This window comes from Cherax quadricarinatus, chromosome 10, assembly GCF_038502225.1.
Source record: "Cherax quadricarinatus isolate ZL_2023a chromosome 10, ASM3850222v1, whole genome shotgun sequence".
In the NCBI taxonomy this organism is placed as follows: Eukaryota; Metazoa; Arthropoda; class Malacostraca; order Decapoda; family Parastacidae; genus Cherax; species Cherax quadricarinatus.
This window is the reverse complement of record NC_091301.1, coordinates 7,082,678-7,293,151: the sequence shown is the minus strand read 5'-3', so window position 1 is coordinate 7,293,151 and position 210,474 is coordinate 7,082,678. Positions and strand designations below refer to the sequence as shown.

The window sequence follows — 210,474 nt, the reverse complement described above, 5'->3', positions numbered from 1 at the left end:
ATATGTTGTGCGTACCACTTACCACAATCTTCAACACATCCCTGGAAACTGGGCAACTACCTGAGGTATGGAAGACAGCAAATGTAGTTCCCATTTTCAAAAAAGGAGACAGAAAAGAGGCACTAAACTATAGACCTGTGTCATTGACGTGTATAGTATGCAAAATTATGGAGAAGATTATCAGGAGGAGAGTGGTGGAGCACCTGGAACGGAACAGGAGTATAAATGCCAACCAGCACGGATTCACGGAAGGCAAATCCTGTGTCACAAACCTTCTGGAGTTTTATGATAAAATAACAGAAGTAAGACAAGAGAGAGAGGGGTGGGTTGATTGCATCTTCTTGGACTGCAAGAAGGCCTTTGACACAGTTCCTCACAAGAGATTAGTGCAGAAGCTAGAGCATCAGGCGCATATAACAGGAAGGGCACTGCAATGGATCAGAGAATACCTGACAGGGAGGCAACAACGAGTCATGGTACGTAATGACGTATCACAGTGGGCACCTGTGACGAGCGGGGTCCCACAGGGGTCGGTCCTAGGACCAGTGCTATTTTTGGTATATGTGAACGACATGACGGAAGGGTTAGACTCAGAAGTGTCCCTGTTTGCAGATGATGTGAAGTTAATGAGGAGAATTAAATCTGATGAGGACCAGGCAGGACTTCAAAGAGACCTGGACAGACTGGACACCTGGTCCAGCAAATGGCTTCTCGAATTTAATCCTCCCAAATGCAAAGTCATGAAGATAGGGGAAGGGCACAGAAGACCACAGACAGAGTATAGGCTAGGTGGCCAAAGACTGCAAACCTCACTCAAGGAGAAAGATCTTGGGGTGAGTATAACACCGAGCATGTCTCCGGAAGCACACATCAATCAGATAACTGCTGCAGCATATGGGCGCCTGGCAAACCTGAGAACAGCATTCCGATACCTTAGTAAGGAATCATTCAAGACACTGTACACCGTGTATGTCAGGCCCATACTGGAGTATGCAGCACCTGTTTGGAACCCGCACTTGATAAAGCACGTCAAGAAACTAGAGAAAGTACAAAGGTTTGCAACAAGGTTAGTTCCAGAGCTAAGGGGAATGTCCTATGAAGAAAGATTAAGGGAAATCGGCCTGACGACACTGGAGGACAGGAGGGTCAGGGGAGACATGATAACGACATATAAAATACTGCGTGGAATAGACAAGGTGGACAAGGACAGGATGTTCCAGGGAGGGGACACAGAAACAAGAGGCCACAATTGGAAGTTGAAGACACAAATGAGTCAGAGAGATAGTAGGAAGTATTTCTTCAGTCATAGAGTTGTAAGGCAGTGGAATAGCCTAGAAAATGACGTAGTGGAGGCAGGAACCATACACAGTTTTAAGACGAGGTTTGATAAAGCTCATGGAGCGGGGAGAGAGAGGGTCTAGTAGCAACCGGTGAAGAGGCGGGGCCAGGAGCTAGGACTCGACCCCTGCAACCACAAATAGGTGAGTACAAATAGGTGAGTACACACATCCACACACACACACACACATACACACACACACACACACACACCCACCCCCACCCCCCCACACACACCCACACACACACCCCCCACACACACCCACCCACACACACACACACCCACACACCCACACATACACACACACCCACACACACACACACACACCCACACACACACACACACACACACACACACACACACACACACACACACACACACACACACACACACACACACACACACACACACACCCCTGCAACCACAATTAGGTGAGTACACACACACACACAAACTAGGGAGGCCAAGCACATGATGACACTCTTCAGGTCACTTGTTCTATCTAGGCTGGAATATTGCTGCACTCTAACAGCACCTTTCAAGGCAGGTGAAATTGCCGACCTAGAAAATGTACAGAGAACTTTCACGGCGCGCATAACGGAGATAAAACACCTCAATTACTGGGAGCGCTTGAGGTTTCTAAACCTGTATTCCCTGGAACGCAGGAGGGAGAGATACATGATTATATACACCTTGAAAATCCTAGAGGGACTAGTACCGAACTTGCACACGAAAATCACTCACTACGAAAGCAAAAGACTTGGCAGACGATGCACCATCCCCCCAATGAAAAGCAGGGGTGTCACTAGCACGTTAAGAGACCATACAATAAGTGTCAGGGGCCCGAGACTGTTCAACTGCCTCCCAGCACACATAAGGGGGATTACCAACAGACCCCTGGCAGTCTTCAAGCTGGCACTGGACAAGAACCTAAAGTCAGTTCCTGATCAGCCGGGCTGTGGCTCGTACGTTGGTTTGCGTGCAGCCAGCAGCAACAGCCTGGTTGATCAGGGGCTGATCCACCAGGAGGCCTGGTCACAGACCGGGCCGCGGGGGCATTGACCCCCGAAACTCTCTCCAGGTAAACACACACACACACACACACACACACTGCTGCACGGTCAGCAGTACATGACCTCCCATTTTCATATAGAGGTATTTCATTCACAGACTATTTTACTGTAATTGCTACCCACCTTCGCACCCGTTGGCAACAACGTTGGTCTGATCTGCTCTATAATAAACTACATTCTGTTAAACCGAGTATAGGTTTCTGGCCGTCTTCTTATCAGTGTCGAGGTTGGGAGACTACTCTCTCCTGTCTTCGTCTTACTCATGGGTATCTCATGGAGAGGTGCCCTGTTCCACTCTGTGAGAATTGTCAGGTTCTAGTTTCTGTTAGCCATATTCTGTTGGACTGCCCACTGTCAACGAGCACACAGAATTTACCTCCAACATCGTCACTGCTCTACTGCCCTTACTTTACCTTCCCTTCGTGCTGATGGACCCTCCTTTTACCCAGACACTCTCCTTGACTTTGTGACAGCAACTTGATTTACTGCACAAACTCTGATGATGATGCCTCTAGTACTCCTCACGGCCCTTTCTACCTAAATGTCTTGCTACCCTCTGTCCCTGCACTATCCACTGCCCCGTTGCATTCCATGACCTAATAATCATCCCTGTCCCTCTTGCTACCCATTACCCTTGCATCCTTCCCTGCCCGGCAGTGCTCCCAGGATTTTTTTTTCACTCGCCAGTGCACCCAAAAAAAAGAAAATCCTGAAAATGTCTTAAACAGTGCCCTTTAAGGTATGTGCTTTGTTGGTGGAGGGCTCTTGCTCCAAAGAACTGGAGATGCCCTCCATTTCCTTGGATCAAATCTGCCTCTTGTTTCTCAGATACTGTATGATAGCTGTAAGTTTAGTACTTTTTCCATGAATGTAATAAGTCTCACCAAAGTAATAAAGAAAGCCAAACAACTATACTACTCCAGTAGATTCACAGACACTAGAGGAGATGTAAAAAAAGACCTGGAAAACACTCTCTCAGATTCTAGGGACCCACAAACTGAAAAAAAAAACAAGAATATTGTCCTAACTAAACCTAATGAAACACCACTACATCCCATTGACACAGCTAACAAGATAAACGACTTCTTCTCAACCATAGGATCTAATCTCGCCAATAAAATCCCACGTACCAATGCCCATGCCGGGGACTACCTAGATGGGAATTTCCCAAATTCCTTCTATCTTGCACCAACTGAGCCCACGGAAGTCACCGAGATTATAAAGTCACTTAAAAATAACTCAGGGAATCTATCTCATGTCCTACCATTACTGTACAAGCGAGCGGCCCATGTCCTTTCGCATGCTATTTCATTACTCTTTAACAAGTCACTAGAAACTAGCACCTTCCCGAAACTACTCAAGATGGCAAGGGTTACATCAATACATAAAGGTGGTGACCCTACAGACTTAAACAACTATAGGCCAATATCAAACTTACCATTGCTATCCAAAATCTTTGAGAAACTCGTGCACAGGAGACTATATTCATTTATAACGGCACAAAACATACTCAACCCATTCCCTGATCCATTGCAGTGCCTTCCCTCTTATCCCTGCCTAGTCCTCCAGCTTTTGCACTAATCTCTTATGTGGAATTCTCAAACGCCTTCTTACAGTCCAAGAAAATGCAATCTACTCACCCCCCTCTCACTTGTCTTACTGCTGTCACCCTGTCACAGAACTCCAGCAGGTTTGTGACACAGGATTTCCCATCCCTGAAACATGCTGGCTGTCGTTGATAAGCTCATTCCTTTCTAGGTGCTCCACTACCCTTTGTACTCGCCTAATTGTGGTTGCAGGGGTCGATACTCAGCTCCTGGCCCCGCCTCTTCACTGAGTGCTACTAGGTCCTCTCTCTCCCTGCTCCATGAGCTTTATCATAAACTCATCTTCAGGCTATGTATGGTTCCTGACTCCACTACCTCACTTGCTAGGCTGTTCCACTTCCTGACTATTCTATGACTGAAGAAATACTTCCTAACATCCCTTTGACTCATCTGGGTTTTCAACTTCCAATTGTGACCCCTTGTTTCTGTGTCCCCTCTCTGGAACATCCTGTCTCTGTCCACCCTGTCTATTCCACGCAGTATTTTGTATGTCGTGTGTGTATGTGTTTACCTGGAGAGAGTTTCGGGGGTCAACGCCCCCGCGGCCCGGTCTGTGACCAGGCCTCCTGGTGGATCAGCGCCTGATCAACCAGGCTGTTGCTGCTGGCTGCACGCAAACCAACGTACGAGCCACAGCCCGGCTGATCAGGAACTGACTTTAGGTGCTTGTCCAGTGCCTGCTTGAAGACTGCCAGGGGTCTGTTGGTAATCCCCCTTATGTGTGCTGGGAGGCAGTTGAACAGTCTCAGGCCCCTGACACTTATTGTATGGTCTCTTAACGTGCTAGTGACACCCCTGCTTTTCATTGGGGGGATGGTGCATCGTCTGCCAAGTCTTTTGCTTTCGTAGTGAGTGATTTTCGTGTGCAAGTTCGGTACTAGTCCCTCTAGGATTTTCCAGGTGTATATAATCATGTATCTCTCCCTCCTGCGTTCCAGGGAATGCAGGTTTAGAAACCTCAAGCGCTCCCAGTAATTGAGGTGTTTTATCTCCGTTATGTGCGCCGTGAAAGTTCTCTGTACATTTTCTAGGTCGGCAATTTCACCTGCCTTGAAAGGTGCTGTTAGAGTGCAGCAATATTCCAGCCTAGATAGAACAAGTGACCTGAAGAGTGTCATCATGGGCTTGGCCTCCCTAGTTTTGAAGGTTCTCATTATCCATCCTGTCATTTTTCTAGCAGATGCGATTGATACAATGTTATGGTCCTTGAAGGTGAGATCCTCCGACATAATCACTCCCAGGTCTTTGACGTTGGTGTTTCGCTCTATTTTGTGGCCAGAATTTGTTTTGTACTCTGATGAAGATTTAATTTCCTCGTGTTTACCATATCTGAGTAATTGAAATTTCTCATCGTTGAACTTCATATTGTTTTCTGCAGCCCACTGAAAGATTTGGTTGATGTCCGCCTGGAGCCTTGCAGTGTCTGCAATGGAAGACACTGTCATGCAGATTCGGGTGTCATCTGCAAAGGAAGACACGGTGCTGTGGCTGACATCCTTGTCTATGTCGGATATGAGGATGAGGAACAAGATAGGAGCTAGTACTGTGCCTTGTGGAACAGAGCTTTTCACCGTAGCTGCCTCGGACTTTACTCTGTTGACGACTACTCTCTGTGTTCTGTTAGTGAGGAAATTATAGATCCATCGACCGACTTTTCCTGTTATTCCTTTAGCGCGCATTTTGTGCGCTATTACGCCATGGTCACACTTGTCGAAGGCTTTTGCAAAGTCTGTATATATTACATCTGCATTCTTTTTGTCTTCTAGTGCATTTAGGACCTTGTCGTAGTGATCCAGTAGTTGAGACAGACAGGAGCGACCTGTTCTAAACCCATGTTGCCCTGGGTTGTGTAACTGATGGGTTTCTAGATAGGTGGTGATCTTGTTTCTTAGGACCCTTTCAAAGATTTTTATGATATGGGATGTTAGTGCTATTGGTCTGTAGTTCTTTGCTGTTGCTTTACTGCCCCCTTTGTGGAGTGGGGCTATGTCTGTTGTTTTTTTTTGTGTGTGAAATTTATCTACCGGTACCCAGCACTGACACCCAGCACTGATACCCAGTACTGGTTAGTTAGTTTAATATGTTTATTATCCACCCCATACCCATCTTGTGGGCGGTAGTCAAAAGATTACAGAGGTACATAATTGGTCCAGGGACTGGACTCAAAAGTTTTGATAGCTGAGCAAGTTACAGAGGTAATGAACTCACAATTTACAAAGGTAATGAACTCACAATTTACAAAGGTAATGAACTCACAATTTACAAAGGTAATGAACTCCAGGTAGGTCTGGTCACAACCATGACAAGTTACAAAGGTATTTACAGATTACAGAGGTACGTAATGGGTCCAGGGACTGGGCCCCCAAAGTTTTGATAGCGATAGCTGAACTAGGTACAAAGGTAATGAGCTCACAAGTTACAAAGGTAATGAATTCTGTAAGAATGGTTACTTACGTTTATACATGGCTACAATCATGAACAAATTATAGTGTAGTGAGCAATTCACACTTCCACACCCGGTCACAACTGTAATGAGTTATTGGTGCAAATATTAATACTACTTAATATTTGTATTTATAACTCATTACAATTGTGACCAGGTGTGTACGTATCAGTGGTTCATTACTTTGTAATTTGTTCATGACTGTAACCATGTATAGGAGTGAAGCTGATTCATTACCTCTGTAACTTGCCATGATTAGTGACCAGATCTACCTGGAGTTCATTACCTTTGTAACTAGTTCAGCTATCATAACTTTGGGGTCCAGTCACTGGACCCATTATGTACCTTTGTAATCTTTTGACTACCGCCCACAGGATGGGTATGGGGTGCATAAAGATATTAAACTAAAGTGTGTGTGTGTGTGTGTGTGTGTGTGTGTGTGTGTGTGTGTGTGTGTGTGTGTGTGTGTGTGTGTGTGTGTGTGTGTGTGTGTGTGTGTGTGTGTGGTGTGTGTGACTCAACAATCAATATTTGCACCAATAACTCATTACAGTTGTGACCGGGTGTGGAAGTGTGAATTGCTCATTACTCTATAATTTGTTCATGATTGTAGCCAAAGTATAAACGTAAGTAACCATTCTACAGAATTCATTACCTTTGTAACTTGTGAGCTCATTGCCTTTGTACCTAGTTCAGCTATCAAAACTTTGGGGGCCCAGTCCCTGGACCCATTACGTACCTCTGTAATCTGTAAATACCTTTGTAACTTGTCATGATTGTGACCAGACTTACCTGGAGTTCATTACCTTTGTAAATTGTGAGTTCATTACCTTTGTAAATTGTGAGTTCATTACCTTTGTAAATTGTGAGTTCATTACCTGTGTAACTTGCTCAGCTATCAAAACTTTGGAGTCCAGTCCCTGGACCAATTATGTACCTCTGTAATCTTTTGACTACCGCCCACAGGATGGGTATGGGGTGCATAATAAACATATTAAACTAAACTAAAAACTGAGTCACACATACACACACACACACACACACACACACACACACACACACACACACACACACACACACACACACACACACACACACACACACACACACACACACGCACGCACGCACGCACGCACGCAACCACAAATAGGTGAGTACACACACAGACAGACAGACACACACACACACACACACACACACACACACACACACACACACACACACACACACACACACACACACACACACACACTTTAGTTTAATATCTTTATTATGCACTCCATACCCATCCTGTGGGCGGTAGTCAAAAGATTACAAAGGTACATAATGGGTCCAGTGACTGGACCCCAAAGTTATGATAGCTGAACTAGTTACAAAGGTAATGAACTCCAGGTAGATCTGGTCACAATCATGGCAAGTTACAGAGGTAATGAATCAGCTTCACTCCTATACATGGTTACAGTCATGAGCAAATTACAAAGTAATGAACCACTGATACGTCCACACCTGGTCACAATTGTAATGAGTTATAAATACAAATATTAAGTGGATCATACACCCACACTAGCGCGCGCGCTCACATACACACACAAGGGCGCACGCACGGACATGTGCACACGAGCGTACAAATATATGCATACACACAAGGACGCACACCCACACACACACACCCACACACACACACACACCAACACCCACACACACACCCACACACACACCCACACACACACCCTCACACACACCCACACACACACACAAGGACAGGATGTTCCAGGGAGGGGACACAGAAACAAGAGGCCACAATTGGAAGTTGAAGACACAAATGAGTCAGAGAGATAGTAGGAAGTATTTCTTCAGTCATAGAGTTGTAAGGCAGTGGAATAGCCTAGAAAATGACGTAGTGGAGGCAGGAACCATACACAGGCAGTAAAGCAACAGCAAAGAACTACAGACCAATAGCACTAACATCCCATATCATAAAAATCTTTGAAAGGGTACTAAGAAGCAAGATCACCACCCATCTAGAAACCCATCAGTTACACAACCCAGGGCAACATGGGTTTAGAACAGGTCGCTCCTGTCTGTCTCAACTACTGGATCACTACGACAAGGTCCTAAATGCACTAGAAGACAAAAAGAATGCAGATGTAATATATACAGACTTTGCAAAAGCCTTCGACAAGTGTGACCATGGCGTAATAGCGCACAAAATGCGCGCTAAAGGAATAACAGGAAAAGTCGGTTGATGGATCTATAATTTCCTCACAAACAGAACACAGAGAGTAGTCGTCAACAGAGTAAAGTCCGAGGCAGCTACGGTGAAAAGCTCTGTTCCACAAGGCACAGTACTAGCTCCCATTTTGTTCCTCATCCTCATATCCGACATAGACAAGGATGTCAGCCACAGCACCGTGTCTTCCTTTGCAGATGACACCCGAATCTGCATGACAGTGTCTTCCATTGCAGACACTGCAAGGCTCCAGGCGGACATCAACCAAATCTTTCAGTGGGCTGCAGAAAACAATATGAAGTTCAACGATGAGAAATTTCAATTACTCAGATATGGTAAACATGAGGAAATTAAATCTTCATCAGAGTACAAAACAAATTCTGGCCACAAAATAGAGCGAAACACCAACGTCAAAGACCTGGGAGTGATTATGTCGGAGGATCTCACCTTCAAGGACCATAACATTGTATCAATCGCATCTGCTAGAAAAATGACAGGATGGATAATGAGAACCTTCAAAACTAGGGAGGCCAAGCCCATGATGACACTCTTCAGGTCACTTGTTCTATCTAGGCTGGAATATTGCTGCACTCTAACAGCACCTTTCAAGGCAGGTGAAATTGCCGACCTAGAAAATGTACAGAGAACTTTCACGGCGCGCATAACGGAGATAAAACACCTCAATTACTGGGAGCGCTTGAGGTTTCTAAACCTGTATTCCCTGGAACGCAGGAGGGAGAGATACATGATTATATACACCTGGAAAATCCTAGAGGGACTAGTACCGAACTTGCACACGAAAATCACTCACTACGAAAGCAAAAGACTTGGCAGACGATGCACCATCCCCCCAATGAAAAGCAGGGGTGTCACTAGCACGTTAAGAGACCATACAATAAGTGTCAGGGGCCTGAGACTGTTCAACTGCCTCCCAGCACACATAAGGGGGATTACCAACAGACCCCTGGCAGTCTTCAAGCTGGCACTGGACAAGCACCTAAAGTCAGTTCCTGATCAGCCGGGCTGTGGCTCGTACGTTGGTTTGCGTGCAGCCAGCAGCAACAGCCTGGTTGATCAGGCGCTGATCCACCAGGAGGCCTGGTCACAGACCGGGCCGCGGGGGCGTTGACCCCCGAAACTCTCTCCAGGTAAACTCCAGGTAAGGTAAACAGTTTTAAGACGAGGTTTGATAAAGCTCATGGAGCGGGGAGAGAGAGGGCCTAGTAGCAACCGGTGAAGAGGCGGGGCCAGGAGCTAGGACTCGACCCCTGCAACCACAAATAGGTGAGTACAAATAGGTGAGTACACCCACACACGCACACACACACTCACACACGCACACACACACACACACATACACACACACACACACACACACATACACACACACACACACACACACACACACACACACACACACACACACACACACACACACACACACACACACACACACACACACACACACACACACATCTCCCCATGGGTCCTTAGAGAAGGAGCAGAGATGCTGTGTGTGCCTCTAACCACAATCTTCAACACATCCCTTGAAACTGGGCAACTACCTGAGAAATGGAAGACAGCTAATGTAGTCCCCATATTTAAGAAAGGAAACAGAAACGAGGCACTAAACTACAGACCTGTGTCTCTGACATGTATCGTGTGCAAAGTCATGGAGAAGATTATCAGGAGGAGAATGGTCGAACACCTGGAAAGGAACTAGATTATAAATGAAAACCAGCATGGGTTCATGGAAGGCAAATCTTGTATCACAAACCTCCTGGAGTTTTATGACAAGGTAACAGAAGTAAGACACGAGAGAGAGGGTTGGGTAGATTGCGTTTTCCTAGACTGCAGGAAGGCCTTTGACACAGTTCCCCACAAGAGATTAGTGCAGAAGCTGGAGGATCAGGCACACGTAAAAGGAAGGGCACTGCAATGGATAAGGGAATACCTGACAGGGAGGCAGCAACGAGTCATGGTACGTGAAGAGGTATCACAGTGGGCGCCTGTTACGAGCGGGGTCCCACAGGGGTCAGTTCTAGGACCAGTGCTATTTTTGATATATGTGAACGACATGATGGAAGGAATAGACTCTGAAGTGTCCCTGTTCGCAGATGACGTGAAGTTGATGAGAAGAATTAAATCGGACGAGGATGAGGCAGGACTGCAAAGAGACCTGGACAGGCTGGACATGTGGTCCAGCAACTGGCTTCTCGAATTCAATCCAGCCAAATGCAAAGTCATGAAGATTGGGGAGGGGCAAAGAAGACCGCAGACAGAGTATAGGCTAGGTGGACAAAGACTACAGACCTCACTCAGGGAGAAAGACCTTGGGGTGACCATAACACCGAGCACATCACCGGAGGCACACATCAACCAAATAACCGCTGCAGCATACGGGCGCCTGGCAAACCTGAGAATAGCGTTCCGATACCTTAATAAGGAATCGTTCAAGACACTGTACACTGTGTATGTTAGGCCCATACTGGAGTATGCAGCACCAGTCTGGAACCCACACCTGGTCAAACATGTCAAGAAGTTAGAGAAAGTACAAAGGTTTGCAACAAGGCTAGTCCCAGAGCTCAAGGGAATGTCGTACGAGGAAAGGTTAAGGGAAATCGGACTGACGACACTGGAGGACAGAAGGGTCAGGGGAGACATGATAACGACATACAAGATACTGCGGGGAATAGACAAGGTGGACAGAGATAGGATGTTCCAGAGAGGGGACACAGGGACAAGGGGTCACAACTGGAAGCTGAAGACTCAGACGAGTCACAGGGACGTTAGGAAGTATTTCTTCAGTCATAGAGTTGTCAGCAAGTGGAATAGCCTAGTAAGTGAAGTAGTGGAGGCAGGAACCATACATAGTTTTAAGAAGAGGTATGACAAAGCTCAGGAGGCAGAGAGAGAGAGGATCCAGTAGCGATCAGTGAAGAGGCGGGGCCAGGAGCTGAGTCTCGACCCCTGCAACCACAATTAGGTGAGTACAATTAGGTGAGTACACACACACACACACACACACACACACACACACACACACGCGCGCGCGCGCATGGTAATGCATTATTTACAGCTAGCAAAGTCAGGATATTTCTCCAGAATGGTTTGCAATATACCACTGTGGATAAAATACTTTGCCATTTCTTGAACATTTCTGAGTGAGTTGTTTCTAAATTCATTAATTTGATCACACTCCAGTACATAATGACGCAAGGTGTGACAATAGTCCATCTGGCAAAGTTTACATTTCGTTTGGTCTACATCTGGTGGTGGTGATTTAACCTGCCAAAGATACTTGTAACCCAGCCGGAGCCGGGCAGTAGTGACATCCAAGAGTCTGCTTATCTTGTTGGATGCACCATAGACATGTGGCTCCTCCTGCATGATGGAATGATGATAGATGGACTGACTTGTGTCAATCTCCCTAAGTCTTAAGTCAATAAAGTTCATTTGAAGTTCTTTTCGTATTATTGTTCTCAAACTGCTAACTGACAACCCAAGATTGTAATCTACCCCCTCTTTGAAAGCATACAGCTTAGCCAATTTATCAGTTCTATCATGCATCTGAAGCTTACCAGTGTGAGATGGAATCCACAGCATGTGCACTCTGACTCCACTGTCCACAATCTTACCATATCTATGTCTGGCTTCTGACACAAGCATGCCACAATTTATACTTAATGAGTTGAGAGCATTTATGGATGACAGAGAATCAGTTACAATTAAACTGTCAATCTTAGATACATGGACACATTTGAGTGCAAGGAGTATGGCAAACAGTTCTGTTTGAAGGGTAGAGGCCCAGTTGTTGATGCGTGCTCCAATTTCTTTATGAGAGCCATCACTCTGTGTGACAACAGCAGCACTACCAGCTGCACCAGTGGACTGGTGAACAGAACCATCGACGTAAATAATTTGTGAAAGAGTGTTCTGTGTGACTAAGTTATCAATACAGCTTAAGGCATCATGTTTGGCTTCAAGACGAAGCTTTGGTTGTGATTTAAGAAGAGTTTTGGGGGGAAATGGAGGAATGGTAGTTTGGAATGGGGTAATATCCCATGGAGCAGGGAAATGTCTCTGTTGTCTAACTTGATATAGATCATGTAGCTGGTTCATGCGGAGGTCGGTTCCAGTTTTTTCGATCCATCTGGAAGGATGTTCACCAGTGCTGAGGAAAGTTTGGAGGGCTTCTGTGCAGGGGTTTGAATGGGCTAGCCTAAGCATATTGACCCCAATAAGGATATTTCTTTCAGTAACATGATCTCTAATGCTTGGAATATTAAGTTCTTTCCGCATATTTAAAATTTTGGCAGTACGAGGGCATCCTAGGATGATCCTCATTGCTTCGTTTTGCAGTTTTTCCAGCCTTCCAAGCTTCCAGTCAGACACGAGTGCAAGTAGTGGCGCCGCACAATCAACCAATGATCTAATATAAGCAAGATACATCATTTTCACAATTTTAACATTAGCACCATACCTGGGATGAAAACCTGCCACAACTCTAAAGTGCTCTCAGCCTTTCTTTGTATTGGCGACAAAGTCTCGTTACAACAGGTCCAAGTAGTGGAACCTCAAAGCCTAGATACCTGTATCTGCTTATGCTGTATAGCCCTTGTGGCTTAGCGCTTCTTTTTGATTATAATAATAATAATGTATCTGCTTACATATTCTAAAAGAGACCCATCATGCAACTGGATCTGACGAACTGTGCCTCTCTGCCGAGGAGGACGCCTGTTGAGTATCTTTGTTTTATCCCCTGAGATTATTAACCCCAGGTCCTGACACGAGGCTAGTACATGATTAAGAATGTTTTGGGTGTTGGAGAATCCGGTGGTGTGAATCATTATGTCATCAGCAAAACTAACCATATAATGATGGGGCTGGCTAGGCATGGCATTAAGTAAGGCATTAATCAAAATGTTGAAAAGGGTGGGATTAAGCACACCTCCCTGTGGGGTTCCTAATTCAAAATCTTTAGTTACACTTCTATGTCCCTGGAACAACACAGACGACTTTCTGTTGGACAGGTAACCTTTAATCCAGCGGAGAAGCCATCCTCCAACATCCATTCTGGCAAGTTCACTAATGATTACATGTCGGTTGGCTACATCAAAAGCGGATTTAAGGTCAAGGAACGTAGTGTATGAGCTGTCAGTGTGCAGAGTGAGAAAGGTGGTAATGCAATGATGCACACTCCTTCCATGCATGAAGCCATGCAACCAGGGTGACAAGAATTCCTTAATTCTGTGCATAAGACGATTAAGAATCATCCTTTCGAATGTTTTACACAAGCAGCTAGTAAGGGATATTGGGCGAAATGAGTTTTGTTGATTGGGCTTCGGAATGGGAATAATGAGGCTATTGGTCCATGATTTAGGGAGCTCCCCAGTGACATAACTCATGTTATATAATTCAAGTAAAGGATTACCTGGTACTCGACACAGCAATCTGAGTATGTTGTAATACCATCCTCACCAGGCGACGTGGAGTTGCCCTTAGTGCTGCATCAAGTTCATAATTAGTGAAAGGAATGTTGCAGTCATCTGCCTTGCTGAGCATAAAGCAAACAAGTCTCTCCCTTGCATCATATTTGTCCATTAATTTCGCCTGTGTGGTACTGGGAAGACTGTCATAGCTAGATGTAGCAGCCCAAGCACTGACTAACTCATTCGCCCTATGGAAGGGATGAGGGTGCGCGATCTGCCCAGTTCTGTTACCCTTAATTCTATTTATGTCCCTCCATGCCCGGCTAAGTGGGGTGTGAGCATTGAGACTTTTGACAAATTGTTCCCAGTCTGTTTGCCGCAGCTCTGTCATACGCTCTCTGGCAGCAGCAAAGGCAGTTTAGAAGAGGCTCAGCATTTCAGGGGTACGATGGTTTCTATAGGCTAGGCCTAGTCTGCGAGCAGTACGTTTCAATGTTCGAAGTTTAGAATCATTGTAATGGGTATGATTTTTATAAGACTTATGATTATTATGGAAGTCATTTGGATTTAGAGTAGTAGGAGGTTTCAGAGGCGGCTCTAAGAAGTTCTGAATACTGCTCACAAGGTCATTGTTAAAAGTCTCGACAGAGGTACACTCATAGGAATTATACCAGTCAGTCACATGTGCAACAGTCATCATGTTGATCAGGGGAAACATTAAGACGTTTTCGTTTGAATATCCCACCAGGGAGAATAGTATTACCAATATCTAGAAAGGTTAGCCTTGGGAAATGATCAGACGCTATATCTGTTACAATGGAAGACTCACAGCTGGCAGAAGTAATGTTGAAGTCCAGACACAGATCAAGGACACCTCCATAGATATGTGTGGGTTCAAGGTCACCTACAATTTGCACATTATCATGACTGTTTAAGAGTGACAACAGTTGATTGCCATTACGATTACCAAACTGAGAGTTTCCAATGCTTTTGTGTCTTGCATTATAATCACCAATAATGAGAGTAGGTTCAGACTGAGCACAAGTTGGGAGCTCCAAGTAATTAAACTGGTATACCAGTTATTACTTAGCCACTGATACCCAGCACTGGTACACCAGTTGTTACTTAGCCACTGATACCCAGCACAGGTACACCAGTTGTTACATGGCCACTGATACCCAGCACTGGTACACCAGTTGTTACTTAGCCACTGATACCCAGCACAGGTACACCAGTTATTACTTAGCCACTGATACCCAGCACTGGTACACCAGTTGTTACTTAGCCACTGATACCCAGCACAGGTACACCAGTTGTTACATAGCCACTGATACCCAGCACTGGTACACCAGTTGTTCATAGCCACTGATACCCAGCACTGGTACACCAGTTGTTACATAGCCACTGATACCCAGCACTGGTACACCAGTTGTTCATAGCCACTGATACCCAGCACTGGTACACCAGTTATTCATAGCCACTGATACCCAGCACTGGTACACCAGTTGTTACATAGCCACTGATACCCAGCACTGGTACACCAGTTGTTCATAGCCACTGATACCCAGCACTGGTACACCAGTTGTTACATAGCCAATGATACCCAGCACAGGTACACCAGTTGTTCATAGCCACTGATACCCAGCACTGGTACACCAGTTGTTACATAGCCACTGATACCCAGCACTGGTACACCAGTTGTTCATAGCCACTGATACCCAGCACTGGTACACCAGTTGTTACATAGCCACTGATACCCAGCACAGGTACACCAGTTGTTCATAGCCACTGATACCCAGCACAGGTACACCAGTTGTTACATAGCCACTGATACCCAGCACAGGTACACCAGTTGTTCATAGCCACTGATACCCAGCACTGGTACACCAGTTGTTCATAGCCACTGATACCCAGCACTGGTACACCAGTTGTTACATAGCCACTGATACCCAGCACAGGTACACCAGTTGTTCATAGCCACTGATACCCAGCACAGGTACACCAGTTGTTCATAGCCACTGATACCCAGCACTGGTACACCAGTTGTTCATAGCCACTGATACCCAGCACTGGTACACCAGTTGTTACATAGCCACTGATACCCAGCACTGGTACACCAGTTGTTACATAGCCACTGATACCCAGCACTGGTACACCAGTTGTTACATAGCCACTGATACCCAGCACTGGTACACCAGTTGTTACATAGCCAGATACCCAGCACTGGTACACCAGTTGTTACATAGCCACTGATACCCAGCACTGGTACACCAGTTGTTACATAGCCACTGATACCCAGCACTGGTACACCAGTTGTTACATAGCCACTGATACCCAGCACAGGTACACCAGTTGTTACATAGCCACTGATACCCAGCACTGGTACACCAGTTGTTACATAGCCAGATACCCAGCACTGGTACACCAGTTGTTACATAGCCACTGATACCCAGCACTGGTACACCAGTTGTTACATAGCCACTGATACCCAGCACTGGTACACCAGTTGTTACATAGCCACTGATACCCAGCACTGGTACACCAGTTGTTACATAGCCACTGATACCCAGCACTGGTACACCAGTTGTTACATAGCCACTGATACCCAGCACTGGTACACCAGTTGTTACATAGCCACTGATACCCAGCACTGGTACACCAGTTGTTACATAGCCACTGATACCCAGCACTGGTATACCAGTTGTTACTTAGGTAAAAACTGGTCACTTAGCAAGAATTCATTTAAGATTAAATCCTTTCTAAAATTTTCTCTTATACGTTTAAAAATATTTTTTTTTATTTATGTTCATGTAAAAATTAATAATTTTGTACCAAAAGAACCTTAGAAAATTTACCTAACCTTGTTATAACAAACGCAACTTAATTTAGCCTGATGGCTGAAGCTCTCGCTTCACACGGCGAGGGTCTGCGTTCAATTCCTAGCGAGGGTAAAAACATTGGGCGTGTTTTGTCTATGTTCACCCATCAGTAAAATGAGTACCTGGGTGTTAGTGGACTGGTGTGGGTCGCATCCTGGGACAAGGACCTAATTTGCCCGAAATGCTCTGCATAACAAGCGGCTTTCTATATAGTAGTATGTCATTAATGTCAGCTATGATCTGTATACCTTGTACATGTACTTATAGTAAATAATGATATTATTATTATTATTATTATTATTATTATTATTATTATTATTATTATTATTATTATTATTATTATTATTATTATTATTATTATTATAAGCAAATTTCTTAAATTTGCTTGTAACAGATAAGTGAACTGTAGATTTTTTTATTATTTATTATCACACTGGCCGATTCCCACCAAGGCAGGGTGGCCCGAAAAAGAAAAACTTTCACCATCATTCACTCCATCACTGTCTTTCCAGAAGGGTGCTTTACACTACAGTTTTTAAACTGTAGATATGTAGATAAGAAAAACCATATGTACACCTGTTAACCCATATGGGGCCTAGTTCCTAAGTCTTTTGTGTATCCATATGCTCTTGCGCTCCCGTCCACAGGATGGATATGGAGTGCACAATAAACTAGCCACTTCGGTGTCAAAATCTAAGTGACCCGGTGGCCTGGTGGCTAAAGCTCCCGCTTCACACACGGAGGGCCCGGGTTCGATTCCCGGCGGGTGGAAACATTCGACACGTTTCCTTACACCTGTTGCCCTGTTCACCTAGCAGCAAATAGGTACCTGGGTGTTAGTCGACTGGTGTGGGTCGCATCCTGGGGGACAAGATTAAGGACCCCAATGGAAATAAGTTAGACAGTCCTCGATGACGCACTGACTTTCTTGGGTTATCCTGGGTGGCTAACCCTCCGGGGTTAAAAATCCGAACGAAATCTTATCTTATCTTATCTTATTATTATTATTATTATTATTATTATTATTATTATTATTATTATTATATTTTAGATAAGTTTACAATAATTTAATAATAAACAACCACAATGAAATATATTTTTTTATTTAGGGTCAGAATGATTTTTGCGAAATTGTTGCATACACAAATTTTCGCTTGTCTTATACGGCGAGATGAGCGCTGCTGTTCAAGCCAAAATAGAAAGTTTTACCTATTCGGCACGAAACGGTGCCCCGTGGCCTTGTGGGAAAACTTTCGCCTCATACGGTGAGGGTCCGAGTTCGATTCCCAGCGAAGGGTAGAAACATCGGACGTGTTTCCTTACACCGGTTGTCAGTATTCACCCATCAGTAAAATAGGTACCTGGGTGTTAGTAGACTGGTGTGGGTCGCATCCTGGGACAAAACTGACCTAATTTGCCCGAAATGCTCTGCATAACAAGCGGCTTTCTATATAGTAGTATGTCATTGATGTCAGCTAGGCCTGTATACCTTGTACATTTACTTGTAAAAATAAAGATATTTATTTATTTATTTATTTATATATTTTCTCCGGACTCCCGGGTGGCGGACCTCAATAAAGCATCAGTTTTGGTGGCCCTGAACAACCTTAACAACAACAACAACAACAAAAGAACAGGTTACAATTATTTTCATATATAGCTACATATTTTATTTACATGTATTTTCATTTTCCACTTTTACATTTTTGCAATGATTTCATTAAACACGGTATTATATAATATGCTTAATGGCGAGAAGTAATGATTTACCAAGCCATTATTGGTTCTTTGGTAAGACATGACCTGACAGACCATCCTGGGACCACTGGAAACATTATCTGCATTTTCCTAAGTTAGTAAATACCTTCCTCAGAGCTGAGGGTCTAATTACCTCATCTTCTACTCTCCAGTTTTAACATTTTCATGGCTTAAGGACATTACCTTATCTCCTACTTTCTTCAGTTAATAAGCTCTGTGTTAGGCTGAAAAAGCCACTTGACTGACGAAATGTCTTTAGAATATACCCAGGTGTTGCACGTGTGTCTAGTTCATCAAGTTGTCGCCATTATGTACCATTAATATTATGTTTCTTTACACTTGTTGCCCCTTTTCATTTAGCAGTAACTAGGTACCTGGGTTTTGAGTCACATCCTTGTTTGAGAATTGAAGGAAATCCAGTAAAAATAATTTACTAAGTTACTAACTATGGGTGGCGCCAGAATTTTTGAAAATAAACGGTATTTTTCTACTGGGAATGGGGCTTAGGGGTAACTGTTTGGTTAGAAGTTGGGGCTAGGGAACTTGGTTTAAAGCAGTATTATTATTATTACTATTTTTATTTGGGGCTAAAGTCTCCCCAAGCTTCCCTTCCTTGGTGCTGCTGCTGTTACTAATCCTTTGGGTTAATAATGTGAACAAAATCTACTCCTTACCTTAGGCCTTAATTTAAGGTTAATTTATGTTATTACTACTTGACATATATAATTAGGTAAGCTTTAAGAACATAAGAAAGGGTGAACACTACAGAAGGCCTACTGGCCCATACAAGACAGGTCCTTACCAAACTACCCCTTCCCGAAGCTACCCAGAATTTACTCCCTTACCCATGACACCAATCAAACCCAGCCCCTCCCGCTCATATATATGTCCACTCTCTTCCTAAAGCTACCCAGGGTCCTAGCTTCAATTACCCTACTTGGAAGATTGTTCCATGCATCAACCACTCTCTTTGAAAACCAGCACTAACCTATGTCCTTTCTAAATCTAAATTTATGCAGCTTTAATATGTTTTTCCTGGCATGACTTCCCTTGATAGGTAAAAGGAAACAAGTGCAACTAATGCAACATTTTATTGTGGCAGCAACATTTCACTCTCCAGGAGCTTTGTCAGATAATATATAAATGTTTGTTTACAGACATTTTTATGAATTTCTACAATAGGAGGAGTAAACACATAATTGTTTCATCTTAGCCCAAAACTGGGCTGTGGGAGTAGACAAACTCTCGAAACCTATCAAAGGAATATCATAGGTAAAATTTTGCAGATTCAGCTAAGGAACTTAATAGACATTTAGGAACCCCAATTAAAAAAAAATCACATTGTTTGTATTTATTGGATAGATTAAAGAGTAGTACAGGCTGAGTTATGTCAGTTGAGAAGCAGTGCAGTAATGTAGTTTAGAAGGAATTCTCACTGTTTTAAAAACTATTTTAGACATATATTGGATTTTGAAAAAGCAGTAAATGACATGCCAATGCATGAGTCTGGGCCCCAGGCCCAGATTCATGAAACTCCATGTTCATCAAGAACTGCAAGAAGCCCCTTTCACGTGCCATTAACATTTGATGGTGAGGGAACATGGACACAGGGGTCATCCCACAGTCACGAAAAACAACAGACATAGTCCCACTCCACAAATGCGGCAGTAAAGCATTAGACTGATTGCACTTATGTCCCACATCATAAAAGTCTTTGAAAGGGTTCTAAGAAACAAGATTGCCACCCACTTAGATACCCAGCAGTTACACAACCCAGGGCAATGTGGGGTTTAGAGCAGGTCTCTCCTGCCTGTCCCAACTACTAGACCACTATGACATGGTCTTGGATGCTCTGGAGGACAAGCAAAATGGAGATGTAGCACACACAGACTTTGGGAAAACCTTCAACAAGTGTGACCATATTGTAATAGCACACAAAAATGTGTGATAAAGGAATAACAGGAAAAGGTGGTAGATGAATCTGTAACCTGGAGTTTACCTGGAGGGTAACTTCCAAACAAACAGAACACAAAGAGTAATAGTAAACAGTGTAAAGTCAGTGGCAGCTACAGTGAAAAGCTCTATTCCACAAGGCACAGTACTCGCTCCCATCCTGTTCCTCATCCTCAAATCTGACATAGACAGAGATGTAAGCCACAGTACCGTGTCTTCCTTTGCAGATGACACCTGAATTTGAGGCTTCATAAAATGTTCTTGGGTATTCTGCTGGCCATAACACTGTGGTAGACAGTGCTACAAATATTTAAAATGGTCTTTTATATAAATGGGCATTAAACAATTTTCTTTACTTGCAGTATTAAGTATTGTAATTGCTTTCTATTTTCATATAAGTGATTGTTAAAATTTTTGCCTCTCACTTTGAATAGGTCTTAAACAGTTAGTACATGTATATACTTGAGCATGTACGATATGTACACTTAAGGTTTATACAGTATTGTATTTTGTTGCAGGACTTGTAAAAATAAAATGATTAGTACTGAAGTGAAGAATGAAGAGATCTCTACCAGATAATGAGAGGTGGGAATTACAGAGAAGACACCATGCTGGAAAACAACAAAATACATCTTTGTCAGAGAGAAATGTAACACCGTCCACTGAAGGAGCAGACAGCTCCATTAGGGGAGTAGGTCACTCTTTACAAGTACCAGCTTTAGCTTTTACTTCAACAAGAAATACTGTGTCAAAAGCAGTTGTAACATCAAGTTCATTATTGCCGACTGCTGTTTCATCAGATGCAAAAGTATTATTAACAGCAAATGCAGCTACTTCATCCCAAACTGCTACAGCTGCATCAGTATCTATTGTTACAGCAGCAGCTACATTACAAGCAGCTTCTGAAATAAACACTGCTAAAGCACAAACTTCCTCTTTGAAAAAATTCCCAACAAGTACAGTTTCCGTTGCAGCAAAGCCTATCCTAAAAACAGTTTTTGCTTCATCATCATCAGTGATATGCTCTTCTACATCTGCTATATTGAACAAATCTTTGGCAGCTAATAAAACACCTATAGTTGTGTTTTCATCACTACCAACAAAACCAAAGGTCTCATCTGCTATTGCTACTACATCTATACCTGTCACTACAGGTACTACAGTTTCAACTGTAACTGCGCCTCTTCCTACTATATTACCTGTACCAACAGCAGTAACAGCACCTCTAGTTACTGGGGCCAAACAAACTATTGGTATTTCATTAACTGCACCTGTTACAACAGCTAGTGTTATATTAACTAAAGCTACACCTCTTACAACAGCTAGTGCTTTATTAACTAAAACTATTCCTGTCACAACAACTAGTGTTGTATTAACTACAGCTACACCTGTTATAACAGCTAGTACTATATTAACTACATCTACACCCTCATCATCCGCTTCCTCAGTTCTGTCATCCCAGCATATATCACAGTCATCTGTAGCATCTACTTTACCATTGTGTGTTACTTCTTCAGTTCTTTCGGTGCCATCAGTTAAAACATTAATATCCACTTCTAGTGTGCCGTCTACTTCAGACGGTGCTGTACCTTCATCCTCATCATCATCATCATCATCTTCATCATCATCATCATCGTCATTATCGTCATCATCATCATCATCATCTTTAACTACACTTTCTTCCTCCACATCAGGCTGTGTAGTGCCCACACAGAGTGGCAGTAGTAATTTGCCTCCACTATCTGTCTCTGCATGTCCTTTGCAACTTCTGGCATTGTCATCTGAGTCTTCATCTGATTCATCAAATGATTCAGTGGGTGTTGTGCCTGTGACTTATTCTACAAGTGGGGAAGGGTTTGTCACTTCTCTTAGTTTCGTTATGCATACCGTGAATTCTCCTATTTCTTCTCCTTTACCATCAGGTTTATTATCTGATCAAACTAACGTTAATATCAGTGGGAATCATTCTTCAGTTGCAAATTTGACTGCAGATTCCTTTAATACATTGCCAGTGGATGAATTTACTGAGACACCTAGAATGGTATCACATCCATCATCTGCTTATTCATCTCCAGTGTCATTTTCATCTTTGCCTGCAGCTGCCTCACATGCTTCTAACTTAAGTAATGGTCATCACACATTGGGATCATTGAGACCACAAAGTCAACAGGTTGAACTGGAAGCATATGAAGACAGATTAATTAGAGAGCAGGACAGTAATGACAGCTTACTGGAAGAAGACCCAAGCACATCACTGATGACATCAGCACCTTTAAATACAGTTCAACATGAATTGGAAGCTCATTTCTTTCTCACCAGGGATGAGGAACGTAAGGTCAAAGAGAAATGTTTACTTCAGTCTGGCAAAGGTATGTCCTAATGTTAGGAGGTGTGGCAGAATTGATGAAAATTGTTATAAAAATTGGTATTTGCTGTGGATTATAAGTCTGTCAGTATATTATTTCATTTACACATTAAGGAACTTATAAAAGTAGCAATCATGTAAGACAAGGTTGATTCAGATAAGTATTCATTATGTAGAATATACAGTAATTTATATTTTTGTTCACTGCACAGAGTAGTTGGTATTATCTTGCATTGTTTATGCACCTAAAAATTAATCTGATTTGTTTCCGCTGTTTAGATGTTTATGTTCATTGACTATGTGGTTAGTTTATCAAATGGCTTAATATTACACATTGAAATACAGTGGTACCTCAAGTTTTGAACAGCTCCCAACTCGAACAGTTATGTAAGTGTATTTTTGTAAGGGTTTTTGCAAGTGTATTTTTGGGGGTTTGAAAAGGACTAATCTAATTTACATCATTCCTTATGGGAACAAATTCGTTCGGCATCGGCACTTGAACAGCCTTCTGGAATGAAATAAGTTTGTAACTCAAGGTACCACTGTACTGTATTTTAGCTTATGAGTAACTACCATAGAAAGAAATACAGCCTCTCCTTACTTAATGACTGAGTTCTGTTGTCACCTTTGCACCATTCATAACATTTCTGATATATTTTTAAATGTTTATACAGTAGTGTACTGCATAATGTAATAAACAGAATAGAGGAAATCAGCTCTAATATACATTATTTAGGTATGCATATTGATCAGAGAGCCCATTGTAAGTCCGAGTCGTCGGTAAATGAGTACGTCGCTAAGTGAGGAGAGGCTGTAACTGTTTTGCTACGTACAGTCAACTAGATAGAAATAACTGTTTTAGTACATGAGGTAAGACATTATAAGAAGGGTTTCCAGAGAGATTCTGCAGTGGATGGCATAAATGGAGGAAAGAGCCATAACTCAAAAACTGCTGGATAATTTTATCAGCTTTTTGGAAAATACATCATTAGTACTTCAGATATACAAACAGTCAATTTAATTTTTTCTTTTAACTGGAAGAGAGGAAATAACAAACTGCAAATTGCTAACTTAAATTTCTTTTTTTCAAGAATAAAGTCTTATAAAATTTAGATTTAAAAAATTATTAAAAACTAATAATTCCTGCCATACCCCCGTGTCATTACGATTTCTTGAGTAATAATTCCTGTTTGGATTTTTCTAATTCTAAAGTATCCATAAGTTATTTTCATGCTTGCTATGCTAGCATGTACTGCTGCTGTTCTTATGTTTGTGTTTTGGAGAGAGATTTATTTTGGTTTAATGTTAATCATGTAGTTTAAAGAACCACAAAGACATCGACTTTTTTTTTTTTTAGAATTATTAATTGTAGGTAAAATAATTACAGTGGTCCCTCGTTTATTGTTGTTAATCCGTTCCTGGAAGTGTGACGATCAAAAAAGACGATTTTCGAATCAATTTTCCCCATAAGAAATAATGTAAATACAGTGGACCCTCAGCTAGTGATGGCATCACCTAATGTTAAATCCAGCTAACGATACATTTTAACGCAAACACTTTGCCTCAGCTAACGCTAAAAAAAACTCGCCTAACGATATTCATTCTCAGGTACCAATTAATATCGTTAGGTGAGGGTCCACTGTACTATTAATCCGTTTTTGGCACCCATAAGTATTAAAACAAAAAATTTTTAGTGGCTAACGCGACGGGCTGGAGTTTTGAGACTCTCTGACCGTGGGTTCAATCTCGGCTGGGGTATGGTTTATGAAATATAGATGTAGTACATACACAATACAATGGGACATGATGAATGAAACATTAACAGCATAACACTTACCTTTATTGGCGATTCTTCTTAGTGTATGGAAGACTGGAGGAGGAGAGAGATTGGATTAGTTACTGTTTGGAAAGGGAATTCCCTTCCATCAACACCTTAGGTACCAAGTCCTTTTCTGGGGTTACTTCTCTTCTCTGTTTCTTAATGCCACTAGGACCAGCTTGAGAGTCACTGGAGTCCTGTCTCGCAAAAAAAGTGTCCAGAGAGCTCTGTTTCTGGTGTCTCTTTAAAACTTCCCTAAAATGGGCCAAGACTCTGTCACTGTACAAGTTGCTGATATGGCTTGCAGCATCCTTCTCAGGGTGATGTTTCTCCATAAATCTTTCCATCCTACCCCACATTTCAAAAATCTCCCTAATTTCTGAAGTGGGCACCTTCTTCCATCTCTCTTCCTCCTCCTCTGCAGCAATATTCTGAGCTGCGATCTGTTGCTGTTCCTGCTGAAGCTCTTGCAGCTCCTCAGTGGTTAGCTCTTCATTGTGGTCCTCCACCAACTCTTCCACATCCTCCAAACTCACATCCAACCCCATGGAACTCCCCAATGCCACAATAGAGTTCACAACTGACATAGGCTCATCAGGGTCAGCCACGAACCCTTCAAAATCCCTCTTGTGGATACACCTTTGAAACATTGCTTTGGTGTAGAGTTTTTCAAAGTTTGAAATAACCTGCTGGTCCATGGGCTGGAGGAGAGGAGTGGTATTTGGGGGCAAGAACTTTACTGTGATGATACCAAACTCCTGCAGAATTAGGTCATCCAAGTTTGGAGGATGAGCAGGTGCATTGTCCATTACTAGGATGCACTCGAGATCCAATTTCTTTTCCAGGAGGTAATTCTTCACACTAAGGCCAAACACTTCATTGAACCACTCGACGAAAATTTCTCTCGTGGCCCATGCCTTATTATTAGATCTCCAAAACACACACAATTTACTCTTCATAACATTGTTTTTTTTGAACACTGGGATTTTCAGAATGGTACACTAGTAACAGCTTCACTTTGAAACCCCCACTAGCATTAGCACAGATCATGAGTGTCAGCCTGTCTTTCATAGGCTTGTGTCCTGGCAGTCCCTTTTCCTCCTGAGTAATGTAGGTCCTCTTTGGCATTTTCTTCCAAAAGAGACCTGTTTTGTCACAATTGAACACTTGTTCAGGTTTCAGTCCTTCAGCCTCTATGTACTCCTTGAATTCACTTATGAATTTTGTAGCTGCAATTTTGTCCGAACTGGCAGCCTCGCCATGCCTTATCACACTGTGTATGCAACTACGGTTCTTAAATCTCTCAAACCAACCTTTGCTGGCCTTAAATTCACAAATATCAGTACTCGTTGCAGGCAATTTCTTTACCAGATCATCGTGCAACTTCCTAGCCTTTTCACAAATAATCGTCATAATACTATCTCCTGCTAATTGTTTCTCGTTTATCCACACCAATAATAACTTCTCAACCTCTTTGAGTACTGGTGATCTCATTTTTGCCAGCATATTTACCCCCTTTACAACAACAGCTTCCTTGATTTCTTTTTTCTTGGCCACGATGGAAGATATGGTTGTACGGGATTTGTTATACATCCTGGCCAGTTCGGCCACACGTACGCCACTTTCATATTGTTCAATGATGTTTTTCTTAAATTCAGTCGTATTTCTCACCTTCTATACCAAAGGCTTGGCACTAGGAGCTTTCTTTGGAGCCATGGTAGCTTATTTAGCACTTGCAAGCACTAAAATGAATGGAATATTATGAAATATTTCATATGAACACGTGAGGGGACCGTCGCTCATTGGTAAACAACGGCACACTGGCTGGGAAGGGAGGCCGAGGCGGCTCAGAGCTGTGAGTATGCGTCCAGGACGAACGACGATTAGCGAGTCAACTGACTATTTGCAAACCAATGTTTGGACTAAAATAACGCGACGATTTCCGACAAGGACAACTATCGAGCCTGACTATTATCGAGGGACCGCTGTATTTGGATAAATTTTCCTCCATTTCCCACCTACCACTTCTTGGACCTCTTCCTCAAACTCTTGCTTTGTATTAGTGCCTTTCTCTGTTACCAGCTTTGCTGCTGCTTTTCTTCTGTTTCATCAAGTAACTGTATTCATAATGAGATGTATAGTTCATTTCTTGTGAATTTCATAGTATGCATAGTATTTAGGGCAAGTTTGAAGCCAAAAGAAAAAAAATAGTTAATTTGTCATGTATATATATTGTTAAAATAAGCAAATATAATATGTGTAGGTTTGAAATAAAGACAAGAGCTAAGTGAGTATGCAGTGGTAGCATATCTCTCTTGTGCTCAGAGGAAAAGGAATCGCACTTCCTCAACATCTTGTTCTGTTTAATATCTTAGGCATAGCTGTGTTATTGTCTGTCATAAAAAGATGTAACTAAATTGAGATTATCATTTTTGTATTAACTTTATTTCAGATTGGGGTGTTGTGCGTACTATGAGTTGTGCAGTAATATTGTACTCTCAGCAAATATTAATTTTAACCAGTTATATCCAGATTTAATTTTCATTCAGTATTTATGAAGGGATTGTGCATTTATGAGATTTAGGTAATTTAATACATGTAATTTAGGTAATTTAATACATGAGATTGATTTGGTTCTCAATAATTACTTTTGCTCTGTACTGTAATAACTAGTTTAATGCAGATCTATGTTAAGCCTCATACATAGATGTTGGATGCAAGTTTTGGCCCTAAATGTTAGATTTGTTTAGTGATAATTTGCAAATACAGTAGCTGTATTGTGAACAAAATGGTCTGGGGCCAAAACATCCTACATTCACACAGATGGATACTGTGAGATACTTTCTTCCAAACTTTCATCTCTTACCCTCTTATTCCTCCTCACTTTGGTACTCTCACCCACTCATCTGTTTCCATTACAGTATTTTGTTTTTCTTATGGTGCTAGTTTTTTATTGCAGAAGTAAATTTAGACAATTCAGCATAATTAATTTTTGTACATTTTATTTTTATTAATGTAAAATACATATTATTTGTCTTTATGAAATAAAGGAATTTAGTGGTGTATCTGAGATGAAATGTACAATGATATTTTTAATATGAAAATAAAGTACTGTACATTAAAATTTGTTTGGTGCTTCAGTTGCAACTGCAGGGGCACCTGTGCCAAAGGGTCAGCTAAGACGTGCAGGACCCTACCTTCTGGGGCCGCGCCTGGGATCATCTCCAGTTCGTTCCATCGTGCAGTGTTTGGCACGCAAAGAAAATACAGGTACTGTATGTACTATGAAGCATCTATATGGGGTATATTTTCTATTTCTTTGTGACTGTTCGTGGGCATTATAGTGTATAGTATTAGAAGTGTAAAGGGCACTTTATTAGTTAAATGCAGGCTATTTACACTAACTGCAAATAATGTACAGTATAATGTAGTTTTTGAATGTTTAGGTTATTAAATTCATGATAAAAGTAAAATTATTTTGATTCCTTATAATCTTATGAAGCTGTGTAATTTATAAATCACATGAAAACAGAAATTAAAAAAAAAAAAAAAAAGTTAGGAAGGCTGTATATTTCACCCTCTGAGACCCTCTTCATCTTAGACACCAAACTGTACAGCCCTGATAATCTGTCATGTCTCTGTTTTGATGTGGATACAAAAATGAAATTAATTATTACTAAGTGCTTATTAATTATTCTTAGTGCTTATGATACTCCAGTTATCATTTCGAAGTTTCATTTTAACTTGAATTATGTTTTCTTTACAGATAACTTTTACACTTTAAAGATCTTAACTGTGAGAGAAGCATGTGATGAAACGCAAGATGACAAACAGGGCAAAATGCTTTTACACACTGAGCACTCCCTCCTTTCCTTATTGTCAGGACAGTGTGGTGTTATTCAGCATCATGGCCTCTTTCAGGTGAGAGACAAGTTTGTAGCCTCTAAAATATGGCAAATGTTAGCAGTTGCTTTTTTTTCTCTATCCCTTTCTCTGTCTCTTTTTCTGACTTTTCTCTCTTCTTTCTCACTTTTCTCTCACTACTCTCAATCTCTCATTTTTCTCTTTTTCTCTCTTTCTCATCTCTCTCTCTCTCTCTCTCATCTCTTTCTCTCTCATCTCTCTCTCTCTCTCATCTCTCTCTCTCTCTCATCTCTCTCTCTCTCATCTCTCTCTCTCATCTCTCTGATCTCTCTCTGATCTCTCTCATTCTCTCTCTCTCTCTCATCTCATTCTCTCTCTCTCTCTCATATCTTTCTCTCTCATCTCTATTTTCTCTATCTTCTCTCTCTCTTTTATCTCTCTCTCCTCTCTCTCTCTTCTCTCTCCTCACGTTTTTCTATCGCACACACCATCACCTTCTCAATACTCTTAATTACTGTTTTTTTTCATTGCTTGTAGTTTTTGTATTTAGTTGTGTCTTTCTATATGGTTATGTTTTTCCTCTTCTACCTCCTCATTTACGTGTGCTGGCTGAGGGAAGTCAACATGCCTTAAACAAAACTATTTTTTTGTTGTAGAAAGTTGTAATGGTTTTACCTATCAGTTATAAGTTAGCCGAATCAGCATACTTCATATTTTCTAAAAATAATGTTTTAGATGGCCATTCAATAGTGTTCTTAATGCTTGAAGGCATTTGAAATGTGTGAGGCATATTCTATTTATGGCTACCACACAAAGAAAGCTCTGCATGCTATATATGACCCTTGGTTTTATTGCTTGGTTGTGATTGTAATAATAAAATAATAATAATAATTACAGGAAATAATTCTATCATTGATATTTAGTTTTATTTTATTGGTGGCCAAAAAAAAATGACTTTGTATTGCTGCAAAGTAACTCCAAGTAAATAATCCTAGGATTATGCTTGTGGAGCCCGAGAGCAATCTGGTGGTTTGATTGTTGCTACTGGAGGTCTTGTGAGGCGTGTGTGTCTAGTACTAGACTGTGTTACACCTCATGACTATTGCCCCAATACAGCTGATCTTATCAATCTCCAACACTATGTTATCACAAAGAAGAAACTGACAGAACGTGATGCTCTTACCATCTTCTATAACATTGTAACTGTTGTTCACAGTTTACATGAAGTAAGTTATCATGTCTGTTTTTGTCTGTTGCAAGCCAACACTTGCATGCAAGCAAGCACACACGCACATGCGCACGCACACACACACACACACACACACACACACACACACACACACACACACACACACACACACACACACACACACACACACACACACACACACACACACACACACACACAGACATACACACACACACACACACACACACACACACACACACACACACACACACACACACACACACACACACACACACACACACACACACACATGCACACACACACATGCACACACACACATATACATACATATACTGTACATACATACATACATACATATATGGGCACCTGGCAAACCTGAGAATAGTATTCCAGTACCTCAGTAAGGAATCGTTCAAGACTTTATACACTTTGTACGTCAGGCCCATACTGGAGTACGCAGCACCGGTTTGGAACCCACACTTTGTCAAACACGTCGAAGAAATTAGAGAAAATGCAAAGGTTTGCAACAAGGCTGGTTCCAGAGCTAAGGGGAATGTCCTATGAAGAAAGGTTAAGGGAAATCGGTCTGATGACACTGGAGAACAGGAGGGCCATGGGAGACATGTTAATGACATACAAAATACTGCATGGAATAGACAAGTTGGACAGAGACAGGATGTTTCAGAGATGGGACACAGAAACAAGGGGTCACAATTAGAAGCTGAAGACTCAGATGAGTCAAAGGGATGTTAGGAAGTATTTCTTCAGCCACAGAGTTGTTAGGAAGTGGAATAGTCTGGCAAGCGATGTAGTGAAGGCAGGAACTATACATAGTTTTAAGAGAGGTATGATAAAGCTCATGGAGCAGGGAGAGGGAGGACCTAGTAGCAGTCAGTGAAGAGGCGGGGCCAGGAGCTGAGTCTCGACCCCTGCAACCACAATTAGGTGAGTACCCACACAAAATTGGAAGCTGAAGACTCCTATGAGTCAAAGAGATGTTAGGAAGTATTTCTTCAGTCACAGAGTTGTCAGGAAGTGGAATAGCCTAGAAAGTGACATAGTGGAGGCAGGAACCATACATAGTTTTAAGACGAGGTTTGATAAAGCTCATGGAGAAGGGAGAGAGAGGACCTAGTAGTCAATGAAGAGGTGGGGCCAGGAGCTATGACTTAACCCATGCAACCACAAATAGGTGGGTACAAATAGGTGAGTACATGTGCACACACACACACACACCCACACCCAAACTTACCTACATAAAACAGGTTACCTGCTAACATACACAATTTTAAAAGAAGTGTTGCATGCCAACACACACACTCCTAAAACAGGTGTGGCATGCCAACACACTCCTAAAACAGCTGTTGCATGCCAACACACACTCCTAAAAGAGGCATTGCATGCCAACACACACATTCCTAAAAGAGGTGTTACATTTCAACACACACACTCCTAAAAGAGGTGTTGCATGCCGACACACACACTCCTCACCCAAATAAAAAAGCTCTTTGAATTTCTAATTTCATTCTGTTTTTAATTTTCTATTATTTTCAGAATAAGAGAGAATTTAATAGTTTCTTCACTTGGTACAGTATTTTATAAACTACTTTGGATACCCTTGAGTGTGAATTAATGTAAACAGTAGCTAAATTCATGTACGTATGTATTTGCTTTCAGCCTTCTCTCTCAAACAGAACTCAAATATCTAGTACTGTACAGTGGTACCTCAGGATACGAACAGCTCAAGACGCGAACAATTGTGTAAGTGTATTTATGTAAGTGCGTTTGTAAGTGTATTTTTGGGGGTCTGAAATGGATTAATCTAATTTACATTATTCCTTATGGGAACAAATTCGTTCGGTATCAGCACTTGAACAGCCCTCTGGAACGAAATAAGTTTGTATCCCGAGGTACCACTGTACTAATATTTTCACTGCTAGAGCTGTTATTGGGCACATTAAGTTTGATATACCATACTCAGTTTAACTGCTTCTTTTGATGAGCTCACACCCTTTTGTAATATTTAAACTTTGACCTATAGCATACTATTACTGTGTCATGAAGCAGATCTTTCATAACCATAACAAAATTCTAATTTTTTTTTTTTTCAACAAGTTGGCCGTCTCCCACCGAGGCAGGGCGACCCAAAAAAAAAGAAAATCCCCTAAAAGAAAATACTATCATCATCATTCAACACTTTCACCTCACTCATACACAATCACTGTTTTTGCAGAGGTGCCCAAATACAACAGTTTAGAAGCATATACAAAGATATATAACATATCCCTCCAAACTGCCAATATCCCAAACCCCTCCTTTAAAGTGCAAGCATTGTACTTCCCATTTCCTGTACTCAAGTCTGGCTATATAAAAATAACCTGTTTCCCTGAATCCCTTCACTAAATATTACCTTGCTCACACTCCAACAGCTCATCAGGTCCCAAAAACCATTCATCTCCATTAACTCCTATCTAACTCCTATCTAACATGCTTGCTGGAAGTCCAAGCTCCTAGCCCACAAAACCTCCTTTACCCCCCTCCAACCTTTCCAAGGATGACCCCTACCCTGCCTTCCTTCCCCTGCAGATTTATACACTTTCCATGTCATTCTACTTCGATCCATTCTCTCTAAATGACCAAACCACCTCAACAACCCCTCTTCTGCCCTCTGACTAATACTTTTATTAACTCCATGCCTTCTCCTAATTTTCACACTCCAAATTCTCTGCATAATATTTACACCACACATTGCTTTTAGACAGGACGTCTCCACTGCTTCCAACCGCCTCCTCACTGCAGCATTTACAACCCAAGCTTCACACCCATATAAGAGTGTTGGTACCACTATACTTTCATGCATTCCCTTCTTTGCCTCCATAAATAACGTTTTTTTTTTTTTGTCTCCACAGATACCTCAACGTACCACTCACCTTCTTTCCTTCATCAATTCTTTGATTAACCTCATCCTTCATAAACCCATCCGCTGACACGTCAACTCCCAAATATCTGAAAGCATTCACTTCTTCCATACTCCCTCTTTCCAGTGTGATATCCAATTTTTCTTTATCTAAATCATTTGATACCTGTATCACCTTACTTTTATCTATGTTCACTTTCAACTTTCTACCTTTACACACCCTCCCAAACTCATCCACTAACCTTGGCAATTTTTCTTTAGAATCTCCCATAAGCTCAGTATCATCAGCAAAAAGTAAGTGTGTCAACTCCCATTTTGTATTTGATTCCCCTCCCACCCCTCTCCCCAACACCCTAGCATTTACTTCTTTTACAACCCCATCTATAAATATATTAAACAACCATGGTGACATTACACATCCCTATCTAAGACCTACTTTTACTGGGAAGTAATCTCTTTACAGCATTTAGTAACTTACTACCTATTCCATATTACTTGCAACGTCTGCCACATTGCTCCTCCTTGTCCACTCTATTATGTGCCTTTTCTAAATCCATAAATGCAATGAAAACTTCCCTGCCTTTATCTAAATACTGTTCACATATATGAATTTTTTTCAAAATTCCCCATACACTCACTCAACATTTCCCAAAATCTCTCTCTCTCTCTCTCTCTCTCTCTCTCTCTCTCTCTCTCTCTCTCTCTCTCTCTCTCTCTCTCTCTCTCTCTCTCTCTCTCTCTCTCTCTCTCTCTCTCTCTCTCTCTCTCTCTCTCTCTCTCTCTCTCTCTCTCTCTCTCTCTCTCTCTCTCTCTCCCCACTTCTCTTTTCTCTAGGTACATAAACACTTACTATAACCCACTTTTCACATCCAACCCTTATTTTACTCCACATAATCCTTGAATTAATTCATTATATTCCCTGTTTTCCTGGCATAACTTTTCCTTCAACATTATTGCTATTCCTTCTTTAGGTCTTACTCTATTTGAAACCCCTGACCTAATCTCATTTATTTCTCCCCACTGAAACTCTCCCACTCCCTTCAGCTTTGTATAACTTAAAGCCAAGACATCCAGCTTCTCATAACATCCACAATCATCTCTTATCATTCGCACAACATCCACGAACATTCAAACATCCCACTTTGACAGTTTTCTTCTTTTTCTTTTTAGTATGCTATATGGGAAAAGGGGTTACTAGCCTATTGTTCCCGGCATTTTAGTTGACTTTTACAACACATGTGGCTTACGGAGGAAAGATTGTTATTCCACTTCCCCATGGATATAAGAGGAAAAGCAATAAGAACAAGAACTATTAAGATAAAATCAAAGAAAATTCAGATGAGTGTGTATATGTAAATGTGTACATGTATGTGTAGTGTTGTCATGTAGGGGAGATATTGAATATATGGGACGAATGGATCATTGAGGAATATGTGAGTAATTGGAGGGAGTAGTCAGGCAGTAGGCAGGGGATGTGAGTCGAGCGATTAGCAGCGGAGGCAATGTGAGGTCACTGGTGACTACATCATCACCTCTCAATACTCTACCACCACACTACTCACCCTCTCACTACTTTAAATAAGTTAATGAATAAAAGAATAAATAAACAAGGGGACAATAAATATTACTATTCTATTCAAACACAGTTTATTATTAAGTCCTTGTACAATAATATATTTGGGAACAGGAGAACATTATTGGGGTTTAGCTAAATGGGAATGGTACATATAAACAGTGAAACAGGGAATACAATCAACTGACAAAACAGAATATAACTTGCAATATAGTACAGAGGACAGTTCACCACAGAAACTAAGTCACACACACTAGCCACAGGTCCCAGGACCTACACAGCACGAGTACAGCACCAAGCCAGTACTCTGCCCAATGTCTCCAACAGAATCTCCTCCCGAGACTCTCCAGCTCATCTCTGCTGACAGGCCAGAGCTCCGCTCGACTCCTGCTCAGCTCTGCACATCGGCAGCAACTCCGCCCGAATCCCCCTCTCTAGCTGTTCCTTGAGCTTATATGGTCCTTCAAGCAACCCCCCTACAATGGGGTGTGCACCACGTGTTTTGACCTGACGCCGGGATCTGACACCATCAAGAACAAAACACTTCAGACTTAAGCCGAAAGGTGTGTCTGACAGCTATTTGCCAAGGCAAGGTGTGACCATATAATTGGTTAAATTAGGTGTCCCTTAGTGACCTCACAAGCCCAGTTGAACTACATCACAGTGTGACCTAAGTGTAAGTAGAAGTAGCAAGACGTACCTGAAATCTTGCATGTTTTTGAGACAGAAAAAAAACACCAGCAATTCTACCAACCTGTAAAACAATTACAGGTTTTCGTTTTACACTCACTTGGCATGACGGTAATACAGTACCTCCCTGGGTGGTTGCTGTCTACCAACCTACTACAGTAATAATATTAATGTAATATAAACTACTTTCAACACGAATTCATGTGCTATACCAAGATTACAAAGGACATTTTTTTTTTGTTTCAGCAAAATATTGTTCACCGGGACTTGAAACTTGGGAACTTAGTGCTACATAGAACCACACGGGAAGTCACAATTACAAATTTCTGTTTGGGCCAACATCTTCCGTCTGAGAAAGATCGCCTCCGTGACCAGCGAGGCTCACCTGCATATATTTCACCCGATGTTTTAAGTGGCAAACCTTATTTAGGTAAGTTATATGAAAATGCTATATTAATAAATAGAAGTATTCTGACTTCTGTTTCTTTACCCATTGAAATGGTCACTGATATTTTATGACAATTGTACAGGTGAAATAAAGAAAGACATTCTAAGTACTTTCTTCTCATATATTCAACAATGCAAGTTGCATTCTATACAAAAAAAAAAAAAAACCACCTCAGAGCCATTTTTTAAACCATACACACAGTTTTGCTTTTCCCTTCGTGGATTGCATGGGGCAGGGTTTTTTTTTACACTGTGCACACCCACTCTGCAGACCCATTCTCTCATATCTAGGACAAAATTTTCCATTCTGTGAGCTGAGCTCATGGTGTACAACTATGTGAGGGGACCCTGGCCTCAATGATACACACAGTTGTATGTGATGGTCATCGTAAGTTTCACTCTCTTATGTGCTGGCTATTTTGTGTATTGTGTTAAGAAGTTTGTAAGTTCAGTAACCTGTAATGGCTTAGTTCCTAAATTTTTTACAAAATATGAAAATGCATGAAACTTTGAATATCTAGATGATAAATGTTGTACAGAGAGCAAGGGGCTAGTAACCTCTTGTCCTGTATTCATTAATAAAGTTTAAAAGAGGAACTTGTTTTTCCTTTTTGGGCCACCCTACCTCAGTGGGATTGGGCCCATTTGTTGAAAGAAGAAGAAGGTATTGTACAGCACTAACGTTGTTTATTGAATAAAAATATGACAACTAAAGACTGCATATAATACAGCCTCTCCTCACTTAGTGACGTACTCGTCTACCGATGACTTGGACTTACGACGGGCTCTCTGACCAGTACGCATACCTAAATATGATGTATATTAGAGCCGATTTCCTCTATTCTGTTTATTACAGTATACAATACACTGCTGTATAAATATTTAAAAATATACCAGATGTGTTATAGATGGTGAAAAGGTGACAATAAAACAATATCAAAGATGGCTGACACAAACCCACTACTGTTGTAGTATGCTCCCCATTTAGTGATGAATTTGTTTACTGACATGGTCTTAGGAACAGAACTCCTTCATTAAGTGAAGAGAGGCTGTATATAGTATCACTGTTATGTTGAAATTCCATTTAAATATTGAATAAAATAACATGTTTGTGTTAGATTTTTAATATTTGTAACCACCTGGCTTGTTGCTCTCCTTTGGTTGACCAAAGAGCCTAGAAAGTAACCTCTTTTTTACACTTACAAGATTTTCCAAGAATCAGCAGAATCAAGCTATGTTTCTTGGTTAAATTTTTTGGAGGTTCAGCTTACAGAGAAAGTTCATTTTACATTGGCTGAAGATGGGTGGGCTTCCACTCTGTACAGTATTGTACTCTTCCTCTTTCCTTATGCAATTTCCACAAAACAAGTTTTTTGCCCTGAAATGCAAAAGAATAAAATGCTGCTGATTTGAGTACTAAACACTATTCCTGTGTTTCCAACCATATAAAGAAAATGAATTAGATATAGTCCTATGTCAAAAACAGAAACACAAAATTCTCAATAACCCACTGGCTATGTTAGAGAAAGCTGTTGTTACACTCACCATTTGTCCCTTTATGCTATAGTTTACCTGAAGAGTATCTACATTTGAGTATCTACATTTGCTGCCATCTGCAGTTAATCCTGTGGATTACAATGGGTCACTAAATACTTTATATGAAGGAGAAGACTAATGTCATCACTTAAGGAAGAGGGAGTCTCTGTGAAGAATATTGCTGAGGAGATAGGATGCACCCCACAGTCTGTCTGGAACCTAATAAGAAGCTACAAGCAACCTGCTTCATGGCATCACTTCCATTAGGAAAAGAGGGTCTTGTTGGCTCAGGAAGACCACCCAATACATTGATGCTCTTCTGAAAAAGGAAGATATGCTAAACCTTAGTTACTGCTCAGGAACTAAAGAATAAGAATCGCAATGTGGCTGTGTGCATTTTCCAACATCACTTGCACAAGGATCTGAGGATGCCATGTCACAGGACTGCCAGGAAACCCCTTATCACTACTAATAGGCACAAAGCTAACATTGGTTTTTGTGAATAGTACGAAGATTGGAGGAACATTATGTTTACTGAGGAATCAACTTTTTTTGTGTTATCAGGAATGTTTCAAAGTGGGCTCATCAGCCTACCATTACTTCCCTGTCAAAACAGTTAAACACCCCACCAAGATCATGGTTTGTGACTGTTTCAATGGCAGTGGCAGCCGTAGTGATCTTTATTTCTTGCTTAAGGGTGACATATGAATGGGGAAAAATATTTGGAAGTCATTGATTAGAGGCCTCTTACTTATTCCCATATTTATAACACCAGCACCTTTACATATGATGTAGCCTCCTGCCACCACAGCAAAAAAGCAAGGATTGTTTGAAACAGCATGAAATTCCTGTTTTGGAGTTGCCAGGTAATAACTCAGTCCTCAGCTTGATTAAAAATGCAGAGCACCAAAATGCAGAGCACCAAAATGCAAAGCACCAAATCTCCAGCATCCCAGAGTTGGTGGAGGCTGTGAAAAATGTATGAATTAACATGCATCTGACTTATTAATGGAAACTAAGTGATTTGATGTGAGACAGGATTACAAAGTAATGAAAGATGATAGTTAAATAAAGGTATTTTAACTGTTTTGATTTTTTATGCATTGTTTTGCAAACTTTTTATTGGCAGCTATATTGTATGTACATGTATTACATTATTTTATCAATCCATTATACCATCCCATTATTTGTTATTTTTGTTAACTATGCACTTGCAGTTCATGCTTAGTATATTTTACATGAACTGAAAGGACTTACCTCACTTATAATTTATTATTTAATGTTCTTTTTTTAGTTATTGGGTTTTCTCATCGCTTTCACATACAGTAACTAATTGTACATTTGTACATCAATCTTTGTATGACTGGTGTACAATATATGAAATCTTCATTTTTATTTTCAGGCAAACCCTCAGATATGTGGGCCTTAGGGGTGGTGCTGTTCACAATGCTGTATGGACACTTTCCATTTTATGATGCTTCTCCACAAGAACTCTTTCGAAAAATTAAAGCTGCACAATATACACTTCCTAAGTGAGTGAGAGAGAAATTCTAGATGAAGTGGAATAACCTGTCTGTAGCTACAGGGGCAAAGCTTGTAATATTTTGTCACACAAGTTATGCTACTGGTGTTTCAACTTAATAATAAGTCCTTTGTAATCCTGAACCTAACTCTGGTATTTCTAGGTCAGGGATCCCTTGTATCTAAAAGCTGTGTTAACATATAGTATATGCTTCTTACAATTTCATTTATATGATAATCTGTTGTCAATTTGCCATTTATGATTACTCACAATTTATATATCTCATGTGGCCTCTTGTTTTTGTTTTTTTCCACTTCCATTTTGTGGCCATTTGCCATATTAAGTTCTATCCTCCATCCATCACCTCACCTTCTTAGTTTATCTGAGTCTTCTCGTAGAGATCTTCCTTACTTATTTTGGAGATGAGTTCATCATCTACATTCATATTTGTACAGTTTTCTATTCCTTTTTGGCAAATTATTTGTAAATTCTAAACATTATTTTGGTTAGTATTAATCCCCTGATCACTATTGTTATATACTTTAAGGGATTTTTTGCCAGAAAGAAGCTATAAAAAATTATTAATGTAGATACATAATGTTTTTTCTCTTGTGTAGTAAACTTTCGCAAGGGAATCCAGGGAATCAAAGACATTCTCATTTATACTGTAGATGAACGGTTCAGAGAACCGACAGGTTGTTAAATTAACCCTTAAACGGTCCAAACGTATATACGTATATGTTCTCTCGCGTAGCGCCCCAAGCGTATATATATGTTTCATTTGTCATTTATTCAACATTGGCACGATAGGCCTGATTCGCCTAGACATGAGAGAATGGGTGTGCACACTCAGTGTGTGCCATATGAAAAAAATTGGGGATGCCTGGGTACCACATGCTCTTTTTTCCTATTAAAAAACGATTGTTTTTTTTTTCTCAAAATATTCGGGAAGCTGCGCAGGTAAACGTACATATACGTTTGGACCGTTTAAGGGTCAAACAGATGTACAACACTTGGGTATCTTTAATGAGGAAACATTTTCCCACACAGTGGCTTCATCAGTCCATACAAAGGAGAATGGTGAATGGTAAAGATATGCAAGTGTTGCACGTGTCTAACTCATTTATACTATATAGTAGGGAGGAGAGTAGTGTGTCAGGTGAACGTGGAGAAGAGGCTGGTGTAGTCAGATGTGAAAGGGCAGATAGGCCTGTTGCAGTGCTCTGCAACCTGGGAATGTTAAAAAATTACTCTGTATGCAGTGTGTTTAAGGAATACATATTTAAGTTTTTGTCTTCATACAGAGGAGATAAGCCTGTTCAAGAATCTACCAAAGATGTGATTCGTGGATTGCTGGTACTGGATCCTCTACAGCGTTTCACCTGTAAACAAGTTCTCTCCCGACTCATTGATATTATATCAAGTCCTATCACAGAGAATCCACAGGTAATATAAAACCATTTTGTCATCTGTTAATGTTAAACATAGTTTTACTATGCTTTGTTATCACTAGGGATCCACCTAATTTACACTGATTCTCACTCCTCAAGGCCCTATTAAGGTCTGCGTGCACGCTTTCTTTTCAGTAGCCTCCTTTTATCCCATGTTGCGTGGTGTTGTTCGCATGTTTATGATGGATGGATGGCATCTGAAACTTTCAGAATGCACCATGATTTATTTGCAATTTCTGACACACTGGACTTGCAATATTCATTCAGACTTCCTTGCTTGCATGCTGTTAGGCCACACTGCCTCAGTTTCTTGCAGGCCTTCCTGTGTATGTTCAGCTTCAGATTACACTTGCCACTGATGGAATCTGGCATTTCCTGACCACCCCAACTTTGGGCTTTTACTTCCCCTTAGGGGGGGGAAGGGGGTTGACTTTTTTCTACACTGGTCAGCACAGGATTGGCCAATGTTTTTTATTTATAATTTTCAAGACAGAATTGGATTTCATCTCTGGGATCTTTCTGTGCTCCAGCAGAGAATTTGCACCTCTTCCATTTGTGCTTTTGTATCTTCTCCATCTAGTGCATGATCAATCAGTTCAACTCTCTCTCCATAAGGAGGCTTCTCCTTTTCCCCTTTGCTGCTTTGAAAACTCTCTTGTGTGGTTGAACCTGGCCAATTTAAGGGCAATAATCACAACTACCTTCCTCAAATCCCTCCAAACCACTGCCTGAATTTCTGGTTAGATAGTATTCCTTTTAATTAATTATTTTTTTCATTATCTTTGAAAGAAGTGCATCTCCCATGCATCTCCTCATCAGCTCCTTTTCTTTATTTATTTATTTATTTATTTATTTATTTATTTTTTGGACATGATACATAGTTGTACAAGGAAATATAGTGATTGGGTGTACATGCCAAAAGCCCCTTGTATGCAGAGCATTATGGGCAGGCTTAAAATTAACTTAAGATTAACTAAGCAATGATATATTTAGTGGTAAAAATTACAGTAAACAAATTACAACATGAAGTACAAATTAGTATTTCAAATAAGAAGCATTAAAGTTGTACAAATTAGTAGCATAACAATGTATAATATAATCGAATCAGATCGAGTAAAATCAATGATTTATAGTTCAGAAACAGGTCATATGGTCATTAGATGAGTTACTGTGCATTCAAGAGAATGGAGTATTCTATTAGGTAATGTAATTAAAAAAAACATAAGTTTGATAGGGTCACAGACTATATGTTTATGAGATTCAGTTATTCAGTATTTATTTACTTGTGGTTGAGTAAGTGGTTTTTAAGAAGAATCTTGAGTTGATAAACAGACTGCATTTCTTTTATATTCACAGGTAGATAGTAGTACTAGGAGGGCTTGATTATACTCTTAAGATGGGAAGGAAGAGGGTAAGTAGGAAGGAAAATAATGAGGGAGTCTTTTTTTTTTATGATCTGTGTGGAATTGTTTGTACGTATTGTAAGCATACTGGGATAGGAACTAGGAATATTTTCCTAGATTCCTCTGATGTATTCAAATTGTATCTAGCATGCAGTATATTTAACACTTTTAACTGGCTAGCATACTTGTACGCAGGTGATGATTGTGTTCAGTGTACTAGTACGCAAAATTTTTTGTTCCTTCAAATGTGCCACCTGCCAATACTTTTGACCTCAGCTCATCAGTTTTTGGTCTCCTACAATCTCCTCATGTCTGAAAAAAAATCTAAAACCAGGCAGGTCCACACAGTTCATTATGGGGTTACACTGCCTAATTATTGCAAGTAAACAATGAAGCCAGCCTGTTGCCCTACCACCAGCAAACAAGGTGTGAAACTTGTTTGCCTTATTCATTCTGGATTTATTACACTTTTGTAACAGTAATAGTGGAATTCAGCCAATGAGCATACTATGTAGATTTAACTTGGGATAAGTAACCCATTATAGTAAATGTGATTTTATTTCCATGAGTATTACACTTTGAAACAAATGTAATATCATAAGATTTCCTTGTAAATATATGTTTTGCAGTATGTAGTTTGGAAGACACACATCTGATATGGACACACAGAAATTGCATTATATTTATATAACTCAGGATATTTCCCAGAGCCTCAGTTTATAACAAATATTTAACCTAGGATAACATGTCTGAGGGCAATGTGTGGTGTGAATATAATGCAGAGAATTCGTAGTTTGGAAGTTAGGAGGAGGTGCGGGATTACCAAAACTGTTGTCCAGAGGGCTGAGGAAGGGTTGTTGAAGTGGTTCGGACATGTAGAGAGAATGGAGCGAAACAGAATGACTTCAAGAGTGTATCAGTCTGTAGTGGAAGGAAGGCAGGGTAGGGGTTGGCCTAGGAAAGGTTGGAGGGAGGGGGTAAAGGAGGTTTTGTGTGCGAGGGGCTTGGACTTCCAGCAGGCGTGCGTGAGCGTGTTTGATAGGAGTGAATGGAGACGAATGGTTTTTAATACTTGACGTGCTGTTGGAGTGTGAGCAAAGTAACATTTATGAAGGGGTTCAAGGAAACCGGCAGGCCGGACTTGAGTCCTGGAGATGGGAAGTACAGTGCCTGCACTCTGAAGGAGGGGTGTTAATGTTGCAGTTTAAAAACTGTAGTGTAAAGCACCCTTCTGGCAAGACAGTGATGGAGTGAATGATGGTGAAAGTTTTTCTTTTTCGGGCCACCCTGCCTTGGTGGGAATCGGCTAGTATGATAATAAAAATAAATAAATAACACAGTATAGTCCAACAGTATGACTTAGTTTCATGTTTTGAAGAGTATTGCACCTTGAGACAATTGTAATATCATAGATATCCATTGTATATAGTGTTAGAAGATCAGAGCAGTAAAAGCAAATAGGAAAAAAAATTATTTGTTTTAATTTATACTGTATATTTTTCTGTGGGGCTATGTATTTTCCCATATTTGAAGTATTACAACATCTAATATCATAAGAAAGTAGTGTACATAGTATTAAATATTAAAACAATGAAAAGCTTAAAACAATCATAATTTGGCATCAGCAAATTGTAAAACATAAGTACCACTGGCACATTTACCTTGCTGTTGCTGACAAGTGATTGTTTTTTTTTTTGTCAACTTCAGCATACCATAAAATCTTAAGTTTTAATCAGAGTTCACTCATTTTAGTCTTATTTGATTCTTAAAAATGCAAGCTTTCAAAAAATGCAGATTTTTTTTTTTTGTTTTTTCAAAATCCTGCCACATAAATGAACTTTAATTTCTAGATATGCCACAGTTAAGGGGTTAATGCTTTGTATTCTATACATAATTTTATTTATGAAATTGTTTTAGAAATATTTTTCTTATTTTTTCTGTTTTAAAATAATATATGTAATGTGAAGAATCATAGAGATGGCCAAAAATAACCCAAATACACAGTTGTTGCAGGTTGTTCCTGAAATGGAGGATATAGAAGAAGAGACAGTGGGAATAAAAGGATCCTTAAATGAGCTTGATACAAGAATTGGCTCCTTTAGTTGCGATAACTTGGACCACTGTTTTAAGAACAACATTAACATCTCCATTAAAAACAAGAAACCTCGAGACAGAGACGATGACAACCAAGCAAAAAACAACTTGGATTATTTACTTCTTCAAGTGGCACGACAAGTTAGTAAGAAGCTACGTTTCCTGTAGAGTGTAGGAGCACCATCCGATTGATGCATCACTAAATGTAAAAAAAAAAAATTGGATAAATCGCAAACATTTTTGTTATACGTACTTACCATTAACCTTTTGACTGTCGCAGCCGTATATATATGTCTTACGAGGTACCGTGTTTGACGTATATATACTCATAAATTCTACCGGCAGGCCGGACTTGAGTCCTGGAGATGGGAAGTACAGTGCCTGCACTCTGAAGGAGGGGTGTTAATGTTGCAGTTTAAAAACTGTAGTGTAAAGCACCCTTCTGGCAAGACAGTGATGGAATGAATGATGGTGAAAGTTTTTCTTTTTCAGGCCACCCTGCCTTGGTGGGAATCGGCCAGTGTGATAATAAAAAAAAAAAAAATAAATTCTAGCGGCTTCAAATCAAGCAGGAGAAAGCTGGTAGGCCCACATGTGAGAGAATGGGTCTGTGTGGTCAGTGTGCACCATATAAAAAAAATCCTGGAGCACGCAGTGCATAATGAGAAAAAAAAAACTGACCGTTTTTTTTAATTAAAATGCCGACTTTGTGGTCTATTTTCGTATGGTATTTATGGCTGTATACTCGTTTTCTTGGTCTCATTTGATAGAATGGAAAACATATTATAGAAATAGAGGTGATTTTGATTGATTTTACTATAAAAAGAACCTAGAAATGGAGCTCAAATTAGGGGAAATGTTTGATTTTTGCCAATGTTCAAAAGTAAACAAATGATGCCATTGTCCAATAAATGTCCAACTAGCCATTCTAATATGCAGTCATGAATGGGTTGATGTTATTTATACAATTATTACAGTATTGCAGTAGTCTGCATAATAGTAAGTCGTCTATTTTTTATTTGAATAAAAATTCAAAATAGAAAGCAAGAGTAATATCAGAGGGGCCTGGAGACATGACTGATGATCAAAGAAAATGTTATTTTAGAGCCAGGAATGTCTGCATTGTTCATTCTGGACCTTATTTTGAAATTGTCATATTTTTTAGTTTTCGTGAAATTGGCCAAATTGCAAATTTCTGACCACATTATTAGGTAGTTGAAATCGGTAAATGGGCAGTTTCTTGTACTCAATCGATAGAAAAAATGGAGTTCTAAAGAAATAGCTATGAGTTTGGGCGACTGGAACAATGGAATTAGCCGAAAATAGGGTTCAAAGTGGGCGAAATCGCCGATTTGTAAACAGCGCCGAGGTCGCTAACTTCGTGAGAGCATAATTCCGTCAGTTTTCCATCAAATTTCGTTTTTTTGGTGTCATTACAATCGGGAAAAGATTCTCTATCATTTCATAAGAAAAAATAATTTTTGTTTTTTTTTAAATTTTTCGACACCAGGAGACACCTCAGGATTGGGGGTTGCGACAGTCAAAGGGTTAAAATTAATTTGTTACCTAAAAATTTGTTTCTTTGTTTTTATATTTTTTATTTATTTTTGCATGTATTTCAGTATTGGAATTCCATAAACTGATATTGCCTTTATGAAACTAGTAATAAACTGTTAGATTACTTTTAGCTCAGTAAGTTACATTAACATTGTGCTGCATACCTGTTTGATAAAAACTTCTCAATAACTTGGAGAACATTATTTTTTGGAGTGTGAGCAGGGTAATATTTAGTGAAGGGATTCAGGGAAACTGGTTATTTTATATAACCGGACTTGAGTCCTGGAAATGGGAAGTACAATGCCTGTACTCTAAAGGAGGGGTTTAGGATATTGGCAGTTTGGAGGGATATATTGTGTATTTTTTATACGTATATACTTCTAAACTGTTGTATTCTGGGCACCTCTGCAAAAACAGTGATTATGTGTGAGTGAGGTGAAAGTGTTGAATGATGATGAAAGTATTTTCTTTTTGGGGATTTTCTTTCTTTTTGGATCACCCTGCCTCGGTGGGTGACGGCCGACTAGTTGAAAAAAAAAAAATAGACATTTAACTTTCTCCTGCATGTTGGAGGATAGTAATCAACTTATTTTTGCTTGGCACATAGAGCATATTCAAGTAGGAGGATGACTTGTTCAGAATATTTGGTTAAAATTACAGTGAATATAAGTGGGGACTGCTAATCTTACTGTGCTGCAACTATTGTAGATATTTTTACTGGAGGTGGGGATTATTGCATATTTATAAAGTTGAAATCATAATTGGCGAAATAGATTAGTTAAAAAATCAGTCTGTGTCAAAGGTGGGACTTCTAGTGAGGCAGTCCACTAGAGTGAGTGTATTAGGGCACTGCTGAGGTTGGAAGTGAATTGTGCTTCTTCTTTTCCAGACTTACCTTCATGTCTCTTGAACAGAGGGCTTGATCTACACTCAGGGCTTCTGCTTTTCTGTCCCACCCATCCACTTCTCAGTAATTCTTGCTGTATCTATGCCTGTTGATGGTTCTCATTCTCCACTAACTACCCAATCACGTGCTGGCATGAGGATATTTTCCCATTCCTCGTTTGATTATTCCAGGGGACTGAGGATACCTCTTGTCAGTCCCAAAGTGAAAGAAATGCATCTAGCACATAGATATTATGACATTGAGATAACAGTATAATTGTGTACAGATTAAAGAAGCTCTAGTTATGCACAGTATTTCAGGCAGACTTGAACTAGGACCAGGTTGAAGACATTAAATGACAGGAATCTTAGTGTAATATTTTGTTTCTAATGAAATAGTTTCAAAATTATTTTTAAACCACTTTGACATAATATACTATAATGCCATTAGTTAATATGGAAGAGAATTCTGAAATTATCAAAATTTTGCTGCAGCATCATACTGTAAATAATAGAAAAAGTAAAGGGAAATTCTTACTCTCATAGCTATTTGCAACACTGTTAATGATACTTTTAGAATGAAGAAAGCAGCCAGATGGGCAGCCAAAAGTCAAATGTGAACAGCAGCAGTGCAATGATCAGCAGCAGCAACAGCAGTAGTGGCAGCAGCACATCCAATGGCATGATCTCTTGCATTGTTGGAGATGCTCGATCACTTACCCAAGTGGAGCTATCATCCCTCAGGCACATTCTGCCCCACACCTCTAGTGCGTATAACACAAATTGATTAACTATTTGTGTGTTTATTGTAGCTCTGCTTTTTTTCTTAGGTAAAAATCTTTCAAATATTTCTTCCACTTTCATGTGTTTAAGAATTTTGAAGAACATGGAAAATTGCTAAAGACTTTTTAATGGCATTTTGGTATTATATTATTGAAGAAGTTGCAATAAAGGATCCATTTTGAAATAGATGGAACAGACTTTCAAATTTTGCCCCTTCTCTCAAACCTCATCACCCATCCTCCCACCCTTTCCCTTCTGCCACCATCTTTACTAATATTGTTTAAAAACTATTAAATCTCAATTAAATATCACAAAATCAATATGTAATCATTTTGAATGTATGGCTATTGTATTTATATGGCTCTTCAAAAATAAATAATTTATTTTAACCCTCCTCACACATCTTCCCACCCCTTTTGACCCTCCTCACCCATCTTTCCACCCCCTCCTTTCAGCCCTCCTCACCCATCTTCCCCCCTTCCCCAACTCTTCTCACCTATCATCCCACCTCTCACCCCATCCTTCCCCCAACCCTCCTTACCCGTCTTCCTTCCCCTCCTCCCACACACATATTGGGGAACTGTATGTGCTGCCATGCAGAGACAAGCAGCAATCCAAAAAAGAACTTGTGAATAACTGGGTTTTTTTGCAAAGAAGCCCTTCAGTAAAAATGTTGAATAAGTGAAGCATGTGAATGTGATGCTCACAAATTTTGTGGTTCAATTGTACATGCCTCAGTGGGAGACGGCCGACTTGTTAAAAAAAAAAAAAATTAAATTTTCCCAAATTTAGAAACTGAATTATGATTTTACAATCATCTCCAAAATTCAAAATTTTCTGAATAAGAGAGAAAATTCCTACTTTAAAATGGGAACATTTCTATTTTTGAAATTTTCTAAATAAAAGTAAATACTTTCTAAATTTTTTAATGATCTATATAAATTTGGTATATAATCTGTGTAAGAGCAAAATACTAAATTTTAATTGAAAAATATCAAAATGGATTTTTTTAAAATTAGTGAGGTCGTTTTTTTAATATTTTGAATTTGTAATCATCCTTGAAATTTAGATTTTTTTTTTCCAAATAAAAATAAAGGTTCTAAATTTTAAGATCGAAAACTTTTCTAATCTTGAATATTGGTTTCAAACAAATCAAAGATGGCACAGCTTAATTATTCATCATTTTCAATATTTCTATTACCCTTGATTATGCATTATTCAGAAAGAGAGAGATTACTAAACAATGAGAAAAATTCTATCCTAAAAATTTTGATTTATGAATAAGAAGGTAGTGTATGCATTGCATAAGTATGAAGCAGTCATATGAGGATCATTACTTCGGTTCTTATATTGAGCCTAATTGTTTTTAATGTGTAAATGAATTTGATATAATAATTTGTGCAGTAGTTTATGAATAATAAATAAGAAAGAAAATATTACATTAATGAAAATTCATTGGAAGAAATAATGATTGATGCATATCGAAAGAGTAGATCTTTAAGGGCCAGTTTACATACGGGAGATTGATTGATAAAAGTGTGAATTATGGTAGACAAAAATGAGCAAGCAAATGTAAATAGAAGTCGTAAGAATACATTTACTTGATAATGAAAACTAATAACTAGGGAGCAGCCACATAATTTAGCAATTTTTTTCCCTCTTAGTTGTTAATAACTTGATTTGTGTTTTTAATGAGATACAGTAGGACCCCCGTATCTGCAGTGGATGCGTTCCAAGGATCTGCTGTGGATACTGAAACTGGGGATAGTAGTTAGCCCTATATATAAGTCATTTTTCATTTGCAAACATACCTGTTATAAAGTTTAATTGATAAATATGTACAATAAGTGGAGAATTTTCACTGATGGGAAGCACTTCATAGCTTCTCTTAGGCTTTGAGGAACTTCCACTATCTCTACATTTGTACTTTGAGAACACTATTAAGCAAAATTAAGGGTTGTTTCTGGCCACAGCAAACTGCAGATAACTGAAACCATGGATACAGAACCCATGGATACAGAGGGTCCAATTGTAAAGAATTTTCACTCATTTCCATGGAAATTAATTTAAGCTAAAATACAGCCTCTCCTCACTTAAGCAAGAAGCATACTATACTGGTAGTAGGGTTGTGTTAACCATTTTTAGATATTTTTTTTATTGTTTATATAGTGTACTGTATACTGTAATAAACAGAATAGAGAAAATCAGCTCTAATATACATTATTTAGATTTGCATACTGGTTGGAGAGCTGGTCGTAAGTCCATGTGGTTGGTAAACAAGTACATCGCTAAGTGAGGAAAGGCTGTATTGATTTGTTTTTCTGATTCATATTTGCTAAAATAATGTTTAGCATGACCTCCATCTTTTTTATTAAGTATTAATGTATTGAATTCAATTTTCTACTTTCTACGTAGGACTAAAAGAGCCAGTGACTCGAAGTTCTGGTTCACCAACAAGTGTTGCTGTTGTTGTAAGCAGAAGTAGCAATGACAGATTCAGCTCACTCTTTTCACCACAGTCATCTGGAAGCCGCAATTATCCCATGAATCTGTTACGATCACCTCCAACTGCAAATCATCTGCCACCACCGCCACCGCCGCCACCGCCGCCACCACCACCACCACCACCACCACCACCACCACCACCTTCACCAAATGAAACCGTGTCTTCTGCACCACTTCCTACACATGTTCTTTCCTCCCATCTTCCCTCATTATCCTCACATATCCAAACAGCTTCTCGAATTCCTTCATCATCTCACTCACTGTCATCAAATTCTGTTATGCCAACATTTGGAGTATTTTCAGATTCAGTCCCATCTCAAAATTCTTTACAAAGAGGAGTTCATCCATCTGCTCCGAGTACAGGCTCACGAACCCGTTGGACTCCTAGGGTGCATAATCATATTTTGCAGAATATAAGCAATATACAACACTTAGCTTCCTCTACCAATGGCCAAGAGGAAACACTTCAAATGCCACTTCAAGATGTAGGTGACAGTGATCAGTCAAGTACACTTAGCAGTCCTATACCTGGCACCTCCTCTTTATCAGCCTCTTCTTCATCTTCATCTTCTACATCACATCTATCTAGAGCTTTCCGTTTATTAATAAGAGCAGGAAGAGGCCAAGGAGGTCCTATCTTGACCCGACGACGTTGTCGACCTGTACGACGGTACAGGTGAGCATTGCATGTACAGTATTAACAGACTGTATAAAATGAATTACATTTATTATTACAGTGGAACCTCAAATTTCGAACGTATCACTTATATAACTCTTTAAAAATCGACCGCTTTATTTGAACCAACTTTGTCCCTATTATCAAACTCGCCCCTATTTTCAAAACGCCGAGTACCGGACCTGTCTGCCAGCCCGCTCTGTCCGCATCCCCACGCAGGCGCCTTGAGCCAGTCTGGCTTTGTTGATGCTTGATTGAACACTAACCTGCTCTCTCATTCAAACATATTACAATTACAGTGGACCCTTGAATTTAGTAGTGCCTTTTCTGTATGCAAAACTATTTTTATTATCTATAAAATGTATGTTTTGTTAATATTTCCCATAGGAAATAATGTAAATCCAATTAAACCATTCCAGACACCCAAAAATATTAACAAACGATACATTTTATAGATAATAAAAATAGTTTTGCATACAGAAAAGGCACTACTAAATTCGAAGGTCCACTGTAATTCATTGTGTTTAGTGCCTGTGGGACTGTGAAATAAGCTACCATGGGCCCAAAGAAACTTGCTAGTGGTACCCCTGTGGTAAAGAAAGTGAGGAACACCATAGACGTGAAGAAGGAAATAATACAGAAGTATGATAGTGGTGTGAAACTTGTTGAGCTTGCCAGGATGTATGGGAAAACCAAGTCGACCATCACTTCTATCCTGGCAAAGAAAGAACAAATCAAGGAAGCTGATGTTGCGAAAGGTGTTAATATGTTAACCAAAAAAAAAACCACAGACAATTGATCAGGTTGAGAAGTTGTTGCTGGCGTGGATCAAGGATAAAGAGATGGCAGGTGATAGTGTTTCAGAGACGATTATTTGTGAAAAGTTCAGTGACAAAACCATGTCCCATTTTAGGGAAATCTTAAAGAGGCACCAGAAACAGAGGACTGTGGACAGTTATTTTGTGAGACAGGGGTCCAGTGACTCTCAAGCTGGTCCTAGTGGCATTAAAAGACAGAGAAGGGAAGTAACCCCAGAGAGGGCTTTGATTCCTAAAGTCCTTATGGAGGGGAATTCCCCTTCCAAACACTAACCCCACCTCCCTCTCTCCTCTCTATCTTCCAGATGCCATCACCATTCTTTAATAAAGGTAAGTAAAAATGTTATTTTATATGTTTATTTAAATTTATTAATACATATTGTACACTTTTTATTTGTTGTGTGTATGTAAAACTATAATTAATCTTTATAAAATGTATTTTTTTTTTTTTGTGAATATGTTTGGGTTTCTGGAATGGATTAATTGTATTTCCATTATTTCTTTTGGGAAATATTGCTTCGCTTTTCAAACTTTTCGAATTTAGAACTGGCTCCTGGAACAGATTAAGTTCGAAATTTGAGGTTCCACTGTATTTTAGAAATTGATATATTCAAAGATACTCCTTTTTAATTAGAAAAACATATGAGTCAGGTCATTTTATCTTGGACCATTCATCTTTCCACACCACAAACAGGTTTTGCAATCATGTGGATGAACAAAAATATTCTTGTTGAGGTGGCAAAGTCTTCCATCACAATTGAAAATTTACTAACACAAATATCTAAGGGTTAATTACATAATACCTGTACAGTGGAACCACGGCTTACGAACTTAATCCATTCCGTGACCTTGTTCGTATCCTGATTTGTTTGTATGCTGAGTCAATTTTACTCATTTAAATTAACTGATATGGCATTAATCCGTTCCAGTGGAATTCCTGCTCTCAGGAGGCATGACAAAATATCGATAATATCAACTCTAAGGCTTATTTATCTATCATAATTCATCTAAAATGATGTAATAAACAATAAAAATAACATAGAAACCTGATATAAAATGAATAAAATATGTCATTACGTATGTAGCTAGTGGACGGCAGCGGAGGAGAGTGGTCGCTGGCATTCTTGCTCCCGCTGTGAAAACATCTCCCCTTCAGAGGTGTTGTTATAAGAGAAAACAGAGTTTGTGAGGCTAACTGCATTAGATCACTACTTTCATAAGGAAAACATCAAGTAGAACTAAACCAGTGTATGTACCTTGGAGAAAAAATGCTGGTGAAGGTTGATGGTAGAAAAGATAGGCAGAGCGGCGTATGCTGTCAGGAGTTCATTTCGTTTCATCCTTTTTCTATTGCTTAATTGCTACTCTTAATGCTACACTTAATTGCTACACTCTTTAATTGCTATACTCTTAATGCTTCACTTTATCACTGAATTTAACTGCTACAATTTTTATTTTTATCTCACTTCGCTGTTCACTGATTTTTGTTTTTTTCTCCACGCTTTTCACATTTTCACCTGCAGGACGTTTTAATAAAAAACTGTCCAAGGAGGTTTGTTTCTCCATCCCTTTCAGAATGTTTCGGAAACGAGTTACTCTCTGTCATCTCGTGGTGGCATTCTAAAACTCGCTTATTATAGTACGTACTATTGTTATTATTATAGTATTATTATTATATTATTATTATATGTATTATTATTATTATTATATTATTATTATTATTATTATTATTATTATTATTATTATTATTATATTATTATATTATTATTATTATATTATTTTCTTTTTCAACAAGTCAGCCCTCTCCACCGAGGCAGGGTGACCCAAAAAGAAAGAAAATCCCCAGAAAGAAAATACTTTCATCATCATTCAACACTTTCACCTCATACATAATCACTGTCTTTGCAGAGGCACCCAGATACAACAGTTTACAAGCATATATAAAGATATATAACATATCCCTCCAAACTGCCAATATCCCATACCCCTCCTTTAAAATGCAGGCATTGTACTTCCCATTTCCAGTACTCAAGTCCAGCTATATAAAAACAACCGGTTTCCCTGAATCCCTTCACTAAATATTACCCTGCTCACACTCCAACAGCTCATCAGGTCCCAAAAACCATTCGTCTCCATTCACTCCTATCTAACACGCTCACACACGCTTGCTGGAAGTCCAAGCCTCTCGCCCACAAAAACCTCCTTTACCCCCCTCCCTCCAAACTTTTCGAGGACTACTCCTACCCCGCTTTCCTTTCCCTACAGATTTATACTTTCTCCATGTCATTCTACTTTGATCCATTCTCTTTAATGACCAAACCACCTCAACGACCTTTCTTCAGCCCTCTGACTAATACTTATATTAACTCAACACCTTCTCCTAATTTCCACACACTGAATTCTCTGAATTTATGCCACTCATTGCCCTTAGACAGGACATCAACACTGCCTCCAACTGCCTCCTCGCTGCAGCATTTACAACCCAAGCTTCACACTCATATAAGAGAGTTGGTACCACTGTACTTTCATACATTCCCTTCTTGCCTCCATAGATAATGTTTTTTGTCTCCACATATACCTCACTGCACCACTCGCCTTTTTTCCTTCATCAATTGTGTGGTTAACCTCATGCTTCATAAACCCATCCGCTGACACATCAACTCCCAAATATCTGAAAACATTTACTTCTTCCATACTCCCTCTCTCCAATGTGATATCCAATTTTTCTTTATCTAAAGCATTTGATACCCTCATCACCTTACTCTTATCTATGTTCACTTTCAACTTTCTACCTTTACACACCCTATTATATTATTATATACGTATTATTATTAGTAGTAGTAGTAGTACGTGCGTGTTATTATAATAATAATAATTATTATTATTAATTTAGGGAACTGGACCAGAGATCCATTTCCCAAGATCAAGAGCCCCTCACCACATTCGTACTACTAATAATAATTATTATTATTATAATAATAATAATAATACAATATATATAATAATACAATATATGTAATGTGTGGTGTGAATATTATGCAGAAAATTCGGAGTGTGGAAATTAGGAGAAGGTGTGGAGTTAATAAAAATATTAGTCAGAGAGCTGAAGAGGGGTTGTTGAGGTGGTTTGGTCATTTAGAGAGAATGGATCAAAGTAGAATGACATGGAAAGCCTATAAATCTGTAGGGGAAGGAAGGCGGGGTAGGGGTCATCCTCAAAAAGGTTGGAGGAAGGGGGTAAAGGAGGTTTTGTGGGCGAGGGGCTTGGACTTCCAGCAAGCGTACGTGAGCATGTTAGATAGAAGTGAATGGAGACAAATGGTATTTGGGACCTGATGAGCTGTTGGAGTGTGAGCAGGGTAATATTTAGTGAAGGGATTCAGGGAAACCGGTTATTTTATATAGCCGGACTTGAGTCCTGGATATGGGAAGTACAATGCCTGCACTTTAAAGGAGGGGTTTGGGATATTGGCAGTTTGGAGGGATATGTTGTGTATCTTTATATGTATATGCTTCTAAACTGTTGTATTCTGAGCACCTCTGCAAAAACAGTGATTATGTGTGAGTGAGGTGAAAGTGTTGAATGATGATGAAAGTATTTTCTTTTTGGGGATTTTCTTTCTTTTTTGGGTCACCCTGCCTCGGTGGGAGACGGCCGACTTGATGAAAAAAAAAATGTAATAGTAATAATAATAATATTATGTAATAACAGTAAGGAGAAACTCAGAAGGCTACCAGTAGTTGGCACCATAATCAGCAAAACATTGGTAACCACAACTACTTTTCACCTCTGTAGACTTAAGTAGTCTATAAGTATTAGGTTAATTCTGCTTGAAATGTCTTGGCATGATTTTTTTTTTTTGCTCCAATCATATTATGATATGTAAACACACACTGTAACCTTTGCAAAGAAATAAATATTTTATTTATTTATTTAAGGAGCCTCCCTTGAGGGGGAAGTTTGCATCCTGAAATTTTATTCGTATCCAGAAGCAAAAAATCAACCAAACGACTGTTCGTATCCTGAAAAGTTTGCATGGTGGGGTGTTCATAAGCCAAGGTTCCACTGTATTTCAAATTTTGTATGTGGAAATTAGTACTGAAATAATTTATATTTATCTTGTAAGCCACTAATACATATTTTTAACCCTATTTTAAATAAATATTTATGATGAAATATTAGATGACAGTATTTTAATGTAAAGTTTGGAAAAACTAAATTATATAGCTTGAAATACAGTAAGTTTTTTCAATGCAGAGCAGAAAATAATAAAGTCAGACCTGAGTTCTGTAGATGAAAAGTACAGAACCTACACTCTAAAGAAGGGGTGGGGATATTGCAGTACTTTTGGCAAGACAGCTATTGAAGGATTGATGGTGAATGTTTCCTTTTTTGGACCTCCATACGTACCTTGGTGGGAAATGACAGATGTGGAAAAAAAATAGACAGAGAGATTTACAGTCTTAATATGTTGATAATTTTTAGCAGTGGACAAAATAAACATAGAATTACATACTATATGTTTATGCTTGGCCAGCAAAGAAAAAAATAAAAAAAATGTTAAATTCCAGGTATACTGTCTGTGAGATATCTCCATAGGCACTTTTTGAAGGCCTGAGAGTAAAAAGTGCTTTCAAAGAAATAGGACTGTTCAATAGTTTATTGCAGAAAATGGCTAGGAACAGGAATAAAAACTAGCCATATGCTATATACATGCTGGAATTAGCAACATATCGTAGACTCTATGGCAGGAGATAGCACTGCAGACAAAGGGGGAGTGTCACATCTTGCAAGTTTCTAAAAGGATGAGTCATGATAGGAAGAACATTAGAAAAGAACATTTGATATACTATTAATAAAAATTCTAGATGTCTTTAAGCTGTATGAAAAAACTGCATGTACCACTGAATTATGATGTGTACTATACTGGAAAAGAAAACTATTTTTATAAGAGTGCTGGAGTGTCACTGCATTTTCAGGAAACCCTTTGTATTATACAGAACATTGCTTATTATTGTACAGTATGCTTTATTTTGGGAATGAGGTGTCCTTTAGTAGCAAAGGGGAATTGAGCATTAGAATGAATTTAGATAGAATTTCTCCTGTATTGTAAGTAAACATTGTAAATACTTTTTTATTGAGTTTGGCATGCAAAGAGGTGTCTGTATGAAAAAACAGTATACTGTGAACAAGTAATAGTATGAAAAGTGTGAAATGGAGAAGACAGAGAGAGAGGATACATATATAAATGATGATTTTTTTATAAAGTATGTGTATTTAGGTTCAAGGACTTTGCTATTTCATAAGTGAAAAAAGTATATACATGTAATATGATGGACTTATAAAAAGTGAACCACTACAGTTTAAAAATATACTGTAAAGGCTTATGTGAGAGATTGTTTTCATGTTCTTAACTATACGAACACGTGAATGTTCCAAAAATGTTTATTAAAATCGCTCTGCTATCTAGGAGTTAACAGTAACCGAATAATGCAAGAAAAAGCGATAGTTACTACAGCTTTTACTTGTTAATTTTTTTTTTTATTTTTCTACTACTTCTTGTGTTGTATCACACGGGTATAGTGCTTCACATAATTACAGCATTGCCAGTCAGTTTATCATACAAACCACTAAATTAAGATTTTTTTTTAATTTGTTTATGTTTAGTTATAGCTACATTTTTATATTATTGATCCCATGGTAATATAGATGATGTGTTTCTTATCATTATTGATCACTTGGTGATGTAATTGTTAACTTTACTGATCCCTTGGTGATACAGTTATTAGCCTTACTGATTCCTAGGTGATACATTTATTAAACATTACTGATTCTTTGGTGAGACAATTGGTAGGATTAATGATCCCTTGGTAATACAGTTGTTAACATTACTGATCATTTTGTGATACATTTCTTAGCATATTGATTCCTTGGTGATACAGTTGTTAAGCATTACTGATCATTTGGCATACTATTGTTAGACTCATTGATCCCTTAATGATACACTTGTCACAACTGATCCCTTGGTTATACAATTCTTAACATTACTGATCTCTTGGGGATACAGTTGTTGATATTACTAATTCCTTGGTTATTCAGTTGATAACATTACTGATCTCTTGGCATTGCAGTTGGTAGATCCCTTGGTGATAAAATTAGCATTACAATGCTTATTGTTAATTTATATTCATGCAGCAGACACACAACTTATTCACTTAGCCATCTTACCTTTGGATGAGCAGATAAATAGTTATCCACTTAGTTTGGGCAACAGTTAAACTAACCACACTGCTATGACAGGACTAGTTCATTTACAGTATACCTCCTTGAATTAAGCCTGATTGCCTTTCATTTCCAAGGCACTATATGACACTTAAGGATTTAGCTCCTCCCCATAATATACGATTAAAGTACAGTAATTAGTTAGAGAATGTATCATAGACCAAATTTACCCACTGGCCCATAGGTCCAGGGACTTAGACCCATGTTCACAAACTATGTAGGTTAGCAGGGGTGACCATGTTGTTACTCCTGTTAGGGAAACAAAAGTGAGATTACAGTCCAATAGATGAGACTGTACATGAAGTAATTATGTAAATAACTTGGTTTCAAATCCTTTTAAATATGTTTAGGTATTAGACAACTGAAAGGATGGTATAATTATAGTACCCAGTTTGGTGGACAACAAAGATTTTTTAGTAAGTCACATACTGATGGCTGTACAGTCGTAAATAATTCAGTGCCAAAAAACAAAGGTCATACACGGTATTTTGCTACAGAGGCTGTATCAGTACCTAGGAAACTTCAGCACATTAAGAGGGAGGATAATCCTACAAAATACTAGTTGAGGTGAGGAACACATACATATTTCAGTATTATATGCCTAAATGAATAGGTTATGGTGACACTGTATATACTAGATATATGTGCTTGTTTTGGGAAGTACAATGCCAGCACTTTAACTCTTTGAGGGTCAAGAGCCTCAATCCTGAACTCCCACTGGGGGTTGAAAAATATTCCAAAAAAAAAAAAAATTTCTTATGAAATGATAGAGAATCTTTCCCAGATCATAATGACACCAAAAGTATGGAATTTGATGGAAAACATGAAATTATGCTCTTGCGGAATTAGCAGTCTAAACGATATTTATGCATCAGCGATTTCGTCCACTTTTAGCCCTATTTTCGGCCAATTCCAATGTTCCAGTCGGCTAAAATCAGCAATTTCACAATAACTCCATTTGTTATATCAACTGAGTACAAGAAACTGCCCATTGATCAATTTCAACTACCCAGTAAAGTGGTCAGAAATTGGCAATTTGGCCAATATCACACAAATTTCAAAAGATGCCAATTTCAAAATAGGGTCCAGAATAAAGAAGACAGAAATTCCTGGCACTAAAATAACATTTTCTCTGTTCATTAGTCACTTCTCCAGGTCCCTGCTTTCCATTTTGAATTTTTTTCCTCACAAAAAATAGAAGATTTACTGTTATGCAGACTGCTGCATTACTGTAAAAATGGTATAAATAATATCAGTGCACTTGTGAAGGAATGTTAGACTCACCAGTTGACGTGTATTGGACATGTGGCATGATTTGTTTACTCTTGAACATCGGCAAAAATCGAACATTTCCACTACTTTGAGCGCAATTTCAAGGTACTTTTCATCGTGAAACCAATCAAAATCATCTCTATTTCTGTAATATAATATCTTCCATTCAGTCAATTGAGACCAAGAAAACAAGAATACATCCATAAATACCATACAAAAATACACTGCAAAGTTGCTGTTTTAACCCTTAAACGGTCCAAACAAATCAACTTTCAAATTCGTAGTGCTACAAAAGTAGATCTACTTTTTTTTACATATTTTCAAATGTAACAAAAAAAATGTAGATAAAAGTTTTTTTTACACATTTTTAAATGTAAAACAAAAAAGAAGATCTACATTTTTTACATACTTTCAGATGTTGAAAAAACGTATATATACGTTTGGACCATTTAAGGGTTAAACAAAAAACACGGTCGGATTTTTTTTTCTCATTATGCACTGCGTGCTTCAGGATTTTTCTTATACTGCGCACATTGACCATGCAGACCCATTCTTTCATATGTAGGCCTACCAGCTTTCTTCCACCAAATTTGAAGGCGCTAGAATTTACGCGTATAAGTACATACGTACGTGACTGACCCTGGCTGTTAAGATGGACATGTACGTGACCGACCCTCAAAGAGTTAAAGGATGGGTTTGGAATATTAACTGTTTGGAGTAATATCTAAACTGTTATATCTGGGCACCTCTGCAAAGACAATGATTATGTTTGAATGATAATGAAAGTGTTTCTTTCTTTTTTGGGTCACCCTGCCTCGGTGGGAGATGGCTGACGTGTTAAAAAAATAAATGTGCTTGTTTGCCACTATGGATAATCTGAACAAAAGAGTGGCAAATAGTTCTTCCCAGAAGCAAAGTCAACAAATGTAGTTAAAACGGTAGTTCACACCGGACATTACTGCCAAAACCTAAGTGTTTAGATCATCAAAGCTCTCATAAAACACATTGAACACAGGATGCAGACACAAGACAATGCTCAGGAATTCTAAGTCCCTAAAATCAACATTGTAAAGTGTACAAGTTGAGACTGCATGCGTGTGGAGACAGAGTAGCCTAGCTCACATCCTTCCTTGCCTAGCAGCAATGCTAACTGACCTCTGAATTACAGTGTGAGAGAAAAGGGAAGGATGCAAGGTCCTCAGTAGTTTATCTATGTTCATTATATAAAATGTATAGTATAGTAAGTGTACAGCTGTGCCAAGCTCTAGCCTTGGCTCACTCAGTGTTACAAATACAGTGGAACCTCTACTTGCGAGTTTAATTCGTTCCATGACCTTGCTCGCAACTGGATTTGCTCGTTTGCAGAGTCAATTTTCCTCATTTAAATTAATTGAAATGCAATTAATCCGTTCCAGTGGAATTCTGTGCTTCAATAATTTCGCTAATATCAACTCTATGGCTTATTTATCTATCTCACTTCATCTAATATGACATAATAAACAATGTAAATAACATAGAAACCTGATATATATATACTCTAAAATGAATAAAATATGCAATTCATGTAGTGGTATGGGCGGTGTCGGCGGTGGACGAGAATTTGTCTGGAGACTGGACAAAATACTTCTTGAATAATTTCACTAATATCATCTATACAGCTTATTTAACTATCACAGTTCATCTAATATGACATAATAAACAATATAAATAACATAGAAACCTGATATATACTCTAGAATGAATAAAATATGTCATTATATATGTGGCAGCAGCAGCCCACGAGTGTTTGTCTGGAGACAGGACAAAATACCCCTTGAATATTTCGTTATCATCAACTCTACAGCTTATTTATCTATCACAGTTCATCTAATACGAAATAATAAACAATATAAAAACACAAAAACCTGATATATACTCTAGAATGAATAAAATATGCCATTATGTAACAGGTGGAGGCAGCCACAACCGCTCCCTCTTATGTTGTGGTAAACACTGCCATCTAATGATGGCCTTTTGAAGCTGTATATTATTATAATTATTATTATGTAGTACATTATTATTACATATGTATTATTATTATATGTATTATATTATTATTCTTATTGTATTATATTATTATTCATATTGTATTATATTATTATTCTTATTGTATTGTGTTATTATACATACTATTATTATTACACATATACATATTATTATTATTATTATTATTATTATTATTATTACAAAATAAATAATTTGTAATTTTTATTCACACAAAAAATATAAGATTTACTGTTATGCCTTATTGCAATAATTGTATAAATAATGTCAATCCATTCACGACTGCATATTGGAATAGACAGTGATGTCATTTGTTTACTCTTGAACATACCCAAAACAAGCAAACATTTCTCCTGTGTTGAGCTCAATTTCAAGGTACTTTTCGTCGTGAAAGCAATCAAAATCATACCTATTTCTGTAATATATCTTCCACTCTTTCAAATGAGACCAAAAAAACGAGAATACAGCCATAAAAACCATACGAAAATACCGCTAAGGGGTGGCTAATTGAGAAATGAACTCCATTATTCATGCTTAGATTTCTTTCAATTTTGGTGTACGTTAAGAAGTATCTTTCCATCATACATTGCCCAAGTTTCAATAAGATAGTCCAACAAACAAATGAGATACAATTCCCTCACCAGCGTCAAGGAACCTGCCTTGAGGTGTGCTCGCGTATGGAAACAAAAAATCGACCCATCGACTGCTCGTATTTGGAAAAACTCGCACGTGGACGCGCTCGCAAGTAGAGGTTTCACTGTAATATCAAACCTGTCATACAATATTACAAAAATAGTATATATAGGTTACTACAACAAAAGGCCTGGTCATTATCTCCAGCTGATAAGCTGTCACCTACAAAACATCTTAACAGTGAACATTAATAATTTTTTTTTTTCAACATACCAGCCGTATCCCACCAAGGCAGGGTGGCCCAAAAAGAAAAACGAAAGTTTCTCTTTTTAAATTTAATAATTTATACAAGAGAAGGGGTTACTAGCCCCTTGCCCCTGGCATATCATTAATAATCAAACACTAAAAAAATAGACAAAATCAAATTAATGTACATCTGCACATTACAGTGGTCATGAAAACTGAGGTACAGTACTCAAAAATAAATATCAGTACAGTGGACCCCCGCATAACGATTACCTCCGAATGCGACCAATTATGTAAGTGTATTTATGTAAGTGCGTTTGCACGTGTATGTTTGGGGGTCTGAAATGGACTAATCTACTTCACAATATTTCTTATGGGAAAAAATTCGGTCAGTACTGGCACCTGAACATACTTCTGGAGTGAAAAAATATCGTTAACCGGGGGTCCACTGTATGCCTAAAAAATTCTTGCAGTTTTTATTTTTATTTTTTTTTGAGGGGGGGGTATAAGAGATTTTTAAGGATTTCAGGAAAAATATTACCTAATTCAAATGTTTTAGACTTCAGAAAAATATCACCCAATTAAAGTGTTGTACACTATGTCAGAAATTAAATTTCTTAATGCAGTCTTGAAGTTATTGACATTTGACTAGATACCTGTATTAAGAGTTTCTCATGAAGGCTGATACAGGTCTCCAACATACTATACAAAAACCCTAAGCTGCAAGTATCCACACTTACAAATATGGTATTCAGAAACCAATTAAAGTTTCATAATGACTGAGGCACAGTATGAACATGTGTAAAAACCATCCCTTTTTCTGCTGTTGTTATACTATATACAACCCATTTGTTAGAAAAACAACTAATACAATTCATAATACATTGAGGACCTGTTATTATTTACTGTAGGACATTTGCGATAAGGACTGGCCACTAGTAGCATACAGCCCGATGACCCAGACCCATTCTTGTACAAGTGAAGTATTATAGTATATGTCCGTAGTGTAGTGCTCATTAAAGACAATAAGTATCACATTTCATGAAAATAATTGCTTGATATTATATAATTATTTAATATTTGTGAGTCTGTACTGTTCTATGCCCTTGTTAAGATAAGAACATTAAATAACCTAATATATTTTTGAAATTTAAAAAAAGGCCAATGAGATAATGAAGGAATATCTGATGATTTTTTTAAAGACAGATCTTTTCCTTCACTGAATATGTATTTATTGCAAAAGAGAGCACCTCCTGTGGTAGCATACAGTATTTGAAACTAGTATAGTTATTAACCCAATATGTATCATAATTTAGCTATTGCTGTAATTTATAATAATGTACATATTATTTTTATGGCTTACAAATAATATATAAATTGTCATTTATAATAAATTTCTGTAATTTTGCTTGATTTTATATTGCAAAGACCTTACTTTAATCTTCCTTTATCTTCTTTTACCACATCAGCTGTTTCCTGCTAAGGCATCCCTTCAAGTAGAGTCCTTGCAGTGACAAAGGAACTCTTGATACGAGGAATGTGACCTCTTCTTCCCTTTCCTTAATAGACTGTAAATAATCACCCCCATTTCTTCCTCTACTTTTTGGCCTCATTAGTGAGCCCCTCAAAGGAGGTCATACTTCATACTGGTGAGGGGCTCCCAGTCTAGGATATCAGGCTTGTCCTCCCTTTTTTTAAGCCTTGCTCAGTCAATTCTGGCTGTGCCATCCTGGTACATATTGTGCACTAGGTAGGGTAAAAAGTTTTTTCTAAGGAGCAGCAATACTACCTGTTGCCACATGAGTAACAGTGGTTCAGTGTAAGTACATGGTTTCTTTTCATTTACTGTCAGAGCTTCCCCCTCACTTTTTAATTTATGATGAACAAGACATTGCCTTATTCTCCTGGATTTTCAATAACTGCAACACCAACAACAGAAAGGTCAAATAACCCTCAAAACCCCAGGACTTTTTTCTGAAACTGGTATACCCCACTTTCTCCATCCCTTCTAGTACTTCTAACCCCTAGTTCATCTTGACCATGGAGCCAGCTTCCCACACAATGCAATAAAAAATTTTGGATTGTGTGTGCCAAAGGGTAGGATGGCTGAAGGTAACCAAGTGGTCCATGTGATGTTCCAATCCCCTTTAGGTGGTGTGGACTACCTCAGTATTGCAATTAGTGGGGAAAGAAGGAGTAACAGACAATGACCCTCTCCATAATCCACCTGAGCAAAATTTAACAGGGGAGAAAATATCTCCACTACATAAGCTAAATAGAAGAGAGGGTTGCTGGGTTAATTCTTGAGCTCCAACACCAAATTAAGGTGACTCAGTGCCAGCGAAAGCAACAGGTTGGCCAACAGATTTATCTATCCAACTACTAGCCTACTTCAAAATAATTTGTTTGGTCATTTGACGTAGTGGTAGAAAGCCAGGCAAGTACTCAGAGACTAATCTACAGAAAAGGAACTGCCATGAGCTTCACTGATCTCTGCTTCTAGTACTGTAGTACAGAAATCCAATAGTTTCAACATTTCATATATGTACATTGGCCAGCCTGGTGCTACCATGGCAAGATACTAGAGTCAAGTGACCTGAACAACACCACTGGCTAGATGCCTCCTGCCCCTGACTTCTCGTACCTTATATGTACTGATAATCTCTCGTTCTCTGTATTGAATAAAATTTTAGTGTTGCACAATTGCCTTATATTCAAAGTTAATTCTTGGAGTTATTTGTAGCATAGCTAATTTTACATGTACCATAGATATGTCATACTGCATGATAAAATGATAATGCATAGAAGGATTAATTTCCTTCATGAGAGGCACCTTGATGCTGGTGAAGACTTCTTATTCTGGAAATCAGAACAAATTAAATTTCTTTTCCCTTAAAGGGAGGTTCAATGCTACTGCTTAGAGGCTTAGATTGCCTTCCATTTAACAGGCACTGTCTGTATGACCCTTAATTGTTTGGTGTTTCTCCCAAATACATATAAATAAAATAATAATAACTCAATTCCCTGAATCAAAGCACATGACCTGTCATTTCCAAAGTGTTGTATTATCCATCATGGTTTAGCTCTTCCCCATGAATATAATAATTAGGTATGTTGTGGCTGTTGCACAATTCAAGAATGGTATCCACATGTCCCATTAGCCAAGCCCCCTCTACCTCTACCTCTATACATACAAGAAGAATTATAGAGGGTGGTCATGCAATTGTAATGCATCAAAATATAAAAAATATGCATGTGTATGCATATACACTTGCATGTGTATGTACATGTGTGCATGCATTCTTTGGTGGATGTATGAACGGACATATACATTCGTGTTGAAAACTCTTGAAACCCTAAAGGTATGAATGAATGTACATGTGTATGTATGCATGACTCACGAAATCGTAATGACACGATTGCAAACAAACCATCACGGGCGGGATTTGAATCCGCGGTCAGAGAGTCTCAAAACTCCAGACCGTTGCATTAGCCACTGTGCCAGCTAGCTTCAATAAGATTTGTCCAACTAGGCGTATTTCTACACCATAGGAAGGTTAGCATAGGCAACACCGTGTCCACAAATGCAAGTTTTTACAGATGAATCTCCCGCTAGCATGGCCGTGACGAACTCTAGCTCAAGTCCCCTCAAAGCCGTCAACATGACTCACGAAATCGTAATGACACGATTGCAAACAAACCATACCACGGGCGGAATTTGAACCCACGGTTAGAGAGTCTCAAAACTCCAGACCGTCGCGTTAGCCACTGCGCTTTGAGGGGACTTGAGCTAGAGTTTATCACGGCCATGCTAGCAGGAGATTCGTCTGTAAAAACTTGCATTTGTGGACACATTGGTGCCTATGCTAACCTGGAGTTTACCTGGAGAGAGTTCCAGGGGTCAACGCCCCCGTGGCCAGGTCTGTGACCAGGCCTCCTGGTGGATCAGAGCCTGATCAACCAGGCTGTTACTGCTGGCTGCACGCAAACCAACGTACGAGCCACAGCCCGGCTGGTCAGGAACCGACTTTAGGTGCTTGTCCTGTATAGCCCTTGTGGCTTAGCTTTTCTTTTTGATTATAATAATAATAGGTGCTTCTCCAGTGCCAGCTTGAAGACTGCCAGGGGTCTGTTGGTAATCCCCCTTATGTATGCTGGGAGGCAGGTGAACAGTCTCGGGCCCCTGACACTTATTGTATGGTCTCTTAACGTGCTAGTGACACCCCTGCTTTTCATTCAAATTCAAAGTTTATTCTCTATAAAGATTACAATGTTGAATTTACAGAATTTGGTTGTTGTGTGGTTTACATGTAGTTAAATAATGATTACAGAGTGTACCACTAGAACGCCTAGCATGGCTAGGCATTTCGGGCAGACTTAGTTTAATCCTTTATTTTAAAATATTACAAATTATGAGGTAAGTTGGTATTATGGCTAAGTGACTAAATACTAGTTTGAGAGTTTAGCAATGTGAATGCTTTTGTTTTGGCACAGTACATAGTTTCAGTATTGGAGTATCATAGGATTCATTATTTTAAGATTGAGATTAATATTTCTGTTTATGGTCAAATGGGTGAGTGAGTGTAAGTGTGAACCACCAGGTGGTATTCGTGTAGTTAGTTGATGGGGTGTATCAGGGAGATAAGTTGTTTTCTAATGGTAGTTTTGAAGGTGATGAATGTGTCTGCAGTTCTAGAGTTCTCAGGTAGGGTGTTCCAGATTTTAGGGCCTTTGACATACATTGAATATTTGTAAAGGTTTAGTCGGACACGGGGAATGTCGTAGAGATGTTTGTGTCTGGTGTTATGCCTGTGGGTTCTGTCACAACTATCAAGAAAGCGTTTTAGGTCAAGGTTGATATTGGACTTTAAGGTCCTGTAGATGTAGATTGCACAGTAGTAAGTGTGGATGTACTGAACAGGGAGTAAGTTTAGATCTATGAAGAGTGGGGGGGTGTGTTGCCAGGGATGGGATTTAGTGATTATTCTTACTGCAGCTTTTTGTTGGGTTATTATTGGCTTTAGGTGTGTTGCTGCAGTTGATCCCCAAGCACAAATAGCATAGGTGAGGTATGGATAAATAAGTAAGTGGTATAGTGTGAGAAGGGCATTTTGCGGCACGTAGTATCGTATCTTGGAGAGGATCCCAACCGTTTTGGATACTTTTTTGGTTATGTGTTGGATATGGGTGCTGAAATTCAGGTTGTTGTCAAGGTATAGGCCTAGGAATTTGCCCTCATTATGTCTGGTAATTAGAGTGTTGTCGATCCTAATGTTAATTTGTGCATCTCCTGCTCTGCTACCAAACATAATATAGTAGGTTTTGTCAGTGTTAAGCGTAAGTTTATTGGCTGTCATCCAAGTCGATATTTTGATCACTTTGGGGGGATGTTGCATCGTCTGCCAAGTCTTTTGCTTTCATATGGTGTAGAAATACACCTAGTTGGACGAATCTTATTGAAGCTAGCTGGCGCAGTGGCTAACGCGATGGTCTGGAGTTTTGAAACTCTCTGACCACGGCTTCAAATCCCGCCCATGGTATGGTATGTATGCATGTGCATGTATTTTTTGTACTTATCTATTTGTTTACCTGGACAGAGTTCTGGGGGTCCACGCCCCTGCAGCCCAGTCTGTGACCAGGCCTCATGGTGGATCAGAGCCTGATCAACCAGGCTGTTACTGCTGGCTGCATGCAATCCAACTTACGAGCCACAGCCCGGCTGGTCAGGTACCGACTTTAGGGACTTGTCCAGTGCCTGCTTGAAGACAGCCAGGGGTCTATTGGTAATCTGCCTTATGTATGCTGGGAGGCAGTTGAACAGTCTCAGGCCCCTGACACTTATTGTGCTGTCTCTTAATGTGCTAATGACACCCCTGCTTTTCATTGGGGAGATGTTGCATCGTCTGCAGAGTCTTTTGCTTTTGTAGTGAGTGATTTTCGTGTGCAAGTTCGGTACTAGTCCCTCTAGGATTTTCCAGGTATATATAATCATGTATCTCTCCCGCCTGCATTCCAGGGAGTACAGGTTCAGAAACTTCAAGCGCTCCCAGTAATTGAGGTATTTTATCTCCGTTATGCGCACTGTGAAGGTTCTCTGTACATTTTCTAGGTCGGCAATTTCACCTGCCTTGAAAGGTGCTGTTAGCATGCAGCAATATTCCAGCCTAGATAGAACAAGTGACCTGAAGAGTGTCATCATGGGCTTGCCATCCCTAGTTTTGAAGGTTCTCATTATCCATCCTGTCATTTTTCTAGCAGATGCAATTGATACAATGTTATGGTCCTTGAAAGTGAGATCCTCCGACATGATCACTCCCAGGTCTTTGACGTTGGTTTTTCACTCTATTTTGTGGCTGGAATTTGTTTTGTACTCTGATGAAGTTTTAATTTCCTCATGTTTACCATATCGGAGTAATTGAAATTTCTCATCATTGAACTTCATATTGTTTTCAGCAGCCCATTGAAAGATTTGGTTGATGTCTGCCTGGAGCCTTGCAGTATCTGCAATGGAAGACACTGCCATGCAGATTCGGGTGTCATCTGCAAAGGAAGACACGGTGCTGTGGCTGACATCCTTGTCTATGTCAGATATGAGGATGAGAAACAAGATGGGAGTGAGTACTGTGCCTTGCGGAACAGAGTTTTTCACCGTAGCCGCCTCAGACTTAACTCTGTTGACTACTACTCTTTTTGTTCTGTTTGTGAGGAAATTATAGATCCATCTACCAATTTTTCCTGTTATTCCTTTAGCACGCATTTTGTGCACTATTACACCATGGTCACACTTGTCGAAGGCTTTTGCAAAGTCTGTATATATTACATCTGCATTCTTTTTGTCTTCTAGTGCAGATATCTAGGACCTTGTCATAGTGATCCAGTAGTTGGGACAGACAGGAGCAACCTGCTCTAAACCCATGTTGCCCTGGGTTGCGTAATTGATGGGTATCTAGATGGGTGGCGATCTTGCTTCTTAGGACCCTTTCAAAGATTTTTATGATATGGGATGTTAGTGCTATCGGTCTGTAGTTCTTTGCTATTGCTTTACTGCCCCCTTTGTGGAGTGGGGCTATGTCTGTTGTTTTTAGTAACTGTGGGACGACCCCTGTGTCCATGCTCCCTCTCCATAGGATGTTCCAAGAGTCTGGCCCTGGGGCAGAGTGCATGGGCATGTCATTTATTGCCTGTTCGAAGTCATTTGGCGTCAGGATAACATCAGATAGGCTAGAGTTTACCAAATTCTGTGGCTCTCTCATAAAAAATTAATTTAGATCTTCGACTCTCAGTCTGGTTAGCGACTTGCTAAAAACCGAGTCATATTGGGACTTGAGTAGCTCACTCATTTCCTTGCTGCCATCTGTGTAGGACCCATCATCCACCATGAGGCCTGGTCACAGACTGGGCCGCAGGGGTGTTGACCCCTAGAACTCTGTCCAGGTAAACAAATAGATAAGTACAAAAAATACATGCACATGCATACATACCATACCACGGGCGGGATTTGAATACGCTGTCAGAGAGTTTCAAAACTCCAGACCGTCGCGTTAGCCACTGCGCCAGCTAGCTTCAATAAGATTCGTCCAACTAGGTGTATTTCTACACCATACGAAAGCAAAAGACTTGGCAGACGATGCAACATCCCCCCAATGAAAAGCAGGGGTGTCACTAGCACGTTAAGAGACCATACAGTAAGTGTCAGGGGCCCGAGACTGTTCAACTGCCTCCCAGCATACATAAGGGGGATTACCAACAGACCCCTGGCAGTCTTCAAGCTGGCACTGGACAAGCACCTAAAGTCGGTTCCTGACCAGCCGGGCTGTGGCTCGTACGTTGGTTTGCGTGCAGCCAGCAGTAACAGCCTGGTTGATCAGGCTCTGATCCACCAGGAGGCCTGGTCACAGACCGGGCCGCGGGGGCGTTGACCCCCGGAACTCTCTCCAGGTAAACTCCAGGTTAGCATAGGCACCACTGTGTCCACAAATGCAAGTTTTTACAGACGAATCTCCTGCTAGCATGGCCGTGACGAGCTCTAGCTCAAGTCCCCTCAAAGCGCAGTGGCTAACGCGACAGTCTGGAGTTTTGAGACAGTTGTGACCGGGTGTGGAAGTGTGAATTGCTCACTACACTATAATTTGTTCATGATTGTAGCCATGTATAAACGTAAGTAACCATTCTTACAGAATTCATTACCTCTGTAACTTGTGAGCTCATTACCTTTGTACCTAGTTCAGCTATCAAAACTTTGGGGGCCCAGTCCCTGGACCCATTACGTACCTCTGTAATCTGTAAATACCTTTGTAACTTGTCATGATTGTGACCAGACCTACCTGGAGTTCATTACCTTTGTAAATTGTGAGTTCATTACCTTTGTAAATTGTGAGTTCATTACCTCTGTAACTTGCTCAGCTATCAAAACTTTGGAGTCCAGTCCCTGGACCAATTATGTACCTCTGTAATCTTTTGACTACCGCCCACAGGATGGGTAGGGGTGCATAGTAAACATATTAAACTAACTTACATGTTTAAGTAGGGGCCCAATACTGGATGTTGTTCTCAACTTTGATTTGGTTACAGGGGTCGATTCTCTGATCCTGGCACAGCCTCTTAACCTGCCACTCTTCAGATTCATTCTCTCTTAGTCTCATGGGCCCTATTGTACCTGATCCTAAAACTATGTCATATGGAGCCTGCCTCCACCTGTTTTTCATCAGGATCATGCTATGTACTTCCCAACCACTGAAACTAAAGAAATATTTATGAACATCCCTGTGGCTCATCTGTGAATTTTAACTTCCACCAGTGTCCCCAAGTGCCCATTTCTCGCCTCATAAACAGCCTTTTCCTGTTTATCAATTCCCCATTTTTCCTCAAGGGAGGTTCCTTGATGCAAGTGAGGGACTCTTGATCTAAGGAATTGAATCTGTGCTCAAGTTCTCTAAATTGAGCCTCAATACCTTCCATCCCCCCTACAGGCGCTGTATAATCCCTAAGGGTTTAGTGTTCCCCCATGATTATAATAATCACTTTCCCAGTATTTTGCATGTTATCATATCCCCCTTGGTTCTACTGTCCTCCAATGTTGTTAGGCTTAATTCTGTTAGCCTCTCCCCATAGATCATGCCACTCAGCTCTAGAACAAGCCTTGTTGAATATTTTTACTTTCTCCAATTTCCTAACAAGTTCTTTCAGGTGTGGTTTCAGTACTGGTGCTGCATACTCCAAGATGAGCCTGTTCTTCCCCACTGCTGTGCATGAAAGCCAAGATCCCTGCAGTTGCTTCTTGCTCTCATTTTCTTAACCACTTCTGATCTCATTCTCATGTTATTGCAGTGTACTCTGATGGTTGGGTTTGCAGCAGTGTTTCTTGACAGTGTGGTGCGAGATCATTTGTTAAACTTAGCTAGCATTTTTACAGCTGAATTGTATGCAATTCTCATTGCAATTATCCATATTGCATCTATGCCTACTTCAAACATTGTAATTGTCTCAGACTTCTTTAGTGCTTTGCATGCTATCAAAAATTTGATTCACCTCGTTCCCTAGTTCTTCGTATACAACTTTGGTTACGCCTCTTTACTAGCAAAAATAAAGAAATCGTTGATGCTCAGGGCAATGAGCAGGCAGACTGCTGCGCGATCTGCAGTACGTGACCTACCAGTTTCATATAGAGGTATTCCATTCTCTGACTATCTTGCTACACAACGTTCTGTAATCTCAGAGAATTTATAGAGGTATTCCATTCTCTGACTATCTTGCTGTAATCTCTATCCACCTTCACAACCGTTGGCAACAACGTTGGTCTGATATGACTCATATCAAATTACATTATATGAATCCAAGTTTGGGTTTCTGGTCTTCTTATTGTCATCAATACCGAGGTTGTAAGATGACACTCTCGTCTTCGCATCGGACACACTCGTCCAACTCATGAGTATCTCATGGAGAGGTGCCCTGTTCTACTTTGTGAGAATTGTCTAGTTCCTGTTTCAATTTCCCATATTATATTGGACTGTCCTGTCTGTCAATAAGCATGCAGCATCCAACGTCGTCACTTCTCTAACACTCTTACTTTATTTTCCCTCTTTGCTGATGGACCCACTTTTGACACAGACTCCCTCTTCTACTTTTTGACAGTAACTTATTTATTACACAAACTTTGATAACCCTTCCATTAGCATTTCTCACAGCCCTTCCTAACTTAACCTTTATTGTCATCTCCACCTTTATTTATCATTAGATCCTGCATCAGTCCCTACCTGGAGTTTACCTGGAGAGAGTTTTGGGGGTCAACGCCCCCGCGGCCCGGTCTGTGACCAGGCCTCCTGGTGGATCAGCCCCTGATCAACCAGGCTGTTGCTGCTGGCTGCACGCAAACCAACGTACGAGCCACAGCCCGGCTGATCAGGAACTGACTTTAGGTGCTTGTCCAGTGCCAGCTTGAAGACTGCCAGGGGTCTGTTGGTAATCCCCCTTATGTGTGCTGGGAGGCAGTTGAACAGTCTCGGGCCCCTGACACTTATTGTATGGTCTCTTAACGTGCTAGTGACACCCCTGCTTTTCATTGGGGGGATGGTGCATCGTCTGCCAAGTCTTTTGCTTTCGTAGTGAGTGATTTTCGTGTGCAAGTTCGGTACTAGTCCCTCTAGGATTTTCCAGGTGTATATAATCATGTATCTCTCCCTCCTGCATTCCAGGGAATACAGGTTTAGAAACCTCAAGCACTCCCAGTAATTGAGGTGTTTTATCTCCGTTATGCGCGCCGTGAAAGTTCTCTGTACATTTTCTAGGTCGGCAATTTCACCTGCCTTGAAAGGTGCTGTTAGAGTGCAGCAATATTCCAGCCTAGATAGAACAAGTGACCTGAAGAGTGTCATCATGGGCTTGGCCTCCCTAGTTTTGAAGGTTCTCATTATCCATCCTGTCATTTTTCTAGCAGATGCGATTGATACAATGTTATGGTCCTTGAAGGTGAGATCCTCCGACATAATCACTCCCAGGTCTTTGACGTTGGTGTTTCGCTCTATTTTGTGGCCAGAATTTGTTTTGTACTCTGATGAAGATTTAATTTCCTCATGTTTACCATATCTGAGCAGCGATGTATGACCCTGGTAGGTTTAGCGCTTTGTTTTGATCATAATAATAATAATAATCCAAGATGACTCTAGTGTATGTTGTATAAAGGGCCCAGAATGAATTTGCTGAAATTCCTGAAGGCTGTTCTTGTAGATGCAATATCAAATGCCTTCTTGCAATTCCCATCTCTCCTGTTGCATAGCTGTTACTTTGTTAAAGTACTCTTAATAAGATAGATGAGATTTGCCATCGCTGAACCCATGTGTGGAAAATACTGTATATATTTTCCGGAAATACGGTAATTTATAGGTAAATAGATGCCCTATATTGTATTTTTAAAAGAAGTATGTTATCGAAAAAAAGAAGAGACTCGCCATCTTGGTTTTGAATTGTACAAACGTTGGTGTAATGGGAAGAATTTTTCGTGCTCTAGAGGTTAAAATTGTGTTGACACCTCTCAAATAGGAGGCGAAATTGGTGGATGTGCATTCCTGCATAACTTGAGATATCAGGCGACTGGACAAGACAGCTCCAGGAACCTCAGATAAGCTCTCTAGATTTGTGTGTAATTCTGGCCAGCATTATTTTCATAGATTTAGTTAGAGTGAGGTTTTCTGAGTATGATACACATTAATCTCCAGTCAAATTGGTGAGTGATATTAAGATATATTTTCCTTCTGTTGTGTAATTGTGTATATATATAACCATTTATTATTTTTAATATACAGTCCACAAATTTATATATTTACCAGTATTCCTGGTGTATGTATATTTCATTTAATTAATAGGCCCAGAGCAACTTGTGGTTATGAAAGTGGTAGGTATCGAAGGGGGACATTTTGTGCGACCTAGGTGTCCCAAATTCCTACTTTTCTATGTAACACTGATAAATAATAATTATCTTCGTTATCATTTACTGTTATGTACATAATTAGTTACATTCAGATAAGTGCAATTTTCCACACCATGCTCATTATTGTATATGAAACTACTTCTCTCAGTGTTCTACCACTCTCCTTGCTGTATGATCCTTATGGGTTTAGCGCTTGGTTATGATCATAATAAATCTACCAATTCTCCATGGGAAAGTGGAATAGAATTCTTCCTCTGTAAGCCAGTAAGCTATGCGTGTAGTAAGAGGCCACTAAAATGCCGGAAGCAAGGGACTAGTAATCCCTTCTGTGTACATTACTAAATTTAAAATGAGCTTTCATTTTTCTTTTTTGGTCACCCTGCGTCAGTGGATATGGCTGGTACCTGGAGTTTACCAGGAGAGGATTTGGGGATCAACGCCCCCACGGCCTGATCTGTGACCAAGCCTCATGGTGGATCAGGGTCTGATCAACCAGGCTGTTACTGCTGGCCGCACACAAGCTGACGTACGAACCACAGCCCGGTTGGTCAGGTACTGACTATAGGTGCCTGTCCAGTGCCTTGTTGAAGACAGCCAGGGGTCTGTTGGTAATACCCCTTATATATGCTGAGAGGCAATTGAACAGTCTTGGGCCCCGGACACTTATTGTGTTGTCTCTCAGTGTACTCGTGGCGCCCCTGCTTTTCATCGGGGGAATGTTGCATCTCCTGCCGAATCTTTTGCTTTCATAGGGAGTGATTTTCGTGTGCAGGTTTGATACCAGTCCCTCCAGGACCTTCCAAATGTATTTTATCATGTATCTCTCTCACCTGCATTCGAGGGAATACAGATCAAGGACCTTCAACCATTCCCAGTAGTTTAGGTGCCTTATCGTACTTATGTGTGCCGTGAAAGTTCTTTGTATACTCTCTAGGTCTGCAATGTCGCCAGCCTTGAAGGGGGCCGTTAGTGTATAGCAGTATTCTAGCCTAGAGAGCACAAGCGGTGTGGAAAATTTTTTGATTTTCCGAAGCTATAGTGCCTAATAGGTGTTTAATGTGTTGATATGAGGCAAAAATGTATTTGACAATAGGATAGAACCAAGAGTTCCCTTTGCGCATGCGTGGATGTGCGGGGGTATAGGTCGAACTGGGGCACAAGGAGGCGGGTGTGTTTTTGAATATAGTGAGGAGGCTGGGAAAGCATGGAACCAGGAAATTGGCGTTCATGGCGGCCTAAGGATTAATATGGGCCTCACTTCATAATAGGAAGTGTCGTAACTGTTCCTGGTGAAGAGTGAGGGAACGTGATTTACGGGACCACCGTAAAAAGGTGGTAAAATTAGTGAATAATGGTTCGACCGGGTGTGACTGGTGTGCTGCCATGGTGTGTGTCCAGGGGAAATACCCGTGTGTTAATCCTCACTCATCGGCCTCAGATCTTAATGGAGTGACCTCTAATGTGTATAATAATTATGAGACGTTAAATCGTCTTGTGAATGGTAATGTAATCAGTGATAATAACATTGAGTTAAGAGAATGCGGGATGTGAAATAGATCGCCCTGCTCCGAGTGAACGCGTGATTCTCGTACCGAGGATAGTGAAGCTTTATGGAATCACAACTTCTAAACCGGGACAAACCGACGGATACCTCGTCCTGCTGGAATAAGAACCGTGTCGGTGTAGCAGGACATCAAAATGAGATGGTGAATGGAGGGAATAAGGAGTATCAATCACCCACAGTTAAGTAACCCTTCTAGTTATAGCAGACTGATACTGGCCAGTTAGATATGTTGTAATTGGATAGGTTATGGGTGATCCAGCTACATCAAGTTACCACCAGAGAATATCTGGTAAGTGGTGAGATTATGTACAAGTGTTTTCCTTGATGGATATATCCATGTGTAACCTACCCCACCCCCCTTCTCAGTTAAACTAATATAGTCTATACAGTCCACAATTAATTAGTAGCACCGTACTTGTGGGTGCTATCCAATCCATACTGGTCTCGGATAGATATGGATAAGATTGTGAGGTCGAAGGAACCACTTGCCGTGACCAGGGGTGGTTAAGTTTTCTCACATGTCTACACAGGGTGACTACGGTAAACCATATGGTTGTCTCCCAATGAGTTTACTTGCAAGCAGGTAATGTTGAGGTACATAAAGGTAATCACCCTAGAAAATTTTCCATAAGCGGTATGTTGAAAGAAAAAATCTAAAAATCTCCTGATAATCTTTTTATTATCTTGCAATGTATGTATGCATGTCAGAGAAATCAGTCTGTAGTTAAACACTTTCTTTTTTTATATAAAAGGCCAACTTTCGCTGTTGTGGAAAATTGCATTTATCTGAATGTATCATTATATACATAACAGCAAATGAACATAGATAATTATTATTTATCAGTTAGACAAGTAGGAATTTGGGACACCTAGGTCGCAAAAAATGTCCCCCTTCGATACCTACCACTGTCATATCCACAAGTTGCTCTGGACCTATTAATTAAATGAAATATACATCACCAGGAATGCTGGTAAATATATAAATTTGTGGACTGTATATTAAAAAATAATAAATGATTATATATACACATACATAACGGGAAAATATCTTAATATCACTCACCAATTTGACTGGAGATTAATGTGTATCATACTCAAAAAACCTCACTGTCTATCTATGAAAATAACACTGGCCAGGTTACTACATAAGACTTATCTGAGGTTCCTGGAGCTGTCTTGTCCAGTCGCCTGATATCTCAAGTTATGCACATCCAACAATTTCGTCTCCTATTTGAGAGGTGCCAGCCCAATTTTAACCTCTAGAGCACGAAAAATTCTTCCCATTACAACAACGTTTCTAATCCAAATTCAAACAAAATGGCGACTGTCCATCTTTTTAAAAATACACTTTTATTAAATACAATATAGGGCATCTATTTACCTATAAATTACCGTATTTCCGGAAAATATACAGCATTTTCCACAGCTGTCATCCAGGTCGCTGGCAACTTTCCCATATCCATTGACTTACAGCAGATTATAGCCTGTGGTTCGGACAATTTTCTGCTCCCTCTGACAGAATCCACGATGTCACCTTATCAGGTCCCATTGTCTTTGATGTATCTAGGTTCAACACAAGTTTCTAGACCTCCACGTATGTGTATGTATCCTTGAGAGTATGTTTCTACTCACCTAATTGTACTCCTCTAATTGTGGTTGCAGGAGTCGAGACTCAGCTCCTGGTCCCGCCTCTACTGATCGCTACTAGGTCTTCTCTCTCCCTGCTCCATGTGCTTATGTATACGTGTGCATATGTATGTGTAATAATATCCCTCGGGTACATTTGGCAGACTATTCCCGTAGTATGTGTAGATAACCTAGGATGGGTATGGGGTTGTCTCTGAATGCATTAATTTTATCGCACTCCAGTACATAATGACGCAGGGTGTGACAATAGTCCATCTGGCAAAGTTTACATTTCGTTTGGTCTACATCTGGTGGTGGTGATTTAACCTGCCAAAGATACTTGTAACCCAGCCGGAGCCGGGCGGTAGTGACATCCAAGAGTCTGCTTATTTTGTTGGATGCACCATAGACATGTGGCTCCTCCTGCATGATTGAATGATAACAGATGGACTGACTTGTGTCAATCTCCTTGAGTCTTAAGTCAATAAAATTCAGTTGAAGTTCTTTGTAACTTGTCATGATTGTGACTAGATCTACCTGGAGGTCATTACCTTTGTAACTTGCTCTGCTATCCAAACTTTGGGGTCCAGTCCCTGGACCCATTATGTACCTCTGTGCATAATAAAGATGTTAAACTAGCTAAACTTCCTTCATCTTCCAGCTCTGGGCAATGTTTCCTCCCTGTACATCAGGAAGCAGGGTTAGATAAGGTGTTAACTATCAGTGCTCTTGCAAATTTAACTGTAAGTGGAACAGTAAGTAAAAGAATACTAGCAGCGGCGATAGTGAAATGTAGACATGTTTGCTCATGGAGTGAGACACCTGTCTGTACTGGTGTTTAGGCCTAGGTCCGCTGTATCTGTGTTGGGAATTTAATGTTCCCGTTTCTCTTTCCGGTGGAAACTTTGTTTCCTTACTCAGCCCCGCCCAGCTTTGGACAATACATTTTCCCGGATTCCGGGGGAGGGGAGGATTTAATAAAGCCACAGTTATCTTTGGTGGCCCTGAATAACCCCAGTGTCAGTCGACTGGTGGGAGGCTCACTCAGGTGAGGGTAAGTAAATTTATTCAGGTAAATGTGCACATAAATAGTTACATAAACGATCATACATAGCAGGATATGTGTAGATTACCTAGGATAACCCTAAAAAGTTAAGGTGACTTATTTCCATTGGGGTCCTTGATTTACACTGGGGGTGCTGTATAGCCCTTGTGGCTTAGCGCTTCTTTTTGATTATAATAATACACTGGGGGTGTGTACGTAAGTTTATTTAGGCACAGGTACACATAAGTACAATTATCATATATAGCGTAAATTATCTGGGAAACCCCCCAAAATAAGTACAATTATCATAAATAGTGAATTACCTAAGATAACCAGAAAAAAAAAGGACTATTTCTATGAGGGGCGTCTGGCTTGGCTGGGGATTGGCGAGGAGGTCTAACTTGTCTTTATGGTAACGTCTAGTTCCTGTTTCTATTTAGGAAAGTATTGCTATTCTCTATTCTTTCATCGTCCAGCTTTAGGCAGTATGTCTTCGTACATCAGGAAGTAAGGTTCGATGTGTCTTACGTTGTCACTGTCACTTACAAACCCAACACGACGCAGGTGGGAGACTCCAAGTTTATTCGGGCTCAGTAAAGTAAGTTTATTCAAGTATACACAAATACAGTTACATACATTATCATACATAGCAGCATATGTGTAGAGAACCTGGGATAACACAAAAAAGTCAGACAGAGTGACTTGTTTCCATTGGGGTCCTTTTACCTTATTATTATAATAATAATATAATAATAATATTTCTATTTACTACAAGTACATGTACAAGGTATACAGTCCTAGCTGACAACAATGACATACTACTATATAGAAAGTCCCTTGTTATGCTCCGCATTTCAGGCAAATTAGGTCAGTGTCCCAAGATGCGACCCACACCAGTCGACTAATACCCAGGTACCCATTTTACTGATGGGGAACATAGACAACAGGTGGAAAGAAACACGTCCAATGTTTCTACTCTGGCTGGGAATTGAACCCAGGCCCTCGCCGTGTGAAGCAAGAGCGTTAACCACCAGGCCACCAGTTTATAATATTTTATTATTCTATAATGAAGATAATATCTTACTATCATACTAAAAAGACTATCTACAATACAAGGGTCATTACTGAGAATAAGGTAAAATTACACTTGTGTTAGCTAAAAAAATAAAAAATCATTCCCCTCCTTTTCTGTAGCTACATTCATTAGGTACCTTTTGGCACTCTTCTTGAACTGGTTCATGCTATGACTGGCTTTGTCATGTGCGGGCAGTCTGTTCCATCCAAACAGTCATAGATAGCCATACAGAACAAATAAAATCTCTTAATACAAAGGTTGAAGAAGCAGTAAAAGACTGGAAGAACAACTTAGATAACCAGTTCAGTGACTACTTTGCTCTCCAAGAAGATAAAACTGAACAAGATAAACTATCGGACGCAGTAATAGTTAACAGTCCACTTTTTCCCAGTGATATGAACCAAACAAACAGTAAAGAAATTACTCTCCAGATCATAAAGGACCAAACAAAAGTTACAGTACCAGAGTCAGAAATAAAGGAAGCCAGGTTACTAGGATCCCATATTAGAAAAAGTGTTATACTTAGATTCCACTCACATGACAGGAAAAAAGACTTAATAATTGTATCTATTAAAGTAAAGAAAGAGGTATACATAAACGAGTGTCTTACCAAAAAACGTCAGAACCTCCTGCATAGAGTCAGAAAACTTAAGCGGGAGAATAATGACACAATACATCAATGCTTCACATGGGATGGGAAAATTCTAGTTAGGAAAACAAATGTAGGTCAACTGTACACAATCACGAACGAGAATGATCTATCACGATTTCTCAGGGATACTAATTTGCAGAGAATAACTAAACAATGTCCAACCTAAAAGCCTACGTAGTGTAGTGTATGTTTTGCTCCATTATTGTTCAAATTTCATAGTACAATCTCTTAGTAATTAAATAATCAACTACCTCATTATGTGATTTTACTAGTAAGCATAAGTCACCTTATGTAATTTTCATATTTACTATTGTTTGCTTAAATATTAGCTGAATTGATACTTTCTCTGTCCATATTACTACCTCATATTTTTTTAAATACTATTAACTGATATTACTTACAAAAATTAATAATTAATTACCATTTTTACTATCAGTACAATTTACTCTTAACATTTTTGACATCATTTAATTACCATTACTTGTCTAATTACCATAACCTGTTTTAATACTCACCCACAACCAAATAAATACTGAATAATTGTATCTTATAAATTGTATATCTTAAATGTTTCTCATAATTGTATCACAGAAATATTTAACCTGAGACCCAATCAAACTTTATTTTTTAATTACATTACCTAACAGAATACTCTATTCTACTGAATGTACAGCAATGCATGCAACCACATGACCTGTCTTTGTAATACTCACTAGAGCTTAATTGTTATCTGTTTACAATAATGTTTAGGAATGCTTAGTTAATCTCAAGTTAATTTTAAGCCTGCCCATAATGCTCTGCATACAAGGGGCTTTGGCATGCTGCACTCAATCGTATTCTTTTGTACTTTTCTGTATCATGTTCAAATTAATAAATAAATAAATAAATAAATAAATAAGTAAATACCACATTTACTATCTTAAAGTACTCTTAAATACCTTGTACTGCCAAATAACCTCTCGTATAACTACCAGTGCAATATTGAATCCAAATAACTGTTCTTAAAATTTAATACTTGAAATAAACATTACTTTTCACTTTTTTCTTTTTTTTTTTTTTTTTTTTTGCTAATCTTTTTTTGTAATCATTATTACTTACTAAAATTTTATTAAACACCATATTTACTACCAGTCAATTTTACTTTTGTAAATTAATCATTATTTTTTACTTTTCATAACATTTTGTTGCCAAAATTTCAAGTTTGTATATTCAACTCCAACCTTTATATTATCCTTTGTACCTGTGTACCTGTCTACCATCTTACTATCATATTATAACCAAGTCATTGCCATGGTTATTTTTTACTTATTATTCTTTCGGTACTTTAATTTGTGAATTTTATTTTGTCAATTTAAATCTAGTTATACTCTTGATCTTGTTAACAACCTATATCAGACCCTAGTGCAATTGCAAGTACCATTTTAATTTGTATTTTTATATTATAAGTTTATACCTAGTTGTACTGTAGCTCATTCTAGCTCAATACATAGACAACACCTAAACTAACTATACCTAGTTGTACTTTAGCTCATTCTAGCTCAATACATAGACAACACTAAATTCATTATATTAGACCTTAGTGCAATTACAAGAGTGAGTCTGGTGCCACTTGTAAATTATTTTTTTTTTTTTTATAGTATTAGTTTATACCTAGTTGTACTTTAGCTCATTCTAGCACAACACATTGACAATATCAATTTCATTATGTTTATTAGTGACTATACTCTATGTGACCAAAGTGCTTTAGCGGTATACTTGTCCAAACCTCCCACCACTACAGAAATCAGTATTAGAACTCGCCACATAATACAGGATATAAACAACCACTATTTAAACCGAAAAGATGAATGATCATGTTGACCCTTATCTAAACCTCCATAATCTAACACACAATCAAAACTTATTGGAAAGTAACTGCCTTTATTGCACAGCATCACAAGCCAGCACTATCCTGAACACTGCTCAAAGTCTATCAGTTCTTAACTACAACATCAGGTCCTTAAGCAAACACTATGATGACCTCCTGGCACTCCTTGAGTCACTAAAGACACCCTTCTCCTGCATTATTCTTACTGAGTCCTGGCTTAAGCAGGACACAATTGATATCTACCCACTACCAGGATACACAGCAATCCACAACTGCAGACCATACCAAGTTGGGGGTGGTACTGCAATCTATTACTCTAGCCAACTATCTTGTATTAGCACTAATTGCTTTAGTGATGAATATGGGGAATGCATTTTTGCTAATTTTACCGTAAAAAACCTCAAGACGCCAATAACAATCGGTGCCATATACCGGATACCCCACACAAACATTCCAAACTTCAGTGAGAATCTAAAGTCACTAATAACAAACAGACAAAAGAACAAGCACCACCTTCTCTTAGCTGGAGACTTCAATATCAACCTTGGCCTACCAGATGATCAGACTGGAACTGATTTCATCAACAATATGAACAACATACTCCTCATACCAACAATAACTAAACCAACCAGGCTGACTGAGACAAGTGCAACCATAATAGACCACATATGGACCAATATACTAGCCCCCCTTAAATCAGGGATAATCACAGACAGCACTACTGACCACTACCCAACCTTCCTCTTAACAAACATTAGTAAGCCACCACTCGAATACAACAAAGTTTCATTTAGACTCCATGATGAGGCCTCAATAAGGAATTTCACAGCAGACCTAGAGACTGTTGACTGGCCTACAGAATTCTCCAATGCCAATGGCATTGACGATTGGACAGACATTTTTCTTAACAAAATAATTAGATTATACAACAAACATTGTCCTATAAAAACGAAACAGATCACGAATAAATGGCTTGGTTGCCCATGGCTAACCAGCAGCATTCTGAAATCCATTGATAAGAAACACCAATATGAAAAGCAATATAGACAGGGCTTAATACACAAAGATATTCTTAAGCAATATTCAACAGTTCTCACCAAATTAATGAAGAAAGCCAAACAACTGTACTACTCCAGCAGATTCGCTGACACAAGAGGAGATATAAAAAAGACCTGGAAAACACTTTCCCAGATTCTGGGGACCCACAAACTGAAAAAAACCAAGAATATTGTTCTAACTAAACCTCATGGAACACCACTGCATCCCAATGATACAGCTAACAAGATAAACGACTTCTTCTCAAACATAGGATCTAATCTCGCCAGTAAAATCCCACGTACCAATGCCCGTGCCGGGGACTACCTAGATGGGAATTTCCCAAATTCCTTCTATCTTGTACCAACTGAGCCCACGGAAGTCACCACCACGATCATAAAGTCACTTAAAAATAACTCTGGGAATCTGTCTCACGTCCCACCATTATTGTACAAGCGAGCAGCCCATGTCCTTTCTCATGCTGTTACATTACTTTTTAAGAAGTCACTAGAAACTAGCACTTTCCCAACACTACTCAAGACAGCAAGGGTTACACCAATACATAAAGGTGGTGACCCTACAGACGTAAACAACTATAGGCCAATATCAAACTTACCATTGCTATCCAAAATCTTCGAGAAACTCGTGCACAGGAGACTATATTCATTTACAACGTCACGAAACATACTCAACCCCCTGCCAATTTGGATTCAGGAAAAATAAAAGCACTAATGATGCAATTATAAAAATGCTAGACCTGCTTTACACAGCATTGGAAAATAAGGAATATCCGCTAGGAATTTTTATTGACCCAAGAAAAGCATTTGACACAGTAGACCACGGCATCCTACTCCACAAACTTGACCACTATGGAATAAGAGGCCATGCGCTTGCATATTTTAAATCCTACCTTTCTAATAGGTATCAGTATGTCACCATTAAAGACACAGCCTCATCAATACGGCCACTTGATACTGGAGTTCCGCAGGGAAGTGTCCTTGGACCCCTGCTCTTCCTCATTTACATCAATGATCTTCCAAACATATCCCAACACCTGAAACCCATTCTCTTTGCTGACGACACGACTTGTGTCATCTCCCACCCTAATCTTGCCACCCTCAACACCATTGTTAATGAGGAGCTGCTCAAAATATTGACTTGGATGACAGCCAATAAACTTACACTTAACACTGGCAAAACCTACTATATTATGTTTGGTAGCAGAGCAGGTGTTGCGCAACTTAACATTAAGATCAACAACACTCTAATTGCCAGACATAATGAGGGCAAATTCCTTGGCCTATACCTCGACAACAGCCTAAATTTTAGCACCCATATCCAACACATAACAAAAAAAGTATCCGAAACGGTGGGGATCCTCTTCAAGATACGATACTACGTGCCACAAACTGCACTTCTCACACTATACCATTCACTTATATATCCATACCTCACCTATGCTATCTGTGCTTGGGGTTCAACTACAGCAACACACCTAAAGCCAATAATAACCCAACAAAAAGCCGCAGTAAGAATAATCACTAAATCCTATCCCTGGCAACACGCCCCCCCACTCTTGATAGATCTAAACTTACTCCCTGTTCAGAACATCCACACTTACTACTGTGCAATCTATATCTACAGGACCTTAAATTCCAATAGTAACCTTGACCTAAAATGCTTTCTTGATAGTTGTGACAGGATCCACAGGCATAACACCAGACACAAACATCTCTATGACATTCAGCGTGTTCGACTAAACCTTTACAAAAATTCAATGTATTTCAAAGGACCTAAAATCTGGAACACCCTACCTGAAAACTCTAGAACTGCAGACACATTCATCACCTTCAAAACTACAGTTAGAAAACATCTTATCTCCCTGATCCACCCCGACAACTAACTACATGATAACCACCTGGTGGTTCACAATTACTCACTCACCCACTGACTATAAACCCAGAAATACTAATCTTAATCTTAAAATAATAAATCCTAACTAGTCATAAGTTTGCCTATGATACTCCAATATAGACACTTTGTATTGTGCCAAAACAAAAGCATTCACATTGCTAAACTCGCTTAGCCTTAATACCATAATCTATAAGGATTTAATGTTAAGAATTAATCTAAGTCTGCTCGAAATGCCTAGCCAGGCTAGGTGTCCTAGCGGCCCCCTCTGTAATTAGTATTTTATAATGTGTAAACCACACAATACCCAAAACCTGTAAACCTCACATTGTAACCCTTATAGAGAATAAACTTGAATTGAATTGAATTTATTGCTGTACAATAAAAGGTGTTTGAAGCCTGGCCAATGACTGTGGGTACTACAAAGTTGTGCTCTCTTCCCCCAGTACTATGATTGCTTTGGTTCCCAACCTTGACAAAATTGACAGCAAGATATTCTGGACACTGTTTGTGAGTAATTTTATAAACATTATTTAGCTTCAGTTGTCTTCAACATTCAGCATATCCAACTGCTGTAATTCATTCTGGCCTACATGCTCTCTTGGACCCAGCCCCAGGATGAATCTTACTATTTTGTTCTCGGTGATTTGCAGTCTATCTTTCAGTTTTTTTGTCAAGGCAGAGTACCATGAAGAGCAAGCGTAGTCCATATGACACTGTATATAGGCTAGACATAGGGTCCTGCAAGCCTCAGTAGGTAGACACTGTGCTTGTCTATAGAGGAACTTCAGTCTGGCATTTGCTTTCTTTACTACACTGTTCCCTATCAATTCTCCTGACATGCATGGGTCAAAGGGGATTCCCAGATATTTTATTGAGGAAACTGAAGTGATGGGCTCCCCATTACACTGGACATTAAAATTATTTACCCTTCTCAGTTTATGTTTCGTGCCAAAGAGAATGGTTTCAGTTTTCCCCAGGTGTAATGATAGTTTGTTGTCTACTAACCATTTGCTGCAGGACTCCTGTTCCAATGTTAATACATTAGCTATATCTTGTGGGTCTTTATCTGACACTAACAGAGCACTGTAATCTGCATACAGTGGGAGTTTGCACTTGACACTGATAGGCATGTCATTAACATAGCACAAGAATAATAAGGGACCCAGAATACTACCTTGGGGAACTCCACATTCTGTAGGCAGTGGTTCTGATTCCATTTTGTTGATTTTGACTATTTATCTCATGTTGCTAAGGTAGGATTTAAACCAGTCTACAGAACCTATACCGATAGCTTGAAGTTTCTTAAATAACATATTGTGGTTAACAGTATCGAAGGCCTTTTGCAGGTCTAAGGTTACCATACCTATGAGGTTCCCCATTGACATTTCAGTTCTCAAGTAATCCATCAGATTAATTAGGGAGGTGTCAGTTGAGTAAGATCTTCTAAAGCCTGATTGATAGCTATGGAGAATGTTGCTGTCATTAAGGTAACTGACTACTTGACAGTACATTGCCCTCTCTAGAATTTTGGATATTATAATGAGTATACTAACAGGCCTATACTAGTTGCTTACATCAGACCTACTATTTTTCTTGAAGATAGGAGTAACTCTGTCCTCCATGAATCCCTCCGGTACGGTATTAGTGGTGATGGACAAATTTATTATGTGAGCAGTAGGGATGTTATTCGGGCCAGTGCTCTTAGTTGGGTTTAACTTGCTTTGTTCTTTTTGAATAAAGTCATGAGACACACTTGCTAGTTGACAACTGTTTGGGGTTACCCTTTTATTGGTATAGTATGTTTGAAACTTAACAGAGTCTGTGTTAAAGGTATTTGATGCAGCTGGTATTTTATTACTAGTGTTGATGCAACAGATGTATAGTAGGAATTAAAACAATTTGCCACCTTAGATGTTTCGTGGCATACCTCATTATCAATAGTGAGTATCATCTACTGATTTATGGCTATACCCCAGCTGTTTTAGTTGTTGCCAGAGCTTTCTGGGGTTATGCTTATACTCTCCAGCTTTTGAGCAATAGTGCTTTGCCTTTGCTCCTTATATAAGTCTCTGCACTCTGTTCCTCACTCTTTGGAATTCATTTAGTGCTGCAATATCCTGTCTGTTTGCTTTAAATCTTTTTTAGCAGCTGGTCTCTGAATTTCATATTATCTAATATCTCAGTAGTCGTCCAGGGTTCAGTTCTTTGTTTAATCCTAACCTATTTAACTGGTGCAGTATTATCAAGGGTGGTAGTGAACATTGTTTTGAATTTTTCCCAGGCATCATTTACGTCCGTACAGCTTATCACTGTCCAGTCACAATTGTGTAGCCTATTTATTTATTTTTTTTATTTATTATTATTATCACACTGGCCGATTCCCACCAAGGCAGGGTGGCACGAAAAAGAAAAACTTTCACCATCATTCACTCCATCACTGTCTTGCCAGAAGGGTGCTTTACACTACAGTTTTTAAACTGCAACATTAACACCCCTCCTTCAGAGTGCAGGCACTGTACTTCCCATCTCCAGGACTCAAGTCCGGCCTGCCGGTTTCCCTGAATCCCTTCATAAATGTTACTTTGCTCACACTCCAACAGCACGTCAAGTATTAAAAACCATTTGTCTCCATTCACTCCTATCAAACACGCTCACGCATGCCTGCTGGAAGTCCAAGCCCCTCGCACACAAAACCTCCTTTACCCCCTCCCTCCAACCTTTCCTAGGCCGACCCCTACCCCGCCTTCCTTCCACTACAGACTGATACACTCTTGAAGTCATTCTGTTTCGCTCCATTCTCTCTACATGTCCGAACCACCTCAACAACCCTTCCTCAGCCCTCTGGACAACATTTTTGGTAATCCCGCACCTCCTCCTAACTTCCAAACTACGAATTCTCTGCATTATATTCACACCACACATTGCCCTCAGACATGACATCTCCACTGCCTCCAGCCTTCTCCTCGCTGCAACATTCATCACCCACGCTTCACACCCATATAAGAGCGTTGGTGAAACTATACTCTCATACATTCCCCTCTTTGCCTCCAAGGACAAAGTTCTTTGTCTCCACAGACTCCTAAGTGCACCACTCACTCTTTTTCCCTCATCAATTCTATGATTCACCTCATCTTTCATAGACCCATCCGCTGACACGTCCACTCCCAAATATCTGAATACGTTCACCTCCTCCATACTCTCTCCCTCCAATCTGATATCCAATCTTTCATCACCTAATCTTTTTGTTATCCTCATAACCTTACTCTTTCCTGTATTCACCTTTAATTTTCTTCTTTTTCACACCCTACCAAATTCATCCACCAATCTCCACAACTTCTCTTCAGAATCTCCCAAGAGCACAGTGTCATCAGCAAAGAGCAGCTGTGACAACTCCCACTTTGTGTGTGATTTTTTATCTTTTAACTCCACGCCTCTTGCCAAGACCCTCGCATTTACTTCTCTTACAACCCCATCTATAAATATATTAAACAACCATGGTGACATCACACATCCTTGTCTAAGGCCTACTTTTACTGGGAAAAAATTTCCCTCTTTCCTACATACTCTAACTTGAGCCTCACTATCCTCGTAAAAACTCTTCACTGCTTTCAGTAACCTACCTCCTACACAATACACTTGCAACATCTGCCACATTGCCCCCCTATCCACCCTGTCATACGCCTTTTCCAAATCCATAAATGCCACAAAGACCTCTTTAGCCTTATCTAAATACTGTTCACTTATATGTTTCACTGTAAACACCTGGTCCACACACCCCCTACCTTTCCTAAATCCTCCTTGTTCACCTGCTATCCTATTCTCTGTCTTACTCTTAATTCTTTCAATTATAACTCTACCATACACTTTACCAGGTATACTCAACAGACTTATCCCCCTATAATTTTTGCACTCTCTTTTATCCCCTTTGCCTTTATACAAAGGAACTATGCATGCTCTCTGCCAATCCCTAGATACCTTACCCTCTTCTATACATTTATTAAATAATTGCACCAACCACTCCAAAACTATATCCCCACCTGCTTTTAACATTTCTATCTTTATCCCATCAATCCCGGCTGCCTTACCCCGTTTCATTTTACCTACTGCCTCACAAACTTCCCCCACACTCACAACTGGCTCTTCCTCACTCCTACAAGATGTTATTCCTCCTTGCCCTATACACGAAATCACAGCTTCCCTATCTTCATTAACATTTAACAATTCCTCAAAATATTCCCTCCATCTTCCCAATACCTCTAACTCTCCATTTAATAACTCTCCTCTCCTATTTTTAACTGACAAATCCATTTGTTCTCTAGGCTTTCTTAACTTGTTAATCTCACTCCAAAACTTTTTCTTATTTTCAACAAAATTTGTTGATAACATCTCACCCACTCTCTCATTTGCTCTCTTTTTACATTGCTTCACCACTTTCTTAACCTCTCTCTTTTTCTCCATATACTCTTCCCTCCTTGCATCACTTCTACTTTGTAAAAACTTCTCATATGCTAACTTTTTCTCCCTTACTACTCTCTTTACATCATCATTCCACCAATCGCTCCTCTTCCCTCCTGCGCCCACTTTCCTGTAACCACAAACTTCTGCTGAACACTAACACTACATTTTTAAACCTACCCCATACCTCTTCGACCCCATTGCCTATGCTCTCATTAGCCCATCTATCCTCCAATAGCTGTTTATATCTTACCCTAACTGCCTCCTCTTTTAGTTTATAAACCTTCACCTCTCTCTTCCCTGATGCTTCTATTCTCCTTGTATCCCATCTACCTTTTACTCTCAGTGTAGCTACAACTAGAAAGTGATCAGATATATCTGTGGCCCCTCTATAAACATGTACATCCTGAAGTCTACACAACAGTCTTTTATCTACCAATACATAATCCAACAAACTACTGTCATTTCGCCCTACATCATATCTTGTATACTTATTTATCCTCTTTTTCTTAAAATATGTATTACCTATAACTAAACCCCTTTCTATACAAAGTTCAATCAAAGGGCTCCCATTATCATTTACACCTGGCACCCCACACTTACCTACCACACCCTCTAAAAGTTTCTCCTACTTTAGCATTCAGGTCCCCTACCACAATTACTCTCTCACTTGGTTCAAAGGCTCCTATACATTCACTTAACATCTCCCAAAATCTCTCTCTCTCCTCTGCATTCCTCTCTTCTCCAGGTGCATACACGCTTATTATGGCCCACTTCTCACATCCAACCTTTACTTTAATCCACATAATTCTTGAATTTACACTTTCATATTCTCTTTTCTCCTTCCATAACTGATCATTTTACATTACTGCTACCCTTTCCTTTGCTCTAACTCTCTCAGATACTCCAGATTTAATCCCATTTATTTCCCCCCACTGAAACTCTCCTACCCCCTTCAGCTTTGTTTCGCTTAGGGCCAGGACATCCAACTTCTTTTCATTCATAACATCAGCAATCATCTGTTTCTTGTCATCTGCACTACATCCACGCACATTTAAGCATCCCAGTTTTATAAAGTTTTTCTTCTTCTCTTTTTTTTTTATAGTTTTCTTATATGGTACATTTTGTAGGAAATAACTTTCCTGATTATAATAATAATAATTAATAATAATAGAGGAAATAACAAAGGATAGCCCAATAAAATGAAACATTGGCTTATTTTTATCGGTGTGTTTGTGTTACATAATTATATAGTTAAGATATGAATACAGTGGTCCCTCGATAATCGTAAGGCTCGATAGTCGTAATTTTCGAAAATCGTAACATTATTTTTGTCAGAACTTTGGCTCGCGAATCGTCGTTTGACTCGCGAATTGTCATTCGTCCGGGATGCATACACATGGCTCCGAGTTGCCTCGTCCTCCCTTCTCAGCCAGTGTGCCATTGTTTACCAGTGAGTGACGGTCCCCTCACTTGTTCATACGAAATATTTCATAATATTCCATTCATTTTAGTGCTTGCAACTGCTAAATAAGCTACCATGGCTCCAAAGAAAGCTCCTAGTGCCAGGCCTTTGGTAAAGAAGGTGAGAAATACAATTGAATTCAAGAAAAACATCATTGAACAATATGAAAGTGGTGTACGTGTAGCTGAATTGGCCAGGATGTATAGCAAACTCCATACAACCATAGCTTCCATCATGGCCAAGAAAAAGGAAATCAAGGAAACAGTTGTTGCAAAGGGGGGTAAATGTGCTGACAAAAATGAGATCACCAGTACTTGAAGATGTTGAGAAGTTATTATTGGTGTGGATAAACGAGAAACAATTAGCAGGAGATAGTCTTATGCAGTCGATTATTTGTGAACAGACTAGGCAGTTACACGATGATCTCGTAAAGAAATTGCCTGCAACAAGTACTGATATTTGTGAATTTAAGGCCAGCAAAACCTGGTTTTGCTGGCCTTAAATTGATATCTGCCTAAATAACTCATTGTGACTGTAACCAGATATAAACATGTAAATAGTTCATTACCATTGTAACTTGTTTAACTAACTCTGAAATTTTTGGGGCCCAGTTCCTGGACCCATTATGTGCCAATACAATCTTTGACTACTGCCCACAGGATGGGTATAGGGTTCATAATAAAGATAATTAATTATGATTGAAGCATACAGATGGAAAACTGGAATAAATTGAGAGGATATAAATAACATACTGTAAATATCTAACCAAGACAGGACTCACAGCAATGGGTTCAAGTTGGAGAAATTTATATTTACCCCTATCTCGCCTGTTGAGTCTGTGCATGAGGCTCAACTACAGTAAATCACCTCAGACCCTTAACAACCCAACAAAAAGCAGTAGTCCAATTGATAACTAATTCCAGCTTGAGACAACATACTCTGCCACTATTCAAAAGTCTTAACTTTCTCAATATATAAAACACCCACACTTTTTATTGTGCCTACTACATACATAGGACACTGCACTCTAATATAAACCCTCTTAAACTCCTTGACAGCTGCAGCAGAACACACAACCACAATACAAGACACAGATCATTCTTTGATATCTCTCATGTCCATCTCTCCCCATGCAAAAATGCTATGCACGTAAAGGTCCCAAAGATTTGGAATTCACTGCTAGAACACTAAAGGATCCCTGTCGTCAAATCAGTTCAAGACTCTTCTTAGAAATCACTTACTCACCCAAATCTAAACAGCTTCCAAGCTGCTTTCAATTTCACCTCCATTACCAGTTGCAAGGGTCGAGCCACAGCTCCTGGCTCCACCTCTTCACTGGCCGCTACTGGGTCACACTCCCTGCAACATGAGCTTTATCATACCTCTTCTTAAAGCTATGAATGGATCCTGCCTCCAGTATATCGTTGCCCATACTATTCCACTTCCTGACTACTTTGCAACTGAAGAAATACTTCCTAACATCTCTGTGATTCATCTGAGTCTTCAACTTCCAACTGTCTCCCATCTCTTAAACATTCTGTCTCTGTCCACCTTGTCAATTCCTCTCAGTATTTTATATGTCATTATCATGTCCCACTCTCACTCCTGTCCTCCAGTGTCATCAGGTCGATTTCCCTTAACCTCTCCTTGTAGGGCACACCCCTTGGCTCTGGGACTAGTCTTGTTGCAAACCTTTGCACTTTCTCTAGTTTCTTTATGTGCTTGGCTAGGTGTGGGTTCCAAACTGGTGCTGCATACTCCAATATGGGCCTAACATACACAGTGTACAGGGTCCTAAACGATTCCTTAAGATGTCAGAATGCTGTTCTTAGGTTTGCTAGGTGCCCATATGCTGCAGCAGTTATTTGGTTGATGTGCACCTCAGGAGATGTGCAAGGTGTTATACTTGCCCCAAGATCTTTTTTCTTGAATGAGGTTTGTAGTCTCTTGTCCCCTAGACTGTACTCCATCTGTGGTCTTATTTGCCCTTCCCCAATCTTCATGACTTTGCACTTGGTGGGGTTGAATTCCAGGAGCCAATTGCTGGACCAGGCCTGCAGCCTGTCCAGATCCATCTGTAGTTCTGCCTGGTCCTCATCCAGTTGAATTCTTCTCATCAACTTCACATCCTGTGCAAACAGGGACACTTTGGAATCTATTCCTTCCGTTATGTCGTTCACAAATACCAGAAACGGCACCGGTCCTAGGACTGACCCCTGTGGAACCCCACTTGTCACAGGCGCCCACTCTGACACCTTGCCACGTACCATGACTCGCTGCTGTCTTCCTGACAAGTATTCCCTGATCCATTGTAGTGCCTTCCCTGTTATCCCTGCCTGGTCCTCCAGTTTTTTCACTAATCTCTTGTGTGGAACTGTCAAACACCTTCTTACAGTCCAAGAAAATGCAATCTACCCACCCCTCTCTCTCTCTCTTGTCTTACTGCTGTCATCCTGTCATAGAACTCCAGCAGGTTTGTGACACAGGATTTCCCATCCCTGAAACCATGTTGGCTGTTGTTGATGAGCTCATTCCTTTCTAGGTGTTCCACCACTCTTCTTATAATCTTCTCCATGACTTTGCATACTATACATGTCATGACCAGGCCTCCTGGTGGATCAGGCTCTGATCCACCAGGAGGCCTGGTCACAGACTGGGCTGCGGGGGCATTGACCCCCGGAACTCTCTCCAGGTAAACTCCAGGTAACTCCAGACACTGGTCTGTAGTTTAGTGCTTCATGTCTGTCTCTTTTTTTTAAAAAATTGGGACTATATTTGTTGTCTTCCATACCTCGGGTAATCCCCCTGTTTCGATAGATGTGTTGAATATTGATAAATTAGACACGTGCAACTCTTGGGTATCTTTATTGAGGAAACGTTTCGCCACACAGTGGCTTCATCAGTCCATACAGAGGAGAATCTTGAAGAACAGGAGGAGAATGAGGTAATCAGTCCCTCAACCTTGAGTCAATGTGGTCAGTCCATCAATCTTGAATAGAATACAGCATAAGTGTGGAGAAGGAGCTTATAAACCATAGGCAGGGGAGGTGCAGCAGTCGTAGGTGGTGTCACATTTGTTCAATGTGGAAGTAGGTCGTGCCCAAGGGTTAGGCAAGCGAAGAATTCCCAAGTATTAAGATCCCAAGAAGTTGCAGTGTCTGACAGGATTGTAGATGAATGGTTCAGAGAACCGACATGTTGATTACCTCATTCTCCTCCCGTTCTTCAAGATTCTCCTCTGTATGGACTGATGAAGCCACTGTGTGGCGAAACATTTCCTCAATAAAGATACCCAAGAGTTGCGCATGTGTCTAATTTATCATCATATCGGTTCTCTGAACCATTCATCTACAGTGTTGAATATTGTTGTTAGGGGTACAAATAGTGCCTCTGCTCCCTCTCTCAGGACCCATGGAGAGATGTTATCTGGCCCCATCACCTTTGAGGTATCTGTCTCACTCAGTAGCCTCTTCACTTCTTCCTCGGTTGTATGTATTGTGTCCAACACTTGGTGGTGTACCCCACCTCTCCATCTTCCTGGAGTTCCTTCTGTCTCCTCTGTGAACACTTCTTTGAATCTCGTGTTGAGTTCCTCACATACTTCCTTTTCATGATTAATTGCTGAAGATCACAGTGTCACTCACCTAAATCTCAAAACTTCAAAAATAGATGCTCAGTACCTGCACATTATACTCAATTGTAACAATCTCATACTATAAACTACTTTCAACATAATACATTGTAATATTCCTATATTGTCCAAACATAGATCTACGTTCATGTGCGTAGCGTTCCAAACGTAGATCTACGTTTTTCTTTACGTGCTTTCCAACGGAAAAAAAAAGGTCTGAGCACTACGCACATAAACGTAGATCTACGTTTGGACAGTTTAAGGGTTAAATCATTTCGCTGTTGATATATGCAACCTGTGTACTTCTTTCAACTTGTCCATTGTAATATTCCCATATTGTAATTTGAGTCAATTTACTATTTGCTATACATAAAAACAGATGTACAACTTGAACAAACTATGATCTATTAGTCTAGTACATATTAAGTAGTCTAAACCATTAAATTTAGATTGCCTTTAATGCCAAGGCATGATAGTGGCTCTCTTTGCACTGCAAATCATTATTGTAATTACACACTGTAAACAATCTTATTGTAAACTTGCAAAGAAATAAACATTTGAATTTGATATTGAGAAATACTGGTTTGGCAATAGTTGCAGATGAGTGGAACAAACTCCTAGGTAGCATTACTGAGGAAGAACTTTGGGTAACTTTAATTTAGAATGGATGGGTATATGAGCTTGTGGTTGGATGTAAATTAAACTTGCCTAGCATGGGCCAGTAGGCCCTATGAAAAACAGCCACTATAAATAGTATTTGTAGTTTTAGCAACAATATGCATATAAATATGAGAATTAATATTTTTTTGTGGGTAGAAATGCATGAATTCTCATAGCTTCATTAACCCCTTCAGGGTCCAAGGCCCAAATCTGAAGTGGTGTGCCCCAGTGTCCAAGAATTTTCAAAAAAAAAAATTTGTTATTTTTTCTTATGAAATGGTAGAGATTCTTTTTGTGAAGGTAATGAAACAAAAAGTACGTAATTTGATGGAAAATTGACGAAATTATGCTCTCGCGAATTTTTATGTGTCAGCGATATTTACGAATTGGCGATTTTGCCGACCTTGACTCCCATTTTAGGCCAATTACATTATTCCAGTCAACCAAATTCTTAGCTATTTCACTAGTATTACTTCTATTCTATCGATTGAGCACAAGAAATCGCCAAGTCAACTGTTTCAACTATAAAATAAAGTGGTCGGAAATTGTTAATTTGGCCAATTTAACACAAAGTTCAAAATATTCCAATTTCAAAATAGGGTCCAGAATAAACAATGTAGGTATTCCTGGAACTAAACTAACATTTTTTCTGCTCATTAGTTACGTTTTGAGGCTTTACAAATAAATTCCATTTTGATTTTTTATTCACATAATGAATTTTTATTCACAGCAAAAAATAGAAGATTTACTGTTATGCAATACTGTAATAATTGTATAAATATCATCACCATACAACATAATTGAGGTTCAGTCATGTATGCGCGGAGCCCCAGACCGACATAATGAGATTAGTCACGAGGGAGCATTCACCAAATTCAACTTCAATAACAAAAACATAAAGTGGGACCAAGTAAACCAAGTCCTAACCGATACAAGCTGGGAAGATATACTAAGCAACACAGACCCCAACTTATGCCTAGAACAGATTAACTCGGTGGCACTCGATGTATGCACAAGGCTTATTCCTCTAAGAAAAAGGAGGAGTAGATGTAAAATAGAAAGAGACAGGCGCTCCCTTTACAGGCGACGGAAAAGAATAACAGAGCGGCTAAAAGAGGTCAATATATCTGAAATGCGTAGGGAGACACTGGTCAGAGAAATAGCAAGCATTGAACTTAAGCTAAAAGAATCCTTTAGGAGTCAGGAATCGCGGGAAGAACTAAAAGCCATAAATGAAATCGAAAGAAACCCAAAGTATTTCTTCTCCTATGCCAAATCAAAATCGAGAACAACGTCCAGTATTGGGCCCCTACTTAAACAAGATGGGTCCTACACAGATGACAGCAAGGAAATGAGTGAGCTACTCAAGTCCCAATATGACTCAGTTTTTAGCAAGCCGCTAACCAGACTGAGAGTCGAAGATCAAAATGAATTTTTTATGAGAGAGCCACAAAATTTGATTAACACAAGCCTATCCGATGTTATCCTGATGCCAAATGACTTCGAACAGGCGATAAATGACATGCCCATGCACTCTGCCCCAGGGCCAGACTCGTGGAACTCTGTGTTCATCAAGAACTGCAAGAAGCCCCTATCATGAGCCTTTTCCATCCTATGGAGAGGGAGCATAGACACGGGGGTCGTCCCACAGTTACTAAAAACAACAGACATAGCCCCACTCCACAAAGGAGGCAGTAAAGCAACAGCAAAGAACTACAGACCAATAGCACTAACATCCCATATCATAAAAATCTTTGAAAGGGTCCTAAGAAGCAAGATCACCACCCATCTAGAAACCCATCAGTTACACAACCCAGGGCAACATGGGTTTAGAACAGGTCGCTCCTGTCTGTCTCAACTATTGGATCACTACGACAAGGTCCTAAATGCACTAGAAGACAAAAAGAATGCAGATGTAATATATACAGACTTTGCAAAAGCCTTCGACAAGTGTGACCATGGCGTAATAGCGCACAAAATGCGTGCTAAAGGAATAACAGGAAAAGTCGGTCGATGGATCTATAATTTCCTCACTAACAGAACACAGAGAGTAGTCGTCAACAGAGTAAAGTCCGAGGCAGCTACGGTGAAAAGCTCTGTTCCACAAGGCACAGTACTCGCTCCCATCTTGTTCCTCATCCTCATATCCGACATAGACAAGGATGTCAGCCACAGCACCGTGTCTTCCTTTGCAGATGACACCCGAATCTGCATGACAGTGTCTTCCATTGCAGACACTGCAAAGCTCCAGGCGGACATCAACCAAATCTTTCAGTGGGCTGCAGAAAACAATATGAAGTTCAACGATGAGAAATTTCAATTACTCAGATATGGTAAACATGAGGAAATTAAATCTTCATCAGAGTACAAAACAAATTCTGGCCACAAAATAGAGCGAAACACCAACGTCAAAGACCTGGGAGTGATCATGTTGGAGGATCTCACCTTCAAGGACCATAACATTGTATCAATCGCATCTGCTAGAAAAATGACAGGATGGATAATGAGAACCTTCAAAACTAGGGAGGCCAAGCCCATGATGACACTCTTCAGGTCACTTGTTCTATCTAGGCTGGAATATTGCTGCACACTAACAGCACCTTTCAAGGCAGGTGAAATTGCCGACCTAGAAAATGTACAGATAACTTTCACGGCACGCATAACGAAGATAAAACACCTCAATTATTGGGAGCGCTTGATGTTCCTAAACCTGTATTCCCTGGAACGCAGGAGGGAGAGATACATGATTATATACACCTGGAAAATCCTAGAGGGACTAGTACCGAACTTGCACACGAAAATCACTCACTACGAAAGCAAAAGACTTGGCAGACGATGCACCATCCCCCCAATGAAAAGCAGGGGTGTCACTAGCACGTTAAGAGACCATACAATAAGTGTCAGGGGCCCGAGACTGTTCAAACTGCCTCCCAGCACACATAAGGGGGATTACCAACAGACCCGTGGCAGTCTTCAAGCTGGCACTGGACAAGCACCTAAAGTCAGTTCCTGATCAGCCGGGCTGTGGCTCGTACGTTGGTTTGCGTGTAGCCAGCAGCAACAGCCTGGTTGATCAGGCTCTGATCCACCAGGAGGCCTGGTCACAGACCGGCCCGCGGGGGCGTTGACCCCCGGAACTCTCTCCAGGTAAACTCCAGGTAATATTTGTGAATGTATATTAGACCCACCAGCTGGCGTGTATTAGACGTGTGAGGTTGTTTGTTTACTCTTGAATATCGGCAAAAATTTAACATTTCCGCTACTTAGAGCTCAGTTTCAAGCCATTTCCAGTGCTAAAACCAATCAAAATCATCTCTATTTCTGTAATATGTCTTCCGTTTTATCAAATGAGACCAAGAAATCGCAAATACAACTATAAAAAACACTGCAAAATCGCTGTTTTAATCGAAAAATCATGATTTCATTTTTTTTCTCTCATTATACACAGTGTGCTGCAGGATTTGTTTTATGTGGTGCACACATACCACATAGATGTATTCTCTCATATCTAGGCCCAAATGTACCACTCACAGTTTATCAGAGTGAGCTGAGCTCATGACGTAGATCTACGGTTTGGACCCTGAACGTAAAGCCGTAGATCCACGGGACGGACCCTGAAAGGGTTAAAAGTTGTAATTTAGAAGGAAAAATATAATTTTGTAGTTATGAACATTTCATGATTAATTTAAAGTACAGTGGTCCCTCAATAATCGTCCGGCCTGAAAGTCGACCATTTCGGAAATAGTCCCGTTATTTCGTCTGAACATTGGCTCACAAATGGTCCGTTAACTCGCTAATCGTCCTTTGTCCGGGCGCATACTCACGCTCTGAGCCGCCTGGTCCTGCCTTCCCAGCCAGTGTGCCATTGTTTACCAGTGAGCGATGGTCCCCTCACATGCTCCTACGAAATATTTCATATTCCATTGATTTTAGTGCTTGCAAGTGCTAAATAAGCTACCATGGCTCCAAAGAGAGCTTCTAGTGCCAGCCCTTTGGTAAAGAATGTGAGAAACACATATAATTTATGAAAAAGTTTGTAGAAAAATACAAAGGTGGTGGTGGTAGAGTGGAAGCAGTTGTGATAGTGGGTGATGGTGGTAGAAGGTAGTAGTGATAGTGGTAACAGTTGTAATAGTGGTAGAAGGTCATAGTGATGGTGGTAGAGGGTTCCTTCTTTAGTGATTCAGCAATTCTACCAACTCCTCCAGTGTTGTTGGAGTTATATAGGGCTACAGAAAACACCACCGCCTCCGCTGCTGCTTCACCACCATTATGGATGGCTTATTCTCAGTGGCCCTTATATACCCAACAACAACACAACACAACACCTCTCGTGACATACATAATTACTTATTTTATTCACTCTTCTAGAGTATATTCCATGTTTCTATGTTATTAATATTGTTTATTATGTCATATTAGTTGATTGTGATAGATAAATAAGCTGAAGTGTTGATATTAGTGTCATATTCTCCAACAATAAATTTGCCATCCCTCCCTCACACAAACAAGTCTCCAATAAGAACATAAGAAAGGAGGAACACTGCAGTAGGCCTGCTGGCCCATACTAGGCCGGTCCTTCACAAACCCAACCCACTAAGAGAACAAATGCTACCCAAGCAATAAGCTCAGGTGCAAGTCCGACTCAAATCCAACCCCTCTCACTCGTGTATTTATCCAACCTAAATTTGAAACTACCCAATGTTTTAGCTTCGATCACCCTACTAGGCAGACCGTTCCACTCAACTACCCCTATTACCAATGTTCATTTATACATTTTATTAGTGCTTTACATTTATTTGGCATTTTTTTCTGCATGTAAATCTATATTTATGCTAGGGAAGTGACCTAGAGTCCTTATGGAGGGGAATTCCCCTTCCAAACAATAACCTCTCTTCCCTCTCTCCTCCTCCCTGTCTTCCATTCATCAACAACAGCCTTCAATAAAGGTAACTGTCATGTTGAATGTTCATTCTTTTGTGCATGTAAATCTATCTTTTAGGTAAAAAAAAAAAAGTTGTTGTTGATACTTCTGGGTGTCTGGAACGAATTAATTGGATTTACATTATTTCTTATGGGGAAAATTGATTCGAAAATCGTCTATTTCGATAATAGTCCTGCTTCCAGGAATGGATTAAGGACGATAATTGAGGGATCACTGTACTGTAATTCAAATGAACATTTCATGTACAATAGGAACATAATTAAAGAACACTGCATTAGGCCTATTGACCCATGCTAGGCAGATAAAATTCAAGCTCAACACCCATTCATATACCCATCCAAGTGATCCATAATTCTCATTGCAGTGGTGTTACCTAGGAGATTGTTCCACTCTCTACAACTGTATGATTATATAATTATACAAAACAATTTTATAGACCACACTATTAAAATAATTTTTTTTATTAATCCCAAGGTAATAAGTGAAGCAAGATGATAAGTTGTGCTTCCCCCAGAGGTGTACATGAAAATGTTGTTTTCACTGCAAGTGTTCCATGTGAGGTGAAAACTCTCATAAAGACCTCACACAGCATGGACAAGCTCACATTCAGGAGAATGATTAAGTGTATGTATATTTATTGTTGCTAAATAGTCACTTGATGGTAGCATATATTTTTATGGTCTGTTCTTTAACTCTCTGACTGTTTCGCTCGTATCTATACGTGTTGCGAGCTAATGTGTTTGATGTATGTATATATACTCAAAAATTATAGCGGCTTCAAATCGAGCGGCAGAAAGCTGGTAGGCCCACATGTGAGAGAATAGGGCTGTGTAGTCAGTGTGTGCAGTATAAAAAAAATCCTGCAGCAAGCAGTGCATAATGAGAAAAAAAAAACTCTGACCGTATTTTTGGATTAAAATGCCAACTTTGAGGTGTATTTTCGTATAGTTTTTTATGGTTATATTCTTGTTTTCATGGTCACATTTGATAGAATGGAAAACATAGAACTGGAGGAGATTTTGATTGATTTTACTATGAAAAGGACCTTGAATTGGAGCTCAAAGTAGGAGAAATGTTTGATTTTTGCCAATGCTCAAGAGTAAACAAATGATGTCATTGTCTAATAAATGTCCAACTAGCCATTCTGATATGCGGTCATGGATGGGTTGACATTATTTATACAATTATTACAATATTGCAGTAGTCTGCATAACAGTAAATCTTCTATTTTTTGTTAAGTAAAAATTCAAAATAGAAAGCAAGAGTAATATCAGAGGGGCCTGGAGACGTAACTGATGAACAAAGAAAATGTTATTTTAGAGCCAGGAATGTCTGCATTGTTTATTCTGGACCCTATTTTGAAATTGGCATATTTAATTTACGTGAAATTGGCCAAATTGCCAATTTCTGACCACTTTATTGGGTAGTTGAAATCTGTAAATGGGTAGTTTCTTGTGCGCAATTGATAGAACAAATGGAGTTCTAAAGAAATAGCTATGAGTTTGGTCAACTGGAACAATGGAATTAGCCGAAAATAGGGCTCAAAGTGGGCCAAATCGCCGATTTGTAAATATTGCCGAGGTCATTAACTTCGCGAGAGCGTAATTCCGTAAGCTTTCCATCAAATTTCATACTTTTGGTGTCATTACCATTGGGAAAAGATTATCATTTCATAAGAAAAAAAAAAATTTTTTTTTTCATATATTTTGCGACACATTACCAACAGACCCCTGGCAGTCTTCAAGCTGGCACTGGACAAGCACCTAAAGTCAGTTCCTGATCAGCCGGGCTGTGGCTCGTACGTTGGTTTGCGTGCAGCCAGCAGCAACAGCCTGGTTGATCAGGCTCTGATCCACCAGGAGGCCTGGTCACAGACCGGGCCGCGGGGGCGTTGGCCCCCGGAACTCTCTCCAGGTAAACTCCAGGTAAACACCAGGAGACACCTCAGGATTTTGGGTTGTGACAGTCAAAAGGTTAAGTACAAAATATTATATACACTTGTACTGTACCTGTATATTTTCATTAGTACAGTAAAACCTCTCATTAATGGACTAATTGGGGAGAGGAGGTGTATGATGATGCCAATTGTCAGCAACTCCTGAAATAGGAAATTAATATTTCATGATCATCCAGTTGTTTTATGAAGTAGTGGACTTGGTTCACTGATGCAGAAGACATCCGGACACTACGAATATGAAAGCAACTTGGTTTTGCTTCCAGGTTTAATGAAAGTGAGGGTGGGCTTGTTCCTTTCTCCTTCACGTTTTCACAGCCAATACTTGCTTACCCCACCAGAGCTTCACGAATCCTGTCTCTGGTTCAAGAAGCAGCATTAGCCTTCAGCCTTTGAGTGTCTTCCAGGAGCAACTTCTTCTGTTTTGCTAGCTGACATGTCAGATGGCTCTCCTTGCCAGGTGGTTCACCGGTTGCTACTGGGCCCTCTCTCTCCCCACTCCATGAGCTTTATCAAACCTCGTCTTAAAACTGTGTATGGTTCCTGCCTCCACTACGTCATTTTCTAGGCTATTCCACTGCCTGACAACTCTATGACTGAAGGAGGATGCTCAGGTTGCCTGATACTGAAGCTCATTCATAATGAGGATTCAGGTTATGGAAGTTCCATTATTATAATCAAAACTAAGCACTAAACCCACAGGGTATGGAAGTTTCAAATCCATGTCCTCTGCTATGGGGTACAATACGTCAGATTCACTTACATTATCTCGCTTGTTCCATACTTATTATCTGTAATTTAATGTTTTTTGAAAATCATTTTTTATTTGATTTGTTCTGTAGTTACCTCTTTCAGGACCATATTGTTAGCACAGGTTTGTTGTTACTGTGGCACAGTCCATTTTCTCCACAACCAGGTATTCCAGAATTTATTTCCTGGTGCAGAGATTGCCCTTGTGTTGCCAAGTTATGCTTCTGGAACACTTGCAGGTCATCCTTACAGGGCTCCAGTAGTTTAAGTACCTCATCCTTACTCAAGTTCATGCCTGATGGTAAAGGCTGGCTGCCCTTCAACAGTATAAACCTAAGTTTCCACTCATAATTGTAATTACTAATCTATACTTTCCTAGTTGAATTTTTTTGTAGCACTAGTCCACAAAATTACTTTTATGTACTGTACCACATTATCAGTAAATTGTTCCATATTCCTAACACTGTTATCTTTATGGGTTTAGTGCTTCCCCATAAATACAGTGGTCCCTTGATAATAGTCGAGCTCGATAGTCGTCCAAACATTGGCTCGCAAATGGTTGGTTGACTCACTAATCGTCGTTCGTCCGGGACGCGTACTCATGGCTCTGAGCCGCCTCGGCCTCCCTTCCCAGCCAGTGTGCCATTGTTTACCAGTGAGCGACAGTCCCCTCACTTGTTCATACGAAATGTTTCATAATATTCCATTCATTTTAGTGCTTGCAAGTGCTAAATAAGCTACCATGGCTCCAAAGAAAGCTCCTAGTGCCAAGCCTTTGGTAAAGAAGGTGAGAAATACGATTGAATTTAAGAAAAACATTGAACAATATGTAAGTGGTGTACGTGTGGCCGAACTGGCCAGGATGTATAACAAGCCCCATACAACCATATCTTCCATCGTGGCAAAGAAAAAGTAAATCAAGGAAGCTGTTGTTGATTGGAGAAAATTGTGGCCAGATTGTGTCCACAAGAGGGATTTTGAAGGGTTTGTGGCTGACCCTGATGAGCCTATGTCAGTTGTGAAATCTATTGTGGCATTGGGGAGTTCCATGGGGTTGGATGCGAGTTTGGAGGATATGGAAGAAGAATTGAGACACTTACGCAACACATGGGAATCTTTATTGAAAAAACGTTTCGCCACACAGTGGCTTCATCAGTCCAATACAAAGTAGAAATGGGTAAGGAGAGGAGAAGTTTGAGGTAATCAGTCCCTCAACCTGGAATCGATGTGTTCAGTCCATCACTCTTGTAGGAAATGCAGCGTAGGGCCAGAGAGGTGGCTTATATACTGCAGTGAGATGAGGTGAAGCAGGAGGAGGCGGGATCACAGTGGGACCTTCCACTAGTGTAAGTAGGTCGTCGTCCAAAGGTTGGGCAAGCGTTGAAGTCTTTGTACCAAGATCCCATGATGTTGCAGTGTCTGACAGATGTGATGAATGGTTTAGAAAACCAACAAGTTGAAGAATTGAGACACTTATGCAACACATGGGATCTTGGTACAAAGACTTCAACGCTTGCCCAACCTTTGGACGACGACCTACTTACACTAGTGGCAGGTCCCACTGTGATCCCGCCTCCTCCTGCTTCACCTCATCTCACTGCAGTATATAAGCCACCTCTCTGGCCCTGTGCTGCATTTCCTACAAGAGTGATGGACTTCAATAAAGATTCCCATGTGTTGCATAAGTGTCTCAATTCTTCAACTTGTCAGTTTTCTAAACCATTCATCACAGGATATGGAAGAGTTGGTGGAGGACCACAACGAAGAGCTAACCACTGAGAAGTTGCAAGAGCTTCAGCAGGAACAGCAATAGATCACAGCTCAGAATCTTGCTGCAGAGGAGGAGGAGGAAGAGAGATGGAAGAAGGTGCCTTCTTCAGAAATTAAGGAGATTTTTGAAATGTGGGGTAGGATGGAAAGATTTATGGAGAAACATCACCCTGAGAAGGATGTTGCAAGCCATATCGGCAACTTGTACAGTGACAGAGTCTTGGCCCATTTTAGGGAAGTTTTAAAGAGACACCAGAAACAGAGCTCTCTGGACACTTTTTTTGGCGAGACAGGGCTCCAGTGACTCTCAAGCTGGTCCTAGTGGCATTAAGAAACAGAGAAGAGAAGTAACCTCAGAAAAGGACTTGGTACCTAGGGTGTTGATGGAAGGGGATTTCCCTTCCAAACAGTAACTAATCCAATCTCTTTCCTCCTCCAGTCTTCCATACACTAAAAAGAATCGCCAATAAAGGTAAGTGTTATGCTGTTAATGTTTCATTCATCATGTCCCATTGTATTGTTTATGTACTACATCTATATTTCATGTAAAAAAAATTTTTGTTTTAATACTTCTGGGTGTCAGGAATGGATTAATTGTATTTACATTATTTCTTATGGGGAAAATTGATTCGAAAATTGTCTTTTTCGATTATTGTTGCACTTCCAGGAACGGATTAACGACGATAAACGAGGGACTACTGTAATAGTATAATAAACCATGTTCCTTTTGTAATAGTGAGTTTAGTATCTGGTAGGGAGGGAAACTACATAAATCAAGCTGTTAAATAACTATCTTCAACAGTGGGGCTGGGTTTCCTGCAGGGAAGTCTAGGACAAGAGGAATGTGAAGCAGTGATGAAGCAACTGTGCGAATCTTCCCACACTGCGACAGAAGAGTCAGTGTTGGTAAGATGCAAGTGTTGTATTGTACAGTAATACTCTTAGGAAAAAGTATTAATAATTTCATAAGAAATATAGGTAGTCAATCCTAGTAAGCTCTAATATTTTTTTATCTACAGAATAGGGTATTGTTTCCCTTTCCCAAAGAAATGAGGTACACAAATCAAACAGTACATATGTTAACTCATTCATGTTTACCTTGAAATACTAGTCATAAGTGAAAAGCCATTTTTCACACTGCTAGCATGCTTCATTATTCACTCCTTACCATACCATACAATTCTGAAAGAGCGGTGTGAAACCATGAGAATAGAAAACTCAGATGTATTTTTTAAAATCCTGCTCCCTTTTCAAAGTGCATAACTGATATCTATACAGCCCTACAGATTTTGAAAAATGAACTAATAACATGCCCATGCATTCTGCTAGGGCTTTAATCTTGTACTGTGGATGTCCTTGCTTAAAGAATTTCAATTTTTTTTTATAAATATATAAAAAAAAATTGAAATTCTTTAAGAAAGAAAGATCCACAGTACCTTTAAAAAAGTTTAGACAGGTGAAATTCCAGAGATCCTGAATAGGGCATTTATAGCTCCACTACACAGGAGACAGTAGAGCAATAGCAAAATATCTACAGCTCATAAAAAAATTTTGACAGTGCTAAGAAGGCAAATTGCCAGTTTTATAGACATCCACAACCCATGACAACATAGTTTTAGAGCAAGATCTTGCCTGTCACATATATTATACCACAGAAAAAATCACATAGAAATTGAAATATTTAAAATTTAGACTCTGGAGTGATTGCTAATAAAAGGTCACTATATAGTGCATTATAACATGAAAGGTAGGGGGAAAATTATTTCCAAATTTTTAACCAAAATGTCACAAAGAGTGAAGGTAAACCAAACAAAATTCAGGCCTACCAAAGTAAAAAGTTCAGGCACATTTATTGTTTTTCATCCTAATAGCAGATATAAAAAGGGAAGGAGCTCAGTTGGGTTACAGTTGGTGTCTCTTGACATAATGTAATACAGTAAGTATTGTTTCCAAATCCTTACTATCAGATGCCTGGGTTAGCCTAGACAGTACAGCATTGGACTGTCAATTTTCGGACCGTGGTTCAAGCTCCTTGTCCACCCTTCCTATCCTTCTGTTTATGCATCGATATTCGTTTATTACAACTTAATTTGAGTTCATGGCTTAGTATTTTTTGAGATACCTGAGTATGTCTCGTCTGAACTGCCTCAATATTTAATGACTGATGAATTTTATGGACAGAATGGTACCCAGTAAGTTTAGGTTGTGTAGATACAGATTTACCAAATAACTAACCTAGCCAATAAACCTGGAATTGTTAAATTCTGTGCAGTAACGAGAATGAGTCGTCTGGTGAGCTTTAAACTTTTAGAGCAAGTGTGTTTTCTCAAAGGAAGCTTTATATTGCTTTTGGGTTGTGTAGGTTTTAATTTGCCAATTTTATTAAACAAAATGGTTTCTGTGTATTAGCTGGAGAATGCCTCTTTTTGATCAACTTCAAACCTTAAAAACTAATAAAGCAAAAGACTGGGCAGGAGATGTAAAATCCTCTCAGTGAAAAGCAGGGGCAACAGGAGTACACTAAAAGACAACACAGTACGTAAGTGACAGGAGCCCAAGAGTATTCAACTGCCTCCCAGCATATATAGGGGGGATTACCAATAGCTCCCTGGCTGTCTTCAAGAAGGCACTGGACAGGCATCTATAGTCAGTATCTGAGGAGCCTGGCTGTGGTTTGTATATTGGTTTGCATACAGCCAGTAGTAACAGCCTGGTTGATTGAGCCCTGATTCTGTTGGGAGGCCTGGTCACAGGCCACTGAGGCGTTGATCCCTGAAAACCTCTCCAGGTATACTGGTTTATCTTGCATAAAGAAATTTGGATTGATTTTGAGTTGTGAAGGTACCAGCTCTTAAATTTTACTTAAGAATTTGGGAAAATTTAAACACTGGTTTTCATGTGATAATTTGTAAATGACTCATTCAATCGACTTTAATGCCAATAAGTGGCATTAAAGTTGGAATAATGCCTCTGAATGATGACCAGAGAATGCATCCTCTGATTGACTTTAAACTTCTGAAGCTATTCTATCTAAGTGGAAGATTTGAATAGAATTTTGGACTGTGTGGGTGCCATGTTACAATTTTATTGAAGAAATTGGGATATTAATTTCCAGGCAATAGTCCCTTGTAGGTTTAGTGCTTCTTTGATTATAATAATAATCCAGGCAATAGCTTGTGAATGCCTTTCCTGATTGGCTTCAAATCTTCAGTGCTGATATTTAATTGTATTAAGATACTTTTGATGCACTCTGTACTATTGCTTTTTGTATGCATTGAGATTTATGGGATACGGGGATACCTTTCTCTGATCACGCAGTGAGCATAACGCATCTAGTTCACATTATTACTAATACATGTACGTGAGCTTTTAAGGTACAGTACCACATTTACTTACAGTATATACTATATTCTGTACTCAGTTCAGATTTATTGAAGTTGTTATTACTCAGGAAAATTTAATAAACTATCAGTCCTGCATTGCTCAGTGTGTGTAGTTAAATATTTAAGCTCTAATTGTTTACCATACCATTTACCTATAATGCTGTACTGTCTTTGAAAGCATATATTTTTCTATTTTTTAAATTTTTGTCCCAATGACCTTTGCTAATTCATAATTTTTGTAAATTGGAGAAAAAATTTGTGGGGCTAGGGATGTTATCTCTAGTTCAATTATTTTTGGTACGTAAATTTAGAACACATGATGTAGGAGATCTTGTTTAAGTTAAGTAACATGTACTCTTAAATACTGTCTACAGAATACTTGTATCCAGTATGCTGGTGTAGTGTCCTTACTACGGGCAGCACTTAGGGTTAATACACTTACCGCTCGTCAGGATGTATTCTTGGCTGATCTTACAAATATTGGGTGAGTGAATATAACAAGCTGTCATAGGAAATTCCTATCGTACTCCTTCAAAACATATTACAGTACTCTTTTTGTTTGAAACTTTGAGTACAAAATTTGATGAGGTGGAAACAAATATTTTATTGGAGGCAAGGAGGTGGTAGTAATGGTGTCTGTTACAGTATCAGTTATTAATTGCATGCATAGAATGTGTTCTTTATAATAAAAAATATGCCAGATAAATAAGCAAAAGCAGAAATAGTTGAAAGTCATTAATCCAGAACTGAAAACTACAATCTTTCTGTCATATAGGATATTCCAGTTAAATTGAAATGACAGTGGTATTGCTGAGCATAATTCATCCACCCTATTTACCACACTTCTGTCTATATTTTAACTCTACTAAACTTGACATGTCAGGGACAGTAGCTTTCCAGATCTTTAAAATTTTTGGTACTACTGTATTACATTCACGAGCCTATTTCTTAACCCTTTGAGGGTCCATCCCGTAGTTCTACGGCGTTTAAGCCAGGGTCCAAGCCGTAGTACTATGTCATTAGCTCAGCTCACTCAGATAAGCTGTGAGTGGTAAATTTGGGCCTAGATATGAGAGAATGCATCTGTGGTAAGTGTGCACCATAGAAAACAAATCCTGTAGCACGCAGTGCATAACGAGAAAAAAAAATTACCGTATTTTTTTATTAAAACAGCGACTTTGCGGTGTATATTTGTTTTTTACAGTTGTATTTGCGGTTTCTTGGTCTCATTTGATAGAGTGGAAAATATATTATAGAAATATAGATGATTTTCATTGGTTTTATTATTGACAGTGGCTTGAAACTGAGCTCAAAGTAGCAGAAATGTTCGATTTTTGCAGATGTTCAAGAGTAAACAAATGACATCACGTTTCCAATTCATGTCAGTTGGTGGGTCTGATGTGTGTTCACAAATGCGGTGATATTATTTATACAATTATTACAATATTGCATAAGAGTAAATCTTCTATTTTTTGGTGTGAATAAAATTTCATTATGTGAATAAAAAATAAAAATGGAATTCATTTGTAAAGCCTGGAAACATAACTAATTAACAGAAGAAATGTTATTTTAGTGCCAGGAATGCCTGCATTGTTTATTCTGGACCCTATTTTGAAATTGGAATATTCTGAACTTGTGAAATTGACCAAATTACCAATTTCCAATCACTTTATTGTGTAGTTGAAATAGTTGATTGGGCAATTTCCTTGTGCCCAATTGATAAAATAGAAGTAATACTAGTAAATTAGCTAAGAATTTGGTCAGTTGGAATAATGTAATTGGCCTAAAATGGGAGTCAAAGTGGGCAAAATCACTGATGGGTAAATATCGCTGATGCAGCAAAATTTGCAAGAGCGTAATTTCATCAGTTTTCCATCAAATTTCGTACTTTGTTTTATTACCTTCAGAAAAGATTCTCTACAATTTCATAAGAAAAAATAAAAAAAAAATTTTGAACATTCTTGGACCCTGTGGACAAGTTGCAGATCACGGGTCTAGACCCTGAATGGGTTAAGGAAGGAAAAATGTACCTCATTGCATGATAACAATTACTGTAGTGACTGCTGCACTGATGTAAAGAAAAGTGAAGATCAATATGAATACTGTACATGGTAGAAAGGGCTGATACTGGCAAGTGATGGAATACTTTATATTCTAGAAAACATATAAATGTGGTGAAGCAGGGAAATCACGTCATACTGGCTTAGTCACATTCATCTTCATTGCCTGCATCACCACCACCACTGCAATTATTATATAATGAAGTAATTTTTTTTTTTTTTTTTTTTTTTTTACCCCTGAAGGAATGCGCTTAGGAGTGCATGATATTGAGGAGTCAGCTATATCTTGTGTAAAATAGCATGTAATTTTATCATTGTTCTCAGATGCTTATGTAAAACCCCTCAGAATCTTTACTGGTACTGATGCCACTATAGGTTGGATCCAAATGGCATACTGCCAACAGTAATGAAGGAAAGACACAAGGTAAAACACTTGGAATGCTTTTAAAATATGTGAAAAATGCCTAGACTTTTTCAAGTATGTTTCTCTTACAGACTTCCAGAAGAATTTGCTTCTGATGTGTGCAAGGTTGTCTATGGATCTGCTCGGTTAGATATTGACAAGCAACTTATTTCCACAACTCCTGCCCTCCCAGTCATGACAAATCTTAACTGGCGTGTTGAAGTCACGATTTCCAGCAGGTTAGTTTATGCAAAATCTGAATTATAAATTAAATAATTAACTACTTAAAACCAGTTACTCAGATACAGTACTTCACATATACAGAACACTATTAGAATTTTTGAAGCAAATAATACATTTTCTCTAAATAAATTTACCCTCTTGCTCCCTAGCTTGCTAAAATTCACTTCTTTTCTTGTACATCTGTCTTTCAAGACTTCATTGAAGGAATGCAGACAGTCCACCTGTAAAATGCTAATTCTTCATGTATAATCTCTAATAATATTCCTCTTGCTAGTGTTTTCAGAGAAAGCCCATTAATAAGGACTTGCTTCTCCTTTATTACATTCAAAAATATGTGGTAAACCTGTATGAGTCATATAGCACTGCAAATAGGGGTTAGTGTGGGTACAAAATTGGAATCAAAGTTGTCACAGGAGGTTAACCCTTTGAGGGTCCGTGCCGTAGATCTACGCCAAAATTCTAGCGGCATCAAATTTAGCACGAGAAGGCTGGTAGGCTCTACATGTTAGAGAACGGGTCTGCGTGGTGCGTGTGAGCCATAAATAAAAATTCTAGGCGCCCACATAGCATTGTGGGAATGCCGCCTCAGTTACCTTTGTTCACCATGCCTCCTCGCAAGGCAGCTCTCATTCCAAGGCGAATTGGGACTCTCCTTTTCCTGTCTGATAGCTCTGACTCTGATGGAAATGGAAATGAAGACGAATTCTATGGCTTTGATCAATTAGTGACCAAAAGGAATGACCAGGATATCGAAAATAGTGCAGAAAATCCTGACGATCCTCGACCTTCTACCTCTGGTGTGGGCACGTCTCAGTCACGTTCAGTTGTATCTCGTCGCAAGAGAAAACTAATATTTTCACGTGGCCAGGCCTCAGACTTCAGTAATGATGATGATAGCGACGAGGATTGTGATTTTATTGCTCTTGACGATCATTTGAGTAGTGATAGTGAGGAATCATGTTCACCAGTGAAACATCGGTATATACGCCGCCGCATGCGCTCGGGTAGTGTTCCCTATGCAGTGCCCAGGGGATGGAGTACATCCCTTGGCCCTACACCAGGAATAGACAGTGAAAGTGAGGATGATGTGGGTACACTTGCCTGTGGTCTATTCATGCCATCAGTAGGTGGTGGTATTGGTGGTGATGGTGGTAGTGGTGATGGTAGTGCCACGGCCATGCATGACTCGCCAGCCCAGACTGGGACCTACGCCACTGACTCCTCAGCTCAAGGACAAAGTGAAGTGTCAGCCACCACAACTACAACCACAATCAGCTTATGATGTCCAGTATCCACCAGCAAACCGTATCTGGGATTGGCAGCAAAATCCCAATTTTGTTCCCAAGCCCCATCAGTTTGATGACTCTCAAAGTGGAATTCTACTAACTTGTCCCCTTGGAAACACTGCAAATGAACTGAAATTCTTTGAACTATTCTTTGACCAGCCCTTGATGGAAACTATTGTCAGGGAAAGTAACAAGTATTTTGAGTACACCGTGGCAAACATGATCATACCACCACAGTCAAGACTACACTGGTGGAAAGAGACAACTGTTGCTGAAATGTATTTGCTTTTTGCAACAATAGTGCTTATGCCTCATGTCTATAAGCATAATATAAAATCAAACTGGTCCACAGATCGGCTAATTTGTACCCCGGCCTTCAGTGAAATCATCCCAGTGAACAGGTTTATCTTACTGTTACATATGTTGCACTTCTGACAAAACCAGGCCTGACAGAAGTGACAGGTTATACAAGATTAGAAATGTTTTTATGTATCTGAAACAAAAGTTCAACATGTACTTTTATCCATTCAAGAATCTTGTAATTGACGAGTCTTTGATTTTGTTCAAATGTAGGCTGTCACTCTAGCAAGAGGAAACGCTTTGGTATAAAACTGTTTGTACTGTGACTGTGGCAGTGGCCTGGTATTGGATATTATTGTATACACAGAAAGTAAAACATTGAAAGATACCAGGATGTTATTGGGTATCTCAGGTGACGGTGAGAAGCATGATGGCACCTTATCTTGGTAAGGGGCATACATTATATACATTATATAGTTGGACTCGAGTCCTGGAAATGGGAAGTACAATGCCTGCACTTTAAAGGAGGGGTTTGGGATATTGGCAGTTTGGAGGGATATGTTGTGTATCTTTATACGTATATGCTTCTAATTATTATTATAATCAAAAAGAAGCGCTAAGCCACAAGGGCTATACAGCATATGCTTCTAAACTGTTGTACTCTGAGCACCTCTGCAAAAACAGTGATAATGTGCGAGTGTGGTGAAAGTGTTGAATGATGATGAAAGTATTTTCTTTTTGGGGATTTTCTTTCTTTTTTGGGTCACCCTGCCTCGGTGGGAGACGGCCGACTTGTTGGAAAAAAAAAAAAACGGTACACAAGCCTAAAGTGATTTCTGCAAGTGAACATGACAGATATGTGTGGCACAGTGCGTTCTAATTGTAAACATATGCCCATGTTCAACGCTGGCACTCGTAGTGGTGAGGTGCAGGTGTTTACTGCCAATGACATCATGGCATTACAAACGCGATGTCACATTGTTGACAACCATTCACTGTAATGAAATGCAAGACAGTGGCAGAGTTGATAGTGACTAATAAACGTATTCGAAAACCAGTGACAGTGATTGATTATACACAAAACATGTGCTTGGTTGACAAATGTGACATGCAGATTGGCTTTATTTGTGTTCATACGAGTTACAAGTGGTACATGAAACTTTTCTTCCATCTCATGGACATTTCAATGCTCAATGCATATGATATGTACCAAATAAAGACCGACAACAAACCACTGTATGGTGAATTGTTTCTGTTGTCAGACCACTCATAATGAAGTACCAGATAACAACACCTGCTATACAAAACCGTCCTCGAACTCCTCAGGAAATACCCAAGCGTTTGAGGAGGGAAGGTGATCACTTCATAATACAGCTTCCTGCAACTAAGAAGAAATTTGCTCAGAAGAGATGTGTTGTCTGTGCACAAACTAAACGACGGCAACAAAGACGCAAAGACACTTGGTTTATGTGCGAGGAATGCAAGGTACCTCTGTACATGATACCTTGTTTCAAGGACTTCCACAAGCTGCAGCCATTCTAAAAACATGGCCAGTGACTGTACATATGTAAATATATAATAGAACATTAGTATTATACAACATTTGTGCATGTTTATTGTAGTAAACAAAAGTGGTAAACAACATTATAATAACTTTAGTGCGGTTGTGTTCAATACAGTGAGTGTATATTTTTTTTTTCCCAACAAGTCGGCCGTCTCCCACCAAGGCAGGGTGACCCAAGAAGAAAGAAAATCCCCAAAAAGAAAATACTTTCATCATTCAACACTTTCACCTCACTCACACATAATCACTGTTTTTGCAGAGGTGCCCGGAATACAACGGTTTAGAAGTATATATTTTTTTTTTTTTTCAACAAGTCGGCCGTCTCCCACCGAGACAGGGTGACCCAAAAAAGAAAGAAAATCCCCAAAAAAGAAAATACTTTCATCATCATTCAACACTTTCACCACACTCACACATTATCACTGCTTTTGCAGAGGTGCTCAGAATACAACAGTTTAGAAGCATATACGCATAAAGATACACAACATATCCCTCCAAACTGCCAATATTGATAGAAGTATATATGTATAAAAATACACAATATATCCCTCCAAACTGCCAATATCCCAAACCCCTCCTTTAGAGTGCAGGCATTGTACTTTTCATTTCCAGGACTCAAGTCTGGTTATATAAAATAACCAGTTTCCCTGAATTTTTTTTTTTTTTTTCAACAAGTCGGTCGTCTCCCACCGAGGCAGGGTGACCCAAAAAAGAAAGAAAATCCCCAAAAAGAAAATGCTTTCATCATCATTCAACACTTTCACCACACTCACACATTATCACTGTTTTTGCAGAGGTGCTCAGAATACAACAGTTTAGAAGCATATACGTATAAAGATACGCAACATATCCCTCCAAACTGCCAATATCCCAAACCCCTCCTTTAAAGTGCAGGTATTGTACTTCCAGTTCCCAGTCCGACTATATGAAAATACTAACCGGTTTCCCTGAATCCCTTCATTAAATATTACCCTGCTCACACTCCAACAGATCGTCAGGTCCCAAGTATCATTCGTCTCCATTCACTCCTATCTAACACGCTCACGCACGCTTGCTGGAAGTCCAAGCCCCTCGCCCACAAAACCTCCTTTACCCCCTCTCCAACCCTTTCGAGGACGACCCCTACCCCTCCTTCCTTCCCCTATAGATTTATATGCTTTCCATGTCATTCTACTTTGATCCATTCTCTCTAAATGACCAAACCACCTCAACAACCCCTCTTCTGCCCTCTGACTAATGCTTTTATTAACTCCACACCTTCTCCTAATTTCCACACTCTGAATTTTCTGCATAATATTTACACCACACATTGCCCTTAGACAGGACATCTCCACTGCCTCCAACCATCTCCTCGCTGCTGCATTTGCCACCCAAGCTTCACATCCATACAAGAGTGTTGGTACCACTATACTTTCATACATTCCCTTCTTTGCCTCCATAGATAGCGTTTTTTGACTCCACATATACCTCAACGCACCACTCGCCTTTTTTCCCTCATCAATTCTATGATTAACTTCGTCCTTCATAAATCCATCCGCCGACACGTCAACTCCCAAGTATCTGAAAACATTCACTTCTTCCATACTCCTCCTCCCCAATTTGATATACAATTTTTCTTTATATAAATCATTTGATACCCTCATCACCTTACTCTTTTCTATGTTCACTTTCAACTTTCTACCTTTACACACATTCCCAAACTCATCCACTAACCTTTGCAATTTTTCTTTAGAATCTCCCATAAGCACAGTATCATCAGCAAAAAGTAACTGTGTCAATTCCCATTTTGAATTTGATTCCCCATAATTTAATCCCACCCCTCTCCCGAACACCCTAGCATTTACTTCTTTTACAACCCCATCTATAAATATATTAAACAACCATGGTGACATTACACATCCCTGTCTAAGACCTACTTTTACTGAGAAGTATTCTCCCTCTCTTCTACACACCCTAACCTGAGCCTCACTATCCTCATAAAAACTCTTTACAGCATTTAGTAACTTACCACCTATTCCATATACTTGCAACATCTGCCACATTGCTCCTCTATCCACTCTATCATATGCCTTTTCTAAATCCATAAATGCAATAAAAACTTCCCTACCTTTATCTAAATACTGTTCACATATATGCTTCAATGTAAACACTTGATCTACACATCCCCTACCCACTCTGAAGCCTCCCTGCTCATCTGCAATCCTACATTGTGTCTTACCTGTAATTCTTTCAATTATAACCCTACCGTATACTTTTCCTGGTATACTCAGTAAACTTATTCCTCTATAATTTTTACAATCTCTCTTGTCCCCTTTCCCTTTATATAAAGGGATTATACATGCTCTCTGCCAATCCCTAGGTACCTTCCCCTCTTTCATACATTTATTAAACAAAAATACCAACCACTCCAACACTATATCCCCCCCTGCTTTTAACATTTCTGTCATGATCCCATCAGTTCCAGCTGCTTTACCCCCTTTCATTCTACGTAATGCCTCACGTACCTCCACCACACTTACATTCTGCTCTTCTTCACTCCTAAAAGATGGTATACCTCCCTGGCCAGTGCATGAAATTACCGCCTCCCTTTCTTCCTCAACATTTAAAAGTTCCTCAAAATATTCTCTCCATCTACCTAATACCTCCCTCTCCCCATCTACTAACTCCCCTACTCTGTTTTTAACGGACAAATCCATACTTTCCCTAGGCTTTCTTAACTTGTTTAACTCACTCCAAAATTTTTTCTTATTTTCATTAAAATTTCTTGACAGTGCCTCTCCCACTCTTTCATCTGCTCTCCTTTTGCACTCTCTCACCACTCTCTTCACCTTTCTTTTACTCTCCATATACTCTGCTCTTCTTATAACACTTCTGCTTTGTAAAAACCTTTCATAACCTACCTTTTTCTCTTTTATCACACCCTTTACTTCATCATTCCACCAATCACTCCTCTTTCCTCCTGCCCCCACCCTCCTATAACCACAAGCTTCTGCCCCACATTCTAATACTGCATTTGTAAAACTATTCCAACCCTCTTCTACCCCTCCCCCCCCACTAATCTTTGCACTAGCCCACCTTTCTGCCAATAGTCGCTTATATCTCGCCCGAACTTCCTCCTCCCTTAGTTTATACACTTTCACCTCCCTCTTACTTGTTGTTGCCACCTTCCTCTTTTCCCATCTACCTCTTACTCTAACTGTAGCTACAACTAAATAATGATCCGATATATCAGTTGCCCCTCTATAAACATGTACATCCTGGAGCCTACCCATCAACCTTTTATCCACCAATACATAATCTAACTAACTACTTTCATTACGTGCTACATCATACCTTGTCTATTTATTTATCCTCTTTCATAAAATATGTATTGCTTATTACCAAATTTCTTTCTACACACAGCTCAATTAAAGGCTCCCCATTTACATTTACCCCTGGCACCCCAAATTTACCTACTACTCCCTCCATAACATTTTTATCCACTTTAGCATTGAAATCCCCAACCACCATTACTCTCACACTTGATTCAAATCTCCCCACGCATTCACTCAACATTTCCCAAAATCTCTCTCTCTCCTCTACACTTCTCTCTTCTCCAGGTGCATACACGCTTACTATAACCCACTTTTCACATCCAATCTTTATTTTACTCCACATAATCCTTGAATTAATACATTTGTAGTCCCTCTTTTCCTGCCATAGCTTATCCTTCAACATCATTGCTACTCCTTCTTTACCTCTAACTCTTTTTGAAACCCCTGACCTAATCCCATTTATTCCTCTCCATTGAAACTCTCACACCCCCTTCAGCTTTGTTTCACTAAAAGCCAAGACATCCAGTTTCTTCTCATTCATAACATCCACAATCTTCTCTTTCTTATCATTTGCACAACATCCACGCACATTCAGACTTCCCACTTTGACTATTTTCTTCTTATTATTCTTTTTAGTAATCTTTACAGGAAAGGGGGTTACTAGCCCATTGTTCCCGGCATTTTAGTTGACTTTTACAACACGCATGGCTTACGGAGGAAAGATTCTTATTCCACTTCCCCATGGATATAAAAGGAAAAGTAATAAGACCAAGAACTATTAAGATAAAATCAAAGAAATCTCAGATGAGTGTGTATAAATAAACGCGTACATGTAGGTGTAGTGTGACCTAAGTGTAAGTAGAAGTAGCAAGACATGCCTGTAATCTTGCATATTTATGAGACAGACAAAAGACACCAGCAATCCTACCATCATGTAAAACAATTACAGGCTTTCGTTTTACACTCACTTGGCAGGACGGTAGTACCTCCCTGGGTGGTTGCTGTCTGAATCCCTTCGCTAAATATTACCCTGCTCACACTCCAACAGCTCGTCAGGTCCCAAATACCATTTGTCTCCATTCACTCCTATCTAACGTGCTCACGCACGCATGCTGGAAGTCCAAACCCCTCACCCACAACACCACCTTTGCCCCCTCCCTCTAACCTTTTCGAGGACGACCCCTACCCCGCCTTCCTTCCCCTACAGATTTATAGGCTTTCCATGTCATTCTACTTTGATCCATTCTCTCTAAATGACCAAACCACCTCAACAAACCCTCTTCAGCCCTCTGACTAATACTTTTATTAACTCCACACCTTCTGCTAATTTCTACACTCCGAATTTTCTGCATAATACTATTTACACCACACATTGCCCTTAGACAGGACATCTCCACTGCCTCCAACCGCCGTCTTGCTGCAGCATTTACAACCGAAGCTTCACACCCATATAAGAGTTGGTACTACTACTATACTTTCATACATTCCCTTCTTTGCCTCCATAGATAACGTTTTTTGCCTCCACATATACCTCAATGCACCACTCACCTCTATTTTCCTTCATTAATTCTATAATTAACCTCATCCTTCATAAATCCACAAATGTTACTAGAAAAAGAAAAAAAATAGAAAACAGAAATGTATAAAAAACGTAAAATAAAGAAATGCGAGTTTGTGGATTATTATTATTATAATCAAGGGGGAAGCGCTAAACCCGGAGGATTATACAGCGCCTGGGGGGGGGGATGTGGAAGGCATTCAGGCTTAATTCGGGGAACTGGAGCACAGATCCAATTCCCTAAATCAAGAGCCCCTCACCAACATCAAGGAACCTTCCTTGAGGGGTGCGAGTTTGTGGAAATCGCTGATATTGCCGTCACCCGGTCATTTTGGGTCAAATTCTCGCCTCTATCTCGGTAAGTACTGATCAAATTTTTTTTTTTTTTTGGTTTTATTACCTTGACAAAAGTATAATCTTTAATTCTGTAAGAATTTTTTTTTTTTTTCTTCAAAATTTCTTGGACACTGAGGCACCCCTTCACATTTTGCCTTTAGACCCTGAAAGGGTTAAGCTCCATCAAAGAGAGCCAGTGCATGTATGTTGAGGGTGAGGCTTTTAATAAGGTCATTTAAGAGTTAGTTCATCAGAGCTTTGTAGATGTTGGAAGTGCATACTCTCTGATGCACAGGACCATATTATGATATGGCAAACTGATAGTGTGATTTGGCAGTCCTCACAGAGCCACATACAAGTGATGTACATTGCTTCTGATTTGTAAATGCAAGTATAGTTTCCCATGCTCATCAGCAGTGAAACATAACTGGTCTCCATAGTCTAGTTTAGATAAGGTTAGGACTCAGTGTAGGTGAAGAAGGATTTGTCTTGTCTAATAGATCTCTGATTTATCTGGGCTTAAGTTTTAAGTAGGTCTGATTGACAATGAAGGGTAGCTTTTAGGGAGTTTATGCAAAAATTCCATGACATTCAGCAGTTGAAAGAGAAAGCTGAGAAACTTTACTACATCTCATCCAAGGATACAGGAACCACATAGGTATTAAGAGGTAATAGGGCATCACATGATTTATCCATTTTGTTTTAATAATAGTAAACTTCAAACCATGTGAGGTAATCCAGTTAGAAGCATGGTCAATAGAGTATTGTAGGACCCTTGTACTTTTTGCACTTCCCCAAAAAATATATTCTGTAGATTATTATTATAATCAAAAAGAAGCACTAAGCCACAAGGACTATACAGCGCTGCAGGGCAGGAAGGAAGCGAGGGCATCAGGTGGCAAAAGGGAGATGGATGAGTAATAGGTTACGGATAACAGCGGGGCAGTGGATGGTGAAAGGGTAAAGGGCAGCAAGAGACTGAACTAGAAAGGGCTGAGGGGAGTGCGAAAAGTATCATCAGAGTTTGTGGAGTAAATCAGTCATTGTCAAGAAGTCAATGAGAGAGTCAGGATTAAAGGAGGGTCCATCAGCAAGAAGGGAAGGTAGAGAGAGAGTAGTAGAACGAAGACGACGTTGGAGGTAAATTCTGCGTGCTCGTTGATAGAGAGGGCAGTCTAACAGAATGTGGCTAATCGATACTGGAACTTGACACTGCTCACAGAGAGGAACAGGGTGCCTCTCCATGAGATACCCATGAGTAAGACGAGTGTGACCAATGCGAAGGCGGGAGAGAGTGGTCTCCCAACCTCAGCACTGATGACAAGAAGACGGCCAGTAACCTATGCTCGGTTTAATAGAATGAAGTTTGTTACTGAGCAGAGTTGACCAATGTTGTTGCCAACGGGTGCGAAGGTGGGTAGCTATTGCAGCAAAATAGTCCAGAAATGGAACACCTCGATAGGAAATTGGTAGGTCATGTACTGCTGACCGCGCAGCAGTGTCTGCCTGTTCATTGCCCTGTACGTCGACATGACCAGGGACCCAACAAAAAACAATATCTTTGTTTGGTAGAGATACGGCGTAGCCAAAGTTGGATACGGAGAACTAGGGGATGAGATGTATCAAATTTTCGTATAGCCTGTAGAGCACTAAGGGAGTCTGAGACTACTACAAATGATGACACAGGCATAGATGCGATACGAATAAGTGCTGCAAGAATGGCATACAGTTCAGCAGTAAAAATGCCAGCTGAAGATAGTAAATGTCCCCGCACGACGCTGTCTGGAAACACTGCTGCGAATCCGACGCCGTCTGAAGACTTAGAGCCATCTGTGTACACAGCGGTGGCATGAGAATGGGAGTGGAAGTGATCAAGAAAAAGAGAGCGGGAAGCCACCGTAGGCAGTTGAGCTTTCGAGCAAGGGAGTGAGAAAGAACAGACCCGAACAGCTGGAACTTCCCAGGGGGGTAGGGAAAAGTGAGATGCTACATGAACATATAAAGGTGGTAACTGAAGGGAAGACAAGAGTGAATGTAGGCGAAGAGAAAAGGGATGGAGCAAACAGGGGCGGCGAACGAATAAAGAATGTCTACTAATATCGGTGACCATTCTATAAATGGAAGGATTGTGTAGATCGTGAGAGCGTACATAGTAGCGAAGGCAATGGGCATCATGGCGATCAGACAAGGATGGAACATTCGCTTCTGTATAGAGGCTCTCAACAGGGGAAGAGTGAAAAGCACCAAGGCACAAACGTAATCCTTGGTGATGGATAGAGTTAAGGCTAGAGAGAGTAGCAGGAGAGGCCGCGGAATAAATCTGGTCACCATAATCGAGTTTCGATAAAACGAGGGCTGAATGTAGGCGAAGCAGAGTTCGACGATCAGCTCCCCAGGAAAGATGAACAAGGGTTTTAAGAAGGTTTAGCCGGCTGTGACAAGTTGCCTTCAGAGAGGTTATGTGAGGTTTCCAGGATAACCAACGGTCAAAGAGAAGGCCTAGAAACCTGACTGTATCACGTTCGGGGATACGGGAGCCATAGAGATACAAAGGATGATCGGAGATAACAGAGCGTCTAGTGAAAGTAATTTGGTGAGTTTTGGTACTTGAAAATTTAAACCCATGCGTGGTGGCCCAAGTGGAAACACGGTCGACCTCATGCTGGAGAGAAACTGCAATAAGATGACAGTCAGCGCCTGCACAAGCAATAGCGAAGTCATCAACATAGAGTGATGACCAGATATTGGGTGGAAGAACAGAGGCCAAATCATTTATAGGAAGGAGAAAAAGTGTTGTGCTTAGAACACATCCCTGAGGGACATCTTCAGCTTGGACGAAGTCCGGGGAAAGAACATTATCGACTCGAACACGGAAATGTCTGTCAGTTAAAAAGTTCTTAAGGAAGGATGGTAGATTGCCTCGGAGGCCTAAGGAATGGGCCTGGGCCAAAATATTATACCTCCAAGTTGTGTCATATGCCTTCTCAAGGTCAAAAAATATGGCAATAACTGAGTGATTATTCGCAAAGGCATTACGAACATACGTATCCAAGCGTAGTAAGGGGTCTATGGTAGAACGACCCTTACGAAAGTCATATTGACTAGCGGAGAGACTGTTGTGTGTCTCTAAATACCACATTAAACATCGATTTACGACACGTTCCATCACTTTGCAAACTGCACTAGTAAGAGCGATGGGGCTATAGTGGGAGGCATCATGTCCTGAAGTACCCGGTTTGCGGAAAGGGAGAACAATGGCAGATTTCCACAGCTGGGGAAGAACTCCTTGTGCCCAAATAAGATTGAAGAGGTGTAAGAGGACTGCAAGGGCTGACCGATGTAAATGTTGTAACATACGAATATGAATGTCGTCAGGCCCAGCTGCCGATGATCGGCAAGCTGAGAGCATTGCCTCCAGTTCTTGAAGTGTAAAAGGCACATTATACTGTTCTTCTCTGAGAGAATAAAAGTCCAAGGGTACTAACTCTCTGGCAGACTTTGAGGAAAGAAACGAGGGGCATAGATGGAGCCCTTGGGAAATATGGACCAGATGTGTGCCAAGTTCAATGGCAACGTCGAGAGGGTTTGCTACATCAACACCAGCGACCCGTAGAACAGGAGCCGGGTCAGGAGAGTATTTACCACTCAATTTCCTCACTTTTTTCCAGACTGCACTCAGAGAAGAAGCAGAGGTGATGGTGGAAACATAGTCTTGCCAACAAGTGCGTTTAGCTTCACGGATGACACGGCGAGCGATCGCACGCTTCTGCTTAAAATCAAGAAGTCTCTCAGCGGTTCTATTGTACCGGTACCTGCCCCATGCAGCACGTTTCAAACGTACTGCACGAGCACAAGCAGGAGACCACCAAGGCACGCACTTCTGAGAATGCCTGCCTGAGGTTTGGGGTATAGAATGAGAAGCTGCGGTATAAACTGACGTCGAGAAGATGTGTAGGAGCTCATCAATGGAGGATGAAGAAGGAACCTCACTAAAAGCAGTAAGGTGTGAGTAAAGATCCCAATTTGCCCGATCAAATTGCCAGCGAGGGCTACGGAAAGGTGGTGAATAGGAAGGAGAAGTAAGAATGATCGGAAAATGATCGCTGTCATGTAAGTCTGGTAGAACAGACCAGGTGAAGTCTAGTGCAGTGGAGGAAGAGCAGACTGATAGATCGATGCAAGAGAGAGTATGAGTACGAGGATCAAAATGGGTGGGAGTACCCATGTTTAAAACATGGAGGGGGTGAGAGGCGAGAAAAGCCTCCAACTGGATGCCACGCGAGTCACAATAAGACCCCCCCCCCCCAGAGGAAATGGTGGGCATTAAAATCACCAAGTAACAGAAGTGGTGGTGGTAAGGATGAAACAAGAAAGGCAAAGTCTGGGATAGAAAATGCTCGAGAAGGAGAGATATAAAGAACATATTGTAAACCACTTATTCAAGTGGATACGGGCTGCAGTGTAATGCAGCGAGGTATGGACAAATAGTTGACAGTACGGAATATCATTGCGTAGAAGAAGGGCACTTTCATTAAAGGTCCCATCTGAGAAAGGATCCGAAGAATACAATAAATTATAGCCTGAGATAGGTTGGAAAACAGCCGAGAGTAATTTTGGTTCTTGTAAGCAAGCACCAACAGGGGAAAACCTGGAAAGCAACATCTGAAGCTCACCCTGATTACCCCTGAGGCCGCGGATATTCCACTGTAAATAGGCCATGATTGGCGATGAAGAAAATACCAGGAATCTGTAGGTAAAGGCACCTACGGACTAGAGGGGTTAGAAAAGTCAACGTGTGGTGGCATTGGAAGACGTTCAAGCAGCAAAGGAACGGAGCGTTGCGAAGAATGGGGTTGTGAAGATGGAGGAGAGGGAAGAGAAGGAACAGGAAGTGAATCAGTGTCCATTGAAGGTTTAGTCTCTGCAATATATTCTGAAATGGCTTCAAGTGTTTCTGAATTCAAAGATGTATGAGAGACCATATTGGAGATAGAAGGAGGAGGGTGAGTAAAGATTGGGACAGTAATGGACTGTACCAAAGTAGAGGGGGAGGGAAGAGTGTAAGGGACTGGAGATGAGGTGTGGGGGGGGGGGACAGAAGAGACAGAAACCTGGGAGGTGGCAGAAGAGGGAGAAACTTGGGAGGGGACGGGGGTGGAAGGCATAGTACGAGGAGGAGGGTGAATCTCCACACTTGTAATAGAGCCAGAGAGAGGGGAAGAACTAGGTACAGAGACTGGAAAGGTAAAGTGTGGAGGTGGAAGAAGGGAAGGAAGGGGCAAAGAAGATTTGAGCAATGTGGATTTTTTGGACTTCTGAGAAGTAGAGGGGCGATTGGTATTAGGTGTCGTACGAGGTCTTGTCGATACTGGGGCTTGTGAGGAAGAACGCGAAGATGTGAGAACAGACTTGAGTTGTAGTCGGGACGTCAGAGCCAAGGACAGTAAAAGGGTTAGATGCCGTAGTGGCTATGGGAGGGGTAACAACAGAGGAGGCTGCAGAAGATGGGACCCCAGAAGTGGGGGGATGTTTGGAAACACGAGAATAAGAAACACGGGGTAGTCTCCCTTGGAGGCGGAGATGAGTAACTTCCATAGCATAAGGGAGACCTTCTGCCTCTTTGAGGCAACGGATTTCACGTTCATTTAAGTAGACCTGGCAACGGCGGGAGTACGAAGGGTGAGCTTCATTACAATTAAGGCAAGATGGAGGTTGACTGCAAGATGTATTAGAATGGTCGTCGGCACCACAGACTGGGCATTCGGCCATAGATCTGCAATATTTCACTGGGTGACCAAAACGCCAGCAATTTCTACATTGTTGCGGTGTAGGTATCACCTTTCGAACTTGTAACCTATGTCCCGCGACATATACAGAGGACGGGAGTTCTCGGCTGTCAAAAGTTAAACGAGCTACATTGCAAGGGTAACGTCTCCGCCCCCGGGCAGGAAAGACATAAGTGTCTACTTTGAGGATTGGGAGATCCTGGAGTTCCAGCTGTTCAAAAATGTCATTGCCACATGACTGGAAATTCTGTTGGACTATGGTATGGGGCAGAATGACAGTACCACTACAAGAATTGAGAGAAAGATGTTTTTCAATAGTGATAAGAGTAGTATCGATATTTGAAAGGAGAGAAAGATCATGAGCTTGGGTAGCATTCTGGACAGTGACGATGCGCATACTGCTCTTGAGAGCATGAAATGAAATATCTCTACCAACATGACGCAGGAGCGCTTTGCCAATACTATGGTCAGAAAGGTAGGCAGAAGAAGAAGTCGGTCTTAAAGTAAAGAATTTAGTCCATTGTGTGGTCCGAAACTGAGCGTGGAGAGGGAGTGCTTGACGTGTCGGTCTTTTCCGAGTAGAATGGGAAGGTAACGAAGGAGCATCATCAGGAGATTGACGTTGGCGTTTAGGAGTAGGACCGGAGTTGGTCCGGCGTGAAATGGGCGGGCGATTCGAAAATTGCCATACCGTAGAGGGAGAAGCCGGAAGCATAGTCGAAGGAGAGCGGAGTTCAGACAAATCGAAGGAGTCAGTCGAAGCCCCGGTACCTGAAGCGGGTGAGGAAACAGCACCAGCAAGAGGTACAGGGGCATCAGGAGTGTCCGAAGAGTGGTCTAAACACAAGGCAGGGTCAGAATGGGGTGCGGTATCAAGAAGGGGCCCGGGGGTAGTGGGTTCATGGACTAGGGCTGCCATGGTTAGGTTACTCCTTTGCTTTTTGTTTTTAAGAAAAAAAAAAGAAAGAAAAGAAAATAAAAATAAAAAAAAGAATAAAAGGGGGGAGCGGGGAGGAATAGTTCCCAGGAGGAATGAAAGGGCCGGAAATCTCCCTCCTCGCCCAAGAGGACCTAGCACCGCTAGTAGCGCAGATGCAGCATGGAACCCGTGCCATACCCTACCCTTCATGCCAGTAAACCAGCAATCCGGGATAGCAACCTCACATCTGCCGAGCTACCTCAGTGGACAAAAGAGAGGGCGACCGGATATCCGCCACAAAGCATACCTCCTTCGGCCACCACCCCCGGAATCCGAAAGGTGACTTCCAGAGATACACCCGTCGCCCGAAAGACACCCAAAGCTACTCCGGGATACCGGAGAGGGATCGGGACATCCCCAGGCAATCCAGATTCCACGGCAAACTACGCCACCGCCAAGAACCTCAACGGAATGGGATGGACCCCGGTGTCCTTTCCCCTACCTAGGAACTAGCGCGCCTATGGGAGAAATCCCAAAGGCCAAAAAGAGGAAGGGCAAAAGGGAGGGGTGAGGAGGAGGAGGAGGAATGGAAAAAGGGGAGGATGGGATAGGGGAGGGGAGAATGGGGGGTAATTAGGTTCGGTCTGAGGAAGAAGACCGACAGGGCTAATTCCTCAGACCAAGAGCCTCTTCACCACGCCAAGGAGCCCCCCTTGAAGAGGTATATTCTGTAGAGATTTTCTTGAAAAATGCTTTGAATTTTACACATTTTAGAGCAGTAATATGAATACTTGTCTGTTGATTTTACATGCTGGATTGATTGTTACATTAATGAAGCAATTTTTGCATGTGCTTATGATGAGGAACATTAAGAGTAAAAAAAAGCAACAGCAGGAAAAAAACATGGGAAAAAAAAAGTGAAAAGATGGAGAAAATGCAGTGCAGTATTTGTACTCTCTCTACATAAGAAGTTAGCCAAGCACTTCAAAATGGTTGGAATTTGTGGGGAAAATCTAAAGTAATGCATACAATACAGTATTTTAAATGTTTAAATATATATTAAAAATTTTATTTTGTTTACAGCTGGCTGTCACGTGTGCTAGATCCAGTGGTGACATTGAGGTTGGAAACGAGTAATGGCTCTTCACACACCTTTCAAGTACCGGTCTCCAGATTTCATCAACTTAGATTTACAGTTGCCAGTCTTTTACACCAAATGGAGGCCCTTAAATTATCTCCTATATGTAAAAAATTATAAATCATATCTGCATTGGTTCTTGTACAAAACAAAATTATATAACGTAATATTTTACTGGTGATTTTTCTTGTAATACTTGAGATTCTGAATACTGTATAGTATTAGTTTCCAAAATGCAAATATTTATTTTAATCTTGAAGATGTACACTTCTAGATATACCCTCTACTTGATTATGTTCTTACAAATAACAGTTCAATAATACAATTTAAAATCATCAAGTTAAGCATTAAACCAGTATGGGTCAGTGGTACTAAATGACATCACAATAGGTCCTGGGCTGAGATGTTTTACATTTATGATATTGGTGCAAATTATTTACTTTCTTCATGATAGGACGAATGAAAGTTGGGAAGGCTTAATCATTACATTGATTGATTGCAGTCCTGATAGGAATGCGTCCAAGACTGCTCTTGCTGCTGCATGCATTTGCATAACATGAATGACCAGAAGTAGAAAAAATGATGAACCTGCCACACCAGAGTTTATCTTACTCTGCTCTGACTACAACACACACTGGCACCTCCTTGCTGTAAACAAACCAGGCAAATATGCCTGGTTTGTGTACAAGTTACATTGTGCCCAAGTTGTCTCTACATTGATACGGTAGAATAAATAAAGAGGAACACTCCCATTCTCATGTAACACCATTTTTAGAAGAAATGACTGAGTGAAGGCATATGAAAGGAATAATTTTCTATAGTTACACATTTTCTCTTGTTGGACTAGAGAAACCGTTATTCTTGCCATCACTCGTACAAGTCATCTGGCTACCACATCTCATATTTGTTTATTCTACTGTGGGGTGTATTTATCATCTTTATATGTTATGTATCATGTTTATTATATAATTTTGAAAAAATATCATAATGGATTAATGAAAATGTGTATATTAACCTAATATGACATTTAATGAGACTCGGTGATTATTATTATTGTTACTAATATGGCGTCTCCAGACATAAGACACTGTGATTTTAATGTATACCTGCACACCAGCACAGTATTTAGTTTTAGATACAGGTATACAAAAGTATAATTATCAGAGTATATATAAATATGAAATAATTTTTAAAACCTTTAAATTTTGGAGTTTCCAGACATAATGGAGAAAATTGGTGCTTACAGAGCTCAGAGAATGTAAACAAGCCAGGTGGAGGTGCAGTGACTGTATTAGAAAGTCAAGTGGGGGGAGCTGTATAGCGAGTTTTGGTCATACACATAATTTGAAATGTCCGTATTAACGAAATGCCGTAAAGCGAAACGCCATAAAGCGAGGCCTTACTGTATATAGAAAGCCTTGTTATGCAGAGCAAATCAGGCAAATTAGGTTAATTTTGTCCCCAGGGTACAACCCACACCAGTTGACTAACACCCAGGTATGTACCTATTTTACTGATAGGTGAACATGGACAGCAGATGTTCTATTGTTTCAAACCGTACCGGGGATCACCTGCCCCAACCTCAGTGTGTGAGCCAAGTGTGCTAGCAGTTGAGCTACATTTGACCCATACAAGTTTAGCACTTATTTTAAATTTAATAATAATCTCCTCCAATAACTCCAAATCAGTAATTGTGTGGCATTACATCTTATACACCTAGCACAACAAATTTTTAATCTAATGAAAGTTCTTCAGATATGATGATTTACCAAGAAATCTTATTATACAGTATAAATGGCAAATAAACTCATTCCATCAATGAGTAATATTTTATTATGTATATAAATCACTATATACCTGATAAAAATTTGAATTAAAGTATTAAGAAATAAATTCAAATATTAATCCTCTAACTATTCATTATACTCCAATTTGATACCTAATCTATATATACAATATTGCTGCGCAATACACACCACCACTCTAGGGTTGTTGAATGCATTTCTCCTTCCTGTTCTGGAAAATAAATATTCATATTAGCAAACGTGTATTTTTTAATACCTACATTGTTACAAACAAAAAATACTTTGCATTTTTTTTTTTCATCATATACCCACATGAATTATTATTATTATAATCAAGGGGGAAGCGCTAAACCCATAGGATTATACAGCTACCCACATGAATACCTGCAGTTTATACATTTTCAGCCATAAGTCAGGGAGCAAAGTTTGCTAAAAAAAAAAAATAATCTTGTTACCTTTAATGCTGCAGTATTTACAACCCAAGATTCATACCCATATAACAGTGCTGGTACTACTATACTTTCATACATTCCCTTCTTTGTCTCCACATATACCTCAACGCACCACTTACCTTTTTTCCTTCGTCAATTCTATGGTTAACCTCATCCTTCATAAACCCATCCGCTGACACGTCAACTCCCAAATATCAGAAAACATTTACTTCTTCCATACTCCCTCTCTCCAATGTGATATCCAAATTTATCTTTATCTAAATCATTTGATACCCTCATCGCCTTATTCTTGTCTACGTTCACTTTCAACCTTTACACACCCTCCCAAACTCGTCCACTAACCTTTGCAACTTTTCTTTAAAATCTCCCATAAGCACGGTATCATCAGCAAAAAGTGTGTCAACTCCCATTTTGTATTTGATTCCCCATAAATTAATCCCACCCCTCTCCCCAACACCCTAGCATTTACTTCTTTTACAACCCCATCTATAAATATATTAAACAACCATGGTGACATTACACATCCCTGTCTAAGACCTACTTTTACTGGGAAGTAATCTTCCTCTCTTCTACACACCCTAACCTGAGCCTATCCTCATAAAAACTCTACAGCATTTAGTAACTTACTACCTATTCCATATACTTGCAACATTTGCCACATTGCTCCCCTATCCACTCTATCATATGCCTTTTCTAAATCCATAAAGGCAATGAAAACTTCCCTACCTTTATCTAAATACTTTTCACATATATGCTTCAATGTAAACATTTGATCTACACATCCCCTACCCACTCTAAAGCCTCCTGCTCATCCGAAATACTACTCTCTGTCTTGCCTCTAATTCTTTCAATAATAACCCTACCGTACACTTTTCCTGGTATACTCGGTAAACTTATTCCCCTATAATTTCTACAATCTCTCTTGTCCCCCTTCCCTTTATATAAAGGAACTATACAGGCTCTCTGCCAATCCCTCTTTAATACATTTATTAAACAAAAATACCAACAACTCCAACACTATATCCCCCCCTAGCTTTTAACATTTCTGTAATGATCCGATCAGTTCCAGCTGCTTTACCCCCTTTCATTCTACGTAATGCCTCCAGCACCTCCCCCACACTCAAATCCTGTTCTTCTTCACTCCTAAAAGATGTTATACCTCCCTGACCAGTGCATGAAATTACCTCTTCCCTTGCTTCATCGACATTTAAAAGTTCCTCAAAAATATTCCCGCCATCTACCTAATACCTCCAGCTCCCCATCTACTACCTCCCCTGCTCTGTTTTTAACTGACAAAGCCAGTCATTCCCTAGGTTTTCTTTACTTGTTTATCTCACTCCAAAATTTTTTCATATCTTCATCACAATTTCTTGACAGTGCCTCTCCCTCTATCATCTGCTCTCCTTTTGCACTCTCTCACCACTCTTTTACTCTCCATATACTCTGCTCTTCTTATAACACTTCTGCATTGTAAAAACCTCTCGTAAGTTACCTTTTTCTCTTATCACACCCTTTACTTCATCATTCCACCAATCACTCCTCTTTCTTCCTGCACCCGCCCTCTTATAGCCACAAACTTCAGTCCCACATTCTAATACTGCATTTTTAAACTATTTGAACTCTTTTCAACCCCCCCCCACTACTACTTGCACTAGCCCACTTTTCTGCCAATAGTTGCTTATATCTCACCCTAACTTCCTCCTCCCTTAGTTTATACACTTTCACCCCTCTCTTACTTGTTGCCATTTTCCTTTTGTCCTATCTACCTCTTACTCTAACTGTAGCTACAACTAAACAATCCAATATATCAGTTGCCCCTCTATAAACATGTACATACATCCTGAAGCCTACCCATCAACCTTTTATCCACCAATACATAATCTAACAAACTACTACTTTCATTATGTGCTATATCATACCGTGTATATTTATTTATCCTCTTTTTCATAAAATATGTATTACTTATTACCAAACCTTTTTCTACACATAACTCAATTAAAGGCTCCCCATTTTCATTTACCCCTGGCACCCCAAATTTACCTACTACTCCCTCCACATTTTTACCCACTTTAGCATTGAAATCCCCAACCACAAGTACTCTTACACTTGGTTCAAAACTCCCCACACACTCACTCCAAATTTCCCCAAATCTCTCTCTCCTCTACACTCCTCTCTTCTCCAGGTGCATAAATGCTTACTATAACCCACTTTTCACATCCAACCCTTATTTTACTCCACATAATCTTTGAATTTATACTTTTATATTCCCTCTTTCCCTGCCATAACTTATCCTTCAATATTATTGCTATGCCTTCTTTAGCTCTATTTGAAACCCCTGACCTAATCCCATTTATTTCTCCCCACTGACTCTCCCACCCCCTTCAGCTTTGTTTCACTTAAAGCCAGGACATCCAGCTGCTTCTCATTCATAACATCAACAATCATCTCTTTCTTATCATTTGCACAACATCCACGTGCATTCAAACATCCCACTTTTATAGTTTTCTTTTTTCTTTTTAGTAGACTATACAGGAAAAGGGGTTACTAGCCCATTGTTCCGGCATTTTAGTAAACTTTTACAACACGCATGGCTTACGGAGGAAAGATTCGTATTCCATTCCCCATAGATATAAAAGGAAAAGCAATAAGAACAAGAAGTATTAACATAAAATCAAAGAAAACTCAGATAAGTGTGTATACATCAACATGTACATGTATGTGTAGTGTGACCTAAGTGTAAGTAGAAGCAACAAGATGTACCTGAAATCTTGCATGGTTGTGAGACAGAAAAAAACACCAGCAATCCTACCATCATGTAAAACAATTACAGGCTTTTGTTTTACACTCACTTGGCAGGATGGTAGTACCTCCCTGGGTGGTTCAGCAATATGTAATTAAAATTAAAAACCTCTTATCCATGTTGACAACCATGATAAAGAAAATATAGTTGTAAAAGTATTGGAAAAGATATGATTCACTGAAGAGGATGAAGAACATGATATTTATCTAGCAGAAAGTAGTAATAATGCACATGAATGATTTAAGGAATATTTTGTAAATGAGGAAAAGGAGCATTTAACAAATTTGCTACTACTTGATTACTAATCTGCTCAGCCACCCACTGACCAAATGCTTTAGCACAGTTAGAAGAAAGCTAACATGGTATATGTTAGCTTTCTGCAGGATCTTTGGGCCTAATCTTTGAAGAAAAAAAAAAAAAAACTATGACCATAACAGACAGTAAAAGCCTTCTACAAACCTCTTTAAATAGTGAAAAGTTAGAATGGTTCACTTGTAATCATGAATCTTAGCTGTCGGTGAAATTGGGTTTCCTTTTCTCAACAAATGCTGTCATGCCTTCCCTGCGGTCCTTCTAAAAAAAAAAATTTTTTTTTTTTTAGGAAATTATAATTTTATAAAATCAATTATAACTATAACAATAACAGTGTTAAAGTAAATGCTAAGTTCAATTATAACTAACAATAACAGTGTTAATGTAAATGTTAAGTTTAATTACTCATTATAGTATTTACATATCAGCTGCTCTCTCCCAAGGTAGGATGACCCAAAGAAAATGCATTCCTGGAGTATACCTGGACAGGGTTTCGGAGGTCAACTCCCCCGCAGCCCAGTCTGAGACCAGGCCTCGTGGTGGATCAGGGTCTGATCAACTAAGCTGTTAGAGATGGCTACATGCAAACTGACGCACAAACCATAGCCCGTCTGGTCAGGTACTGACTTTAGGTGCCTGTCCAGTGCCTTCTTGAAGATAGTCAGGGGTCTATTGGTAACCCCCCCTTATGTATGCTGGGAGGCAGTTGAACAGTCTTGGGCACCTGACATTTATTGTATTGTCTCTCAGTGTACTCGTGGTGCCCCTGCTTTTGATTGGGGGAATGTTGCATGTCCTGCAGAGTCTTTTGCTTTCATATGGAGTGATTTTCGTGTGCAAGTTTGGCCCTAATCCCTCTAGGATTTTCCAAGTGTATACAGTGGAACCCTGGTTTTTGTCTTGAATCCATTCCAGAAGGTCGACCGAAAACTGATATGTACGAAAACTGAAGTAATATTTCCCATAAGAAATAAAGAAAATCCAATTAATCTGTTCCAGACGCCCAAAAATATTAACAAAAAATACATTTTATAGAGAATAACTATAGTATTACATACAGAAAACAATGAGAAATAAATATAAAGCACTAACGAAATGGATAAATGAACATTTAAGTCACTTTTACCTATACTGAAGACACTTGTTGGCATATGGAAAACAGCGAGGAGGGAAGAGGGAGGAAAGGTTATCTCTACCACTATCACTACCACCCTCTACCACCATCACTACCACCCTCTACCACCATCACTACCACCCTCTACCACCCTCTACCACCATCACTACCACCCTCTACCACCATCACTACCACCCTCTACCACCACTACCACCCTCTACCACCATCACTACCACCCTCTACCACCATCACTACCACCATCACTACCACCCTCTACCACCATCACTACCACCCTCTACCACCATCACTACCACCCTCTACCACCATCACTACCACCCTCTACCACCATCACTACCACCCTCTACGAGTAACAAAGGCAGACTAAGTCATGAACATATGAGTGGCCATGTCCCGCGGGCAGGCGGATGTGTCTGGTACGGACGATTTCTGAGCAGATATACGAAAACGGAAAATTTTGCCGAAAAGTGGTCGAAAACTGAATTGTACGATAACTGTACTGGACGAAAACCGGGGTTCCAGTGTATCATCATGTATATCTCTCACCCGTGTTCCAGGGAATACAAATCAAGGGACTTCAACCAATCCCAATAATTTATGTGTTTTATCATACTTACGTGTGCCGTGAAAGATCTTGGTACATTCTCTGGGTCAGCAATTTTGCCTGCCTTGAAGGGGGCAGTTAATGTACAGCCCATGAATCATCATGGGTTTGGTGTCCCTAGTTTTGAAGGTTCTCATTATCCATCCTATCATTTTTCTGTCATTCTTTAAACAGCTTTCTTACCAGAAATTCATGGACATCACATTTCAAATAACCCATCAGAATGTAACATCTGAAACCATTCTTCAGAACGCAGGCACTGTACTTCCCCAATTTCAGAACTCGTGTTTGGCTAACTGTAATTTATAAAACTTATATTAGTAGTACTGTACTTACCTGAACATAAAAAACATTATGAAAAATGTCAATGATTTACTCTTATCAATAGTGTCGCTTTTTTAGTTCTTAGCTAATACACTCTATCATTAATTTTCTTGTTTTTGCATTAAAATCATATTTTTAATATCAAAGTCAAATCAAATACGGGTTTCCTTTGGTTTATGCGGATTCACTCTGCGAATTCACTTATATGTGGTGACCCTATATCTACTAGCAGTTTGTAGCACTAAAGAAGCATGGCCCTACAGAAAGAGGCCCTTAAATGAACACACACTAATCCTCACAAGGGAGTGAAACAGCTCAATCCAAGGGTAGACATGATAGGCTGTCAGAATGATTATCACATGTCCTGTGTGCCAGGCCAAGTGAATGTCCATCCTCCAGGAATATTATGAGCAGTAGGAGTCCCAAAAAGCTTTAAGGTATTTGGAGGGTCCCAAGAAATAAAGTATCTGTATAGAGGAGAATGTGGTGGTGACATGGCAGAGAAAGGATTGCAGCTCTATTCCAAAATATTCTGGGAGTCTCAGGTGATGCCAATTATAACAAGTGAACAACACCTGGTGGTAGGAGTTGAAGGAGGTCCATGCATACCTTGTATGGATCCAGGTGGGCTCACCAGGGTAATAGAGCATGAACAGGAAAATGTATCCAAGTACAATGGTAAAACATTTTTAAATGGGTAAGATGTATAGTCTTTGAATGTTGTAGAAAATAGACAGTAGGAGGCAGAAGAGATGTTATGCTTGAGATCAATGTGCAGTTTGAATATTATGCAGAGAATAAGGAGTGTAAAAAATTAATGGATGGTGTGATGTAATGAAAGCAATAATTCAAGTAATGAAAGAAGAAATGTTGAGACAGTTTGGACATTTAAAAAAGATGAAGCAAGATAGGTTGACCAAAAAGGTGTATAAATCTGTGATTAATAGAAGGTGTGATGGATCCCCCAGGAAGCGTTCAAAAGAGGGTGTCAAAATTTTGAAAGGTAAGGGCAAGATCATCAAACAGTCCAGTGTGTTAGACTGAACGAGTGGAGACGAGGTGTTATTTTGGATTTGACTGGATTTGACATGCTATTGGAGTGTTAACAGGGTAATATCTATTATGGGATTTAGGGAAACTAGTTAGCCAGACTTGAGTTCTAAAAGTGGGAGATATCTGTGCCTACACTTTCAGAGTTGGGTGGGGATGTTACAGTTTCACCCTGCTTTGTTGGGAAACAGGTAAAACATAGAAAATATAATACATAAAGAAATTTAACACTATGAGGGAAAGGAGGGCACCAGTATTAACTACAATAATCAGTAGAAAAAAAAAAAAAAAAAAAGACTAGAAAAATAATTTTACAGACAGTGGCAATAATTATAATGAGATGGTCGAGAGTATAGTCCCTGCACTCTGGAGTAGGGATGTTCCAGTTCAAGAGGGTCACCTGAAATGTGATGTCTGCACACTTCTGGCAAGACAGCTATTTGAATGAATAATGGATCAATGAAGAATGTTTAATTTTTTGGAGTCACCCACCTTGATGGGAGATTATCAACGAGTTTAAAAAAAAAAAAAAGGCGGTTCTACAACTACTGTAAACTAAACATATCATTATAACAAACCAGTTATTGAAAAATAATGTCATAAACATAGCTCTTCTAAATAACTAAGAATTAAATGATCATATAATCACACAGGGTAATATTTAGTGAAGGGATTCAGGGAAACCGGTTATTTTCATATAGTCGGACTTGAGTCCTGGAAATGGGAAGTACAATGCCTGCACTTTAAAGGAGGGGTTTGGGATATTGGCAGTTTGGAGGGATATGTTGTGTATCTTTATATGTATATGCTTCTAAACTGTTGTATTCTGAGCACCTCTGCAAAAACAGTGATTATGTGTGAGTGTGGTGAAAGTGTTGAATGATGATTAAAGCATTTTCTTTTTGGGGATTTTCTTTCTTTTTTGGGTCACCCTGCCTCGGTGGGAGACGGCTGACTTGTTGGAAAAAAAAAAAAAAATTAATTAATCACACAGGATAGTAAGTATACTCACAGTGGCAAAGGTACAATGGAATAATCTCTTCTCAAAGTGGAGTCCTTCACTAAGGGGTAGCTCAAAAGCTGTAAATCCAAAATTAAATTAGCACACTACTATTTGCATTAGATTAAAAATGTTCTATCATTCTCTACATCTTTAAATGACGGTGATCCTGTAAAATTTTAGACCATTTCAGTGTTCAAAGACTCGCACAAAATGTTGCAGACACGCTGCATTAAACAATATAATTGTCCCTTGCTTAGTCTGTGATGCATTCTGAGATAGGTGTGTGCTATCGGAACTTAGTTGTAAAAAGGAGACAAGATTTCCAATGCTTATAGTCTTCCTTCCCTAGACCCAGAATCTCAAACCTATCTCATTAATACACATACCTATACAAAATCTACTAAAAAATAAAATGACAAAAAATATGAAAACATGATTATGATTGAAACTATTATTCTCCAGATGTCAAACCTTTTTCTTTACAGAACCTGCACAAAAATTTCCCTTGACCTATGGCACAAGTCCAAGTGCACACACAATCATATGAAATTCATACATGTATAACAAATTAAAAGTGCTAATGCATTAGTGAACTCTTATGAAGGAACTGTCTCCTGTATACTATTGGTTACTAAACCTAGCAAGACAGTTGACTCTAATTACAGTACTTGCTTTAGCTACAGGAGCAGAGCATTTAGTCTATTGTAAGTTTTTTAAAGCTCCAGTAGTTTTTACCCTTTAGTACTTTTTCTTGTACACTATTCCAACAGTCTACTACATAGTTTGTTATCAGCCAAATTTACCATGATGGAATCCCTGCCCTTTCCTTTTCCTCTTAGTAGATTTAGTTTATCATGTATGCATGCTAATATTGATTCTTAGTTCAAAGATTAAAGGTGAGTGTGCAGTATAAATTTCCTAAGGTTGTGTACTGCACTTTGACATCTAAGAAAACAAACTTGGGTTTAGAGTAAATGTGAATTTGACCACTGAACATGAGGTTACTCAACAATATGTGTATTTGTGTAGACAGATAAGGCCTGGACATCCATCAGGCATTCATGAGTATGTCAGAGGAGTGCAGGCAAATGGTTTTTGCAACTTGAGATGTTGGAATGTGAGCAAGGCAACGTTTTGTGAAGGGATTTGGAAAAACTGGATAGTCCTGGAGGTGGGCAGTACAGTGCCTGCACTCTACTGAAGGAAGGGTGGGGATATTTGCAGTTTGGAGGGGCATCTGAACTGTAGTGTCAGCATGGCTCTGGCAAGACAATGATAGAGTGAATGATGGTGAAAGTGTTTCTTTTTCAGGATACCCTGCCTCAGTGGAAGATGGTAAGTGTGTTAAAAAATAATTAATATATGGACATGTATATATACTGTACATGGCAATTCACAAAATTGTTTCATTATTTCCACTCACAATTGTTTACTGATTCCTTGCACATGGCTACAATCACTTTAGAGTGTTGAGAAATCTTTTCTCCAAGTCTGATAGCTTCATCTAGGAGTTGGTCTGGTGGGTGCACGGAACTTACCAGTCCTGAAAGAAATGAGAATTAGTTTAACTTTTTAACTGACCACTTAATGGAGATAGTAGTGAAATAACACTCTAGATACATGTTATATCTCACCCAAGGCCAGATTAATACTGCTGAAGGCCCTAGGCACTTAGTGCCTTATATATGGTAGGCCCTATGTACTTAGTGCACCATGCCTCAAAGTTTGAAGTGTTCCTCAAGGAATTGCCTAGCACCATTTCTTGGGATCCTTAACCCTTTGAGGGTCGACAGGCCCTCTCCGAAACTCGTTCTCAGGGTCGGCCAAATTTAAAAAAAAAAAAAAATTATTTTCTCTTATGAAAAGATAGAGAATCTTTTCCCGATCATAACGACACCAAAAGTTTGAAATTTGATAGAAAACTTACGGAATTATGCTCTCGCAAAGTTAGCGGTCTCGGCGATGTTTACGGATCGGCGATTTTGCCCACTTTGAGCCCCATTTTCGGCCAATTTCACTGTACTAGTCGACAAAAAACATGAATATTTCGCTAGAACTCCATTTTTTCTATCGAATGGGTGCAAGAAACCACCCATTTATAAATTCAACTATCCAGTACAGTGGTCAGAATTTAGCAATTTTGCCAATTTCACACAAATTTCAAAAGATGCCAATTTCGGAATAGGGTCCAGAATAAACAAGAAAGACATTCCTGGCACTAAAATGACATTTCCTCTAGTCATTAGTCACGTCTCAAGGCCCCTCTTATATTCTTTTGCTTTCCACTTTGAATTTTTATTCTCACAAAAAATATAAGATTTACTGTTATGCAGACTACTGCATTAGTGTAAAAAATGATATAAATATTATTGGTGCACTTGTGAAAGAATATTAGACTCACCAGTTGACGTGTATTGCACGCTTGGCACGATTTGTTTACTTTTGAAGTTTGGTAAAAATCGAACATTTCTGCTACTTTGAGCTCAATTTCAAGGCACCTTTCATTGTAAAACCAGTCAAAATCATCTCAATTTCAGTAATATGTCTTCCATTCTATAAAATGAGACCAAGAAAACTAGAATACAACAATAAATACCATACGAAAATACACTGCAAAGTCGCTGATTTATTAAAAAAAAATGGAAAAAGTTTTTTTTTCTCATTATGCACTGTGTGCTGCAGGATTTTTTTTAGACTGTGCACACTGACCACATAGACCCATTCTTTCATATGAAGGCCTACCAGCTTTCTCCCACTAGATTTGAGGTCGCTAGAATTTATGAGTACTAGTACGTCAAAAACCCCTACGCGTAAGACGTACTAGTACGACGAAAACCCTCAAAGGGTTAATCACAGTATTGTGTATAAGAAAGCCAACATTTTGTATGTTTTCAGCTAAAACTAGTGATTACCTGCAGACATTCTTTTTACCAAAGTTCCCAATACTGAACACCCTTCTAGGGTTTTAAGATCAAACTTTGGGTGGCCTAAAGCATGTCTAATAAATCCCAACTAAATTTCTTGCATCCAAAGAAATTAACCGTGTGTATGAATTGAGGTCACAGCCAAAAATGAAAGCTGCCATCTATGCAGCATTTTTTGTATTAGTCACAATCTGGACAAGCTGGATCATCCTTCATACAATTACCAGGCAGTGTTGCATATAAGGGGTCAAAATTCTTATAGTTTTCTGAATGAACCGAGGTGAGGAGGATGAATTCCAGATGACCAGGTTCCCAACTGTGTATAATGATAAATTTACCTGAAAAGCTAAAGAAGGATAGATTATGTAGTCTCCTAATAATACTGAACCACTGATTCACTGCATACAGTGATTCCAGAGTATGAGAAGAGGGAAACCTAACTGATAAGTGAGTATAACTTGAAGCATACTTATGTGAAGTTTCACTTGCCCTGGAGATCCTTGTAATATATGCATTGAGCCTACTTAAATGCCTGAGGCATACTGAGGGCCATCTGACCAGTTTGGCCACTGTCTGTACAAGGATAAATCTGCTTTGGGAGCCATAACAAAGCAGGGTGGAGCAGTTCGTTAAAATCAAATCGTTACTCCTCCACATAATGGGTACTGTGACTGTTGCTTTGAGGAGGAACTCAAACCTAACATAAATGGTAAATGGTACAAGCTCTGTGCATCAGCATAATGCATACCATATGAATACTCTACACCTGAATCTAGCCCTTTGACTATATACAGTGGACCCTCGCCTAATGAACACATCGCATAACGTTAAATCCACCTAACGAAGTGTTTGAGCACAAAAATTTTGGCCCGCGCAACGATAAAAAACTCGCCTAACGTGATTCGTCCGGGACGCGTCCCATGTGTGGCCTGAGCGCGCCTCAGTTGCCCCATGGGTGCCAGTGTTTACAAGTCAGCCAGTGCAGTCGCATCTACGTATACATTCGGCACATTTTGCATTATCCCAGTGTTTTTAGTGCTTGTAACTGCAAAATAAGTCACCATGGGCCCCAAGAAAGTTTCTAGTGCCAACCCTGTGGTAAAAAGGGTGAGAATTAGTATGGAAATTAAGAGAGAGATAATTGCAAAGTACGAAAGTGAAGTGCGTGTCTTGGAGCTGGTCAGGTTGTATACCAAACCCCAATCAGCCATCGCTACTATCTTGGCCAACAAAACGACAATCAAGGAAACTGGTCTTGCAAAAGGGCAAGTTTGTTTTCAAAACAGAGATTGCGAGTACTCGAAGATGTTGATAGACTGTTATTGGTGTGGATAAACGAAAAACAGATAGCAGGAGATAGCATCTCTCAAGCGATCATATGTGAAAAGGCTAGGAAGTTGCATGACGATTTAATTAAAAAAATGCCTGCAACTATTGGTGATGTGAGTGAATTTAAGGCCAGCAAAGGTTGGTTTGAGAGATTTAAGAATTGTAGTGGCATACATAGTGTGATAAGGCATGGTGAGGCTGCCAGTTTGGACCAAAAAGCGGCTGAAAAATATGTGCAGGAATTCAGAGGCCGAAGGATTGAAACCTGAACAAGTGCTTACTTATGACAAAACAGGCCAATTTTGGAAGAAAATGCCAAACAGGACCTACATTACTCAGGAGGGAAAGGCACTCCCAGGACATAAGCCTATGAAAGGCTTACTGTTTTGTTGTGTGGTAATGCTAGTGGTGATTGCAAAGTGAAGCCTTTATTGGTGTATCACTCTGAAACTCCCAGTGTGTTCAGGAAAAACAATGTCCTCAAGGCTAATTTGTGTGTGATGTGGAGGGCAAACAGTAAGGCATGGGTCACTAGGGACTTTTTCTATGACTGGTTTCACCATGTGTTTGCCCCCCAATGTGAAAAATTACTCCTGGTAAAGAAATTGGAACTTAAGTGCCTCCTGGTATTAGACAATGCTCCTGCCCATCCTTCAGACTTGGCAGAGCGAATTTCTGGGGACATGAGCTTCATCAAGGTCAAATTTTTGCCTCCTAATACCACTCCTCTCCTCTAGCCCATAGACCAGCAGGTCATTTCCAACTTCAAAAAACTCTACACAAAAGCTATGTTTCAAAAGTGCTTTGAAGTGACCTCAGACACTCGATTGACCCTAAGAGTGTTTTGGAAAGATCACTTTAATACCCTCAGTTGTGTAAACCTTATAGGTAAGGCTTGGAAGGGAGTGACTAAGAGGACCTTGAACTCTGCTTGGAGGAAATTGTGGCCAGAATGTGTAGAAGAGAGGGATTTTGAAGAGTTTGGGGCTAACCCTCAGGAGCCTATGCCATTTGTGGAATTTATTGTGGCATTGGGGAAGTCCTTGGGATTGGAGGTTAGTGGGGAAGATGTGGAAGAGTTGGTGGAGGAGGACGATGAAGAACTAACCACTGATGAGCTGCAAGAGCATCTGCAACAGCAGGAGGCCAGACCTGAGGAGACTGCTTTAGAGGAGGGGAGAGAGAAATTGAAGATGATGCTTTCTTCAAAGATTAAGGAAATGTGTGAAAAGTGGCTTGAAGTGCAAACCTTTATGGATGAAAATCATCCTAATACATCTATTGCAAGCCGCGCTGGTGACTATTACGATGATAATGCTGTGGCCCATTTTAGGAAAATCTTAAAGGAACGCGAGGTACAGAGCTCTATGGACAGATTTGTTGTGCGACAGAGGTCCAGTGACTCTCAAGCTGGTCCTAGTGACATTAAAAGAAGGGAAGTAACCCTGGAAAAGGACTTGCTACCTCAAGTCCTCATGGAAGGGGACTCCCCTTCCAAACAATGACAACTTCCACCATCTCCCCTCCTCCCATCCCAACAATCATCACCAGATCTTCAATAGAGGCAAGTGTCATGTATTCTTTATTTAGTATAGTGGTAACTGTGCATGTCTTCTTCTGTTTGTGTAGGAAAATGTATATTTCATGTGGTAAAATTTTTTTTTCATACTTTGGGGTGTCAGGAACGGATTAATTTGATTTCCACTATTTATTATGGGAAAAATTAATTCACCTAACGATAATTTCGCCTAACACTGAGCTCTCATGAACGGATTAATATCGTTAGGCGAGGGTCCACTGTATTTCTCTTCAGGTGCATATGAATGATTTCCACTTAGGATACCTAGTGGTGAAACCTTTTTATGGGCCCTTTCTATGTTCTACCTTGATTACATTCTCTGTGGACCAGTGATTGGAGCCAGCAAGAAGACATTCAGGTAACCACCCCCTCTTCACACACATCCTGGTGGATGTCAAATAGCAAATGGAATAATTCTCCTACAAACACACTTCCTATAGGAAATAGCCAAGTCCTCTTCACTTTTTTTTGTAGACACTATCAGTGTTACTTAGATGCATGTTGTGCTGAGGAGGGTTTACCTAGAGCCATTTGCTTACGAGTGGTCATTGTGCCAGGCCGTGAGGTTATGCTCTCCTCTGACTTGGTGTGACCAGGTCCTTAAATTCAAGTAGTCAAACAGGTCTTCCTGCCTGAACACATACAGGTCTTTCAGGTGCAGTGGAATGCTTCTTCCATTGCCAGGCAGGGAAATGACCCCTTTGGTCAGAATGATCTCCAGGCCATCATTAGTGGGGCACCCACATGTGCTAGAGCAGGATCTTTTCCTATGAATATGCTCAGGGTTTGCCTGTGTAGCTTGTTATGGTGCATATGAAACATCAGGGTTATTCCAAGTCCTAGGCAGTTATCAGTCAACTTCTTTCTGGTGTGGGCTTTGCTCAAGGCGAAGATTAGAGATCTTCTCCAATGCCCTAGGACAGCATACATGTCAGACATCTGGTTAAATCACTATTAACACTGGCTGGGTAAAGTCTATATGATGAGCTCCCCTTGAATTCTGCCACTGTTAAACAGCTGCCTTCTCTTTTTTACAGTACAGTAGGGCCCCACGTATATGGCAGGTTAGGTTCCAGGCTACCGCCGAAAAGTGGAACATCTTTTTTTTCCCCTTATAAATGCATACAAATACTAGATAAGTTTACACTAACATATATTAAGTTAGCAATAGAACTAAGCATCAAAAAACAATAAAAAAGTACAATACACACACAGTGCACTCATTACTTACCTTAAAATATTTGTAATCTTAATCTAGGGCGAGATGAGTAGTATTTATTGTAAGAAATCAAGTTTGGTATGTATGGTAGTCAGCCGGGCTACCATACCAAGCCACCCCACCCACACATAATATTCTATTACATTTAAGCATCCCAGAGCGATAAAATGCATATACAGTTTACTCATTACTTTTTTTTTTTTTTTTTTTTTAACAAGTCAGCCGTCTCCCACCGAGGCAGGGTGATCCAAAAAGGAAAGAAAATCCCCAAAAAGAAAATGCTTTCATCATTCAGCACTTTCACCAAACTCACACATCATCACTGTTTTTGTAGAGGTGCTCAGAATACAACAGCTTAAAAGCATATACATATAAAGATACACAACATATCCCTCCAAACTGCCAATATCCCAAACCCCTCCTTTAAAGTGCAGGCATTGTACTTCCCATTTCCAGGACTCAAGTCCGACTATATGAAAATAACCGGTTTCCCTGAATCCCTTCACTAAATATTACCCTGCTCACACTCCAACAGATCGTCAGGTCCCAAGTACCATTTGTCTCCATTCACTCCTATCTAACACGCTCACGCACGCTTGCTGGAAGTCCAAGCCCCTCGCCCACAAAACCTCCTTTACCCCCTCTCTCCAACCCTTTCGAGGACGACCCCTACCCCGCCTTCCTTCCCCTATAGATTTATATGCTTTCCATGTCATTCTACTTTGATCCATTCTCTCTAAATGAACAAACCACCTCAACAACCCCTCTTCTGCCCTCTGACTAATACTTTTATTAACTCCACACCTTTTCCTAATTTCCACACTCCGAATTTTCTGCATATTTACACCACACATTGCCCTTAAACAGGACATCTCCACTGCCTCCAACCGTCTCCTCGCTGCTGCATTTACCACCCAAGCTTCACACCCATATAAGAGTGTTGGTACTACTATACTTTCATACATTCCCTTCTTTGCCTCCATAGATAACGTTTTTTGACATCACATATACCTCAACGCACCACTCACCTTTTTTCCCCCTCATCAATTCTATGATTAACCTCATCCTTCATAAATCCATCCGCCGACACGTCAACTCCCAAGTATCTGAAAACATTCACTTCTTCCATACTCCTCCTCCCCAATTTGATATCCAATTTTTCTTATCTAAATCATTTAATACCCTCATCACCTTACTTTTTTCTATGTTCACTTTCAACTTTCTACCTTTACACACATTCCCAAACTCATCCACTAACCTTTACAATTTTTCTTTAGAATCTCCCATAAACACAGTATCATCAGCAAAAAGTAACTCTGTCAATTCCCATTTTGAATTTGATTCCCCAAAATTTAATCCCACCCCTCTCCCAAACACCCTAGCATTTACTTCCTTTACAACCCCATCTATAAATATATTAAACAACCATGGTGACATTACACATCCCTGTCTAAGACCTACTTTTACTGGGAAGTAGTCTCCCTCTCTTCTACACACCCTAACCTGAGCCTCACTATCCTCATAAAAACTCTTTACAGCATTTAATAACTTACCACCTATTCCATATACTTGCAACATCTGCCACATTGCTCCTCTATCCACTCTATCATATGCCTTTTCTAAATCCATAAATGCAATAAAAACTTCCCTACCTTTATCTAAATACTTTTCACATATATGCTTCAATGTAAACACTTTATCTACACATCCCCTACCCACTCTGAAACCTCCTTGCTCATCTGCAATCCTACATTTTCTTACCTCTAATTCTTTCAATTATAACCCTACCATACACTTTCCCTGGTATACTCAGTAAACTTATTCCTCCATAATTTTTACAATCTCTTCTGTTCCCTTTCCCTTTATATAAAGGGACTATACATGCTCTCTGCCAATCCCTAGGTACCTTCCCCTCTTTCATACATTTATTAAACAAAAGTACCAACCACTCCAACACTATATCCCCCCCCCCCTGCTTTTAACATTTCTGTCATGATCCCATCAGTTCCAGCTGCTTTACCCCCTTTCATTCTACGTAATGCCTCACATACCTCCCCCACACTTACATTCTGCTCTTCTTCACTCCTAAAAGATGGTATACCTCCCTGACCAGTGCGTGAAATTACTTACTCATTACTTACCTTAAAATATTTGTAGTCTTAATCTAGGGTGAGATGAGTAGTATTTATTGTAAGAAATCAAGTGTGGTATGTATGGTAGTCAGCTGGGCTACCATACCAGGCCATTCCACCCACACATACTATTCTATGATATTTAAGCATCCCAGAGCGATAAAATGCATATACAGTTCACTCATTACTTACCTTAAAATATTTGTAGTCTTAATGTAGTGTCAGAGGTGAGTAAACGAGATAAAACGAATAAATGAGAGAGAGAGAGAGTCAGTACATGAGAGAGGACAGGTGCAGAGTTATGTAAACAAACCAGTTGAACGTAAGTTTTGTAAACAAAGTGTACACGTCTGGTTTGTGTACAAGTTACATTGTGTACAAGTTGTCTCTACATTGATACGGTAGAATAAATAAAAAAGAACACTTCCATTCTCATGTAACACCAATTTTAGAAGAAATGACGCTCTGAGTGAAGGCAACGGAAATAAGTCACTCTGTCTTTTTTGGGTTATCCTAGGTTCTCTGCACATATGCTGCTATGTATGATAATCTATGTAACTATTTGTGTATACCTGAATAAACTTACATACATACGAAAGGAATAATTTTCTACAGTTACCCCCAGTAACACATTTTCTCTTATATTAGACTAGAGAAAATGTTATTCTTGCCGTCACTTGTACAAGTTATCTGGCTACCACATCTCATATTTATGTTTATTTATTCTATTGTGGGGTGTATTTATCATTTTTATATTTTATGTACCATGTTTATTATATAATTTTGAAAAAATATCATGGATGGATTAATGAAAATGTGTATAATAACGTAATATACGACATTTAATGAGACTTGGTGATTATTATTATCATTTCTAATATGGCATCATTTGTGCAAGTCGTCTAGCTACCACATCTCATATTTATGTTTATTTATTCTACTGTGGGATGTATTTATCATCTTTATATGTCATGCATCGTGTTTATTATATAATTTTGAAAAAATGTCATAGATGGATTAATGAAAATATGTATATTAACGTAATATATGACATTTAATGAGACTCGATGATTATTATTATCATTACTAATATGGCATCTCGAGACATAAGACACTCTTATTGATTTTAAAGTGTACCTTCACGCCAGCACAGTGTGTAAGTTTATTTAGGTACAGGTATACATAAGTATAATTATCAGAGTATATATAAAATATGAAATAACTTTTAAAAACACTTGAAATTTTGTTTTTTCCAGACATAATGGAGAGACTTAGTGCTTGGATCTCACAGAGAATGTAAACAACCCGGGTGGGGCGCGGTGACCTTATTAGAAAGTCAGGTGGGGGGAGCCGTATAGCGAGTTTCGGTCATAATTTGAAATGACCGTAAAGCAAAACGCCGTAAAGCGGGGCCCTACTGTACTGGTAGCATATACAATTTCAAATGAGCCTCCTGGGGCTCAAATTTCAAAATAATATTTTGATTTAATTAAATAACTCTTTTCGCTTTGTGACTCTCTGGAGGGCCAACTGTTTCCATCACTTTCTCCTGATATCGTATTGTAGTTGCCCAGTGGGTCTTGGAGCTGTGAAGGGACCTCAACTGATGCCAAGCACAAGATGCAAGCTTTTTTATTTTTTGGTGTAAGATTCATCTGTACAAACTTGCATCTGTGATCACAATAGGGTCCATGCTAACCAACAAGAAGCAAATATCAACTCGCAAAGAGATGATCCTACACTAAGTTTACAGTAGGCACTGGGGCTCATTAAAAGGGAGTACTGACATAAATAAGGCATTATATGAATAAACAGATAGATGGACATAGGGCTCAACTGTGTTGAGTAAACTGTAAACACCGAATTACAGAAAATATCTATCTGGATGAGGACTAATAAACTTACACTAAACATTGACAAAACCTACTTCATTCAGTTTGGTAACAGAGCTACAGATGTACCTCTTAACATAACAATAAACGGATCACCTATCACAAAGCTAACAGGGAAAATTCCTAGGAATCCACCTCGATAATAGACTCAAATTTCATACACATATACAACAAATTTCTAAGAAAATCTCCAAGACTGTAGGCATATTATCGAAGATACGGTACTATGTTCCACAGTCAGCCCTCCTGGCCCTTTATCACTCTCTTATTTACCCCTATCTCACCTATGGAATTTGTGCATGGGGCTCAACAACAATTAACCATCTCAGACCACTAATTACCCAACAAAAGGCTGCAGTTAGAATGATAAATTCTCACTACAGGCAACACACTCCACCAATATTCAAAACACTCAACCTACTCACCATACAAAACATCCATACTTATTATTGCACCTATTACATACATAGAACACTTAACTCTGATATTAACCCTCCCCTCAAACATCTTGCCAACCTCAACAGAACACATGACCATAACACAAGGCACAGATCACTCTTTGATGTTCCTCGTGTCCATCTCACGCTATGCAAAAACTCAATGCACATAAAAGGCCCTAAAATCTGGAATTCATTACCTGTAAATATAAAAGAAACACTACCTGTTTATAAATTCAAGTCTCTTCTCAAAGATCACTTTTTTTTTTTTTTTTTTTTTTTTCAACAAGTTGGTCATCTCCCACCGAGGCAAATAAATACTGAATAACTGAACCTTATAAATTGTATATCCTATATGTTACTCACAATTATATCACACAAATGTTAAACCTAGGACCCAATCTAACTTTATTATTTTTTTAAATACACTACCTAACAGAATACTCCATTCGACTGAATGTACAGCAATGCTAGCAACCATATGACCTGCCTTTGTAATACTCATTTGTGTTTTATAGTTATCTGTTTACAATAATGTTTTATCACTGATTTCATCATTGCTTAGTTAATCTTAAGTTAATTTTAAGCCAGCCCGTAATGCTATGTATACAAGTGACTTTGGCATGCTGCTCTTACCTGTATTTCTTGTACCTCTGTTTGTATGCTTAAATTACTAAATAAATAAATAAATAAATAAATAAATTGACAGTCTGACACTCTACTGCCTCGGCCACCCAGGCTTCTAACAGGAAGGATCAGGAACTAACACTTACTGTAGTAACATATTCTGTCAGAGGCACCAACTGTAACCCAAGTGAACTGCTGTTAGAGGCCTGGGTGGCCAAGACAGTAGATCGTCAGACTGTTAACCCATTGACTGTTTTCGACGTATAAATACGTCTTACGAGCCAATGTTTCTGACGTATATATACTCAATAATTCTAGTGGCTTCAAATCAAGCGGGAGAAAGCTGGTAGGCCCACATGTGAGAGAATGGGTCTGTGTGGTGAGTGTGCACCACATAAAAAAATCCTGCAGCACACATTGCGTAATGAGAAAAAAAAAACTCTGATCGTTTTTTTGGAATAAAACGCCGACTTTGAGGTGTATTTTTGTATAGTATTTATCGTTGTATTCGCGTTTTCATGGTCTTAGGTGATAAAATGGAAAACATATTACAGAAATAGAGATGATTTTCATTACTTTGACCATGAAAACGACCTTGAAACTGAGCTCAAAGTAGCGGAAATGTTCGATTTTTACCAATGTTCAGGAGTAAATAAATCACACCACACGTCCAATACACATCAACTGGGGAGTCTAATATTCTTTCACTAGTGCACTGATATTATTTATACCATTTTTACAATAATGCAGTAGTCTGCATAACAGTAAATTTTGTATTTTTTGTATGAATAAAAAATCAAAATAGAAAGCAATAATAATATAAGAGGGGCCTAGAGACGTGACTAATGAACAGAGCATACGTTATTTTAGTGCCACGAATGTCTACCTTGTTTATTCTGGACCCTATTTTGAAATTGGCATCTTTTTTAGTTTGCGTGAAATTGGCCAAATTGCCAATTTCTGACCACCATATTGGGTAGTCCAAATTAGTAAATGGGAGGTTTCTTGTACTCAGCTGATAGATAAAATGGAGTTCTAAAGAAATAGCTATGAGTTTGGTCAACTGGAACAATGGAATTGGCTGAAAATAGGGCTCAAAGTCGGCGAAATCGCCGATACGCATATGTCGCCGAGACCGCTAACTTCGCGGGAGCATAATTCCATGAGTTTTCGACCAAATTTCGAACTTTTGGTGTCATTACCATCGGGAAAAGATTCTCTATCATTTCATAAGAAAAAATAATTTTTTTTTTTTCAAAAATTGAGCGACATAGAATGACAGTTTCAGAAAAGGGCCTGAAACAGTCAAAGGGTTAATTGACGGACTGATGTTTGAGCCCCATATCTACCTTTCTCTTTATTCACTGACAGTTGTTTATTACAACTTAATTTGAGATCAAGATATTATATATTCCAGGTGAACCTCCAAGACTCACTGCTAAAGTGAATACAGCAAAAAAATATGGTACTTCTAAATTTTCATTTCCATGGCAAAGTTCTATCTCTTACTGCATAGAGAGCATAGCTCTACTACAAAGACTATTTCCAGAAAAGTATTGTCCCCTCAACATAATACTACCTACAAAGAAACCTAATATTGAATGTGTTATAAGCAAGACAATATCCAAAAGAAAAGAAAGAGTAATTTGTTAAACCACACTTATGATTGAATTAGTTGGTAAGGTTATAATATAATTATTAATTATGATTTGGACAGTAAATGTTACTAACAGTGAAATTACCAGTGCTTGCATTAGAACTTACCCCATGCATTTGCTTGTTGTGCTGTTATCATATCTCCTGTCAGGCACATCTGCATAGCCCGAGACTTGCCGATTGCTTTAACAAGGCGTTGAGTACCACCTGCCCCAGGAATTGTTCCAATTATAATTTCTGGTTGACCAAATCTAAGAAATAAAAATAATATAAATTATGCCATATACATTTTAATTAAAAACTAATAAAGCATCTAATAAAAACTAACACGCAAGAACAGCATCAACAATGGGACATATCTGAGTGGGCAATAATACAGTACCCCAGTATGTAGGAGCTGTATGTCAAACAGAAATGAATGGACAATGAAACATGTAGTTGCTGTGTGCCAAACAATATACGTAGTAAAGTATACAGCATTACATAATTATGTGGACTCCAGGAATATCCAATTCTGAATATGAAAGTAAATCAATGATAATGATTACAAGACATACCCCAAAATTTTTTCCTTATTAGTGGAAATAAAAACTACACATTTGACTATGCAGCTTGGTAAAATTTGTGTTTTAATTACTTAGTTGTAGCTACAGCAGAAGAATTAAACCCCTAGTATCCAGTCTTTAGTATTTAGTCTATACAGCAATAGAGCTTTTAAAATTTGCAGTAGTTCAAGCACTCACTACATCCCCCTTTAAATCATCCTATTCATCTACCACTCATTAAAAAAAAAAAAAAAAATTTCTAGAATCCCTTTTAGCAGATTATCATATCTTTAAGGTTATAGCTCTGGCCTCTTGTTGTACCTGGAGTTTACCTGGAGTTTACCAGTTATAGTTTAAAAATCTTCCTTGTTCATTCTTTCATTTTTTTTTTTTTTTTCAACAAGTCGGCCGTCTCCCACCGAGGCAGGGTGACCCAAAAAAAAGAAAGAAAATCCCCAAAAAGAAAATACTTTCATCATCATTCAACACTTTCACTTTCATTCTTTCATATCTTTGTATAATCTTGAATGGTTATCATGCCTCTTGAGAGTCAGTGCCATAGTTCTACAGTTTTGAGCTCTGGGCCAGTGCCGTAGTTCTACGGTTCTGAGCTAAGGGTCAGTACTGTAGCACTACTTCATGAGCTCAGCTCACTCAGGTAAGCTGTGAGGGGTAAATTTTGGCCTAGATACGAGAGAATGAGTGTGTGGCGAGTGTGTACCGTATTAAAATAAAAGTCCTGCCCCATGCAGTGCATGATGGGGAAAAACCATGACCAGATTTTTTGTTTAAAATAGCAAATTTGCGGTGTATTTTCAGATGGTTTTATGGTTTTATTCTCGGTGTCTTGGTATCGTTTGATACAATGAAAGATATATTACTGAAATAGAGATGATTTTGATAAATTAGACACATGTGCAACTCTTCGGTATCTTTATTGAGGAAACGTTTCGCCACACAGTGGCTTCATCAGTCCTTCAACCTTGAGTCGATGTGTTCTGACCATCAATCTTGATGGACTGAACACATCGACTCAAGGTTGAGGGACTGATTACCTCATTCTCCTCCTGTTCTTCAAGTTTCTCCTATGTATGGACTGATGAAGCCACTGTGTGGCGAAACGTTTCCTCAATAAAGATACCCAAGAGTTGCACATGTGTCTAATTTATCAACATGTTGGTTCTCTGAACCATTCATCTAGAAAGAGATGATTTTCATTGGTTTCAGGACGAAGTAGCTTGAAACTGAGTTCAAAGTAGCGGAAATATTAAATTTCTGCTGATATTCCAGAGTAAACAAATCACATCACTTGTCCAATACACAATCAACTAATCAGTCTAGTGTGCATTTACAAATGCGCTAACATTTTTTTATACAATTATTACGATAATGCACAAAAGTAAATCTTCTGTTTTGTGTGTGAATAAAAATTCAAAATAGAAAACGTGTAATGTAAGAGAGGCCTGGGAACATTACTAATGAACAGAGGAAAGGTTATTTTAATGGGCATTGTTTTTTCTGGATGCTATTTTGAAATTTGTGTGAAATTGGCCAAATTACCAATTTCTGATCACTTTATTGGGTAGTTGAAATAGCTAATTGGGTGATTTCTTAGGGCTCAAACTGGGCAATATTGCCAATGTGTAAATATCGCTGACATGGCAAAATTTGCAAAAGCGTAATTTCGTCAATTTTCCACCAAATTTCATACTTTTTGTTTTATTGCCTTCAGAAAAAGATTCTCTACCATTTCATAAGAACAAATAACAATTTTTTTGAAAATTCTTGGACCTTTTGGATATTTTTCAGATTGGCAGTCTGGACCCTCAAGGGATATATTCAGTGCTTTCAGCCTTTATTGTAACTCAAATTATGGATATCTCTTACCACTTTCTGCTCAATTTGGCCTACTTATGTATGCCATCCTCTAATGAAAGTCCTGATTAGGTATAGTAAATGCCTACTGGTGATTATTCAGTCAGTCTGGAGCCATAGCAGCTCGCATGCTTCATTATTCAAAATGCAGTATTCCGTTTTCTTAAAGAATCCATGCATAAGGTGTGTATGTCAATTATATTGGGCCCTATATGGGTTCCTGTACTGCAAGATTCTGTGCTTGATCTAAATCTGCTTTTTGGTCATGATTTGCAAGGTGGGAAGCCAAAGTCAGAGAATATTTCCTGATGTAATGCAAATGCATTACATGTCTTGTTAGAAGATGCATGTCACTAGTTTCTTCAATAGAGTAATGGAAAGAAAAACACTATTAAGCCTAAGTGCTTAAACTTCAAAACTAACAAGGAAAATAAAAATTCATCGTGTATATACATCCCTAGTTGTGATGACTCAAGTTTCCCCTAACTTTGCTCCAAGTGACTTACTAAGTTGACCAAAAATGGTTTTCCCCCAATATGGCGATTTCCAGAAACTTACCTCTATTTGGCAAGTACTCAATGGACAACTTTTCTTAAAATTTTTAAAATTTACATCAAACTTTGCATTTTCAATTTAGAGACAAGATTTTTTCTTCTTCAACAAACCAGCCATATCCACCAAGGCAGAGGCAGCCCAAAAAGAAAAACGAAAGTTTCCCTTTTTAACTTCGGTAACGTATACAGGAGAAGGGGTTACCAGCCCCTTGCTCCTGGCATGTTAGTTGCCTCTTGCAACACACATGGACTAAAAGTTCTTTATTATTGAAGTATTTAATTTAAAGATGTATAAACAGTATTTGAATATTTTCCAAAATATATTATGGAGTACTGTACAGCAATTAGGAGACTTTCTAAGCCACAAAGGTTAATGAGTTAAGTGTAAAAGTTCACTACTGTATTAATAAAAACCAATAATATTCTTACTTGGCTTTCTCCCCAGCCAAGATAATATCACACATCATGGCTACTTCACAGCCTCCACCAAGGGCATAACCATTCACAGCAGCTATTGTTGGTTTCTTCACTTTGCTCACACTATCCCAACTAGTACTGAGAAAGTTCCCACCAAAGCAGTCTATAAATCCTTTGTTTTGCATGTCCTTAATATCAGCACCTGTAATATAAAACAGTATAGTACATATGGGTACGCTATGTAAATAAACTCTGCAATATAATCCCAGTCAACTAGTAAATATCTCAATGGAGGTACTGATCATCAGAGCTATCTTTCCAATAATTTTAACAATCCTCGCCTAATCCGGTAATATACACCACCGAGAAATCTGTCAGAGGAATATTGTTTAAACCATGGCTGCAAACAGACCTGTCTGCAGAGTTCCAACTTCCTTCATAAGCACTACCCAACATGCTACCTAGTGGAAGCAGGATCACCTCAACACCATTTTCCAGAGGAGCACTTAGAATCATTGTCATTTAGTAGCTGCAATAAGGGAGCTACAGTACTGAAACTCAAGAAGGATGTGGAGGACATTACTGACATACAAGCTTCAAGAGGATAAGGTGTGTATGTACATAAAAAAAAATTTCAATGGTTTAAGAAATGATAGGAACTGGAAACTAATTATGGTTGATAGCAAATTGGCTGATACTGAAAATAATTACCTAGAATATACAGTACAGTATTATACTGAGGTCATAGTTAGAAAAGTTCCAATGTTCCAGATTCATACTAAGATATCCAAAGTATAACTAAAGAAGGATCTGGTGGACAAGAAGCAAAAATATAGCAAATTCTGAAGAATGGAAACGGTCCTAAATAAACCCATTCAATTTGTGCTGAGCATCAGGCTTGTAACTTTATAGGCATCAAAACCATGGAAAATAACAAAATTTTGAGGAAGATCCTAAATGAAGATCAAATGAATCATCACTCAACAAAAGGCAGCTATCAGAACTGAAACAAACACTCAATAGCCTTATTAAAACCCCCAAATCTTACAATTCAGGCTAAATCTTTTAGAGCCTGAATTTTAATGCTGACCCAGACCTGCAACTCTTCCTGAAAAACTAACAAAAACAAACATAACACTAAAAATCAAAGTAAAGAATTATACATTAATAATTAATTTAAAAAAATGAACACAGACTGGGCTTAGATTAGCTTAATAACAATTATTTAAACAGATTATGCAAAGAGTCCCTAATTACTATTAGATATGGTTTTTACTTTTGTTATACAGTGGACCCTCAGTTATCGGCCAACTCGGCTATAGGCGGATTTTTCGGCTTCCGGTTATCAGCCATTATTTCGCTTATCAGTCGTACAGGACGCGTACACCTGCCCACCGTCAGCTGCTCGCGTCAGTCTGGCCGTGTCTCTGGGCGAGTGAGGAAGCTTCTGCTCTTTCATCCAAACATTTCGCTATAATCCATTGTTTTTGGTGGCTATTTATCAAGTGTAACTGCAAAGTAAGTCACCATGGCCCCAAAGAAAGTTCTTACTAAAGTTACTTTGGTAAAGAAAGTGAGAAACACGATAGACTTCAAGGCAAGGCAGGCATTGAGGCAAGGAGTATAGCAGGCAGACAGGAAGTGTAGCAGGCATGCAAGGAGTGTAGCAGACATGCAGAAGTGTAGCAAGCATATGCAGGGAGTGTAGGAGGCATGCAGGAAGTGTAGCAGGCATGCAAGGAGTGTAGCAGGCATGCAGGGAGTGTAGCAGGCATGAAGGAAGTGTAGCAGGCATGAAGGAAGTGTAGCAGACATGCAGGAAGTGTAGCAGACATGCAGGAAGTGTAGTAGGCATGCAGGGAGTGTAGCAGGCATGCAGGGAGTGTAGCAGGCATGCAGGGAGTGTAGCAAGCATGCAGGGAGTGTAGCAAGCATGCAGGGAGTGTAGTAGACATGCAGGAAGTGTAGCAGGCATTCTAGAAGCCAGCATTAGTCTTCAATAAAGGCATGTAATACTGATTTAATTGTTAAAATTATTTTTTGTGAATATTTTTTATCTGGAACAGTTTAATTGTATTACATTAATTCTTATGGGAAATATTTCGGTTTTTGGCCATTTCAGTTTTAGGCCGAGCTTCTGGAACAGATTACGGCCGACAACTGAGGGTCCACTGTTTACACATTGCATTCTTGTCTTTGTTGTAAAATTTGGTTGTTTAATTTAACAATATACAGTGGAACCTCGGTTTTCGTAAGCTCTAGTTTGTATGTAAAACTAAGTACTTATAATTATTCTCTATAAAATGTATTTTTTTGTTAATATTTTTGGGTGTCTGGAATGGATTAATTGGATTTACATTATTTCTTACGGGAATTTTTTTTTTTTTTTTATCACACTGGCCGATTCCCACCAAGGCAGGGTGGCCCGAAAAAGAAAAACTTTCACCATCATTCACTCCATCACTGTCTTGCCAGAAGGGTGCTTTACACTACAGTTTTTTAACTGCAACATTAACACCCCTCCTTCAGAGTGCAGGAACTGTACTTCCCATCTCCACGACTCAAGTCCGGCCTGCCGGTTTCCCTGAACCCCTTCATAAATGTTACTTTGCTCACACTCCAACAGCACATCAAGTATTAAAAACCATTTGTCTCCATTCACTCCTATCAAACAAGCTCACGCATGCCTGCTGGAAGTCCAAGCCCCTCGCACACAAAACATCCTTTACCCCCTCCCTCCAACCTTCCCTAGGCCGACCCCTACCCCGCCTTCCTTCCACTACAGACTGATACACTCTTGAGTTATTCTGTTTTGCTCCATTCTCTCCACATGTCTGAACCACCTCAACAACCCTTCCTCAGCCCTCTGGACAAGTTTTGGTAATCCCGCACCTCCTCCTAACTTCCAAACTACGAATTCTCTGCATTATATTCACACGACACATTGCTCTCAGACATGACATCTCCACTGCCTCCAGCCTTCTCCTCGCTGCAACATTCATCACCCATGCTTCACACACAGAGCGTTGGTAAAACTATACTCTCATACATTCCCCTCTTTGCTTCCAAGGACAAAGTTCTTTGTCTCCACAGACTCCTAAGTGCACCACTCACTCTTTTCCCCTCATCAATTCTATGATTCACCTCATCTTTCATAGACCCATCCGCTGACACATCCACTCCCAAATATCTGAATACATTCACCTCCTCCATACTCTCTCCCTCCAATCTGACATCCAATCTTTCATCACCTAATCTTTTTGTTATCCTCATAACCTTACTCTTTCCTGTATTCACTTTCAATTTTCTTCTTTTGCACATCCTACCAAATTCATCCACCAATCTCTGCAACTTCTCTTCAGAATCTCCCAAGAGCACAGTGTCATCAGCAAAGAGCAACTGTGACAACTCCCACTTTGTGTGTGATTCTTTATCTTTTAACTTCACGCCTCTTGCCAAGACCCTCACATTTACTTCTCTTACAACCCCATCTATAAATATATTAAACAACCACGGTGACATCACACATCCTTGTTTAAGGCCTACTTTTACTGGGAAATAATTTCCCTCTTTCCTACATACTCTAACTTGAGCCTCACTATCCTCGTAAAAACTCTTCACTGCTTTCAGTAACCTACCTCCTACACCATACACCTGCAACATCTGCCACATTGCCCCCCTATCCACCCTGTCATACACCTTTTCCAAATCCATAAATGCCACGAAGACCTCTTTAGCCTTATCTAAATACTGTTCACTTATATGTTTCACTGTAAACACCTGGTCCACACACCCCCTACCTTTCCTAAAGCCTCCTTGTTCATCTGCTATCCTATTCTCCGTCTTACTCTTAATTCTTTCAATAATAACTCTACCATACACTTTGCCAGGTATACTCAACAGACTTATCCCCCTATAAATTTTGCACTCTCTTTTATCCCCTTTGCCTTTATACAAAGGAACTATGCATGCTCTCTGCCAATCCCTAGGTACCTTACCCTCTTCCATACATTTATTAAATAATTGCACCAACCACTCCAAAACTATATCCCCTCCTGCTTTTAACATTTCTATCTTTATCCCATCAATCCCGGCTGCCTTACCCCCTTTCATTTTACCTACTGCCTCACGAACTTCCCCCACACTCACAACTGCCTCTTCCTCACTCCTACAAGATGTTGTTCCTCCTTGCTCTATACACGAAATCACAGCTTTCCTATCTTCATCAACATTTAACAATTCCTCAAAATATTCCCTCCATCTTCCCAATACCTCTAACTCTCCATTTAATAATTCTCCTCTCCTATTTTTAACTGACAAATCCATTTGTTCTCTAGGCTTTCTTAACTTGTTAATCTCACTCCAAAACTTTTTCTTATTTTCAACAAAATTTGTTGATAACATCTCACCCACTCTCTCATTTGCTCTCTTTTTACATTGCTTCACCACTCTCTTAACCTCTCTTTTTCTCCATATACTCTTCCCTCCTTGCATCACTTCTACTTTGTAAAAACTTCTCATATGCTAACTTTTTCTCCCTTACTACTCTCTTCACATCATCATTCCACCAATCGCTCCTCTTCCCTCCCACACCCACTTTCCTGTAACCACAAACTTCTGCTGAACACACTAACACTACATTTTTAAACCTACCCCATACCTCTTCGACCCCATTGCCTATGCTCTCATTAGCCCATCTATCCTCTAATAGCTGTTTATATCTTACCCTAACTGCCTCCTCTTTTAGTTTATAAACCTTCACCTCTCTCTTCCCTGATGCTTCTATTCTCCTTGTATCCCATCTACCTTTTACTCTCAGTGTAGCTACAACTAGAAAGTGATCTGATATATCTGTGGCCCCTCTATAAACATGTACATCCTGAAGTCTACTCAACAGTCTTTTATCTACCAATACATAATCCAACAAACTACTGTCATTTCGCCCTACATCATATCTTGTATACTTATTTATCCTCTTTTTCTTAAAATATGTATAACCTGTAACTAAACCCCTTTCTATACAAAGTTCAATCAAAGGGCTCCCATTATCATTTACACCTAGCACCCCAAACTTACCTACCACACCCTCTCTAAAAGTTTCTCCTACTTTAGCATTCAGGTCCCCTACCACAATTACTCTCTCACTTGGGAAATATTAACAAAAAATACATCTTATAGAGAACAACTATAGTTTTACATACAAACTAGGGCATACGAAAACCGAGGTTCCACTGTACTTTATATTCTGCATTGTATTTCATTATAGTACCATCTGACTTACGGCTGAGCTTGGTTCCAACCAACTGGTCATAAGTCAAAATGGACGCAAGTTGAACCTTAGAAAATTGCCGACATACTGGGAAGGGCATAATGTCAAACCTTTGCTATATAAAGTTCCTACATAGTATCGTATGTTACTTTTTACTAAATATTTTATTACTGTATATCAATATCGCAGTTACTGTAATGATTTTATTTTATTGTTTTATTTTTGTATTTCAATTCTTAATTTACTTTTTATGCTTTTAGTACTGTATTTTATACTGTAAGGTTTAGGAGAAACACTGTGTACAACACAAACATTTGCATACAAAACAATATGTTCAAATTCACTAAATGTAAGAAACTGAAAACATTTCTATGCATGAACAGAAGAGTACAAAATAACTTAAGCTAAACTGTAAACAGTGTAAATCAAAATTACATAACTGTCATACGGTGGTACGCATCGACCCACCCAGCCCTGCTGCCAGACACAGCCGTAAGTACAAGTGGTTGTATATCGAGCAGGTCGTAAGTCGGGTGGTACTAATTATAGTTTCAATTAATTAATATTACAGCCTTGTCTCCAAGGTTTTACATAACTTGTTATTTATAAAAGAATAATGTACAAATAAACAATGCCAAAAGCATAAGAGAAAATTTTTCTTCAGAAATAATGGTAGAACACTAGAATACAGGAAGGCCCCACTTATACAGCTGGTTAGGTTCCGGGCTACTGCTGTAAAATGAAACATTGCCTTTTCTTCACTTTCAAATGAATACAAAAGCCTAATAACATGTTTACACTATCATATATTAAGTGAGCAATAGAGCTTGTCCTAAAACATGCATGTACAGTACACACATTACTTACCTTAAAATATTTTTGTCCTTAGCTTATACTGAGTGATGAATATATTTATTGCAGGAAGTCTGAATATATGAAGAATGGGTATAAGTGAAAACCACTGCATTAGCAAAATGTCATAGAGCAAAGCACTGTAGAATGGGGCCTGCCTGTAGTATTTTAAAGATAGAAATAACTTACATTACAAGGACTGGAGCACAGCTCTTCTGTGACTACAAAATAAATAATCATAAATTGGTAACCACGGCTAACCTGCAGCAAAGGCTTTTTCACTGCCAGTAAGAACAATAGCACCAATACTGGGATCTGAGTCAAAGTCTTCCAGTGCCTGTTGAACTTCCTGCATGAGTGCATCACATAGAGCATTTAAGGCTTTTGGTCGATTCAGTGTAATTAAGCCAACATTACCAACCTCTCCTTTTTTCTCGATCAAGATGTGTTTGTATGCTGGAGCTGCAACAAAAACAGGAAACTATTAAGAGAGCTTTAACTAAAGAAATTAGAAATTACATAAGCATCATAACAGTAATAAAATAATGTCACATGGCTGATATTATTAGCATAATAAAGCCACAAACTTCAGCACATAGCTAAAATAATTATACATGTGCTCATCTGAAATTATCACTATTGTAAAAAGGCTGTTTATAGGGCTGTCTAGCTTTTTTACCTCAAAGTGAGCATTATCCAACCTTTTAATCTCAGAGTACGTACATATTTACACGAAAGTTGCAAAAGAGCTTGGAAAGAAATTATTCAGATTATTCTGGAGAGAAAATAACCCGGGATAATCCAATAAAGCCACTAGGTCTAGCTTATTACTACTGGGGTCCTTTGATCCTCTTTTCCAAGATGGAACTCTCACTAGTCAGCCAGCACCCAGGTGTTACTACTAAGTAGTAACACCTGGGTGCTAGTTGACTAGCGTTTACTTTCTACCAAGTAAACAGGGCAATTTTTTGACTTGTGCTGGGATCGAGCCAAAATCCTCCAGATGTGGACTGAAGGTACTATCACTTGTTCTAAGGAAGGAACAGGTAGTTCCAATTCCCTGGATCAAGAGTATTATAATAATCAAAGAAAGCACTAAACTGCCAAGGGTCATACAGCACTGTGGGGCAGAAAATAGTGCTGGAGCTATAAACAGCTAGGTGGAGAGGGGATCAGAGGTGAGAGGAGAAAAGGGGTGGAAGGGACGCTAAGGGCTATACGTCAAAGTTTGTATAGTGAAGCAGTTGCTGACAAAAAGTGATTGTAAGTCAAAGGCAGGGCCGTCTGCAAGAAGGAAAGATAAGATAAGAGTAGAAGGGTGGCAGCGACGTTGGAGGTAAATCCTATGAGCTCACTGGTAAACTGAGCAATCTACAAGAAAGTGAAGAACCGAAATAGGGACCCGACAAACCTCACAAAGAGGAATAGGGTGTCGGTCCACGAGATACCCATGAGTAAAGCGAGTATGATCAATGCGGAGACAGGAGAGCGCAGTCTCCCAAGTACAGCAACGGTGGTAAGAAGATGGCCACAAGCCTAAAAGCAGTGTAATAAGAGTGCAATTTGTTATGGTGCATGCCTAACCATCGTTGTTGCTCAATGCCCGCAACGACGGGCAGAGATGGCTGGAAAATAATCTCTGAACGGAATAACTCCACAAGACACCGGAACGTCATGTACTGCTGACCGCACAGCAGCACTTGCTTGTCTATTGCCCTGCACATCAATAGAAAACGACGTCTTTTTTTTGCTAGTCACACGGCGCAACCATAGTTGAATACGAAAGACTAATGGATGAGGGGAATTAAATTGTTTAATGGCTTGTAAGACACTGAGGGAATCTGAAATGATCACAAACGTCGAAGGAGACATATGAATACGGAGAAGTGCTATGAGGATGGCATACAACTCGGCAGTAAAATTACTAGCCGAGTCTAACAAATGTCCTCGGACAACATTGTCAGGGAACACTGCCACAAACCCAATGCCATCACACGATTTAGAACCATCTGTATAAACAGCAATGGCATGAGCACGCAATCATAATAAAAAAAAAAAAAAAAAAGAGAGAGAGAGAGAGAGAGAGAGCGAGAAGCAGTCATAGGTAGGAGAGCTTTGGCGCAGGGCAGTAGGGGAGAACAGACATGAACTGTCAGAAACTCCCAAGGGGAAAGGGAAAAGGCAGACTCTAAATGAACATACAAGGAAGACAACTGGGGAGAAGACCGGAGGTAGTGAAGACGAGGAGAAAATGGTCGAGTAAGCAGGGGTGTTTAACAAATAACGGGCTTTTACTAATGTCTGAGACCAACCTATACGTAGAAGGAATACGAAGGTCATGAGAGCAGACAAAGTAACGAAGGGAGCATCACGACGATCAGCTAAGGAAGGGACATTCGCGTCAGCATAGAGGCTTTCAACAGGGGATGAACGAAAGGCACCAAGGCATAAACGTATGCCTTGATGATGAAGGGGATCTAACTTAGAGAGAGTGATAGAAGCTGCAGAATAGACTTGGTCTCCATAATCCACCTTAGACAAGACTAGGGTGGAATGAAAACGGAAGAGTGTCCAGCAATCTACACCCCATGAATGATGCCCAAGAATTTTCAGGAGATTCAGTCGACCATGGCAAGCAGCCTTCAAAGAGGAAATGTGAGGTTTCAACGTCAACCAGCGATCAAAGAGAAGGCCAAGAAACTTGACCATATCACACTGTGGAATATACAAGCCTTGTAAATACAATGGAATATTTGGGACAGGAGGACATCTAGTGAAGGTAATGAAATGGGTTTTTGTACTAGAAAATTTAAATCCATGAGAAGTGCCCCAATGGGAAACCCAGTCAATTGCATCCTGAGGAAGGCCACTACCAGGCGACAGTCAGCGCCTGTGTAAGCTATAGCAAAGCCATCCACATAAAGTGATGACCAAATATGCGATGGAAGAGTGGAAGGTAGGGCATTTATAGCAAAGAGAAAAAGGGTAGTGCTAAGGACACAACCTTGTGGGACACCCTCAACCTGAACACAGTCTGAGGAAAGCAAGGTGCCAACCCAGACACGAAAATGTCTGTAGAAAAAGACACTTATGTACAGTTCAGGACATTTATTAAAGGAAACGTTTCGCCTTTAATAAATGTCCGGAACTGTAAATAAGTGTCTTTTTCCACATCTTGTCGGTATCACCATACCATTTCCTCACAAAAATGTCTGTCAGATAAGAAAGCAGTAAGGAAAGTCGGCAGATTACCGCAGAGGCATGGGCTAAATTGTCATACCTCCAAGTGGTGTCATATGCCTTCTCAAGAACAAAAAAGACTGCTAGGATGGAGTGTTTGCTAGCAAAGGCATTTCACACACATACATATCTAAGTGGAGCAAGGGGTCGACAGTAGAGTGGCCCTTTCAAAAGCCATATTGGTGAGGTGAAAGACTATTGAGAGTCTCCAAATACCATATCAGACGTCTATTTACCGATCGTTCCACCACCTTGCAGACTACACTGGTCAGAGCAATGGGATGATAGTGAGAGGTATCAAGCCCCAAGGTGCCTGGTTTGTGAAACAGTAGGACAATGGCAGATTTCCATTGCTGAGGGAGAACCCCTCATGTCCAAATAAGATTGAAAAGATGCAAAAGGACTGTAAGGGTAGTAGAATGCAGATGTTTTAGCATACTGATATGAATATCAAGCCCAGATGCCGATGGCTGGTGGGCGGAAAGTGTGGACTCTAGCTCTAGGAGAGTGAAAGGTACGTTATACGGCATCATTCCATTAGAGGAGAAACCCAAGGGCAACTGCTCCTTGGTAGACTTAGACGCAAGAAATGAGGGACAAAGGTGAAGCCTTTGGAAGACACGGACAGGATGGTTCCCGAGTTCCATGGCAACTTCAAGAGGTTCCACAACACTAATACCAGCAGCCTGCAAAATGGGAGCTGAGTCCAGAGTGTACTTACCACACAACATCCGTACCTTCTTACAAACAGCATACATAGGGGAAGACGAGGTAATGGTAGACATACATGTATAGTCTTGCCAAGAAGTGTGCTTAGCATTGTGTATGACGCTGCAAGCAACTGCCCTTGCCCACTTAAAATCCAAGAGACTATCTGAGGTCCGATTATATCGATAACAGCCTCACGCAGCACGTTTCAAACACACTGCACGGGCACACGCAGGAAACCACCAAGACACGTATGTCTGAGAATGCCTGCCTGAGGTTTGAGGGATAGAATGTGATGCCGCAGTCAAAACTAAGGTTGAAAACTGGTGCACTAGTTCATCAAAAGAGGACAAAAGAGGGTCCCCACAAAAAGTGGTATGACAAGAGTACAAGTCCCAATTCACTCGTGCAAATTGCCAACGAGGGTTACAAGGTGGTCGGGAATACGTAGTTGACGTAAGAATAAGAAAGTAATCACTGTCTTGTAAATCTGGGAGAAGAGACCAAGTGTAATCAAGTGCAACTGACGAACAGACAGAAAGATCAATGCAAGAAAGAGAGAGTGCGAGAGTCAAAGTGGGTAGGAGCACCCATATTTAAAACATGAAGAGAATGAGAAGCGAGAAAATTCTTCAACTGATCACCACGAGTCACAGTGGGACCCTCACCACAGATGAAGGTAAGCAGTAAAATCATCTAACAACAAGATGGGTGGCAGTAGAGAAGAGATCAAAAACGCAATATCCAAGATACAGAATGCACGGGAGGGGGAAAGATATAGAAAGCAAACTGTATACCATCTGTCCAAATAAATTCAAATTCACTTCTTTCTTTGCAAGTAGTACATTGATATTACATTTTTACAATAATGGGTTGCAGTGCAAGGAGAGCCTTTATTATGCCTAGGCATTATGGGATGACTTAATTTAATGGCTTACTCACTACTTAACACTAAAGAAATTTATCATAGTTGTACAGTAGTTCTATTAATTATAAGTGAATCTATTTTATAAATACGAGCTGCAGCATAATGCACCAGAGAACGAACAAAAGCTTGTCGATATGGTATACCAATGAGCAAAAGAAGCGCGCTCTCATTAAATGACTCATCAGGAAAGGGATCAGAAAAATGTAACAGCACATAGCCCAAAACGGGACGAATAACAGCTGAACAAATTTTGGGCTCTTGTAATCCGACACACATTGGGGAAAACTGGGAGAGCAACACTTGGAGCTCTCCCCGATTACCCCTGAGGCCACGAATATTCCACTGTAAATAAGATGTTATTTACAAAGACAGGTATACCAAGAAGAAGCAATAAAATCTATGGGCTATTAGCGTCAGTGAAGTCAACATATGGAGGCAACCGTAAGCGTGTAAGCAAGGAGGAATCAGAATGCTGTGAAGGAAAAGATAGTTGCGAGAGTTGTGAAAAAGAAGGGGTAGAAGGAGGCACATCGGTGTCCATCAACAGTTTCATCTCCGCAATATAGATGGAGATAACGTCAAGTGTCTCAGCGGATAAGGAAGATGCCGATACCGTGATTTCAGAGACAGGTGAGATAGAGCACATAGAGATTGGGGAGACTATGGCGGGGGCAGAAGAGTCCTGCAGTGGAACAGGAGAGGAAGGAGGTTGGAAGGTAACTAGGGAAGAAGACTGGGGAGGAACAGAAGAGGGGACTACATGAGGGGGGGAGGTGAACCTCCACCTTTGTGTGAGAATTAGAAAGGGGGTGAGAACTAGGCACTGAGGTAGTAGATAGATTCAACTTCACTGGTGATAAGCGCAAAGAAGGCAAGCTATAGAAAAAAAGTCTGCTATGGAAAACTCCAGGGAATAAAAATTAGATCAGAGTATAAAACAAATTCTAACTACACAAAAGTGCAAAAAATTAATGCGAAGGACCTGGGAATAATAACGTCAGAGTCTCACTTTCAAAGATCACAATTTATCTACCATATCTACTAGGAAAATGATAGGATGGATAATAAAAACCTTCAAAACTAGGAATGCCAAGCCAATGATGATTCTCTTCAAATCGCTGGTTCTATCTAGGCTGGAATATTGCTATACAATAACAGCCCTTTTCAAGGCAGGCAAACCTGCAGACCTGGAGAATATACAAACAACTTTCACTGCAAGTATAAGTATGATAAAGCACCTAAAGTACTGGGAGTGGTTGAAGGCCCATGCCCTGTACTCCTTGGAACACAGGCGAGAAAGATACATGATAATATATACTTGAAAACTCTTCAGAGGGGCTAGTTTACCTGGAGTTTACCTGGAGAGAGTTTCGGGGGTCAACGCCCCCACGGCCCGGTCTGTGACCAGGCCTCCTGGTGGATCAGCGCCTGATCAACCAGGCTGTTGCTGCTGGCTGCACGCAAACCAACGTACGAGCCACAGCCTGGCTGATCAGGAACTGACTTTAGGTGCTTGTCCAGTGCCAGCTTGAAGACTGCCAGGGGTCTGTTGGTAATCCCCCTTATGTGTGCTGGGAGGCAGTTGAACAGTCTCGGGCCCCTGACACTTATTGTATGGTCTCTTAACGTGCTAGTGACACCCCTGCTTTTCATTGGGGGGATGGTGCATCGTCTGCCAAGTCTTTTGCTTTCGTAGTGAGTGATTTTCGTGTGCAAGTTCGGTACTAGTCCCTCTAGGATTTTCCAGGTGTATATAATCATGTATCTCTCCCTCCTGCGTTCCAGGGAATACAGGTTTAGAAACCTCAAGCGCTCCCAGTAATTGAGGTGTTTTATCTCCGTTATGCGCGCCGTGAAAGTTCTCTGTACATTTTCTAGGTCGGCAATTTCACCTGCCTTGAAAGGTGCTGTTAGAGTGCAGCAATATTCCAGCCTTGATAGAACAAGTGACCTGAAGAGTGTCATCATGGGCTTGGCCTCCCTAGTTTTGAAGGTTCTCATTATCCATCCTGTCATTTTTCTAGCAGATGCGATTGATACAATGTTATGGTCCTTGAAGTTGAGATCCTCCGACATAATCACTCCCAGGTCTTTGACGTTGATGTTTCGCTCTATTTTGTGGCCAGAATTTGTTTTGTACTCTGATGAAGATTTAATTTCCTCATGTTTACCATATCTGAGTAATTGAAATTTCTCATCGTTGAACTTCATATTGTTTTCTGCAGCCCACTGAAAGATTTGGTTGATGTCCGCCTGGAGCCTTGCAGTGTCTGCAATGGAAGACACTGTCATGCAGATTCGGGTGTCATCTGCAAAGGAAGACACGGTGCTGTGGCTGACATCCTTGTCTATGTCGGATATGAGGATGAGGAACAAGATGGGAGCTAGTACTGTGCCTTGTGGAACAGAGCTTTTCACCGTAGCTGCCTCGGACTTTACTCTGTTGACGACTACTCTCTGTGTTCTGTTAGTGAGGAAATTATAGATCCATCGACCGACTTTTCCTGTTATTCCTTTAGCGCGCATTTTGTGCGCTATTACGCCATGGTCACACTTGTCGAAGGCTTTTGCAAAGTCTGTATATATTACATCTGCATTCTTTTTGTCTTCTAGTGCATTTAGGACCTTGTCGTAGTGATCCAGTAGTTGAGACAGACAGGAGCGACCTGTTCTAAACCCATGTTGCCCTGGGTTGTGTAACTGATGGGTTTCTAGATGGGTGGTGATCTTGCTTCTTAGGACCCTTTCAAAGATTTTTATGATATGGGATGTTAGTGCTATTGGTCTGTAGTTCTTTGCTGTTGCTTTACTGCCCCCTTTGTGGAGTGGGGCTATGTCTGTTGTTTTTAGTAACTGAGGGACGACCCCCGTGTCCATGCTCCCTCTCCATAGGATGGAAAAGGCTCGTGATAGGGGCTTCTTGCAGTTCTTGATGAACACAGAGTTCCATGAGTCTGGCCCTGGGGCAGAGTGCATGGGCATGTCATTTATCGCCTGTTCGAAGTCATTTGGCGTCAGGATAACATCGGATAGGCTTGTGTTAATCAAATTTTGTGGCTCTCTCATAAAAAATTCATTTTGATCTTCGACTCTCAGTCTGGTTAGCGGCTTGTTAAAAACTGAGTCATATTGGGACTTGAGTAGCTCACTCATTTCCTTGCTGTCATCTGTGTAGGACCCATCTTGTTTAAGTAGGGGCCCAATACTGGACGTTGTTCTCGATTTTGATTTGGCATAGGAGAAGAAATACTTTGGGTTTCTTTCGATTTCATTTATGGCTTTTAGTTCTTCCCGCGATTCCTGACTCCTAAAGGATTCTTTTAGCTTAAGTTCGATGCTTGCTATTTCTCTGACCAGTGTCTCCCTGCGCATTTCAGATATATTGACCTCTTTTAGCCGCTCTGTTATTCTTTTCCGTCGCCTGTAAAGGGAGCGCCTGTCTCTTTCTATTTTACATCTACTCCTCCTTTTTCTTAGAGGAATAAGCCTTGTGCATACATCGAGTGCCACCGAGTTAATCTGTTCTAGGCATAAGTTTGGGTCTGTGTTGCTTAGTATATCTTCCCAGCTTATATCGGTTAGGACTTGGTTTACTTGGTCCCACTTTATGTTTTTGTAATTGAAGTTGAATTTGGTGAATGCTCCCTCGTGACTAGTCTCATTTTGTCGGTCTGGGGCTCCACGCATACATGTCTGAACCTCAATTATGTTGTGATCTGAGTATATTGTTTTTGATATGGTGACATTTCTTATCAGATCATCATTGTTAGTGAAGATGAGGTCTAGTGTATTCTCCAGTCTAGTAGGCTCTATTATTTGCTGGTTTAAATTGAATTTTGTGCAGAGATTTAAAAGCTCGTGTGAGTGTGAGTTTTCATCAGAGCTGCCTCCTGGTGTTATTACTGCAACAATATTATTTGCTATATTCCTCCATTTTAGGTGCCTTAAGTTGAAATCCCCCAGGAGCAAGATGTTGGGTGCAGGAGCTGGAAGATTTTCCAGACAGTGGTCAATTTTTAACAGCTGTTCCTGGAATTGCTGGGATGTTGCATCCGGAGGCTTGTAGACTACCACAATGACTAGGTTTTGGTTCTCGACCTTTACTGCTAAAACTTCCACTACGTCATTTGAGGCATTAAGCAGTTCTGTGCAAACAAGTGACTCTGCAATGTACAGGCCAACCCCCCCCCTTTTGCCTGTTCACTCTGTCACATCTGTATAGGTTGTAACCTGGGATCCATATTTCGTTGTCCAAGTTATCCTTTATGTGGGTCTCAGTGAAAGCCGCGAACATTGCCTTTGCCTCTGCAAGCAGTCCACGGATGAAAGGTATTTTGTTGTTTGTTGCTGGCTTTAGACCCTGTATATTTGCAAAGAAGAATGTTATCGGACTGGTGGTAAATCACTCCCTATGAAAGCTAAAACCTCAGCAAGCTGTGCAACATCCCCCCCCCCTCCCAGTAAAAGCAAGAGCCCCATCAATAAGCTAAGAGACAACACAATAAGTGTCAGGGGCACAAGACTGTTCAACTGCCTCCCAGCTGTCTGAACAAGTCTATTGAGCAGGCGAAACCTCTCGCCCCCCCCCCCCCAAAAAAAAAAAAAAACAGACCAAGCTGGTGCACATCTTACCCCAATGGATTATTATAATCAAAAAGAAGCGCTAAGCCACAAGGGCTATACAGCGCTTTACCCCAATGGAATAAGTCAGACTGTGTTATCCTAAGTAATTTACACTTTGTATGATAATTATAATAATGTGTACCTGTGCCTAAATAAACTTACTTACTCTTACTCCCTGGATCGAAAGCCCCTCGCCATTAAGGAGTGAGTTTAATGTTGCTTGAGGCACATCAATAATATCTAGTCACATTTATAACAATGAATATTGTCGTACAGACACACAACTCTTGACTCACCAGAGCACATGTGCCTCTTAACACGAGCAGTAACAGCTGAAGCAGCTCCATGACACCTGACATTATGTGCAGCTAGTAATGATGGACGCAGAACTGTACTTAGTTGTAGTAGCCTGAGTCTTGCTACACCCGCCATGTTGCCGGGTACTGCTGCCACTCATGCTGATCATCCTCACTCTTACTAGTTATATAAACTTATTACTGCCACATTATATTTTATTTATGGTAAGCGCTGAGCCCATAGTGTTCATAAAGCATGTGGGGAATGGAAGGCAAAAAAATATTAATTCAAGGAGACGTATACTTATGATTAAGATTTATTTCCAGTTACTGCCTTAGAAAATCAACAATAAAATAATATATTTATTTGTACATGTACAAGGTATACAATCCTGGTTGACATCATTGACATACTATATAGAAAACCGCTTGTTATGCAGACAATTTCGGACAAATTAAGTCAATTTTGTTCCAGGATGCGACCCACAGCAGTCAACTAACACCCAGGTACCTATTTTACTGATGGTGAACATAGACATCGACACCATGCCTAACCCTTCTACGGTAGGGTAGGTGACTGAGCTCGAGCCTTTAGCTCATAAGACTGTCATTCCCATTTGCCCCCTTGGGGCGGGAATGGCAGACCAGAGAGGCCTAGCTTGTGGCTAGGCCTGGGGACAGTTGGTCCCAAAGATGAGGAGGTACTTGTGCCTCCTCCCATGGGAGACTTAGGTCTCAGACACTCCCTAAAGAGGGAGCCAAGGCCGGGCCACCACTTGGAAAAGGCCCGGGCCGGGAGAATACCGGCTAATCTTTACTAACTAACATAGACAACCAGTGTGAGGAAAGACATTCAATGTTTCAACCGTCGCCGGGAATCGAACCCGAACCCTCACCGTGTGAAGCGAGAGCTTTTGCCACCAAGCCACAGGACACCGTTAATTGAATTATTAACCCCAGTGGGTTAGTAACCCAGGATAACCCAATAAAGTCAACCAATGTGACTTATTTCCACTGCGGAAAACCCACAAGTCCCAAGTACACTGGTAGGTAACAAGGGCAACAGGTGGTCAGATTAGATAAGTCGTGGCTCATACAGATCACATCCTTTTGAAAAGAAATGGCGCATTAATTTATTTTATACAATACAAACACGCAGTGTCTACCAGGTGAGGCTCGCAGGGCCTTGTCTATTATATAATGTCTATTATATAATGTATTATACACTACTCTTGCCCTTTGTGGTATTGACAGATAAGCTATAAATCACCCAGAACAAAATGGTGAGATTCATTCTGGACTGTAACTATCTCTGTTCATATATAAAAAATCAAAGTAAAATTCGAACCAACTATGATATATATGTTTAGTATTAAGTAGTTAGTAAAGTATTAAGTTTAGTCTGTCAGTAATGTCTGGGCATGATAGTGACTTTCTTTGCACTTGAAAATTAATATTGTAATTACACATTGTAGACTATGCATGAAAATAGACTCCTTATAACATGTCAGTCACATATTGTAAACTTTGCAAAGAAATAATAATTTGAATTTGAATTTGATATGGCTCCAAGAGAGCATGTAGGCCAGAATGAATTACAACAAATATATATATGCTGAATGTTCAACACAGAGTAAAACAAGTAAAGCTAAATTATGTTTATAAAATTGCTCACAACCAGTGTCCTCAATATCTTGCTGCCAATTTTGTTAAGTCCTGGAACTAAAGCAATTATAGAACTATGGTAAGAGAGGACAACTTTGCTGTACCTGGAGTCAGTGGTCAGGATTCAGATACTTTTTTCTGTATTACAATAAAAGAGTGGAATAGACTGCATGCACATGTCAGAGCCTGTCATGGCATGAGCCAATTCAAGGAGAGAAACAAAATGTACCTTATGAATAAAGCTACAGAAAGGAAGGAGAGTTATTTTATAATCTGATCCTACCTTTAATGTCAATGAATTTTACCTCTCCCTTAGTATATTTTGTTTTATTGTGACAGCTTTTAAATAGTTAAGATACTTAGTTGTTTTTAACTTTTAAATAAATAATACCTATCACAAGGACCCCAATGGAAATTAGTTACTTTGACTTTTTTGGGGGTTATCCAAGGTTCTCTACACATATGCTATGTATGATAATCTATGTAACTGTGTATACCGGAATAAACTTACATTTTACCACAGCACAAGCGCTGTATAACCCTGATTGGTTTAGCGTTTATTTTTTTTATTATGATAATAGTTTACCCCGGCACAAATTATTACTTTTTATGAAAAGCATTATGGGAAATTAGCAAAAAAAAAAAAAAAATATTTTGGGACGTGCAGACATGGGAAATCTGGAAAAACAGACGGGACGTGCAACTATGACCACCCTAGAAAATGCCGTGCCCATATGACAACAGGAAAATGCAAACTCCCTTCCTGTGCTATAACTTAAATTGCCAGGCACACTATCTAAAGGGGACAAAAAGATACAAAACATCCAGGCCATGGGAAAACCTGGGTAGCCACAGCCACTCAAGAGGGAGAGGTTTTTTAGTGCCAGGAAGGAAAAAAAACTGGCAGGAAATGGCAGAAATCGTACACCAAATCCAGTCATTCCTGGAGTGGAACCACAGTCGATGGCCTCCACTCCAAACCAACAGATACAGATACTAATGCCGGAAAAAAAATCCCCCCCAGTACCAACAATACCACCAGTCCGATAACATTCTTCTTTGCAAATATACAGGGTCTAAAGCCAGCAACAAACAACAAAATACCTTTCATCCGTGGACTGCTTGCAGAGGCAAAGGCAATGTTCGCTGCTTTCACGGAGACCCACATAAAGGATCACTTCGACAACGAAATATGGATCCCAGGTTACAACCTATACAGATGTGACAGAATGAACAGACAAAAAAAAGGGGGGGGTTGGCCTGTACATTGCAGAGTCACTTGTTTGCACAGAACTGCTTAATGCCTCAAATGATGTAGTGGAAGTTTTAGCAGTAAAGATCGAGAACCAAAACCTAGTCATTGTGGTAGTCTACAAGCCTCCGGATGCAACATCCCAGCAATTCCAGGAACAGCTGTTAAAAATTGACCACTGTCTGGATAATCTTCCAGCTCCTGCACCCAACATCTTGCTCCTGGGGGATTTCAACTTAAGGCACCTAAAATGGAGGAATATAGCAAATAATATTGTTGCAGTAATAACACCAGGAGGCAGCTCTGATGAAAACTCACACTCACACGAGCTTTTAAATCTCTGCACAAAATTCAATTTAAACCAGCAAATAATAGAGCCTACTAGACTGGAGAATACACTACCTGGAGTTTACCTGGAGAGAGTTCCGGGGGTCAACGCCCTCGCGGCCCGGTCTCTGACCAGGCCTCCTGGTGGATCAGAGCCTGATCAACCAGGCTGTTGCTGCTGGCTGCACGCAAACCAACGTACGAGCCACAGCCCGGCTGATCAGGAACTGACTTTAGGCGCTTGTCCAGTGCCAGCTTGAAGACTGCCAGGGGTCTGTTGGTAATCCCCCTTATGTGTGCTGGGAGGCAGTTGAACAGTCTCGGGCCCCTGACACTTATTGTATGGTCTCTTAACGTGCTAGTGACACCCCTGCTTTTCATTGGGAAGATGGTGCATCGTCTGCCAAGTCTTTTGCTTTCGTAGTGAGTGATTTTCGTGTGCAAGTTCGGTACTAGTCCCTCTAGGATTTTCCAGGTGTATATAATCATGTATCTCTCCCTCCTGCATTCCAGGGAATACAGGTTTAGGAACCTCAAGCGTTCCCAGTAATTGAGGTGTTTTATCTCCGTTATGCGCGCCGTGAAAGTTCTCTGTACATTTTCTTACCTGGAGTTTACCTGGAGAGAGTTCCGGGGGTCGGCAATTTCACCTGCCTTGAAAGGTGCTGTTAGTGTGCAGCAATATTCCAGCCTAGATAGAACAAGTGACCTGAAGAGTGTCATCATGGGCTTGGCCTCCCTAGTTTTGAAGGTTCTCATTATCCATCCTGTCATTTTTCTAGCAGATGCGATTGATACAATGTTATGGTCCTTGAAGATGAGATCCTCCGACATAATCACTCCCAGGTCTTTGACGTTGGTGTTTCGCTCTATTTTGTGGCCAGAATTTGTTTTGTACTCTGATGAAGATTTAATTTCCTCATGTTTACCATATCTGAGTAATTGAAATTTCTCATCGTTGAACTTCATATTGTTTTCTGCAGCCCACTGAAAGATTTGGTTGATGTCCGCCTGGAGCCTTGCAGTGTCTGCAATGGAAGACACTGTCATGCAGATTCGGGTGTCATCTGCAAAGGAAGACACGGTGCTGTGGCTGACATCCTTGTCTATGTCGGATATGAGGATGAGGAACAAGATGGGAGCGAGTACTGTGCCTTGTGGAAGAGAGCTTTTCACCGTACCTGCCTCGGACTTTACTCTGTTGACGACTACTCTCTGTGTTCTGTTAGTGAGGAAATTATAGATCCATCGACCGACTTTTCCTGTCATTTCTTTAGCACGCATTTTGTGCGCTATTACGCAATGGTCACACTTGTCGAAGGCTTTTGCAAAGTCTGTATATATTACATCTGCATTCTTTTTGTCTTCTAGTGCATTTAGGACCTTGTCCTTGTTTTATCACTGATTTCATCATTGCTTAGTTAATCTTAAGTTAATTTTAAGCCAGCCCGTAATGCTATGCATATAAGTGGCTTTGGCATGCTGCTCTTACCTGTATTTTTTGTACCTCTGTTTGTATGCTTAAATTACTAAATAAATAAATAAATAAAAATCCAATAGTTGAGACAGACAGGAGCGACCTGTTCTAAACCTGTTTCCCTGGGTTGTGTAACGGATGGGTTTCTAGATGGGTGGTGATCTTGCTTCTTAGGACCCTTTCAAAGATTTTTATGATATGGGATGTTAGTGCTATTGGTCTGTAGTTCTTTGCTGTTGCTTTACTGCCCCCTTTGTGGAGTGGGGCTATGTCTGTTGTTTTTAGTAACTGTTTGACGACCCCCGTGTCCATGCTCCCTCTCCATAGGATGGAAAAGGCAGTTCTTGATGAACACAGAGTTCCATGAGTCTGGCCCTGGGGCAGAGTGCATGGGCATGTCATTTATCGCCTGTTCGAAGTCATTTGGCGTCAGGATAACATCGGATATGCTTGTGTTAATCAAATTTTGTGGCTCTCTCATAAAAAAATCATTTTGATCTTCGACTCTCAGTCTGGATAGCGGCTTGCTAAAAACTGAGTCATATTGGGACTTGAGTAGCTCACTCATTTCCTTGCTGTCATCTGTGTAGGACCCATCTTGTTTAAGTAGGGGCCCAATACTGGACGCTGTTCTCGATTTTGATTTGGCATAGGAGAAGAAATACTTTGGGTTTCTTTCGATTTCATTTATGGCTTTTAGTTCTGCCCGCGATTCCTGACTCCTAAAGGATTCTATTAGCTTAAGTTCGATGCTTGCTATTTCTCTGACCAGTGTCTCCCTACGCATTTCAGATATATTGACCTCTTTTAGCCGCTCTGTTATTCTTTTCCGTCGCCTATAAAGGGAGCGCCTGTCTCTTTCTATTTTACATCTACTCCTCCTTTTTCTTAGAGGAATAAGCCTTGTGCATACATCGAGTGCCACCGAGTTAATCTGTTCTAGGCATAAGTTGGGGTCTGTGTTGCTTAGTATATCTTCCCAGCTTATATCGGTTAGGACTTGGTTTACTTGGTCCCACTTTATGTTTTTGTTATTGAAGTTGAATTTGGTGAATGCTCCCTCGTGACTAGTCTCATTATGTCGGTCTGGGGCTCCACGCATACATGTCTGAACCTCAATTATGTTGTGATCTGAGTATATTGTTTTTGATATGGTGACATTTCTTATCAGATCATCATTGTTAGTGAAGATGAGGTCTAGTGTATTCTCCAGTCTAGTAGGCTCTATTATTTGCTGGTTTAAATTGAATTTTGTGCAGAGATTTAAAAGCTCGTGTGAGTGTGAGTTTTCATCAGAGCTGCCTCCTGGTGTTATTACTGCAACAATATTATTTGCTATATTCCTCCATTTTAGGTGCCTTAAGTTGAAATCCCCCAGGAGCAAGATGTTGGGCGCAGGAGCTGGAAGATTTTCCAGACAGTGGTCAATTTTTAACAGCTGTTCCTGGAATTGCTGGGATGTTGCATCCGGAGGCTTGTAGACTACCACAATGACTAGGTTTTGGTTCTCGACCTTTACTGCTAAAACTTCCACTACATCATTTGAGGCATTAAGCAGTTCTGTGCAAACAAGTGACTCTGCAATATACAGGCCAACCCCACCCCCTTTTGCCTGTTCACTCTGTCACATCTGTATAGGTTGTAACCTGGGATCCATATTTCGTTGTCCAAGTGATCCTTTATGTGGGTCTCAGTGAAAGCCGCGAACATTGCCTTTGCCTCTGCAAGCAGTCCACGGATGAAAGGTATTTTGTTGTTTGTTGCTGGCTTTAGACCCTGTATATTTGCAAAGAAGAATGTTATCGGACTGGTGGTATTGTTGGTACTGGGGAGGAATTTTTTTCCGGCATTAGTATCTGTATCTGTTGGTTTGGAGTGGAGGCCATCGACTGTGGTTCCACTCCAGGAATGACTGGATTTGGTGTACGATTTCTGCCATTTCCTGCCAGTTTTTTTTTCCTTCCTGACACTAAAAAACCTCTCCCTCTTGAGTGGCTGTGGCTACCCAGGTTTTCCCATGGCCTGGATGTTTTGTATCTTTTTGTCCCCTTTAGATGGTATGCCTGGCAATTTAAGTTATAGCACAGTCTTTCCTGTACTGAAGAGGTACACAGTTCAGGGTGAAAAAGCTTACAGGAAGGGAGTTTGCATTTTCCTGTTGTCACATGGGCATGGCATTTTCTAGGGTGGTCATAGTTGCACGTCCCATCTGTTTTGCCAGATTTCCCATGCCAGCAGATACCAAGTGCATAGTATGTGCACAGGCTTGGTTTCCGTTTGCCTTGGGTTTCTGTGACTGTATTCCCTGTTGGTGCATGTTTCCCTGTCTTACTTCTATCATCCCTAGCACCAACAATGGAGCTCCCACCAGTTGTTTTTGGTAATATATCCTCACTATTGCTAGTGGAGTCCTCTTGTTTGCTATTTCCTGCGGTATTTCTAGTTTGCAATATTGGTTTTATCTTATCTTTGACTACACTTGTTTCCCTACTATGGCTCCTGTCCCCTATGAGGTCATTTATATGTATTCCTTCCTGCGTATAATTCCCGACTACCTGGACAAAAACTCCAGCTTCTCCATTACTGTCTCCCAGGACAGCATCTCCAGCTTCACCATTACTGTCTCCCAGGACAGCACCTCCAGCTTCACCATTACTGTCTCCCAGGAAGCACTATCAGCCCCACATTTACTGACAATGATGATCTGATAAGAAATGTCACCATATCAAAAACAATATATTCAGATCACAACATAATTGAGGTTCAGACATGTATGCGTGGAGCCGCAGACTGACATAATGAGATTAGTCACGAGGGAGCATTCACCAAATTCAACTTCAATAACAAAAACATAAAGTGGGACCAAGTAAACCAAGTCCTAACCGATATAAGCTGGGAAGATATACTAAGCTTACAGTTAGAAACAGAAATACAAATAGCTAGAGCTTCATTTAAGGAGGTTATTAATAGAATATTCAAGAGGTTGCTAGTAGAATTGAGTAAATCAACCATTCAAATCATTATGAAACTGTGTGTAGTCTGTGGTCAGTCAAACAAACGGGCTTTCACATGGATAAATTGTCATTTTTGTGGAAATTGGTGTCACGCCCCTTGTGCAGATATCCAAAAACTAGCTACAAGCAATATTAAAACAGGGAAATGTTTTTGGGTATGCCCAAATGAGATAAATCTGTGGACTAAAATCACAAGGGTATTAAAAGAGGACAACATCAAAGCTGCTTTCATAGAAAACCTGGAAGCTTTCTACAACAGATGGGAACATAAAAAGTCTGGGCTGAATGGTACTGCCCTTGATACTGGCCATGTAGTCAGAAACTGTAAGGCTGGAGATGAAGTCCTGGTAGTCAGTAAATGTGGGGCTGATAGTGCTGTCCTGGGAGACAGTAATGGTGAAGCTGGAGGTGCTGTCCTGGGAGACAGCAATGATGAAGCTGGAGGTGCTGTCCTGGGAGACAGTAATGGTGAAGCTGGAGGTGCTGTCCTGGGAGACAGTAATGGTGAAGCTGGAGATGCTGTCCTGGGAGACAGTAATGGTGAAGCTGGAGATTTTGTCCAGGTAGTCGGGAATTATACGCAGGAAGGAATACATATAAATGACCTCATAGGGGACAGGAGCCATAATAGGGAAACAAGTGTAGTCAAAGATAAGATAAAACCAATATTGCAAACTAGAAATACCGCAGGAAATAGCAAACAAGAGGACTCCACTAGCAATAGTGAGGATATATTACCAAAAACAACTGGTGGGAGCTCCATTGTTGGTGCTAGGGATGATAGAAGTAAGACAGGGAAACATGCACCAACAGGGAATACAGTCACAGAAACCCAAGGCAAACGGAAACCAAGCCTGTGCACATACTATGCACTTGGTATCTGCTGGCATGGGAAATCTGGAAAAACAGATGGGACGTGCAACTATGACCACCCTAGAAAATGCCATGCCCATATGACAACAGGAAAATGCAAACTCCCTTCCTGTAAGCTGTTTCACCCTGAAATGTGTACCTCTTCAGTACAGGAAAGACTGTGCTATAACTTAAATTGCCAGGCATACCATCTAAAGGGGACAAAAAGATACCAAACATCCAGGCCATGGGAAAACCTGGGTAGCCACAACCACTCAAGAGGGAGAGGTTTTTTAGTGTCAGGAAGGAAAAAAAACTGGCAGGAAATGGCAGAAATCGTACACCAAATCCAGTCATTCCTGGAGTGGAACCACAGTCGATGGCCTCCACTCCAAACCAACAGATACAGATACTAATGCCGGAAAAAAAAATCCCCCCCCAGTACCAACAATACCACCAGTCCGATGACATTCTTCTTTGCAAATATACAGGGTCTAAAGCCAGCAACAAACAACAAAATACCTTTCATCCGTGGACTGCTTGCAGAGGCAAAGGCAATGTTCGCGGCTTTCACTGAGACCCACATAAAGGATCACTTAGACAACGAAATATGGATCCCAGGTTACAACCTATACAGATGTGACAGAGTGAACAGGCAAAAGGATGGGGTTGGCCTGTACATTGCAGAGTCACTTGTTTGCACAGAACTGCTTAATGCCTCAAATGATGTAGTGGAAGTTTTAGCAGTAAAGGTCGAGAACCAAAACCTAGTCATTGTGGTAGTCTACAAGCCTCCGGATGCAACATCCCAGCAATTCCAGGAACAGCTGTAAAAAATTGACCTCTGTCTGGAAAATCTTCCAGCTCCTGCACCCAACATCTTGCTCCTGGGGGGTTTCAACATAAGGCACCTAAAATGGAGGAATATAGCAAATAATATTGTTGCAGTAATAACACCAGGAGGCAGCTCTGATGAAAACTCACATTCACACGAGCTTTTAAATCTCTGCACAAAATTCAATTTAAACCAGCAAATAATAGAGCCTATTAGAATGGAGAATACACTAGACCTCATCTTCACTAACAATGATGATCTGATAAGAAATGTCACCATATCAAAAACAATATACTCAGATCACAACATAATTGAGGTTCAGACATGTATGCGCAGAGCCCCAGACCGACAAAATGAGATTAGTCACGAGGGAGCATTCACCAAATTCAACTTCAATAACAAAAACATAAAGTGGGACCAAGTAAACCAAGTCCTAACCGATATAAGCTGGGGAGATATACTAAGCAACACAGACCCCAGCTTATGCCTAGAACAGATTAACTTGGTGGCACTCGATGTATGCACAAGACTTATTCCTCTAAGAAAAAGGAGGAGTAGATGTAAAATAGAAAGAGACAGGCGCTCTCTTTACAGGCGACGGAAAAGAATAAAAGAGCGGCTAAAAGAGGTCAATCTATCTGAAACGCGTAGTGAGACACTGGTCAGAGAAATAGCAAACATCGAACTTAAGCTAAAGGAATCTTATAGGTGTCAGGAATCGCGGGAAGAACTAAAAGCCATAAATGAAATCGAAAGAAACCCAAAGTATTTCTTCTCTTATGCCAAATCAAAATCGAGAACAACGTCCAGTATTGGGCCCTTACTTAAACAAGATGGGTCCTACACAGATGACAGCAAGGAAATGAGTGAGCTACTCAAGTCCCAATATGACTCAGTTTTTAGCAAGCCACTAACCAGACTGAGAGTCTGGTTAGATCAAAATGAATTTTTTATGAGAGAGCCACAGAATTTGGTTAACACAAGCCTATCTGATGTTATCCTGACGCCAAATGACTTCGAACAGGCGATAAATGACATGCCCATGCACTCTGCCCCAGGGCCAGACTCATGGAACTCCGTGTTCATCAAGAACTGCAAGAAGCCCCTATCACGAGCCTTTACCATCCTATGGAGAGGGAGCATGGACACGGGGGTCGTCCCACAGTTACTAAAAACAACAGACATATCCCCACTCCACAAAGGGGGCAGTAAAGCAACAGCAAAGAACTACAGACCGATAGCACTAACATCCCATATTATAAAAATCTTTGAAAGAGTCCTAAGAAGCAAGATCACCACCCATCTAGAAACCCATCAGTTACACAACCCAGGGCAACATGGGTTTAGAACAGGTCGCTCCTGTCTGTCTCAACTATTGGATCACTACGACAAGGTCCTAGATGCACTAGAAGACAAAAAGAATGCAGATGTAATATATACAGACTTTGCTAAAGCCTTCGACAAGTGTGACCATGGCGTAATAGCGCACAAAATGCGTGCTAAAGGACTAACAGGAAAAGTCGGTCGATGGATCTATAATTTCCTCACTAACAGAACACAGAGAGTAGTAGTCAACAGAGTAAAGTCCGAGGCAGCTACGGTGAAAAGCTCTGTTCCACAAGGCACAGTACTCACTCCCATCTTGTTCCTCATCCTCATATCTGACATAGACAAGGATGTCAGCCACAGCACCGTGTCTTCCTTTGCAGATGACACCCGAATCTGCATGACAGTGTCTTCCATTGCAGACACTGCAAGGCTCCAGGCGGACATCAACCAAATCTTTCAGTGGGCTGCAGAAAACAATATGAAATTCAACGATGAGAAATTTCAATTACTCAGATATGGTAAACACGAGGAAATTAAATCTTCATCAGAGTACAAAACAAATTCTGGCCACAAAATAGAGCAAAACACCAACGTCAAAGACCTGGGAGTGATCATGTCGGAGGACCTCACCTTCAAGGACCATAACATTGTATCGATCGCATCTGCTAGAAAAATGACAGGATGGATAATGAGAACCTTCAAAACGAGAGATGCCAAGCCCATGATGACACTCTTCAGGTCACTTGTTCTATCTAGGCTGGAATATTGCTGCACACTAACAGCACCTTTCAAGGCAGGTGAAATTGCTGACCTAGAAAATGTACAGAGAACCTTCACGGCGCGCATAACGGAGATAAAACACCTCAATTACTGGGAACGCTTGAGGTTCCTGAACCTGTATTCCCTGGAATGCAGGCGGGAGAGATACATGATTATATACACCTGGAAAATCCTAGAGGGACTAGTACCAAACTTGCACACGAAAATCACTCACTACGAAAGCAAAAGACTTGGCAGACGATGCAACATCCCCCCAATGAAAAGCAGGGGTGTCACTAGCACGTTAAGAGACCATACAATAAGTGTCAGGGGCCCGAGACTGTTCAACTGCCTCGCAGCATACATAAGGGGGATTACCAACAGACCCCTGGCAGTCTTCAAGCTGGCACTGGACAAGCACCTAAAGTCGGTTCCTGATCAGCCGGGCTGTGGCTCGTACGTTGGTTTGCGTGCAGCCAGCAGTAACAGCCTGGTTGATCAGGCTCTGATCCACCAGGAGGCCTGGTCACAGACCGGGCCGCGGGGGCGTTGACCCCCGGAACTCTCTCCAGGTAAACTCCAGGTGATACAGTTTTAATTTCCTCAAATTTTCCATATTGGAGTAATTGAAATTTCTCTTCATCGAACTTCTTGTTGTTTTCTGCGGCCCAGTTAAAGATTTGGTTGATGTCCGCTTCGAGTCTTGCAGTGCCTTCGATGGAGGACACTGTTATGCAAACTTGAGTGTCATCCGCAAAGGAAGACACGGCACTGTGTCTTACATCTCTATATCAGATACGAGTATGAGAAACAGGATGGGAGCGAGTACTGTGCCTTATGGAACAGAATTTTTCACTGCGGCTGCCTCAGATTTTGTTTACTATTACTTTTTGTGTTCTGTTTGTTAGGAAGCTATAGATCCATCTACCAACTTTTCCCGTTATTCTTATCTCATGCATTTTGTGCGCTATTACATCATGGTCACACTTGTCGAAGACTTTTGTTTTTTCTTTTAGAGTATACATGACCTTGTCATAGTGATCCAGTAGCTGGGACAGGTAGGAGCGGCCTGCTCAAAACCCAAGTTGCCCTGGGTTGTGTAAATGATGGGTGGCGATCTTGCTTCTTAGAACCCTTTCAAAGATTGACAGACAGTATAATAACCTATGTGACATGTCATGATATCTTATTTTGAAAATAAGATACTAAGCAAATTTCCTAAATTTGCTTGTAACAGATAAGTGAACTGTAGATAAGTAGGTATAAATCCAAATGTCCCTTTTGGGGCCTAGTTTCTAGGCCTTTTGTGTATCCATATGCTCTTGCGCTACCGTCCACAGGATGGATATGGGGTGCACAATAAACTAGCCACTTCGGTGGCAAAATCTAATCTATGATATAGGATGTTAGCGTTATTGGTCCGTAATTCTTTGCTATTGCTTTACTGCCCCTTTTGTGGAGTGGGGCTATGTCTGTTGTTTTAAGTGACTGTGGGATGACCCCTGTGTCCATGCTCCATAGAATGCTAAAGGCACGTGACAGGGGTTTGCAGTTTTCTTTTATGATGACGGAGTTCCACGAGTCTGGGCCTGGGGCAGAGTGCATGGGCATGTCATTTTTATCGAAATCACGTGGTGTTAGTATAATAACAGAGATGTTTGAATTGACCAGATTCTGTGTCTCGGTCATAAAAAAAAATAATTTAGGTTGTTGACTCTTGGTCTGGTTAGTGGCTCACCAAACACCGAGTCACACTGGGCCTTTAGCATCTCACTCATTTCCTTACTGTCATCTGTAGGTCCCATCTCGTTTAAGCAGGGGTCCCATACTGGATGTTGTTTTCGCCTTAGATTTGGTATAAGAAAAGAAATATTTTGGGTATCTTTTAGTTTCATTTATGGCTTTTAGTTCGTCTTGAGTTTCTTGTCTCCTGTATGATTCCTTAAGCTTAAGTTCGATATTTGCTGTCTCTGCCCAGTGCCTCCCTTCGTAATTCAGATATACTGGCCCCTTTTAACAGCTCTGTGATTCTTCACCTACGCTTGTTTAGGGAGCGTCTCTCTCTCTTTCTAGTTTACACCTTCTCTTCTTTTTTTTCGTAAAGGAATGTGCCTAGAGTATACCTCAAGTGTGCATACATGTCTGTACCTCAATTATGTTGTGATTTGAGTGTAAGTTTCTTGCATGTGCTTACCTGGTGGGTGTTCCAGGGGCCAATGCCCTTGCAGCCCGGTTCATGACCAGGCCTCATGGTGGATCAGGGTCTGAACAACCTGGCTGTTACTGCTGGCCGCATGCTATCCAACATACGAATGCAGGTAAGAAAGATGCATGAAAATATGCACTTGGAAAATCCTAGAGGGACTAGTCCCAAATCTACACAGCGGTACAACACCCCCACCCAATGAAAAGCAAGGGCTGTGGCTCGTACGTTGGTTTGCGTGCAGCCAGCAGTAACAGCCTGGTTGATCAGGCTCTGATCCACCAGGAGGCCTGGTCACAGACCGGGCCGCGGGGGCGTTGACCCCCGGAACTCTCTCCAGGTAAACTCCAGGTAAGAGACAATACAGTAAGTGTCAGGGGCCCAAGACTTTTCAATTGCCTCCCAGCATATATAAGGGGGGATTATCAATAGACCCCTGGTTGTTCTTAAGAGGGTACTGGACAGACGCCTAAAGTCAGTACCTGACGAGCCTGGCTGTGGTTCGTACGTCGGTCTGCGTGCGGCCAGCAGTAACAGCCTGGTTTATCAGGCCCTGATCCACCGGGAGGCCTGGTTATGGACCAGGCCGCGGGGGCGTTGACCCTTGAAATGCCCTTCAGTTATATCTGGAGGGTGTTTCGGGGGTCAACGCCACGGTTCGGTCAATGACCAGGCCTAGCGGTGGATCAGGGCCTGATCAACTTTTCTGTTACTGCTGGCCACACGTAAACCAATGTACGAACCACAGCCCGGCTGGTCAGGTACTGACTTTATGTGTCTGTCCAGCTTCCTAGTTTATGTGCACACAACTGCAAGTGTATTCACATAGGGAATGTACATATAATTGTGAGTGTACTCATTTAGTGTATGTGAACACAATTGCATGAGTGTTCACATAATGAATGTGTGGATCATTATGAGTGTATTCACCTAGTGAACATGCACACAATTGCAAGTGTATTCACATAGTGAATATGCGCGTCATTGTGAGTGCACTCATTTAGTGAATGTGCACATAACTGCAAGTTTATTCACATAATGCATGTGCATTGTGTGAATATTAACCTTGACCTAAAATGCATTCTTGATAGTTGTGACAGGATCCACAGGCATAACACCAGACACAAACATCTTTATGACATTCCCCGTGTTCGACTAAACCTTTACAAAAATTCAGTGTATTTCAAAGGCCCTAAAATCTGGAACACCCTACCTGAAAACACTAGAACGGCAGACACATTCATCACTTTCAAAATTACAGTTAGAAAACATCTTATCTCCCTGATCCACCCCGACAACTAACTACATGATAACCACCTGGTGGTTCACAATTACACTCACTCACCCACTGACTATAAACACAGAAATACTAATCTTAATCTTAAAATAATAAATCCTAACTAGTCATAAGTTTGCCTATGATACTCCAATATAGACACTTTGTATTGTGCCAAAACAAAAGCATTCACATTGCTAAACTCACAAATTATGATGTAGTCACTTAGCCTTATTACCATAATCTGTAAGGATTTAATGTTAAGAATTAATCTAAGTCTGCTCGAAATGCCTAGCCAGGCTAGGTGTTCTAGTGGTCCCCTCTGTAATTAGTATTTTATAACATGTAAACCACACAATACCCAAAACCTGTAAACCCCACATTGTAACCCTTATAGAGAATACATAAAGGTGGTGACCCTACAGATTTAAACAACTATAGGCCAATATCAAACTTACCATTGCTATCCAAAATCTTTGAGAAACTCGTGCACGGGAGACTATCTTAATTTATATCGGCACAAAACATACTCAACCCCTGCCAATTTGGATTCAGGAAAAATAAAAGCACTAACGATGCAATCATAAAAATGCTAGATCTGCTTTACACAGCATTTGAAAATAAGAAATATCCACTAGGAATTTTTATTGACCTAAGAAAAGCTTTTGGCTCAGTAGACCACGGCATCCTACTCCACAAACTTGACCATTATGGTATAAGAGGCCATGCGCTTGCATATTTCAAAAGCCTGAGCTTGCTACCGTCTGCAGCTCATAAGACTGCCATCCCCACGAGCCCCTTTGAGGCGGGGTAGATGGCAGACCAGAGGCCTAGCTTCTCCCTACGAGCCCCGTGAGGGCGGGGAATGTGGCTAGGCCTGGGGACACTTGGTCCCAAAGATGAGGAGGTACTTGTACCTCCTCCCATGGGAGACTTAAGTCTCGAGACACTCCCCAGATAGGGAGCCAAGGCCGGGTCACCACTACTTGGAAAAGACCCGGGCCGGGAGAATACCGGCGAATAAAAAAAAAAAAAAAAAAAAACATATTTCAAATTTTACCTTACTAATAGGTATCAGTATGTCACCATTAAAGACACAGCATCAACAACACAGCCACATGATACTGGAGTTCCGCAGGGAAGTGTCCTTGGTCCCCTGCTCTTCCTCATATACATCAATGATCTTCCAAACGTATCTCATCACCTGAACCCCATTCTCTTTGCTGACGACACGACTTATGTCATCTCTCACCCTAATCTTGCCACCCTCAACACCATTGTTAATGAGGAGCTGATCAAAATATCGACTTGGATGACAGCCAATAAACTTACGCGCAGGAGATGCGCAAATTAACATTAAGATCGACAACACTCTAATTGCCAGGCATAATGAGGGCAAATTCCTAGGCCTATACCTCGACAACAACCTGAACTTCAGCACCCATATCCAACACATAACCAAAAAAATATCCAAAACGGTTGGGATCCTCTCCAAGATACGATACTACGTGCCGCAAACTGCCCTTCTCACACTATACCATTCACTTATATATCCATACCTCACCTATGCTATCTGTGCTTGGGGTTCAACTGCAGCAACACACCTAAAGCCAATAATAACCCAACAAAAAGCCGCAGTAAGAATAATCACTAAATCCCATCCCTGGCAACACCCCCCCCCCCACTCTTCATAGATCTAAACTTACTCCCTGTTCAGTACATCCACACTTACTACTGTGCAATCTACATCTACAGGACCTTAAATTCCAATATTAACCTTGAACTAAAACGCTTTCTTTCAAATTCAAATTCAAATTCAAAGTTTATTCTCTATAAGGATTACAATGCTGAGTTTACAGAAATTTGGTTATTGTGTGGTTTACATGTTGTAAAATAGTGATTACAGAGTGTACCACTAGAACGCTTAGCATGGCTAGGCATTTCGGGCAGACTTAGTTTTATTCTTAATTGTAAAATATTACAAATTATGAGGTAAGTTGGTATTATGGCTAAGTGACTAAATACTAGTTGATAGTTGTGACAGAACCCACAGGCACAACACCAGACAAACATCTCTATGACATTCTCCGTGTCCGACTAAACCTTTACAAAAATTCAATGTATGTCAAAGGATCTAAAATCTGGAACACCCTACCTGAAAATTCTAAAACTGCAGACACATTCATCACCTTCAAAACTACCATCAGAAAACATCTTATCTCCCTGATACACCCTGTCAACTAATTACACGAATACCTCCTGGTGGTTCACACTTACACTCACTCACCCATTTGACCATAAACAGAAATATCAATCTCAATCTCAAAATAATGAATCCTAACTAGTCATAAGTTGGCCTGTGATACTCCAATACTGAAACTATGTATAGTGCCAAAACAAAAGCATTCACATTGCTAAACTCACAAACTAGTATTTAGTCACTTAGCCATAATACCAACTTACCTTATAATTTTGTAATATTTTAAACTTAAGATTTAATTTAAGTCTGCCCGAAATGCCTAGCCATGCTAGGTGTTCTAGTGGTACACTCTGTAATTATTATTTTACTACATGTAAACCACACAATAACCAAATTCTGTAAGCTCAGCATTGTAATCCTTACAGAGAATAAACTTTGAATTTGAATTTGAATTTGAATAAACTTGAATTGAATTGAATTGAATTGAATTTAACATTGGCGCCAAGACTTGAATGAACCAGTGGGAAGGCGGTGGCTCTGATTGGCCCATTTCCTGCAACGTTAAATATTCGCTATAAAATCCAGAATATTCTGCATCAAAGACTATTATCAGGATATTTATTAATTTAATAGATTGTTAAAAATCCTGTGAATTTTTTAATTTTTACTCGCTATGTAATTAGCGGAGAAAGTATTATTTTGCCTGGGGATGCTGATAATATATGAGTGTTTTGTTTCCACCGTCGGCAGTCTTACTGTTATTTGGAGAAGGACGATTGTTTTGTTATTGAACAAACACTGGCATCTACGAGTACTCATTGTGAGTAATGGCTTGCACGGAGTTGTGGTGGTGTTGTGAACAGTGTGTGTAGTGTAAGTGACAAGGGGTGGAGGTTGTAGCTGAGGTAGAGGTAGAGGAAAAAAGAGGCCGAAGTGGGGGTTTGTGGTGGTGGCGTCGGCAGCAGTGGCGCCGCGCCATCATCACTCCATCAGCACCACCATCCTGGATACTCTGATACCTCTCTGGCTTCATGTATTCCACTCTACCCTTGTCTCGCCTATTCTTAGTTCACTCACACTTCACTTCAACATTATCCACTGTTGTCTCACCACAATACAAAAAACTAATAGATTTGGGAGTGTGTACATTCCAATTTATTATATATTATATGACTTCCTAGTAAAGAAAAGCACATGTGTCCTCATCTGATAGTATATAACGTTCAGTGTTTATTACCAGTTGAGACACTGAAGCTGTAGTTGGAGATTCATTGTAGTGTTATTCTAGAGTTATGTTACACATGTTAATAAAGAAATCAATTGTAAAAATCTAAACATGTAATGAACGTGATTATAAACTAAGTTTTTATTTAGGCTTCGTATGTCCATAGTTTTAAGCTTAATTTTTTTTTTGTATAGTACATTGTGTAGAATTTCACTGAGAATAACCCAATAGTCAAACAGTGTGACTTCCACTTTCCACCACTGTTATTGCAGTGCAGTGACCAGGCCATTCCTCAATCTGATATAATATTTATTTAAGCATCGTGAAGGTTTTAGAACTCTCTGCATTTCAATTTTTAGTTGAATACTTTGGCTCAAGATAACTTTTTTTTTTTTTCATCATGACAAAATTGGCAGCTAATTTTATGGCCACCTTGGCACTTCCATGACAGAATTATATTTTTATTAGGTACTAGCATGGAATGAAATAAATTTTGCTTCACTAGCTTAATTTGACTTTTGATTCATTCATCCCTTTAGTTAAAAATACATTGGTTTGACCTTAGCTACCATGTTGAGTTCATTGTTATGAAAATCTCCCATGCACAGTGAACTGGCTTGTTGAAATAGCTATGGTTGGTACTTTTGTGGTTATCATGGAAAATTATTCTATTTCTGTTTTATAGTAATTACAGATTATTGATTATCTGCTCCCTTTTGGGGCGAGGGTTCACCACACTTTTTTAACACTGAGATGATCACATTTTTGTATGGTCTCTTTGTTGTACATTATTTTTTACATTGTTTTGGTGATAGATTGAACAGAACTAGATAATGTTAGTTATTGAATAACTGAGCCCCAGATAATCAATCTATATTTTCATGGTAGGTGTGAGAGTATCACACACCTCAAGGACCCCAATGGAAATAAGTTGCTTTATCTGATGTTTTTGGGTTATCCTAGGTAATCTACAGATGCTGCTATATATGATAATGTATGTAACTGTATTTATGTGTACCTGTACCTGAATAAACTTACACAGTGGCCATGCCTTTCCTCTTTTATTTAGCTTAGTGTGATAGCAGTTATGTGTGTTCTGCATTGTTCTTGCTAGTTGTTTTTCTTCATTAATTTTGATTTTCTTTTATTTATTTTTAGTGCTAAAAGTACTGTGTGAGACATGGTCAAAGCACTCAAGTTTCAAAAGTACATACATTAGTGGCCACTGCTATTTCAATGGTTGTGGCCCTATGGTGGGTGGGTGCGTGCCAAGGCTTTATGATTGTCGGTTCAACAGATTTTTTTTTTCTCGTAATGAGGACTGAGACTCAAATCATTTAGAAAAGCATACTCTAGTTTAATTTTTTCATGATGCAGATGTAGTAGCTAGTCCTATTGAAAGGGTTGAGTGTGGACTGGTAAGGCTTAGATTTAATTAGATTTTTATATTGTTTGTTACACTTAGCAGTGTTATTTTGTATCTTCTATGAATATAGTCTGTATAGCCCTTGTGGCTTAGCGCTTCTTTTTGATTATAATAATAATAATAATATGAATATAGCGCCAATCATTACTTGATCACCATTATACAACACAGTACTTAAAATTCCTGTATGGTTTTAAGAGCAGAACTTAACCCTTAAACTGTCCAAACGTAGATCTATGTTTTTTCAACATTTGAAAGTATGTAAAAAAATGTAGATCTTCTTTTTGTTTTTTTACATTTGAAAACATGTAAAAAAACTTTGATCTATGTTTTTTTTTTTTTTTGTTATATTTGAAAATATGTAAAACAAATGTAGATCTACTTTTGGAGCACTACACATGTGAACATAGATCTGTATGGACAGTTTAAGGGTTAAACAGATTCCTCACAATTTTCTGTTAAATTATATTGGTCTGATATAAATTATCCATATTGGTAATATATTGGTACCCCGAGTTTCGAACTTTTTTCATTCCAGAAGGCTGTTCAAGTGCCATTACCGAATTAATTTATTCCCATAAGGAATAATGTAAATTAAATTAGTCCATTTCAGACCCCCAAAAATACACTTACAAAAGCACTGACAGTAATACATTTACATAATTGGTAGAGTTGGGAGCAGTTCGAAACTCAGGGTACCACTGTATATTTCACGTTATATTGGAAAAATCATGTATCATTTATAAGTACAAGAGAGGCATGTATGTACACTATTTATTTTAAGACATTTAAAATAATTTGCTGGAGAAACCTACAATGTGGCCATTATATACGAACTCAGCATCAAGGAGCAGGAGACTCAGCTTAGAATATCAGTAGTCAGTTGTATTGATAAGAACTGGAAAAATCTTCACCTCTCATGTTGACTTGGAAACATGTACTCTACAGTGGGGATGCTGAAAAAGCTAAAATGTCTTAATAACCCTTGAGGATTATGAAGCAAGATAAAAGAAACTGCTAATAAAAACCATATAAACTATCTGGGAAAACACCTCATAGTTGCTATTTTAACCCTTTCAGGGTCGACAGGCCCTCTCCCAGACTTGTTCTCAGGGTCGACAAATTTAAAAAAAAAAATTATTTTCATATGAAAAGATAGAGAATCTTTTCCCGATCATAATGATACCAAAAGTATGAAATTTGATGGAAAACTTACGGAATTATGCTCTTGCGATGTTAGAGGTCCCGACTATGTTTATGCATCGGCGATTTTGCCCACTTTGAGCTCTATTTTCGGCCAATTCCAGTGTACTAGTCGACAAAAATCATAACTATTTTGCTAGAACTCCATTTTTTTTCTGTCGAGTGAGTACAAGAAACCACCCATTTATCGATTTCAACCATGCAATAAAGTGGTCAGAATTTAGCAATTTTGCCAATTTCACACATATTTCAAAAGATGCCAATTTCCAAATAGGGTCCAGAATAAACAAAGACATTCCTGACACTAAAATAACATTTCCTCTGTTCATTAGTCACGTCCCCACGCCCCTCTTACATTCTTTTGCTTTCCATTTTGAATTTTTATTCTCACAAAAAATAGAAGATTTACTGTTATGCAGACTACTGCATTAGTGTAGAAATGGTATAAATAATATCAGCGCACTTGTGAAAGAATATTAGACTCGCCAGTTGACGTGTATTGGATGCGTAGCATGATTTGTTTACTTTTGAACTTTGGTAAAAATTGAAGATTTCTGCTACTTTGAGCTCAATTTCAAGGTACTTTTCATTGTAAAACTAGTCAAAATCATCTCAATTTCTTTCATGTCTTCCATTCTATAAAATGAGACCAGGAAAACTAAAATACCATCATAAAAACCTTACGAAAATACAGTGCAAAGTCGCTGTTTTAAACCAAAAGCACTGTCAAAGATTTTTTTTCTCATTACGCACTGTGTGCTGCAGGATTTTTTTTTATACTGCTCACACTGACCACATAGACCCATTCTTTCATATGTAGGCCTACCAGCTTTCTCTCGCTAGATTTGAGGGCGCTAGAATTTAGGCGTACTAGTTCGTCAAAAACCCTGGTGCGTAAGCTGTACTAGTACGTCGGAAACCCTGAAAGTGTTAAACCAAACACATGGTCAATATTTTGCTTTTCCCATCATGCAGCACATGGGTCAAGCTTTTTTTATGCTGTGCATACTTGGTGCACAGACCCATTCTTTTATATTGAGGCCAAAATTTACTACTTGAAGCATATCTGAGTGAGTTGAGCTCATGATGTAGAACTGCGAGAGGGACTTTGACATCAGTGATGTAGCTGTGTGTGACAGCCACTGAAAAGTTTAAGTAAACCAGAGCTTTTCAACAGCCACACCAGAAAAATTATGGTAAAATGGAAGATGATAATGCTGAAGAAGGATAGGAATCTACTTATAGAAATGATAACCTAGTATGCAAAGAGCTTAAAACAGTTGGTGTTCATGTCCGAAATAAGACAAAGAAAACCCACGGAACTGCCAAACATTGCAGTACATGAAATACTAATGAGACTGAGAGAATAAAAGGTCTCAAAACTGTGGCTGGAACAATGCATGAATAGCCTGAACTTAGGAGACAAACTTTTGAAGACATTTTTGGTCCAACTTGTTAGTCTAAGTTGGACTGAAACAGCATCATAAGTTTCAGTCTCCTAAGTGTGGGTTGTTCATGTACGAGATTGAGAGAACCAGTTGCATAAATACCAGTGAGACCTGACAGGATATCTTGGATTGAAAGAGGGAGCTGGGGTCTTTAGTAAGCGGCTTTGTCTTGTTTTGAGCAAAACATTAGACAGTGTAACTACCATGAAAGAAAAAGGCTCAGCAGGAGATGTAACGTTCCCCTGATGAAAAGTAGGGGCGCCACGTGTACGTTGAGAGAACACAATAGGTGTCCAGGGCCCAAGACTGTTCAGCTGCCTCTCAGCATACATAAGGCACTGGACAGGCACCTAAAGTCAGTACCTGACCAACTGGGCGGGCTGTTTGTAAGTCAGCTTGTGTGCAGCCAACAGTAACAGCCAGGTTGATCAGACCCTGATCCACGTTGAGGCCTGGTCTCAGACCGAGCCCCGGGGGTGTTGACCCCCGAAACCCTCTCCAGGTAAACTCCAGGACATCTGAAACATTTAAACATTTAAAAAATGGAAATTAGAAATCATATGCTAACATTTTTGCATTTGTGATTACAAAAAAAATAGTTATACTGTACTACATTTTTATGCAATATTTGTTATCCTGTTTTTGTTTTGGTACTGTACATGATGCATAGGAGGAAAATACTGTATTGGTTAATGAATCTTGCATTATTTAAGAATTTGCTCTTTTATTTGTTGGTTAATTGTGTACTTTTTATGAATTCCAGATCTAACAGAATGCCACCTGTTGAAATTCAGTGGTGCGACCATTCCTCGGTGCTTTTAGAGTACCTGCGCCAACTGTATGAAGAAGGTCGCTTTGTTGATGTTGGTTTAGAATGCGAGGGTCGCCAAGTCAAAGCTCACAAGGCTGTTATTTCTGCATGTAGTCCTTATTTGGAGGTAAGCATAATTTTGCATTTCTGGTTAAAAAAATGCAATGTATTTTTTAGTAAGCTGGTACAGCTACACTTAGTAGCCAAATACTGCAACATGCAAAATATATTAGTACAGGTTGGCCATCACTAATCCGACAATTAGTAATCTGGTTCCATCAGTAATCCGGCACTAATTTCGGCTAGCATAATTTCAAGTTTCCAGGGTCGCCACACCAACCTGCTGCTACTGTTTGGTGGCACTACTTGCTACATAAGTCATTCCAATTTCTTTTTCTCCATTTATTGATATCTGCTCACTTTTAGTCATAGCCATGGTTCCAGTGAATAAAAGAAATGCTTCTCGTTGTGTAAAGCACATACACCATGCATTGCCCATAAAAGATAAGGTGGCTTTGAAGCCGTTGTTGGTTGCCATGAGCTCAGCTCACTCAGATAAGCTGTGACTGGTAAATTTAGGTGTACATATGAGAGAATAGGTCTGTGTGGTAGGTGTGCACTATGTAAAAAATTCTTGCAGCAGGCATTACATAAAAAAAACTGTGACCATGTTTTCGGTGTAAAACAGTGACTTTGTGGTGTATTTCCATATGGTTTTTGTGATTGTATTCTCATTTTTTTGGTCCCATTTGATAGACTGGATGATGTTACAGAAATAGATACACCTACCATCCGATTTACGACCACGTTTTTTTATGCCAAATTTCTGGGAAATAAGCAACTGTTTGTGTTGTACAGTGTTTATCCTAAACCTTACAGTATAAAATACAGTACTAACAGCATAAAAAGTAAAGGAAAAAATGAAATACCAAAATAAAACAGTAAAATAAAATCATTACAAAAGTGTGATGTAGATATTCAGTAGTAAGGTTTGACTTAAGTCCATTTTGACTTATGACCGGTTGGTCGGAACCGAGCTTGGTTGTAAGTCGGATGGTACCTGTACAATTTTGATTGGTTTCATGACAGAAAGTACCTTGAAATTGAGCTCAAAGTAGTGGAAATGTTCAGTTTATGCCGATGTTCAAGAGTAAACAAATGACATCGTCCAGTACATGTCCAACTGGCCCATCTAATGTGCACTCACGAATAGGTTGACATTATTTATTGCTGCACACTAACAGCACCTTTCAAGGCAGGTGAAATTGCTGACCTAGAAAATGCACAGAGAACCTTCACGGCACGCATAACAGATAAAATACCTCAATTACTGGGAGCGCTTGAAGTTCCAGAACCTGTACTCCCTGGAACTCAGGCGGGAGAGATACATGATTATATACACCTGGAAAATTCTAGAGGGACTAACACCGAACTTGCACTTGAAAATCACTCGCTACAAAAGCAAAAGACTCGACAGACGATGCAACATCCCCCCAGTGAAAAGCAGGGGTGTCACTAGCACGTTAAGAGACAGCACAATAAGTGTCAGGGGCCTGAGACTGTTCAACTGCCTCCCAGCATACATAAGGGGGATTACCAATAGACCCCTGGCTGTCTTCAAGCAGGCACTGGACAAGCACCTAAAGTCGGTACCTGACCAGCCGGGCTGTGGCTCGTACGTTGGATTGCGTGCAGCCAGCAGTAACAGCCTGGTTGATCAGGCTCTGATCCACCATGAGGCCTGGTCACAAACTGGGCTGCGGGGGCGTTGACCCCTGAAACACTCTCCAGGTAAACTCCAGGTAAACAACTTACAATAATGCAGTAGCGTGCATAACTTTTATTTTCATGTGAATAAAAATTCAAAATGGAAAGCAAATGTAATATAAAAGGGGGCTGGATATGTGACTAATGAACAGAGAAAATGTTATTTTAGTGTCAGGAGTGTCTGCATTGTTTATTCTGAACCCTATTTGGAAATTGGCATATCTTGAAATTTGTGTAAAATTGGCCAAATTGCCGATTTCTGACCACTTTATTGGGTAGTTGAAATAGATAAATGGGCGGTTTCTTGTACTCAGTCGACGGAATAGGAGAAATACTAGCAAAATATCTGAGTTTGGTAGATTGGAACAATGAAATGGGCCAAAAATAGGGTGTAAAGTGGGTGAAATCGCTGATTTCACCCATTCGGTTTAGTTTATTCTAACCTAACCACTGCAATCTGGTAAAAATCACTAATCTGGCACCCTATGGGTCCCAATGATGCTGGATTAGTGATGGTCAACCTGTATCATATTTGAAGGCACTGGTACACTAGTTGATACAGTTAGGCATTAAATAAATAAGTTTATTTAGGTATACACAAATACAGTTACGTAGATTATCATACATAGCAGCATGTGTGTAAAGTACCTAGGATAACCCAAAAAAGTCAGACAGTGATTTATTTCCATTGGGGTCCTTTTACCTTATTATTATAATATAATAGTGATAATGTCTTATTACTCTGTAAAGGAGATAACATCTTATTATCATACTGTTAAGACTATTTACTACATGAGGGTCATTAAGACTATCTACAATACGAGGGTCATTACTAGGAATAAAGTAAAAGCACACATGTGTTAGCTAAAAATAAAAAAATATTCCCCTCCCTTTCTGTCACTACATTTATCAGGCACCTTTTGGCTCTCTTCTTGAACTGGTTCATACTATGACTGGCCATTACATGTGTGGACAGTCTGTTCCATTCCTTTATTGCTGTACAATAAAAGGTTTGAAGCCTGGCCACTAACTGGGTACTACAAAGTTGTGCTCTCTCCCCCTAGTACTATGATTGCTTTGGTTCCCAGCCTTGACAAAATTGGCAGCAAGATATTCTGGACACTGTGAGCAATTTTATAAACATGATTTAGCTTCAGTTGTTTTACTCTGTCTCCAACATTCAGCATATCCAACTGCTGTAATTCATCCTGGCCTATATAATAAGACATTACAAGGACGCCAATGGAAATAAGTTACAATTTTGGGGTTATTCTAGGTATTCTATACATGTTACTAGATAGGATAATTGTACTTATGTGTATTTGTGCCTAGTAAACTTGCTTACTTATGCAGTGGACCCCCGCCATTCGGCGGCCATGACTCGTGAAATCCAACTTTCGGCAAGTTTTTTCGGCAAAATTTAGCTTCATGGTTTGTGATTAGACTCGTGATTCGGCGACCTGGTACGCATCTGCCCGTCAGCGCACACACAAAGCCAGTCTCCCGCACTATTCACACTCAAGTGTGAAATTGTTTACCAGCATGTGACCATCACCCCACGCGTTCATACAACACATTTCATAATATAATTCATTGTTTTTTGTGCTTGCAACTGCTATTTAAGCCACCATGGGCCCAAAGAAAGCTCCTAGTGCCAGCCCTTTGGTAAAGAAGGTGAGAAACACGATAGAATTCAAGAAAAAACTCAGAGCAAAGTACTAAAGTAGAGGAGGAAGAGAGAGGGGAGAATGTGCCTTCTGCAGTGATTTAGTGATTCTACAATATGTATGATACTAAAGCAGCAGGTATCGATGAAGGCTATAGCTCCAGCCAGTGATAAAGTGTAGAATTAACAGTGTAGCAAGTAAGTTCAGCGAGTAAGCGTTAGAAAAACATGAGAGTAACTCTCCAATGTTGTTGGATGTGTATAGGACCGCTGAACATACACCGCCGTGCTATCTTCCACCACCCTAAACCTCTGCCAACATCTCCTTCATCAAACTAACTAATTAAACTAACATCTCCTCCAAGGTAAGTGTAAATATAAAAATGTAAATATAAAAGGACACCAATGGATATATGTCACTCTTGAATTTTTTGGGTTATCCTGGGTACTTTACATATATGCTGCTATGTATAATAATCTATGTATGTAACTGTATTTGTGTATACCTGAATAAACTTACTTACTTTATAAATTAAAATGTAAATATTTCTTATTTATAAATTACATACATTGTTTAAGTGTGATGGTGGTGCTGGCAGAAGCCTCCACTGCCACTGACATGGCTTCTCTCAGTGGTGGTCCTTAAACCCAACAACAACACTTACACCATTTACTCCTCTCATACATTATGACTTATTTTATTCATTCTAGATTATATATCATGTTTCTATGTTATTAATATTGTTTATAATGTCATATTAGATGAATTGTGATAGATAAATAAGCCGTAGAGATATTAGCGTTATATTGAAGCATAATAAACTCGCCTTCCTCTTGCCTCCTACCTACCTCCGACACCAACAAGAATCAACAAAGGTTAACCCTTTCAGGGTCCAAGGCCCAAATCTGGAGTCACGCACCAGTGTCCAAGAATTTAAAAAAAAAAAATTTGTTATTTTTTCTTATGAAATCGTAGAGAATCTTTTTGTGAAGGTAATAAAACAAAAAGTACGAAATTTGGTGGAAAATTAACGAAATTATGCTCTCGCGAATTTTGATGTGTCAGCGATATTTACGAATCGGCGATTTTGCCGAATTTGACTCCCATTTTAGGCCAATTACATTATTCCAATCAACCAAATTCTTAGCTATTTCACTAGTATTACTTCTATTCTATCGATTGAGCACAAGAAATCGCCAAGTCAACTGTTTCAACTACAAAATAAAGTGATCGGAAATTGTTAATTTGGCCAATTTAACACAAAGTTCAAAATATTCCAATTTCAAAATAGGGTCCAGAATGAACAATGTAGGCATTCCTGGCACTAAACTAACATTTCCTCTGTTCATTAGTTATGTTTTGAGGCTTTACAAATAAATTCCATTTTGATTTTTTATTCACATAATGAATTTTTATTCACACCAAAAAATAGAAGATTTACTGTTATGCAATACTGTAATAATTGTATAAATATCATCACCATATTTGTGAATGTATATTAGACCCACCAGCTGACGTGTATTAGACTTGTGAGGTCGTTTGTTTACTCTTGAATATCGGCAAAAATTTAACATTTCCGCTACTTTGAGCTCAGTTTCAAGCCATTTCCAGTGCTAAACCCAATCAAAATCATCTCTATTTCTGTAATATGTCTTCCATTCTATCAAATGAGACCAAGAAATCGCAAATACAACTATAAAAAACATACGAAAAAACACTGCAAAGTTGCTGTTTTAATCGAAAAATCATGATTTCATTTTTTTTCTCTCGTTATACACAGTGTGCTGCAGGATCTGTTTTATGTGGTGCACACATACCACATAGATGTATTCTCTCATATCTAGGCCCAAATGTACCACTCACAGTTTATCAGAGTGAGCTGAGCTCATGGCGTAGATCTACGGTTTGGACCCTGAACGTAAAGCCGTAGATCTACGGGACGGACCCTGAAAGGGTTAAGTGTGATGTTAAATGTTCATTTATCCATTTTATTAGTGCTTTGTATATATTTGTCATTGTTTTTTGTATGTAAATCTATATTTAATCTTTAAAAAAATAATTTTTTTGTTAATACTTTTGACTGTCTGAAATGGATTAATTGGGTTTCCATTATTTCTTATAGGGAAAATAGATTCGCCAATCGTGAATTTCGCCAGTCGGCAGACTCTCTGGAACGGATTAATTATGAAACTCGGGGGTCCACTGTATTTAACTGTTTCACTCTTGCAACCCCCAAATTAAGCATGCTGACAATGTACTGATATTTCAAAAAGAAAAAAATGTAAATGGTAGATCATCTTTTTCTGAAGGTAATGATACCAAAAACTCTAAATGAAAGAAAACATGAATTATGCAAGTGCCGAGTTGGAGGTCTGGGTGCAATGTACACATTGGTGATTTTGCTGACTTGGAGTCCTATTTTAAGCCAATTTGACTGTTTCTAGCTGTTCTATAAGCTGTTGATAAGAACAGGAAACCACCCATTCAACCATCAGAACTGTCTTATAATATAGTGGACCCCAGGATTACATAATTAATCCGTTCCAGAGAGAGTGACTTGTCCCGAATCTGACTTATTCCAAATTAATTTTCCCCATAAGAAATAATGGAAATCCAATTAATCGTTTCAGACACCCAAAAGTATTAAAAAATTGTTTTCTACATGAAATATACATTTACCTACAGAGAAAACAGTGATACATGAAGAATAAAACAATAATAACATCACACTTACCTTTATTGAAGACATGGTGATGTATGGAAGATGGGAGGAGGGGAGAGGATGGAGGAGTTTAAAATTGTTTGGAAGAGGAATCCCCTTCCATAAAGACTTCAGGTACCAAGTCCTTATCCTGGATTACTTCCCTCCTTTGTTTTTTAATGTCACTAGGACCAGTTTGAGAGTCACTGGACCCCTGTCACTCAAAAAAGTGTTTCAGAGAGGTCTGTTTCTGGCGTATGTTAGGAATTGTGTTGGGAGACAGGACAAGATAGTCCTTCAATATGACACTAATATCAGCTCTACGGCTTATTTATCTAGCGCAATTCATCTAATATGACATAATAAACAATATTAATAACGTAGAAACATGATATATATACTCTAGAATGAATAAAATATGGCATTAAGAATGTCATGACTGGTAGTGTGTTGTTTGTTGGGTGTATAAGGGCCACAGAAAGATAATCCTTACATGGTGGTGAAGGCAGCAGCAGAGGTGGCAGTGTTAGTCAGTAGCCTTATATATACCTCCAACAGCAGTGGAGGAGTCAGTTTCGTGCTGTCCTTTTTCTATCGATTAATCGCTTAACTTACTTGCTTTGCTGCTAATGCTACACTTTATCGCTGGCTGGCGCTATTGCCTTTATCGACTCCTGCTGCTTTAGTATTGTACATATTGCAGAATCACTGAAAAAGGCATATTCTCCTCTGTCTGTCAGCCCTTTACCAAAGGGCTGGCTGGCACTAGAAGCTTTCTTTGGGCCCATGGTGACTTATTTATCAGTTACAAACACTAAAAAGAATGGAATAATACAAAATGTATCGTATGAACGCGTAGGATCGTCCTCACTAGCTGGTAAACAATGGCACACTGGGCCGCTTAGGCCCGAAACAAATGACTTATACTGAGTTCAGTGACGTTCACCAAGCCAATATGTATTTTGACGCAAAAATGTTACTTATTCCGATGACGTCTTAATCCGGGGGTCCACTGTATGCACAGAAGTTAGTAATTTGGCCAATTTTACTCAAAATTAAAAATCCATTTTAAATAGTCAAATACATGTATAAACACTGTAGGCATTCCAGCTACTACACTGAAGAAATCTTTCATCTGTTCATTAATCATGTCCTCAGGTCTCCTGTATTATGCTTGCCCTCCATTTTGAATTCATCATAAAAAAAAAGTTTTTACCTTATTTCTCAGATAATATAATATAATTAAGAATGATTGATTGGTCATGGTTAGGGCATCCCAGGAGTTGAAGCAAACCTAGTAAAAACCTATAAGACAGACTGGGGAAGGGCCAGTGGGTACTCCTACCCTTTCTCGAGAAAATCTTTAAAAACTGGATATTTCTGATATCACTACTTAAGTAGGATGGCTTTCATTCTATCAGTTGATACCAAGAAAGAGCCATAAAAACCATCCTGAATACCTCAGGTTGCTATTTGAAACCAAAAGCTAGTTCAGAGGTTTTCTCTTCCCATAATGCGCTGAAAGGGTAAGGATTTTTTTATATTGTGTGCATTCACTGCGTAGACCCATTCTCTCATGTCTAGGCCAAGATTTACAGCTTGCAGCTTATTTGAGGGAGCTGAGTGTGAGTGATACTGGCATCAGTGACGTAGATCTGTGTGAAAGACGGTGAGAAGGTTAAAAATTCTGCTTGTGTATTTATTTATATGGTGATTTTGGAAAAGCTGACGTGAATTTTTGCTCACCAGATACATCATTATATTTTTCTTGAATGGTTAAGCATCATATTAACCCTTTTAGGGTTGCGACCCCTGCTTGCAAACTTGCTCTCAGGGTTGGAGAATTTTCAAAAAAAAAAAAGTTAAATGATAGTCAATCTTTTTCCATAGGTAATGAAACCACGAGTATGAAATTTGATGGAAAACTTGCGGAATTATGCTCTCGCAAAATAAGTGGTCTTGGTGATATTTACGCATTGGTGATTTCTCCCACTTTGAGCCCTATTTTGGGTCAACTCCATTGTTCCAGTCAACCAAACTCACAGCTATTTTGCTAATACTCCTTTTATTCTATCGACTGAATACAAGAAACCGCCCATTTACCTATTTCAGCTAATAAAGTGACGAGAAATTGGTAATTTGGCCAATTTCACACAAAATTCAGGAAAGGCCAATTTCAAACTAGGGTCCAGAATAAACTGTGCAGGCATTCCTGGCACTAAAATAACATTTTCTCTGTTCGTTAGTCATGTCTCCAGGCCCCTCTTATATTACGCTTGCTCTCCATTTTGAATTTTTATTCACACAGAAAAATAGATGCTTTACTGTTATGCAGACTACTACATTATTGTAATACAGCCTCTCCTCACTTAGTGACGTACTCATTTACCGACGCCTCAGACTTACAGTGGGCTCTCTGACCAGTATTTATACCTAAATAATGTATATTAGAGCTGATTCCCTCTATTCTGTTTATTTCAATACGCAGTACACTACTGTATAAACATTTAAAAATATACCAGAAATGTTATAAAGGGTGCAAAGGTAACATTAAAACAATATCAAAGATGGTTGACACAAACCCACTACCATTATAGTATGCTCCTCACTTAATGATGAATTCGTTTAATGACGTTGGTCTTAGGAATGGAACTCTGTCGTTAAGTGAGGAGAGGTTGTCATTGTATAAATATCAGCACATTTGTGAACGCATATTAGACCCACCAGTTGATGTGTATTGGACGTGTGACGTGATTTGTTTACTCTTGAACATCAGTGAAAATTGAGCATTTCCACTATTTTGAGCTTAATATCAAGCTACTGTCAGTCCTGAAACCAATCAAAATCATCTCTATTTCCATTCTTCCAAATGAGACCAAGAAAATGAGAATACCACCGTAAAAACCACATGAAAATACACTGCAGAATCACTGCTGTAAACAAAAAATACAGTTGTAGTTTTTTTCTCATTAGGCACTGTGTGGTGCAGGATTTTGTTTTATATACTTACAGCATAGACCTATTCTCTCATATTTAGGCCCAGATTATCTGAGTGAGCTGAGCTCATAGCGCCATGTTACGGGACTGACACTGGCTTCAAAGCCATGATATAACAGGACCGATGCCAAAAGGGTTGAGAGGTTACGCAGCATGGGAGCATCCAATCTTTTATGCATAATGGAAACTGTTGGTTCATATTAGTGAGAAGGTTAAGGTGTATACTGTATTTGAATTTGTTCAGTATAGTTGCTCTGTATCTCTGATTAGATTGATATTGAGTAGTTTTGGTAATGAGAAGCTGGTGATTTGCCAAATGTAAATATATTGAACAGGTTGTAATAAATAGATAATGGAATATTATTGAAAATACAGTAGTTGGTACTATGAGTGTTAACATGGCTAAAGCTACATACAGTCCATTATTTTTATTACTTTAGACAAATAAGTAATCTTTAATTTGCCCAGGAGAACAAGTAGCTTTAAAAAGTGTTCATTCATTTTACCAATCGCATATTTTCTAAATACATGAAGGTTTCTAAGCCTTCTATGTTTCCATGCTCATCTTTGCCAAAAGAGTGCTGACAACAGTGTTCAGGTGACCCTCTGAACTACAACATTCCCACATTTCTTCAAAATATAGTCACTGTGCTTCCCACCTCCTGGACTCAAGACTGGCTAACTGGACTTGAGTCACTTCTGTATGTTTTTGTTATTCATATGATTGCTCATTTTTATTTCTGTTTGTTTATCTTGTATGTTTAATTTTTTGATACACTATTTACATAGGGTCTGTTGAAAGGAAACCCAGCAAGAAGTCATCTCATAAAATTTAATGGATATTCATACAACAGCCTTCGAGCAGTTATAGACTTCATGTATAATGGTAAGTTTTCATTAAGTTCACCTGCAGTAATTTAATGAAATCTGTGAAATGTGTTTAGTTTAATATTTAAGAGGAATTACAGTGGAACCTCGGTTTTCATATGCCCTAATTTTCGTGGGATTCGGTTGTCGATGACTTTTATTGTCAGAATTTTGCCCCAGTTTTCGTATATCCACTCCGTAGAGCTAAAAATGGTCTGTACCAAACTTGTCCGCCTGCTCGCATGACTTGGTCACTCAAGCGCCTACACAAAGCATCCCATGTGTTCGTGACTGTCTGCCTTTGTTTCTCGTTGAGTGAGCATTAACTCGTTCATTCATCCAAACATTTCATAATATTCCATTGTTTTTTGTGCTCGTTTATTGGGTGCGACTATTAAATAAGCCACCATGGGACCAAAGAAAGTTCTGAGTGTCAGCTCTTTGATAAAGAAGGCAAGAAACACGATATAATTCAATAAAGAACTCGTAGCAAAGTATGAAAGTTGCGTACGCGTGGCCAATCTCGCCAGGATGTATGGCAGAATGTGCCTTCTTCAGTGATTAACCCTTTCAGGGTCAAGAGACCCTCTCCTAAACTTGTTCTCAGGGTCAAAAATTTTGTTGGAAATTTTTTTTTATGAAAAGATAGAGAGTCTTTCCCCAATCATAATGACACCAAAAGTATGAAATTTGATGAAAAACTTACGGAATTATGTTGTCGCGAAGTTAGCGGTCTCGACGATATTTACGCATTGGCAATTTCGCCCACTTTGAGCCCTATTTTCGGCCAATTCCAGTGTACTAGTTGAGAAAAATCATAACTATTTCACTAGAACTCCATTTTTTTCTATCGAATGAATACAAGAAACCACCCATTTACCGATTTCAACTATCCAATAAAGTGGTCAGAAATTAGCAATTTTGCCAATTTCACACAAATTTCAAAAGATGCCAATTTCCAAATAGGGTCCAGAATAAACAAGACAGACATTCCTGGCACTAAAATAACATTTCCTCTGTTCATTAGTCACGTTCCCAGGCCCCTCTTACATTTCTTTTGCTTACCACTTTGAATTTTTATTCTCAAAAAAAAAAATAGAAGATTTACTGTTATGCAGACTACTGTATTAGTGTAGAAATGGTATAAATAATATCAGCGCACTTGTGAAAGAATATTAGACTCGCCAGTTGACGTGTATTGGACGTGTGGCATGATTTGTTTACTTTTGAACTTTGGCAAATATCGAACATTTATGCTACTTTGAGCTCAATTTCAAAGTTCTTTTCATTGTGAAACCAATCAAAATCATCTTAATTTCTGTAATATGTCTTCCATTCTATAAAATGAGACCAGGAAAACTAGAATACAACCATAAATGCCATACAAAAATACAACGCAAAGTCGCTGTTTTAAACCAAAAACACTGTCAAAGTGTTTTTTCTCATTACGCACTGTGTGCTGCAGGATTTTTTTATACTGCGCACACTGACCACACAGACCCATTCTTTCATATGTATGTCTACCAGCTCTCTCTTGTTAGATTTGAAGGCGCTAGAATTTAGGCGTACTAGTACAGTAGGGCCCCACTTATACGGCAGGTTAGGTTCCAGGCTGTCGCCGGAAAGCAGACATCGCCAGAAGGCAGAACTCCATTTTTTCCATTTATAAATGCATATAAATGCCAGACAACAAGTTTACACTAAATTATATTAAGTTAGTAATAGAACTAGGCATTAAAAACACACAAAGTAAAATACAGTCACAGTAAATTCATTACTTATCTTAAAGTATTTGTAATCTTAATGTAGGGAGAGAGGTGAGTAGTACTCATTTGTAGGAAGTCAGGTGCAGGTAGCCCAGGTGTAGGTAGCACTGGCTCCCCGTCTCATACTTAATATTAAAACATCCCAGAGAAGTAAAATGCACATACAGTACACTCATTATTTACCTTAAAATATATGTAGTTTTAATATAGGAAGAGAGGTGAGTAGTACTTATTTGTATAAAGTCAGTGTAGGTAGCCCGTAGGTGTAGCCGGTAGGTGTAACCTGGGCTACACCTACCGGCTACCTACACTGTGGCCCAGAGCCATATTATTAACATCGACATGCCTTGTTCACTGAATTTAATCATTTCTAACAACTACCTTTAGATGCCATCATAAATGAAGGTAGAAGTAATGAATAATTCATGCCAAAAATTGTAAACAAAAGCGGAGTGGGGGAGTGGCTGGGCCAAACGCAAATTCATACACGTTTTCTCTGATGGCTGAACAGAGAAAACGTAATGTTGTCCCTCCACCCAGCTCCACAAGTATTATTATCAGAGCATATAAAATATGCAATAAATGCCAGACAACAAGTTTACACTTACTTATATTAAGTTAGCAATAGAAATAGGCATTAAAAACACAATAAAAGGTAAGATACACACAGAGTACACTTATTACTTACCTTAAAATATTAATATTAATGTGTGAGAGGTGAGTGGCAGGGTGTTTATTGAATAAATCAGAATGGCACACCATCATCCTCTAACTTGGCACTTAAAGCAAGAGGCTTATGACTTCTCTTTTTATTACAGCTAACCATAGACGCCATCGTCAATGAGAGCCAACTAGTTAACGAAAGAGTTGAGACAATGTAAGAACACAAACTGAACAGGTAGTGGACGATCACTTGGTCAGGCGAAATAAATGCGTATTAATGCGTGTCTACTTTTAGTTCATTCACGTCCATTTGTAAGAGTTTGTAAAACATTTACCTCAATATTTTTTTATTTTAATAATAATTACCTCACAATACAAATACTCTTACATTGTGTACAAGTTAGTTCAGAATAAACAAACAGCAACACATCATTTTTAGAGTTTTTTTTTTTTTTATTTGCCGGTATTCTCCCGGCCCGGGTCTTTTCCAGGTAGTGGTGACCCGGCCTTGGCTTTTTAGAGTGAATGAAGATAATATTAATAATAATAATATTATTATTATTAATATTAATAATAATAATATTATTATTATTATTATTATTATTATTATTATTATTATTATTATTATGAATTATAAAAAGCACTAAACCCACAAGGGTCATGAATTGCTATACATAAAGGCATACGAAAAGAATATTTTTCTACAGTTACCCCCAGTGTTTGACTAGAAAAAACGTAATTCTTCCGACACCACCTACACAGCTGCTCTGTAAACAAATCACATATTTACATCAATTTTTATTCTGAGTGTATATATCATGTTTTTATGCTATGTAATGGGTTTCATATATAATTTTGAGGAAAATATCATAGATGGATTAATGAAAATGCCTATATTGATGTAAAATAAAACATTTAGTGTGCCCAAGAGTGATTATTATTACGTAGTATTGGCGTCATGAGTAGAGAGAGACTTAGCGATTTTAATGTGTACCTGCACACCAGCACAGTGTGTAAGTATATTTAGGTACAGGTACACATAAGTATAATTATCAGAGTACATATAAAATATGCAGTAACTTTAAAACACTTGAAATTTTGGAAAGTTTCCTGACATAATAGATGTGGTCACGGAAAATGTAAACAAACCGGGTGGGGGGTGCCGTATTTAAAAGACCGCTTGCCGTATAGCAAATTTTGGTCATAATTTGACATTGCCGTATTAGCGGAATGCCGTAAGGCGAAACGCCATAAAGCGGGGCCTTACTGTACGTCAACCCTGGTGCGTAATCCGTACTAGTACATCGGAAACCCTGAAAGTGTTAAGAACGTGTGCAAAATGGAGTGAGCTGCAAAGTTTTGTGGAGAAATATCACCTTAATAAAGCTGTTGCAAGCCGTGTCTGCAACGTCTTCAGTGACAATGCCTTGTCCCATTTTAGGCAAATCTTAGAGACGCCAGAAACAAACCTCTCTGGACAGATTTTTTGTGCGACAGGGGTCCAGTGACCCTCAAGCTGGTCCTAGTGCCAGTAAAAGACAAAGAAGGGAAGTAACCCCAGATAGGGCCTTGATACCTGAATTCGTTACAATAACCTCTCCTCCTCCCTCTCCCCTCCTTGCCATCTTCCATACGCCAACAAGTATTCAATAAAGGTAAAAGTGATGTTAAATGTTCATTTATCCATTATATTAGTCATTTAAATTTATTTCTCATTGTTCCTATGTAAAACTATAGTTATTCTCAATAAATATATTTTTTGCTAATATTTTTGGGTGTCTGGAATGGATTAATTGGATTTACATTTTCTCTTATGGGAAATATTGTTTCAGTTTTCATTTGATTCGGTTTTCGTCAGACTTTTTCGAACAGATTAATCATGAAAACTGAGGTTACAAATGCAAAGTTCTAAATGTTGGACAGGTAAATAACCATGCCACATATAAACTAAATAATGTAGATCTTAATACTACTGATTGCGAAAAGGATTTAGGAGTTCTGGTTATCAGTAATCTAAAACCAAGACAACAGTGCATTAGTGCTCGCAATAAAGCTAACAGAATTCTTGGCTTCATATCTAGAAGTATAAATAATAGAAGTCCTCAGGTTGTTCTTCAACTCTATATATCCTTGGTTAGGCCTCATTTAGACTATGCTGCTCAGTTCTGGTCACCGTATTACAGAATGGATATACTAAATGCTCTGGAAAACGTACAGAGGAGGATGACAAAGATGATCCCATGTATCAGAAATCTTCCCTATGAGGATAGACTGAGGGCCCTGAGTCTGCACTCTCTTGAAATGCGTAGATTTAGAGGGGATATGATCGAGGTGTATAAATGGAAAACAGGAATAAATAAAGGGGATGTAAATAGCGTGCTGAAAATTTCCAGCCAAGACAGGACTCGCAGCAATGGTTTCAAGTTGGAAAAATTCAGATTCAGGAAGGATATAGGAAAGCACTGGTTTGGTAATAGAGTTGTGGATGAGTGGAACAAACTCCCGAGTACAGTTATTGAGGCTAAAACATTGTGTAGTTTTAAAAATAGGTTAGATAATTACATGCGTGGGTGTGGGTGGGTGTGAGTTGGCCCTGACTAGCTTGTGCTGCTGGGTCTGGTGCCGTGCTCCTTCCTTGAGTGGAGGTGGCCAGACTGGGTGGGTCATTGGGCTTGTCCCTGGGGGGGGGGGGATATGGACCTGCTCCACATGGGTCAGTAGACCTGTTGCAGTGTTCCTTCTTTCTTATGTTCTATAAAATTTGATAAGTATGTAAAACTAGTAATGTAAATGTTAATACTGAAAGAGATTTTGAGTAACTTGTTTGACTAAAGGCACTAAAACCTTTCACACAGGTGGACGACACAGGGCAACAACGCAAGCTTTCTTATTTGGACACTGCTGCTCTAGAGCTTAATTCATGATTTTAATAAGTTTTAATAGAACTGCTCTGCATATTTGTATTTGTCCACATGGCTGTTGATATTGTATAGCTCTCCAACCAGCCTTTTACATTTCTTAGATTGTTGATAGCTTATAGGATATTTTATTATTATCTGTTTATTGGGTTTCTAGTATTCATATTTTTATCTCCACCAAATTTTCTATATACGTATTTAGTTTATTGTATTTGATAGGGAATGTATTTAGTGTAAATGTGTGTGTGTGTGTGTGTGTACTCACCTATTTGTACTCACCTATTTGTGGTTGCAGGGGTCGAGCCCTAGCTCCTGGCCCCGCCTCTTCACCGGTTGCTACTAGACCCTCTCTCCCCCCGCTCCATGAGCTTTATCAAACCTCGTCTTAAAACTGTGTATGTTTCCTGCCTCCACTACGTCATTTTCTAGGCTATTCCACTGCCTTACAACTCTGACTGAAGAAATACTTCCTACTATCTCTCTGACTCATTTGTGTCTTCAACTTCCAATTGTGGCCTCTTGTTTCTGTGTCCCCTCCCTGGAACATCCTGTGTGTGTGTGTGTGTGTTTGTGTTTGTACGTACTCACCTAGTTGAGGTTGCCGGGGTCCCATCTCTGGAACATCCTGTCTTTGTCCACCTTGTCAATTCCTCTCAGTATTTTGTATGTCATTATCATGTCCCCTCTATCTCTCATGTCCTCCAGTGTTGTCAGGTTGATTTCCCTTAACCTCTCCTCGTAGGACATACCTCTTAGCTCTGGAACTAGTCTTGTTGTAAACCTTTGCACTTTCTCTAGTTTCTTTACGTGCTTGGCTAGGTGTGGGTTCCAAACTGGTGTCGCATACTCCAGTATGGGCCTAATGTACACGGTGTACAGGATCCTGAACGATTCCTTATTAAGATGTCGGAATGCTGTTCTGAGGTTTGCTAGGCGCCCATATGCTGTAGCAGTTATTTGGTTGATGTGTGCTTCAGGAGATGTGCCTGGTGTTATACTCACCCCAAGATCTTTTTCCTTGAGTGAGGTTTGTAGTCTCTGGCCCCCTAGACTGTACTGCGTCTGCGGTCTTCTTTGGCCTTCCCCAATCTTCATGACTTTGCACTTAGTGGGGTTGAACTCCAGGAGCCAATTGCTGGACCAGGTCTGCAGCCTGTCCAGATCCCTTTGTAGTTCTGCCTGGTCTTCGAGCGAATGAATTCTTCTCATCAACTTCACGTCATTTGCAAACAGGGACACTTCGGAGTCTATTCCTTCCATCATGTCGTTCACAAATACCAGAAACAGCACTGGTCCTAGGACTGACCCCTGTGGGACCCCGCTGGTCACAGGTGCCCACTCTGACACCTCGCCACATACCATGACTCGCTGCTGTCTTCCTGACAAGTATTCCCTGATCCATTGTAGTGCCTTCCCTGTTATCCCTGCTTGGTCCTCCAGTTTTTGCACTAATCTCTTGTGTGGAACTGTGTCAAATGCTTTCTTGCAGTCCAAGAAAATGCAATCACCCACCCCTCTCTTTGTCTTACTGCTGTCACCATGTCATTGAACTCCAGTAGGTTTGTGACACAGGATTTCCCATCCCTGAAACCATGTTGGCTGCTGTTGATGAGATCATTCCTTTATAGGTGTTCTACTACTCTTCTGATAATCTTCTCCATGACTTTGCATATTATACATGTCAGTGACACTGGTCTGTAGTTTAGTGTGTGTGTGTGTGTGTGTGTGTGTGTGTGTGTGTGTGTGTGTGTGTGTGTGTGTGTGTGTGTGTGTGTGTGTGTGTGTGTGTGTATGTGTGTATGTATGTATGTATGTATGTATGTATGTATGTATGTATGTATGTATAGTGATATGAGCAAATTCGCCGATGACACAAAGATAGGTAGGATAATTGATTCAAACGTAGATGTTTGGGAACTCCAGGAGGATTTAGACAAACTCTATTTTTGGTCAGAAAAGTGGCAGATGCAGTTCAATGTAGATAAATGCAAGGTTCTGAGGCTCAGGAGTGTCCATAACCCTAGCACTTATAAGTTAAATAATGTAGAACTTAGCTGTACAGATTGTGAAAAGGACTTGGGGGTTATGGTAAGCAGCAACCTTAACCCAAGACAGTAATGCCTAAGCGTACATAATAAGGCAAATAGATTATTGGGATTTATATCAAAAAGTGTAAGCAACAGAAGTCCAGAGGTTATACTGCAACTTTACACATCATTAGTAAGGCCTCACCTAGATTATGCAGCTCAGTTCTGGTCTCCATATTACACAATGGATATAAATTCGTTAGAAAACATTCAGCGAAGAATGACTAATTACATAGAATTAGAAATCTTCTGTATGAAGAACGATTGAAGACTCTTAACCCTTTGACTGTCGCGGCCGTATATTACGTCTTACGAGGTACCGTGTTTGACGTATATATACTCATAAATTCTAGCGGCTTCAAATCAAGCAGGAGAAAGTTGGTAGACCCACATGTGAGAGAATGGGTCTGTGTGATCAGTGTGCACCATGTAAAAAAAATCCTGGAGCACGCAGTGCATAATGAGAAAAAAAAAACTCCGACCGATTTTTTTTAATTAAAATGCCGAATTTTGTGGTCTATTTTCGTATAGTATTTATGATTGTATTCTCGTTTTCTTGGTCTCATTTGATAGAATGGAAAACATATTATAGAAATAGAGGTGATTTTGATTGATTTTACTATAAAAAGAACCTAGAAATGGAGCTCAAAGTAGGGGAAATGTTTGATTTTTGCCAATGTTCAAAAGTAAACAAATGATGCCATTGTCTAATAAATGTCCAACTAGCCATTCTAATATGCAGTCATGAATGGGTTGATGTTATTTATGCAATTATTACAGTATTGCAGTAGTCTGCATAATAGTAAGTCTTCTATTTTTTGTTTGAATAAAAATTCAAAATAGAAAGCAAGAGTAATATCAGAGGGGCCTGGAGACATGACTGATGAGCAAAGAAAATGTTATTTTAGAGCCAGGAATGTCTGCATTGTTCATTCTGGACCTTATTTTGAAATTGTCATATTTTTTAGTTTTCGTGAAATTGGCCATATTGCAAATTTCTGACCACATTATTAGGTAGTTGAAATCGGTAAATGGGCAGATTCTTGTACTCAATCAATAGAAAAAATGGAGTTCTAAAGAAATATCTATGAGTTTGGGCGACTGGAACAATGGAATTAGCCGAAAATAGGGCTCAAAGTGGGCGAAATCGCCGATTTGTAAACAGCGCCGAGGTCGCTAACTTCGCGAGAGCATAATTCCATCAGTTTTCCATCAAATTTCGTTTTTT

At 39.8% G+C, this 210,474-nt stretch overlaps 4 protein-coding genes across 14 annotated transcripts in view; 3 read left to right on the top strand and 1 right to left on the bottom strand.

Annotated features, from left to right (window-relative positions):
- The first annotated feature begins 18,599 nt into the window (after positions 1–18,599).
- LOC128687914 (serine-rich adhesin for platelets) lies at positions 18,600–62,713 on the top strand. Of its 4 annotated transcripts, none has more exons than XM_070083593.1 (11): positions 18,600–18,640; positions 21,233–21,868; positions 28,040–28,168; positions 28,665–28,819; positions 29,758–29,988; positions 35,399–35,582; positions 38,538–38,667; positions 39,962–40,103; positions 43,516–43,746; positions 46,625–46,814; positions 49,246–62,713. In XM_070083593.1, exons 2-11 carry the CDS (start codon positions 21,271–21,273, stop codon positions 50,013–50,015), a joined length of 2,760 nt encoding a protein of 919 aa, XP_069939694.1. In that variant the 5' UTR covers positions 18,600–18,640; positions 21,233–21,270; the 3' UTR covers positions 50,016–62,713. The 4 variants fall into 4 exon arrangements, with proteins under 4 accessions (XP_069939694.1, XP_053631482.2, XP_053631485.2 ...); XM_053775507.2 differs by having other exon boundaries at positions 21,233–23,083; XM_070083592.1 differs by lacking the exon at positions 18,600–18,640 and adding an exon at positions 18,670–18,855 and having other exon boundaries at positions 21,233–23,083.
- Positions 62,714–77,260: 14,547 nt separating this feature from the next.
- On the top strand, positions 77,261–127,971 carry LSm-4 (Like Sm protein 4). 3 transcript variants are annotated; one of them, XM_070083589.1, is made up of 7 exons: positions 77,261–77,473; positions 84,451–84,514; positions 99,638–99,787; positions 104,440–104,543; positions 107,395–107,504; positions 109,576–109,722; positions 125,873–127,971. In XM_070083589.1, exons 3-7 carry the CDS (start codon positions 99,655–99,657, stop codon positions 126,045–126,047), a joined length of 669 nt encoding a protein of 222 aa, XP_069939690.1. In that variant the 5' UTR covers positions 77,261–77,473; positions 84,451–84,514; positions 99,638–99,654; the 3' UTR covers positions 126,048–127,971. The 3 variants fall into 3 exon arrangements, with proteins under 3 accessions (XP_069939690.1, XP_069939691.1, XP_069939689.1); XM_070083590.1 differs by lacking the exon at positions 84,451–84,514 and having other exon boundaries at positions 77,262–77,467; XM_070083588.1 differs by lacking the exon at positions 84,451–84,514 and having other exon boundaries at positions 77,278–77,473.
- Echs1 (Enoyl-CoA hydratase, short chain 1) lies at positions 127,743–168,690 on the bottom strand. The gene is made up of 8 exons (XM_053775517.2): positions 168,512–168,690; positions 158,978–159,178; positions 152,608–152,797; positions 149,313–149,455; positions 136,833–136,952; positions 135,419–135,486; positions 131,444–131,557; positions 127,743–127,943 (listed from the first exon to the last, which is right to left on the bottom strand). Exons 1-7 carry the CDS (start codon positions 168,645–168,647, stop codon positions 131,492–131,494), a joined length of 924 nt encoding a protein of 307 aa, XP_053631492.1. The 5' UTR covers positions 168,648–168,690; the 3' UTR covers positions 127,743–127,943; positions 131,444–131,491.
- A 17,712-nt stretch (positions 168,691–186,402) lies between these two features.
- The window catches only part of LOC128687915 (protein tramtrack, alpha isoform), a 113,653-nt gene continuing 89,581 nt past the window's right edge, over positions 186,403–210,474 (top strand). For 5 of the 6 annotated variants that reach the window (XM_053775515.2, XM_053775513.2, XM_053775516.2 and 2 more), the window contains exons 1-3: positions 186,403–186,520; positions 191,766–191,940; positions 201,735–201,831. In XM_053775515.2, the coding sequence (XP_053631490.1) occupies positions 191,776–191,940; positions 201,735–201,831 (262 nt within the window). In that variant the 5' untranslated portion in view covers positions 186,403–186,520; positions 191,766–191,775. Of the gene's footprint in view, positions 186,574–191,765; positions 191,941–201,734; positions 201,832–210,474 lie in introns of all 6 variants that reach the window. The other variant, XM_053775512.2, reaches the window with a different exon arrangement.

What these genes read in the sequence shown, in the direction of transcription:
- LOC128687914 (XM_053775507.2), top strand. Translation starts at nt 21,271, where the DNA reads ATGAAGAGATCTCTACCAGATAATGAGAGGTGGGAATTACAGAGAAGA. An exon ending in GGCACGCAAAGAAAATACAG is followed by an intron (nt 28,169 to 28,664) that starts GTACTGTATGTA and finishes TTTTCTTTACAG; the next exon opens with ATAACTTTTACACTTTAAAG. An exon ending in GCACAATATACACTTCCTAA is followed by an intron (nt 38,668 to 39,961) that starts GTGAGTGAGAGA and finishes GTCTTCATACAG; the next exon opens with AGGAGATAAGCCTGTTCAAG.
- LSm-4 (XM_070083589.1), top strand. Translation starts at nt 99,655, where the DNA reads ATGATAAGTTGTGCTTCCCCCAGAGGTGTACATGAAAATGTTGTTTTC. An exon ending in GCTGATCTTACAAATATTGG is followed by an intron (nt 107,505 to 109,575) that starts GTGAGTGAATAT and finishes TTTCTCTTACAG; the next exon opens with ACTTCCAGAAGAATTTGCTT. An exon ending in GAAGTCACGATTTCCAGCAG is followed by an intron (nt 109,723 to 125,872) that starts GTTAGTTTATGC and finishes TTTTGTTTACAG; the next exon opens with CTGGCTGTCACGTGTGCTAG.
- Echs1 (XM_053775517.2), bottom strand. Translation starts at nt 168,647, where the DNA reads ATGGCGGGTGTAGCAAGACTCAGGCTACTACAACTAAGTACAGTTCTG. An exon ending in TAAGAGGCACATGTGCTCTG is followed by an intron (nt 159,179 to 168,511) that starts GTGAGTCAAGAG and finishes TTTTTGTTGCAG; the next exon opens with CTCCAGCATACAAACACATC. An exon ending in TGAAAAAGCCTTTGCTGCAG is followed by an intron (nt 152,798 to 158,977) that starts GTTAGCCGTGGT and finishes TTTATATTACAG; the next exon opens with GTGCTGATATTAAGGACATG.